The following is a 265,758-nucleotide window of genomic DNA, read 5'->3' as shown; positions in this document are numbered from 1 at the left end:
AGGCAGAGAAACAGGCAGAGGGAGAAGCAGGCTCCATGTAGGGAGCCCGATGCGGGACTCGATCCCAGGACTCCAGGAACACGCCCTGGGCTGAAGGCAGGCACCAAATCGCTGAGTCACCCAGGTGTCCCAATTACTCTCCTTTTGAAGGACAACACGGAAAATACTAAGGCCTTTGTCTTGGGGTGGGGGAGGAAAACTAGCTGCTAACAGGGTCGCCACTATGTAATGTGCAAGCCCTGTAGGGTAGGTGAAGGCATCCCCATATTGTACATGGAACTTGCTTGTGGTCACCCAGCTAGTGTGGCAAGGCCTGATTTTATTTTATTTTTTATTTTTTCTAAGGCCTGATTTTAAACCCAGGTCTGGGGCAGCCCCGGTGGCGCAGCGGTTTAGCGCTACCTGCAGCCCAGGGCGTGATCCTGGAGACCCTGGATTGAGTCCCACGTTGGGCTCTCTGTGTGGAGCCTGCTTCTCCCTCTGCCTGTGTCTCTGCCTCTCATTCTCTCCGTGTCTCTATGAATAAATAAATAAAATCTTAAAAAAAAAAAACCCAGGTCTGTTCTTTCCAGTGTTAGGCAGCATGGCTTGTGTTTATGTTTTTGAAGGGAGCAGAAAACGAAGATGTTGGCACCAACAAAGCAATAAAGGCAACACAGGGGGAGCCTTTGCTGATGGGGAAGTAAAGAAGATCCAGTTCTTGCCCTTCCTCTCCTAGATGTAACCTTTTCCTGATGCTCTGGATGCACTTTGCCTGTCCATTTCTCAAGTGTGGGAAATGCTAGTGTATCTGCAAAAAACCAAAACACCCCCCCCCAAAAGAACCCCAACTTCAAAGTAGGTTAGTAAATGCATTATTTATTGTCTTACTGGAAACAGTATTTCATACTGCTCCAAGCTGCTCTGAAAGTTAGCTTCACAGGGATTAGATACACAAAAATGGGGTGACAGGTAGCAACAGGTACACGTGCTTGCAAGCAGTTCTCGGATATACAATTATGTGTCACGCGGTATAATCAGTCTGTAAAAATTCAGCCTCATGCATTCCCATGTAGACAGGTGGAAAATCCCTTAGGTCATCTGAATCCATTAGGTTTCTGTCGTATTTGTTCAAAAATATTGCCCGCGGGCCTCTGACTGGTTTTCCACTTCTTGTTTTTGGCTTCTCCTTGAGGTCGCCTCAGCCAGCCACCGAGGCTGACATCAGTAGAGCCTATTTTAAGGCACTGCACTTTGCACACACAGGAGCAATTCCTGATCTGTCGGGGTCTCAAGCATCTCCAACCTGCCCCACACTGAGCCCCTCTTACCCTGCCTCAGCCTCTCGAAGGTGCAGCTCTAACCTTTCCGTTGCTCCACTGAAAGCTTCTGGGTCTTGGATCCTTTTCCCTCACAGGCATCTGGCCCACTGACCGGATCTGGGATCCACCCTCCTCCCCGGCTGCCCTGCCCTACTACCCTGGTCCCAACCACCATCCTCCCTCCGACGTTGTTACACCCTTCAGAGCCTCCCCCCCCCGCCCCCCACCCATTTCAGCAGCCATCACCCCACCCGTCTTCTCAAGCAGTCCCAGAAGCACGTCCCTGCGTGTGCAGCCCAGGGCCTGAGCTCCTGCGGCTTCCTCTGCCTGGGAGCTCCTGCCCTAGGGGTCAGAAGGGCTGATGACCTTCCTCCGTGGGGTTGTGGTGCACCTGCCCTCCCGGTGAGGCCTCCTCCCACTACCTTCCTCTAGGCTGGGACCTTGGCCCTTCTATGCTCCGCTCTTCTCTCCTGGCGCTAACACTTGGCGCAGGACGTTTTCCTCCATGAACATCTTCATGGCAGAAGGATTCCACGAAGGCAAGGATTAGCTTCTAAGTGCTGTGTACTCAGTGCGTGGAACTGGATCAGGCCTGAAGCTGGGGCTCTTTTTTTTTTTTTTTTCTTCCTTACAGTTCCAGCCCAGAGCAGCCCTACCTAGGAGCAGCCCTACCTGGGAGCAGCTCTACCTAGGAGCAGCCTTACCTAGGAGCAGCCCTACCTAGGAGCAGCTCTACCTGGAGCAGCCCTACCTAGGAGCAGCCTTACCTAGGAGCAGCCCTACCTGGAGCAGCTCTACCTGGGAGCAGCCCTACCTGGAGCAGCCTTACCTAGGAGCAGCCCTACCTGGAGCAGCCCTACCTAGCCCGCCGTGACCCAGGGTAGAGGCGTGGCCCAGCTCCCTCGACCGCCCGCCCCGCCCCTGAGGAGGGGACCGGCAACAAGACCCCGGCCACATGCACTGGGCCCTGGGGACACAGGAATGCCAGGAATTCCCAAAGCAGCCAGCCTAGGGAAGCAGCAATCAAGGGCCTGGGCAGCGGCAGGTGCCTGGATCTCGGGCGTTGGCGCCGACCTGGGTTTCCGAGGGGCGGACGGCACCTGTCCCCGGGGGCGGCCGCAGGGCCTGGGCTGCGGGCCGGGGCAGCTCGCGCGGCGCTCCCAGCTGTCATCTCCCCCCGCGAAGGAACAGGACCATGAGGGGAATCGAAATACCTAATCTGAACTCATAGCGCCTAATTGCATCATATATTTTGATTCTTTTTTTTTAATTTTTATTTATTTATGATAGTCACACACAGAGAGAGAGAGAGGCAGAGACACAGGCAGAGGGAGAAGCAGAGACACAGGCAGAGGGAGAAGCAGGCTCCATGCACCGGGAGCCCGACGCGGGACTCGATCCCGAGTCTCCAGGATCGCGCCCTGGGCCAAAGGCAGGCGCCAAACAGCTGCGCCACCCAGGGATCCCATATATTTTGATTCTTAAATTGAACTAAAAACTATGCCGCGAAACCCTTGGCCACGTTTCAAGGACCACGGCCCGGCAGGTCCCTAAGGAGGCGGCCGCGTGGCCCAGTGATCCTGCACCGAGACCCGGGAATACAGACGCCCCTCTCCGGGCACCGCGTTCCCGGTGCACCCACAAAACAAAACAACAAAACAAAACAAAACCCAAAAACACCTGCAGGAGCAGGAGCAGGAGCAGGGGCAGCGGAGGAGCCCCGAGGGAGGCGCTGCGCGGCGAGGGTCTGGCCGAGGGTCAGAGGGTCGCCGCCGCGGCCGGAGGCCTCCACGCCGACGTTTTAGGAAGAATACACAAACACCAAGGTCCTCAGATCCCGGGGAGCCCACGCTCCCCGCGGGCAGGAGGCGGGACAGGTGGTCCTTAACCTGGCCGGGGGATGCTCGGCCCCCTGCGCGCCCCGCCCCCGCGGCCCACGCTCGCGGCCGCCGGAACGTTCCTGCGCCGCCGCGGCGCGCGGGGGGAGGACTTCCGCGGCGTCCCCGGGGCGGCCTGGGCGGGACTTCCGGCAGAGCGGCGGCCTCCGGGAGCGGCAGTGCCGCGGCGGGAGCTGCCGGCGGAGCGGAGGTGGGGGCCGCGGTCGCGGGAGCGCGGGGCGGGGGCTGAGCGGCGCTACTGGAGTGCGGGTTGAGGGCGCGAGGGAGCGGGCGGCGGGGCGGCGGGCGGCAGCTTCCGTCGGCGGCTGCGGAGAAGCACCTGGCGCGGCCGCCCGGGGAACGGCTCTCCCCTCCCAGAGCCGAGCTCCAGCTTGGGGAGCTGTGGTCCTGGGTTCGAGTGTGACCGCGACGCCGTGAAGCTGCCTCTTGAGCCTCGGTTCCAGGTGGGGCAACAGGGATCGTGCGCATGCGCAGCAGGGCGCGGCCGGGCGGGGCCGGAGTGCGCGCTTGGCGGCCGGCGGCGTTGCTGCAGGTGTGGTTGGCTTGCAGCAGCGTCCTGAGCCCTCGGAGGCGACTACACCTAGGTAGGGGCTGCTCCAGGTGGGGCTGCTCCAGGTAGGGCTGCTCCTAGGCTTGCGCTGGGGGCCGGAGCCCCGGGAAAAGGAGCAGCTCTCGGAGGAGATGAGGGCTTCAGGTCACCAAGGTCATCTTTCCCCAGGAGGGTTACCTTTCTTCCAGCTTCCCTTGGAACATCGGCACTTCTGGGAGCTCAGTACCTGGGTCCTTATCCCTGTGGTTTCCCATTCATTGCAGGCAGCTCTAACTCGGAAGTCCTTGGATGCATCTGTGAGCGAGCCAGGAGTCTTCCTCTTTGCAGTTTCTGCTCATCGGTTCTCACTGGGTTGATGGACTTTCAGAAAATTAAGAGCAATAAACTAAGAATAAAATAACAGTTTGAAAATAAATAAATAAATAAATAAATAAATAAATAGATAAATAAAACAGTTTGAATATTGGTATGATGGGGTGGCAGTAGTGACTTTCTAAGGATTTGAGTCTAAAAAGCATCAAGAACACTGTGTAAGGTATGTCCTTTTTATAATTCACGATAAATGCAAAATCTGTATGGAGGGTCAAAATGATCAATTTAGGGGCAGCCCGGGTGGCTCAGCAGTTTAGCACTGCCTTCAGCCCAGGGCCTGATCCTGGAGACCTGGAATCGAGTCCCGCATTGGGCTCCCAGCATGGAGCCTGCTTCTCCCTCTGCCTGTGTCTCTGCCTCTCTCTCTGTGTCACTCGTGAATAAATAAAATCTTTAAAAAAAAATGTTCAATTCAATCACTATTTGCTGTTACCACGTTCATCATCAAACTTACAAGCACCAGCACAGTGTGTTGAAATAACACAAATTTTGTGATTAAGTCACTTGTCATCATTTCAGACGGTCTACCAAAGAATATACTAAAGTAACTCACCAGAATTCCTGGAGTGAATAGATCTCTTTCAGTGCCAGGAAATGATTTGTCAATCCGTTGAGAGATATAATGGGACTTTAGCAAGTAATACCTGATTTTAGCACGTGCCGCAGAAAGCAGGGATGCCGTAAAAGCAGTCTCCAACTTGTCAGTAGATTTCTATTACGGAAGTCCATTAATAGGTCAGTTCTTTAGATTTTAAAATGTATTTTTCTTTTTTAAAAAAATTTTAAAAGATTTTACTTATTTTGAGAGAGGGAGGATGAGGCCAAGCATGAGCAAGGGGGAGGGTCAGAGAGAGAGGGAGATGGAGACCCTCTGTTGAGCAGGGAGCCGGATGTGGGGCTTGATCCCAGGATCTTGGGATCATGACCTGAGCTAAAGGCAGATACTTAACTGACTGAGCCATCCAGGTGCTCTAAAATGTATTTTTCTATAGAAACCATGATGTAAGTGGAGAGTAAGGTCTTGCTTATGGTCGTTATTACAGAAATTAATTTTTGCTCATGTCAGTGATGGGATTTGTTTTGTCCTTAATGTCTTCTTGGCCCTTAGGATTCCTTTGATCCTTCATTTATGGAAGAAGGAAGCTGAAAGAAGAGCGTAGGGTGGGGAGGGAGATTCCATTTAGGAAGATGGAAGTGTGGATGTGACTGGGATGTTTATTACTTGGCTATGGTTAATAGAGTTCCCCACCACCAGTTTTATCCCTGATTGTTAAAGAAATACATGTTCATATGAAAAATACAAAAATACAGAAAGTAATAAAGAAGCAATAAACCAGTCACCCTTCATCTAGCTGAAACCATGTCCTATGTATTGAATTACTGAACATTTCCTTTTTAAATAGTTGAGTTCATAATGTATGTTGAATATTGTTTGAATTATTAGCTATAAGCATTTACCATTTATAAATAATAAATTTCCTTTTAAAACTCATGATTTTCATGGGGCACCAAGCTCAGTCATAGAGCATGTGACTGTTGGTCTCAGAGTTATCAGTTTGAGCTCCACATTGGGCATAGAGCTTACTTAAAAATTTTTTTTGATGATGAGAAAATTCACACATACACAAAGGTGGACGGTACAGTGAGTCACCATGAGTCCCATCACTCAGCTATAGTAACCATCACTTGTAGCTAATCTTGTTTCATCTATATCTTCACCACTTCCCGCAATTCTGTGGTCTTGTCCTATGACTATAATGCATTTTTGTTTTTAAAAATTGTAAAAAGAGGGGATCCCTGGGTGGCTCAGCAGTTTGGTGCCTGCCTTTGGCCTGGGGCATGGTCCTGGAGTCTCGGGATTGAGTCCCGCGTTGGGCTCCCAGCATGGAGCCTGCTTCTCCCTCTGCCTGCTTCTCTGCCTCTCTCTCTCTATGTCTATCATAAATAAATAAAATCTTTTTTTTAAATAAATTATAAAAATCGTAAAAAGATGTTTATCTCTCGATGCCCAACTTGTGTGTGAATGTTCATATAGATTTTTTAGGAATGGGAAAAAAAGTTCCATAAGGATTTTGTAAAGTATTTTCATTCAACAATTATTGAATAAATTGCAAAGAATTAGATGACCTTACATTCTGTTTGTTTTTTACTTTGCTTCCGTCTTTTCACATTGAAAAGTATGAATTTGGTGACAAGTATTTGTAGTAAACCCATAGTCTAATGATTTTTACAGGATATTGAATAATACATTTAAGAAAAAATGGATGAAGAACCAGAAAGAACTAAGCGATGGGAAGGAGGCTATGAAAGGACATGGTGAGTAGGGCATTATTACCCTCTTCTCTTTTACACATTGTTTCTTGTTGTTCTACACCTTTATCTTTTCTCTTTCAGTCATTGGTTCTTTTAAATAAATTCATTAAAATATATTTAAGACATATTAAAATTTACCTGTTTCCATTTATAAGTCATTGATTTTTAGAAAATTTACTAAATTGTGCAATCATCACCATAAACCATTTCTAGAAAATTTTTACCACCCCATTAAGATCCTTTATACCCATTTGCGATCAATTTCATTCCTACCTCCAGCTGTAGACAGCTAATCTATTTTTTGTCTCTATGAATTTGCCTTTTTTAGATGTTTCATGTAAATGTAATCATGTAATATGTGACCATTTATGTCTGGCTTCTTTCACATAACAGTATTTTCAAGGTTCATCCAAGCCGTAGCAGGGATCAGTAATGCATTCCTTTTTATTGCTGAATAACATTATATTGTATATCATGTTTTCATTCATCCACTCACCGGTTGATAGACATTTAGATTGATTACAACTTTGGGCTTTTACGAATAACATAGCTGTGAACATTCAGGTGCCTATCTCTGTGGGGACTTCTGTTTTCATTTCTCTTGAGTTAATACATTTCTGGATTTTCAAACAAATTATTGCTTACAGGGAGATTCTTAAAGAAGATGAGTCAGGATCATTGAAAGCTACAATAGAAGACATTCTCTTCAAAGCAAAGAGAAAAAGGTATATAAACTTTTTTAAGTGTGTTACAAAAAGTAAATTATTATTATTATTTTTAAAGATTTTATTTATTCATGATAGACACAGAGAAAGAGAGAGATTGAGAGAGAGAGAGAGAGAGAGAGGCAGAGACACAGGCAGAGGGAGAAGCAGGCTCCATGCAGGGAGCCTGATGCGGAACTCGATCCCGGGACTCTAGGATTGTGCCGTTGGCTGATGGCAGGTGCTAAACCGCTGAGCCACCCAGGGATCCCCATAAATTATTCTTTTAAGGCTTTCTGTCCACCTATACACACTCCTAAGTACTTCATTTCAGCTGTGTTCCAGGGAAACTGACCTTTAAACTCTTGAATTAGGGGAAGGGACCAGCAGCCTAGCACCTCAAAAGGGAAATGGGTCTTCAGGGACTATCCAAAATGCCTGTAATTATGTGGATCCCATAAGTTAATTTACTTCACTAAACAATGCAGGTTAGTTGAAAAGTTACATTAGTTTTTTGGGTAATAGAGGACCTTCCATTAAAATGTTTGCATAATTTTAACAGAGTATTTGAGCACCATGGACAAGTTCGGCTTGGAATGGTATGTTGATATTTTTTTTCTTTACCAGTACAGAACTAGTTGGGTTAGAGAAACATTCTGTCTTGACAGAATTAATGTTAGTAAGACAACAAACATTTTCAAAGAATATATTAAAAATATGTGTCTAGAATATGTAAGTAATAAATGCCATTTTTACTTTCTGGTCAAAAGTGTATTTGAAAATTGTCCTTATTTGTGGTTTATTTTTGGTAGATGCGTCATCTTTATGTGGTAGTCGATGGATCAAGAACAATGGAAGACCAAGATTTAAAGCCAAATAGATTGACTTGTACCCTAAAGGTATAGTAAAATGATTTTAATTTATACTAAATGTGAGAAAAGACACTGAATTCTAAAAGAAGTTTATTTTACTGTAACATCTTTATTAAGATACAATTCACCTACCATAAAATTAATTTATTTAAAGCGTACTGTTAAGATTTCTTTCATATTACAGAGTTGTGCAACATTATTGCCACAATCAATTTTAGAGCATTTTTATCATTACAAAAAGAAAATGCAGGGGGTCCTGCCGGGCTCAGTCAGCAGCGTGAGTGACTCTTGATCTCAGGGTCGTGAGTTCGAGCCCCATGTTGGGTTTAGAGATTACTTAGATAAATAAAACTATAAAGAAAAAGAAAAAACTATAACAAACTTTCTGTAATTTTGCCAAACAGTATTCCACTGTATACAACTTTGGGTTGTTTCTACTTTTGGGGGCCATAATGAGTAATGCTGCTGTGAGTATTCATGAACAGGTTTTTGTGTGGATCATGTTTTCCCTTCTAAAGCTTGATTTTAGCCTGGGTACTTGTGTTTAATCCACTTTTCTGTGACCTAAGAGAATAGCAGCTGGGATGACTTGGTGTGCACCAAAGGGGGGAAGCTCAGCATGGGTGGCGTGCAGACTCCATTGAACTTACAGAGCTCCATTTTATCTTCTGACACTCTATTGACTGGTCTGTGTCTCGTTTCACTAACTGGGCCAGGGAGGGAGGATATGATGCATTTCCATGAGGACATAGTCCCAGACTTTGAACTCTTTCCATTAATTAAGTATCAAGCATGAGGCACCTGCTTCACAGGTGCTTAGTGGTTGAGCACCTGCCTTCAGCCCAGGGCGGATCCTGGAGACCCGGGATCGAGTCCCACGTCTGGCTCCCTTCGAGGAGCCTGCTTCTTCCTCCGCCTGTGTCTCTGCATGCCTCTCTCTCTCTCTCTCTCTCTCTCTCTCTCATGAATAAATAAATAAAATCTTAAAAAAAAAATTAAGTGTGAAGCTTGGATTCTTCCCTTCTGACAAGGAATGTTAGTTCCTGATTTCTTTCCTTATTCATTCATAACTCCTGGCAGAAGAAGAAAAAGATAAGATATACTCTCTCTCTTCACTTCTCTCCCAAAGTAAGAGTATTAGCGAGATTTCTTGGAACTTTTTTCAGTGAGGAATGGGGCTTCGTGGGAATAGGGTGAGGTAGAAGCTGGGTCCTACTCCCGCACTCCATTCTGCTCCAGATTCCTCTGCTGCTGCTCTTATACACAAGTTTTTAAAATTTACTAGGTTAGATTTGTGCTTTATGTTCTCTCTTGGTAAATGTGTGTGTTTATTGCAGTTTTGATCAATTCTCCACAGTTGAATGACAGAGCATTCTCTCTTTAACACACTCCAATTGGAGTGTTATCTTCACAACTACTTTTTCAAGGTCCACCATAACCTCCAGAATGTGAAATTCAACTCCTTTTTATCTTTAGCAGCAAGTAGTTGACCGCTCCTACCTTCCCGAAAGGGACCTTTCTTTTGTTTTTTGTCTGTTTTTGTTTTTGTTCTTTTTTAAGTAATCTTTTTTTTAATTTTAATTTTCTTTTATTTATTTATGATAGTCACACAGAGAGAGAGGCAGAGATATAGGCAGAGGGAGAAGCAGGCTCCATGCACTGGGAGCCCGACGTGGGATTCGATCCCGGGTCTCCAGGATCGCGCCCTGGGCCAAAGGCAGGCGCTAAGCCGCTGCGCCACCCAGGGATCCCTTTTTTTAAGTAATCTTACTGGTGCTGTGGGGCTGGAGCTCACAACCCAGATCAGGATTCACGCAGTCTAAGTACTGAGCTACCCAGCACGCCACCATCCTTCTTCTGACTTTGGTTACATGGAGTCTCTTTTATTTTCATCTCAGGCTCCTCTCTGCAATTTTAGCATGCTGGAGCGCCCGAGGACTGGCCATAGTTCTTTTTTTCTATCTCCCCTCCTCCCTATACCTTCCCATGAAGAAATGTTTTTACAGAATGCATTTTTTTGAGTTAATACAAACTAGAGCTAAGTAGGTGTTTAACCACATTATTTAGGAAAATGATACAACAAAAGGCTATTTATGCTCTTTTTTCTTTAAAGTAATTTGTGGGGATCCCTGAGTGGCGCAGCGGTTTGGCGCCTGCCTTTGGCCCAGGGCGCGATCCTGGAGACCCGGGATCGAATCCCACATCGGGCTCCCGGTACATGGAGCCTGCTTCTCCCTCTGCCTATGTCTCTGCCTCTCTCTCTTTCTCTCTCTCTATCATAAATAAATAAAAATTAAAAAATTTAATAAAGTAATTTGTTTCTCTCTTTTTTTTAAGATTTTATTCATTTATTCATGAGAAACACACAGAGAGAGGCAGAGACACAGGCAGAGGGAGAAGCAGGCTCCATGCGGGGAGCCTGATGCAGGACTCCATTCTGGAACCCCAGGATCACACCCTGAGCCAAAGGCAGACAGACGCTCAACCGCTGAGCCACCCAGGCATCCCTATTTATGCTCTTAATTTCTGTCCTCCCAGCCTAGTCAGGGTCTTGCTTTGTCACATGGTTATCCCTTTTCATTGTGTTTGGATTTACTCAAATCAGTCCCCTAATTTTTTTTTAAATTTAATTTAATTTTATTTATTTATGATAGGCACACAGTGAGAGAGAGAGAGAGGCAGAGACACAGGCAGAGGGAGAAGCAGGCTCCATGCACCGGGAGCCCGACGTGGGATTCGATCCCGGGTCTCCAGGATCACGCCCTGGGCCAAAGGCAGGCGCTAAACCACTGCGCCACCCAGGGATCCCTCAGTCCCCTAATTAATAAACACATTCAAATTATTCCTAATTTATCAAAACCCATCCTCACTTCTCCTCATTCTTGTTTCTGGCTTCATTGGATCTTTCCATGTTTATTTAGACTGATTGATTGATGAGAGAGAGAGAGAGGCAGAGACACAGGCAGAGGGAGAGGCAGGCTCCATGCAGGAAGCCCGATGTGGGACTCGATCCCAGGACCCTGGGAACACAACCTGAGCTGAAGGTGGATGCTCAACCACTGAGCCCCCAGGTGTCCCAGATCTTTCTATGTGTAGATTATTTCTGTCTCATGTCCAAATGGTTCCATCTTTTACTTATCTTTTTATTTCTTTGAAGATTTGAGAGAAAGCTAGTAAGAGAGTCAAGGAGGGGCAGACAGCATCTCCAGCAGACCCCCACCCAACACAGAACCTGACTTGGGGCTCAGTCTCATGACCCTGCGATCACCACCTGAAATGAAATCAAGAGTCAGACACTTAACCACCTGAGCCATCCAGGTGCCCCGGTTCCATCTTTTATCTTTTTTTTTTTTTTTAAGATTTTATTTATTTATTCATGAGAGACAGAGAGAGAGAGGCAGAGACACAGGTAGAGGGAGAAGCAGGCTTCTCAAAGGGAGCCCGATGTGGGACTCGATCCCAGGTCTCCAGGATCACGCCCGGGCCAAAGGCAGGCGCTAAACTGCTGAGCCACCCAGGGATCCACCCGGTTCCATCTTTTAAACCCAGTTCATAGCTTACCATTTTATATTCAGGCTTATTTAATATTGTGATTTTTATTTATTTGAATATTTTCAAATTTATTTTTTATTTAATATTTTTACTAAACATTTGAAAATCTCTAAGCCTAAAAATCATGATAAGTGATAAATAGGTTTCATAAAACATGTTCTGTATGGTTATTATTTTGCCCTTATCTAGTATTTTTGCTTTCTTTAAACAGTTGTTGGAATACTTCGTAGAAGAATATTTTGATCAAAATCCTATTAGCCAGGTATGTAGATAAGCGATGGAATTCAGAATTAGATTTCTGATATTACTGTTATATTTATTTTTAAAATGGTGGGCATACATTCTATGAATTATTTTAAGTGATCCGTATTGTGTACCAGTTTCTGGTATATTTATCAATGAAAAGCAAGGCAACTCTAAGTTAAATAATGTACAGTGAACTCCTAGTTAAATTTCTGTCAAAGACATCATGAGAAAAAGTTTCTTACATGTTACTTATGCCTTTTATAATTAACTAATTTATTTTTGTTTTTATTTTGAGATTGGAATAATTGTAACAAAGAGTAAAAGAGCTGAAAAACTGACCGAACTCTCAGGTATGCATAAAATTACCTTTATAGGACTCAAGGACTCGGCTCTATTTATCCAACCTTGTAACCCTGTTCATAAGGTTGCCTAATAAGTAAAATGAAGACTTCTTTTATGCTTTCCATGTGAAACTTAATAACCTCTCCATTATATCCTCCATTAAATTCTTGGTATCTAAGATGAACTGCTTTAAATTGAGTTCTGTACAGTAATGAACACTACTGCAGTGAATGTAAATGTTTATGACTTACACATTCTTATCCTGAAGGTATTAAGATAAAATTATTTTAACCATTCCCAAAATACACTTAGTCTTAAAATTAATGTATTAAAAATCAAATCTCTAAAGAGCAAAGGGTTTAAAAATTGAATTGCAGTTATTGTTAATAATTCAGTTTTTCTGTTGGCATGACATGCCTAATTGAATTTTATTCTCTTAAAAGATAGTGCAGATTTTATTTGCTTTGGTATATGTGCTGTAATAAGTTCACATGACTAATTCTATTTTAGTTTCTGTGAAATACACTATCCCTTAAATGCAGTTCTCATCCTTTCATCCTCACCAGTACAGATTAGTGCGAAATGACATATTCGTCAGTAATGGTTGTTCACGATGTTAGTAAGGACTGATATGTATGTTAGGCTGCAGTGTTCAAGAAATTCAGTTGTGAATAACCAAAAAAAAAAAAAAAAATCACACTAGCTTTATCTTTTTAAAATTTTTTAAAAAATTTTATTTATTTATGATAGTCACACACAGAGAGAGAGAGGCAGAGACACAGGCAGAGGGAGAAGCAGGCTCCATGCACCGGGAGCCCGACGTGGGATTCGATCCCGGGTCTCCAGGATCGCGCCCTGGGCCAAAGGCAGGCGCTAAACCGCTGCGCCACCCAGGGATCCCTCACACTAGCTTAAACACATAAGGGAAATGATTGGCTCATCTCTGAAGGAGGGCTGAGTTCACCCATAGTCTTTTCCGGGGTTCTTGGCTGTTTGGCTTCATTCTCTGAATATTTTCTGAGGTAAAAAGAAGTCTGTTATCAGCCCCATGTCCACATTACCCTTGTAGTCCTTAGCTTCAGCACAGGCCCCACAGGTCTCTGAATGGCCCTGCTTATGATCTGCCCATCGTTAAGCAAAGTGGCCAGAGGAAAGAAGTATTTTGTTGGTGGGCCTGGATTATTTGCCTGTACCTGCAGCAGGAAGGAAGCAGTGTAAGCAGCAGGATTATGATACTGTGAGGAAAGGATGGTTTCCCTAAGGAAGGGATGTATGGCCAACCCTCCTGAACCCTTCCCACATTCAGAGTAGTTTTTTCTGGATGCCAAGGAAGTCCTATGTAGAGGGATGCAAAATCCTCTGGGTATTCTGATAGGCCTCTTGATGGCACCCTTTATCTCTCTGATAGAATCACTGCTGTAAACCACACCGATAATAACATAGTATGTTTTTTTCCCGGACTTCCCGGACTTACAATACAATAGGAGAGGAACAAGATAGTTTGTATGGTACAGTAGAAAGAAAACTAGTAGATAGAGAGCCAAGAGACTTAGGTTTAAGTGCTGATCTTGCCAATGGTTGGTGTTTGTCTTTAGGCAAATCTTTAACTTGTTAGAATCATTTCTCACTTATGAAATGAGGGATTTGGACTTGCTGAGGTACTTTTCATTTCTAAAATTTTATGATTCCAAGAATAAATACTTAAAGTGTGTATTAAATAATGGCAAATGCTTATTAGTATTTTATTTATTTATTTTTTAATTTTTATTTATTTATGATAGTCACACAGGGAGAGAGAGAGAGAGAGAGAGAGAGAGAGAGAGAGAGGCAGAGACACAGGCAGAGGGAGAAGCAGGCTCCATGCACGGGGAGCCTGACATGGGATTCGATCCCGGGTCTCCAGGATCGCACCCTGGGCCAAAGGCAGGCGCCAAACCACGGCGCCACCCAGGGATCCCCTTATTAGTATTTTAAAACTCTCTCAGATAAATAAGAACATGAAGAAGCTCCAAGTAGATGAATAGACAAAGACATATAATTCATACCAGGATAAAAACAGAAACAGGGGATTGCTCAACAGTTTATTGTTTTATATATTTTAAATGCACAAAATGAAGTTTAAAAAGCAATGTATTGCTTGTGGATCCATGGAGAAACTGGTATTTATAATGCTGATAGATTGATTAATTTATCTTACATTTTTTGGAAAAGAAAAAAAAATAGTTGTTCCTTGGAATTTATACTTAAGAAACATGAAAGAAGAAAAATTCTCATTCTACAAATACACTCTTTGTACAGTAGTGAGAGATTGGGAAATGTTCAACAGTACGGAGGTAGTTTGATGAATTAGTGATCAAATCAATTTAATGATATTTTGTTTATCATTATTAACATGGAGACAGTGTTGAAATAGAAAATGTCTGAAGAATACCAGATTTCACTGAATCTCAGATTCCATCATTTGTAAGATACCTTTATCTTATGAGCCATTAAGAAAGAAACACTGTAGCAGTTAAAATTGGTACAGTGTCGGGCACCCCGGGTGGCTCAGCGGTTTAGCGCCTGCCTTGGGCTCAGGGTGTGATCCTGCAGTCCAGGGATCGAGTCCCATGTTGGGCTCCCTGCATGGAGCCTGCTTCTCCCTCTGCCTGTGTCTCTGCCTCTCTCTCTCTCTCTCTCTCTCTCTCTCTCTCTCTCTCTCGTCTCCCATGAATAAATAAATAAAATCTTAAAAAAAAATGGTACAGTGTCAGATGATATATACAAATTGTTCACAACAAAAAATATATTGCCTGGTATGAGATAGACAATCTTTTCAGATGTTATTTTGGTAACAGAAGATAGCATAGCTGTGTTTATTTGTGGAAAGTTTCCTTTCTTAGGTCTTCTGATTTTTTTTTTTTAAGATTTTATTTATTCATTAGTGTGACACAGAGAGAGGGAGAGACACAGAAAGAGGGAGAAGCAGGCTCCCTGCTGGGAGCCTGATACGGGACTCGATCCCAGGACCCCAGGATCACAGCCTGGGCCTAAGACAGATGCTCAACCACTGAGCTACCCAGGTGCCCCTCTAATACTTTTTTTAATCCCCCAAAGAAAAATAGGGAATTGCAGTCATTCTTCTATCTGTGAATTTTTGCTTCACTAATAATAAATTTATACCTCCCTGCTCTGCCTCTTACTTTTCTACATAGAAATATAAGCTTTTTTTTTTTAAGATTTTTATTTATTCATTCATGAAAGACACACAGAGAGAGAGAGGCAGAGACACAGACAGAGGGAGAAGCAGCTCCATGCAGGGAGCCCGACGTAGGACTCGATCCTGGGTCTCCAGGATCAGGCCCTGGGCCGAAGGTGGTAAACCGCTGAGCCACCCAGCTGCCCGAAATATAACTTTTTGTAGTAAAAACCTTCTGTAGACACACTTGAAATGGCAGTTAAACTAAACATGAATAGCACGAATAATGTACATTATGGAGTTGGAACAGCTGACCTCAGTGGCCATTTGTAGGTTCACATGTGAGTGGACAGCCATGTCTGTCACAACAGCTCCCTGGCTGCCAGAGTGTAAGATACAGCGTGATTTCAGAGATGTTAAAATGTGAAAGTATATGAGTCTGGAAAGGAAAAAGTTTTGTGCTTTAATAATATTTAAAATATCGGGGATCCCTGGGTGGCTCGGCGATTTGGCGCCTGCCTTTGGCCCAGGGCGTGATCCTGGAGTCCTGGGATTGAGTCCCGCATTGGGCTCCCTGCATGGAGCCTGCTTCTCCCTCTGCCTCTCTCTCTCTCTCTCTCTCTCTGTGTCTCTCATGAATAAATAAATGAAATCTTTAAAAATAATAATAACAATAATAAAATAAAATATGTGCTAATAGGGCACCTAGCTGGCTCAGTCAGTAGAATGTGCAACTCTTGGTTTCGGGTTCATGAGTTAAAAATAAAAAGTGTGGGGCAGCCCCGGTGGCGCAGCAGTTTAGCGCCACCTGCAGCCCAGGGCCTGATCCTGGAGACCCGGGATCGAGTCCCACGTCAGGCTCTCTGCATGGAGCCTGCTTCTCCCTCTGCCTGTGTCTCTGCCTCTCTCTCTCTCTCTCTCTCTCCATCTCTATGAATAAATAAATAAAATCTTAAAAAATAATAAAAAAATAAATGAAAAGAACGAAAGGCATACAGTGATTGTTTAAAAAAATTAAATAAATAAATAAAAAGTGTGCTAGTACATAGAAACAGATTATTTTTATTCTATCTTTCAGTATGCATAAAATTGCAACTTATTAAAAACATAAATTGAAGAGATTTCTGTTCTTTAACAACATATAGATAAGTAAATTTGGGGAGAAACAAATTTCTGTAATGTATATATAAAATGTTATTATAAGTAGATTATTCCATTTCTATTTTAGGAAATCCAAGGAAACATATAACATCTTTGAAGAAAGCTGTAGATATGACCTGCCACGGAGAACCTTCTCTCTATAACTCCTTAAGCATGGCTATGCAAACTCTAAAGTTGGTGTTTTACATTTTTTATTTGTAATTGGTGTCAAATTTTTTTGAATGAATTGAGATGATAATGTATTAATAGGTGTCTCCATAAACTGAGCTGTAATGAAACTTAAGAGAAATAGGTAATGTTTCTGATGTTTAGTGTGGTGTCGGTTTCTAATTTTCATTTTATGTCTGAGTTAATAAGATATTTGAAGGTTTTAGAAAAGTATAATTAAAACTGTATCTATATTAGTTCAAAAGAAAATGTTGATGAAAAAACATATATATATATTTTTAAAGATTTATTTATTTATTCATGATAGAGAGAGAGAGAGAGAAAGAGAGAGAGAGGCAGATACACAGGAGGAGGGAGAAGCAGGCTCCATGCCGGGAGCTTGACACGGGACTCGATCCCGGGACCCCAGGATCACGCCCTGGGCCAAAGGCAGGCACTAAACTGCTGAGCCACCCAGGGATCCCCTGAAAAAATATTTTGTTAAAAATTCATTGTATATGAAATTTAGTGTGATATAATAATTGAGTTTGTTGTAGATTTATTGACTTTTAACTTATTTTGTAGTACCTCTGCAAATCAATAGCACACTTTTCCAGCAAGTTCAAATATGTGGAATATAGCTAAGACCGAAATATTCTGTTAGTGCTAGCTTATATATTTTTATCCCTGGATAGTGTGTCCTGATTTTTTTTGTGTGTGTGTGTGTCCTGATTTTTATACCTTTATATAACAGACGTTTTTCTAGTTTTGAAGTAGACAAAAAGGAGATAGCACCCACATTAAAGGTAGGCACAAGAGCAGCATCCACAAATGAATTCTGAGAGCCCAACGATACAGATATTAGCAGGAAAGCTGTAAACAACTGAAAATTGCTCCAGAAAGCATAGAAAACAGTTCATCACATCTTAAAGTCTTATAAATTATCATATAATTGAATGATACACAAACACTAATGTTTATGAATGTTATGACTCTGAATCACCATGAGGTTAAATTATAGCCTATAAAAAAGATGTACGTTACTATTGTCAAGACACACCTTAAAGTTGATCGTGCAATATTGTTATCCTTTCCAGTATACACTTTAGACTTCATACAAAACGAATCTACTAATTTGTAAGTTTGGTAATGTCAGGAACCTTATTCATTCTTGCTTAACATTCTAGTCCCAGAACCTAAAAGAGTATTCGGTAAGAATCTATGGAAAGAATAAATGAATCAATATTTTTTGTAGCTTATTTTAGAAAAATTTATATTAGCACATTTAGAGATACTCAATTCATTCCTTTGTATTATTAAAACAAATGAGATATTCTGTGGTCTGAATATATAAACCACATGTACTGTTTTTCTGGGTAAATTTTTTATTAATTTGTTATACCTCATTGGAATATATTTTATCTTTCTATAGACACATGCCTGGACATACAAGTAGAGAAGTCCTAATCATCTTTAGCAGCCTCACAACTTGTGATCCGTCTAATATCTATGATCTAATCAAGGTAGAACCACTACATTTCTTTATAATCCAAACCAGATTTATAGCTCTGAAGAGAATTCGGTAGTGAATTTATTACTAGTTTTCAGAAAATTATTTTCTCAAACATACTAATTTTTGCATGTCTTTTTTCTGCCCACAAACCCTTCACTTACATGGATTTTATGAAGACCCTCAAGGCAGCTAAAATTAGAGTGTCTGTCATTGGATTATCTGCAGAGGTTCGGGTTTGCACCGTACTTGCTCGTGAAACTGGCGGTATACATCTAGATTCTTCAGTATTTATTCATAATTACTATGTAAGATGTAGCAGTTTATTAATTAGGATGTTTTCATCTGTTTTAAGGTACTAAACTTAAGTCACTTCATGTCCCAAAATCTATAATATGGATAGTCCTCTTAAATGTATCACTGATTCTATAAGATATTGTCTCACAATGCATGGATTTTTTTCAGTAGTTATTTCAGTGTTTAGAGCATGCGTTAATAACGTTTGAGACACTAGAAATGTCACTAATATGTAATACTTTGTAAAGATCTAATAACTTGGCTTTAATTCAATTGTAATTATAGTTATTCCCAGAGAAGTCAATTTAGAGATGTCATTTAAAGGATGTTTTTAAAAAATGATAATTTAACTTAAATACTCATTTTGAAAATGTACATTTTCAGATGGTAAAACTTTTATAGAATAACATAACTAAAATTATGAACTAAATTAAGAACTAAAATTGAGGTGTGCTTGGCTGGCTGAGTTGATAGAATGTGCAACATTCAATCTCGGGGTTGTGAGTTTGAGCCCCAAGTTGGGCATAGAGATTACTTAAAATATTTTTTTAAAAAAATTACAATTGAAACTTATGTCTGGAAAACTGATTTTTTTCTTTTACTTTTCATCTAATTAGGCACATACCATGTTATTTTAGATGAAAGCCATTACAAAGAATTACTGACACATCATGTTAGTCCTCCACCTGCTAGCTCAAGTTCTGAATGTTCACTTATTCGCATGGGTAAGTGTTTATTTTGTGTTATTTTCAAATGAATATTTAGGGACGCTTTGGTGGCTCATTTGGCTAAGCATCTGACTTCTGCTAAGGTCATGATCTCCAGGTCCCCAGGTCAAGCCTGTGTTGATCTGAGCAGGGAGTCTGCTTGTCCTGTCTCTGCCCCTCCTCCTGCTCTTGCTCTTTCCATCTCTCTCTGAAATAAATAAAATCTTTAAAAAAATAATAAAATAAAATGGATATTTATTTATTTTTTTTTAATTTTTATTTATTTATGATAGTCATAGAGAGAGAGAGGAGGCAGAGACACAGGCAGAGGGAGAAGCAGGCTCCATGCACCGGAAGCCTGATGTGGGATTCGATCCCGGGTCTCCAGGATCGCGCCCTGCGCCAAAGGCAGGCGCCAAACCGCTGAGCCACCCAGGGATCCCAAAATGGATATTTATTTTTAAAGTTTTTTTTTTTTTTTTTTTTGAGTGAGAGTGTGCACACGCAAGCACAGGGAGGGGCAGAGACAGAGCGAGAGAATCTCAAGCCGACTTCACACTGAGTGTGGAGCCTGGCATGAGGCCAATCATGGTCCTGAGATCATGACCTGAGCTGAAATCAAGAGTTGGACACTTAACCAACTGAGCCATCCAGGTGCCTCTACTTAGTTGTTTCGATATGTAGATAGACTTAACATTTTATGTAATGAAGTTGTTTTTTTATTTTTATTTTTTTATTTTTAAAAGATTTTATTTATTCATTCATGAGAGACAGAGACACAGGCAGAGGTAGAAGCAGGCTCCATGCAGGGAGCCTGACGCGGGACTCGATACCAGGTCTCCAGGACCAGGCCCTGGGCTGAAGGTGGCACCAAACCGCTGAGCCACTCTGGCTGCCCTGTTTGTTTTTTTTTTTTTTTTTAAGATTTTATTTATTCCTGAGAGCCATAGAGAGAGGCCAGTGGGGGGGGGGGGGCGTGGGGGCAGAGACACAGGCAGAGGGAGAAGCAGGCTCCATGCAGGGAGCCCGACGTGGGACTCGATCCCGGGTCTCCAGGATCATGCCCTGGGCCGAAGGCGGTGCTAAACTGCTGAGCCACCCGGCTGCCCTGAAATTTCTTTTTTATGGTTTCTGCTTTTTTTGGACGTGTTTCCAGAATTTAAAAATATGTATGGAGGGCGCCTGGGTGGCTCAGTTGGTTAAGCGTCTGCCTTCAGTTCAGGTCATGATCCCAAGGTCCTGGGATGGAGCCCCACATGGGGCTCCCTGCTCGGCGGGGAGCCTACTTCTCCCTCTCCCTCTGCCACTCCCCCTGCTTGTGTTCTCTCACTCTTTCTCTCTCAAATAAATAAGTAAATAAATAAAATATTTTTTAAAAATTTGCATGGAAAACCAAGTACATGGGTTTAGGCATTCCAAAATTTTAAATGTAGAAGTATATCTTATATAAAACGAAAGTGGACAACCATGTAATAGATCCCTGCATTGTGTCAGAAGTATTTAAAAATTACCCACATTTTCTTTTTAAAAAGCACTATGTGTTATTAATTAGAATCTGTGATCTTTAGATCTAAGGATCTTTAGATCTGTAGAATCTGTGATCATATGTATGGATGGATCTTTCCTCCACATTCTCCACTTTTAATTTTTCTTTTTTTTTTAATTAATTTATTTATTCATGAATGATAGAGAGAGGGAGAGACACAGGCAGAGGAAGAAGCAGGCTCCATGTAGGGAGCCTGATGTGGGACTCGATCCTGGGTCCCCAGGATCACACCCTGGGCTGCAGGCGGTGCTAAACCGCTGCGCCACCCGGGCTGCCCTCTCCACTTTTAATTTTTCACATAACCTGGAATTACAGTCAACTTGACCTCAGTATAATAAACAAATCTGAAGGGCAGGAGAATACAAGAAACGTACAATTTTGTGGGCTTTCTGGTAGGAACATTTTTATTTAGGTTCCTAGTTCTAGAATTTTGATACTTGCTTGAAAAAAGAAAGTAATACATTTTCTTCTATCAAGGATTTCCGCAACATACCATCGCTTCTCTGTCTGACCAAGATGCAAAGCCCTCTTTCAGCATGGCGTAAGTAAAACCCTTAAAACTGTCAGTGGTTATGTTTTGACACTTTCAATTCTGTCCTGCAAGTTATAAATTTAAAAATATAAACTGAAGTTGTAGGGCTCGGAGTGTAATGGCGTATGTAAGAGGCTACCTTATATGTAGCACTAGCAAGGAGTATGGACTCTGTGGAGTAATCTTCGGCAATTAGTGCTAAGTAAAACAGCAAGGTAGAGAAAAATGTTTAGTATGCTACTACTCATCTAAGAAGAAGGTGGAGACTTTTTTTTTTTTTAAGATTTTATTTGGGCAGCCCCAGTGGCAAAGTGGTTTGGCGCTGCCTGCAGCTGGGGGTGTGATCCTGGAGACCCGGGATCCAGTCCCACATCAGGCTTCCTGCAGGGAGCCTGCTTCTCCCTCTGTCTGTGTCTCTGCCTCTCTCTCTCTCTCTCTCTCTCTCTCTCTCTCTCATGAATAAATAAATAAAATCTTTTATTTTAAAAATTTATTTATTTATTTATTCATTCATTCATTCATTCATTCAGGAAGCCCGATGTGGGTCTCGATCCCGGGTCTCCAAGATCACACCCTGGACTGAAGGCGGCGCTAAACCGCTGAGCCACCCAGGCTGCCCAGAAGGTGGAGACTTGATTGAATATACATATTTGTTTATATTAATGACAAAAATAGTAATGGAAATAGAAAGTAAAATAGAAAAATGTATACCTGGCTAGTGCATGGAGAAAGGCAAAGGGATGGCTCCTTGACGTTTCTGAACATACCTTGTTTTAACTTTACATAATTATAAAACAAAATTAAATTAAAGAAAGTAATTCTTAAAAATCACAAATAAGAGTTGTATCCCCAGTTATCGGGGTACCATATAGACTGAATGTCCCGTCTTCCCTCCTGCCACAAAACCAGACAAAATACATGAAATAGTGATTTTCAGACGTGGACAACAGCCAGTGCAGGTAATGATCCTTGAAACACATGAGGTGGGCCCTGTGAGTGCAGCTTACTGCCTGGAGAGAATTTCCAGGCTGCAGTGCAGAGAGGGAAAATCTACTCAGAGCCTGGAGGTCTTGCTCAGGTGAAGAAACAGAATTCAGAGTTTGGGGAGGCTGAAATGGCTGTAGTTTTCCAGGCACAGTACTAGAAAGTAAGGAGCTATACAGAGAGCTCTTGAGACCACAGAGAGACGTCCCCATGAGTCATCAGCTGAGTTATGATCATCACATTCGTGTGGAAACTACCTGAGGCCCAGGAAAGAACCCCTGAAGAGGAGAGAGGTGGCCTAGTCCGTGGAGCTCACAGGAGGCATGCAATAGTTCATGTTCCCCCTGATCAGTGTGGAGGGATCTCCTTTAACATTGGGCATTGAACAGAGTCCACAGTGAGGGAACCAAAATGACCCTAGACTAACAGCTGTTCTGGACAGCCTAATGAACTCAAAAGCAAGTTTTGAACAGATCAAACTATTTCCAAGTTACTTAACTATATTCTAGAAAAAGCCCCAATGTGTTTAAGGGAATACCAGAAAGTCCAGCACCTAAAAGAAAAATTCATAATGTCTGGCAGCCAATCAAATGACCGGGTATGCAGAGAAAGTGGAAAATATCCCCCACAAGAAGGAGAGAATCAAAGAACAGAAACATACCCAAGAACAACACAGTTGATAGAATTAGTAGACAAAGTATTAAAACAGCTGTTACGGGGAAAAACAAAACAAAAAAAAAAAACAGCTATTACGAAAAAGACCCGAATCAAAGTTCTAGAGACAAATGCAGTGTCTGAAGTGAAAAATATACTGGATGTGATTAACAGCAGATGAGTCACTAAAGAAAAGAGTGAATTCAGAGACATTAATGCACTTGGGGCACCTGGCTGGCTCAGTCGGGAGAGCGTGAGACTCTTGATCTCAAGGTCATGAGTTCAAGCTCCACATTGGGCATGGAAATTATTTAAGAAAAAAAAAAAAACAGTAAAGACATTAATGCAACCTATTTGAAACAAATGCAGAGAGGAAAAAAGGTAAAGAATGAACCTCGCCTAAGTAAGCTGTCAAACAACTTGATGATTTTATTTTATTTATTTAATTTTTTAAAAAAGATTTATTTATTCATGAGAGACACAGAGACCCAGGCAGAGGGAAAAGCAGGCTTCATGCATGGAGCCCGATGTGGGACTTGATTCCCAGACTCCAGGATCACACCCTGGGCCGAAGGCAGGCACTCAACCACTGAGCTACTCAGGGATCCCCAGCTTGATGATTTTAAAATCAGGGTAGCATACTTTTTTTTTTTTTTTTTGCTATAACCATTCACATCTTTATGTATCACTTTAATGTTTCCTCCCACAGGCACCTGGATAGCAACACGGAACCAGGACTTACATTAGGAGGGTATTTCTGCCCTCAGTGTCGGGCAAAGTACTGTGAGCTTCCAGTTGAATGTAAAATCTGTGGTAAGAGACCAACTGTTCTCTGTCTAATAAATTAATCTTGAATAACTTCTTACCTATATTGCTTTTTTTGTTTTTAAGATTTTATTTATTTATTCATGAGAGACGGAGAGAGAGAGAGAGAGAGAGGCAGAGACACAGGTAGAGGGAGAAGCAGGCTCCACGCAGGAAGCCCGATGTGGGACTCAATCCTGGGTCTCCACGATGACACCCCGGAGCCAAAGGCAGGCACTGAACTGCTGAGCCACCCAGGGATTCCCCCCCATATTGCTATTAAAGTAAATGTAGGGGATCCCTGGGTGGCTCAGCGGTTTAGCGCCTGCCTTTGGCCCAGGGCGCGATCCTGGAGTCCTGGGATCGAGTCCCATGTCGGGCTCCTGGCATGGAGCCTGCTTCTCCCTCCTCCTGTGTCTCTGCCTCTCTCTCTCTCTCTCTCTCTCTCTGTCTATCATAAATAAATAAATCTTAAAAAAAAAAAAGTAAATGTAAATGTTAAACTCCGCCAGTGTTTCTCAATTTAATCTGTGAGAATAGAAATGGCTTTTTTTACTGAGTGCCCAGTACTCCATTTCTCAGAATAAACCTGGTATTCTGGAACAGTTTTCTGATTATCTTTCTGAAATGAGTATGTTCTTTAAAGGCTTTGCAGTAGATCTTACGTTTCTGCAGCTCTTACCTTCATAAAATAAGTATATATAAGGGCAGGGAGGAATTACAGGTAATAGAATTGTAGAATTTTGTTCCATTTTTAAGGAAGCAAGTGGCCAACAGAGGTCACACAGTTAGTGACAGAAGTACGACTCTATCCTGGAATTTTCTTTTTAAAGCAATATGTAAATGAGGAAATCCATACCAGCAATCTTAAAAAAAAAAAAAAAACCTTGAAAATATTTAACCTCTCATTTGACATTTCAGCCATTGTCTTAATGAGCTCTGGACTATTAAACATGATTCCCTGCTTCATTTGTTAGGTCTTACTTTGGTGTCTGCTCCACATTTGGCAAGGTCTTACCATCATTTATTTCCTTTGGATCCTTTTCAAGAAATTCCTCTAGAAGAACATAATGGAGAAAGGTATATGAGTTTTGATTTCTATCTGTTATACGTGGTACAGTAATGTTTGAATGCATTGTTACAACATTAAAAAAGATAGTCCTATTGGACAAGACAACTTTTTTTTTTTTTTTTTTTTTTTTTTTTTTAAATTTTTATTTACTTATGATAGTCACAGAGAGAGAGAGAGAGAGGCAGAGACACAGGCAGAGGGAGAAGCAGGCTCCATGCACTGGGAGCCCGATGTGGGATTCGATCCCGGGTCTCCAGGATCGCGCCCTAGGCCAAAGGCAGGCGCCAAACCGCTGCGCCACCCAGGGATCCCTTTTTTTTTTTTTTTTTTAAGATTTTATTTCAGAGAGGAGAGCCAGAGCATAAGCAGGGGGGAGGAGATAGAGGGAGAAGGAGAAGCAGACCCCCTGTGGGGAGCCCGATGCCAGGCTTGATCCCAAGATCCTGGATCATGACCTGGGCCAAAGGCAGAGGCTTAACCAAGTGAGCTACCCAGGCGCACCACCCCCTCCTTTTTTTTTTTTTTAAAGATTTTTATTTATTTATTTGACACAGAGAGAACCTGAGAGCATAAATGAGGGGAAGAGCAGAGGGAGAGGGAGAAGCAGACTCCCTGCAGACCAGGGAGCCCCATAGGATGCAGGGCTCGTTCCTAGCACCCTGGGGTCATGACCTGAGCCATAGGTGACACTTAACTAACCAGCTGAGCCACCCAGGAGCCCCAAGATTACGTCTAATATGGAAAATGAGATGGTACAATGCCTTGGTTATGACTGAAGTGACTCATTACTAAACAGATCTGGATCTCTAGAAATCTATTAATTTCCCTAAGCCCATCTCTGTATATAGTACCTGTAGTTATATGCTGATCAGTTGGCTCTCCAAAACAACGAGAAAGCCCTGATTTGCAGCCTTAGCTTATTTCCGTGGTGTAAAACCAGAGGATTTATTCAGAAGGTCTAGTATTAGCATAATAAGAGAAATAGAAGTTCAAATAAAGAGTAGGAAAGAAATAGCTAAAGGATATTTTCTACTATTGAAGGACGAAGCTTTGTAGATTGGAAGGGACCGTCCGGTGCCCCACACCATTAGGGAAAACAGACCCACACTGAAGTTCATTGTTGTGAAATTTTAGAATATGCAACAAAACTCTAAATATTTCTAGATGGGGAAAATTAAGTCCCATACTCGAATTAAAATTGTTTTGCCTCTCAGCAATACTGGATACTGCCAGGGAGCGATTTCCTTCCAAATGTGGAGGAATGGTTGTTACTAATTTAAATTACAGGCCTACCAAACCTATCAATTAGATGTAGGTAGAATAAAGACATTTTCAGACTTGTGAGGCCTCAAAAAGGGGCTTTCTGGAGAACTGTGAAAGAGATGATTCAAAGAAACTGCGAAAGAGTATGACCGGAAGAGAATAGGAACATTGATCTAATTCAAATGTGGCTAGGATGATGATAAGAGGAGATTCCAGAATGATACTTTTATGTCAGATATGGGGAATAAATAGTCCAGCTTGGAGAGGGTCAGAATGTGCCAGGAGAGATGTCACCAAGAGGGTGAAAACTAGAATTCCTGATGTAGGTGAACACACGAGGACTTTTTTTTTTTTTGGTATATTTTTTTATTGGAGTTCGATTTGCCAACATATGGCATAACACCCAGTGCTCATCCCGTCAAGTGTCCCCCTCAGTGCCCTTCACCCAGTCACCCCATTCCCCCCCGCCTCCCTTCCACTACCTCTTGTTCATTTCCCAGAGTTAGGAGTCAGAGAGAGGACATTTTGGATTTCTCAGGGAATGGTTGGGGTTGAGTTGGCATCAATTACGTAGAAAACTAAGCTTGTGGACAACAATATAGTTTTGTTTTGTTTTTTTTAAACAATTTTTTAAATTTTTATTTATTTATGATAGACATACAGAGAGAGAGACAGGCAGAGACACAGGCAGAGGGAGAAGCAGGCTCCATGCACCGGGAGCCCGATGTGGGGTTCGATCCCGGGTCTCCAGGATCGCGCCCTGGGCCAAAGGCAGGCGCCAAACCGCTGCGCCACCCAGGGATCCCAACAATATAGTTATTAACTTCAGGAAAAAAAATATGTTGAAGATGGGAAGAGTTGTGTTATGTGGCTCAGCTGAATGTGTTTATATAGTCTTAACAAACTAAATGTAATGTTCTTCCACTCAAAATGATTTCATTATATAGAATTAAGAATGGTGTTAGTTATGTGTGTGTATATGCTATAGATTCAAGAGGGTTAAAAGAAAATTAAATTCCCATCTTCTACATTTGGAGGTTTACAGCCAATGCCAGGAAAAAAAAAAAAAAAAAAGCAATAGCACTGTAAGCATAGGTAACGATCAGACTTTTAAAAGTTTTCAGTGTTTGGGGAACTGGAAATGAAGTGGGGGTGGGTAGGGAGAGAGCTGCTAATTTTGTAAGCTTTGAAAACTTTTAACTTTTTAAACCATTCCTTCAACGTTAAGCCCTTAGGCATCCACACATAAATTAACTTCTCTTCTGTCCGTCTAGAATTGTACCAGCTGTCTGCTCCTCACTATTGAGAGTCGCAAAGTGGTCACTCAGATTATTTTCTTTTCTTTCTTTTATTTTGAAGAATATTTTCTTTTTTATTTGAGAGAGAGAATAAAAAGAGACCATAGGCTGAGGGAGGAGCAGAGGGAGAGGGAGAATCAGACTCCCTGCTGAGCCCCCCAACGGCAGGGCTCATCCCAGGACCCTCGGATCAGAACTTGAGCCAAAGGCAGACACTTAACTGAGCCACTCAGGCGCCCCCCAAATCATTTTCTGTAAGGCTTTATTGCCTCACAGAATCCCAGTAGTGAAAGCATGCTCGTATTTAACCTTGAAGGAAATAATTTTTTTATTTTTTATTTATTTTTTTAAAAAAGATTTATTATTTATGTATTTATTTATTTATGATAGACAGTGAGAGGGGGAGAGAGAGAGAGAGAGAGGCAGAGACACAGGAGGAGGGAGAAGCAGGCTCCATGCAGGGAGCCTAACGCAGGACTCGATCCCGGGACTCCATGATCGCGCCCTGGGCCAAAGGCAGGCGCCAAACCACTGAGCCATCCTGGGATCCCTGAAAATAATTTTTTTAAGTAGAATTTTGCTTATGAGATGTCCTTGGGATATACTGTAGAATTTTCTTAAGTTACTGGTATTCTTAATTCTGTCTTTCTCATAGAAGTTGTATGTAAATATAATTACTAATTATAGGATTCTTGTTACTGAGATTTTGCTGAGCTGTTTTAATGAGTGAATTCCTAATAAAATGATTCTTAAACTTTCTTTTTCAGATTTTGTTATGGATGTCAGGGGGAATTGAAAGACCAGCATGTAAGTTCATGTGTTTTCTAAGTATTAAATAATTGTGTTTTTTTAAAGATTTTATTTATTTCTTCAGGAGAGACACAGAGAGAGGCAGAGACCCAGACAGAGGGAGAGGCAGGAGCTCGATGCGGGACTTGATCCCAGGACCCCGGGGTCACGCCCGGAGCCAAAGGAAGATGCTCAACCACTGAGCCACCCAGTCCCCCCTAAATATTAAACATTGTACAAGAAATATTGAGGAAATAGCATTAGAAGTTTTTGGTGCATTATTGAAAACCAGGCTCCTATCAGGTTATTCCTCGGAAGTATGATAACAGTAGGGAAAGATAAAATGGGAGCAAAATGGTTTCAGTAGTCTGCTTTATAATGCTGCATTTTAATTTTTCTATAACAGTATTTCAGTACTTTAAACTGTCTTTAGTCTAAGGCTAAATGGTATTTAGTTTGAAATTAAAAGCTTGTTCTCCGTATTATGTTTTAGGCTCTGTCACAATTCATTTTTAAGTTAATATTTAAGGTAGCTACTACAGACCAAAGGCTGTTCCCTCCCAATGTGCCAGTGAGAATATTTTTTAAATTTTTGAAGGGGACCAATTTGAATGTATACACTTATGTAAAGATGCAAATTAGACCACTATCTAGCTTTAAATGCTTATTAATTTAGTTAGGTATCCATATTTAAAACTATACTTTGTGCACCGTATAAAATATCGGTTGGAAGGATTGCTTGGTCTACTCTCACATTTCATAAAACAATTTTATTAAGTTTCACATGCCCCTTTGACATCAGTAGCTTTATCCTGACTAGAGCCACCTTTGACTCATTTGACATTTCTTAAGAACACATTGTCTTTACTTCTGTGCTTTTGAGATGTAATAATTTTTTAATCTCTGTATGATGCTGCCTTGGAAATTTCACCCCAAGGCACAGTATCCAAATATGTAATATTGATAAAATAATGGGTTTTTTCTTTTTGCCTTATATATGTCTTTTTCCATATTCTTTAATTGTTAAATAAAAGGAGACTATAATTGTGCAGTTGTGAGGTCCTTTGTTTTTTTTTTTTTTTTTTTTTAAGATTTTATTTATTTATTCATGAGAGATCCAAAGAGAGAGAGAGAGACAGGCAGAGGGAGAAGCAGCTCCATGCGGGGACCCCAATGCAGGACTCGATCCCAAGTCCCTGGGATCACAACCCAAGCCGAAGGCAGACGCTCAACACACTGAGCCACTCAGGCATCCTTGTACTTTTCTTTTTAATCAAATCAGAGAAATGACGTAAGCATTTGAAATTAGCACTAGGGCAGCCCTGGTGGCACAGCGGTTTAGCGCTGCCTGCAGCCCGGGGCGTGATCTGGAGACCCTGGATCGAGTCCTACGTCGGGCTCTCTGCATGGAGCCTGCTTCTCCCTCTGCCTGTGTCTTTGCCTCTCTCTCTCTCTGCATCTCTATGGATAAATAAATAAAATCTTTATTAAAAAAAATGAAATTAGCACTAATTTCAAGCTCATGTATCTTCCTCAGATAGTTAATTAAAATGAAGTAATTGAAAATACCTTACAATACAAGAGACTTTAACAGTCAAAAACAAGGTAATTTTCTCATTTGTAAGGAATAGCGTTTTTTTGGGGGAAAAATAATCACCTTATATTTGAGAACAAATAGTACATTGGAAGTAATTAGGTAGATGCGTGGGGGAAATTGATAGAGAAAAGAACAAAGCAATTTGAATGTCTTCTAGCTGTGTGGTACTTAACTTTTGGAAACTCCTTTTTAAATTTTCTTTTCTGTTTTTCACTGCAGGTCTATGTTTGTGCCGTGTGCCAAAATGTTTTCTGTGTGGACTGTGATGTTTTTGTTCATGACTCTCTCCACTGCTGTCCTGGCTGTATTCATAAGATTCCAACGTCTTCAGGTATTTGATTCCAGCAATTAGTAGACAGTGGATGCAATAAAAGGACATTTGCAACTGTAAATAAAATGAGTCTTCAGAAGAAGCTCCAATTAAAAATATGAAGACGGAAAATCTGATTTAAGAAGCTGTTTGGTAAGAAGACTTAGGATTGGGGTGCCTAGCTGGGTCCTTCATCAGAGCATAAGACTCTTGATCTCAGGGTTATGAGTTCGAGCCCCTTGTTGGATTACTAAAATAAACTTTTAAAGAGGGGAGGGGCGGGGGGGAAAAATGTGGGATTTTATATTTTAAAATTTGTGTCCTTCACAGAAATGCCCAGAATACAATAGTACTTCACTGTTAATTTGGTTTATAATGTTTTCAAAGTCATTATACATTATTGTTTTTAAGTTACTTGTAATAATTAAATTGATACGTTAATTTCATTGCTTTATAATTAAAGTAAATATTAAAGTAAATACAGAATTATTTATTTTTCTTCAATTTTAGTGTAAAAGGAAAATTATAAGTTCATAGGAGATGAAAATTAAGCAATAGTAAGGCAATTATTACTGTTCCACCCACCTGAGGGGTCTCTGAGCTTAACTAAAGAATCATAATATAAATATACATCTCGTGCATCTACGACTATTTCATAGCTGTGACCAAAAGGGGTCTTTTTAGGTCTAAACATTCAGTCATAAGATGACCGCGGCCGCACGTGGCACCAGTATACTGCAGGGGATATTGAAGAGGAGCCGCGGACGGGCGGGAGGGCAGCATGGAGCAGTGCTCCTCAGCCGCAGCCCTGGAGCAGGTCACCCGGCTGCAGTTCAGGTGCCAGGTGACGGGTCCTTCACAGGCCGCCAGGGCCACTGTCTCTTGCATGAAGTCCCTGAGTACAACTTCCAGGGGCCCCACAGGGGACGTGTCTGTTTTGAGACCCCCCCCCTCAGAAGAGCCCCAGGCATGGTGTTCCCAGCAGGTATTTATGGTACATCCAGCCCAGATACACTTTAGTAGCCAGGAGTCATTTTACCACAGTTAAGTTGCCTGGAACCTAGGTGACACTCCTGCGTCCTTCGTCAGTTACCATGAGGGCTTAACTGAAGGGGACACTGGCAGTGAAGGAAAAGGTCTTGTTAACCCTTCCCTTCCCTGAGGTAGGCCTCTTGCATCCTCTGTGATGACTGGTTAAGTATTTTACGTAATGGAGCGTATCTACTACCACCGTGTTGTGGATTTGCCGTCTGACCCTGGCCTACCTCTTCCTTCAGGCTAACAAAGTCAGAGTCGTGGTGTCTGTCTCCAGTAGCGTCACTCAGGCTCACACCCAGAGGCCATTTAACTTAATCCCCCTCAATTTTGCCACTGTTTTCACCAGAAAAACTTAGATGAGGATGTATGGTAAGGTCCCTGTTTTGGGTTCAATTATAGGCAGAAGTCTCTCCAGGATATATCCCGTTGAGAGTACTTAGGTTTCCATAGCAAAGGTCTATTTATTTTTTTTAAAAGATTTTATTTATTTATTAATGAGAGACACAGAGAGAGAAAGAGGCAGAGACACAGGCAGAGGGAGAAGCAGGCTCCATGCAGGGAGCCCGACGTGGGACTCGATCCGGGGTCTCCAGGATCACACCCTGGGCCGAAGGTGGCGCTAAACCGCTGAGCCACCTGGGCTGCCCAGGTGTATGTATTTTAAATCTACAAACGTTACTCTAGATTGAGTTTCACTATGATGTTTATAATTTTATAAATAACAATTCTTAGTGAAGAACATTGTCAGAAAAGACACCGTGTAGGGCGCTCGGGTGGCTCAGCGGTTGAGCATCTGCCTTCAGCCCAGGGCATGACCCCGGGGTCCCTGGATCGAGTCCTGCATCCGGCTCCCTGCAGGGAGCCTGCTTCTCCCTCTGCCTGGGTCTCTGCCTCTCTCTGTGTCTCTCATGAATAAATAAAATCTTTAGAAAAACAAAACAAAACAATGGAACCGTCTATTCACAGATCTTGAGCTGAGCCCAGACATACGCATTCTCAGTTGCAGGTGCACGCCCGCACACACAGAGATGTAATGTGGCCAAATGAAAGTAAGAGATCCCTCTCCCATGAGTCCTCCTTTCAGCCTGGACCTAATGGCTCTTTATGTGGAAGCAGCTTGCAGCTTGAGGTAACCAGGTAACTGCTGGCTTCCCTCCTCATGTTCTGTCGGCAGAGGTTCGCAGGGGCTCGTAGGAGATGCCTTCAACGAGACCACCTGATTTAGAAGAATGGCCCTGAGCGGTCACCTCTCGCAAAGTTGCATCTATTAGAGACACCGCCTCCGTCCCTTCTTTGAAGGGGACATCGTAGAGAAAGTACTGGCTTGTTTAGGATGAAGGAACAGCTGTGGTGATCTGAGACTGTTGGTTCTGGTTGTTGTTTTCCCCCTGGGAACTTCACAATACACAATAGTGAAGGCAACGAACATTAGAGCTCCTCCTGCAGGGTGTGGCTTTCTCAGTTCTGCTATTGAATTCAGGAAGAGATTCCTTAATGCTTAGCATTCATTATGAAAAGTAGATTTATTTTAAGGACTTTTTAAACACCTACCTTTGGGATCCCTGGGTGGCGCAGCGGTTTAGTGCCTGCCTTCGGCCCAGGGCACAGTCCTGGAGTCCCGGGATCGAGTCCCACTTCGGTCTCCCTGCATGGAGGCTGCTTCTCCCTCCCCCTGTGTCTCTGCCTCTCTCTCTCCCCCCGTCTATCATAAATAAATAAATCTTTAAAAAAAAATCTCGTAAACGAAACAAAGGTTTTGCCTCTGCCCCTCCCCCCACCACGCTCACACACTCTCTCTCTGAAAATAAAATCCTGGGATCCCTGGGTGGCGCAGCGGTTTGGCGCCTGCCTTTGGCCCAGGGCGCGATCCTGGAGACCTGGGATCGAATCCCACATCGGGCTCCCGGTGCATGGAGCCTGTTTCTCCCTCTGCCTGTGTCTCTGCCTCTCTCTCTCTCTCTCTCTCTCTCTCTCTCTCTCTCTCTCTCTGACTATCATAAGTAAATAAAAATTAAAAAAAAAAAGAAAAAAAATCCTAAATGAGTTCTAAGTGTCAAATAATACACTGTATGACAACTATACTAGAATTAAAATGACTTTTAAAAAAGCCTGGAACTCATTAGGGAGGCCCGTTCTCGGCCGTCACAGACCTGCATTGGCCCCTGGGCTCGGGCCGCAGGCGGCGTCTCTGCAGGTCCTCCGGGACTGTGATCGACGCCGAAGTAGGAAGACCACCGCCCCTCGTTGTGTAGCGGACGTGCCCAGAATTTAAAAGCAGGTTTTAGGGGATCCCTGGGTGGCTCAGCACCTTAGACCTGCCTCCGGCCCGGGGCGGGATCCTAATGTTCAGCGGATACAAGTATGTCCTTATAATAGGCAAGAAGGTTCACAAGCACATGTTAAAAACGGACCAGAAGGAACCGTGTACGTCATCAGTAAATATGTAGAAGGTAGAATTTTACGTTTAAAAGGATCCAATCCGGGGGATCCCTGGGTGGCGCAGCGGTTTAGCGCCCGCCTTTGGCCCAGGGCGCGATCCTGGATACCCGGGATCGAGTCCCACGTCGGGCTCCCGGTGCATGGAGCCTGCTTCTCTCTCTGCTTGTGTCTCTGCCTCTCTCTCTCTATCTGTGTGACTGTCATAAATAAATAAAAATTTAAAAAAAGTTTAAAAAAAAAAAATAAAAAAAAAAAAATAAAAGGATCCAATCCAGGCTGCCTGGGGGCGCAGTGGTTGAGCGAGCGTCTCCCTTCGGCCCAGGGCATGACCCCAGGTCCTGGGACCTTTCCCCGCAGGGAGCCTGCTTCTCCCTCTGCCTGTGTCTCTGCCTCTCTCTCATGAATAAATAAAATCTTAAAAAATAAAAATAAACAAGTTACATGCGTGCGACTTGAACCTACCAGGCGCCTTACTTAGTGCGGAACAGACTGGCAGGCCAACGTCCACCCAGGACAAGCCCGCCCTGTTTCACGAACATCTCAGGAAGTGAGTTCAAGTCCCCTGCAAAGATGGAGCCGGTAGCTAAAGGCTCACTTTTGGCATCGTGGAGCGTGACACGGTCACCGCCGGAGTCTGGGGCGTGGGTGTCCACACTGGCTCCTCCAAGGCAGTTGAAACACTTCATTCACTGTATTTTTTTCCCCAGAGAAAGATCAACTGGGCCCGGGGCCAGCCTGTTGCAGGTCCCTGGGGCCTGGGCGGTCAGCTGTGGGTGCCGCTGGCTCGCTGGCCCGGGGTCCGCAGGGCTCCTGCCCCACTTGGGTGGTGCGGGCACCAGGCCCAGCCCCAATGGACCCTCCCAGCTGTGCCCCCCCCCGCCACCCCCCCAGCTCTGTCCTCAACGCCCAAGGGGCTCGTGGGGTAGGTGGCCTGGAGCCCAGGAGCCTGGGGAGCAGGTGCCGCAGGTGACAGATGGCTATGCGGGCAGCGGCCTGCAGCGGGCACCGGGCCCACCAGCGGGCAGCACCTGTGGGGATGGGTGCTGCCCCCGCAGGGAGGCCGAGACACTGAGCCTAAGGCTCCCGCACTAGACCCGGTGTTAATTTTTCAAAATTTATTCATGAGAGACACACAGAGAGGCAGAGACCCAGGCAGAGGGAGAGGCAGGCTCCATGCAGGGAGCCTGATGTGGGATTCGATCCCGGGTCTCCAGGTTCAGGCCCTGGGCCAAAGGCAGGCGCCAAAGCGCTGCATCACCCAGGGATCCCTAATATTATTATTATTAAAGATTTTACGTATTTATTCCTGAGAGAGACAGAGCGAGGCCGAGCCCCAGGCAGAGGGAGCAGCAGGCGCCCCGCGGGCCCTGACGCGGGACTCGAACCTGGGACCCGGGTCTCGGCCTGGGCCCCGCGCAGGCAGCCCAGGAGCCCCGAAGACTTTTGGTGGATGGATTTCTCCCCGACTCGTCAGTCGTTCTCGAGGGGCGGGTCCTGGAAGCGCCCGGCCCGGTGGGCGGAGGTGCCCGGCGGCCCCTCGGTCCCCGCCGCTCGGTCGTGCACCTGCTCCGCGCGGGAAGGGGCGTGGCGGGGCGGGTCCCCGCGGGTCAGTGGGGCGCTGGTTCCGCGGGCGCCGACGCCACCCTGTCCCGGGCGGCCGCGCAGCCTTCGGGAAGCCCCGGACCCGCCGGGCCGCGCTCCGGGCTCGCGGGGGGGGGGGGGGGGGGAGGAGAGGGGAGGGGAGGGCGCGCTTTCACACCTCGTCCCGCTCCTCCTCCTCCCCCTCCTCCTCCTCCTCCTCCTCCTTGAGGTTTTGGAAACCAGTGTCCTCTGGGAGTGGAAAGGAAGGGGGAGGGGAGGGGGGCAGGGGAGAAGGGGGGGGGCCACGAGCCGCTCGGCCGACGCTCAAGTGCCCGGGGTGTCGCTCGGGCTCCGGGCCCGTCAGACTGGACGCCACCTCCTCCTCGTCCTCCCCGTCCTCCTCAGCCTGCCCCGCCCTCCCCCGCCCTCCTCCGTCCTCTCGTCCCCAGTGTGGGGGCTCCGGGCGCCCACCCCTCTGCACGGCTGGGGCCCTGCCTGCGCTCGGCCTTCCCTGGGGCTCCCCCCCGCGCGCCTCTCCCCGCGCCGTGACCTTGGGCGGAGGGCAGGGTGCGGCCGGGAGGGCGCGGACCGCGGGCCGCGGCGCGGGAGGCGGGGCGGGGGGGGGCTGCGGGGGGCCGCTCCCCTCCCCGACCCTGGGCGCCCCGCGGTCCCTGCAGGGTTCTCCGCAAAGCAGGGGGAGGCGGGCGCGGGGGCGAGGGCGCGCGCTGGGCCCAGGGCGGCCCGGCCCAGATCCAGTCCCGTCGGCTCCCCGCAGGGCGCCTCTGCTCTGTCTGCCTGGGCCCCGCCCCTCTCTGCGTCTCATGAATTAAAGAAAATGTATAAACTACGCTTGTCGCTGCTTCTACAAACGATGGACAAAGTGCGTCTACCCGCACACTTACCGGGCGCCGCACTCCCAAGAGCATAAGGTGGCTCGAAGGTAAGGCCTGGGGAAAGCGCCCCGACCCGGGTGCCCCCGAAGCCCGCGGGCGGCCCCAAGCACGTGGCCCAAGACACCCGGTGGCCAGCCCCCCCCCCCCCCACCTCGACTGACCCGGGCCTCCAGAGGAGGTGGCCCGACGGGCATCAGCGGATCACCCAGGTCCTTCGCATGATGACCACAAAAGGGTCACAGCCCACCCGTGGTGGAACTGGGCCTGACGTCGCCTCGGCCGCCCAGACCACTTGTTGCTCTACCACCACTCGGAAGGAGCCTTAGTTTTGAACTAGAGTTTATCTTTTAAAAATTTTAAATAAAATTTTAAATTACAGTGTTTAATTTTTTATATATATATTTTAAGATTTTATTTATTCATGAGAGACCCAGAGAGAGAATCACAGACCCAGGCAGACGGAGAAGCAGGCTCTCTGCAGGAGGCCCGACATGGGACTTGATCCCGGGACCCCAGGGTCACGCTCTGAGCCCAAGGCAGCCACTGAGCCCCAGTGGTCTGGCCCAAGTGGTCTGGGCAGCCGAGGCGACGTCAGTGCCCCTCAACTTTCATTTGTAGGGAGTTCTGTTGTTTTGTTCGGTAGCTGAAATACAAGTATCCCACTTCTCACAAGCCTTCATCCTCATCAGGCCTACAGAGGCCTCCATCGCCACCTGTTTCTTTAACCTGTAGACCCCTGAGGTGCCGGTGGCCTAGTGGGTGAAGCAGCCAACTCTTGATTTCAGCTCAGGTCATGCATGACCTGAGGTTGCAGGGAGCACTGAGCCAGGCTGCACCCCAAGCAGGGGAGTCTGCTCCCCCCGTCTCTCCCACAGCTTGTGCGTACTCACTGTCTCACTCTAAAATAAATACCTCTTAGAAGATCCAGGGAGGGGATCCCTGGGTGGCTCAGCGGTTTAGTGCCTGCCTTTGGCCCAGGGTGCAATCCTGGAGACCTGGGATTGGGTCCCACATCGGGCTCCCTGCATGGAGCCTGCTTCTCCCTCCTCCTGTGTGTCTCTGCCTCTCTCTCTGTCTATCATGAATAAATAAATACAAATAAATCTTAAAAAAAAAAAAGATCCAGGGAGGGTTTTCACTTTTACAAAGAAAGGAACAAAGATTGCCCAGCCTGCGTGCCGCAGCAAGTCCTCGCGGGGCCGCCCAAGCTGAGGGGCCCCGTGGGGAGTCCCCTTGGGCCGTCTGTGGGCGTCTGCCCCCCCCCCATCCGTTCTGCACTCTCAGTAGCAGGAGGTGATCCGAGCAGCCTCACAGAGGTCGTCTCTGGGGTCTGAGGAAGCTCAGAAAGTTTTCCATGTCGATCATTTGCTTCTTTGCTTTCTGCTGTTTTGGTTTATGAAAATGGGCCTGCTCTACTTTGGAGCAGCACAGGAAACCTGCATATTATTTTTTTATTATGATTTCTCTGCTTGCCAGTAACTTAGTATAACTGATGTAGGAAAGATGTTGGGGTTTTGATCTGATGGCCAAAAAAGAATTCCTGAGACGTCTTTGATGCAAGAGGCTGTTTTGTTGTTGTTGTTTTTTAAAGATTTTATTTATTCATGACAGAGAGAGAGAGAGAGAGAGAGGCAGAGACCCAGGCAGGGGAACAGCAGGCTCCCCGCTGACGGCCCCTGGCAGCCTTTAGCCAGCAACAGACTGGGGGCCCGAACCTCCACGATGTCCCTGCTGGCCACAGGACCGTGTGCTCTGCTCCTCCTCTCTGGTCCCATCTGCACCGTGACGTTTAGGGCAGAACAGGGTGTCGTCTGACGGCAAGCAGGGACCCCGGGGACAGTGACCGCCCCAGGCTGATGGGGCGGCCGGGAGCTGAGGGGAGAAACACAAGGCGACTCCTGGAGGCCGGGGCTCAGCAGCACCCGAGCGGCCTCAGTTTACAGAATGTGCCGTGGTTTGCAAGAAATAGGCGATTTTCCCGGGCCCCGACTTCCGGGGGCAACTCCCTACGGTCGTGCTGTTAAGGCTCTTCCAGAGGGAAGGACGGCTCAGCTGCAGGAGGCAAGGCCTCGGACCGGGCCCCGACTCCCTGGCCGTCTGCCCGCCTCGGGCCCTGCCCTCCCCGGCTTCGGGCACCGAAGGCCACTCAACAATCCTCGGCCGTGAGCTCAGGCCTCATCCCACCAAGCGCCCCCCGCCCCGGTCTCGCCCGCCTTGGCCCCTCCGGGAGCCCGGGGGTATCAGAGGAGCCCATTCAGGCGGTGGTGCCGGCTCTGCCAACATGGGCTGCTAGAAAGATCTCGGGCGGAGAAGCTGCCAGCAGCTGGGCGGGAGGGGCAGTGCTCACTCCTTGGGTCTCACCAGGACCCCCCAGTGACCAAGCTTTCCAGGTGCCTGCTGGGGGGACAGGTCTCTACAGAGCCCAGATCTACTACTGCAGGGAAGGTGGTGAAGGGGGCATTTGGACATGAAAAGCAACAACCTGAAAAAACTAATACTTACTAAATAATTCAGACTTAAAGCAAAAAGAACCTAGAATTTTTTTTTAAGCTTGACTGATGGGGTATACGCGAGTGCACGTTACAGCAAACTTCTCACATATGATCTACAAGACGGGTAGCGGCTGGTTTCCAGGAGGGGGCCAGGAGGCCGCGGATAGGAAGGGGCAGGTTTGACTCCTCTCTCTCTTGCAGATCTTAAATGTGGTATTTTAAAAACAAATAGAAAAAAAACCAAAAAACAAATAGAACTCCATGTCAATAATCTCTAAAGCTTCTGATGAGGGCTTCTAGGGTAAGGCAGGGCAGCAAAGTATGGCCTGAGCCTGTGCAGTCTGCGCTACGACTCTTTTTTACATTTTTAAAAGTTTCAAAAATAGGTGACAGAGACTATCCTAGATAACCTGCAAAGCTAAAATAACTCCGGCCCTTTACAAACAATGGAATACGGCCATGACAAAGTATTTTTAGACTAGAAGAGTACTGGGCCCTTTTATTCTAGTCCACATTGTTTCCACAGGACACCCAGGCCATTCCTCCCTGCCCTGGCGCTCAGCCTGACGTTTCTAAACTTCTCCCTTTCTGATCACGTCTTCCAATCCTCTCCAACTCCCTAAATCCTTGCATGGTACCCATGTTGAAACATCTACGATCCTCAACCTCTTATCCAAACGATACCTACAATTTCTCGTTCTAACTCCATATTTTTCAAATTTTTACCATGACTTTCATTTTTTATTTTTATTTTTTAAAAATATTTTATTTACTTATTCATAGAGACACACAGAGAGAGGCAGAGATACAGGCAGAGGGAGAAGCAGGCTCCATGTAGGGAGCCCGAAGCGGGACTTGATCCCGGGTCTCCAGGACCAGGCCCCGGGCCGAAGGGGGTGCTAAACCGCTAAACCAGCCGGGCTGCCCTACCATGACTTTCTTTTCTTTTTTAAATTTTATTTATTTATTCATACAGACACACAGAGAGACAGAGAGAGGCAGAGACACAGGCAGAGGGAGAAGCAGGCTCCAGGCAGGGAGCCTGACACGGGACTCAATCCGGGTCTCCAGGATCACACCCGGGGCTGCAGGCGGCGCCAAACCGCTGCACCATCGGGGCTGCCCCCTACCATGACTTCCAGTAAGAAATTTCACCTAAACAACTGACACATTCATAAACATGTATACAAATGGACCAAAGTTCACAAAAACTCTAAATGTTGTAAATGATTTTACTAAAACCAAAATATAACCAATTCAGGAAAACAAAATTTCTTGAGAGGGATACCTGGGTGGCTCACTGGGTTAAGCATCTTGGGGTCCCTGGATGAGTCCCACATCGGGCTCCCTGCAGGGAGCCTGCTTCTCCCTCTGCCTGTGTCTCTGCCTCTCTGTGTCTCTCATGAATAAATAAAATTAAAAAAAAAATCTTTGAGAGAGTTGTTCGTATGGGGCTATATTCAGTTGTTCTTACGTTCTCTCCCACAAGGCTTTTCCCTTCATTCCACCTAAGTAGCTCTCAGGAGGGTTACCAATGAGCTCGACATCGCTCAATTCAATAAACACTTCTCACTCCTCATCCATTACTTGTTAACAACAGCTGACCCAGTAGATGTGGCCCATCACTCCCTCCTCAAATGCTTCATTTGGCTTCCAGGGGACCCTTTCTGGTTTTCTCCTAACTCACGGAGACTTCCCTCAGTCTCCTTTACTGCTTTTTCTCATGTCTGACCTCTGAACGCTAGGGGTATTCCAGAGTTCTCTGACATCTCTACGTGAATACCCTGCTTGGGAATCCCTGGGTGGCTCAGCGGTTTAGCGCCTGCCTTTGGCCCCCGGGCATGATCCTGGAGTCCCGGGATCAAGTCCCACATCAGGCTCCCTGCATGGAGCCTGCTTCTCCCTCTGCCTGTGTGTCTCTGCCTCTCTGTGTGTCTTTCATGAATAAATAAAATCTTAAAAAAAAAAAAGAAAGAAATACCCTGCTTGGAGATGTGGTCCTGATGAACAGCTTGAAATTCCAAGTCTATGCTAACTTAACTTCTACATTTTCATCTCTAGCCCAGTTCTCTCCTCTGAAATCTTTTATTTTTATTTTTTTTGGAGTTCAATTTGCCAACATATAGCATAACACCCAGTGCTCATCTCAAGTGCCCCCCTCAGTGCCCATCACCCAGTCACCCCAGCCCCCCGCCTACCTCCCCTTCCACTACCCCTTGTTCGTTTCCCAGAGTAATCTCCTCTGAAATCTTGAATCGTATCTAACTCCTCGTATTGAGTTTCGACTCAGATTTCACCTGTCTAAACCCAGCTCCTATCCTTCCTTTCCCACAAGTACCCTTTATGCCAACTTCTCTATTAAATTCCACCTTTGTTCTTCCACTTGTTGAGGCCCCAAACCTAGAGAGTCATCCTTAATTTCTCTTGCTTCTCTCTATGTCATCTACTGGCAAAGGCTGAGCTCTACTTAAAAAATACACTCAGATCCAACCACTACTAACCACTAACTAGTCAGCCTGCTGCCTCTCTTGATACTTATGGTCTATTTTCAACACGTAGTAGTCATAAGACATTTTAAAATAAATCAGGTCATGCTATACTTTTGGTTCAAAACTTTCCAATGGGGACACCTGAGTGACTCACTCGTTTAGCTTTTGCCTTCAGCTCAGGGTGTGATCCCAGGATCCAGGATCAAGTCCTGCATTGGGCTCCCTGCAGGGAGCCTGCTTTCCCTCTACCTGTGTCTCTCCGTCTCTCCTGTGTCTCTCATGAATAAATACATCTTTAAAAACAAAACAAAACTTTCCAATGGATCTCAGATGAATACAAACACAAAAGACCTTACAGTGGCCTACATGTGACCTGACCCCTAGTTACCTCCCGTAATTCCAACACTAATCTCTCCTCCTCGTTCACTTCCATTCCAGCCACACTGGTTTCGCCATTCCCTGAACATGCCAAACTCACCCTTAGGGCCTTTGTACTTGTTTCCTTTGACAGAGAGGTGCTCTCTCTACTTATGTGAATGGCTCTCATTTCCTTCACATCCCTGCTCAGATTTTTTTTTTAAAGAATTTTTTTTTAAATTTATTTATTTATGATAGTCACAGAGAGAGAGAGAGGCAGAGACAGAGGTAGAGGGAGAAGCAGGCTCCATGCACCGGGGGCCCGACGTGGGATTCGATCCCGGATCTCCAGGATCGCGCCCTGGGCCAAAGGCAGGCGCGAAACCGCTGCGCCACCCAGGGATCCCCCTGCTCAGATGTTACCTCAGCTTCCCTGGCCATTCTTTTTTATGAATTTATTTATTATTATTATTATTTTGGATTTTACTTATTTATTCATGACACACACACACACACACACACACAGACACAGGCAGAGGGAGAAGCAGGCTCCATGCAGGGAACCTGACATGGGACTCGATCCTGGGGCTCCAGGATCAGGCCCTGGGCTGAAGGCAGTGCTAAACCGCTGAGCCACCCGGTTAAATTTTTTAAAAAAAATTTTTAAGTAATCTCTACTACCAAAATGGGGCTTGAACTTACAACCCTGAGATGAACAGTCACATACTTTCCTGACATCAGAGTCACATGACCGAGCTTGCCAGGTGCCCCTTGACCATTCTTTTTTTAAAAGCATCCACATTCCAACTGCACTCTGCCTAACGTCTTTCCCTACTTCATTTTTTTCTATAGCATGTATTACTATCTGGCACCTTATACATTTCACTTGTTTGCCAGTGGTCCCGACTGCTGTAAGCAGGAACTTTCATCTTTTTTTTTTTAATTGCTATCTCCAAGCACGTAGAAGAGTACCTAGCACATAAAACTGAGTAACTAATTGCTGAAGTGAATGACTTGCCTGAACCTATAACGACTTTCCAAGGGTATTAGGTATTATAACAGGGCTTCCCTGTAAGAAACTCTTAATCATAAAAAACAAAGTGAGGATCACTGGAGGGGAGGCGGGTGTGCGGATGGGGTAACTGGGTGATGGACATTAAGGAGGGCACATGATGTCATTAGGACTAGGTGTTACCTAAGACTGATGGATCCCTGACCTCTACCTCTGAAACCAGTAATACATTCCATGTTAATTGAATTTAAATACACATACACACACACACACAAATAAAAGGGTTTCTAAAAATGTTGGAGAACGCAAGTAAGCTATCCTTGTAACTAAATTTAAGCTGGCACACTTACTTAGGCAATGAAATAAGTTTAAAATACTAGGTGTCAAGTAAAATAAAAATCTACTCACCTGTACAAGAAAGCTTAAGCTATAAAACACCCCACCCTGTGAAGTTTACTTACCAGGAATTGAATATTCATGTTATTCAACAAATGTGTACTGGGCAGCTACAACTATGTTAGGTACATTTAGTTTGTCCGGGTGAAACTTCTGAAGGAAACAGAACTTTTTATATTAACAACTTCTCCCACAGATAAAAAGGCAACGGAGAATCCCAGGCGCACGGATACCAAGCCTCAGACTCAACTGAAGCAACAGGATTCTCTATCCCTCCTGAGACTCTGAACTGATGGAGATACTGTCAAATGGACCGTGGATGGAACTGCAAGGCCGTGGCGAAAGCACAAAAGCGTGGGCAGCGACGTCAGGCAGTGGCATGATGACAATCTGACAAGATGACTTCCAAGAAGCAGAAAAGAGCCGTGGTCCCCGACTGGCTGGGTCCAGTCCTGAGACAGCCGGCTTCACGAGCTTTGTTTCCCAACCTTGGATTATCAACAACATTGCTTTATAATTGCTTATATCTTTACACTATTACCCCTTACCTAAATAAGTTCGAGTAGTTTTCTTCCTACATTTTTATACAGATTTGTCTCACCAGATATATTCTAAAGAAAAATACTCAGTCAAGGTTAAAAAAATTTACCATTTATTTTAAAGGCATTAATAAAAAGCTTAACACACTTTATACTAGGGAAGTTACAATATACAAATGTGCTGAGTCGAAATTTTCACAGGTTGACTTTTCTGTACTACATGTGACAGAGTTAATTACTCACATTTCCATTACTGAGTTATTTAAACTGATGATTCCCTTGAAACACACAGCTTGTTATTTAAGCATGAGTCACATACAACATACGGAAATACAGGTGACTGTGCCACCCAACCAACTCTTCGTGAAGAAAAAGATGAAATTTTGTTCACATTGACCGTGATGCATCAAAATACCATTCTCCTTGGGAGAGAGCTGCACCTGAATCTGGGGGTAAAAAAGATCTAATATAAGTATGCAGTTTCAAAATCTATTTTCTTGGATCCCTGGGTGGCGCAGCGGTTTAGCGCCTGCCTTTGGCCCAAGGCGTGATCCTGGAGACCCGGGATCGAATCCCACGTCCGGCTCCCGGTGCATGGAGCCTGCTTCTCCCTCTGCCTGTGTCTCTGCCCCTCTCTCTCTCTCTGTATGACTATCGTAAATAAATAAAAAAAAAATTAAAAAAAAAATAAAGTGGGTGTGGGGAAGCCTGAGTAACTCAGCAGTTGAGCATCTGCCTTCAGCTCAGGGCATGATCCTGAAGTCTGGGAATCGAGTCCCGCATCGGACTCCCTGCATGTGGCCTGCTTCTCCCTCTGCCTGTGTCTCTGCCTCTCTGTGTCTCTCATTAGTAAATAAATAAAATCTTAAAAAAAAATTTATAAAGTGGGTGTGGTGTTGCTTACTCTCTATCGGGTCACTCACTCTGGGGAATCCCGCTGCCATGATGTGACTCTCAGGCTGAGTATGGAAAGCCCCAAGAAGCTAGGGTAGTCAGGTCTCCAAACAAAAAGGAGTGAGTGAGCTTGGAAGCAGATCCTCCAGCCCCAGCAAAAACTTGAGATGGCTGTAGTCTCATGAGAACCACCCAGCTAATAAGCTGCTCCTGGACTCCTGATCAACAAAAACTAGAAATAATAAATGTGCCATTTTAAGGTGTAAATTTTGGGGTATTTTGTCATGTAACAATAGATAACATTCACTGATTATCTGCAGCTATGATTTTTTAAAAAAGACTGAAATAGTAAGAACATGCAAGGACAGAGTTCACCTAAAACAATGATGAAATAAATCATCACAAAAGATGATCATTATTGCATCATCCTTCCGTTTTCTTATTCTGTTGCCCAAAGTACAGAATTTCTTTCAAGAAGAAGTTTTAACAGAAGTAGGGAGACATTGTTCTTCATCCTTGTGGTCTTTTTTTTTTTTTTTTTTCCTTTAAGCCTTCCTTGAAAACAGAATTCAGACTTTTTTTTTAAAGAATTTATTTACTTAGTTGAAAGAGAGCGAGTGAGCATGAGCACAAGCAGGGGGGCAGCGGAGGGGAGCAGAGGGAGAAGCAGACCTCCCACTGAGCAGGGAGCCCAACTCGCTTGATCCCAGGACCCCAGGATCATGACCTAAGCTGAAGGCAGATGCTTCACTGAGCCACTCAGGTGCCCCAAAAGTTCAGACTTTTTATTCACTATAATAGCATAAAGAACAAAATTGGCAAAGGAAATATTTTCATAATTATTAAACCAATTAGAAGACGAATGTGAAGAGACAGCAACATCTAGACCAGCAGTTAGAAAACTATGGCCTAATGTATTTACTACCCAGTCCTATAAGAGAAAAAAAATTTTTTAAGAGAAAAAATTTTTAATTATTTCTTAGTCTTTTTATTATTTTAAAATATTTTATTTATTTATTTATTCATGAGAGACACACAGAGAGAGGCAGAGACAGAGGGAGAAGCAGGTTCCCTGTGGGAAGCTGCATGCGGGACTCGATCCCAGGACTCCAAGATCACGCCCTGGGCCAAAGGCAGAAGGCTCAACCACTGTGCCACTCCAGGTATCCCTTTTTTTCTTTTTTTTTTTTTTAAGATTTTGTTTATTTATTCATAGAGACACACAGAGAGAGAGAGCGAGAGAGAGGCAGAGACACAGGCAGAGGGAGAAGCAGGCTCCATGCAGGGAGCCCAACGTGGGACTTGATCCCAGGTCTCCAGGACCACACCCTAGGCCGCAGGTGGCACTAAACCGCTGCGCCACAGGGGCTGCCCTATTTTTATTTTCTTTAAAAATTTCATTTATTTATTAGAGAGAGAGCACAGCAGGAAGGAGGCTCAGAGGGAGGGGAAGAAGCAGGCTCCCCACTGAGCAGGGAGCCCCATGTAGGGCTCGATCCCAGGACCCTGGGGTCATGACGTGAGCTGAAAGCAGACGCTTAACCGACTGAACTCAGGCATCCCTATTTTTAAAATTTTTAAAGTAATCTCTACACTCAATGTGGGGCTCAAATTCACGACTCAGATCAAGAGCCACATGCTCTTCTGAGTCAGCTGCCCCTAAGAAAAATTTGTGACCCCTACTGTAGACTAAGAGTGGTGGTGAACTTGTCCCTATAAGCAAAATCTCAGATGATGAGTCTTCAAATGGTATATACTACCTAGGTGCATTTTCTCCCAACTCAAGAAGTGATATATTTCTGAGGACATAAAAGGAAGTACAGTAGTGTCATTCATCCTTCAACAGGAAGGATTTCATTGTAATATTTTGTGGTAAAATGTGAACTATCTTTACTTTGTTAAAAAACATGATAGTATTCATCTTTTTTCCTGCCCCCTGCCAGTATTCACCTTTTATGATGCCTGTACACCCAAATTCACTAATAAAGTTTGTGAGTGGACAAATATAAAAGACAGATGTGTATACAGAAGTAAATGGAAGCTAACAGATGTTACAGAAATGAAAAACAGTAATTAGACTGATCATTCTTACTGGTGCTAATGTAAAAATGAAATATTTTTGCTGTAATCCAACAAAGAAGGTAGCTATAATCTGTCCACTTAAAATTATGAGCCATGAAATTTCAAAAACGTTTTGATGAAATCCGTGAACAATCATCAAGGTAATGATAAGCTAGAACACAGTAAAAATGTACCTGAAATCTGGAATCAATATTTAGAAGATAAATATATTGTAGGCTCATGCATAACAACTAGTAAACAGTTAGATGCATCCAAAGAATGTTACCCATTTGTGATACACACATATATTAAATATCGGGAAAATATGGAATAAAAACTTGGGTTTGCGGTTTCTGAATTCTCACTGGAATTGCTAACAAAGTTATTTTCATTATCTCTATTCTTGGGTAAACCGCTTATGAAACAACTTAAATGCACTTGATTCTCATTATTCCTGGTAGTCATGTTCTAAAAAGTCATTTTGGGGGGAGGGGGTGGCAGGCTCCAGTGGAGCCCAACGTGAGGCCTGAACTCACAACCCTGAGATCAAGACCTGAGCTGAGATCACGAGTTGGACAGTTAACCAACTGAGCCACCCAGGTGCCCCTAAAAAGTCACTATAAACAATGAATTTGTGGGTGCCTGGGTGGCTCAGCTAGTGAAGCATCTGCCTTCAGCTTAAATCATGATCTCAGGGTCCTGGGATCGAGTCCTACATCAGGCTCCCTGCTCAGTGGGGGTCGTTTTCTCCCTCTCCTTTTGCCCTTCCCCTCACACTCATACTCTCTCAAATGAATAAATATAATCTTAAAACAACAACAACAACACAACAATAAACTTGTGAATAATGAGCCATTGCTTTTAGAAGATATAATAGAGCTACGTTCAGGCAAGCCTCTAGTCACATTTCTATCAACTGATAAAAATACCTTTTAAAATGTTGTGTTTCTGTTGAAAGACACGTTACTTTATACTGAGGATTCATTAACACTGAATCACAGCCAAAAGCACTATAACTTATGCCTGAATAAAGCTTAACCAACACATGTATTTTTCTCTGTAAGGCACCTCACAGCCTTCTTGCACTTGGGAACATAATGCACAAAGTTTGGGGGTCACCTTAAAGAGAGAAAAGGCACAGAAATGTGAAAAATGTAGCACTAAAAAGTTGTGCAAGGAATGCTGGTTTATGGTATGAGATGAAAGATGGTGACAGGGGATCCCTGGGTGGCTTGGCGGTTTTGCGCCTGCCTTTGGCCCAGGGCGCGATCCTGGAGTCCCAGGATCGAGTCCCGTGTCGGGCTCCCGGCATGGAGCCTGCTTCTCTCTCTGCATCTCTCTCTATCATAAATAAATAAAAATAAATCTTTAAAAAAAAAAAAAGAAAGATGGTGACAGATGGGTGCCTTGGTGGCTCAGAGATGAATACGGAGGGGTGCCTTGGTGGCTCAGTCAGTTAAGCATCTGACTCATGACTTTGGCTCAGGTCATGATCTCATGGTAGTGCACTGCACTCAGCGTGGGGTCTGCTTGGGATCTTCTTTCCCTCCCCTGGTGCGCACGCACACTCTTTCTCTCCCTCTCTCTCTCTCCAAATAAATAAATGAAGTCTTTAAAAAAAGAAAGATGAAGACCAAGCACTGCTCAGCTCAACTGTGAATGTCTGTGTCAGAGGTCTCCAATTTCTTGCCACTTTGCACTTGTCTGCAAATGATGGCAAAAGCACCATGATTATTGATTTGGGCATTATAGATAAATTTCAGCAAGCAGGCAAATTTGCCTATACACAACCTATGAATGAGAATCAACTATGTAAAATTTGAAAAACAAGAATTATTATTTTTTAAGATTTTATTTATTTATTCATGAGAGACACACAGAGAGAGGCAGAGAGACACAGGCAGAGGGAGAAGCAGGCTCCCTGTGGGGAGCTCAAGCAGAACTCGATCCTAGAACCCTGGGATCACAACCTGAGCCAGGTGCACCGAAAAACAAGAATTTATTTATTTTTAAATTATTATTATTATTTTTTAAAGATTTTATTTATGAGAGACACACACACACAGAGAGAGAGAGAGAGAGAGAGAGAGAGAGAGAGAGAGAGAGGCAGAGACACAGGTAGAGGGAGAAGCAGGTTCCATGCAGGGAGCCTGACGTGGGACTTGATCCCAGGTCTCCAGGATCACGCCCTGGACCGAAGGTGGCGCTAAACCGCTGAGCTACCCGGGCTGCCCGAAAAACCAGAATTTAAAGAGAGTAAACAGAAATATGTAAAATGATAAAAGGAAAAAAATCATATAGATATAGGAAATTAAACATTTCTGTCAAGATGGCAACAACGATTACACCAAAAATAAGATCAATAAAAGATAAACTAGAAACAAGTATTTGTAACTCCTATCCCAGAGGAATGGTTTCCATAACATATCAAGAATTCTTGCAAGTCAAAAAGGAAAAACATACATCCCAATTAAAAAGTGGGCAAAGGGGATCCCTGGGTGGCGCAGCGGTTTGGCGCCTGCCTTTGGCCCAGGGCGCGATCCTGGATACCCGGGATCGAATCCCACGTCGGGCTCCCGGTGCATGGGGCCTGCTTCTCCCTCTGCCTGTGTCTCTGCCTCTCTCTCTCTCTCTCTCTCTCTCTCTCTCTCTCTCTCTCTCTATCATAAATAAATAAAAAATTAAAAAAAAAAAGTGGGCAAAGGGCAGCCCCGGTGGCCCAGTGGTTTAGCGCCGCCTTCGGCCCAGGGAGTGATCCTGGAGACGGGGGATCAAGTCCCACATCAGGCTCCCTGCATGGAGCCTGCTTCTCACTCTGCCTGTGTCCCTGACTCACTCTCTCTGTGTCTCTCATAAATAAATAAATAAAATCTTAAAAAAAAAAAAGTGGGCAAAGGTGACATTCATAAAGTTTTCAGCAAAAACCTATAGCTCTTAAACATATGAAAAGATGCTGAACTTTATAATAAGAAAAAGTTATAGTTATATAACCATTTCCAACTATTAGATTGACAATGATCCAAAGATTTCAGACATTAAATAGAATGTGGCCAACAGCTTTTAAACAACGTCGGTAAGAATATTAATAGTCTCTACTGAGAGCAACATGGCAAAAAACTATTAAAATTAAAGATACATGTTCTCTTCAACCTAGCAGTTCTAATTCTAAAATCTAAATCTAGATTAGGGGAACCCTGGGTGGCGCAGCAGTTTAGCGCCTGCCTTTGGCCCAGGGCGCGATCCTGGAGACCCGGGATCGAATCCCACGTCAGGCTCCCGGTGCATGGAGCCTGCTTCTCCCTCTGCCTGTGTCTCTGCCTCTCTCTCTCTCTCTGTGTGTGACTATCATAAATAAATAAAAATTTTAAAAAAAGATTAAAAAAAATCCTCCACATAGCAAATTAAAAAAAAAATCTAGATTAGAATCCTAGATTCTATTGAGGTAATCCTAAATCTACACAAAGAATTGTGTAAAAGAATACTAACTGTAGCATTAAATAGCAGACAATTGGGAACAACCTAAAATTCCATCCATAAGAGCTCAATTAAAGAAGTATATAGTACACATCTCTATATAAAAAGATCATGCAATTTTAAAAAGCAAGGCAGTTTTATATGCTGGTATGGAGTATTCTCCAAAAAAACATGGAGGAAAACGCACTCACCACAGAGAACACTGCATGAATTACCTAGAAAAATGAAAAATTTACAAAGTTGAAAGATGTAATGATGATAGAAACAGATTTATTTCAACTACGTATCATTTATTTTTACTCTCACTAAAATACACAGCACACACATATATACAAACACAAAACATCGAAGGGTATGCTGTGAAGTGTCCCTTGCATATGTACCTTTTAGTCCCACTTCAGAGCTACTTTGAGTACCACCCTGAGGTAACCATCAATGCACATATGTATATGTATACAAACATTTACTTACATAAATGGCAGGTAGCATAATATATTTCTGCACTGTTTTTCATTTACACATATCTTCCTATCAAATTGCTCAACATTACAAGCAATGATGTAGTTTTTTTATTTATTTCAGAGACACAATGAGAGAGAGAGAGAGAGAGAGAGAGAGCGCACGAGTGCATGCGCGGAGTGCATGAGCTGGAGGAAGAGCAGAAGGAGGAGGACAAGCAGACCATGTTGAGAGCAGAGCTCATCCCTATGGCCCCAAAATCATGACCTGAGCCGAAAGCAAGAATTGGAGGCCTAACTGACTAAGAGACCCAGGCGCCCCAACAATGTAGTTTAAAAAATAATAATAATTAAAAGAATAAACTGAATACAAGTATCTCCATGCTTTTCAAAAGTTTGTGGTAGGCCGCTCCGCTTTGTACTGAAGACCTACACTAGTAGCACCTGTTTTCACTAACCAAAAGAAATCCAAAGAGGATTTACGTTTTTGTGAAAAAGGCAAAAAATAAAAATCATGTTTGGCATGTGTTTTGCAGAGGCTGTTCTGGAGGCACTGCCAGGCTCCTTCCCTGGCATCTCAGTCAGCATCCAGCTGCTGTATTTATGAACTGTGAGCATCTGTGCTCCATTTAGTCTGTGCATCCGATAGCAAGTTGTGTACTAAGATACCAGAAAATCCTGAGTGGTTATTTTTGTCATTTGGGATACTAAAAAATTTTCCATTTAAAGTAATGGTAAATGGTAATTGCTTCTTGGCTTTATGCCATTTCAGATCATGAAAGGTTTCACAGAAATGCTCTACTTTCAGGTATTGGGGAAAACCTGTAATATGCTCAAAAATAGATTCAAGCTACTTTAGATCATGTATTTTATAAATAACAATGGAAAAAGAAATAACTCTTAAATGATAACAAATAGATATTCTAGCAATTAGATAAGTGGGAAGAATAAAGGCATTATTAACTAGTTTATTCTTTGGGGAAAGCAAATGACAGCATACAGTGATCTCTACAGAATAAACTTAAGGGATACCTTGGGTGGCCCTGTGGGGAGCCTGATGTGGGACTCAATCCCAAGACCCCAGGATCACGCCTGAATCGAAGGCAGATGCTCAAACACTGAATCACTCAGGCTTCCCTCATTTCCTCTTTCCTATGACATCCTCTTGTCTATGCTCTAAGCCCATCCTAGACTTGAAGAACCTGTGCCAGGTATCAAAGACATAATTAAGACTAAGATGTAGTGCCTTGCCTCTAATGATAGAGGAAAGACGCATGCATAAATAATAACAGAAATAAAGAGAGCAGACTCAAAGGGAGGAAATTACCGTGGATGGGGGTGGATAATAAGGAGGCCAAGTGACATGAGGAACAGGGAAATGACAGTAGATCAACTTAGGCCTTGAAATACAATGATTTACTGGTCGGTCCGGCTTTATACAATCTCTGCCTGGAACATTTTAGCCCATTTAGGCCCTAATTTTGCCATTTACCTCTTTAGACTTGGCTGAATAACCTAGCTAAAGAACTTCAACTGAATGAAAACGCCTTTAATCAAAGAATGAATTATGGGTAACTATCCTTAAAAAAAATTTTTTTAAGATTTTATTTTTAAGTATTCGCTATACTCAACATGGAGCTTGAACTCACAACCCCATGATCAAGAGTCACATGCTCAAAAAAAAAAAAAAGAGTCACATGCTCTACCAACTAAGCCAACCAAGTGCCCCTGGGTAATTATGTTTTTAAGTATGATGATTTATGTAATTTTAAAAATACTCCTCCCAGGAATGCAATGCTTGTTTTAAAACTTAAAAGAAAAAATATTTTTCAAAATCTGCTTCTCAAGCAACATGGAAATATCTATCAGGAACCATAATGTCTACAATCTTCCATTACATAGTACCAACAGACATTTACCGGAAGGCTATGAAAGAACAGAATCACATATAAGAAGGTACCCACTGCAACGTTATCCAGAATGCTAAAAACTACTAACTAAACAAACAGCAGCATAACGTGTAGGCAAACAATCCAACAGAAATAACATGTAAAAAACATTAAAATGTCATGTTAAGTGAGGATATAAACGTGTGCACAAAATGCTATGATGACATCTGTATAAAATATAGATGAATATGGACTGAAAGCGTAAGATAATCTGTGAAAAAGGAATGCAATGATAGACACACAGCTCTTACTAATTTAAAACACTGAACATTTTTCTTACATACTTTTCAAACACAGAAAGCAGAAAAAATAGGACAATGAACACCCATGTGCACACCACAGATTCAACAGTCATATATGCTTCCTGCACATTCACATACATTTTGCTAAACCATTTAAAAAGATATTCAAGACATTATAACACTTCACTTATAAATACTTGAGTATATAAATTACTTTTATATTACTTATAAAATACTTTTATAAATTACAACACCCTCATCATAGTTTGTAAAATTAGCAATAATTATTTTATTTAATGAAATGAATGTGGCTCTATCCCTAATTATTTCCAGTAAAAGGAAAAGTAGATCTTTTCCCTAGATTCGATTAAATTCCACTTAAACTCTTTTGATCAAAACACTTCATAGATAATTCAGTCTATTTCATACTGAATCACAAATCAAAAACCAAGTCTGGCTGCCCCACCACAGTGGTGCAATCTCATCGCTAATTCTAAGGATCTCTCTACCATAAAGATGTTTTTCTTTCCAAACCACTATTTGCTAAGATGATACTTTGACATCATGAGAGAATGTAGATCAACTTTTTATCAAATTGTTTTGACATCAAAATGTATTTAATACTACTAAATATAGAAAACCCTAAAGACTACATCACAAAACTACCAGGATTTATAAATGAATTCAGTAGTCACAGAATACAAAATCAATGACAGAAATCTGTTACATTTCTATAAGGTAATAATAAGCTAGTACAAATACAAAATAAGAAACAATCCCATTTACGACTGCACCAAAATCAATAAAACCCTTAAGAATAAAATTAACCAAGGGGATTAAATAGATCTGTACACCAAAAACTATAAAAAACCGATGAAAGAAACTGAAGATCACACAAATGATCCATGCTCATGGACTGGGGGAATATTAAATGTCTACACTACCCAAAGCAATCTATAAACTTAACTATCAAAATATATAGCATCATCCACAGAACTATAACAAATAATCCTAAAATTTGTATGGAACCACAATAGACCTTGAATAGTTAATCTTGAAAAAGACGAATCAAACTGGAGGCATCACAATCTCAGATTTCAAAACAGACTACAAAGCTGTACTGATCTAAACAGTACTGTACTGGCACACAAACAAAACACCAATGTCAATGGAACAGAACTGAGAAACCAGAAATATGCCCACACTTACATGGAAATTATTATTTGACAGAGGAGGCAAGAATATACAATGGGGAAAAGTCAATCTCTTGAACAAATGGTATTGGGAAAATGGTATTGGGAAAATTGGACAGCTATAATACAGAAGAATGAAACTGAAGAATTATACTATACAAAAATAAACTCAATACGAATTAAACACCTAAATGTGAGACCTGAACCATAAAATTCCTAGAAGAAAACATAGGCAGTAATCACTCTGACATTAGGTTATAGAAACATTTTTCTAGATATGTCTCCTTTGGTAAGGCAAAGAAAAACAAAAGTAAACTACTCAGATTACAGCAAAATAAAAAGGTTTTGCACAGTAAAAGAAACCCAACAAAACAAAAAGGAAACCTACTGAATGGGAGAAGATATTTGCAAATGATATATTTGATTAAGGGTTAATATCCAAAATATATAAAGAATGTGTACAACTCAACACACACACAAATCGAACAATCCAGTTGAAAAATGGTAAGATGACAGGAAGACATAAAGATAGTCAACAGACAAATGAAAAGATGCTCAACATCACTAATCATCAGGGAAATGCATTTCAAAACCAGAATGAGATACACCTCATAGCAGTTAGAATGGCTAAAATAAAAAACACAAGAAATAACAAATACTGGTATGGATGTAGAAAAAAAGGAACCCCCATGCACTGTTGTTGGGACTGCAAACTGATACAGCCACTATGGAAAACGGTATGGACATTTCTCAAAAAATTAAAAATGGAATTATCACATGATTCAGTAAGTCCACCGGTAGGTGGTAACCCAAAGAAAATGAAAACACTGATTCAAAAAGATATATGCATCCCTATGTATATTACAGCATTACCTACAGCAGTCAAGATATGGAAGCAACTCAACTGTTCATTGATAGGCAAAGGCATAAAGATGATGTGGTGCATACATACACACACACAATGTGGAAAATTACTTGGACATAAAAGATTTCACCATTTGAGACAATAATGATGGATGTAGAGAGTGTAATGAGAATAAGTGAAATAAGTCAGTTGGAGAAAGATAAATACCATATGATTTCACTCATATGTGGAATTTAAGAAACAAAACCAATGATCAAAGAAAAAAGGAAACAAAAAACCCCACTTAAAAAAAAAAAAGATTTAGTTTAGAGAGAATAAGAGAGCGAACACATGAGCAAGAGGGGAAGAGGGACAAAGAGAAAGAGAAACTCAAGCAGACTGTGTACTGAACAGAGCCAGACATGGGGCTCGATCTCACAACCCTGACCCTGAGATGATGACCTGAGTCTAAACCATGAGTCAGACGCTTAACGGACTGTGCCACCCAGGTGCCCTAAAACAAACTCTTAAATATAGAAAGCAAACTTGTGGTTGACAGGGGGGTGGTTGATAAGGCCATGGGTGAAATGACTGAACCTGTGATGAGCACTGAAGAGTGTGTACAATTGTTGAATCACTGTTTTACACCTGACACTAATATAACACTGTATGTTAAATGTACTTTAATTAAAAATGTATTTAAGTTTTCTTATTAACTTCTCCATTTTTTAACACTTCAATTTTTAAACATGTTTTCCACAAACTGTGAAACTTATATGAAAGATTCACTTTTATAATGATGGTAGACTTACTCCTTAATTGAAATGTGAGCACCTTCCTTCTTTTTGGTTTTGTTTGAAACCCTGTAAAGGCAACATAAAGGGATTTAAAACAATAGTATACACATATTATACAGATGTAAATAAACACTTTGTTCATATGACATTTTACTAACTCTATTTAACAAAGTATTATCAGAAAATAAGTTAACAGCCTTCAAATGTACTTCAAAAGTGATTCCAGAGTTAACAATTGGCCTGTAATTAAGAAATTTTCTTTCACATAGTCCCATGAAGTTCCTGAGTCAACTTACTAATTCTGTCAAGTAAAATACACACTGCATCATACTTGTTTACTAAAATAAAGCCATTGGAGAACACTACATACTAAACAACAGTTTAGAAATGAAAAAAAAGCAGGACATGTGTGTGGCTCAGTGTTTGAGTGTCTGCCTTCGGCTCAGGGCATGATCCCGGGATCCTGGGATGTAGTCCCTCATCGGGCTCCCCACAGGGAGCCTGCTTCTCCCTCTACCTGTGTCTCTCATGAAGAAATAAATAAACTCTTAAAAAAAAAAAAAAAAAAGCAAGATCAGCACTCAAATATTTGTTTTACCTGGTCAGACCTGATCCAAATGTCCTATTTCTCTCTTCTAGCTTCCAGGTCTCCTATGAGCTTCCCACTTTACTATTAATCTATACCTTAGAGGCTATAAGATGTATTAAAAACAATTTGTTCTTAATAAGTATCCAAGTTATAGCCTATTTTGTTACTCTTAAGTCACTTGTATTCTGCTTGGATTTCTAGATTTCTAGAGGTTAAGAGGTGGACCCAAATCTTACCTGGCTGCTTTACTGGGAACAGGTTGCTAACGCAAAAGTTGTCTGGCACGTGATTCTGTAAAGCAATGGTTAAGTACTGCTTGCTGAAGAGTGCCTGGGTGACTCTCAGTCAGCTGAGTGTCCAACCCTTAATTTCGGCTCAGGTTATGATGATCTCAGGGTCATGAGATTGAGCCCTGTATCAAGCTGGGACGGTAGTGAGGCCCAAGGCTCCCTCATGGGTCCTGTCTCTGGGCTTTAATAAAACCACCTTTTTGTACCAAAACAAAACAAAATGAGCTGAAGGCAATGGTGGGTAAAACATATTTAAGCTGTTAGAAAACATAATGAGCACTGGCTGTTTTATTTTTTAATTTTAATTTAAAAAAATTTAAAAAGATTTTATTTATTTATTCACGAGAGACACACACACACACAGAGGCTGAGACACAGGCAGAGGAAGAAGGAGGCTCCATGTAGGGAGCCTGACATGGGACTCGATCCTAGGTCTCCAGGATCACACCCTGGGCTGAAGGTGGCGCTAAATCGCTGAGCCACCCAGGGATGCCTTATTTTCTTTTTAAAAAATATTTTATTTATTTATTCATGAGAGACAGAGAGAGAGGGAGACAGAGGGAGAGCCTGGCTCCCCAAGAAGCATGACCTGAGGTAAAGGCAGATGCTTAACTGACTAAGCCACCTAGGTGCCCCTTATTTTTATTTTTAAAAGATTTTATTTATTTGATGGAGAGAGAGTTTGCACGTGGGTGAGAGAGCACAAGCAGGGGGAGCTACAGGCAGAGGAAAGGGAGAAGCAGGCTCCCTGTTCAAACCTAGGGACTCGATCCTAGGACCCCAGGATGATAACCCAATTGAAGGCAGACACATAACACACTGAGCCACCCAGGTACCCCATGGCGTTTTTATTTTTAAAGATTGTATTTATTTCTTTGAGAAAGCACAAGCTGGGGGGCGGGGAGGGCACTGAGGGAGAGGGACAAGCAGATTCCATGCTGAGCATAGAGCCTGATGCAGGACCCTGGGACATGACCTGAGTGGAAGGCAGACACTTAACCAACTAAGCCAGGCACCCCAATAATACTCCTAAAGGTAAAGAACCTTTCTTAGGAACAATTAGTCATAGATTGGTCCTTATTTTGTGGCAAATATTCTGGACAAGGTTGCATTCCCAAGAGTTGCTTGAACTCATGAAAAAAAACCTATAACATCTGCAATTTAATGGTTATCATAGTTAAACATCTAGAAAAAATCTGCTAGGTTTTAATAATAGTACAATTAAGTACTTGAAATAAGGTGCTTAAAAATATAATTTAACCAAGTCTAATTTTCATTCATGCCATCCTTCAAGTTAAATATATTCAAAATGTTGGGAAGCCTGGGTGACTTAGTAAGTGTCCGACTGATTTTGGCTCAGGTCATGATCTCAAGATGACAGGACACTGAGCCCTGCACTGGACTCTATGCTCGGGGAGAAGTCTGCTTGATATTCTCTCTCCTCCTCTACTCTCATTTTTAAAATTTTCATTTATTTGAGAGAGAGAGAGCACGCGAGCATGAGCAGAGGGAGAGGCTCTATTCCAGGACTGAGATCATGACCTAAGCTGAAGGCAGATGCTTAACCGACTGAGCCACCTAGGGGCCTCTCCCCAAACAAATAAATAAATCTCTTAAAAAAAAAAATCAAAAGGTTAGTACACTCATATATTTTAACGGTTGCTAGATCTATCAAAATAGAAAATAAGACCGTAACAGTTTAAAGCTGTGGGAAAATACCTATTTTCAAGTGTCAATACATGTGGAAATAATCATGGAAAGCCGGTCATCTCAAAAGCTACTTTTTTTTTTTTTTTTTTAAGATTTATTTATTCAGAGAGAGAGAGGCAGAGGCACAGGCAGAGGGAGAAACAGGCATGGGACTTGATCCCGGGTCTCCAGGATCACGCCCTGGACTGAAGGTGTCGCTGCGCCACTGGGGCTGCCCAATGTTATACTTTTTGATGCAATAACAGTACTTCTAGATATCAAAAGGAAATAATCTATAAGAAGTTTCATATATAAAAATGTTTATCTAATTATCAGAGGAAAAACTTGCTAGTGTTCAGCATTCGGCTAACTATGAACTTTCTCTGAACCAGACATAACAGGAATCAGGCACTATCTCAGATACTAAAAGGAGAAGGAGAAGCAGGCTCCCCACTAAGTGCAGAGCAAGGACTCAATCTTACAAACGTGAATCATGACCTGAGCCCAAATAAGGGTTGGATGCTCAACCAACTGAGCCATCCAGGTGCCTCATAATATGTCTTTATATAAAGAAAGAGGAACACAAACAATACATTTTCTAACACCACTCATACATACTTGAAGACAGAGAAATAGATTTGATAGGCTATAGAGCAAACTAATTTTAGTGGTGACCAATGGAAAAGGGTAGGAAGTGGGACTGGCTTTGGTCACCAATGGGATTTTTGTCTTATTTGTAATTGTGAAATATAAAAAATTTATTTATTAAAAAAGATGTATACAGGGATGCCTGGGCAGCTCAGTGGTTGAGCGTCTGCCTTCGGTTCAGGGCGTGATCCTGGAGACCGGGGATTGAGTCCCACATCGGGCTCCCTGCATGGAGCCTGCTTCTTCCTCTGCCTGTATCTCCCTCTCTCTCTGTCTCTCATGAATAAATAAATAAAATCTTAAAAAAAAAAAAAAGAAAGATTTATTTGAGAAAGAGAGCTATCACAAGGAAGGGGGGTAAGGGCAGAGGGAGAAACAGACTCCCCAGTGAGCAGGGAGCCCAATGTGCGATGCCATCCCAGGACCCTGGGATCATGACCTGCACCGAAGGCAGACACTTAACCAACTGATCTACCCAGGTGGCCTGATTTGTGCAATTTTAAAATGATTTTATTTATTCATTCATGAGAGACACAGAGAGAAGGCACAGACATAGGCAGAGGGGGAAGCAGGCTCCCCACAGGTAGCCCGATGCGGAACTCAATCCCAGAACTCCGGGATCATGCCCTGAGCCGAAGGGAGACATCCAACCACTGAACCACTCAGGCATACCTAATTTGTGCAATTTTTAGAAGGTAATGTGTTCACGTATCATTTATGATTAAGAAATACATATATTCTTTAAAGATATAAAACAAAGTAAATGGTATGAGAACAATATAAAAAAAAATAAACCATGTAATAAAGACTCCAGACACAGGACAATAAAATATAACATGTGGCCCTGGACTCAATCCTGGATCAACAAAATCAACTCTTTCTTTTGTTGTAAAGGATATTTGTAAGACAACAGGCAAGATTCAAATAAGGGGTGCAGATCAGATCACAGAATTATGTCAATCTTAATTCCTCATTTGATAACTATAGTGTGGTTATATAAAACAGTGTTTCTGAATCTAGGGAACATGCTATATTTAAATGTAAAGGGGCATAATGTGTGTAACTGATTGTCAATTGTTTGGGGGGAAAATATACACAGAGACGAAGAAGAAAGAGAAATAAACATGAAATAAATGAGAATAAGAAATCTAAAGTGTTAAAGAGCTAACACTTGGGGAAAGTGGTTGAAGGACACATGGAAATTCTAGTGCTATTTTCACAACTTTAAGTCTGAAAAAACATTTTTTTTTAAGTTACAAGCAAATAATTACATGCAATTGTATTTTGGTTTGGTTATCTGCCAAAGGTGACCTTTCACATACCATATGTCACAGCAATTCCACTTCTAGGTGTATACCCAAGAGAAATGAAAACATACATCCATACAAAAACTTGTATATGGATGTTCATCACAGCATCATTCATTAGAGCCCCCAAATGGAAATAGTCCCAACAAAAAATATGTGGCATACACAATGGATTATCATTCAGCAAAAATGAAAATGGGTACACGCTGCAACACAGATGGATCTAGAAAACATTATGTTAAGTGAAAAAAGCCAAACACAAAGCACTATATATGGTATAATTTATTCAAAATGTCTACAACAAGCAAGTCCACAGAGAAAATAGGTCAGTCATTGCCTAGGCCTGGCAAAGTTGGAAAATAGAGTACGTGTTAGTTTTTTTAGGGGAGGAGGATACATTATGAAGACATTCTGTAACTGAATGTAGTCATGGCTTTGTAATTGTGAACATACTAAAAATCCAAATCACTGAGCTGTACATTTTATAAGGTGAACTGTATGCCATGTAAACTCTATTTCAATAAAGCTTAAATAGAAAAAAAAATCAGAGGATATTTTCCAAAATGGATATAATACAAATGTCCATCAATGGTTAAAATAAATAAATAGATTATGGTGAATGCAATAAAACTATAACTATAAACAATGTGTATTACTCTAAGTGTTGAGCAAAATAAGCCAGTCACAAAGGAGTTGTATGTGTAAGTCTAAGTATAAAAGTTCCAAGAAGGGCAAAACTGATCTGTGACGTTAGAAGTCAGAATATTCATGGAGATCCCTGGGTGGCTCAGTGGTTTAGCACCTGCCTTCAGTCCAGGGCGTGATCCTAGAGTCCCAGGATCGAGTCCCACGTCAGGCTCCCTGCATGGAGCCTGCTTCTCCCTCTGCCTGTGTCTCTCCCTCTCTCTCTCCCTCCCTCTCTCTCTCAATCTGTGTGTCTCTCATGAATAAATAAATAAAATCTTTAAAAAAAAATTGAAAAGTAAACACAAATTACATCAAAAGTTTATGTATTACACATAATATATATATATATATATATATATATATTTTAGATTTATTTGAGACAGAGCAAGTGAGAGCGTGTATGCAAGCAAACACAGAGGGGAAGGGTGGAGAGAGAGGAAAAGGAAGGAGGAGGGACAGAGGGAGAGGGAAGGGAGGAAGAGAGAGGGAGAGAGAGAGAAAACAAATGAATCCCAAGCAGACACTGCACTGAGCCTGATGCAGGGCTCAAGACTACAATCTGAGGTGAAACCAAGAGTCTGCTCCGTAGCCAACTGTGCCACCCAGGTGCCCCTACAAAATATTGTTCAAAGTATTTCATAATAAAAAAATACATGCAGGGAAAGGTGAAGTGTAGATAAGGGAAGCTTAGCAAGTTAAGTGATTGGTCTCAAATTACAAACTGTTAATTTGTCACGTTCCATTATCTTTTTGGTCATTAAAAGGGGAACTTCATCATACAATACAAACATATCAAGGTTACACAATAGCTCAAGATTAGTTTTTTTTTTTATTTTTTAATTTTTTTAAAGATTTTATTCATTTATTCATGAGAGACAGAAGAGAGAGGCAGAGACACAGGCAGAGGCAGAGGGAGAAGCAGGCCCCACGTAGGGAGCCCGACGTGGGACTCGATCCCGGGTCTCCAGGCCCAGGCCCTGGACTGAAGGCGGCGCTAAACCGCGGAGCCACCCGGACTGCCCCAAGATTAGCTTTTAAATAACAGTATTAATGGGAGCATGTACAGGTAATACATTTAAGTTACCTGTTTATTTTCTTTTACATATTAATTAATTAGAAATTCAAGTACATACAATATCATAATCTCAGCATGGTATAACAGCTTCCTTTTATTTATTTATTCATTCATTCATTCATTCATTCATTCATTCAACAGCTTCCTTCTAAAAAATTTATAAATTGTCGCTACACTGAGACACAAATTATGTTTCCATACTTTCTGTGGTGAAAATGAGACCTGTAATATTTTCTGCTAGGCTCATGGAGTAAAGAGAAGTAGTAAGACTTTGAATATTAGAAAAAATTAAGGAATAAAATTTTAGATCACTTGACAAAATAGCTATCAGTGTATTTCCTACAATTTGACTTCTTGGTTACTGGAAGGGAATTTATGAAGTATGTCTATATTCAAGTGGAGATCAAAGAAGCCCAGCTGAAAGAACTCTAGACTGACAGCGACAACTGTGGACTGAACAAAAGTTCCTTCTAAAAGGGCTATTCTGAAGATTATGATTCTGACTTTGGAGGAAGTATGGTGATCAGCAGTGGAAGAAATCACATGTAAAATTCCTTAAATAAAAACTTACTAAAAAAAAAAAACTTACTGACTTTATTTACGTATTTATTTTTTTAAGAGATTTTATTTATTCATGAGAGACACAGAGAGAGGCAGAGACACAGGCAGAGGGAGAAGCAAGCTCCATGCAGGGAGCCTGATGTGGGACTCGATCCCGGGACCCCGGGGTCACGCCCTGAGCCGAAGGCAGGCGCTAAACAGCTGAGCCACCCAGGGATCCCCAGCTTATTGACTTTAAATTTAAAAAACTAAAAATTTCCTGCTAAATCATAATACAACATGTCTGCCACAGATTGATGTATAAAAAGACAAGTTTGGAGCTTCGGTCCCTAAAGTCCAGATTGGGATTTATCACCTCAGACCTTTCTCTATGCACAGAAACTAACACTCTTTGTCTTTATCTCCTACAATGTATTTTTATTTCAAATTGAAAGAGAAAGACTAATGAAATTGGAAAATAATTTAGAAAGAATATCATTAAATTAGAAAATGTATAATCACAAAATAACAAAATGAAAAAATTTTAAATGCGCTACAATTACACTTAGCAGGGATAATACAAGAATAATGTAAGCCTTAAATAATTGTATAGTTTTAAACTCAGGGGTAGTTTTCAACGCTTAGGATTTGTCAAACTTAACAAACCATTTTTAGTCACAAACAAAGTCAAAACAAACAAGCAAACAAAATAAAGTCACATAATCACAATGTGACTGTCAGGAAAGATGCTCAGTGATCACTTACCATATAGTAACCAGTATGATAGCCACTCATGTACCAAGAGATTAACATACTTCCCAAAGCATCAGCATCATCAAGAGAATCTGGACATATCGGAGGTGGTGGAGGAATTATCTGGAAATGGAGTAAGTCAATATTCTAAAGTCAATAAACAAGAACTGAAGTCTGGACATCCATTTTACATAGAGAATGCTGGATTAGTGGTATCTTTCCCTACATTTCATGCCATTTCCTACTTAAAACTCAAAAAAAAAAATCTGACATTTTGAAAAAGCTAACCAGTAACAACACAAAAAACCAACAAAATTTAAATGAGTTAGAATCGTGACACCTGGGTGGCTCAGTGGTTGCGCATCTGCCTTTGGCTCAGGTTGTAATCCCCAGGTCCTGTGACTGAGTTCCATATCAGGCTCCCCATGGGGAACCTGCTTTTCCCTCTGCCTCTGTCTCTGTCTCTGCCTCTCTCTCTGTGTCTCTCATGAATAATAAAAATCTTTTTTTCTTTTCCAAAGAAAGAATAAGAGGGCAGCCAGGTGGGCTCAGCAGTTTAGCACCACCTTCAGTCCAGGGTCTAATCCTGGAGACCCAGGATGGAGTCCCACGTTAGGCTCCCTGCATGGAGCCTGCTTCTCCCTCTGCCCGTGTCTCTGCCTTACACACACATTCTCTCTCTCTCTCTGTGTCTTTCATCAATAAATAAATAAAATCTTTAAAAAAAAAATAAGAATCAAAAGACAACAGATCACATAAAATGTTTAGATACTTTCATTTTTCAATTATTATTGTTCCATTACGAAGCTATGGGTAAAAGACCAAGAATATTGTACTTTTGTCCCCCCCCCCCAAGATTTTATTTCTCTCTCTCTCTCCGAATAAATAAAGAGCATGTGCATGCATGCGAGTGGGCATAGGGGCAGATGGAGAAGGAGAGAATCTCAAGGAGACTCTGCACTGAGCATGGAGCCCATGAAGGGGCTCAATCCCACGACCCTGAGATTGCGACTTGAACCAAAATCAAGAATCAGATGCCCAGCTGACTGAGCCATCCATGTGTCACAAATATAAATACTTTTATGGTTTTACTCGAAAAATACCCATACAACATTTTTTTTCCCCATACAACATTTTAAGTAAAGGTCCTGTGTTGCTCCCACTGGAACACACAAAGCATCTTATATCTAGTCTATCACTGATAACCAGAAGTCTACCATTAGATAGCCAAATAGTCTATGTGAAGTTAACATCCAAGCATATCTGGAAAGAGCAAACTATTAATCCTTTTTTTAAAAAAGAATTTATTTACTCATGAGCAACACACAGAGAGAGGCAGAGACAGGCAGAGGGAGAAGCAGGCTCCACAGTGGGAGCCTGACATGGGACTTGATCCCAGGATCACGATCTGAGTCAAAGGCAGATATTTAACCACTGAGCCACTCAGCTGCCCGCTATTAATCCTTATTTATGGTGTAATTAAATCCTTTCAAATAGGAGCTACCTCCGTACAGAATGGGAAACAATTTCTGAGAGGAAGGAAGCAGGCAATATGGGCCTCAGAGTTGGGGCTGATAAGAGGACTGAGTCTGGGTAGCAGACGGGCATTAAAAACAAAAACCTGAGGTTTAGTTCAAATTTTTACCCATTAGAATGTGACCATAGGGATAGTCTAAAATGACATTTCCCAACAACCTATGTGCTGCATTAAATCCCCAAGAATGTATGAAAGCAAAGTTTAATCTGAATCCTTTTGCACTTACTGGTGGTCCAGAAGGAAATGGAGGCAGCCAGCATGATAGGAAGTGTGGTGGTGGTGGAGGTGGTGGTGGGCCACTGAATTTTACACCAGGCTGTAAAGAACATTTCAAAGGAAGATTAATTTACCAATTTACACATGAAAGGGGGAAAAAGATTCAATACCACAGAGTCAAAATAATCAACCAGAATAATATACATATCAAAAAAGATGAAATAGTTTCATATATCAAATAGTAAAGACTTACAAATCTAGATTTTCCTCGTTTCCTTTCTATAATAAACATTCAAAAAGTAGTTCAAAATAAGAAAGATTCCTAATTACCTCATAAATCAGAGACAGTGGTATTTATTTATTTATTCATTCATTTATTTATTTTAAAGATTTATTTATTTATTCATGAGAGAGACAGACTGAGAGAGAGAGAGGCAGATACACAAGCAGAGAGAGAAGCAGGCTCCATGTAGGAGGCCAACCGCTGAGCCACCCAGGTGTTCTCCCCCCGCACCCCCCCCTCGCCTTTTTTTAAAATAAGAGACAGTGGTATTTAGCAAGATGTTTCAATCATAAAAGACTATCGCCCCTCACAATTTTGCTAATTAAGTTGTATAATCCTTTTTTTTTTTTTAAGATTTATTTATTTGACACACAGAGAGAACACAAGCAGTGGGAGCTGCAGGCAGAAAGAGAGGGAGACATAGGCTCCCTGCTGAGCAGGGAGCCTGATGTGGGGCTCGATCCCAGAACCCTGGAACTATGACCTGAGCCAAAGGCAGATACTTAACCAACTGAGCCAACCAGGCCCCTAAACTGTATAATCTTTTTATGGATATCCTTTGAGTTACATACACTACTATAAATCATATATTGTACAAAAATTAGCAAACCCCTCATTTAATAAGAAAGATCAGCCCTCTGAAACCAATGAAGTATGATATATAAACCAAGAAGTTTAATCATTCTCGAAATTGTAATATAGTATAAATCTAATAAGAAATCTCTCACAAAAAAATCTCTCACAGAAAATCTTCAGAAAAAGCTTTAATAAGTTGTGATTTTTAATTTTATTTATTACTATTACTGTCTGAATACTATCACTGCCAGGAAGAAATCAATGCTTTATACAAAACAACTGTATAAACACACCTACTTGGGTTCTATGATATAACTTAAAAATCTTTTGTAACTTAAAACCAAAAGAACCATAAAGGAAAACAATATTTACATTTTCCTCTATAAAACAATCTGAGAGCACCTAAGGATTTAATCTATATATTAGGTGTAAATATTGTGTTTTCTTCCAATTTTAATACACTTACCGAAGTGATGTGGAGAACTAGAGTATAACACCTAGACGGTAAAACACCATAATAGTTTCTAACTTAAGTTCACAAATTTATTAGTCTAATACTCAATCCTCCATAAAAAAATAGTTGGGAGGGACACCTGTGTGGCTCAGCTGTTGAGCATCTGCCTTTGGCTCAGGCCATGATCCTGGGGTTTGGGGATGGAGACCTGCATCAGGCTCCCCACAGGGAGCCTGCTTCATCCTCTGCCTGTATATCTGCCACTCTCTGTGTCTCTCATAGAGTAAGAATAAATAAATAAAATCTTAAAAAAAAAAAAAAGTCAGGAAGGTCTTTCAGTATAAACTACTCTGAATTACTATCTCATTTCCTTTGTAAAGAATTTTCAAGTGTGTGGGATGCCTGGGTGGCTCAGTGGTTGAGCATCTGCCTTTGGCTCAGGGCGTGACCCCCAGAGTCTCGGGATCGAGTCCCACACTGGGCTCCCTGCATGGAGCCTGGTTCTCCCTCTACCTGTGTCTCTGCCTTTCTGTGTGTCTCATGAATAAATAAATAAAATCTTAAAAAAAAATTTTTTTTCAAGTGTAGATTTAGAATACCTACAAAAAACTACAAAAGTTTCATAGAAAAGCTAAAACTCATTTAATATAGTATTTTTTTTTTTTTTAAGTTCTAGAATTATTAACAATTTTCTGGGAAACCTTTTCTGGGTAGAAATTACCTTTCCTGGTCCCAGTCCCGATCCTGACATTGGGGGTGGTGGAGGGAGAAAAGAGTTCCATGGAGCAGCTTTTGACTTGATGTTATTTGGTTTATTTCCAGGAGACCTGGAGGAGTTCTCACTTTCATCTGTTGAAATTTGACTTTCATTTTCATTCTTTAAAAAGAAAAAAATAGACGTATTCTTGTTATAAAGGTATCATTAAAAAAAAATTAATGCTCAGTAGATCAAACAACAACTAATTGTTTAATTTCTCATGCCCTCTTGGCTTCTAAGAATTCTTTTTTTTTTTTTTTCTTCTGTATCCTTACCTCCTGAGTATCCTGTTCTACATTATTTGCTACTTCACAGGCTGGGGAAAGTAGATCAGACACATTTTGCTCCTCCCTATTTCCATATCCAGTATAAACCACAACGCAGGTTTCTCTCTTAAAATCAATTGAAGCAATGGTAGCTGGGTAAATGCACCCGTCTTCTGACCAAACAGCAGAACATTTGTCACCAACTTTCCACTATAAAAGAAACCAAAGATATATACATGTACATATCTCTTTTAAAGAGGATAAACTGCAATCTTGTTTAGGTAGGGTATAGCAGGTTGTGGAGGGGACAGTCTCTGGCTAACTGATCTGGAAGGCAGAATGACATAATCGAAAAGCCTTGGGAGAAAAAACAAAGAAATCTAAATTTCCCATATAAATATAATTGTTTATAGACTCATGCCACATATTTGCCATAAATACAAATTCTGCAATTTTTATAATCATGGATAAGTTTCTTAATCTCCTTAGGTCTCATTTTCATCTGTTAAGTAATTATAATAAAATCTACCTCATATATATTTGCTGTGAAGAACAGAAAGGGGAGAAAGTGTCTAAAGTGTACTACACTCTGGTTCAGCACACATCGAGAGCTTATCAAAGTTATCTTTCTTCCCCCTTAGTAATAAAACTAAAGGAACAGATGAGACATCAAAATATTTAGCTTTCAGGTCTAGTTTTATTTTTTTTTAAATATTTATTTATTTATTTATTCAGAGAGAGAGAGAGAGAGAGAGAGAGAGGGAGGGAGAGGCAGGCTCCATGCAGGGAGCCTGATGTGGGACTTGATCCCAGGTCTCCAGGGTCACACCCTGGGCTGCAGGCGGCGCTAAACCGCTGCACGCTAAACCGCTGCACCACCGGGGCTGCCCAGGTCTAGTGTTTTAAATAACAAAAGATTCTACCCAGATTTTTGGTTCCTGAGTATTAGTTTAATGTTTTTTGACGGAAAATAGAAAAAAAAAAAAAAGCATGGCCATCTATCAGTTTAAGCAGAACACTGCCAAGTCAGTTTCAGGCCCTGAGTTTCAGGCTACTCCTCCCAAATAGCACGGGGTTCCTCAACCCCACCCCTCACAGAAAGTAAACACGATCTTCAATGTATCATTCCCACTTACTTTATTATACTCTAATTAACATGCATGTTTCTAAACTATAGAAAGTTTAATAGCTATCTTAGAAATGTTATGATTACATGTCAATGGAAAACATCATACTAATCATTTAAGTTAAAGAGATTTTCACTATTATTAAAAACAGTAACAAGAAATTCTTTGAAGTTCAAACTCAATGTTCTAAAAATAACCTGCTTCAGGGCTGTGGTAGCATTCTTTTTTTGGCTTTTATTCTTCTTAGCAGGCTTTCTTTTAGGTGTGCTTTTTGGTTTATCTGAAGCTTCAGAAATGTCACCATTCTTTAGCGCATGCTATGAAAACATGAACAGAAAGGTACATGTTAAAGGGTAAGACACGAAAGAAGTGTAACAATATAATCTGGTCACTGCAAGCTGATCTCAAGGCCCCATCAATTCAGACAGCCTCTATTTCCTCTTTTCATCTTCCCACATGCTACAGAAACTATTCTGGAGGGAATCATATATCCGATCAGCAGCCCTAAGGACCCTTTTAATCAAGTCCTCACTCTCAACCTTTTTGTAATATTAAATTCTGTTGATTGTCTTGAAATTCATGACATTTTGGATGATATAGCAATGCAGAACTTCAATACTTTATTGCCTCTCTGATTGAGTCTTAAACTTGGGCATTCCCCAAAACAACTGTCCATCCTTCTTTATTTGCTTATGATCATCTATTCCTATCAACCTTTATAACTTCTATATAAGCAGACTTTATTTTTTTTTAATTTAATTTATTTTATTTATTTATGATAGGCACACAGTGAGAGAGAGAGAGAGAGGCAGAGACATAGGCAGAGGGAGAAGCAGGCTCCATGCACCGGGAGCCCGACGTGGGATTCGATCCCGGGTCTCCAGGATCGCGCCCTGGGCCAAAGGCAGGCGCTAAACCACTGCGCGACCCAGGGATCCCTAAGCAGACTTTTTAAAAATTTAATTTATTTATTCATGAGAGACACAGAGAGAGAGAGAGAGAGAGAGAGAGAGAGGTAGAGACACAGGCAGAGAGAAGCAGGCTCCATGCAGGGAGTCTGACATGGGACTTGGGACTAGATCCTGGGTCTCCAGGACCACACCCTGGGCTGAAGGCGGCGCTAAACCGCTGAGCCCCACCCGGGATGCCCTGTAAGCAGACTTCTAAAACTATTGTCCAGCAGTCATTTCTTCTTTATTAATCCAACATCTCCAAATACCAATTTCATATCTTTACATTTACTTTAAACTTAACACAATTAAAAGTAAACTATCGGGGTGCCTGGGTGGCTCAATTGGTTAAGTATCTGACTCTTGATTTCAGCTCTGGGCATGATCTCAGGGTTGTGAGATAGAGTTCCACATCAGGCTCTGTCCTCAGCATGGATAGAGTCTGCTTGGGATTCTTTCTCTCCTTCACCTTTTCCTCTCCCTCTGCTCGTTTGCTCTTTCTGAAAAAGTACATCTTTAAAAATAAATAGAAATTAACTATCTTTTCCTCTACTCAGACTACTTCCCTCTGCAATATTGTCAATTGCATCCAACGCTGAGACCCACTTTAATTTGCATTTTACAGAACCTTGTATTAGCATGCTTCTACTCTAAGGGCATATAGAAAAGCATTACTGACAACTCTGAACTCCGCTTCAAGGATAACATACGGGTTTGATCTTTACCTCATGAGGGAAAGAAGTGGACTTTCTACTTGGTGCTCTCTATGAGATATGCTCTTTTCTTGGACTATTGATGGTCCATGCATCATGCTCAAAAAACTAAATACCTCACATGGTAGGAAAGGGATGACGCTGGTCAACTGTGTAAATGTCTTTTTTGAGCCACAACAACAGAATTCATCCCCTCAAAGAATTGTATATTCCTACCATGAGGAACACTTGACTTGATAATGAACTCACAGGATTTGGGGAGGATTAATTTAAGTAAAGCACTTAGAATGGTGCATAATATGTTGTAAACATTCTACAAGTGCTAATTATAAGACTATTGGTATTATTATTATTTCAATGAAGGCTTTTTTTTAAATTTTTATTTATTTATGATAGTCACACAGAGAGAGAGAGAGAGGCAGAGACACAGGCACAGGGAGAAGCAAGCTCCATGCACAGGGAGCCCGATGTGGGATTCGATCCGGGGTCTCCAGGATCACGCCCTGGGCCAAAGGCAGGCGCCAAACCGCTGCGCCACCCAGGGATCCCTCAATGAAGGCTTGTTAAATGAAAATTATAACTCAGGCTTCCCTTCCACTAATCTGAGTTAGAGGACTTCTATAGTTTGATACAATGCAAACACATTAAAAGTAATTAATGTTTAAAATTCTACTTCAGTTGCCTTTGCGAAAGGGATGACATCTAGAGAGCCTACCAACTTCTGAAGGAAGATGATCAGCTAAGTTAACTAACCAATGATATCTACTGGTCTTCAAAATTACAACTGAATAATATGTATTTTGACATCTAAGTATGTTATCAGTTAAGTTTTTTCCCAAATGATTAACGTGAGGAAATAAGGAAAAGAATAAATATTTCATACCTTAAATGAAGCCACAGCTTTATCATAAGCTTTTATCAATGCTGTATCATCCCAAATGTCAGAGTCATCACTCTGGGAAGGGTAAAGAACAAAAATAATTAGTGTTTAAATGAATTTCATAAAAAAATGTACATTAGATAACATCAAGAGCCATCTTACCCCACACATAATGAAATTACGCTACAAACAGGTATTTTAAATCCTAAATAAACTACAAGAAGCCTACTTAGAAAGTATGTGACGTTATCCTCAAAGCTAGACCTATGTCAATGTTCTAAGATGTATACTGAAAAGTGAATGCTCCACAATTTAATGAGTAAGTCGATCTGACCAAGGGTCCATGTTTCAATCTCTTCTAAGAGCTGATAAAGGGTTTTGTTTGGCAGTGTGGGAAAATATCTGGCTATTCACTTGACTTTATACAGACTATAGTCATGTAATTCTGACCACAGAGTCTGTGGTCTAAAGAATATTCTTTTCCCCTTCACTTACACTATGTCTAGATCATTCAAAGAATTCCCAAAATGTTCAGGGGGTTGCAAATTATCAATAGTGATCAATCAATTTTCATTTTTTTTAAAAAATGTATTTATTTATTCATGAGAGACAAAGAGAGAGAGGCAGAGACACAGGCAGAGGGAGAAGCAAGCTCCATGCAGGGAGCCTGATGTGAGACTCGATCCCGGGGCTCCAGGATCACACCCTGGGCCCAAGGCAGGTGCGAAATCACTGAGCCACCCAGGGATTCCCCTCAATTTTCATTTTAAACAGGAGTGGTATTAAGTAATCTGGAAAACACTCAGGTATCAGTAATTCCTATTTTTACTTAAATTTAATTCAATTTAAAAAGTACTGTTTTTGAATATCCATTATCTCCTCAGCACTGATTGCTGAGAAATATATGAAATCATCCTATTTTTTTTTTAAAGATTTTATTCATTTATTCATGAGAGACACAGAGAGAGAGACAGAGACACAGGCAGAGGGAGAAGCAGGCTCCATGCAGGGAGCCCGATGTGGGACTTGATCCCGGGTCTCCAGGATCATGCCCTGAGCCAAAGGCAGATGCTCAACAACTGAGCCACCCAGGGATCCCATCCTACCTGTTCTCAAGAGAGATGGTCTAAATAGGAATTTAAAACAGTGTCACAAAAAAAAAAAAAAAAGTGTCACATAAAACAAAAAATATAAAACATATGATGTAATACTATGATTTGAAGTACAACAATAAACGTCTGAATTAAAAGAAACGAATTTTCTGTTTCAAGATACCAACTTAGCAAGGTCCTGAACTCATCCTGCCAACACACCAAAATTTACAGCTACATATGGAACAAATTCCTCTAAGGAGAAAACAATAAAAAGAAATACACCTAAAAACTAGTTAAGCAATTCCCATTAGGCAAACAAACAAACCCTACACTGAAGTGGTAAAAGAAATGGAGACATAGCCTTGCCATAAACCCCTCCCTGGTGCAGGGACCCATAACAGAGAAGAAACTCAAAACCCAGGGCTTCTCCCTGAAGGGCAAAGAGTTTGAAGCCCAAACTGAGCACCTCAACTTTTAAGACCTGCACCTGAGAGATGAGCCCCCAAAACATCTAGCTTTAAAATCTCGGGGAGGGTGGTGGGCTGCCTGGGTGGTTCAGCTATAAACGTCTGGCTCTGATTTCAATTCAGGTCATGATCTCAGGGTTGTGAGATCAAGTTCCAAGTTGGGCTCTGGGATCAGCAGAGATTCTCTCCCTCTCCTTCCATTTCCCCCTCCCCTCCTCACCATGCACATGCTCTAATTAAAACGAAACAAAATGGGGATTCATGGAGTGCCTGGGAGACTCAGTTGGTTAAGTATCCAACTCTTGATCTTAGTTCAGGTCTTGATCTAAGGGTTGTAAGTTTAAGTACTGCATTAAAAAACAATAAAGCACTCAGGTATCAGTTATTCCTATTTTTACTTTAATTCAATTTAAAAAGATATATTTTTGAACATCCATTATCTCCTAAGCATTCATTGCTGAGAGATATATTTTTATTGGGGCACCTGGGTGGCTCAGATCATGATCTCAGGATCTAGCTCTGCACTCAGTAGGGGGGCCTGCTTGTGGATTCTCTCTCCCTCCTTCAATGGTTAAGGGGATAAATTCTGTTACGTGTGTGCTTTTAAACCACAATTAAAACAATGTATTTTGATCTGTGAGGCTACAAGTCCAACTAGAATCAGTTTATTCTATATAACAGCTTAAAATAAGTTTAGATACATAATGTTGGTAATGAGAAGATAAGTTACAAAACACCTGTAGTACCTAGGATTTGGTACAATGTTAATCAAGGAGTTCTAAAGAAGTCTGTAATAAAATTCATTTAGCTGTAAAACTAGTTTAGGTGACTTTGCTAATATCCATTATATTAAGAAAAATAGGTTCCATGTACAACTGTTAATCTCACTTAAAAAAAAAAAAGATTTTTATTTTTTCATGAGAGACACAGAGAGAGGCAGAGACACAGGCAGAGGGAGAAGGAGGCTCCCTGCAGGAAGCCCAATGCAGAACTCAATCCCAGGGCCCCAGGATCACAACCTGAGCCAACAGTAGACGCTGAACCACTGAGCTACCCAGGTGTCCCTAATCTCACTTTTTGATATGTCTTTAAAAAAAATCATTAAATCATGGGATACCTGGGTGGCTCAGCGGTTGCACATTTGCCTTCACTCAGGTCATGATCCTGGGGTACTGGGATTGAGTCCTGTATTGGGTTCCTTGCATGTAGCCTGGTTCTCCCTCTGCCTGTCTGTCTCTATCTCTGTGTCTCTCATGAATGAATGAATGAATGAATGAATAAATAAATAAATAAATAAATCCTTTTAAAAAAACATTAAATCTTTGTGTAGAAAAGAAAAGTAATCACAGAGGTAACTGATTTGTCCAAGGTTACACTTGGAGAGGGGAGATGTTCCTTTGAGATTTGGTGAAGGGCAAGAAAGCAAACAGAAGGATAATGAAGATATTAAAAAAAAAAAAATCACATAATTAGAAGACATACCAATTTCCCTGCAGCTGCAAAATGTAGTGCTGATAAAGAAAATTCCACTGTATCAAAAGAAGGCTTTTTTTTTTTTTTTAAAGTGAGCTCCATCCAATGTGGGCCTTGAACTCACTCAAGACCCTGAGATCAAGACCTGAGCGGAGATCAAGAGTCAGACACTTGAATAATTGAGCCACTCAGGCACCCCAGGAGAGGGCATTCTTAAAAGTGAAACACAACTCAAAATCCTCACATCACAATGGTTATTGTCAGATCAGAGAAAACAGGTATTTCAAAATGAAAAGAAAAGTCACTGCAGTTTTATACAAAGCTGTTATAACAAAAAATATTGTAGCTGATAAAACTTCCCAAATAACAATCACAAAAAGAAAACAGAGGCAGCCCAGGTGGCTCCGCGGTTTGGTGCTGCCTTCGGCCCAGGGCATGATACTGGAGTCCCAGGATCAAGTCCCACATTGGGGTCCCTGCATGGAGCCTGCTTCTCCCTCTACCTGTGTCTCTGCCTCTCTCTCCCTGTGTCTCTCATAAATAAATAAATAAAATCTTAAAAAAAAAAAAATCAAGAAAGAAATGGAAGAAAAAATAACATTGCCTACAAGGTACCCAAAGAATACATTTGGCTGAAAATTTAAGAGGTACTGAAGAAAAAACAAAACAAAAACAACAACAAAAAAAGAGGTACTGAAGAAAAGACATAAAAGAAAGAAAGAAGAAACAAGTGAAATGATAAATATGGATGACTAGCAAAGAATATTTAATGTGTATATAAATGGGGGTCCCAGAAGTATAAGAGCTTAAAAAACAAAAAACTCTAAAAAAATTTTTCAGAGCCTCTTAACAAAAAAGACCAAGTCATTTACAAAATAAAGAAAATCAGTTATTATTAGACTTTCTCATAAAAATTTATGGGAAAAAATAGGAGTTTAAGATTTTGTGATATACCCTCCCTGTCCTTTGAGTACCAAGACTAATTTACAATGTGCAGAAACACTATACTCACTAGTGTTTGCAGAAGAATCTACTGAATATAAGCTTTATTATTTTTTTAAAGATTTGATTTATTTATGACAGACATAGAGAGAGATGCAGAGGCAGAGGAAGAGGCAGGCTCCATGCCAGGAGCCCAACACGGGACTCGATCCTGGGGCTCCAGGATCACGCCCCGGGCCAAAGGCAGGTGCCAAACTGCTGAGCCACCCAGGGATCCCCTGAATATAAGCTTTAATCAACCAAGATATGAATAGAGAAATCTTGGGTTTAAAAAGAAAAAATCCAGGGGGAATCCATGGGTGGCGCAGCGGTTTGGCGCCTGCCTTCAGCCCAGGGCGTGATCCTGGAGTCCCAGGATCAAGTCCCATGTCGGGCTCCCTGCATGGAACCTGCTTCTCCCTCTGCCTGTGTCTCTGCCTCTCTCTCTGAGTAAAAAAATAAAATCTTTTAAAAAAATTAAAAAGAGAAAATCCAATGCTGGTTAGCAACAAATATATTTAATTGCAGTTCTAAGAAAAAAGTAAAGTATATTTGACCCTTGAACAATGAAGGGTAGAGGGTAAGGGGCGCTGACTCTTCCCTAAACCCTCCCCTCATTCAAATATCTGTTTAGAAAAATTTTTTAAGTGGGCTCTATACCCAACATGGGGTCGAAATCATGACCCAAAATCAAGAGTCACATGCTCTATTGACTAAGACAACCAAGCACCCCTCTGTGTTTAACTTTTGACCTCCCAAAACCTTAACCACTAAAAGCCTACTGTTGACTGAAAGCCTTAGAGATAACATAAACATCCCATTAACACACATTTGGTATAAGTATTATACATTGTATTCTTACAATAAAGAAAATGTTAAAATCCTAAGGAAAATACATTTATAGTACTGTACTATATTTATGGCAAAAAAAATTTCACATATAGGTGGACATGCACAGCTCAAACCAGTGTTGTTCAAGAGTGAACATCTATTAAATTAATGAGCTGATTGTAAAACTCATATGGAAATACAAAGGACCAAGAATAGTCAAAACAATTTTGAAAAAACAAAGTAAATCTGGAGGACTTACGTTATCTGACTTCAAGATGTACTGTGAAGCTATAGTAATCAAAAGTGTGATACTAGCATCAAGGTAGAGAAATATACCAACACAACAAAACTGAGTCAGAAATAGTCCCATACACATATTACTGATTTGAAACAAAAGTACAAATGCAATTTAGTAGAGAAAGCATAGTAGTGTTAACAAATGGTGCTGAAACAACTGGAAACTCTCATGCAGAGAAAAGAATCTACATCCATATCTTAATTTATACTCAAAAATTAATTCATAATGGATCATAGAAATGGAAAACATAAAACTGTAAAACTTAAGAGAAAAATCTCTGTGAGCTTAGATTGTCTACACAAAAATAGTGGGGGGAAAAATCTTAAAAATTAGATTTCGGCAAAATGAAGATTTCTTTCCTAGAAAGATGATGTTAAGAGACTGAAAAACCACACCACACATTGGGAGAAAATATTTGCAAATTACCTAATTGGTAAAGGTTGTGTATCTAGCTAGCATATTTGAAGAACTTGCAAATACTGACAAAAACAATCTAATTTTAAAATACCAAAAAACAGACAAAAGGGGAAGCCTGGGTGGCTCAGTTGGTTAAGTGACTTCAGGTCACGATCTCAGGGTTCTGAGATTGAGCCCCCTTAGGCTCTGTGCTCAATGGGGAGTGTGCTTCTCTTTGCTCATGCTCTTATATAAATAGTAAGAGATAAAAAAATAACAAAAGATCTCAGTACTTTGTCAAAGAAGATAGTATATGCATAGTAAATAAGCACATAAAATGGTAATCAATATCACCAGTCATTAGGGAAATAATAGCAAAATTCCTGACACTGGGGTGCCTAGCTGGCTCAGTCCATGGAGCTTGCAACTCTTGATATCCAAGTTGTGAGGTGACCCTCACGTTGGGTATAGAGATTACTTAAAAAACAAAAACAAAAAACCCCACAAAACTTAAAAACAATAAAATCTTGAGATGGCAGTAACATCTGTTAGAATGTCTAAAATTAAAAAAAAAATAGAATGTCTAAAATTAATGAGAATAACCATTCCAAATATTAACAAAGATGTGGAAAAACTGGAAATGTCACACATTGCTAGTCAAAATGTAAAATGGTACAACTTTGAAGAAGGGCTTGGCATCCCCCTACCCCCTTAAGGTTTAACTGGATTTATTTAATGGGTAGCATCCTATTTAACAAAGAGAAGGGTACTCCTAGGCAGCTTTTTTAAAAAGTGGGACACATCCAACATGGTGTTTGAACTCATGACCCTGAGATCAAGAGTTACACACTCTAACTGGTCAGCCAGGTACCCCCCAAGGCAGCTTCTTACTAGAGTTAAAATACAACTACTCCATGAGTAGATTTCCAAGAGAAATGAAAGCCTATGTCCATACAAAGTCTATTCCACTAATACAGTAGCTCTATTAGTAACAGTCCCCAAATGAAAACAATCCAAATGTCCTCAAACAAGTGAATAAACAAATCATAGTATATTAATGCAATGGGATACTATAGTAGTAAAAAGAAATGAACTACTATGTACAATTATTACTGTTTCAAGCTACTGAGTTTTGGGTGATGTGTTACACAGTAGCCAGAACAGGCCATGACACTGCCTTTACATTTCTGTTGCTTGGTCAGCACTAGTGGCCTCAGTTTCTCAGGTTCTGCCATCTTCTACAATTCTCAATAGCTGACACTTCTGCTGTGAGGTCTTCAGTAATCAGCAAATCCCGCTTCCAATATCTTTAACCCTTTATCTTCTTGCTTTAAAATCTAGCTTTCCCCAAAGATGCCTCTTTCTCTGCAGACATCTCAATGAAATATTTTCTCAATATCCCTCAAATCATTGTACCACAGATGGGAAAGCAACCTTCCTTGCTCCACACATCCACTTTCAGAATTTTCTCTCTCCTTCTTTCTTGAACACAGTTTTCAAAATCCTATTACCAGACTCCACTGTCTACTAATCTTCTTCATGCAATCATCTACAGCCATCTGAGCCATCCTTCCTCATTCTCTGAGATTTATATCCCAGTACGCTCTCCAATGTTATTCCTATCATTCCTGATTATTTAAAAACCCATGGAGATGATCCCTGCAATACCCTATCACTGCAGGTCTTTAAACTCCTCCCTACCAATGATCTTGCACATCACTCAATCGCAGCTACTAACTTCTACAGTCCTTACTTACTGTAATCAATAACTACAACCCTTCCAAAAACTCAGTTTAAAGAATTCTACTCTCCTGGGCAGAAAACACGAACAGGTATTTCTTGGAAGACACAGAGAGCCAAAACACACATGAAAAATTGCTCAACATCACTCACCAATAGGCAAATGCAAATCAAAACCCCAACGATGTATCACCTCACATTCATAATGGCTAAATGAAAACCACAAGAAGCAAGGTTTGGTGAAGATGTGGAGAAAAAGAAATCCCCATGCATTGCTGGTGGGAATGCAAACTGGACCAGCCACCATGGAAAACAGTATGGAGATTTCTCAAAAAAATTAAAAATAGAGCTCTTTCCCTCTCCCCAACCACATGCCTCTGACAAAAAGAACTATCCTATGATCCAATAATCGCACTAGGTATTTACCCAAAGAATACAAAAAGACTAACTTGAAAGGATATATGCACCCCTACGTTTATTTTAAAAATCATTTTACTGGGGTGCCTGGGTGGCTCAGTCAGTTAAGCATCTGCCTCGGCTCAGGTCGTGATGTCAGGGTCCTGGGATGGAGCCCCACATTGTAGGGCTCCCTGCTCAGTGGGGAGTCTGCTTGTCCCTCTGCCCATTCCTCTGCTTGTGTGTGCATGTGCTCTTAAAGTCTACAAAAAAAAAAATCATTTTACTTCATCATAGGTGTACTCTTTAATCCCCATTACCACCCACCTCCCCTCTCATAACCATCAGTTTGTTCTCTATGGTAAGAGCCTTTCTGGGAGGGGAACTCTCTTACGCTGTTGGCAGGAATGCAAGTATAGCCACTCTGGAAAACAGTGTAGAGGTTCCTTGAGAATACCCTACAACCCAGCAACTGCACTACTGGGTATTTATCCCAAAGATGCAGATGTAGTGAAATGATGGGAAACCTGCACCCCAATGTTCACAGCAGCAATGTCCACAACAGTCAAATTGTGGAAGGAGCCACGATATCCTTCGACAGATGAATGGATAAAGAAGACATGGTCTATATATACAATGCATTATTACTCAGCCATTAGAAACGACGAATACCTTTCATTTATATCCACGTGGATGGAACTAGAGGATATTATGCTGAATGAAATAAGTCAATTGGAGAAAGACAATTATCAAATGATTTTAGTCTTATGTGGAATATAAGAAATAATGAAAGGGACCATAAGGGAAGGGGGGGGACTGAGTGGTGAAAAATTAGAGAGGAAGACAAACTATCAGAGATTTCTGACTCTGGGAAATGAAGGGTTGCAGAAGGGGAGGGGAGTTAGGGGATGGGTTAACTGGGTAACAGGTGTTAAGGAGGGCACATAATGTGATAAGCACTGGGTGTTATACTATATGTTGGCAAATTGAATTTAAATTAAGAAATGGGACGCCTGGGTGGCTCAGTGGTTGAGTGTCTGTCTTCTGCTCAGGGCATGATCCCAGGGTCACGGGATCGAGTCCCACATTGGGCTCCCGGCAGGGAGCCTGCTTCTCCCTCTGCCTGTGTCTCTGCCTCTCTCTCTGGGTCTATCATGAATAAATAAATAAAATCTTTAAAAAAGAAAAAAATTGGGCAGCCCAGGTGGCTCAGTGGTTGAGTGCCTGCCTTCGGCCCAGGGCATGACCCTGGGGTCCTGGGATCGAGTCCCACGTCAGGCTCCCTGTATGGAGCCTGCTTCTCCCTCTGCCTCTCTCTCTCTCTGTGTCTCTCTCATGAATAAACAAATAAAATCTTAGAGAAAAAAATTAACTAGGGATACCTGGGTGGCTCAGTGGTTGAGCGCCTGCCTTCGGCCCAGGGCGTGACCCCAGGGTCCTGGGATGGAGTCCCACGTTGGGTTCCCTGCATGGAGCCTGCTTCTCCCTCTGCCTGCGTCTGTGCCTCTCTTTCTCTGTGTTTTTCATGAATAAATAAATAAAATCTTTTTTAAAAATTAGCTAAAAACTAAAAAAAGAATGGGTAGAAGACATGAACAGTCATTTCTCCAAAGACAGATGAGGGATATGCAAATCAAAACCATAATGTGTGCTGTGTGTGGCTAGCTCAGTGGGTAGAGTATGTGACTCTGGATCTTGGAGTCAAGAGTTTGACCCCCACATTGGGCACAGAGTTTACTTAAAAAACAAAACCATACATACAATGAGGTATCACCTCACCTGTCATTATCAGCTAAAATAAGAAACAGATGTGGGTTAGCATGTGCAGAAAATGGAACACCTTTGTACTGCTGGTGGGAATGCAAATTGGTGCAGCCACTGTGGAAAACAGAATGCAGTTTCCTCAAAAAATTAAACAGAACTACCTTATGATCTGGGAATCACACTACTGGGTATTTACCCACCAAAATACAAAAACTCTTAAGTCACAGGAATACACACACTCCTATGTTTATAGGTGCACGTATTAAAATAGTATTTACGCTAGCCACACGGGAAGCGGCCCAAGTGTCCACTGATGGATGAACGGATAAAGAAAATGTGGCACGTATACACAGTGGAATATTATTTAGCCATAAAAAAGAATGAAGTATCAGGAATGGGGGCACCAAGCTGCTCAGTCAGTAGGAAATGCAATTCTTGATCTTAGGGTAAGGAGTTCAAGCCCCATGTTGGGCATGGAGCCTACTGAAAAGAAAACAAAGAACAGAGGAAAAAAAGGGACAAACCAACAAATAGACTCTTAACTATTGGGAACACACGACAGTTACCAGAGGGGAGAGGAGTTGGGGGATGGTGAAATAGGGGAGGAGGATAACAGTAAGCTTACTGTGATGAGCCCTGAGTAAGGCAGAGACGTGCTGAACCCCTATGTTGTACAGCTGAAACTAATACAACACTCCATGTTAAGGACACTGGAATCAAAATAAAAAACTTAAGGGATCCCTGGGTGGTGCAGTGGTCTGGCACCTGCCTTTGGCCCAGGATCGAATCCCACATCCGGCTCCCGGTGCATGGAGCCTGCTTCTCCCTCTCCCTCTGTCTCTGCCTCTCTCTCTCTCTGTGACTATCATAAATAAAAAATAAAAAATAAAAAATAAAAAAAAATCCTCCTCTTTAACCATCACCTTATAGCCTCTGCAACTTACGCCTTCTAGCAGCCGCATGATGTCAATCATTTCACTTCACTGGACAAAACACTGATCCTCCAGCTTTTTAAACTCTTACTCTATCCTAAGGTCCTCACTCCGTCTCTTAGCTTAAATTCCAGGGTCGATTCTTCTTTTTTCTATTTATTTTATTTTAATTTATTTTATTTTAAAGATTTTATTTATTCACGAGAGACAGAGAGACACAGGCCGAGGGAGAAGCAGGCTCCGCGCAGGGAGCCCGACGCGGGACTCGATCCCGGGACCCTGGGAAACTTCCCGTCCTTACCGGATCTTTCCCACGGGCCCACGAAACGCTGAAACAGGCTTCTATCCTCTTACGAACAAGAAACGCAATTAGGAACCGCGTTTATTTCGCTCCCCCTCCGTCTATTGGCCAATTCCTCTACCTTCAGGCTACAACTCGAAGTATTTACAGACGTTGCCCCGACTTTGTCCTCTCCCAATCCGAATCCAATCAGATTTTACCCAAGGTCGATCTTCACCCTTAGAAACCCTTCTCCACCTGCCGTCTTCCCTGGCACACCTCAGTAAAAAGCAATTTCATCTTTTCAGCGCTTCAAGACAACCCCGGAGTTATCCCTGGCTCTCCTCTCCATCATTTCAACCGCCTGCCTCACCGCGGCCGGCCCACGCACACTACACGCTCCCCGGTCAGGGAGAATGGACACAAGGAGGTGGGGAGTCGGCTCGTGGCTACCAGGGAGCCCAAGGGGCACGAGGGGGCAGCTCGGGGCTAATGCTCCCAAACGTGTACAGGTGCAGCAACCGAGAAGGCCGCCGCGGCTGCCCCACCGCCGGGCCCGCGCGGGGGTGGACGGGGACCACCGGGAGCCCGCTCGGGGCTCCCGGCCGAAGGCGGAGCCGTCGGAGGCCTCACCTGGCCAGTGCCGCGCCGGAACAGCACAGAGTCCTCGGGCTCCGGCAGCCCGCCGCCTCCGCCCATCGCCATGGCGCGGACACCGCCGGGTGCGCGGCGTGGGCTGTGTCTCCCTCGCAGTGACAACTTCCGGTGCTCGGGCCTCTGGGAGCGGAAGCGGAGGACGGTGGCCTGGGGGGGGCCACGCGGCGTCCGCGTCCTCGTCCGCGTCCGCCCAGGTAGGAGCGCTCCCGCCGCTCCGCTCGGGCGCGTTGCTGTCCCGCCCCCTTTCAATTGCTTGATTTCACCGTTTCCTATGTTGGTAGAGTGATGCGAACAGGGTGTTTCTGTTTTAAACAAATTTCCAAGGAAAATAGTGTCCAGGGCCCCCCCCCCCGGGGGGCTCAGCGGGTGAGCACCTGCCTTCCACCCAGGTCGTGACCCCAGGTCCTGGGATCCAGTTGAGCGTTGGGCTCCCTGCAGGGAGCCTGCTCCTCCCTCTGCTGGGTTTCTGCCTCTCTCTCTCTCTGCATCTCCCATGAATGAATGAATGAATAAATAAATATTTTTGTAAAGGAAAACAGTGTCCATTGCGGATAATTTAGGAAATGTGGGTAATACAGAAGTTGGTTCACAGGTAACCTATAGCTACCATTTTTTTAAAAAAGCGCTTTATAGAGTTTTATGTTAATTTTTGCAACCTCATAAAGGAAGGATTACTATTCCTATTTTAATGATAAAGGAAATTTACTGTGGTGCAGGTGTAGACTACTACTCAGCAATTAGGGAAAAAAGGAATGAGGGGCCGCGGGAGCTGGCTCCGTGGGTAGAGCCTGCAAGGCTGGATCTCGGGCCTCTGAGTTAGAGCCCCACCTTAGGTGGTAGACATTACTTTAATTTTTTTTATTTTTATATTTTTTTAAGTAATGAACTATTGATGTCCAAAAAGAGAGAGAGGAGGGAACAGGCACAGAGCATCTACACAGCAGCCCGGATATGAAATAGAGCTCATGTCTTTATCCACTTCTCAACCCTAACATTTACGCTAATATCCATTCTCCCAAGTCTTCTCTAGTAAATATTTAAAATTTAAAAAGGGATCAGGAATCCCTGGGTGGCTCAGCGGTTTGGCATCTGCCTTTGGCCCAGGGTGTGATCCTGGAGTCCCAGGATCGAGTCCTGCATGGGGCTCCCTGTGTGGAGCTTGCTTGTGTCTCTGTCTCTCTCTCTGTCTTTCATGAATAAATAAAATCTTTTTTTTTAAAGGGATCAAAATAAACAAATGGAACTGCAACGAGCTTTGCGCAATGAAGGAAACCAACAAAAGGAAAAGAAAACCTACTGAAAGGGCCCAGATGTTCTCATGTGATTTATCTGATGAGGGGTTAACATCCAGAATCTATAAAGAACTCCTACAACTCAATGTTAAAAAAAATCACACACAAAAAAACCCAGAAATCCCATTAAAAATATGGTGAGGCAGTGCATGGACATTTTTCCAAAGAACACTTACAGATGTCAACAGGTACATGAAAAGATGATCAATATCACCAACCATCAGGAAAATGCAATTCAAACAAAAATTGAGCTATTCTATTAAAATAGAATAGCTATTTTCATTTATTTATTTAATTTTTATTCATTTATGATAGTCAGACACAAAGAGAGAGAGGCAGAGACACAGGCAGAGGGAGAAGCAAGCTCCATGCACCGGGAGCCCGACGTGGGGTTCGATCCTGGGTCTCCAGGATCGCACTCTGGGCCAAAGGCAGGTGCTAAACCGCTGCGCCACCCAGGGATCCCAGAATAGCTATTTTCAAAACACAAGAAATAACAAGTGAGATGGGGCACCTGGGTACTCAGGCGGTTAAGCGTCTGTCCTCGGCTCTGGTCGTGATTCCAGGGTCCTGGGATCCAGTCCTGCATCGGGCTCCCCGCTCAGCAGGGAGTCGCCATCTCCTTCTCCCTCTGCCCCTCCCCCTGCTCATGCTTTCTCTTAAATATATATATATATATATATATATATATATATATATATATATATATATATATATATAAAAGATTTTATTTATTTAAAGAGAGAGAGACAGAGACACAGAGGGAGAAACATGCTCCATGCAGGGAGCCCGACATGGGACTTGATCCCGGGTCTCCAGGATCACACCCTGGACTGAAGGCAGGCGCTAAACCTCTGAGCCACCCAGGCTGCCCAAATATGTGTATGTATGTATGTGTATGTGTAAATATATATATATATATATTTTTTTTTAATGAGAGTAAGGATGTAAGAAAAGGGAATCTGGTGATAATATAAATTGATGCAAACACTAGATGAGTGGATAAACGTGTTTATACATGTATGCCTGATGGAATATAATTCAGTCATAAAAACAATGAAATCTTTCCATTTACAACAACATGGACAGACCCAGACAGTACTACCATGCTAAGTGAAATAAGTTAGAGAAAGAAATACCATATGATTTCACTTATATATGAAAGCTAAAAAACGAATGAAACAGATTCACAGAGAACTGACAATTGTCAGGGGATGGAGGGGAGGGGAGTATGGGGATAGATAATGGGATAGAGAAGAAAAATGGGATCAAATGTCCCATGTTTAAGGAGGTGCATATTTCCCCCCTATCTTTACACGGATCAAGCAGGATTTTAGATCTTAGTAGGAATTTATCATTTACTTTTCCAGATTCTTTAGGTATTTAAGACTGCCATGTAGATTCCATGTACTAGTTATTTTTTTTTTTAAGTAATTTTCTTTAAAAAAATCTACCCAGGGCAGCCCGGGTGGCTCAGCTGTTTAGCACTGCCTTCAGGTCCGGGTGTGATCCTGGAGACCTGGGATCGAGTCCCACATCGGGTTCTCTGTCTGTGTCTCTGCCTCTCTCTCTGTGTCTCTCGTGAATAAATAAATAAAATCTTTTAAAAAAATAGAAAATCTACCCAAGGAAATTTGACAGCTTCCCTTTGGCTTCTATGGAGATCAGAAATACATGTGTTTTACAACCCAGCAATTGCACTAGGTATACACCCCAAAGATACAAGTGTAGTGATCCAAAGCGGCAGTGCACCCCAATGTTTATAGAAGTGCCCAAAATAGCTTTACAATTCAACAAAGAATCTGCCATTCTAAATTTATTAAAATATTATTCCTCCTTGAAAACTTTATGCTAAGAGAAAAACCCAGACCTCAAAGGCCAGTTATTCTATTTACATAAATATCCAAAATAAGTAATTGATACAGATAAAAAGTGATTAGTTGTGAGGGGATGGAAGGAGGGAAAAACAGGGACTGCTAATGGGTACAAGGCTTCTTTTGGGGTGATGAGATGTTCTAGAATTAGTGGTGGTGGCTAAATAACAGGAAGAAGCCTGAGAAAAAAAGGCTATGTGAAGATGGAGATAGGAGTAATGCTGACACAAGCAAAATAATGCCTGAAGCTTCTGGAAGAGGCAAGCAAAGATTTTCCCATACAATATTCAGAGGGCATGTGGTCCTGGTGACAACTTGCTTTTGGACTTCTGGCCTATAGAACTGTGACAGAATAAATTTTTGTTGTTATAAATCACCAAGATTGTGGTAATTATGACAACCCAAGGAAATTCTCCACATCCCTTAGTTATGTTTGTTTACAAATGCTTACTTAGGTGAGCATTAAGAAAAACTATATAACAATTTTATACACTCTATGACCCAGAAATTCCACTCTTAAGTATGTATTAGAAATATTTATGACCACTGAAAGATCTATCTATAGCATAATTATTCTTAAAGGCTCCAAACTAAGAGCAACCAAACATCCACGAAAAGTAGAGTGGGTAACTAACTTATGGTATATTTAACAGAATACTACACAGCAAAGAAAAAGATGGAGCTACAGACACACAAAAGACAAAGCATTCTCACAGACATGATGTTAAACAAATGAAGCCAGACTCACCATAGTGCATACTGTAGGATTCCACTAATGTGAAAATAAAAAATATGCAAAGCTAATCTATAGTGATAGTCACAAGGGAGCCTGCTAGGGTGATAGAAATGCCTATGGATCTTTTTTCTAAAATAAAGATTTTATTTATTTATTCATGAGAGACACACAGAGAGAGAGGCAGAGACACAGGCAGAGGGAGAAGCAGGCTCCATGCAGGGAGCCCAATGTGGGACTCGATCCCAGGACTTCAGGATCACGCCCTCAGCCAAAGGCAGATGCTCAACTGCTGAGCCACTCAGGCATCCCATGTCTATGGATCTTGATCTGGGTAGAGTCTAGTACAAGTCAATAAAAATGTACACTTAATTATGCTCTTTATTATCATTTCACGGGGAAAAATATCCAGGAACACAATTACTGGACTATATAGTATGTTTAGTTTTCTGAGTAACTAATTCATGGCTAAAATTATTACAGCTTATTTTCCCCAATTTTTTATGAGTTGGCACTGAATTTTTGGGTTTTGAAAGCTGGTAGAAGTATGAATGGCATGAGCTTCATTTTACACTTCAGAACATTACTTATCACCTTCATGATTTGCCTTTTCATGTATCTTCATTTTTTAAATTTAATTTTAGCCTTGCAATGAGAGTAGTGGACTCTTTTAGGCTGCCCAGCATCCATTCACCCCACTTTCTGGCAAGAGAACCCCAGATTTGTTAGAAGAACCACCTATTCCTCACTGGATACACTCTTGGTTATATCATCTCAGATGCCTGCCCTCCCCTTTTTGAAGAGTAGGCATTTAACCCAAACAAGTTCATTTGGAGAAACTCTGAATGACATAAAGACTGAAAATAGTTGTCAAAATTTCACCCTGATAGCAACATTGTGAAAAAAAAAATTCTCATAGTGCCTGGAGCCGCTCTAACTCTTGATCTTTCCAAAGCCTTGAGTCTTCAACTTTTCCTTAGACTCTGGAGTCTCTCATCCACTCAACTGTTACAACTAACGTGGTTATTTATAATTAATGATTATTTGCAACTAGAAATTTCAATATATCATCAAATCACAGGGTTTTTTTAAAAAAATATTTTTATTTATTTATTCATGAGAGATACAGAGAGAGAGGCAGAGACACAGGCAGAGGGAAAAGCAGGCTCCACTCGGGGAGCCCGATCCAGGACTCGATCCCAGGACCCCTGAATCTCAACCCAAGGCAAAGGCAGATGCTCAACCACTGAGCCCCAAGGTCTCCCAAAATCACGGATTTGATGTGCTTGTATTTTTTCATACATTAAAGTACATAATCTACATTAAATGTCCATTCATAAGCCACCTTAATAGTCATCTTGAGCAGTACAAGGCCAAATGAGCTTTTTGACTAGTAACTACCCCCATTCCGATCCAAGGCCTTCACAAAAGCCTTAGTCATGAAATGTATGTTTATAAAAACAAGTATTCAATAGGAGTTTGTCTCAATTATACTCAGGTTGGTAGCCAATTTCTTATAAACTAAAAAACTCTGTAGGGGCGCCTGGATGGCTCCAGTGGTTACTTTGGCTTGGGTCATGATCCTGCAGTCCTGGGTTCAAGTCCCACATCAGGCTCCCTGCTCAGCAGGGAGTCTGTCTCTTCCTCTCCCTCTGTCCCTCTCCCCTGCTCATGTTTGAGGGCTTGCTATCTCTCTCAAATTGAAAAAAATTTTTTTTTGTGTAAAAAAACTCCATTCAGTAATACTCAAGGAAATGTTCCCGCATGGATACAATGGCAAGCAGAGTCATGTCCAATTGATAAAGTAGCATGGATGGTATCTGGCATGGAAAATATTTCTGTATATTATAATCAAAATCAAATTTTGAAAACCTCGATTTTCCTGGGCAAATCGTTTAAAAGCAGGCTATTTGTGAACTTTTCATGCTCATTTTGTGGTATGTAAAAGTTTTTTTTTTTTTTTAAGTTTTTTGTTTTTAAGAAGCAAAGTTGTAAGGAAAAGCCTATATGAAGTTTTAAACCTTGCCGTGATTTATGGGAAAGTGCATTTCAGCAACTTAGAGTCATTCTTCTTTTCCCACTGACATTTTCATGACTTGGCCATCTGTAAAGATAATATATTCCAATATGTGTTTACTAAACAGCAAGTACTTTAGTAGGTAAAGTCGCAGGAAGCGACTTTATTTTTTATTCAAAGATTCTACTTATTTATTTATTCATCCATTCATGAGACACAGAAAGAGAGAGAAAGAGGCAGAGACCTGGGCAGAGGGAGAAGCAGGCTCCATGCAAGGATCCCGATGGGGGACTCGATCCTGGAGTTCTGGGATCAAGTTTCGCATCGGGTTCCCCACAGGGAGCCTACTTCTCCCTCTGCCCAGGTCTCTGCCTCTCTCTCTGTGTCTCTCATGAATAAATAAATAAAATCTTAAAAAAAAATTTCCTTACTCCATTTTGTTCTAATGAAAAACTATGGTTGACAAGTTCATAAAATTAATTTTTTCAATTTAGTTTTTTTTTTTAAAGATTTTATTTATTCATAGAGACACACACAGAGAGAGAGGCAGAGACACAGACAGAGGGAGAAGCAGGCTCCATGCAGAGAGCCGACGTGGGACTCGATCCAGGGTCTCCAGGAACACGCCCTGGGCTGCAGGCGGCGCTAAACTGCTGAGCCACCCAGGGTTCCCGTACTTCCATATTTTTAACCCTCAATATTTTTTTCCAGAGTCTTGGAACAGCCTAAGAAAATGGCACTCTTGGGGATCCCTGGGTGGCGCAGCGGTTTGGCGCCTGCCTTTGGCCCAGGGCACGGTCCTGGAGGCCCGGGATCGAGTCCCACGTCGGGCTCCCGGTGCATGGAGCCTGCTTCTCCCTCTGCCTGTGTCTCTGCCTCTCTCTCTCTCTCTCTGTGACTATCATAAATAAAAAAAAAAAAAAAAAAAAAAAAATGGCACTCTTAAAACCAAAGAGTGAATCCTTTGTACATTGCACTAATAAACTATGTACTTGGGCAGCCTCGGTGGCTCAGCAGTTGAGCTTCTGTCTTTGGCTCAGGTCATGATCCTGGGGTCTAGGATGGAGTCCTGCATTGGACTCCCTACAGGAAGCCTACTCCTCCCTCTGGCTGTGTTTCTGCCTCTCTCTGTGTCTCTCATAAATCAATCAATCAATCCTTAAAAAAAAAAAGGCACTTATTCTAGACAATTTTAAAGCTGTAAGCAAAACTCTCACTGAGAGGTTTCTCAGTAAGTTACTCTTCATTTACTTTGTATTCACTTAGTTGCTATTCCAGGTACTATCTTGTAAATTCTTCAAGCAAACTAGTTAATTACAAAGCAACTTGAGATAAATGTATTTTAAACTCTATTATACAATCAAGTTGACTTTAAGATTTAACAAAGTTTATGACAAAGATTCTAGATTTATAAGAGATTATATTACTTCTCTATTAAATTATATAAATGCTCACTGATTAAAAAAAAACAACATTCACCAATATGTCACATGCACAGTTAGTGTTTTATTATTTGAAGAATGGTTATGAAACATTACACTAAGGCTGAAAGGTAAAGTCTAAAATAGTTTTGTAAGGATATAACATATGATTGTTCGCTTCACAAAATTTTGACCTTAGAGCCTATGATACACCTAGTTGGCAGTAGCACCCAGGTTTTTCCATAGTCATCATTTTTCTCGTGTCTGCATAGACTTCTTCTCATTAGCTGCCTTCTGCTTTTGTTGCATTATCTCAGAGTCCCTAAAATGGGGGAAAAGGGCTGTTAGGTTGTTATAGAGAAATTGGTTATATGTTGTCACTTGTTTTCTATACATAACCCATTAAGCATATTAAAAAACAAATTAAAAGATATAAAAGATTCATGTCTTTCTGTTTTCATGGCGACAGAATGGGAAAGCAAGGAATAGAAGGGCTCTGAAGCCACATCTTATTTTGAAAACCATCTCTATTGCTACCACAGTCTTGGGCAAATAAGGACATTTCAAAATCAGAACAGTACTTATTTGGGTTGTTTTGTAAAGTAGCTATCAACACATAGATCTGACATTAGGTAGCTATCTACAGAAATAATGGCAATTACTCCTGGTTGTCAACAAAGTTAATGTTCTCTATTTTTCCCTGAAAGGAGCATTTAAGTCTCATAGACGAAGCATTTAAGTCTCATAGATGAAGCATTTAAGTCTCACAGATATCCAAAATGGTACCCAAAGTTAGGATATCGCTGCAAGAAACTGAATTGCCTCATAGCAAACCTAAAAGCCTGATAGTAAATGATTTAAAAATGGGTTACACTAAAAAACAAAGGATATTAGGGCATTTCCTTAACCTTTTGTCTCTGGCTGAACCTCCATATATCATATTAACTGTGAACTACAACCAGACTACCTGGGCTAGATGGTCCAGGAAATCCTTATTTTAAAAAATACATGAAATGACTTTGTAACCAATCCCCACTATGTGCCACTTTGCTGGCTCTGGATTAAGTCCTATAGCAACTCTGTTATTATTCTCCTGATTCGGATTTAAAAAAAAAAACAAACTAAAAGCTTAGAGCTAAATAATTTGCCTCAAATCACATAAAATTCAAGTCTGTCCAATTTCTTTCTTCTTTCTTTTTCTTTTTCAAGATTTTACCTATTTATTCATGAGAGACACAAAGAGAGAGGCAGAGAAACAGGCAGAGGGAGAAGCAGGCTCCATGCAGGAAGCGCGCCATGGGACTCCATCCTGGGTCTCCAGGATCACACCCTGGGCTGAAGGTGGCGCTAAACCTCCGAGCCACTGGGGCTGCCCTTGTCCAATTTCAAAGTTCAAGCTCTTCCCTATTATCACACAGATTTAGTTTAAGATTTTAATTCAGGGTGAGTAGCTCTGTCCATGACAGTAGACATTTCTGTAAAGCCAATAGCAAAGAGAATGAAGGAAAAACAAGACTACAAAGAAATGAAGTATCATGGAAAATAGTGATAGCTATTTTTCTGTTTGAAATGGAGCTCTGTTGTGCTTGCTGTACTCTTAGCAATGTTATTGAAGTTCAGAGCCTCAGCTTCCTATTCTATACATTGAGGCTAATGCTGCTTTTCAGGATAACAAGAGAGACAATACATGGTAGAGTAGCCAGCACAGAGCTTTCTAACCTGTGGATATCCTTTTAACAGGGACTATTACTGAGCCAAGCTGGACTAGGGTTCTCCATTAAAAATTTCATGTTCATTGATTTGTACCACGCTCATTTTTACTCCAGTGTGGGTAAACAGAAATTGAAGGCAAACCTCATCACTTTAACACAGAAAGAGAGGTGATCATTAACCCAATGTGGGGCTTGAAGTCAGGCCTCAAGAGTTGCATGCTCCACTAATTGAGCTAGCCACGCACCTCTAAACGATGATTCTTAACTATAGGTGCCCATTAGCATCACCTGAGAAGCTTTTTCTAAAGGCAGGTTTAACTTAGGCACAATAAGATATACCTAGAGCACCTGTTATGCCCAGCCCCAGACCAATTAAACCAGAACTGGATTTAAGGCACAGGCTTGAGTAGCCCTCAGGGTTTCCCAGGTGGTTCTAATTTAACGCAGGCTCGCGGACAACCGAGAAGCCCCACCGAAGCATGTCTGGTCAATTCTTCAAGTGACCTCCAAGTTGTACATAGACAAAATTTGATCTTAGAATAAAATTAAACTCGTTTACAAATATGCATTGAAAAAATTCAAGCTATACTCCCAAAGTATTTCTGTAGCAGTTTTGTATTTCTCACAAGTAATCATATATCAAGGCTGTGCACCTGCATTTTTCTCCAACACAATGGATCTTTGGAAGACAAGATAGCTACATATACTTGTGTTTTCTTCAGAACCTTTATCCCTATGATTGAGTCAACCAGTCATCTTCACTAGTTTGGGTAGGGAGTCCACTTTGAAAACACTGTATCCCTAGCACTGAACAAGTGCCCTCCATAGGCAAGGCATTCAACTATTTTGCTAAATGAAGTTCTTAGGGTTGTAGTGATGAATCAGCATGGAATTCTTCTCAAGACTATAGTTTGAGGGACTCCAGGGTGGCTTAGTGGTCCCAGAATTGAGTCCTACATCGGACTCTGCATAGTGAGTCTGCTTCTCCCTCTGTGTCTCTCACGAATGAAAAAATAAAATAAAATCTTAAAAAAAAAAAAAAAAAAAGACTAGGGCAGCCCCGGTTGTGCAGCGGTTTAGTGACGCCTGCAGCCCAGGGCGTGATCCTGAAGACCCTGGATCGAGTCCCACATCAGGCTCTCTGTATAATGCCTGCTTCTCCCTCTGCCTGTGTCTCTGCCTGTCTATATGAATAAATAAATAAAATCTTAAAAAAAAAAGACTATAGCTTGAGAGCTCGCAATTTTTCACCCATGGTTCGGGATGGCTACATAATTCTGGCATGCACCGCACAGACGTTCCACTGTCTACCCCTCTATGCAGGCTAAGACTAGTTCTACCAAGGACGGGGGGAAAAGAAAAAACATTTCTTTCCATTCTCCAAAATGACAGCTTCAGTGACTTGAAAATCCCATTAGTGTCACTCACTTACCTCTGCTTTCTCTGAGAGGTGGTCAAGCTATCTTCTTTTCTTTTTCCCTTGCTAATTTCCTGGGATTTCTTCATGTTTTTCTGGCGGGCGAGTTCTCGCTGGTTTCCTCCTACAAAAGTCAAACAGTCCTGCTCTAATTTTCTTTTTCTTTCTTTTTTTTTTTTTTTAAAGATTTATTTATTTATTCATTCAGAGAGAGCGAGAGAGAGGCAGAGACACAGGCAGAGGGAGAAGCAGGCCCCATGCAGGAAGCCCGATGCGGGACTCGATCCGGGTTCTACCAGGATCACACCCCAGGCGGCACTAAACCGCTGCGCCACCAGGGCTGCCCTCCTGCTCTAATTTTCCCATCTCAAAACTCCACACGAATCCCGTTTAGGCCGCTCCCGTTCAGGCCGCTCGTACTTTACGAGATCCCTGGGTGGCCCAGCGGTTCAGCGCCTGCCTTTGGCCCCGGGATCGAGTCCCGCATCGGGCTCCCTGCATGGAGCCTGCTTCTCCCTCTGTCTCTCTCTCTCTCATAAGAAAATAAGATTTTTTTTAAAAACAAAAAAACACTCGTTTAAAAACGCATCTGAAGTTGTAGCTGTCGAGCAGATGCGCCCGTGGGGTGGACGCCTAAGGCGAGTTATCCCACCGGGCGGCGTGCTCTCGAGCTGTAAGCACAACGGGCATTCCGCTCCTCGGTCCACACGGCTCGCTGCTTCAAACTAAGCTCTAGTTTTTTTTTTTTTTTTTTTTTTTTTTTAAGATTTTATTTATTCATGAGACAGCGAGAGAGGCAGAGACCCAGGGAGAGGGAGAAGCAGGCTCCGTGCAGGCAGCCCGACGCGGGACTCGATCCCGGGACCCCGGGGTCACGCCCTGGGCCGAGGGCAGACGCTCCACCGCGGAGCCCCCCGGGCGTCCGCAGCTCTACCTTTTTGAAACGCGTGGACGGGAAGGAGGACGGACTGAAAGGCACAAACAAAAGAACCAGTGAGCGGGCTCCGTCGGGGCTTCCCGTCCTTAAGGCCCCTCCGGGGGCCGTGGTCCTCTAGCCCCCCCTCCTGGGAGCGGCTCTCTACCGCGGACGCTCGCACCCCGGCAGCGGCGGCCCACGTCGGAGGCGCGGCCGAGGCTAAGCGTCCCGGTCCCCGGCGGACGGAGGACAGGGTCCCCCTCCCCGGCCCCCGCCAGCCCCGACCCCCGCCAGCCCCGACCCCCGCGCCCCGCCAGCTCCGCAGCGAGGCTTCCTCCGCGGACGCTCCCCGCCCGCCCGCCCGTACACTCACGGGCCATGCCGATGGCGGCCCCGCGGGGGAGAGAGCTCCGCGCAAAAGCAACCGCCTCCAGGCGCGCTCAGCGGCCGTCCACACCCGCCTCCCGGGAACGCGGAGCCCGCGCCGACCCTCCGCCGGGCCCCGCCCCCCGCGCCGTCCGTGGCCCCGCCCTCGCGCCGCCCTCCGCCGGGCTCCGCCCCCCGCGCCGCCCGTGGCCCCGCCCCCGCGCCGACCCTCCGCCGGGCCCGCCCCCCGCGCCGTCCGTGGCCCCGCCCCCGTGCCGACCCTCCGCCGGGCCCGCCCCCGCGCCGTCCGTGGCCCCGCCCCCGTGCCGACCCTCCGCCGGGCCCCGCCCCCCGCGCCGTCCGTGGCCCCGCCCTCGCGCCGTCCCTCCGCCGGGCTCCGCCCCCCGCGCCGCCCGTGGCCCCGCCCCGAGCCTCCGCCGGGCCCCGCCCCCCGCGCCGTCCGTGGCCCCGCCCCCGCGCCGACCCTCCGCCGGGCCGCGCCCCCGCCGTCCGTGGCCCCGCCTCCCGCGAGCAGGGCGAGCGACTGCGCGTGCGCCGCGGGGAAGCGGGGGTAGCCCCAGCCGCGGAGCTAGGGCTGGGACCTGCAGGCTCACGGCGAGACTGGTCCGCGCCGGGGGCGATCCCTGGAAGGCGGGCCGGGCGTCCGCGGACGTCACCCGCTGCGGGCCGAGCGCTGGTGCCTGGCCAGCCCTCATTTGTTTGCTAACGACAGAAACCACACTAAGTGCAGCTGTATCTAAGGGTTCGACGGAGGACGTTAACTTTCTCTCGAGTATGCCTTGCTGAAGCGGGAAGAGCGGGAAGGGGGCAGGACAGATTGAGGGGGACTCTGCAGCAGGCAGCTGTGGCTCTTGACACGTTTTCTTACGCTATAACTACACCAAGCCTGTAAGGTAGACTTCATTGTTCTCATTTTACGGAGGAGATGGAGACCCTGAGACTAAGAGCGAGCGACCTAACAGGTAGGGACTCGTACAAGGGAGATTCAGATTTACGACGGACTCGAATCTGCTCATTTTCCCATTTGATCCCAGGGCCTTTGTCACGGTCGACACGACTTTGGGAGTTTTAGGTTACTGTCTCTGTGCTCGGGTTGTGTGATAGGAAGGGAATGTGGGATTGGAAGAGAAGTGGCAGCGTTCTTGCTTCTGTACGTGATCTTAATGTCCAGTCTAATTGTTTTTTTTTTTTTATGGCTGAAAATACACTTTGCAAGTTGTTAAGGATACAGCTGATGTACACAAGAAAAGTTGGGATTGTCTGCCAGAGAGAACTGAAGACTCTTGAAGTTACTGTGATGCCATTATGAACTTACTCCACAAAGTTGGGAGTGTAAGAAATATCTTAGGACTTTATTTTAAAGGATTTTGTTTATTTGAGACAGAGGGTGGGGTGGGTAGAGAGTGAATGTGCAGAGGGAGAAAGGATAGGTGGACTCTAAGCTGAGTGCAGAGCCTCCATTCCGGGCTGGACCTAATGACCCAGAGGTCGTGACTGGAACCAAAATCAAGAGTCTGTCGCTTAACTAACTGAGCCACCCAGGTGTGCCTGACTTTATAGTTCAATAATAAAATGAAATCCGACTTTGTTCCCATCCTGATACTAATGAGAAGTTAAATCTTTGTCATTGTCCACTGCCTTAGCTATAGAATTGTGGGAATGCCCTAGAGTGTCAGGTGGAATCGGAATGTTTGGGGAAAGACAATGCATCATCAGAATATACCGTACAAAGCCCTGTGGTCCTGCCGGTGGCTCCAGGATTCCTGAGACATCTTCAGTAGGGGGTTCCTTTGTCTAGTTGTTGAACTTCTTTAAAAGCATCTGAAGTCCTGTTCACTCCCTCAGGGTACCCGAGGGAGCCCACAGAATCCAGAGACCTCTATTTTCTTTCCAGTCTTAGAGGAATCTCTTGTCTCTTTTATGCTTTCATCCTTGTTATTTAAACTTTGAAAAGCCCTTGTCTCTTTTTCTCCTGTCTTGATGACATAGCAAGGATTAATTAACAAAGGATTAGATTCCTTTGACATTTTGTTATTAACAGGATATTCTTGTAAAATCTTGTCCTTCAAAAAAAAAAAAAAAAAAAAAAACCTTGTCTTTCCAAGAAAGGAGTCAGACCTGTCTGTTGCAATGAGTCAGGGGATTTATATAGCTGGTTCAAGAACTGGCCCATACTGTGTAAAACTGACGTCATCTATGGCCATTTTTCCTCTCCTTATAGAAACCTTCCCTAACCATCCTACTAAAGCAAGCCAGCCTTCCCTTAATCTCTGTGATACTATCCTTTACATTTCTTTCATAGCATTTAATAAATTCTTAAGTTATCTTCTTCTTTTATTGTACTCTTTTTCCCTCCCCAACCCAGAACGCCTTGGTTATGGCTTCGGACATCTGCCATGTCCCGAAGCAGATTAGGGAATACTTATGTTAATTTACTACATAACTATATACTTTTAGCTATAATAATTTCTGAACAGGTACATTAAAAAGTAAACAAAGGTACAAAGTGAATGGTCTTCCTCCCACGACATGTTCCTCTTGGAGGAGGTCACTTACCAGTTCCTTCACACCTGAATTTGTCATCTATGTTCTACTCACTTTAGAATATCTTTTTTTTTCTTTTTTTACGATTTTATTTATTCATGAGAGAGAGAGGCAGAGACACAGGCAGAGGGAGGAGCAGGCTCCATGTAGGGGGCCCCATGCAAGACCCCCCCCCCACTCCAGGATCAGGCCCTGGGCGCAAGGCAGGTGCCCAACCGCTGAGCCCCCCAAGCGTCCCTACTCACTTTGGAGTTTCTAAGTTCTGGGGATGTGCTGGTGAACAGGCGCTACTCTGCAAGACCTTATTTTTGTAAAGTCAAAAAAAATTTTTTTTTAATTTATTTATGATAGTCACACACAGGGAGAGAGAGAGAGAGAGGTAGAGACATAGGCAGAGGGAGAAGCAGGCTCCATGCACTGGGAGCCCGATGTGGGATTCAATCCAGGGTCTCCAGGATCGCGCCCTGGGCCAAAGGCAGGCGCCAAACCGCTGCGCCACCCAGGGATCCCCCAAAAAAATTTTTTTAAAGTACTCTAACACCTCCCTGCCCCCCCCCCAGGCGTGGGGCCTGAACTCACGACCCCCGGATCAAGAGTCCACACTCCTCTGGCTGAGCAGGCGGGCGCCGCCTGATTGCACCGGTCTCCTCACGGTTTGGGCCCTGCGGCTTGCAGGACTCCCTCCCTTTCTGCGCCCCCGCCAGTAACTCGCAGGGATTCCTGCGGCGGGGGTGGGACGGAGGAACGCTTCGCCGCGCGGCCCCATTTCCGGTTTGCTGGGGCCCCTGTAGCTTGACAGTTACCATGGCTCCGGGAGCCTTGCGTCTGACGTCCTTCCGCGGCGCTGGCTGATGGCGTCATCAGTTCCGGCGCCCCCCCGAGGGCGGGGAAGTGAGGTACCGCGGAGACTTAGCTCTCAGTGTGGCAGGGTCATGAAGAAGAGGCGGCGGCGGGAGGAAGGCGGCGGCGGCGGGGGTGCGAAGCTGCGGTAGCTGCCCGCGGGGCTGGTGGCGTGGCCGCGTGGAGAGGGCGTAGCTCTTAATCCCTTCCCCGGGCAGCGGCCGGGGCTCGGGGCTGAGAGCGGCCGCGGGGCCGCCTCCCCGGGCCCCCTGGCTCCGCCATGTTCCGCAGGGCACGCCTTAGCGTGAAGCCGAATGTCAGGCCTGCCGCAGGCGCCCGGGCTTCCACCGCCCCCACCGCGCACCGCAGGCCGGAGGCGCCCGGGCCCCAGGCCCCGGCGGCGGCCCCTTCTCCGAAGCCCGCGGAGTCCACGGATGTGCCGGCGGCCGCCTGCGGGGGGAGCGAGCCCCGGGCGGAGGCCCCCCGGAGCAGGTAAGCGGGCGCGGAGGGGCGCACCACGGCGGGCCCGACCCGCGAGAGCCGACCGCAGGCTGCGCGGTGGAGGACTCCGCCGCCGGCACCCGCGGCCAGGAGGCCCTGGGCGCCTGCCGCGAGCTGCAGTTTGTGGCTCGGTCCGCAAGGCGTGGGCTGTGTGGTCGGGAGGGGCCCGCGTCCTCCGCAGCGGTGGGAGATCCGGAGGGGTCGACTTGGAAGCCCAAGGTGCCCACACGTGCTGTCGTTCATGGCACGGCTCGGGCGGCCTTCCCGTCGTTTCTCTTCCGCTGGAGTCCTCGGCGAGGAGCTGTACAAATTTGAAAACACTCATTTCTCCCTAATAGATCAGTGTGACTTCGGTTTTGCTGATTTGTGGCCGTGGAAGGGAGATGTTCCTTGCTTTTTTTTAAGATGTTATTTATTTTTTAGTGAGAGACGCAGAGGCAGAGGGAGAAGCAGGCTCTCTGCGGGGAGCCCGATGTGGGATTCCATCCCGGGATCCCGGGGTCACGCCCTGGGCCGAAGGCAGGTGCTCAACCCCTGGACCACCCGGGTGTCCCAGGATATGGATTTTCACTTTTTTTTAAAAAAAGATTTTATTTATTTATTCATGAGAGACACAGAGAGAGAGGCAGAGACCCAGGCAGAGGGAGAAGCAGGCTCCATGCAGGAAGCCCGACGTGGGACTCGATCCCAGGAGCTCGGGGTCAGCCCTGGGCTGAAGGCAGGTGCTCAACCAATGAGCCAGCCGGGTGTCCCAGGATACGGATTTTCACTTTTTTTTTTTTTTAAAGATTTTATTTATTTATTCATGAGAGACACAGAGAGAGAGGCAGAGACACAGGCAGAGGGAGAAGCAGGCCCCATGTAGGGAGCCTGACTTGGGACTCAGTCCTGGGTCTCCAGCATCAGGCCCTGGGCTCAAGGCAGTGCTAAACCGCTGAGCCACCCGGGCTGCCCTCACTTTTTTTTTTTTTTTTAGATTTATTTATTCGGGGATCCCTGAGTGGTTCAGCGGTTTAGCGCCTGCCTTTGGCCCAGGGCGTGATCCTGGAGTCCCAGGATGGAGTCCCACGTCGGGCTCCTGGCATGGAGCCTGCTTCTCCCTCTTCCTGTGTCTCTGCCTCTCTCTTTCTTTATGTCTATCATAAATAAATAAATAAATCTTTAAAAAAATTATTCATGAGAGACACGGAGAGAGAGGCAGAAACACAGGAGGAGGGAGAAGCAGGCTCACTACAGGGAGCCCGTCGGGGGTCTAGATCTCGGGACCAGGGTCACGTCCTGGGCTGAAGGCAGGTGCTCAACTGCTGAGCCACCTGGGCTGCCCCTTGTTCCTTGCTTTGGTTTGAGGGCCTGCCCCTTTAGAGTGGCCATGGTTTCCGAAGGGAAAAAACATGTGCCAGGAGCACATTTGGATTCAGGGTGTTTTTGTTTTTTCTTTATTTAACCGTTTACTAGCCATGGCCAGGCAGGATTTATTTACCTGTTAAAATGGAGATAACATTACCTGCTTTGGAGAGTTGTTGAGGAGTTTTAGGAAAAACCTGACAAGCTGTCTTGTGTAGGACCTTGCAGAATAGTTGTGTACAAAAAATTAATTGTTTAAAGTAAATGTGATGGTAGTGATTAACAAAGTAATTAAAGTTAAGACATGTTGGGCTATTAATAGCCTCTCTTTCTGTAATATATATGTGAGGAGAACAATAAAACCTGACCCTATTAAATGACAATGAGATGGTGTAAATTCTCTGTATGCTCTGACAGGAAGGTGAAGATTTTATTCCTTCCTTTTTGTCCAATCTTCCTCTGTTCGCCTAAACTGGTGCTGGGTACGGGGTGTTATTTTGCTAGCTTAGTGATGCTTTAGAGATTTCCAGGTTTCTTACATGAATATTTCTTTCAAAACTTCTAAAAATGGAAATACATGGAGTAGTCATTGTTAATAAAGTTGGCAGAGATCCTGTTAATTACACATTAGTGTGTGATGATTGTAATTTAATGAATTACTGAGGTTCTTTAGTCGAGACATTTGAGGTTGAGGATACTTGGTTTTTGACAGTGGGCATTTATGGAGTACTTTTTTTTTTGTTGTTTAGTATGGTGGTTTTTTTTTTTTTTGTGTGTGTGTTTTTGCAGTTGTAAATGTAAGTGGTAAAAACAGAGTGTTTCAATGAATGTTAAAGTTTCAATGAAATTGAGTGAAATGGCATATGATGCAAGGATCAGGTTATAAAGGTTGAGATAAGAATTTAAATTGGAGATTTCTTTGGGTGCCTGGCTGGTTTAGTAGGAAGAGCATGAGACTCTTGATCTTGGGGTTCTAAGTTTGGGTCCTACATTGAGTGCAGAGATTACCGGGGCGGGGGGGACTTTCAAAAAGGAAATTTCTTGGAAAGTTTATTCTATAGTTTTAGGCATTTTCCTTTTTTTTTTGGCATTTTCCATTTTTATATAAAACTAATCATAACATGAAAAATGTAGACTTCCTATAATTCTTATCTAATTATCTCTTTGACTTAATTTGCTTTCAGGCCTTTTTGTTTTCTTTTCAAAGATTTTATTTATTTATTCATGAGAGACAGAGAGGGAGAGGCAGAGACACAGGCAGAGGGAGAAGCAGGCTCCATGCAGGGAGCCCGACGCGAGACTCGATCCTGGGACCCCAGGGTCACGCCCTGGGCCCAAGGCAGGCAGTAAACTGCTGAGCCACCCAGAGATCCCGTTTTCAGGCCATTTTTGAAATATGTATATCCAATCTGAGCTACATACCTAATATGTAATTTGGAGTGACTGAGTATTGTTTTTAAGTGGAGTTTGATAGCTGTGTGAGTAGTTATGCCCAACCAAATATAAATGATTTCTGCCTCAGACAATGTTTGGCTTGATTAATGTAGCTAAATGTATATTCTCAAATACTGCAGTAGAGATATTTTAGAAGTTTGAAGTTTTGTATATTTGGTTTGACTGATCTCAGGTTGATAGAGTAAAATTTCAGTAATTTAGATCAGTTCAGGGGGATGTCAGTATAAACTTTCTAGAAAAATGATTGTCAGTTATCTCGTGATTCAAAATAGGGTGATTAAGCTTTAATTTGTAACTTGGCCTTTTGTTTTTCTTGAAGGAGTTAACACGAGCATGAAATTATATGTTCTATTGCCCTAGGGGACTTGAAGTTCAAAAAAGATTAATAGTCTCTTTTTAGAATTTACATATCTGTTAAAAACATTTACTAAATACAATTTTTATTGCAGTCGTCATTAATCTATATCTCAAGTCACTGATTTTTTTGATAATGAAATTTTACTGTTTTAGGTTTTCATTTGATTAAAAAAAAGATTTTCATTAGATTAGTTTTTGAAACTAGAATATAAAAGATCCATGGTGCCCTTTTTTTTCTTTTTTTAAATTTCAACAGTGATGAAAAGACTGACAGTGAGAATTATGTTGAAGAATCCAGTAAATCTTCCTCTACTGTTTCACAGAGAAGAAAGCGAATATCAAGTCCTCCTACTCTGGTTAAGCCTGGTGTCAGTGTTCCTTCAGAATCTCATCCCTTATCTACAGTTAATCAAGAAGTTCCACAGCCAAATCCTGTTTTAACAAAAGAGAAACAGCCATGTTCAGACAGATACCGAATTTATAAAGCCCAGAAACTAAGAGAAATGTTAAAAGAAGAATTGAGAAAAGAGAAGGTAAGGGAGAAAAAAAAATTACTTTCTTGGCTAGAATTCCTTTTATATGTTCGTCAGGCATGATATGGAGAAAAAATATCTATAGCATTTAATGGCGCGTAATCAATATCTCTCGTTAATTGATTAATAAGCACAATAGACTTAATTTCTCTAGTATGTTAATTTTTATATATTCATCTATATCTTTATTGTTTTTGGTGAAGGCCACAGATAGAAGTTCTGTACGCACAGATACATGGAAAGCATACAAAGCATATTTATAAATTAAGCCTTTAATCTGATTTTTCATGATGTCTAAGTGACACGAGTTATATTAATTTGAATTAAGATAGGTATACTTGAGCAACGTGAATTCGTAATATTTTCTAAGGTGACAATATAGAAATTATAAACGGGAAGAATTTGCATGTATGTGTATAGCAGAGTCCATCTTCTTTTTAACCTTGAAAATGGATTTTTCTGAGAGAACATGGTACCAATAGTGAAGCATGTAAGTCTACAGTTAAATACTTAGGATTTGAATCTTAGAGTCATCCTGTACTATGTGACCTGTGCATTTAATGTACTTTTCTGTATCTTCATCTGCAAAGTAAGACTGAGGATGGTATGTATCTTATTGGAGGTTTGTAAAGATTAGATGACTTAATACATGTCAAACGTATTTAGAATAGTGTCTGGTAAATAGAACCCAACACATGTCAGCTCTTTATTATAGGATGCCCTTTTTATTTTTTTTTTCATTTATTTATTTTCTTAAAGATTTATTTATTTATTTATTCATGAAAAACACACACAGAGAGAGAGGCAGAGACACAGGCAGAGGGAGAAGCAGGCTCTATGCAAGGAGCCCGATGTGGGACTCGATCCCGGGTCTCCAGGATCACACCCTGGGCTGCAGGTGGTGCTAAACCGCTGCGCCACTGGGGCTGCCCTGGATCCCCTTTTTAATTAAGAGGAAAACACTTAGCCTGGTACTTTGTTTGTTATTTAATTCTATCATATTTGTGAAGTAGACGTCACTTTTTACACAGAAATAGCTTCACAGAGGTTATTTGCTTTTTATCAAACGTCAAGGGGTTTTGAATGTATAATCTCTAAAATCTAAGTGTTTCAAAATGTTCTATGTTTATAGAATATGCTTAGGTAGATTTGTTCTGGGGAATTAAAAAATTAAAAATTTCCTGCAAGAATTTTATAAAATTCACAGAAATCCAGTTCATTACAGGGTCAACAAAAGCTGTATGTTTATAAATTCTTAGTGAACTATTGTAGTTAGAAGACATTAGGGTGATTTTATATAATGAGGGTTTTTTATTTATTTTATTATTATTTTTATTATTTTTTTATATAATGAGCTTTTATCCAGTCCTAGACACTTTAGTTTTTAAGGTTTCTTTTCTTTTCTTTTTTTTTTTTTTTAAAGATTTTATTTTTTTCTTCATGAGAGACACAGAGAGAGAGAGAGAGGCAGAGACATAGGCAGAGGGAGAAGCAAGCTCCATGCAGGGAGCCCAATACAGGACTCGATCCCGGAACTCCAGGATCATGCCCTGGCACACAGGCAGGTGCTAAAACACTGAGCCATCCGGGCATCCCCCAGTTTTTAAGGTTTCTTGATGTGCTACAACTTCTTTATATTCAGTTTAGGAAAGCTCTTCCTTAAATTAGGAATGATTATGGTAGGAATAACAAATCACATGGAATGAATGCAATAGTGGGCTATACCTTACATTCTAGTACATGTGAATTTCTTCTATATTTGTAAAATAAAAGTAGGTCTTCATTTGTGTTTGTGTGTCTAGAAGCAATGGAAAAACAAATATGCCATAAATGAAAGTCAGAAGCCACCAGATCGTTCAAAAATGACTATGAGAGATTTCATATATTACCTGCCAGATAACAACCCAATGACGTAAGTAAACTGTTTTCCTTTCTTTGAGTGTGTTGTGATGTAAGTACCACTTTTAGAGTACAGTTTCCGTGTTTTCTAAGTGTGTTGACAAAATTTATAGCACATACCATGTTCTTTTAGGTAGAATTTTTTTCTTAATTTTATTTATTTATTCATGAGAGAGACACACACACACACAGAGAGAGAGAGAGAGAGAGAGAGAGAGAGAGGGAGAGGCAAAGACACAGGCATAGGGACATAGGCATCAGGGAGCCCAATGTGGGACTCAATCCCGGGTCCCCAGGATCATGCCCTGGGCCGAAGGCGGCGCTAAACCGCTGATCCACCCGGGGTGCCCTAGGTAGAATTTTTAAACAAAGTTTAGTGGTATTTCAGGTAACTTCTTTCTTGGGTTGGTATCCATCACCTCTGAGGTTAAAAATAAGTTTCATTATATTCCTAAGCTGTGTAAGACCAACTAAACAACTTTTCTCTAATTGCTGTTATGGTTTCCATTCTTTATATACTATATATAACCCAATTCTGAAGGAATGGTCTAATTTTTATGTCCTATGTCCTAATTATAGTGGCATTTGATTAACAAATCCTCCAAGAAGAAAGCTTTTTTAACTAATTAATTTTAAAGATTTTATTTATTTATTTATTTGACAGCGTGCACACAAACATGGGGAGCGGCAGGCAGAGGGAGGGGAGAAGTGGGTTCAGGGAGCCCAACTTGGGGCTCAATCCCAGGACCTTGGTATTATGACCTGATTTGAAGGCAGATGCCCACCCAACTGAGCCACCCAAGGGCCCGGAACAAAGCTTCTTTAGTCAGAGTTAGCCTGGAGAAGCAGATGTCTCATTGTTATGTTTGGTGGTTTTGTAGATGGATGTAGGAATAGTAGCCTGTTTTCACTGTAGCCTTTTTCAGGTTTATCAGGTCTTTGGCCTATTGAAGGAAGGGCCAGACACCTAGGTTGTGAGTTATTTGACGTCTAGGATTTGGGAGACAAGCCATGTAAGTTGCTTTAGGCCTCAGGACTGGGAGAGCCTCCCTTTACTAAAGAGTGGAGAGTAAACACATTATTTATTTAGGCTGTTGCATATTATTTACACTTGAAGATAAAGGTTTTTTACTAAGAAATTGACTCCTGGACCATCCTGTCATTAATAATGATGTTATGGTGTATCATTTTATAAAAAGTTAAAATTTCTTTTTCTGCTGCTGGATGGAATAGGCATGATGTAAATTACCTTAAAATATTTTTTATGTTAAATATTTTTTTTTTAATTTTTTTTAACTTTTATTTATTTATGATAGTCACAGAGAGAGAGAGAGAGAGGCAGAGACACAGGCAGAGGGAGAAGCAGGCTCCATGCACCGGGAGCCCGACGTGGGATTCGATCCCGGGTCTCCAGGATCGTGCCCTGGGCCAAAGGCAGGCGCCAAACCGCTGCGCCACCCAGGGATCCCTATTAAATATTAAATCTTTTACATATTTAAAAAAGAATATTCTTTTTTTTTTCTTTTTAGTTCCTCACTGGAGCAAGAAAAGAAAACTGAAAAATCATTGGCACCAGTCCAGACAAGAGAGTAAGTGTTTTATCTTACTGTTTTTATTTTATTTTATTTTATTTTTAATTTTTATTTATGATAGTCACAGAGAGAGTGAGAGAGGCAGAGACATAGGCAGAGGGAGAAGCAGGCTCCATGCGCCGGGAGCCCGATGTGGGATTCGATCCCAGGTCCCCAGGATTGCGCCCTGGGCCAGAGGCAGGCGCCAAACTGCTGCACCACCCAGGGATCCCCCATCTTACGGTTTTTTTAACAAAATCTTTGGTGGGTAGAGTTTTTAAAAAATGAAATCAAATGATATTTTTTGTTACAGTCAAGTTACGTGTGCTAGGAATATTTAAATAGAATCACAAGAGTTAAAGTTAATGTGTGATTTAAATCAAGATGAAAGGTCCACACTATTCGTGTATTATATATGGAAATGACCAATCATATGATTTCAGTTAAAGCTTTTAGTATTAAAAAGGATTTTGTTTTGTTTTAGAATACTACAATGGTACAAAAACCAAAAGGAACAAAACTAGACCTAGAAAAGTCTTCCAACTGTTTTCCCAGTCATCTTGTTCTTCTATGGAGGCAACAAATGTTACCAGTTGTTTAATGTATCATTCTTATCCCATTCTGTGTCTATCCAAACAAGCTTCTATATATTTTGCTTTTTCCTTTTCTTTACCTTTCTTTTTATAGTTTGATGCCACTAGAGAATATTTTTTTTGTATAAGCTTCTTGTTGCCTTCCACACTGCTCTGTAATGTTAGCTTACCACTAAGAAATGTCTCCAAGAGGCTTCCTAGGAAGTTATTGTAGTTTTGTAATTCAAGATGAAGGATTATGGAAAATTGCCAGAAACATTGGGATTTTTTGGTTGTTACTTCAAAGGTTATTAAATAATGATTGCTATTTTGCTTAGAACTTATATTGTTTTAAAGCAGAACTCTCAGACTTTAGCAGTTAGTTGCATTTTTATAGATTAATAGGTTATGTTTGCTTCTGTGAAACCCCAAGGAAACCATGTAGTTGAATGGAAGGTAATTGGGAATCAGAGTCATTATTTGGAAAATTGTGTTTAGCTTCTTGGTATGCCTTTACTGTTGTGTAATCTAGAGCAAAGATTATTTATTACTGCAGACCTCAAGTGTGTTTGAAAATACCAATGCCCAGGGTTGTTATGAAGAGTTAATAAATGATCTGGAAACTAACGCTTTATAACTGTAAGGTTTTTTTTTTTTTTTTTTAATTCCCCAATATCTGTTTGGTTTATCTGATACTCTGTTGAGACAGAAAGAATAATTTAGACAGCCTGGGTGGCTCAGCGGTTTAGCACCACCTTCAGTCCAGGGTGTGATCCTGGGGACTAGGGATCGAGTCCCACATCGGGCTCCCTGCATGGAGCTTGTGTGCTTCTCCCTCTGCCTGTGTCTCTGTCTCTCTGTCTCTCTCTCTTGCTCTCCCCCTCTGTCTCTCATGAATAAATAAAATTTAAAAAACATTTTAAAAAAATGAAAATTTAATTCTCTATTTTCTTTTTTTTTTTTTTTAAGATTTTATTAATTCATGAGAGACACACAGAGAGTGAGAGAGAGAGAGGCAGAGACAGAAGCAGGCCCCATGCAGGGAACGCAATGCGGGACTCAATCCCAGATCTCCAGGATCACGCCCTGGGCCGAAGGTGGCGCTAAACCGCTGAGCCACCCAGGCTGCTCAATTCTGTATTTTCAAAAGAGAATATAGAGTTCTTAATAAATGCTCCTGGATAGAATTACAGAAATTCTTCTAGTCCTGTCCTTACCAGGTAGGATCTTTAATTACATTTTAGGGAAAGTTGGAAATAAATAGAATATTGGATTTGAAGTAATTTATTTCACAAGTTCATAGTATTCAGAAAATACTTGTCATGGATATATGAATTAACCTATCTTTTACATGTGGTAGACAAGAAGGTAAGAGTACTCCTGATACTGCAGATAATGAAGTACCAGAAGATGATGTGGATGATGGACCATTGCTGGTTCCTCGAGTAAAAGTGGCAGAAGATGGATCCATTATTTTGGATGAAGAAAGGTAAGTTAAAACAAACAAACACAGATTGTGGTTTCAAACCTGAGAATAAATGTGCTTTGTCTAATCAGAGAGAGTGTTTCCACATCAGTTATTGTTGCTTAGACACTGATGTTTATATTTTTCTAATGGATGTTGTAAATGGAAAAGTGAGTTAGATTCATTTATAATTTTTAGCTGTTTTTATGCTATGTTTTATATGAGAAGACTGTACTTTTGACCTATCATCCATTAACCAACCACCATTGTTTTACTAACTTTACCGATAATTGGGATGAACTACTGAACTAATCATATGCTGGCCTCTGCTGATGGATAGGTATCAAAAATTGACTGAGTCTCAAAGTCAAAATACATGTTTTCATATTATTAACTAATACCATACTTTGTTGCCTGGAAATAAGTAATGAAAATGCAATGAATCATGGGTTTAATATTCTGTAATTTCTGTTATGACAAAGTTTAATTCACCTTGTAGTTTCATTTCTCAGTTACAACATTAAAATTTTCAAATTTGGCATTGTGAAATGTTTGTCCAAAGTATGTTTTTTTAAAAAGAAGATTAATCATAAGTAAGTAAATATAAAAGGGTGATAGAAAGTCGTCTTACAGTTGGTTAAAATATCTTTTTTATAAAAAAAAAATCTTTTTTATAAATATAAAATTCTTTAATTAAACATTAATGCAATCCTATTAGTAATTATTTCTGTGTTTTCTCTTGTATTGTGATGATATACTGGTCATTAAATAGTTAAAAACATTTAACTTATTTGTGTGCAGGAACATAGAACATAAATATCAGGTGCTTATATTCTTGATATTCTTCTGGGTCTAGCATGATATGAAAATATATATTAAATATAGGGACATGCCCAAGTTAATAAAACAAAAAATTTTTTTGGTGGCCCAAAGATAATTTATAAATTTTATATTGCTGTTAAGGATTTTGAGAAAGTGTTAGCATTTATTTTTATTCCTTGGCAATCACTTTTTTTTTTCTTGGCAATCACTTTTAAAGGGAAAATTAGCGGATTCTTAGAAAATATGCATACCTCATATATATATTATACTTTTGATATGAGTCTGCCATGGTAAATTTCAAAATATAACTATTCGAATATCATTTTTTTTTCTTGTTTTTAGTGCAGATCTATTTAAAAATGTGTTTCTTTCAGTTTAACTGTAGAAGTTTTAAGGACAAAAGGACCCTGTGTTGTTGAGGAAAATGACCCCATATTTGAGCGTGGTTCTACAACTACATATTCCAGCTTTAGGAAAAACTATTATTCTAAACCATGGTCAAATAAAGGTAACTAATTTCATTTTAAATTGTGTAGGTTATTTATTTGAAATAAAGTGAATTATTTTCTTAAAGTAAATGAAATGCAAGCCATATTATTTTCTCTTTAGCTAATTTTATTGGTACCTTCCAGTGGGAACCCCCTCTCCTAATGCTGTGGAACACTGTATCTCTGGCTTTATCTTAGTACTCTTTTTAAGAATTAGCATTATGGTCATGCTGGAGTATTCCTCTCTGTCAAATCCTTATATAAAAAATTTTTTAATGGAAAATTAATATTTTTAATACTCAATAATGTTATACTTTTATGGCATAATTAAATTCTTAAGAATAAAGACCAGGCTGTTAAAAAAGCCTGTAATACCTATTGAATGGTATTGCTTATTATTTTTATGTTTTTTATTTATTCGAGGGGGAGAGAGAGAGAGAAAGCAAGCAAGCAAGCAAGCATGAGCAGGGGAGAGGGTCAGAGGGAGAAGTAGACTCCCTGCTAGCAAAGCCTGATGTAGGGCTCAATCCCAGGACCCTGGGATCGTGACCTGAACCGAAGGAAGATGCTTAACTGACTGAGCCATTCAGGTGCCCCCTGGTATTGCATATTCTTATAAAAATAATTCATTTGGGGGGGAAAAAACATAACAGAATAATGAGGGCAACAAGAAAGATTCTATGCTTTCTTCCTCTGACTTCCTCGATCCTATTCTGTTTGGGTTTCTTGTTTCTAGCTACTTTCTTACACATACTAATTAGCACATCTTGGTTGCTTCCATTAAAGCAGTAATATACTGACTGTGACTGACAGTTTTCTTAAGGACACTTTGAAACCAGAAGGCAGAATGTTGTTGTCATCTTTATTTTTTTTATTCCAGTTGCTTTGGTATGAGCATACAAATTTCTTATATTAATTTCTGTATGAAAATTTAGAAATATTTTAAATTCTTGAAGTTCTTTGCAATAAAATTCACTAAATATGTCCTAAAGACTATTAAGTACTCTCATTTATTTTTAACCCAAAATGTATACTTAATCTAAGATTTTTTCCTCTGAAACATTGAGTTTAATTTCATTCTTTGTAAATCTTTTATTTTTACAGAAACAGATATGTTTTTTTTAGCCATCAGCATGGTAGGAACTGACTTTTCTATGATCGGACAGCTTTTTCCTCACAGAGCAAGGATAGAAATTAAGGTAAAGTACACCCATGATACTTGTTGATTGGAAAAGGACCAAAAATTACTAGGTTTTTTTTTTTTTTTTTACTTTTATGTAAACCTCAGTCAATTCTTGTTGTCTACTATGTTTTGGGTAGATCTTTCCCTTTTCATAGCTCAGAAAGTAATGCAGTATTACTCAATTCTAATATGAGTACAGTCTCCTTAGCTTTAGCATATTATTTGTTTTCTTGCCCACTTCTAAAATGGATTTGAGGGAGTACCCCTAAAACCACCAAATATAAGATAAAAGAAGAGCTGAATATTGGAGAGGGAAGATAAATGTACTAGAATTTTTGGGTTAAGGATGCTTCTGAACACAATGTATTTCTGAATTTCCTAGGAAGGCATGAAGAGAAGTATGCTAAGTTAAATAATTCTTATTATCTCATCTAACCATTGTTTTCCTATGCTGCCTTAACTTTTGAACAGTCAGGGACACTTAACAACAATGATGCAAGTTAGTGCTTTATTATGTCTGAAAGAATGAGCATTCTCTGTTTTATTCTTTTGGAGTGCACACTATGTTGCTGTAATGCATTTCTAATTTATGGTGAGATCTTTATTCAACCATGGGTTTTTTGCTTCATTAATTAAAAGAATACTATGAAAGATTTTTTCTTGAACTAGACTAGGCATGGATCCTTTACCTGTGGACCATTGTATAGTGTAATTGTCATTCTGTTTCTGCAAAAGATGGAGAATTGTTTATACTATTTATGTTCTTTTCCTAATGTTGATCTTTATAAAGAGAACAAAATGTTAAACTGTGAAGGCTAGAAATTGATTGTCTAGGGAGCTTTCTGATCTGAGTAATTAATGATAAATTGGTTACTAGACTATTTTTCTCAAATTATTTAGATTCCTCTCCTAAGGTTGGTGCAGTTCCAGCAGGTCTTTGGGCAAAAGTATAGAAGAGTAAAAAGTAAAAATGGACTAGTCAGTTATATTGATTTTCAAATGTTGAACCAAAATTGTATTATTCCTTTGGTATGTTTAATTTTATTGTATTTTCCTGAGGGCTTTTTGCATATTTGTTTATGAGAAATATCTTGTAATTTTGTTTTTTTCATTTTGTCTGTTTACTCCTGAGACACAGAGAGGCAGAGACATAGGCAAAGGGGAAGCAGGCTCGTCACGGGGAGTCTGATGCGGGATTTGATCCCACAACCCTGGGACCATGGCCTGAGCTGAAGGCAGACGCTCAACCACTGAGCCACCCAGGCATTCCTGTAGTTTTTTTTTTAATATCTTTGTCTAAAATGTTTTGGATTATTGCGGGGATAGAAATTGAACTGGAACATGTTCCCTCTTTTATGTGAACAAATTTAAGATTAGTGGTATTTCTCCTTTAATGTTTGATAGACTTCAACAGTGAAACCATCTGGGCCTATAATTTTCTTTGCAGGAAGAATTTGATTATACATTCCATTTCTTTAATATCTATAGGTATATTTAGATTTGCAGTTTCTTGTGTCAGTTTTGATGCTAAGCTGCTGAATTTATAGGCATGAAGTTTTCATACTGTTTACTAATAATTTTAATGTTTTCCTCTTTGATTGATAATTGATATTTTCCTTCTCTCTCTTTTTCCTTTTTCTTGCTAAGGGTATTTTGACTTCCAAAAGTATTTTTAATGAATGGCTTTTAACTATAAGTTTTTAGTTGCTTTTGTATTTTTATTTTTTTTTAACTCTTTAACATTTCCTTTCTTTTATTTACTGTGCCTTTAATTTTCTCTATTTTTCTTGCTTCTTAAGATGAAAATTTGGAAAATTGATTTTAATCCCTTTTTCTTTTCTCATTAGACGTTCAAAGGTATACATTTTTATCTGAGCACTGCTTTTGTTGCATTTCATAAATTTTGAGGTTTTTTTCCTTATTAAGTTAAAAGTATTTTCTAGTTTTCCTTGTGATTTCTTTCCTTTTTTTTTTTTTTAAGATTTTATTTATTTATTCATGAGAGACACAGAGAGAGGCAGAGACATAGGCAGAGGGAGAAGCAGGCTCCCTGTGGGGAGCCTGATGCGGGACTCGATCCCAGGATCCCAGGATCACGACCTGAGCCAAAGGCAGACACTCAACCACTGAGCCACCCAGGTGCCCCTTCCTTGTGATTTCTTTACATGTCAGTTATTTAGAAGTGTGTTAATTTCCAAATATTTGGGACATTGGTAAATATCTTACTGTTTTCTACCTTAATTCCATTGTGAGTATGAAATAAGACGATCTGTAAGATTTCCATTTTCTGAGATTTATTTTAAAATCTTTTATACTTATCTTGGTCAGTATTCCTGGTGCACTTTAAATGAGTGTGTCCTCTAGTTGTTGGATGTTTTATCTAGTTCTCTATCAGTTAACTGAGAGAAGAATTGACATCTGCAGCCATAATTACAGATTTGCCTGTTTCTGTGTTTATATCTATCAGTTTTTTTTTTTTAAGACTTAAAAAAAATTTGAGAGTGAGTGAGCAAGCACGAATGACGGGGATGGGCAAAGGGCGAGGGAGAAGCAGGCTCTCCTGCTGAGCAGGGAGACCCAACGCAGGGCTCAATCCCAAAACCCTGAGATCATGACCTGTGCTAAATAAAGGCAGATGCTTAACTGACTGAGCCACCCAGGTGACCCTATTTATCAGTTTTTAATATATATTGAAGTTCATGTATATTGAAGTTCTTTGAGTGCATTGGCTATTAATATTTTATCGAATTGATAATACATCATAAGTCCTTCTCTGATATATTTCACTTGGCATAACGTTTTCAGTGCCAATTCACGATGTTACAAATGGCAGGATTTCTTTACCACTAATATTCCTATACACACACCTATATGCCATATTTTCTTTATTCATTTGTCACTGGACACTAGATTGTCTTGGCTTTGTAAATAATGTTACAGTGAACAGGGGGATAGTATATCTTTTCAAGAAGATGATTTTGTTTCTTTCAGGTAAAGATACAGAGGTAAGATTGCTGTATCATGATAATTTTGTTTTATTTTTTTGAAGAATATCCACACTATTTTCCAGTGGCTGCAGTAATTTATCCAGTCTGATGCTCTACTTTTTAATTTAATTTTGTTATAGGTTGCATTTCTGGCATGTAAAAATGTTAATTGAATTCTTACATTGACCTTTGATTAAAAATAGCATGAGATGTCTGTTGTACATTTCCATGTAATTTACTTTAAAATTCATTTACTTTAATGTAATAATTGATATGACTGGGTTTACGTCTGCCATCTCAATATTTTCCTCTTATCCTGTTTTTTACTCCTTGTTTGCTGCCTTCTTTTGGGTTATTCAGATAAATTGTATTTAATTTTTTCTTTTGTACAATTTCATTCTTTATACTTCATATTCCACAAGTAATAAACTCTTAAAAGTATATTCCATTTACCCTTCAGCCTTTGTGCTATTGTATATTTCACTTTTTACATAACCCAGTTTTATGTCGAACTTATTTTAAAGTCTTTTATCTTTAAAGGAAATGGAGTAGAAAAAGGAAACTAGTTTTAGTACATAGCCATGTTTAGTATTTAGCCACCATTTTTTGATGCTTATAATGTCTTACAGGTTTGAAAGGCAGACCTGCTGTTGAAAAATTCTCTCAACTTTGATTTATCTGAGGTCTCTATTTCAGCTTCACTTTTGCAGGATATTTTGCTGGATAGCCAAGTGATTTAACAGTTTTTCCTTTCAGTGTTTTAAAATTGTCATTCCATTGTCCACTGACTTCCAGTGTTTCTGATGAAGAATCGGTCATATTTATGTTATTCTTCCTCTGTGTGTGATACATTGTTTTGCTCTCTCTCTGGGATCCCACTTACGTGTGTTAGTGTACATAAGATATACTTCAGGGTACTATTAAAGCTCTGTTAGATTTTTTTTTTGTTATGTTTTGTATTTAACTTGGTTAGTTTCCATTACTGTATTCACAAGTTGACTATCTTCTACTTTCTTTGATCTGCAGATAAGCATATTCAGTGAATGCTTCGTTTCTCATGTTCTATTTTTTTTTCTGTAATTTCCACTTGGTTATTTTTCTTAGTTTCCTTTCTTCTGCTGAGATTTCCCTATCTGTTCATTCTGTATTTTCCTTTAAATCATTGAACACATTAATAACAGGTACTTTAATTTTTTTGTCGGCTAATTTCAATGTTTATGTCATGTTGAGATCTATTTCTGTTGAGTCTCCTTTTTTTCCTCGTGTATCACATTTTTCTGTCTTTCCTCATGTTATGGAGTTTTGTAAATTGAGTACTAGACATTGTGGATGATATATTTGATAATGTCTGGATTATGTTTGTTTTTTTCCTTTAAGGAGTGTTAAATTTTATTTTAAAGGCAGCCAATGTCTTCCCAGCTCTCCTTGTTCCTGTCAAGGTTTGGTTTTAGGCTTTAATAAGGCAAATCTAGATTGATCCTTATTCTGGGTTTCTCATCTGAACCATCAAAAAGAATTTGAATTACTTTTTTCTAAGTTCTCCAAGGACTGTCATATTAGTACTGTTCTAGATGCATGGGAGAGAAGGTGACTCATTACATATAGTGTATTCTTTAGGGGATTAGGGTCTAATTCTCATGGCTAGAACCCCGGTTGAGAAAGGCTGCTCCAAGACTGGTCCTTATCTCTAAGAGGTGGCTCTTCTGGTATCTGAAGTAAATGTTTGGGTGTTAACTTTCCATTTGTGTGGGCTAGAATTCTGTTACCTCCATGTGTTATGCTCTCATTCCTGGAGTTCTCTACTAGGCCACATGCTGTGGCATGTGGAACCCAGATGTAGAATAAGGACCCATGGGATACTTCTCCTGGGCTTGTGAGGCTCCCCTTTTAAATAGCAGTCTTTCTAGAATTCCTAATGATTCTCTGCTTCCTTAGCTCAGTGAGAGCTCTCCTCTCTTTGACCTTTATTTCCTCTTCACTGTTTAGGAAATTTAGCCCAGTCAGAGAGCCAGGGTGAATGTTGGTACATCTTAGGTATTTCCATTCTCTCCAGAAATATGGGGTTGTAGTTTTGCTCTTGCTATTGTCCAGGGTTTGGAAATAGTTGATTCATTCATTTTGTTCAGTGGTAAAGTAATTTTTGGTGTGGCTGGATGTGTTGAGTAAGCCTATAACCAATTATTTTATCAGTGTTAGAGTTGGATATAATGGGATTTATTTTACAATCATGGAATTTAGTCTGGAAGAGTTTCTGTCTATAAATTCAATGAATAATAATACATTCTTTAAAAATGTTTTAAAATGTTATCAATTATATTCCCATTTAGGTAAAATATGCTGCAATATTGTTTTAAAATTGAATAATACCTAAAGCTTACTGACATTTCTCCTAGGATATTTAATTTAGTGATGATAGCCTGTCATTTATGGAAGTAACTTTCAAGGAGTTTTTTTTTTTTTCAAGGAGATGTTTAAAGAATAATATCTTTGTAGGAGAAAGATGATGATCTTTGAAAAGTTGTATGTTACTTGGTAGTAAGATTTATGAAGAAAAGACTGGGAAAAAAGGGCAACAATTAGATAAAAATATATTAAAATCCTGTGAAGTTGTTTAAAGAATGGGCAAGGCTAAACTAAAGAGATTAAAAATGTGCCCTTGAATGATAAACAGTAAAGGAAGACAAGAAATTGAATTTCTTTTTTAAGTCACAGTACGGGTTGGGTTCTTTTCGGGGAAGAAGGGGGCCACGAAGTACTTTGTTTTGTGTGATTTTCTCTTTTTTCCCGATATAAAGTTTGATTTTTGTATTTTATTTTATTTTATTTTTTTTATTTTATTATTTTATTTTATTTTATTTTATTTTTTTTATTTACGATAGTCATACAGAGAGAGAGAGAGAGAGAGAGAGGCAGAGACACAGGCAGAGGGAGAAGCAGGCTCCATGCACCGGGAGCCCGACGCGGGATTCGATCCCGGGTCTCCAGGATCGCGCCCTGGGCCAAAGGCAGGCGCCAAACCGCTGCGCCACCCAGGGATCCCTGATTTTTGTATTTTCAATAAACTTTTTTAGACTACTGATTTATGGAAGAGAGAAATTGGTGATTCTTCTCTCCAGGATATGTATGCATGATTAGACATTCTCAAACACAAGTGTATACTGTCACACTTCATAATGACTTCAGGATGGATTGAACCTTAAACTTTAACCATCTCCATCTTTTTTTTTTTTTTTTTTTTTAATGATAGTCACAGAGAGAGAGAGAGAGGCAGAGACACAGGCAGAGGGAGAAGCAGGCTCCATGCACCGGGAGCCCGACGTGGGACTCGATCCCGGGTCTCCAGGATCGCGCCCTGGGCTAAAGGCAGGCGCTAAACCGCTCCGCCACCCAGGGATCCCTAACCATCTCCATCTTAATGAAAGTAATCTGGAGTGCAACTTAGAATGCTGTGATTGTTTATTCTCAGAAAATCAAGAAATGTGCCTTAATATAAAGAAGACTCAAAAGATAAACTTAGCCTTACTAAAAAATTATTTTGCTTCTTTACAGTCTCTCCTCAATGCCATAAAAATCATTAGAATAATAACATATTTAACTTGATGTGAAGAATATATTAGTTTTTAAAGTGCTAATATTAGTTAGCTTAATTGATTGACAGTTTGATTTGTTACTAGGCTAGTTGGCTTTATTTTTTTGTATCTTCTATAAATCTAGCTTCCATTGCTGATTTATGCTGTTGATTATAAGGCGGTTCAAAGAGTTCAGTATAAATCTTCATCCCTATGATTAAAACACTGAAGGTTTAAGTTGTTTGCCTATTGGCAAAGACGTTATTTAGAAGAGAACCATTTGTTATTATAAGAATTTGTTTTAATACTTACTTTTAAATGTAATCCGCTTTTTTTGAAGATCTTCAGATCTTTTTTCTTTTTAAAAATTTACTTATTTATTTGAGAGAGAGATTACAAGTAGGGGGAGTGGCGGAGGGAGAGGGAGAAGCAGGCTCCCTACTGAGCATGGAGCCGGATCCAGCGCTCCATCCCAGGACTCTGACATCATTACCTGAGCTGAAGGCAGATGCTTAACTGACTGAATCACCCAGGTGTCCCATTTTTTATTTTTTTTTGAGAGAGAGAGAGAGAGAAAGAAAACATGTGTGAGTGAGGAGGGGCAGAGGGAGAGTGAGAGAGAATCTCAAACAGACTTCACGCCCAGTGCAGAGCCTGATATGAGACTCTGTCTCATGACCCTGAGATCATGACCTGAGCAGAAATCAAGAGTCAGATGCCTAACCATTGAGCCACCCAGGCACCCCTGTAATCTTCACTTTTTTAATGGGAGGAAATTACTATAGGCTTTTGTCTTCTTTTATTAACAGAATAAATTTAAACGTGAAGAGAAAACAAATGGATGGAGAATAGACAAAGCCTTTCGTAAGTATTAAGACCTCTTTTGAAACATTATCACTTGGAGATCTTAAAAAATGACCAATCTTTTATCTTTGGATTTATTGTGTTTTAGATTTGTTTTGTCTCTTTATTGTCATAGGAAGAATGAGACTGGAGATTTTTCTCTTCAGCAGTGCAGGTCTGGGAGCTGATAACAGATCTATAGGCAAGGGATTAGCTAAAACATCAAGAAGCCCAAGTAAGCCGAGTTCTGAGTTCCAGAAGTTAAAGAGGAACTGAAGATAACTATTTCTTTTTTTTTTTTTTAAGATTTATTTATTTATTTTAGAGAGAGATGGAGAGAGCTCCTCTGGGGGAGGGGCAACGAGTGAGGGAGAGAGAGAATCTCAAGCTGTCTAACCCAGTGCTACCTTCCAGAACCCTGAGATCATTATCTGAGCCAAAATCAAGAGTTGAACGCTCAACTGACTGAGCCATCCATGTGTCCCTGAAGACACCATTTCTAATTTTTTTTTTTTTTTTGAGGGATCTGTATTCAGGGAGTTGTTTCTGAAGAACTTATACTATAGATGATTCCTTCTAGTGGTCATTCATTAACTTAACAATACTGAACACCTCCTGTGTGCTACTTAATGTTCTAGGCAGAGGATGTAACGGTGAACAGGGCATTTGAGAAACCTGTTTTTAGAGCTGTCTAATTAGATAGCTGAGAGGAGAAAATAAGCATGGTTAACTGCAGAAAGTGAGTAATTTCTAAGAAGAAGAAGAGGGAGTGAAGAGTGGATGTGTAGATTGAGTGGTCAGGAAAGTTTTCTCTGAAAAGATGGCATTTTAATTTTGACATGATTTGAAAGAGTGCTATACATTTTTCAGCTTTTAAGTAATAGCCTCATTAAAATTAACTTTTTTTTTGTTTTTTGTTTGAGTCCAGAGGAAAACGTCAAGGGATCTGTACAGCAAAACAAAATTGAATGCATTGTTTAAAATAGTACCTATAAGGATGCCTGGCTAGCTCAGTCAGAAGAGCATGTGATTCTTGATTTTGGGATCATGCATTAGAGCCCCATGTTGGCTGTACAGATTACTAAAAAAGTAAACTTAGAAAAAAAAAAGATTTGACACTTATTTAATTTTTTTTTTTTTTTTTTTTTTTTTTTTTTATGATAGTCACACAGAGAGAGAGAGGCAGAGACACAGGCAGAGGGAGAAGCAGGCTCCATGCACCGGGAGCCTGACGTGGGATTTGATCCCGGGTCTCCAGGATCGCGCCCTGGGCCAAAGGCAGGCGCTAAACTGCTGCGCCACCCAGGGATCCCTTGACACTTATTTAAAAAAATAATAAAGTAGTACTTCTATTCTTTGTGTGGAAGACAGTTCTCAATGTTTCATGATAAATAAATGAACTCCGTGTCCATTTGCTGTAGTGCTAATCTGAGAACAAAACTTCTACTGAGGATTGATGTTATATAGCATGTGTGTTTACTTTATGAGTAGACACTAAGGTAGATGACTAGACTCTACACCCAGTGTTGTACGGGATTCTCAGGGACACCCTTCCAGGAGTGGCTCCTGGAAGAATTGTTTTGGTCCTCACCCCTCTCCATTTTGGAGAGGTGGTCCTGAAACTGTGTATTATGTTCAGTGCATTATAAGAAAAAAATAATCCATATATCTGTAAAGGCTTTATGGGGTGTGGAGCCATTGTTAAAACCGTTATTGTAGCTACATTCACTGATTTGGGTGCTTTGTAGTGGAAAATTAAAAAAAAATTAAGTCCCCCATTTTTTTTTCTTTTGTAACTTCTATGTTCAATTCCTTTGAAAATTATTTTATTTTTTAAAAGTTTATTTATTTAAGCAATTTCTAGTCCCAACGTGGGGCTTAAACTCTAACCCCAAGATTAAGAGCTGCATGTTCTACTGACTGAGTCACAGCCAGGTGCCCCATCCTCTGAGAATGATTTTAATGCTGTATTTTTCAGAATCATTGTTGTGGAGGGTCAGAACAGAAAAAGGCTGAATCCACAATAATCAGGGCCTTCAGGAATCCCAGGTTTGGGGCTGGTTTCTTGAGGCTAATTTACTTTTTTATGATATGTATATGTTTTTGAGGCCATGTTGTAACCATCTTGCAATTAAACCAATCTTGGGGCTTATGTGTATAGAACATAATTTTCTCTACATTCATTGTAATTTTAGTTGTAGATGTTAGACAAAGATTTGACTCCTGTAATGTTTTGATTCCTGATTTATTCGTGGCTCTCTCTTCCTCTCCTCCGTCTTGTTCTCCTCCTCCTCTCCTTCTCCTTTTTTTTTTTTTAAATTTTTTTAAAGTAGGCTTCACACGTAATACGGCCTTGAACTCAAGACCTTGAGATCAAGAGTCACATGACTCAGTCTCCTGACTGAGCCTGCAAGGCACCCCATTCATGGCTCTTCCTTATGTAATGGATGTTGATAGGTATTTAGTAAATGTGATCCTGATCGCAATTCATTTGTTTCCTTGTTTGCTTATACTTGGGTAAATAGTGGAAGGGGTGTAATGAACAGAGGACATGTGGTGGTGGAGAGGCTTTTGAGGAATTAGTCATCTAAGTTGTCTTAAAGTTGGTTGATAATATACTTACAGTGCAATTTATATTTTGAGCTTTGACAAAGAGTATACCTGTGTAACCACCACCTGAAACAAGGGTATGAAACATTTTCACCACTCTAGAAAGGCCCCTTGTATCCCTTTCTAGTCAGTTTCCACAGCCATCCTGATGCAGGGCAACCATCGTTTTTTTATTTGAATCATCATAGGTTAGTTGGCTTAGCCTGTACTAGAACTTCTTATTCATGGCATCGTACACTATGTACTCTTTTATTTTTTTATTTTTATTTTTTTTGTACTCTTTTATATCTGACTTCTTTTAGCATTTTTGAGATTCTCTTACAATATCACTTATATCAGTACGTAGTTCCTTTTTAATTTTTTTTTTAAAGATTATTTATGATAGTGAGAGGCAGAGACATAGGCAGAGGGAGAAGCAGGCTCCATGGGACTCCAGGATCGCGCCCTGGGCCAAAGGCAGCTGCCGAACCGCTGAGCCACCCAGGGATCCCCCTTTTTAATTTTTTTTTAAACTACTCCAGCTTATTCCTCTTTATTGCTCAGTTTTCCTTTGTTTGACTGTAGTATAGTGACTAGAGTTGGTTATCCATTCCCCTGCTCATAAGCCCATTTGCTTTTGATGTCATATCATGATACTTAAATTCTTCTTTAAAAATAAAAACTTGAAGTTTCTTTTTCTTTCTTTTTTTAAACAGAGGAAAAGCGCCCTTTTGACTTCGATTTTTTTGCTCATTTGCTTCAGAAAGTTCTTGCCGAAGAAGAGAAAAGAAAACAAAAATCTGTTAAAAATCAGAGCGTAAAGGAGAAGAAATCCTCTAAACCACGGAAAAATGTAAAAGGTAGAGTAGAAGAAAGTGTGTTGTTACTTAATAATAGACTTATTAGAGTCTTATCACTCAAGTCTTGAGCATTCCTTTGTAGTTCAGGTAGTTGAGATCATTAGGGCATCCAATAGGGAAGAATTGATTTTTCTTGGCTTTCGGTTATCTGGCCCAAAATAGTACTTCTTTGTAAATTTTATGATTGGCATAGTGGGGTTATTTGACATCTTCCTTGAACTAGAGTGTAGTTATAGCTAATAAAAGAGCGTTGGAATTTGGAGGTGTCGTGTTTGGTTACTTACTGTCATTTTCCTTTGTAAAACCTGGTACAAAATTCTAATATTTAAAAACTGGAACTCCGATACTTCTGCTTTTGACTGAATTGTATTGTTTGAGTACAATTTATATCTGAGGGTTAATGTTGACCTGTACTAGGTAGAAACTTGTTTATATGTAGGTTTTACTATTTTTAGACATATAATTTCTTAATTATTTGAATTGTGATCTAAGAGGACAGTAGTTATATTCTAGAGCTTTAAAGAATCATGGAACTGTAGGGAATTTTGTATGTTAGGTAGTCTGCATTCCCGACCCTTTCCATTTGTTGTCACTTGGAAACAGCCCTGGAGATAGCGTTCCTTTTTCCTTGTGTCTCACAGTTTTAGTAGTGGCAGAGGCAGGACTTGAACCTGGGGCCATAAGTGCCTGCTCTGGGGGGTCTGCAAGACTACTGCTAGGTTTGATTTTTTGCTAGTAGACTCATAAGATCCAGCATATGGTTATACAAACAGCTGAGATTTGTTACAGTGAAAGGATATGGAATAAAATCAGCAGAGAGAAAAGACGTGGCTCAAAGTCTAGGGGAATCTAGGTGCAAGCTTATAAGAGTCCTTTCCCCTAGAGTCACACAGAATGTGCTTCATTTGTGTAGCAGCAAGTCATGAAGAGATATGTAGCAAGTTGTCTATCAGCAAAGCTTGTTAGAAACTCAATATCCGGGCAGCCTGGTGGCTCAGCGGTTTAGCGCCACCTTCAGCTCAGGGCGTGATCCTGGGACGCGGGATCGAGTCCCACGTTGGGCTCCCTGCATGGAGCCTGCTTCTCCCTCTGCCTGTGTCTCTGCCTCTCCATCTCTCTCTCTCTCTGTGTCTCATGAATAAATAAATAAGTAAAATCTTTAAAAAAAAAAAAAGAAACTCAATTTCTAAGATTTTTATTGGACACTGGTCATGTAGACACCGTCTCTGCCTCGTACATACAGGAATTTGGAACTTGCAAGACAAAAATAATTGTTTGGCATAAACCACATTGTTGGTACGAACATTTTATTTTTTAAAGATTATATTAATTTATTCATAGAGACACAGAAAGAGAGAGGCAGAGACACAAGCAGAGGGAGAAGCAGGCTCCTTGCAGGGAGCCTGATGCGGGACTGGATCCCGGGTCTCCGGGATCATACCCTGGACCGAAGGTGGCGCTAAACCGCTGAGCCACCGGGGCTGCCCAGTATGAACATTTTAGGCACAGTGAACCACTTTTGTGAATTCTCCTGACCTCACCTTTCTAGGCACAGCCCAAAGGCCAACCTTTTAAGCAGGTCTTTGAAGGGATAGCAGTGAGGTCTGCTACATTAACTCTCTTCTGCACAGAGTAATCCAGCATTTCTTTTTTCTGGAGCTTGATGTCTGTATCATTTAAAAAATAGTATTGGTAACTACAAAATTATTTCATTCTTTAGACGTTTCTTTGACTTACTATATTTGGCAATGGGAGATAGATATATTAAAATAGATATATTAACATCATCCTATTACAGGTGATAGCATACGTAACTCATTGTATCTTAATGTGAGAATTTTGAGATATATTATTGTAAGTCTCATAATTTCAAAATTACTGTTTATTACTCTGATAGAGAATCCAGTGTTACCTTTTCAGTTTTAAAATCTTGTTATGGCTTTTTTTTTTCTTTTGAGCAAAAATAAATGACATTGAATTTTATTATTTTTTAAATTAGGTATTTTTAGAGAAGATGTCTTAGTTGACTGTGGTTGTGATGTTAAGTTTGCTTTTGATTGATGTCTCCATGGTGCTCTTTCTTATTTGATTTTTAAAAATTTATTGTTTTCATCTTTTGATACAGTTAACTGTTAATATCCCTTCATAAAAAGGGCACTAGAAATGGTTTAAAAATATTTGTTAGAAAGATTATTCTTTGAAAAATAAATGATGTGGAAAATAAATTTGTTGAATTCTCTATTGTATCCTGCCCTCAAATAAAATTGTCCAGATTTTCTAGGAATAACTATGAGTAAACACTTCTGTTCAAGTGTATGTGTGTCTTAGAGATATGTAATTATTTTTGCTTAATAAAAATAGTATCATACTATGTGTATGTTCTTCTGCGGCTTGAGTTTTTTGTGCAACTATAGTTTTTGAAATCTTTTACATTACTGCTTATAAGCATACTTCATTATTATTTGTTGTAAGAAGTTTTATAGCATAAGTATATTAAAGGTTCTTGAGTCATTTCCAGTTGGCTGTTTTAGGTTGTCTTCAAACTTTTGCCCACATATCCTCGAGTATTTATGTTCTCCATCTTTAAGAATTTTTCTGTAGATTATTTCTATGTTTATAACAACATCTCTTATTTTCAAAGTGAAAAAAGTTGCCAGCGAAGGACGAAATGATGATCCAGATGTATCTCTGAGCACCAAAATTTCAGACCCAGAACCATCTCAAAAGGATGCTCAGATAGTTGAAGGACAACAAGAGTCTCAGACTTTAACAGGACAGGATTCAGAACAGATTGCATTAGAACCAGACCTAAATCAAAAGAAAAGAAGAAGAGAGAATCAGGATGAAGTTGGCAAACAAGTAAAAAATCTTTCAGAAAGTCCCACTGTTCAATCAGGTCATTCTACAGGAGAAAAATGCAACAGTAAGTTTTTTAAATATATTAATAGTTCCTATATTAAGAAGATGTGTATTGTAGTATGATGTGTAATTTAAATACTTCTGGGTAGTAGCAACTAGTAACGCTTAAATTTTGTATTTTATATTCATGTTACTGTGTTAAATAAATCCTTTTGTTTTTATTTTTTAAGATTTTATTTATTTATTCATGAGATACACAGAGAGAGGCAGAGACACAGGCAGAGGGCAAAGCCGGCTCCATGCAGAGAACCTGATATGGAACTCAATCTGGGGTCTCCAGAATCAGGCCCTGAGCTGAAGGTGGCGCTAAACCACTGAGCCACCCAGGGATCCCTTATTTTTATTTTTTTAAAAAGACTTTATTCATGAGAGACACAGAGAGAAAGAAAGAGGCAGAGACACAGGCAGAGGGAGAAGCAGGTTCCATGCAGGGAGCCCGATGTGGGACTCGATCCTGGGACTCCAGGATCACACCCTGAGCCAAAGGCAGATGCTCAACCGCTGAGCCACCCAGGCATCCCTGGTTTTTAGTTTAAAGGAAAGAAGTTTATTGTCGAGTGGTAAGGAAACCATAGTAAACTGGGGAGATTTTCCCTAAAATATGTTTCTGGAGCCCAGGTGGCTTAGTTAGTTAAGCATCCACCTCTTGATTTCAGCTCAGGTCTTGATCTTAGGTCTTGATTTTTTTTTTTTTTAAGATTTTAATTTATTCATTCATGAGAGACAGAGACATAGGCAGAGTGAGAAGCAGGCTCCCCACATGGAGCCTGGGATCCCCACATTTTTTATTTATTTTTTAGTTAAAACCAAGCAGTGATTAGAATCATAACAGTGTGTATAGTTAGCTGTATATTGCTTGTGTCTCTTAATAAATCATAGGTGTTCATGTTCTACCTCTACAGAGCACCTCAGAGTCCACAATGAATTCTTTAATTTCTCTCAAAGAACTACTGGAATAAGCTTTCTTTCTTTTCCTTCCTTCCTTCCTTCCTTTCTTCCTTTCTCTTCCTTCACTTTTAAATATTTTATTCATGAGACACAGAGAGAGGCAGAGGCATAGGCAGAAGGTGAAGCAGGCTCCATGCAGGAAGCCTGATGTGGGACTTGATCCCAGATTACGACCTGAGGCAAAGGATGACACTCAAGCACTGAGCCACCCGGGTGCCCCTCTTTTTTGTGTTTTTTTCTATTAAAGGTATTACATAAAAAGCAGAAAAGCTCAGTAATTAGGAAGTTGGATTTTGGAAATCAATAGACCTTGGTTTAGATTCCAGCTCTTTTATTTGCTAATTATGACCTTGGATAAGTCAGCTAAGATCTTGAACTCAGGTTCTTTTTCTCTGTGATGGTTTTTTTTTTTTTTTTTTTTTGTGATGGGTTTAACACCTTTTATTTTTATTTATTTATTTATTTTTTTATTTTTATTTATTTATGATAGTCAGAGAGAGAGAGAGAGAGAGGCAGAGACACAGACAGAGGGAGAAGCAGGCTCCATGCACCGGGAGCCCGACGTGGGATTCGATCCGGGGTCTTCAGGATCGCGCCCTGGGCCAAAGGCAGGCGCCAAACCGCTGCGCCACCCAGGGATCCCGGGTTTAACACCTTTTAATAGGTCTATTTTCAGTATTAAATGAGATAATGCATTTGTTGGACTTAAAATTTTTATCACTTAGTAATAAATGATAGCTTTTCCTGTGTTATTAATTACGATTCTTCAGAAGGAGAATAGGCAAGTCCACCTGTACCTGCCTTAACCATCTATATAGAAGTCAATTTAACCATTTAAAATTTAAGCAAGATGAAAGGAAAATGCTGCAGACTACCAAGGGAATTTGGGCTGATTCTCAAAACACAGTTACAACTTACACAGTTCTATGTTGATTAACTTTTCATAAATGTTCTAAAATTAAAATCTCTGCCTTGCATATAGGAACTAAATGTGGAATAGATGAATAATTTGTAGGGGAAAAGACCATTTTATATAACCTCATTTATGCTTTAAAAGGTAGATGTTTTCATTTTTTAGAATAACATGCATTTTGTATTTGTAGATAAAGGTCAGTCTTTAAGGCCTGAGATAAATGAAGATGAAGGCAATAAGGAACAGAAACTTCCTTGCATACAAAACATTGATGACATTGTGGATTTATCCTCCATTGAAAAGGCTGAGAACAGAACTGACCCTATGCTTTTATCAAGGTATTTTTCTATACCTTTACTGGCTTCGTTTACATCTTCTGTTACTGAGAGGGGAGTGTGAAGTCTCCAACTCTAATTATGAATTTGCCTGTTACTCTTTTCTGCTCAATTTGTTTTTTTTTTTTTCATGTCTTTTGAAGCTCCTGTTAGGTACCTACATATCTAAGATTGTTGTATCTTGATGAAATCACCCTTTTATCATTCGTGTGTGTTATTTGATATTGCTGTTTGTTTTCGTGCTTACTTTGCTACAGCTGTTGTCTTATGGTTGTTAGTGTTTGCATGGGTTTCCTTTTCCTTTCCTTTCCTTTCCTTTCCTTTCCTTTCCTTTCCTTTCCTTTCCTTTCCTTTCCTTTCCTTGAGAGCGAGGACAAGGGTGGGGCAAGTTAGAGGTGGAGAGAGAGGAAGAGAAAATCCCAAGCAGGCTCCACTCTCAGCACAGAGCCCGACACAGGGCTTGATCTTATGACCCTGAGATTATGACCTAAGCTGAAATCAGAAGTGGGATGCTTAACCAGCTGAGCCATGCTGGTGCCTCTGACTAGCTTATTTCACTTAGCATAATGTTTTCAGGTTTCACCTGTGTTGCAGCATATGATGATGTTTTCTTCTTTTTTATGGCTAAAATAATCGTGTGCATGTATCACATCGTGTTCATATATCACATTTTCTTTATTCTTTCATCTGTCCATGAACATTTAGATTGTTTCCATCTCTCAGCTCTTTTAAATATTACTCTAATAAACATTGGAATGCAGATAGCTATTTGAGGTCTTATTTCCATTTCTTATAGATAAATACCCAGAAGAGGGATTGATGAATCATATAGTTCTGTTTTTAATTTTTTGATATTTTATTACCTTTTTAAGGTAATCTCAACCCCCATCGTGGGGCTCATACTCACAACCCCAAGATTGAGAGCCACATGCTCTACCGACTGAGCCAACCAGGCATCCCTCTATTTTTAATTTTTTGAGGAGCCTCCCTGCTGTTTGTCACAGTGGCTATGCTGTTTTACCTTCCCATCAGCAGTGCACAGAGATACCAGTTTTTTTTTTTTTTTTAAGATTTTATTTATTTATTCATGAGAGGCAGAGGCATAGAGAAGCAGGCTCCATGCAGGAAGCCCGATGTGGGACTCGATCCTGGAACTCTGGGATTACACCCTGAGCCAAAGGCAGACGCTCAACTGCTAAGCCACCCAGGTGTCCCAGATATCAGTTTTCCATGTCCTCACCAATACTTGTTATTTTCTATTTTCTTTGTGTTTTGAAAACGGTTATTCAGACCTGTGTGAGGTGATACTTCATTGTGGTTTTTGCTATGTATATATTTTTATTTTATTTATTTATTTATGAGACACAGAGTGAGAGAGGCAGAGACACAGGCAGAGGGAGAAGCAAGCTCTCTGCTGCCGAGATCCTGATGTGGGACTCGATCCCAGGACACCAGGATCACGCCCTGAGCCAAACGCAGGTGCTCAACCACTGAGCCACCCAGGTGCCCCTTCATTATAGTTTTGATTTGCATTTCCTTAATTAGTGATATTGAGGATATTTACATATACTTATTGGCTGTTTGTGTGTTGTGTTTGGAGAAATGTCTCTTCATTTCCTTTTCATATTTTTAATTAGGTTATTTTAATTGAATTATAGCATTCCTTTTATATTTTAGATATTAAGCTTGTGTCAGATAGTTTACAAATATTTTCTCCCATTCCATAGGTTGTCTTTTGATTTCGTTGATTATTTCCTTTGCTGTGCTGAAGCTGTTTAGTTTGATATTGTCCCACTTGTCTCTTTGTGCTAGTTTTTTCATCAGTTTGGAAGATTAATAGTTTCTTTGAAGCTGAGCCATGGACCTTGGGTCTTTAATTTGCTAAGTGATGGACATCTAAATTATGACTTCAGAGATACAACTAATTTCATAAACTACATGCAAAAGATATATGCCTTTCTTTAGGGGAAAAACAACCCTGTAGTGACTAATATCCTGACTGGTTTTTTTTTTTTTTTTTAATTTTTTTTTAAATTTATTTATGATAGTCACACAGTGAGAGAGAGAGAGAGAGGCAGAGACACAGGCAGAGGGAGAAGCAGGCTCCATGCACCGGGAGCCCTACGTGGGATTCGATCCCGGGTCTCCAGGATCGCGCCCTGGGCCAAAGGCAAGCGCCAAACCGCTGCGCCACCCGGGGATCCCCCTGACTGGTTTTATAAAACAAAGAGCTGATTCTAAAATTATTAATCACACAAGAGCAAAGGGTCATGAGTAGTAAATACAATTTGAAAAACAATATTTCTGAGGAGGAAATACATTAATACTCTAAAGCTAGAGTAAAAACATATATATATTTTTTAAAAGAAAAAAAACAAAAAAAAAAAAAGCTAGAGTAATTATAGCAGTGTATTACTGGCCCAGGGACAAATTGACTCAGGAAAACTGAATATAAAACCTAGGGAATAAAATGTAGGAATCTGTACATAGCAAAGATAGCAGTAGAAATTAGTGAATGAAGATTGAGTGAACTATTCATTAGATGTTAGATCTATCTAATATTAAGTAATGCTAAATAATGTTAGATCCTTATTTCCCCCTGCATGCTAAATTTCTGATTGATTAAAGGCTACACGTAAAAGGCAAATCTTTAAAACTTTTAGAGAAGGTGTTGGGAAGTATCTTTCTGATGTCAAGGATTTCTTAAGATATAAAAAGCAAAACTTTAAAAGGTAAAATTGACAAGTTTGATTGCAGTAAACTCATATATTTGGTAAAAGTTTTTGTAGAGAAAGTGAAAGACAAGCTACTATTTGGGATGTTTATGGGTAATATCTAATCAAAAAATAATACTTAAAGAGCTCTTACTGATTAGTTGGGAAAAGACAATAGAAAAAATGAGGGGGGAGGGAGTCCTGCCCATCACCCTATTACCCCATTCCCAGTCCACCTCCCCTCTAGCAACCCTCAGGTTGTTCCCTTTAGTAAAGTATTGTCAGCAGGCTCCATGCTCATTCTGGAGCCTGACTCAGGGCTCGATCTCATGATCTTGAGATATGATCTGAGCCTAAATCAAGAGTTGGATGCCTAACAGACCAAGCCACTCAGGTACTCCTGAAGGTACAGTTTTTAATAACATGGTACAAGATGGATCATAGAAAAGCCAAAATATTTATATTGATAATTCCAAAATATGAAATATCATTTTCCAAAGTAGTTTTATATATTAGAAAAGTATTTTAAGTAGTAATAAAACATGTATTACTAAGGATTCTATTCTTCCTGATGTTTTCATCTGCTTAGTGGTCAACAAGATGCTGTGTCATCAGCAACTGAAGCTTCAGAATCAAGCCCTTCAGATTTGCCTTCATCAGAAGCTGTAATTAGTGCACTGTGTGAAGTGGATAATGCTGAAAGTAATTGTACAGAAGAAAGCAGTGTTGACCTAAAAAATAAATCACTGTAAGTATTTTACATGGTAGGATTTTAAAATTTATTTGCAAAATTGTAATGATTTCTTAAGAAATGATAATGTTTTCTTTAGGGATTAGAAAGGGATGGTACACCATTTAATGTATAGTTGTACCGTGGTCTGAATGTGACATAAAGGCTTATCACTTTATATTTGATTACAGAAAATTTTCTTTCATATCAAATGTATAATCATGATAGGAATTTTATGCATAGTGGTGACTTACACTGAAATTCTAAAATAATCTGCCTGCAGCTCCCCCTGCTTATGTGTGTGCGTGCTGTCTCTCAATAAATTAAAAAAAATTTTTTTAAGATTTTATTTATGTATTTGACAGAGAGATAGTGCTCAAGTAGGGGGAGTGAGAGAGGGAGAAGAACCTTGGGATCATGACCTGAGCTGAAGGCAGATACTTAACCAAATGAGCCACCCAGGTGCCCCTAAGTAAAATCTTAAAAAATATTGATGCTGAATAACTTGTTTTTAACATCTGATAGAATAAATTAGTTACCTCTCTTGGCTCTTTCAGTTGTCTTTGCTATCCTTATTGTAAGTAAGCTTAAGGGACTTCTTTTCTACTTTTGAGTGGGTTTTTAAAGAATTATTTTGAGAATTTTGTTGGATAATATCTGCATATTAGTGCAATTTATTACATAATGTTCATTTTAAATAATGATAAATAATAATCGTTTTTTAGGGAAACTGATCAGTCCAGAAATGTTAAACTGGTAGGAAGAAGACAACTACAGAGACCTAAACCCAATTTATCAAGGGCAGTTGGGAAGAAAACTGTTCTTTCACAAGATAAAACAGATGCAGAAACCAAGACGTTACATGCAGAAACGTCAAATGAAAAGGTACGGACTAAAAAACACTTTATGGAAAATAAAATCACAAAAAATTTCCCTAGTTGGGAGTAAAATTGTGTAACTTATAATAAGTACATGATAGTGTAACTGATACTAGAACAAAGATACAAGAACTTAAATATGAATATTAAATGTGTCTTAATTATTTCCTGTTGATGCATTTAAGAACCTAGGACAAATCATTTCAATTATACTCATTAGCAACAGATCTCTCTCATTTATTTATATAAACTTTGTATTAAAAATATTTTTAACCAGTTTTACATAAAATTATATCCACAATCATTTCCCCAAACACAGACGTCCTTTATCCTTCATAAACTTTGTCTTTCTTTTTATGTATGTAAACATTTTTGTAGTTTTAAATCATAACATACAAAATATTTAAAACTTCTTTCTCTGAAACTACTTAATTAACATTTTCTTGGGCTTAATCTTTTAATAGCTGTATCAGATTAACACATTACTGATTTACCTAAGCATTTTTCTAATGGTAGTCATTTAATTTATTTCCATTTTTTTAACTCCCATAAATAAGAGCAAATGATTTTGTAAATAGCAATTTCTTTTCTTTTTTTTTAAGATTTTATTTATTCATGATAGTTACAGAGAGAGAGAGAGAGAGGCAGAGACACAGGCAGAGGGAGAAGCAGGCTACATGCAGGGAGCCCGACGTGGGATTCGATCCTCGGTCTCCAGGATCGCACCCTGGGCGAAAGGCAGGGGCTAAACCGCTGCGCCACCCAGGGATCCCTAAATAGCAATTTCTTTAGGAAAAAGGCAGAAGATAAATTTCCGAAGGAGATGTGATTAATGGGTCAGAGTATTTTAAATTTATTTGGCTTTTGTTATTGTTAAATGACAGTCAAAAAAAAAGAATTTATTTACATTGCTATAGGCACTAAATGAATGTTCCTGTTTATATTTCTGCTAGCATTATATTGTTTAAATTTTTGCTAAAATACATTTTAAAATACTAGCTTTATCCCCTTGTATGTGAAGTATCTTTTGTATTATACTTTTTATAATAAAATTATATTAGTATAATTTTGTGAAAATCAAGAAAATTGGGAAACTACAGATTCATATAAAAAATTTATTTTTTATTTTTTTATTTTATTTTATTTTTTAAAGATTCATATAAAAATTAAGACAGGGCAGCCCCGATGACTCAGCGGTTTGGTGCCGCCTTCAGCCCAGGGTGTGATCCTGGAGACCCGGGATTGAGTCCCATGTCAGGGTCTCTGCATGGAGCCTGCTTCTCCCTCTGCCTGTGTCTCTGCCTCTCTCTCTTTGTCTCTAATGAATAACTAAATAAATAAATAAAATCTTAAAAAAAAATTAAGACAAAAATTACTTGTAATTTCATTATCCAGATGCAAATAACCTTTTAGCAAATGTCTTTCCAGCTTTTCTATTACAAAATTTAGTATTGTTAATTCAGTTTTGTACCCTTCTTTGGTGCTTAACATTTCATGAATATTTTTCCATATTATTAAATATTCTTTGAAACTATGGTCTTCAGTGACTTCATAATAGTCTGTCAATGGGTATAACTGAATTTAACCTTTTACTCATTATTGGATATTTTGTCCCCTCCATAGTGTTTGGTATTTTATATAATGTTCTCGTGAACATTCTTGTACTTTGTCTGAATATTTACTTAGAATAGAGTCTTAGAAATGGTATTAGGGAATGAACATTTTTAAAGCTCTGGAAAGCAAAAGGCTTTCCAGAAAGGGTAGGCCAATTTTTGCTCCTGTCAGTAATAGATGGGATTATGTGTTTTATAATATTCACAACTGCATTGATGATTTTTATTTTTATTTTTATTTTTTTTTGCATTGATGATTTTTAAAACTCTGTGAACAAAAAATGAAATTCATTGTTTTTAATTTCCATTTATCAAATTTGGACTTTTCTATGTTAAGTTGATAAAATGTAAAAAATTGAATTTATAGAATCACATGGAAAAGGATAAAGTCAATACATTGGACATTTCTCGAATGGAGAAAACAGAGAGAGAGAACCCAGAAGCTGAGACTGTTTCTAAGTAAGTATTTAGAAGTAGAGAAACTAGTAGCTTTTAAGAGTGACTGTAATAATTTCTCTACTGGATAATGTCTGAATTTTAGTTCTGGTTAGTGTACTTAAGTCTTCTTTTAGGGGCACCTGAGTGGCTCAGCGATTGGACATCTGCCTTTGGCTCAGAGCATGATTGAGTCCCGCATCGGGCTTCCCACAGGGAGCCTGCTTTTCCCTCTGCCTGTGTCTCTGCCTCTCTGTTTGTCTCTCATGAGAAAATAAGCAAAATCTTAAAAAAAAAAAGTAATCTTTCAACTATAAGTGTATTGAAACATTTCAGTAGTGTTCTTTGTGTTACTGGAGAAATAAATTATGATACAAATCCATTGAGTTAACAATTACATTTCTTCCTCTACTTAATAACAAGATTTTAACAAAGTTTTGTTAGCTTAATTAATGGTTAAGCTGGGTAGTTTTATTTACAGCAGGAGACGTCAAGAGGGAATATTTAACTTGTAATGTAGATTCTTATTCTAATATGAATCTGAGCTATTGGATTCTGGACTATATTTATAATCTTTGTGTAGTACCCTGGAGGTATACATGAAAAACTAGTATTCTTAGTGGAGAATAGTATTAAATATGTGTCAGGTATAGATTTTTTCAGTTTTGTGAGCAAGTGATTTTTATATTTAGGGTTCCGGGATTATGTTTGTTCCAAAGTATTAGGGTATAGAAATGTATCTTTTTTTCTTTTTAAAGATTTTATTTTATTTTTTTATTTATTCATGAGAGACACAGAGCGAGAGAGAGAGAGAGAGGCAGAGACACAGGCAGAGGGAGAAGCAGGCCCCATGCAGGGAGCCCAATGTGGGACTCGATCCCCGGTCTCCAGGATCACACCCTGGCCTGCAGGTGGCACTAAACCGCTGTGCCACCAGGGCTGCCCAGAAATGTATCTTTGAAGATGTTTTTGAGGACACTTGTTATTATATTTGTTTTCTAAATTGTTTACTTATACCTTGGAGAATGGAATACTGAAAACAAATATGGGATTTCAGAATAACCATGATTTTATTCTCTTGTAGTTCTAGCTTGAATGAAAAACTTTGTGTGCAGGAAGATGATCAAACAAAGGCTCTCAGACCAGCACGACTGAGGGGCCGATTGCAAAGGCCAAAGCCAAATGTACGTAAAGCGGCTGAAAGAAAAGAAATTCTTGCATCACAGGAAAAAATTGAGGCCAATGTAAAAAAGATTGAAAGTGAATCCTGTATTGCTAGAGAGGTAAGTACTCTGATTCATCCTAGTTTTTTTTGTAAAACAACTGCTTAAGCCTTCTTTAACTCCTACCCACTTAAACCGCAAGACTATACAATTGTGTACATTGCGTATTTAAAACTCTCAGAGCCAGTAGCTCTGCTACTTGTAAAGCCACTTAACCGCAATCTAGATTTTGAGTATTTTCATAATGGAGCATCTGCTTTGATGATACCTCATGTTTGACTTGACTCCCCCCGTCCATCATTTAGATGTTTGAATTACACTTCTTTTTTGAAAATATAGCTAGGTAGGTCAATTTTAACTCTGGCTTAAACAGCTTCCTTCTAAAATAGAATTCCAATAACAAAGATTATAAATTTTAGGTTATTTACATAGTAACTAGTCTTTGTGTTAAGAGTAAGAATTCAGGTCTTAGTTTGAGATTTGAATTTCTTTTGTTATAATTCTCAAAGTCTATACTGTAATGGTAATATCAGAAGATAGACCCCTGGGAATAATTCTAACAGATGAGACTAGAGTGTGCAGTAACTTGTTTCTGATTAGGAGAGAAAGGATGGGGGCTTTGAGATAAGGTAGAAGGTGGGAGCTTACGAAATTTTTAAAGATATTTAAGTAATATTAAAAAGTGTCCCTTGAATATCATTATATAGTTATGAAATGTTCACCATTTTCCCTGTACTGAAATTGGATAAGATTTTCAATGCAACTTTTTTATAAATGGGTGGTTCATTGTGAAATCTTAAAAATATGTTTGTTATTAAGAGTCCTGAACAAATAGAAGATAAGTCAAGTAAAGATTTTGACTTTGAAGACATCATATCACAATCTGAGAAAGAAGATAATGTTTTTCAAATGAATGTTAATGAATGTCTAAGGTAAGCATCAACTTATTGGTTATATAATCTTTGAATTTTGTATAAAGTTTTAGAAGTATTTAATCTGTTTATTAAAACAAAAGCAAGAAAAAGTAAAAGCAAATCATATTGATTTGTTATCTGTATCAAATTACATAATATTCACAAATACAACTTCATTTTTCAAGGCAATTTATGTCATAGCTTTCATGCTAATTTCTCAGTTATGTGTGATTTGATGAATTAATTTACTCATAAATTAGACCTGAATTTAAAAAAAAATTAGACCTGAATTAGCAATTAGCAGTATCAGTTAACATGCATATTAGATTAAATGTATATGTCCAGATGTGAAATGCAGCTTATTATATTTGTTTCTTTGGATTAGATTGATCTACATATGAATTTTGATTGATCTACATATGACCTTTATTTAAGGTTCACAGAAATTTTATATAGAAACTCATACGTCTCTTAGCCACATGTGGCTCTTTATATTTATTTCCCCTCTGGATGGTACCTAACAAAATCAGTGGAACTATTAGAATACTTTTAAAAATGTCTTTGGAAATGTTCAATGTACACAAAAGTAGTGAGAACAGAATAATGGGACTCTCATGTACTACTATGTATTTCAACTATTACTAGAATTTTAAGAATCTTTACATTTAAAGTCTGGGCTTTCTTATACTCTTTATTTTTTTATTTATTTTTATTTTTTTTTTTACTCTTGCTTATTTATTTATTTATTTGTTTGTTTATTTATTTTTTTACTCTCTTGTTTAGATCATACTTCCATCTGGCTATTTGAGATGCTGCTCAAATCTGGCCATTTAATTTTGTTGCTTAACTCTTAAGACAAGGCATAAATCTGGATAAAGGTTAATAGGGGCAAAGAGGTAGGCATAGTAGGCACAGATTGGTCCAGCTCCAATGCAGAGGACTGGAGACTTGGCCAGTATTTGGGAAGGATCATATGCATGACGATTAGAGACTGTTCAGAGCCACTTGACCACTACTCTAATTGACCTTTGATTTCTCTTTATACATATCTCTGTATGAGTAGGTATATTTATTTTATTTTTCTTTAAAGATTTTATTTATTTATTCATAAGAGAGACTGGCAAAGGGAGAAGCAGGCTCCTCACAGGAGCCCAGTGTGGGACTTGATCCTAGACCCAGGGATCATTATTCCCTGAGTCAAAGGCAGACACTCAACCGCTGAGCCACCTAGGCGTCCTGATATATTTATTTAAAAAATTTTAAATTTCCAAACATGGTGTTCCCCCCTCTTAAATTTTTAGGTTTTACCCAGAGCTGCCTGAGGCAATAATTAATTAATTAATTAATCAAGTAATTAATTAATTAATTTTATTTGAGAATTCCTGGTCTTTCAGTAGTATTTTCCCAACCATTCTCTCTTCAGCTGGCAATATGGTTTAAAATTTGATTGTGTGTCTTTCTTTTTTATTATTTAGTATTCAAGAGGATAATAAAGTCCCAGTTCTAAAGACTCGATTTCAGAAACCAAAACCAAATATAGGAAGAGGAGCTAGAAGAAGAGAAGTTTTCTCAAAGGAGGAGGTGTCAGAGGAGATTGTTGCATCTGAGCAGTTCACGGCACCTTTGAGGGAAACTGTGAGAGTGGAAGAAACCTTACCAAAGGAGAGGGTATCAGTAGAGGCTAGTACTACTAATACTACTAAGGAAATGGAGTCATATTTAAAAAAAACTGGAAGAGACAACTCTCCCAGAGAGAAGATACCAGAAATAATGGATAACAGTGTGGAAATGGAGACAGATTTGAAAGAAACTGGAAGGGAAGTTTCCCCAGGGGACAGTGTATCAGAGGTGTCTGATGTCACTGAGGAAAGAGTGATAAATTTGAAAGAAACTGAAAGAGCGGTTTCACCAAGAGATACTATATTGGAGGTATCTGAGCTCACTGAGGAAAGAGTGATAAATTTGGAGGAAACTGGAAGAGAGGTTTCCCCAAGGGATATTACATCGGAGGTATCTGAGCTCACTGAGGAAAGAGTGATAAATTTGGAAGAAACTGGAAGAGAGGGTTCCCCAAGGGATACTATATTGGAGGTATCTGAGCTCACGGAGGAAAGAGTAATAAATTTGGAAGAAATTGGAAGAGCGGTTTCTCCAAGGGATAGTATATTGGAGGTATCTGAGCTCACTGAAGAAAGAGTGATAAATTTGGAAGAAACTGGAAAAGACGTTTCTCCAAGGGATACTATATTGGAGGTATCTGAGCTTACGGAGGAAAGAGTGATGAATTTGGAAGAAACTGGAAAAGACGTTTCTCCAAGGGATACTATATTGGAGGTATCTGAGCTCACGGAGGAAAGAGTGATAAATTTGGAAGAAACTGGAAGAGAGGCTTCCCCAAAGGATACTATATCGGAGGTATCTGAGCTCACTGAGGAAAGAGTGATAAATTTGGAAGAAACTGGAAGAAGAGAAATATCCTTACAGGAAAATGCCCCAGAGGTCAGCACTACAGATGAAGTAGAAACAGGTTTAGAAGAAACTAGAAGCGAAATTTCTATAAGGGCGAATGTTCCAGAGATGGTTGATGCCACTGAGGAGAGAGAAATACATTTGGAAGAAACTGAAAGAGGAGAAATAGACATAGAAGGAGAGGTCAAGACTCAAGGTGAAATGGAGACAGACTGGGAAGAAATTGGAAAAGAAACTTTTCCAAGGGAAAAGGTACCAATGGATATCAGTGCCATAAGGGAAAAGGAGATTGATTTGAAAGAAACTGAAGAAAGAAACCTTTCTCTGATGGAAAAGGAATCAGGAAAGATAACTGCTATTGAAGAAACAGAAGCAGATTTGAAAGAAACTGGAGGAGACATTTCCTTGAGGGAAAGCAGATCAGAAGAGATTAGTCCTCCTGAAGAAATGGCTGCAGATTTGGAAAAAACTGGAAAAATAGACATTTCTTTAAGGAAAAATGGAGCAGAGGAGACTAAGACCTCAAGACAAACTGAGACTGATTTAATACAGAGCAGTAGTAGTTGCTGCAGCACTGTGCCTTCACTAAATATCAAAGTAAGTATTTTTCTGGTCTTTATAAAATTTTGAACACTTTTTCATAGAAAATTATCAAATTGTGATTATTGCTTTTAAATCCCACAACATTTAAAATCTCTAAAAGCGGGATCCCTGGGTGGCACAGCGGTTTGGCGCCTGCCTTTCGCCCAGGGCGCGATCCTGGAGACCCGGGATCGAGTCCCACATTGGGCTCCCAGTGCATGGAGCCTGCTTCTCCCTCTGCCTGTGTCTCTCTCTCTCTCTCTCTGTGACTATCATAAATAAATAAAAATTAAAAAAAAATAAAATCTCTAAAAGCTTAAAGTCTTTCTCAGCTGTAAATTCTGTTTTAGGACCTTAAACTATGTATCTTTAAAAAAATAATTTAAAAATATTTAATTATGGAGAAGCAAACCATTCTTAATGTAAGTTTGAAGTTATTCTTTTAGCTAAAAGGAGTGTAGGGGGTTGGACTGAATTTGTGCTAACACTAGTATGAACATATATTAGAATTATTTCTTTTGACCACATCTTTTTAAGTTTTTATTTATTTAGAGCAAGGGGAAGGAGCAGAAGGAGAAAGACAATCCCAAGCAGACTGCATTGAGCAGGGAGTCCAATGTGGGGCTCCATCTTATAACCCTGAGATCATGACCTGAGCCTAAACCAAGAGTTGGATGCTTAACTGACTGAGCCACTCAGGTGCCCCCCTACTCCACTTTTAAATTTTCTTATTTAAATTTTTTTTTCAAATTTTATTTTAGAAAGAGTGAGAATGAGACAGGGGCAGAGAGAGACAGAATCTCAAGCAGGCTCCATGGTCATCATGAAGCCCAGTGTGGGGCTTGATCCCATGACCTCAGGATCATGACCTGAGCTGAAATCAAGAGTTGGACTCCCAACTGAGCCACCCAGATGCCCCTAAAATTTCCTTTTGTTAAAAGTTTCCAGTTGAGGTACTTGGTTATTAGCTCAGTTGGTGGATCAATCATACAACTTTTTTTTTTTTTAAGATATTATTTATTTATCCATGAGAGACACAGAGGGACACAGGAAGAGGGAGAAGCAGGCTCCATGCAGGGAGCCCGACGTGGGACTTGTTCCCGATCCCGGGTCTCCAGAATCACACCCTGGGCTGAAGGCGGCGCCAAACCGCTGAGCCACCCAGGCTGCCCCCTCCCTTTTTTTAAGCATGTGACTCTTGATCTTGGGGTTGTAGGTTTGAGCCATATATTGAGTATAGAGATTACTTAAAAATAAGATCTTTAAGAAAAAACAAAAGTTTCCAGTTACTGGAAGTTCACACTGTTGTGACATTTTCCATTTGTGCTGATTTACTTTGGTTGATTTCTATGACTTCCTCCAGAACTTTAGCAGTGAAGTACTGTCCATGGTGCATACACCTGAAGAAGAAACAAATTCTGAAAAGGAACTATCAGATCACTTGAGCCGTTTGAAAACTTTGCAGATTTCTGAACCTGATAAAACAGAAGACCAGGGGATACTATCTTCAGATGTTCCAGAGCAGTTTTCAGATACTAATTTAAGGTACAAGTGTATTGATCTGTGTGCTTTTAAAGACAAAGCATTTAGAGTTATAGTTTTAGATTGTGTGAAACTAAGTAAGGTTTTAAGACCTATCCTCTATAGCATAGTGTTCTAGATTTTAAGCTGGGTTTGGGATGATTGATTGGAAGGAAATTTTGAGGTCATCAGGACAGTAGATTGAGAGAATTACTAACATCGGAATTTTACGTTATACACAATCCAATGTCAACGTGGGTGTGAGAAAACCTGTATTTTTGCAAAGATGTTATTTGTAGGCTTATATTTGGATTGTACTCATGTTTTTCAGGATCTACCAAATAGTCCAGTTTGTTTTCCTGTGAAGAATTAGAATTAATATTTACTGCTAGTTTCTCAAGTTGTCCTTCGACTCTGTTCTCATTGCCCCTTCAACTCATTCTAAAGGTTGATAATCCTTTTTCCAAAAGCAAATCTCTTCCTCAAGAGCAGAAGCCACTTGAAGTTAGACCAGCACCTTTTGTGAGAAGTCGATTCAAAAGACCAAAACCAAACTTAGCAAGAGCAACTTTAAAGAGAGAGACTATAGAAGCAGAAAAACATGTACGTGGGAAGAAATTGGAAACTGATAAAACTGAGATAGTTGTGGTACCACAGAGCAGTGAAGAGATGAATACTTCCCCTTCTCAACATGTGAGTACTATTCAAGGTGGATGTTTTTTGTGTTAGCTCTTATGGTTATTAAAGTAAAAGAACTGGGAGTAATATTTCACAAATATTTTCTCTTGTAATTTCTGCTGCCTGTGGTACTGTTCTTGCTGTACTTAATGTCCCTCATATGCCATGTGGTTTTATAAGAATCTTGTAGGTCTCCCAATGGGCAGATATGTCATGGGAAGGAATTTAAGAAGCCTAGGCTCCAGTTTTGACCCTTTATTCATCATGTGACCATAGCCAGTGATGCGGCTGGCTTCTTCACAGGGAAAACTGAGATTGATAGTCATTCTTTATTTTACTTGGTTGTTAAGGTAAAGAGTTAGAAGCTTGATGGGAATTAAAGGAGATATTTTATTTACTTTGTTAACGTGGTCCATAACAAATTAAGATCGTGTGATACAATATCAAAAACTTTGAAAGGAAGTGTTAACACTCCTAAGTTGATTGTTCTAAGCATGTAAGTACTTTTTTGGCCATATAGATGGCAACAGGTACATGAAGAGATACTCAACATCACTGATCATCAGGAAAATGCAAATCAAAACCACAATAAGCTATCACCTTACATCAGACAGAATAAGTAATATCAGAAAGACAATAAATAACAAGTGTCGGCAAAGATGTGGAGAGAAACTGTCATGCACTATTAGTGGGAATGTAAATTGATGCAACCACTGTGGAAAACAGTGTGGATGTTCTTTAAAAAATAAGGATCCAGGAATTCTAGTAGTGGACATTTGCCCAAAGAATATGGAAAGAGGGATCCCTGGGTGGCGCAGCAGTTTAGCGCCTGCCTTTGGCCCAGGGCGCGATACTGGAGACCCGGGATCGAATCCCACATCGGGCTCCCAGTGCATGGAGCCTGCTTCTCCCTCTGCCTGTGTCTCTGCCTCTCTCTGTCTCTCTCTGTGACTGTCATAAATAAATAAATAAAAATTAAAAAAAAAAAAGAATATGGAAAGATTGGGGCAAATGTCCACTACTAGAATTCCTGGATCCTTATTTTTTAAAGAACATCCACACTGTTTTCCACGGTGGTTGCATCAATTTACATTCCCACTAATGGACCCTTATGTTTATCATAGCATTATTTACAGTAGACAAGATAGGAGGGCAACCGAAGTGTATACCAATAGATGAATGGATAAGGAAAATGAGTTATGTATGTACAATGAAGTGTTACCCAGCCATTAAAAAAAAAAAAGAGAGAGAGGTGTTGCCATTTACAGTAACATGGATGGGCCTAGGAGTCCATTTTGCCAAGTGAAATATTATGCTAAGAGAAATAAGCCAGACAGAGAAAGGCAAATACCATGTAATTTCACTTAACATGTGGACTCTAAAAAACAACAAAAAACCAGAAGCAGACTCAAAAACAGAGAATAAACTGGTGGTTGCCAGTGGAGAAGAGGGTGGGGGATGGAGGAAATAGGAAAAGGGGATTAAGAGATATAAACTTCCCAGGGCACCTGGCTGACTTAGTTGGTAAACCATGCAACTCTTGATCTTCGGGTTATAAATTTGAACCCCATGTTAGGTGTAGAGATTACTTAAAATCTTCAAGAAGTACAAACTTTCAGTCCTGAAATAAGTCACAGAGAAAAAAAAAAGTATAGCATAGGGAATATAGTTAATAATATAGTAATTGTGAATGGTGACAGGTAGTGACTATACGTAACCATGGTGAATATTGAGTAATGTAAAATTGTTGAGTCACTGTGTTGTAAAACTAATAAAGCATGGTATGTCAACTATATTTCAATAATTAATAAAGACTAGTTCACAAAAAATAATAACAGAATGAATTTTCTAAAAGTACCATTTTGGAGGATGGCTGGGGTGGCTCAGTGGTTGAGCGTCTGCCTTTGGCTCAGGTGGTGATCCCAGTGTCTTGGGATCAAGTCCTGCACTGGGCTCCACAAAGGGAGCCTGCTTCTTCCTCTGTCTATGTCTGCCTCTCTCTCTCTCTCTCTCCGTGTCTCTCATGAATAAATAAATAAATCTTGAAAAAAATGATTGTAGAAGAACCATTTTGGATTAAAATTCTTTTATGGTTTTATTTTGTTTTTTTAAAAATATTTTATTTATTTATGAGAGACAGAGAGAGAGAAAGAGAGAGGCAAAGATAGGCAGAGGGAGAAGCAGGCTTCTCACATGGAGCCCAGTGTGGGACTCCATCCCTGGACCCAAGATCATGTTCTGAGCCGAAGGCAGCCACTCAACCCGCTGAGCCACCCAGGCGTCCCAAAATTCTTCTTTTATGTTTTAAAGTAGCTTATTAGGTCTGGGGCTCCTGAGTAGCTTGGTTGTTTAAGCATCTGACCCCTGATTTCAGCTCAGGTCTTTATTTCAGGAATCGTGAGTTCAAGACTGGTGTGGATCTTACTTAAAAATAAATAAGCTTTACACAATGGCAGTATCGTAGCCAATGAGGTTTATCTGAGGCGTGATTATTGCTAATTGAAATATAAAATAGAATAGCTTAGCTCTTACTATGTTTGACAATTTGTACTTTTTCTTCTTATATGTTAAGAGGTATAATTTTTTTTATTATTTTATCTGATTATAAAAATTTCCAATTGAAAAAATATGTAATCTAAAATATGATAGTCCATTGTAATGTCCCATTTCTCCCTCCCAAGCTAATCAATCGTGTAGCTATTTTGAGTATATCCACCCAACCCTTTCTGTATAGGAATTTATATATAAATAATAAAATGTGTTGGTATTTTCATTGTTTTCCAAAAATGGCATAACTTCTTATTTTTTCACTTAATACAGTATTATTTTTGGATCAGTATATACAAATTTATCTTCTAAATGGCTCTGGACTGTTCCATTATAAACAAATTATAATTTATTTAATACTCTACTGATAGGTTTGTCTTGTTTCCAGTTTTTTTATTTTGTTCTTGCTTTTTTTGGAGGGCTATTAAATCGGTATAGTAAATATCCTTGTGTATAATTTTCTGTATACTTGAGTATTTTTATAAGATACATTTCTAGAAGTAGAAGTGCTGGGAACTAAAACTTTTGGTGGATACTGTTGTCTTCTATATAGACTTGACCAGTTTATTTTGCTAGTAGTATATAAAAGTTCTTGTTTCCCTATACTTTTATCAACCCTTGATGAAATTTTTCTTACCGGCCTTCTAGGGTGTGGCTTCCCTAACGACATCAAGAGAAAAAGACAAATCAGGTTACAGGCAGGAGGAGGCTGTGATATTACCATGTATACAGACTGAAAAGGACCTTTCACCTGCGAGTTCTTGTGATCCTGAAGAGAAGGCTCAGCCTACAAAGGCCCAGGAAAAGGAATTAGTTGTTTCTATGAGGTAAACAGTGATACTTTTTTGAGAATCTAAACTATATTTAAAAAAAAAAAAAAAGGAAATTTGAGAGAGAAATCTTTCAAGTATTTCTTCATTGTTGTTTTTTTTTTTTAAAGATTTATTTATTCATTCATTCAGAGAGAGTGAAGAGAGAGGCAGAGACACAGGCAGAGGGAGAAGCAGGCTCCATGCAGGAAGCCCCATGTGGGACTCGATCCCGGGGTCTCCAGGATCACACCCCGGGCTGCAGGCGGCGCTAAACCGCTGCGCCACCGGGGCTGCCCTATTTCTTCATTGTTATTCAGATCTGTTACTTTATTTCATTTCATTTATTTCTTTTATTTATTTTACTTTATTTTATTTTTTATTATTATTTTTAAATATTTTATTTATCCATTCATGAGGGACACAGAGAGAGGCAGAGACACAGGCAGAGGGAGAAGCAGGCTCCATGCAGGGAGCCTGATGTGGGACTTGATCCCGGAACCCCAGGATCACACCGTGGGCTGAAGGCAGATGCTCAACTGCTGAGCCACCCAGGCGTCCCATGTTACTGTATTTTAAAAGTGAATACCAAGCATACTTGACTTCCTCCCTCCCTCCCTCCCTCCCTCCCTCCCTCCCTCCCGCCCTCCCTTCCTTCCTTCCTTTTTATTTATTTGTTTGAGAGAGGGGTAAGTGCTCAGGGAGGAGGGGCAGAGGGAGAGAGAGTCATAAGTAGACTCCACGCTAAGCTCAGAGTCCTACATGGGGCTTGATCTCTTCACCCTGAGATCACAACTTGAGCTGAAACCAAGAGTTGAATGCTTAAACCGACTGTGCCCTCCAGAGGCTCCAAGGTTACTTCATTTATTTTTATTCATATGTCAGACTGCCTAAAATAGAAAACACATTGAGTTACACTTTTTAATGCTTCCCTGCTTGTATTCACTGTTAGCTACTTAAGGATTTATACAAACCATTGCATTTAAAAATACATGTTTGTAAGGATTATATTCATTATCTTCTTAAATATCGTAGTAGAAGACTTATTTACCATTTTAACCATTTTTATGTATGTTATCTAGTGGCATTATCGTACATTCACATTGTTTTGCAACAATTACCTCATGTATCTCCTGAACATTTTCATCTTCTCAAACTAAAACTCTATCCATTAACAAGACCACCTCATCCCTCCTCTTCTATTCCCTGACAGCTACCTTTGTACTTTGTGAATTTGAATCTTTTAGCTACCTCATATAAATTCATTGCCTTCTGAAAATTAACTATTTTTTAAATAAAAGATATACTTATCAGTATAATTTGATTTTCCTCTAATTGCACAAAAATGTATAGTTTATGAAAGGAGACTCAAGTTTTATGATTTTAGTTTTCATTTTTTTTACAATCTAGTTCCCTCTCTCCCTATCCTCTTTTTTTAGGGCTCAAAATACGAATACTTTCCAGCAAGAAGTGAAGGAAAGCATTATCCCACCTGCTCGAATAGTAAGGAGACGACTTCAGAGACCCAGACCAAACATAAGAAAGACTGGACAGAGGCAGATAGGAAAAAGTGAAGCTGAAGGCATCCTTAAGGAAGAAAGAACAATTGTACAAAAAGATGAAACTAAAAAACTCTTGACTGTGGTGAGTTATTGTTACATAATTAAATTGAGCCTTTTAATGCATTTTGAAACACAAAATGACAACTCACACTGGGCTTAGAATATAGGCATCTGACACCTCTGCTCAATGAGTATATAACATGCCTAGTTCTGTTCCAGATTTACCATTCTGAATTTTTTTTTTTAAGTGAAAATAGATATATTTTTTCCCTAACTAATGAACCTATTCATTGTGGAAATGTTCAATTAGTACAAAATATAATGATTATCCTGGTCATAACACCCTTAGGTAACCACTGAAAACCTTTTGACGTCCCTTACTAGGTATATCTCCATGCATACAAGTGTGTACACTAATGTAACTTTAAATAATAAAATCACTGGGGCACCTGGCTTATTCAGGTGGTGGAGCATGCAACTCTTGATCTTGGGTTTGTAAGTTCAAGCCCCACTGGGTGTAGAGATTACCTAAACATAAAATAAAATATTTTAAAAATTAATAAATAATTGTGTGCATGTTATTTGACTTATATTTTACTTAATATATAAATGACTTTTTATGTCAAGAACTATGGAGAGTACATCATTTTTCATTGCTGCATAACAGTTTGCTCTTTGATGGTTAAACCAATCTTTTATTGATGTATGTTTTGATACACATCAAAGTAGTGTAATGCCCTTTTCAACAGAGCTTGTTTCTTTGTCCTTTTTTAATTTACCAAGGGAAAATCTATATCTAGAGTGATTGTAATCCTTGTTTGGACCCTCCCTTACCCCTTGGTGGCAGGGTGGGGGGGGTCAGTGGGTGTTCACAACAGTTAGTTATTTAGTTTTTAAAGCATTGTGTAAAGATAGTAATTGCAGTAATTGAAACTTTTTCTCTGAATTAGACAATTTTCTTTTGGACAGCAAAGAATGAACAGTGCATACCTAGTTTGACTCCTAGTTTTGAAAAACTCAGTTCCATTCTTAATGATTGAAGTATTTTAGGAGATATGTTCATTTGTTAAAACAAAAACAAAAACTATTTTTTTGTCATTTTAGCCAAATTCTCCAGTTGGAACTGAAATCGAAGTTGTATCCTCTAAAGTTTCAGAAGATAGAATTTATGAAAACCAGAGTCACATGGTTCTTGTAGAACCTCTTCATCTTAACAAAGTAAATGTTTTAGATGAAAAGATGAGGTGAGTTTGCTTTTAATCAGAACAGCATAAAACTTTTTAAAGATCAACTTTAAAGATAAAGATAAAATTTTACATCAATAAAATATTGTGAAAGGGTAAAGTAGTAGTTAATTATGAAATTGAATATTTTGGGCAGCCTGGGTGGCTCAGTGGTTTAGCGCTGCCTTCTGCCCGGGGCCAGATCCCAGAGAGATCTGGGGGGAAAAATTTTTTTTTTTTTAAATATGCTTCTTCATATACTATAAGAATTGTATGATCGATACGCTTAATTTATAATTTCTCCACAGTTTAGTGAGCATCTTCATTTTTTATTTTAAAACTAAATTTTTTTTAAACTAAATTTAATAGGAGACAGAGGTTCTGTTTTTTTTTTTTTTTAATATTTTATTTATTCATGAGAGACACAGACAGAGAGAGAGGCAGAGACACAGGCAGTGAGAAGCAGCTTCCATGCAGGGAGCCCAATGTGGGATTTATCCTAGAACTCCAGGATTGTGACCTGAGCCAAAGGCAAATGTTCAACCCCTGAGCCACTCAGGCATCCCTAGACAGAAGTTCTTAAGTTTTTTGTATATTTACAAATTACAAATTTATATCCTACTTAAATTCATGAATAGGAAGTACTATGAATTACTTAATATATGCTGTATTTAGAATTGTGTCCCAAACCAAATGGTAAGAATGGTATCTTTTTTTTTTTTAAGAATGGTATCTTTTATTTTTTATTTTATTTTACTTTATTTATTTTTTATTTTTTTTAGAATGGTATCTTTGAAATGAGTTACACTAGAAAGGTGAAGATAGTTCAGTACTACCACTTTTATTTATTGCTTGTAATTTGCTTTATTATTATTAATACTACTTAAAAAAAAAAGATTTATTTAGCACGCTCCTGTGTGAGTGAGTGGGGAGAGGGGCAGAAGGAGAAAAAGAATCTTAAGCAGATTCCCCAACGTGGAGCCCCATGCAGGGCTTGATCTTACAACTCTGAAATCATAACTTGAGCCAGAATCAGGACTTAGTTTCTTAACCAACTGAGCTACCCAGGTGCCCTGATACTACTTTTTGTTCAGCAGTGATCAAAGAATGCCTCATTGCAAGGGTACCAATGGAGAGAGGACCCCAAAAAAGTGAAGGAATAGAAGGTCCATGGGATGTCTGGGAGAGAGGGAACAGCAGTTCCAAAGTACTTAAGGCAAGAGCATGCCTGGCTTGTTTGAGGAATAGTAAAGGGAGCTAGTGTGAAACAGAGAAAGAGAAGGGAGAGTAGTAGATGTAGGAAGGTGTAAAGGCTGACCGAGGAGAATGGCAGATGATATAGGACCATTGTAAGGAATTTGATTTTGACTCTAAGTGAGCCTTTAAAGAAGCAGTGATCTTCAAGGTCAGCCTTTCATATACTCTTACTTATAATTGACTAGGGAGACCTAGAGGATTTAAATGGCTTTTCAAAATAACATTGCCAAATTAGTTTTTAAACTTAAGTTTTTAGGATTTATGACTTTCAGACCAGCAGATTCCTGTAGTTACATAGGCAGACCATCCTAAAAGAAACTGCATATTTCAAGAGATTTTATTTTGAACTTTTGTGTTTTTTAATGAGAGAAATCAAACTTTTCAACACATTTTTAATTTAAATTCAATTAATTAACATACACGGTATTATTAGTTTTAGAGGTAGAGGTCAGTGATAAGTCTTATATCACACCCAGTGCTCATTATATCAGGTACCCTCCCTTAATGCCCATCACTCAGACACCCCATCCCCACACCCACCTCCCCTCCAACAACCCTTAGTTTGTTTCCTGTGGTCAAGAGTCTCTTCTGGTTTGTCTCCCTCTCTGATTTCATTGTGTTTTACTTTTTTTCTCCCTTCCCCCATGATCCTCTGTTTTGTTTGTTGAGTTCCCCATATGAGTGAGATCATATAATTGTCTTCCTCTGATTGGCTTATTTCGCTTAGCATAACACCTTCAGTTCCATCCACATCATTGCAAATCACAAGATTTCTTTTTTTTTGGTGGTGGAATAGTAGTCCATTGTATACACACACACACAAATAACACACACACACATCATATCTTTATCTGTTCATCTGTTGATGGACATCTGGGCTCTTCTCCTAGTTAGGCTGTTGGGACATTGCTGCTATAAACATTGGGGTGCAAGTGCCCTTCAGATCACTACATTTGTATCTTTGGGGTAAATAACCAGTAGTGCAATTGCTGGGTGGTAGTGTAGCTATGTTTTCCAGAGTGGCTGCAGCAGCTTACATTCCCACCAACAGTATAATAGGGTTTCCCTTTCTCCGCATCCTCACCACCATCTGTCGTTTCCTGACTTGTTAATTTTAGTCATTCTGACTAGTGTGAGGTGGTATCTCATTGTGATTTTGATTTGTAGTTTTCTGATGCCGAGTGATGGGGAGCATTTTTTCGTGTGTCTGTTGGCCGGAGAAATGTCTGTTCATATCTTCTGACCATTTCTTGATTGGATTATTTGTCCTTTGGGTGTTGAGTTTGATAAGTTCTTTATAGATTTTGGCTATCAGTCCTTTATCTGATAAGATATTTGCAAATGTCTTCTTCCATTCTGTAGATTGCCTTTTGGTTTTGTCAGCTGTTTGCTGTGCAGAAGTTTTTTCTCATGATGAAGTCTCAATAGACGAAGTCCTAGTAGTCCATTTTTGCCTTTGTTTCCCTTGCCTTTGGAGACATGTCTAGCAAGAACTTGCTACAGCCGAGGTCAAGAAGGTTGCTGCCTGTGTTCTCTAGGATTTTGATGGATTCCTGTCTCATATTTATATCTTTCATCCATTTTGAGTCTCTTTTTGTGTCTGGTGTAAGGACTTAGTCTAGTTTCGTATGGCTGTCCAATTTTCCCAGCGCCATTTGTTGAGAGATGTTTATTTCCATTTTTTCCATTGGATGTTCTTTCCTGCTTTGTCAAAGATGAGTTGACCATAGAGTTGAGGGTTCATTTCTGGGTTCTCTGTTCTGTTCCATTGATTTGTGCATCTTGATGATCATGATCTTGTAATGTAGCTTGAAGTGAGGCATTATGATGCCATCAGCTTTGGTTTTCTTTTCCAGGATTCCTTTGGCTGTTCATGGTCTTCTGGTTCCATACAAATTTTAGGATTATTTGTTCCAGCTCTGTGAAAAAGTTGATGGTATTTTGATAAGGATCGCACTGAATGTATAGATTGCTCTAGGTAGCGTAGACATTTTAACAGCATTTGTTCTTCCATGAGCATGGAACGTTTTTCCATTTCTTTGTATCTTTCTCAATTTCTTTCATGAGTGTTCTATGGTTTTCTGAGTACAGATTCTTGGCCTCTTTGGTTAAGTTTATTCCTAGGTATCTTACGGTTTTTGGTGTGGTTGTAAATGGGATCAACTCCTTAATTTCTCTGTTTTGTCTCATAGTATATAAATGCAACTGGAAGATATCAAACTTTTAATTTTTTATGGAAAACCACACTCCTTTTTTTTTTTTAAGATTTTATGTATTTATTCATGAGAGACTCAGAGAGGCAGAGACACAGGCAGAGGGAGAAGCAAGCTCCCTGTGGGTACCAATGTGGGACTCCATCCCAGGACCCTGGGATCACAACCTGAATCAAAGGCAGACATTCAACCACTGAGCCACTCAGGTGCCCAGAACAACCTTTTTCTCTTCATGAAATTTATACCACTTATTTGCTTTATCATGAATGGTAATTTCTTCAGAGTAAAAACCTTTATAGTTTTAATGTTAGATTGTTCCTAAGTTCAGTATTGTCTTGTTCCTTTTGTTGTCAGTAGCATGTTAGGTTTATATATCTATTTTATTCTTATTTGCCTTTGTAGAATTGCACTTAAGATTAGTCTCCAGCATATATCTTTCATTGAACTCTTGATATGTATATACCTAATTTTCTTTATAATATCCAAGTTTATATTAGTTTTAAGCTTCCCAATTCAGAATTCAGATTCTTGTTAATTATTAAAATATTTTCCAGGAAAATAAGATAGCTGTTTAGGGGTTGTTTTGGGAGTTATACCTATTCTATTGAACATCAAGCCTTGTCTTTTTCTGATTTGGCAGGTACGAATAGATTATTTTGAGATCCTATGACATGGCTGTGTGTAAACCCTTTTCCATAAATGAAAGGCCTGTGATGGGAGAACAGATTCTGGCTTTCAAGCTTGGTCTTGAACCAGAAGGGCCAACGATATAGTGACCATTGTATATTTGCTCATGCTTCAGAGCCCAGTTGAAGATACTTGTTTAAAGTAACTTTATGAAATCCATGTTTAACTACTTTCATTTTTTTGGTATCTAGTTGTTTCTTTGAAAAATCACATGAAGTACTATGATGCTACACACCAGAATCAATTAAAGTTAAAAAAAATATTAGTATTACTGTAAAACTATTTCCCAGACTATACAGAAAATGGAAATTATAAAGGCTTTTGGAGTCTTTATATCAGCATGTGATTTCATTCTATGTGCTTGGTTTTAAAGCCAATTTATATATAGTTGTTTGAAAATGGTTTGTGTTCAAAATTGTTTGATATAACAGCTGTTACATCAATAAGGAATATTCTGATTTTGGTTTTTCATCATAATTTGTGCTTCATTCTAGAGATGAACCTAAAAGTTCGGTTCCTAGTCCAGCACATTTGGTAAGAAGGCAATTCCAAAAGGTTAAGCCAAATTTGGGAAGAGCACATGGTAAGAAAGAGGAACCAGACATTGGAAGAGACAGAGCAGATCAGAGTGAGGCAAGGAAGCCAGAAAATAATTTGCTGCAGCCAAGGGATTCTGACACCCATCTTCAAAAAGTAAGTTTGAAAAAAATACTTTTTTATCATTGGATTCTGTTTTGTCAAGATCATTAAGAAGTGAATTTTTAAGAATACAAATTTTGTTTTTTGTACTGTAAATTTTATAAAAATAGAATGACCTTCTAATATTATAAAAAGTTAGAAACCAGTCACACATATGTGTGTGTTTGTGTGTGTGTGTATAAGCTTAGAGCTTTAGGCACAGCTACTGAACCAAATTATCATAGAGATTGTTTCTATGGTAACATTAGCTGTTTCTTCTTAAATTTAAGGAAAAGGCTGGTTTTCTGACATCTTCGGAAGTTTCAGCAAGAAAAGATTGTATAGATTCCAGAGAGGCTAGTTTGGCAAAAAAAAATGCTCATTCAGAAGTTGGACCATCAGGAAGTGTTGGAGAAAAAACTGGAAGAGAAAATTCTCTGTCTTTAGTTGTTGAGGAGCAATGTGTCAGTAAACTATCAAGGTAAAGTCTTATTTAACAAATACTTTTAGAATAAGAAATAAAAATAACTTACTCTTTATAGATATCCTACCTTAACTTATTGATAGAGTAAAAAGATCTGTTAACAGAAATGTAGATGGTTTTTTATTTACAGGTCTGTTCCTTTCCCACTTAGGATTTTTATTTACCTAAAGTTTACCTTTTTCTGATGTTCTTAGGAAGATATTTCTTTCCTACATTTACAGTTTCTGGATATTAAGTGTATTAGACATGAGCAGAAAAACCTGACCAAAGTAGTATGTATTCCCTAAATAATTAAGGTGATAGTTTGATTTGGGCCATAAACATAGGTGAAGGGTACTCATGTTCTATAGTTTTTAAGGGGAGTGAAAAGGAACTTAAATTCTAAAAAACAACTTTGTTCTGATGGATTTTCTGCCTTCCCTTCTTTATTTTAACCTCTTCTGTTTACCCACTAGGATACACCAATATCACTTTTTGATCCCATATTCTGTTTTACTGGATCATTTTCCTTTTCTCATTTTCTTCTAATAATTTCTAGTCTCATGTCTTATCCTCATTTAAATAGCAAGGAAAAAATGGCCCCAGAATTAAAAATTTTTTATGAAAAATGTGTAAGTAGAACTAAGAATGAACTCTGAATAAGAAACTAGTAGTAATAGTACATTTCTTTCTTCATTTCACAGAGTAACTTTGACATAATGGATTGTGGGTGTTTTCATTTTAATGGCTTGGAGTGGGACTTCTTTCTAAGATTTGGTTTTCATTACAATATCTTTCTCCTTGTGCCTGTAATGACTATACTGTTATTTTGATTAAACGTCCAGCTCTCCACAGCTGTTAAAAGAATCAAATTACTCTAAAAGTGGTCTGGAACGAAGAACAACTATCTCCTCTGCTTCAGAGTGTGAGGTAGATCATAGTGGAAGGAGAATGCATCGCAAGATGAAACCAAGTGTCACCAGAGGGCGTGGATCTAAACGAGTTAGAAGTAAGACCTCTAAGAAGGAACCTCGTGCTTCTAAGGCCACGCTGGTGACTCTTCGGGCTTCACAGGAAGAAGATGAAGATGATGCTGAAGATTTTGAGCCTGATTATGAAGACGAAAGTTACCATCTTGCCCCAGAAGAAGTAAACAAAGCTCCAGTGTTTGTTCCCATTGGTCTCAGATCTCCAGAACCTGTTTCTGCTCAAATAGAGGAAACAATGGAAGAGGTGGTTTGTTTTTTTGAATTCTTGAAACTTTGTCTTTTTTTCTTATAGTGTGTCTTATAGTATTGTTTCTTCTTAGTGATTATTTTGATTTGAAAAGTTTGTTCTCTAAATAGCCTCTACTGTATGTAATTTATTTGAGGCCTGGTGGATATCTGAAGGAATAAGTAGAAGGAGGCTCCTGTGGTTACTTAAGCTTTATGACCCAGGCCCACTGTGAGGTAGTATAATAATAAGGAACAATTAGTTTCATTTAATATGTGGAGGTTGATTAATCTACTTTCTCATTAAGTTCTCTTTTTCATTTTGACAGGTGTTTTTTGTTAACTATCTGATAGGCTGAGGCTGTTTTAGTTGGTAAAGAAAGTAGAAGGGACGTATTCCTTTTTTTTCTTTTTTTAATTGTGGTAAAATACACATAAAATTTACCATCTTAGCTATTCTAAAGTGTGTAGTTTAGTGGTATTAAGTGTATTCATATTATTGTGCTGCACCATCACTACCATCTATCCACAGAACTTTTTTGTCTTGCAAAACTAAATCCTTACCCATTAAACAATATATTCCCATTACCTCCTCCCCTCTTGCTTATGGCAAGCACTATTCTACATTCATCTTTAGGACTTTAGGTACTTCATGTAACTAGAATCATACAGTATCTGTCCTCATCCATGTTGTAGCATGTGTCAGAATGTTCTTTCTTTAAGGTTGAATGATATTTCATCATGTACTATGCCACAGTTTATCTTTTCATGTGTCAATGGACAGTTGGATTGCTTCCATCTTTTCGGTACTGCAGAGAGTGGTGCTATGAACATGGGTGTACAAATGCCTCTTCTAAACCCTGTTCTCAGTTCTTTGGGGCATATACCTAGAAGTGGAGTCACTGTATTATATGGTAAAGTGTACACCGATTTTTACTCTTTTGAAAAACCTCCATACTGTTTCTATAACAGTTGCATCATTTTCCCTTCCTATCAGCAGTGTACAAGGTTTCTGCTTTCTCCACATTCTCACCAGCTCTCTTCCTTCCTTCCTTCCTTCCTTCCTTCCTTCCTTCCTTCCTTCCTTCCTTCCTTCCTTCCTTCCTCTTTCTCTTTTTTTTTTAAATTTTTTAAAAATTTTTATTTATTTATGATAGTCACACACACAGAGAGAGAGAGAGAGAGGCAGAGACACAGGCAGAGGGAGAAGCAGGCTCCATGCACCGGGAGCCTGACGTGGGATTCGATCCCGGGTCTCCAGGATTGCACCCTGGGCCAAAGGCAGGCGCTAAACCGCTGCACTACCCAGGGATCCCCTTTCTTTCTCTTTCTTCTTTCTTCTTTCTTCTTTCTTCTTTCTTCTTTCTTCTTTTCCCTTAGTAGCCATCCTAATGGATAGGAGGTGGAGGGACATAATATTTTAACTTACTTTGTTATTAGAGCTCCTTTTTTGGCTTCTTGGGTCTAGTATTCCAGCTTTGTTTCTGCCTCAATTTTCAGTAAATTACTCGGCTTAAAGAGCAGCACAACTGCATCTCTTCTGTATTAAGGATATGTGGTAATTTCTGAGTCATTTGCAACAGAATTTGGAGCTGAGATAGTTGTGATGATAATAATAAAAGAAGTAGGAGGGATCCCTGGGTGGCGCAGCGGTTTAGCGCCTGCCTTTGGCCCAGGGCGTGATCCTGGAGACCCGGGATCGAATCCCACGTCAGGCTCCCGGTGCTTGGAGCCTGCATCTCCCTCTGCCTGTGTCTCTGCCTCTCTCTCTCTCTCTGTGTGTGTGTGACTATCATAAATAAATAAATAAATAAATATTAAAAAAAATAAATAAAAGAAGTAGGAAACTTAAATCAATTCAAGTAATGTTGAATCCAGAAGTAATAGATTATTGAATCTGTAAGTTTATATTTATGGTAAATGGAAGTCCACAGCCACCTTTATTTATTCACTGTTAATAATCACAAGGACAGCTGATTAATACTGCATAAAAAATGATTTAGCTGTATGTTTTGTGTTTTACAAATTTCATTGGTTGAAAGGCAGATTGTTAAGTGAAAGAAGCCAGTTGCAAAAGAATCACATATAATTCCATTCACATGAAATGTCTTAAACAGGAAAATCTGTAGAGACAGAAAGTAAATTAGTGGTTTGGCTTAGGGATTTGGAGATGAGGGGTTAAGAGAGTGATAACTGGGGACGCCTGGGTGGCTCAGTGGTTGAGCATCTGCCTTCGGCCCAGGGTGTGATCCTGGAGACCCGGGATGAAGTCCCACATTGGGCTCCATGTGAGAAGCCTGCTTTTCCCTCTGCCTGTGTCTCTGCCTCTCTCTCTCTGTATCTTTCATGAATAAATAAGTAAAATCTTTAAAAAAAAAAAAAAAAAAGTGAGGGCAGCCCAGATGGCTCAGCGGTTTAGCGCCGCCGCCTTCAGCCCAGGGCCTGATCCTGGAGACCCGGGATCGAGTCCCACATCGGGCTCCCTGCATGGAGCCTGCTTCTCCCTCTGCCTGTGTCTCTGTCTCTCTTTCTCTCTGTGTCTCTCATGAATAAATAAAAATAAATAAAATCTTAAAAAAAAGTGATTACTAATGGATATGGGGTTCTTGAAGAAATGAAAATGTTCTAAAAGTAGAATATCTACAATATTTCCATTTATCATTCATTCTCAACTCTTCAGAAAAATTTTTTTTCAAGTCACTTGAACTTTTTCATTGATCCCAGGTCTATAGAGTAGTAGCAAAGATTTTCTCTAATATTTGCTCCTGAAAAAAGGACGCATAAGTGTTACTATAGTAATTATATCATGAAGGCAGATTTTCATTTTTTTTTAAGACTTTATTTATCCATTCATGATAGTCACACATAGAGAGAGAGAGAGGCAGAGACACAGGCAGAGGGAGAAGCAGGCTCCATGCAGGGAGCTTTGTATCCTTGTATCTATTGCCCTCTAGTTTTTAGAAAGCACTCCATAAATAGATTGATGAGAGAAATTATGGGTAAGTAGACCAAAGTGGGGATAATAGAAGTGAAATGCGAGGTACTAAGAAAATTGCCTTGGAAATTTTGCCTATTGTTTGTAAGGATCACAGACCCTTTGAAAACCTTAAATGTTTTAACTTTTGCCAAGTTGATGTCAGTCAATCTAAGAATTACTGTATTTCATTTTTAAATTGTGTATGAATGTGGATTGTTTCTTCAGTTTAACACTTTATTTTATCCTGTCATGGTGTTTTACTGAGTGTGGTATGCCAAAATGAAATAATGAAACTTCTTGTTTTTGACAGCTTGAAATAACCGTGAACGCACCAGATATAGGATGCATAGCTGTTGTTGAACATCCACTCTCAAACACAGATGTGACTACTCAGGAAATGAAAGAAGAAGAAAGTATAAAGGCATTATCTGTTGTAAGCATCCATTTTAATGTGTTTTGTTTTAACTCTTTGTTTTATTTCAAATGAATGGAAGTTTATTTTGAAAGCTTTAAGTTGGGCAGCCCTGGTGGCTCAGCGGTTTAGCGCTGCCTGCAGCCCGGGGTGTGATCCTGGAGACCCTGGATCGAGTCCCACGTCAGGCTCCCTGCATGAAGCCTGCTTCTCCCTCTGCCTGTGTCTCTGCCTCTCTCTCTCTCCTCTTTGTGTATACTCATGAATAAATAAATAAATAAAATCTTAAAAAAAAAATAAGAAAGCTTTAAGTTTACAAACCATTCTTACTATAATTTCTATCATTATAGGGAGCCATAGTAGAAACTGGTGAATAATCATGGATTTTGTATTTCGCTTGAAAGTGTTGATTTTTGGTATATGCATGAATAACTCTTAATATCCTTATAAACTGAGGTAAAGGTTCTGTTCCATTAAATCCATATTAAATACAAATTACTTAAAATATATTTAGTTGCATTTTGTTTGGTACTCTTCCTTATTTGATTAGTATTTATCTTGTTTTTGGAAATGAAGACTGGGAATTATACTCTTTAACAACTATTAAGATACAACTCACACACCATGTAAGTCACCCATTGAAAGTGTACAATTTAGTGGGTTTTGGTATATTTATAGATATTTGCAAACATTGTCTTGGTCAATTTTAGAGCATTTTTGTCACCTCAGAAAGAAACCTTGTGGCCACAAAGTAGTTGCTCCCTATTTCCTCCTACTGGTTGCTAGATAACCAGTAATTTACTTTTTGTCTCTACAGATTTGTCTGTTCTGGATGTTTCATATAAATTAACTCATATGGTATGGACTTTTGTGCCTGGCTTTTTTCACTTAGCATATTTTCAAGATTCAGCCATGTTCTAGCATGTATTAGTAGTACTTTATTCCTTTTTTTGGTCAGGTAATACTCCATATGGATACCACATTTTGTTTATCTGTTCATGTATTCATGAACATTTAGGTCGTTTCCATCTTTTGGCTATTATAAAGAATGTTACTGTAAACATTTATGTAGAAGTTTCTCTTTTGACAGTACATTTTCATATTTCTTGGATACCTTCCCAGGAGTGTAATTGCTGGCTCATATGGTTACTCTGTGTTTAATAATTTGAGGAAGTAGCGAACTGTTTTCCAAAGCTGATGTACCATTTTAATATTCCCACTAGCAGTGTATAAAGGTTCCAATTTCACATCCTTGCAAAAACACTTTTTATTTGACTTTTTGGATCTAGCCATCTTTAGTGAATATGAAATGGTACCTTCCTGTGGTTTTGATTATTTGCATTCCCTAATGGCTAATGACATCAAGCATGTTTTCATGTGCTTATTGACCATTTGTAGATCATCTTTATAGAAATGTCTATTCATACCCTTTTCCCATTTTTTAAAATTCATGATTTGTCTTTTTATTATTGAATTGTAAGAATTTTCTTATATTGTCTGGATACAAGTCTTTTGTCACTTACATGTTTGCAAATATTTTCTCCTATTCTGTGAATTGTCTTTTCATTTTCTTGATGGTTCACTTTAAAGTACAAAATTTCGAGCACCCGAGTGGTTCAGTAGTTGAGTGTCTGCCTTTGGCTCAGGTCGTGATCCCAGGGTGCTGGGATCGAGTCCCACATTGGGCTCCTCAGCCTGCTTCTCCCTCTCCCTTTGTCTCTGCCTCTCTCTCTCTTTGTCTCTCACAAATAAATAAGTAAAATCTTAAGTAAAAAAGTTTTTAGTTATGAAGTCCAGTTTATCTTTTTTGTTGCTCATGCTTTTCTGTAATATCTAAGAATTCTTTGTGAAAGCCAAGGTCCTCAAGATTGACTCCAATTTTTCTTCTATTAGTTTTACTTATTTTTTATTTTTTTAGAGAGCACGCCTGCCGAGTTTGGGGGGCAGGAGCAGAGGGAGAGAGAAAATCTTAAGCTGGGTGTAGAGCCTGACATGGAGTTCAATCTCACGACCCTGAAATCATGACCTAAGAAATTAAGAGTCAGATGCTCAACTAACTGAGCCATCCTAATAGTTTTATAGATTTTCCTATAGTTTTTTTTTAAAGATTTTATTTATTTATTCATGAGAGATACACAGGGAGAGAGAGAGAGAGAGAGAGAGAGAGAGAGAGAGAGAGAGAGGCAGAGACACAGGCAGAGGGAGAAGCAGGCTCCATGCAGGGAGCCCCACGTGGGACTTGATCCCGGGTCTCCAGGATCACACTCTGGGCTGCAGGTGGCGCTAAACCTCTGGATTCTCAGTTCTATTCCATTGATTTATATGTCTATCCTTGTACCAGTGATGCTCTATTGATTATGGTTGCTTAATGTTTTGGAATTAGAAAGAATATGTCATCCTACTTGATTCTTTGTTGAGGATTGTTTTGGCTGTTGTGGAGCTCTTGGCAATTCCATATGGATTTTAAAAACTTGTCATTTTGGCACATTATCTAGGATTCTGATTAGGATTACATTGAATCTGTAGATCACTTTGTGGTGGGGGCTAGTCCCCTCTTCACAATATTGTTTTCCAATGAATGAACATGAGTATTTGCCCATTTACTTAGGTTTTGATTTTTTTCAACAGTGTTTCATAGTTTGCACAGTATAGACTTTGCACTTCCTTTGTTAAATTTATTATCAAGTATGTTATTTTTGATACTGTTGTGAATGGAACTGTATTTTCAATTTCGCTTTCAGGTTCTTTATTGCAAATGTAGAGAAATATGATTTTTGTATATTGGTCTTACATCCTGGAACTTTGTTGAACTCTTTAGTTCTAGTAGCTTTTTTAGTTTATTCCTTAGACTTTTCTACATATAAGATCATGACCTATGTTTAACAGTTTCCACTCCTTTGTAATCAATAATGAAGAACTGTAAAAATCATGGTTTTTGAGACAGAACATATATTTGGGAAAATATGTAAGACGTTGTTTATCTTTTCCTCTTTTAGGAAGTGAACACAGGTGAACATATCCAAGATGAAACAGGTAACTGTTAATAAGGGAACTGCTAAAACTACTTGGTTAACACTAACAGGGTGATTTTGTATTGGTATTTGTTAGCAAATGAATCATTTTACTGGAGAGTTGAACAATATGTTCCACTGTTGAATGTGTTATATCCAGGAGAAACTTGGATTCTTGGAATAATTATGAAGTGAGTTAAGAATTAAATGTTTAGTAAAGAAATATTACTTATTTCCTCTCTCTGCACAGTTGTACTTTCTTTGTAGGTAGTAAGTTACTTAAGGAGAAGGAGGCATTTTCAATGAGTAAAAGCTAACAATCAATGATTTCTTTTTTGGAGTAACAAAAATTGCCCTAGTAAGACATTAGTGGTATGGAGGATATTGAAACTTGTTGCTAGAGGATAAATATTTGAATTAAAAATGTTTTCTAAGTAAACAAACTTCAATTTTCAGCTTCATTTTTCTATTTTAATGTTGGTATATTTCCTCACAAGGTACCAATGATGGAAGCACTGAAGCTGCTATAACTTTACTTACAATGGGAGATCTAGTGTTGCAGTCAGAGATCGGTACAGAGCAGAGTGATGGTAAGGATGAAATATAAGTCCTACCAAAAAAAGCCTTTTATTTTTTAAAGATTTTATTTATTTGAGAGAGAGAGAGAGCACGAGAGAGTGAACATGAGGAGGAAGGACAGAGAGAGAGGGATAAGGAGGCTCCCTGCTGAGCAGACAACTGGAAGCAGGACTTGATCCCAGGACCTTGGAATCATGACCTGAGTCGAAGGCAAATGCTTAACTGACTGAGCCAGCCAGGTGCTTCAAATAAAGCCTTTTTTGACTTTTAAGAAATTATACCCACATTTGACTAATAAGGCAGTATCTGCCTTTTACATTTGGCATAATTTTGTTTTTTTCCAGAAAAAGGTAATATGTGTGTATTGATCCATCTAACTTACCCCTTTAGATATAGTAGCCACGATTTCAAAGTAGTACACTTGGTTTATTTTAAAAAAGTTTTATTCCTGGATTATATAGTGAGTCTTACACTTTATTCATCATAAACATGATAAACATAAGCATCATAAACATGGGTTAACTGATCTCATTGGTCACTGATCACTTTATACATGTTACTTTAGCAAAGGAGTTCCTGCTTTGGATTGTCTTCACAGTTACCTGACAATCGAATATAGTATGAAGGGACAATAGCAGTCATTGAAATAATCTAGTTGTGACTATTCTGTTACTTTGGACTGACCCAAAATATATGTCAACCCATAAGTATTAGACTAACCTTACGGAGAAGTTATGATCTTTACTGTCTGAGGACCCTTCTAGTTTACGTATACTAAATGGATAGTTATGCTAATTATATTCGTCCTCATTATTTTGTCTGGAGATGAGTTGCCTGCCATTTATCTTAGGCTTTAGACTTCTAGACCCATATCTATATATTTATCAAGGAGTTTTCTGGTTGGTGTTCCTTATATAGACTTATTTACTCTCATGTTTGTTTTTTTGTTTTTGTGGGTTTTTCTTTCTTTTTTTTTTTTTTGAGTAAATTATACACCCAGTGTGGGGCTCAAACTCATGTCCCCAAGATCAAGAGTGACATATTCTACCAACTAAGCCATCCAGGTGCCCATATATTAGCTCGTTTCTCAATGACAGAGTATTGCTTTGGAGCTTGTCACAAATCTTTAGAAAATAATATGCAGGTTTTGAAAAATTGTAAATGAAGATAATCCTACCTTGAAACTTATTTGAGGCTATGTAATTACTGAAGGTAACAGATTCATTTTTCCTTATAATAGCACAAAAATTATAGTCTGTAAGAATTATTAGGCTTAGAACAAGTCAAATCTCTGGCATAAAATATATGATCTTATATTTAAATTTGGAGCCAAAAAGAGTAAACTTTAAAAATAATATAGAATTTTACAGTTGCTTAATGTAGAGGGATTTATTTTCTTTGGACACCTACTTGTATTGGGTCATTTTTAATTTTCTCTTTTTTTCTGTAATAGGAGTATGTGTACTTCTTGATGTTCATTCAAAGGATAAAAGCTGTGTTCCTTTTAGCCCACATAATGTAAATCACAAAATTATTCCTGAATGTCAGGAACTTTCTTCAGCTGTCAATACTACATCTCCATCATCATTAGAAGAAAACAAGATTGTATTGGAAGAGCAAAGTACTAAAGAAGAAACTGATTTAGTGGAGAAAGTAAAGGAAAACGCTGTATCAATCAGGTTTATTTTGCTTTCTTAAACTCTTGAGTTTTATAGTATGCAATTAATAAATACATTTTTAAAAAAGATTTTTATTTATTTATTCATGAGAGGCAGAGACATAGGCAGAGGGAGAAGCAGGCTCCCTGCAGGAGCCTGACGGGGGGACTTCATCCCAGGACCCTGGGATCATGGCCTGAGCCAAAGGCAGATGCTCACTCAACCAATGAGCCAACCCTAATAAGTACATTTAAACCAACTATCATTTTAGTTAATAGCTTTTGAGTAATACTTGTATAAGTGTGAAGTAGGCACTGCTAATTTCTCAGCCTTTAAAGTGAGGATTGGCTGGTTTGATTTCAGTGTAATGGTTTGCATTTTTTTAAAGATTTTATTTATTTATTTGAGAGTGTATGAGCATGAGCAGGGAAAGGGGGGACAAGTGAGAGGGATAAGCAGACTCCCTGTTAGCAGGGAGCCTGACAGGGGGCTCGATCCCAGGACCCTGGGATCATGACCTGAGCCTAAGACAGATGTTTAACCATCTGAGCCCCCCAGGTGCCCCTGCCTTGCCTTTTTTTTTTTTTTAAACTTATTTTTTTAAAGTAGACTCCACACTGATCATGGGGCTTGAATTCATGACTTTGAGATCAGAAGCCACAGTGTCTACTCACTGAGCCAGCCAGGCACCCCTAGTGGTTTGCATATTAAAGTCAATGCAATGTGTGCATCTTTGAATTGAAGCTTTAGTGAAATAGTTTTATGTAAATATACTCTGTTTTCCAAACTTGGTCCAGATTCTCTTCCCTTCTCTAGACTTTTTTTTTTTTAAGATTTTCTTTCTTTACTCATGAGAGACACAGAGAGGGGCAGAGACACAGGGGGAGGGAGAAGTAAGCTCCTTGCAGGGAGCCCGATGTGGGTGGGACTAGTGCCTGGACACCTGGATCACACACTGAGCTGAAGGCAGACACTTAACCATTGAGCCACCCAGACATCCCCCTTCTAGATTTTGAATAAAATTACTGCTGTGTGTTTTCAGCATTAAAAAATGAACACTTAGAGATACTGTGGCACCTGAATAGGTGACATATAACTATCATAATGTATGAAATGAGATGGAATTCTTACATGGTTGATGAATTTTTCTCTCTTCCCCTCTTTCTTTTTCTAGGAATACAACTTCTGATGTGACCAGTAATTTGAGAATGAGAAGTAGATTTCCCAAGCCTAAACCAAATCTTAAGGCTTTGAGAACAAACAGGTTGAATGTTCATCAGGAAGTTCCCAATTTGTTTGTAAACAGAGGAGAAGTAATAGAAAGTCAAAGAGGTAAATTTTATTCCCTTAAATAGCTACAAAATTACTTTTACAAGAGAAATTGCATTAACATTTCAAGTGGAATATTCGGATAAAGTTATTTTAATTTAGTATTAAAAGTTTCAAAATGGAGAGTGAACTAGGTAAACACCAATAAATGCATCAACTAGCTTCATTATCATTTTGTGTTTTGTTGACCCAAAATAACACACGTTTGAACTGCATGAGTCCACTCTTCATGTCTTTTTAAAAGTTTTTAAAAAATTTATTCATTTGAGAGAGAGAGAAAGAGCACAAGCGGGGGAGGAAGAGGCCGAAGGAGAGGGAGAAGTAGACTCCCTCTACTGACTTGGGAGCCCACTGTGGGGCTTGATCCCAGGACCTGGAGATCATGACCTGAGCCGAAGGCAGATGCCCAACTATCTGAGCCAACAACACACCCCAGATTTTTAAAAAGATTTTATTTATTTATTTAGAGCAAGAGTGGAGGGAGCAGGAGAAGGAGAGGGAATATGAGAATCCTAAGCAGACTCCATATGGAGTGTGGAGCCCCACGTGGGGCTTGATCTTGACCCTGAGATCATGACCTGAGCTGAAATCAAGAGTTGGATGCTTAACTGACTGAGCTACCCAGGCGCCCTTATACATGGATTTTTTTTTAAATAAATACAGTATAGTATTATAACTGTATTTGCTCTCTTCCTTATGATTTTCTTAACATTTTATTTGTTCTAGTTTACTTTATTGTAAGAGTACAGTATCTAATATATTTAACATGCAATTATGTGTTGGTTGACTATTTATGTCACCAATAAGGCATCTGGTCAATAGTATACTATTAGTGGTTAGGGTTTTTGAGAATCAAATATGCAGATTTTTTACTGCATGAGAGGTTTTCTGCACTCAAACCCCATGTTTTTCAAGAGTTAGCTATATTTACTTGATTAAACATTTTCTTGTGTATTTTTTGTGTGTACATGAATATTCAAGCAAACATTTTTTTTTTTTAGAAAGATAAACGTGTGTGGCAAAGAATAAGACACTGTCCACAGGTTTAAAATGTAATAAACTTTGGTTCCCAGTCCCCTAACCTTACATCTAGTAGTAAACTGCCTTTATGTTTTTATTGTAGACTTCCAAAAGTGTTTTATATGTATAAGCATCTAAATGTGGGACTGGGTACAAAGATACATTCACACGCACATATATACACACACACATATATGTATAAAAATATATGTGTATTCTTTTCAGAACAAAAATATAAGCATACTATATCATACATATTATATGTTCAGCACTTCTGTTTTATTTTAATTAATTAACTAATTTTTAAAAGATTATTTATTAGAGAGAGCAAGCATGGGGTCAAGAGGCAGAGGGAGAGGGAAAGAGAGTCCCATGCAATCTCTGGGCTGAGCATGGAGCCCTGCACAGTGCTTGATCCCATAATTTCAGGAGAATGACTTGAGCCAAAACCAAGAGTCAAACACTTATCCAACTGTGTTAGCCAGGCACCCCTTGTTCAGCTCTTAAAAATAACCGTTTTACTGAGATAATTCTATATAGTTAACCCATTTGAAGCGTATACTTATGGTGTTTAAAAGTTATGTAACCAAAAAAAAAAAGTTATGTAACCTTCACCATTAACAGTTGGAGCATGCACTCCCCATATCCTTCAACCCTTTTCTTTTTTTTTTTTTTTTTCTTCAACCCTTTTCAACCCTAGGCAACCAGTAATCTACCTTCTGTAGCTTTGCCTATTTGGGACATTTCATTTAGATGAAATCATATAATATGTGGCCTTTTGTGTCTGGTTTCTTTTACTTAGCATATTTTCAAGGATCATCTGTGTTGTAGCATGTGTCAAATAGTCCATTTCTTTTTCTTGCCAAATATTCCATTATATAAATATACTACTTTTTGTTTACTCATTCATCTGTTGATGGGCATTTAGGTTGTTTTCTATCTTATGGCTATTAGAAGTAATGCTGCTAAGGACACTCGTGTAAGTTTTTGTGTGGACATAAGATTTCATTTGTCTTGGATTTATACCTACAAGTGGAATTGCTGGATCATATGGTAATTCTGTATTTCACTTTTTGAGGAACTGCCATACTGTTTCAAAAGAGGTAGCAATGAAGAAGCTTGGGTGGCTCGGTGGTTGAGCACCTGCCTTTGGCTTAGGTGGTGATCCCAGGGTCCTGGGATCGAGTTCTGCATTGGGCTCCCTGCATGGAGCCTGCTTCTCCCTCTGCCTGTGTCTCTGCCTCTCTCTGTGTGTTTTCATGAACAAATAAATAAACTGTTTTAAAACACAAAACACACCAAAAAAAAAAAAAAACCCCGAAAGTAGCAACATTCTGCATTTCCTTTGGTTTTCTTTTTCCTTTCTTTTTAAAAATATTTTTTTGTTTTATTTTTAAGTAATCTATACCCAGTGTGGGGCTTGAACTTATAACTCACATCAAGAGTCACATGGTCTACCAACAGAGCCAGCCAGGTACCCCACCATTGTCTGTTTTCACCAACATTCTGTGATGGTTTCAGTTTCTGTATCCTCCTAGACACTTGTTATGAGATATGCCAGGGGACTTAAACTAGTATCTCATTGTGGTTTTGATTTCTATTTCCCTCGTGGCCAATGATACTGAATATCTTTTCATGTGCTTATTTATTTTCTTTCTTTTTTTTTTAAGATTTTATTTATTCATGAGAGACAGAGAGAGAGAGAGGCAGAGACACAGGTAGAAGGAGAAGCAGGCTCTATGCAGGGAGCCTGATGGTGGGATTCGATCCCGATCCTGGGTCTCTAGGATCACGCCCCGGGCTGAAGGCGGTGCTAAACCACTGAGCCACCCAGGCTGCCTTTTGTGTTTTTTTTAAATTGAGTTCTTTATATAGTAGCACTCTGTATTTAAAGATTAGTATATTTTAAAAATCTTTCTGTGTGATCACCTAGTGCTTTCATTTTTTTTAATAGCCTCACTGTATTGTAATGTACCTGTGGAATCCTACTCCTATACCAACCCCCACCATCTGCCAAGAGCCCAACTCTTTCCTGTGCTAGTAAGAGCAGGACAAACAGTGCACTTAATAAGTTATCTAGATTGTCTTAAGCCCTGTAGGTAGAAGATCTGGATAGTTAGCATCATCTTTTCCCTACTTTGTGGTTCCTGATTTCTGGAATTTCCTTTCAACCAAGAACTCTGATGATTCAGTTAGTTAATTCATTACTTACTCTTAGTTCAGAAATACCCAGAAGCTATTTCAATGTGCAGGCTGAAGTTACCTTTTATATTTTTATTCAGTTTTTTTAAATTTGAGTGTGGTTGACACACAGGATTACATTAGTTTCAGGTGTACAATGTAGTGATTCAGTAAGTTTGTATGTTATGCTATGCTTACACAAGTAGAGCTACCATTTCTCACTATACGATGCTATTACAATAACATTGACTGTATTCCCTATGCTATGCCTTTTATTCTCATGACTTACTCATTTTATAACTGGAAGCCTATATCTTCTACTCTCTTTCACCCACTTTATCTATTCTCCTACTTTTTCCCCTCTGGAAGCCACCAGTTTGTTCTCTACTTGTAGATATGATTATGCTCTTCATTTGTTTCCTCACTTGCTTTTTTAAAGATTCCATATATGAGTGAAATTATACGGTATTTATTTCTCTGACTTACTTCACTTAACATAATACCTTTTAGGTCCATCCATCTATAGCTGTTGTCACAAATGGCCCAATCTCATCCTTTTAATGGCTTTGTAGTATTCCTGTTGTTTCCCATTGTGTGTAGATGTCCCATCTTCCTTTTCCATTCATGTGCTAATGGACACTTGGGTTGCTTCCATATTTTGGCTATTGTAAGTAATGCTACAGTAAATGTCGGGGTGGTACATATATCTTTTGAATTAGTGTTTTTGGTTTCTTTGTGTAAATACCTACTAGTGGAATTTATTGAATGATATGGTATTCGTATTTTTAAGTTTTAGAGAAACAGCCTTACAGTTTTCCACAGCAGCTGCACCAATTTACATTCTCACTAATAGTACACAAGATGCCTTTTTTTCTACATCCCTATCCACACTTGTTATTTCTTGTGTGTATGTGTGTGTTTGTATTTAGCCATTCTTGTGATATCTTGTGGTTTTGATTTGCGTTTCCTTGATGATTAGTGATGTTGAGCATCTTTTCATTTGTCTACTGTCCATCTGTGTGTCTTCTTTGGAAGAATGTCTATGCAGATCCTATGCACCCCCCCTCCCTTTTTTTTTCCTAAGATTTTTATTTATTCATTCATAGAGACAGAAAGAGAGGCAGAGACATAGGCAGAGGGAGAAGCAGGCATCATACAGAGAGCCCGACGTGGGACTCGATCCCGGGTTTCCAGGATCACGCCCTGGGCTGCAGGTGGCGCTAAACCGCTGCGCCACTGGGGCTGCCCTTTTTTTTTTTTTTTTTTTTTTTTTTAAACTAGGCTCCACTCCTAGCATGGAGCCCAGTGCAGGGATTGAACTCATGACCCTGAGATCAAGACCTGAGCTGAGATAAAGAGTCAGACATTTAACCAACTGAGCCACCCAGGTGCCCCATCTGTGCCCATTTTTTAATCAAAATGTTTTGTTTTTTGCTGTTAACTTGTGTAAGTTCTTTATATATGTTGTATATGAACCCCTTATCAGATATGCCATTTGCACATTTCTATTCAGTAGTTGACTTTTCATTTTGTGAATGATTTCCTTTTCTGTAAAGCTTTTTATTTTTATGTAGTCCAAATAGTTTATTTTTGCTTTTGTTTCCCTTGCTTCTGGAGACATATCTAGATAAATGTTGCTATAGCTGATGTAAGAGAAATTATTGCCTGTAGTTTTTTCCTAGGATTTTTATGGTTTCATCTCACATTTAGACCTCTAGTCCATTTGAGTTTACTTTTTGTGTGCAGAGTTAGAAGGTGGTCCAGTTTCATTATTTGCCATGTAGCTTTCCAGTTTTCCCATCACCATTTACTGAAGAGACTGTCTTTTCCCCATTGTATATTCTTGCTTCCTTTGTCCTAGATTAATTGGCCATATAGCTGTGGGTTTACTTCTGGACTCTTTTTTTCTTCCATTGATCTACTTTTGTGTCTTTATAATACTGTTTTAATTACTATAGCTTTGTAGGATATCTTAAAATCTGTGATTGTCATACTTCTTAGCTTTGTTTTCCTTTTTCAAGATTACTTTGACTCTTTAGAGTCTTTTGTGGTTTCATACAAATTTTAGTGTTATTTGATACAGTATTGTGATAATTGCTGTTGATATTTTAATAGCAAGTTGAAAGTAACTCTTTTATGTAGAAATCTTTTTTCTTCTTTGTGGGGCATTCTTTGCAAAATAACTCCCTCCCCAACACTTTGCCCAAGGTAGAACTAGCCAGACCTCATGTGTACCCTCCTCTAAACTTGTTTTGTATGTGGATTTGTAATTACATTACTGTCACAATAGAGTGGACATAAAATTTTTGTGGCAGCCACCAGTGAAATGTGCAGTGTAGGATTCATTAATCATCTGCTTCAACAATCTCATTGGCCAGTAGCACTCTTCTTCCATGTGGATAAGCTTGATTTTTGGGTTAAGAGAAATTTGGAAGAGCCACTGTATAGTGATCTGTCTTTGAATAGAGAACTTATTTCTTATATTGAGGTTTTAGCTGTATTACTTTAGACTACATCTTAAATGTGTTTTTTGTTTAAGAACCTGAGAAAAATGTTTCTGAAGCAACGGAATTACAAGATAAAAGCCTTGGATCACTTACAGCAGCGGAAAATAAGGAGCAGAATAAATTGGCATGTGAATATGGTATTGAAGAGACTACTGTTTCTCAGGAAGCAAATCTAACTGAAAGGTAAAAGAGGTTCTGGGATTTTGTTTCAACTATAGTCATTAGCTACAGCTGTAAGAATTTGATTGGAAAAAGGGGGTTCTGTTGCATTAAAAATATTTTAGAAATTTGAACAGCATTAAATCTTTGACTCACTTAGCTCTAAACATTATGCTGTAGTTGTCCACTTGATTTCAATACAGAACTGTAATACATACTCTGAAAGTCGAATATATATTAATTTCTTTTTCAGAAATGATCAAGAAGAGGAATCTCAAAAGGTTCAGATATTGTCAGTTGCTCCAGTTGTTTCCCCTGAGACAAGGCCCCATACTCTTGGTTCAGATATGGGTCTCACTGAGAGTTCTACCAAAGAGCCCCAGAGAGAGGACTCTGATGGAGACAGTATGCTTACATTTCATGTGTCAGAGGTAAAAGAATATCAAATATAACATGGGGTGGCTGGGTGTTTATTCTCCATTTAAAAAAAAATTAAAGTATAACTTACACACAGTAAACTTCACCCTTTTTAGTGTGTACTTCTACAAGTTGTGACAAACATATATAGTCATATAAGCAACACATTAACAGTTCCATCATCCCTCAAATGCCCCAGGGCCCTTTTTAAGTCACACATTCCCTTGCCACCCCCACTGCTTGGCAATCATGGATCTGTTTTCTTTTCCTATAGTTTTGCCTTGCAAGAATGTATTGTGACTGAACTTTTATTGAGTGTGTCTTTAGTCTTTGGAACCTAGATCAAATAGCCAGTGAAAGTTATGAAAAAGGAAGTGTTTGTACAGAGTATTTACCTCCTGCTTGCTGACCACTGAATCTGAGAAATACAGTCATGTTGCAGGTATTATTTTGAGATGTTACTAATACATGTTCGATGCTGTGTAAGGTAGTGGGGAGGCAGAGTTGTGGGAAAACAGATTAGTAAATGAATGGTTGCTAAATGAATAGGTGCTATGAAGGCAAGTTGCATAAGACTGTAAAGGAGTGGTCCTCAACCCAATCCAGTAAAATCAGTCTCTGGAAGTAGGGTGTAGGCATTTGCTTTTTGTTGCTGTTGAAGTTAGGTTATTCTGATGTGCAGCCAGGACTGAAAGAATCCTTGATCTAGAAGAACAGGTATGAATTAGCCAGGAAAAAGGAGAGGAACATATGTAAAAAATATGTAAGAAACATCATTTCATATCAGGGACTATAAATAGTTATGAGTAGGATATAAATGAAGTAGTTCGAGATGAGTGAGCTGGGTAGCCTGGGAGCAGACCATAAACGGAATGGTTAGGACTTGCTACAAGAGTTTGGGCTATATCCAGAGTTAAGGGATTTACCCTGACCCCCAAGTTGTTTATTTTAACTTTTTTATTTTGAAATAATTTCAAACTCATAGATAGAAAAGTTGCAGAGATCTTATATAGAATTCCCATATATGGGAATCCTGGGTGGCTCGGGGCGTGATCCCAGAGCATTGGGCTCCCTGCAGGGAGCCTGCTTCTCCCTCTGCCCGTGTCTCTGCCTCTCTGTGTGTCTCTCATGAATAAATAAATAAAAATCTTTTAAAAATAAAAGAGAATTCTCATATGCCCTTTACTTAGGTTTGTTAATTATTAACATTTTACTTCATTTGCTTACTCTGTCTTGCTCTCCATTTATATAGATACATACTTGTAAGAAACTGAACCATTTGGAAGTTGCAGACATGAGCCTTTACCTATACATACTCCAGCTTATATCTAATATCAACAGGATGTTTCTTACAGAGAAATGATAGTACTGTTGTCACACTCAGTATTACCATACTATCTGACAAGGATTTAAAAATAATATGTAATAACATAGTTTCAGTCAAGGCTCTCACATTGTTCTTAGTAGTCCTCCTTATTCTCATCTAGAGTAGTTCTTCCTGCCCTTTACCTTCTTTTGTGAACTTGACATTCCAGGATAATTCACAATCTGGATTTTTGTGGTTGTTCCTCAGTATTAGATTCAGATTGAACATTTTTGGCACAATTACTATTTAGTTGATGTGTTCTTCCTTTTGTATTACCTCAATAGGCATGTAAATGTCAGTTTGTCCCATTTTTGGTGATGTTGACTGGCAAGCCTGGGCCTGCCAGATTTCTTCCAATAACAGCATGTTTTATGCACTGTGTTAGTAAGTAATTTGAGACTCGACAATCTTATACCTAGTACTTTTAGTATCCTTTGATGATGCTTGCCGGAATCAGTTACTGACTTTGTTGGTTACAAAATGAAAGTTTGAAGATTTAAGCAGTGGAAAATTATAATAAGAATTGCAAAAAAAAAAAAAAAATTCATTTTAGGGCAGCTCTGGTGGCTCAGCGGTTTAGTACTGCCTTCAGCCCAGGGCATGATCCTGGAGACCCCTCAAGTCCCACATCAGGCTCCCTGCATGGAGCCTGCTTCTCCCTCTGCCTGTGTCTCTGCCTCTCTCTCCCCCTGTGTCTCTCATGAATAAATAAAATGTTAAAAAAAAAAAAAAAGAATTGCATTTAGAGAATACAGTGTTTGCAATTTTGTGGATAACAGATCGGAAGGAGCAATGCTGGAGGCAAGGAGGGACAGTTCGCTTCCATTCTGGTTTCACTTACTGATAGTACAAGAGCTGCTGTGCTGGGGATAGAGGGAAGGTTGAGGGGTTTGAATCTCCCTTTCTTGTTACTTTGAAAAAATTTTCATAAAATTCATATATTCAACAATTTAGTTGTAGTCCCTTTATGCATATATATGTTTATTTAAATGAATCAAAAGTGAGGTGCCTGGGTGGCTTATTTGGTTAAGTGTCTGCCTTCTGCTTGGGTCATGATTTCAGGGTCCTAGGATCAAGCCCTGCATCAGGCTCCCTGATCAAAGGAAAGTCAGCTTCTCCATTTCCCTCTGCCTCTCCCCCTTGCTTTGTGCATGTTCTCTCTCTCTCTCTTTCTCTTTCTCTTCCCTCCCTCTCTCTCTCTTGCTCTCAAAGAGATAAATTTTAAAAAACCTTTAAATGAATCAGAAGTTACTGGTACAACTAAAAAGTTTCAAAACACTTGGAAAATTGTATATGGTTAAAGAGTTGCTGAGTTTTGAAACAATTCTTACTATATCCAGTTGTCTGGAAGACTTTTTAAAACTAGAATTTGGAAAAACAAAAACAACTAGAATTTGGTCTGCCTCATTCCTGCATTTTAATTTTTTTAGGGTACACCAACTATGCCAGAAATACAACAAGAGAATGTAATCAGTTCTCAAGACTTAACAGGTATGATAATTTGCTTTGATAAAAATCACAGAAGCGAATAGTTTGGCTTTTACTCCCATACCCCATTTGACTATGAAAAACAAAATAATTTTTTAGTCTATGACAGTCTTAAAAACAAAAAAAAAGAATTGTTATTCAGAATTGCAAATCCTCTCTATGGTTAACCATCTTATCCTTTTAATTACTTTTTATTTTTGTGGGTGTAATTTGTTTTTTATTTGTGGGGGTAAGTTATAGTGAGACTTTTTAGAAATGTAATAAATTAACAAATTAATGATTTTTATAGTTCATCTTTTCATTACTAACTTTTAAACTTTGATAGTGAATCTAGTTGCTAAGGTACATCAAGATGGTGAGGATGAACAAGCGTTCATTTTAACTCTGGTGGAAATTCCAACCAATGCTGTAGAAGATTTTAATGATACCACTGCACAGTTAATGCCAAACCCTTTACTGCCAGCACCTATATTGATCAAATCCGTGAATACAGAAGGAAGGAGTGACTTGAGGTAATGATTGAGCTAAACTTTTATTTTTTATTTAAATTCCATTTAACATACAGTGCAGTATTAATTCCCAGTGTACAATATAGTGATGTACACTTCCAGATGTTACCTGGGAGTTAAACTGTTTTTACTAGGAGGAAAGAATTCATTACTTTATGAATTGAATAGTATTGACTGAATAAGCCATTCACAAGCATTATTATAATTGTCCTGAAGATCTTATTTAATAGTTATGTGATAAGTTAGAGAAGAAATTGTTGATTTTGTACCTGATAAAGCTGCCATTTAAACGTATAATATAATAGTTTTGTATGAAACTTGTTTGGTATCTTAAATATTTTGAAAGCTAAAAAAATTTAGCAGTTGGGCTGAAGGCGGCGCTAAACCACTGAGCCACCCAGGGATCCTGGGCTTTTTAAGTTCTTTACTATAGGGCAGCCTGGGTGGCTCAGCGGTTTAGCACCTGCCTTTGGCCCAGGGCATGATCCTGGAGACCTGGGATTGGGTCCCATGTCGGGCTCTCTGCATGGAGCCTGCTTCTCCCTCTGCCTCTCTCTCTCTCTCTCTCTCTCTCTCTCTCTCTCTCTTTCTCTTTCTGTCTCTCATGAATAAATAAATAAAATGTGTTTAAAAAAAACATATACTACATATAAAAAAATAAATTCTTCACTATAGAATTGATGTATTAAGACAGTCACTGGTTAATTGGACACTTAATTGTCAAGTAGCATTAGATGTTGAAGTGTGTTGTTGGTTTTTTTTTTTTGTAAGAGACATTTTAGATTAAAAGTTTAACTTGACAAAGAAAATGCTATTTTTATACCTTGGATTTAATTCAGTATTAATGGAATTCAAGTTGTGAGTTTTCAAGTATGAATTGATTGGAAAACTAACATTTTTGTGACCTTGGCCACATATATATATATTAATTACTTGGAAGTTTTTTGGCAGTTTTCATTGGAATAGCTCAGCCTTTAACCTCATTAAGTAGATTCTAATTTGCTGATCTCATATGTATGCATTTTCTATGCAGTATGAATTTTCCAGTAACTTCATTTGGTCAAGATGCCATATGTTTGTCTGATTCTGGAAAAGATGGTTCTGAAAAGCCTCCTCCTGCTAATTTGGATCTTACATCTAGGAAGAGATTTCACTGTACACTCGATGAAAGTGACCATGTTCCTCCTGCCAAGAAAACTTCACTCACTTCAGGAGATGATTGTCAAAACTACACCTCTGAGGTAAGAGAGAATCATCAAGCAAATAAGATGGCTATATTATAAGAGGTCCATTTTTGTTTCTTGCTTAAGACTCTTTATATAAAGATAGTTCCAATACTTTTAACCTTAAATAATCCATCTAAAACCAGTTTTGGATTATCACTTTCAACCAGTTCTAAATGAAAATTGATGGACATTAATCGGAAAATCCATCCCCAGTTCTGTTATTAGTTGAGAACAAGGCCAAAAGTGTCCTGTAGGGGGTCCCTGTGTGACTCAGTGGTTTAGAGCCTGCCTTTGGCCCAGGGTGTGATCCTGGAGTCCTGGGATCCTGTCCCACGTTGGGCTCCCTACATGGAGCCTGCTTCTCCCTCAGCCTGTGTCTCTGCCTCTCTCAATCTGTGTCTCTTGTGAATGAATAAATAAATAAATAAAATCTTTAAAAAAAAAAAGTGTCCTGTAGATCTGGATCCTGGCTATACCCTTGAACAGCTGTGGGACCTGAGTAAAGATATGTTCTCTCCGTGAATGAGTTTCCTATTGTGTAAAATAGTAATAGTAGTATCACCACCACTGTTACCACAATGCTTAAAGCTATCCCTTGCTCTTAGGAAGAAAACCAGAACCTGTTTCTGTCTCTGATCTTACTTTGTCCGTCACTCTCTAACCATATTGAATTGATAATCTTTCGATTTCTTTTTTTTTTTTTTTAAGATTTTATTTATTCATGAGACAAAGAGAGGGGGCAAAGACATAGCAGAGGGAGAAGAGGGGAGGCTCCCTACAGGGAGCCTGATGTAGGACTCAATTCCAGGACCCCGGGATCATGACCTGAGCCGAAGGCAGAAGTTCAACCATTGAGCCACCCAGGTGTCCCCATCTTTCAGTTTCTTGAATGCACCATACTTCTTCATGCCCCAGCATTATTTTTTTGGTCTCTTTCTGAGACATTTCTTTGCCAAACACAAACTTCTTTGTCATCACTAGCTAGTCATCACTACCTCAGAGATACCTGAAGATACTATGTAGATTTGATCACCAGCCACTATGTTAATGGTTTTTTAGCACCTACTTGTTTTTGTTTCCAGTATGCATAATAATTTATCTCACTATGTAGCTACACTGTGGAAAAGTTAATTAACTTATTTTCGGAAACGTTGATTTAGAATCTATATTCTCAGGGACAGTTGAAGACCAGACAACAGAGGCAGTATATCCTTGTATATCTGATAGGTGGAAGATGGTATCCCAGAATGCTTTTAATTTCTCTTACTATGAATAAGGTTGTATGTCTTTCATATGCTTAGGAGCCATTTGTATTCCTTTCTCAGTGAAATGACTCTATATTCTTTACCCATTTTTCATTTGTGTTGTTAATCTTTTTCCTAGAGGTTTAGAGGAACTCTGTGTATCATATGTCCATGAACGAGTTGCATATATTTTTTCTTGGTTTGTCTTTTAACTACTTTTTGTGAGTTTTTCTTCTTGCATACTTTTTTTGGTTGATTTTGGTTGGGGGGGGGGGGGACATAAGATTTTATTTTCAAGTACTGTCTACACACGTGGGGCTTGAATTTACAACCCCGAGATAAGAGTTTCATTATCTACCCACTGAGCCAGCCAGATGTCCTGATTTTTTAATCTGAAAAATTTCAAGCATTTAAAAGATAGAGAAGTATAATGTATCCCTGTGTATCAGTTAACCCAGTTTGATCAGTTTATCAGCATTCCTTACAAACATTATTATTATTCTCTTTTGTTTTAAAAGTATATTTAATGACATGAGAAAAGGATCACAGTACATTACTATATGCAAAACTAGGCCCCCAGTTTATAATATACCTTTAAAAATGATAGATATACGTTGATGTGACTATGTAAGAACAGTATAATGTCTTTTGATCTTGTGATTTTTATTTTTTAAACTTTGTTTTCAGCGTTCTAACAATAAAAGGATGCTTATAAAATGTTGAAGTTACAATTGTAAATTCTAGAATGCACACATACTGCATTCACATACACATACAAACTTTTTTTATTTTTATGTAATCCCATTTTTCAGTCTTTATGTATGGCTTCAGGGGACTTTGTTATACATTCAGAGTCTGCCTCAAGATACAGTATAAATTCTTAGAGTTAACATTAATGATTTGGTTAGAATTTATTTTGGTGTTAGGAAGAGTGGAACCAACTTGATGTTCTCCAGGTGCCTACCGAATTGTCCCAGCACTCTTTGTTGAAAAATTCATCTTTTTCTCCACTGATTTGAAATTACACTTACTGGATATTAAATCCCATGTTTGGGTATATTCCTGAATTTTCTTTTACTTTGAGATTCACCTATTTGTTCTGGGGCCAGTATCTCACTGTTTTAAGTTACAGTTTTTAAATGCTTTGCTATTTTATTCAGTTTCTTTCTTTCTTTCTTTTTCTTTCTTTCTTTCTTTCTTTCTTTCTTTCTTTCTTTCTTTCTTTCTTTCTTTCCTTTCTTTTTTTTAGATTTTATTTATTTATTTATTTATTCATGAAAGACAGAGAGAGAGGCAGAGACACAGGAGGAGGGAGAAACAGGCTCCATGCAGGGAGCCTGATGTGGGACTTGATCCCGGGACTCCAGGATCACGCCCTGGGCCAAAGGCAGGCACTAAATCCCTGAGCCACCCAGGGATTCCCTGCTTTGCTATTTTATTTTATTTTTTATTTATTTATTTTTTTTTCTGCTTTGCTATTTTAAATGGAAAGTTTCTCTGTCCCCTCCACATGACTTTTTTTTTTTCATGTTTTTCCTAGTTGGGTATATATTTCTAAATTTATATTAATTTTAGAATTCACTTGTTCTGAGCTTGAAAATAAAAAACCCTTTTGTTACTTATATTAGCATCATATTAACTTGACCAGTTAACATAGAGAAAAATTGGTGTCAGATTTGTGATGTTGGATTTTTTTAATCCAAAAATATAGTATGACTTTCCATTTGTGTAATTATTCTTTTATGTCTCAATGGTATTTTCAGCTCTTCTTTAAAATTCTGGTCCAGGGATGCGTGGGTGGCTCAGCAGTTGGGCATCTGCCTTTGGCTCAGGGCCTGATCCCAGGATCCAGGATCAAGTCCTGCATTGGGCTCCCTGCAAGGAGCCTACTTCTCCCTCTGCCTGTGTCTGCCTCTCTCTCTGTCTCTCTCTCTCTCTGTCTCTCTCTCATAAATAAATCTTAAATAAATAAATAAATAAATAAATAAAATAAAATTCTGGTTCATTTCTTATTAGGTTATCTCCTAAGGAGAATTTTATCTTTTTTGTTGCCATTATCATTGAATTCTTTTCTATGTAGAGAGCTTACTGAATTCCCCTTATATACAGTACATTTTCACTTGATTCTGCTGGGCTTTTTAAGTAAATAGTCATATATCATCTGCAAATACAGTTTTAATTTGTCTCGTATACTTTGTATATCTTTAATTTCTTTCTTTTTTCTATATTGCCTAATAAACTCAAAAAAATGTCAGAAAATAGTCCTGATAGTAGACATCTTTTTCTTATTCCTAATTTAAAAGGGAATATTTCCAGTGTTTATGACGTGGGATTCTGGTTTTTGAATTGTAATTATAGTTTATGGTGTTAAGAAAATGCCTTTTTTTCAAGCATGAACATTTTTGGACACTTTCCCTACATTATGACACTATTTTCTCCTCACTTCTTTTGAATTATATTAGATTTCTCATATTGAATCATCTTTGCATTCCTGAAAAAACTCTGCTTGATTATCATGTGTTAGTGTTTCGATGTGTTGCTGAATTATGCTTGTACTAATTCATTATATTTTTGTACTGGTTATAATTGGAATTAATATTAATTGGAATTGGAATTAATATTAATCTTGGTTTATAAAAAGCATTTGGAAATTCACCCCCCCTTCACTGTGCTCTGGAACGGTTTCAGTAACAGTAGCAATGTATTCTTTGTATATGTTTGGTAGAATTTCCACAAGATATCTTTTCCCCTATAGCTTTCTGTATCTCACATGCTTTCTTTATTTAAAAAAAAAAAAAGGCAAGAACAATTTACATGATAAATGGATTTTTAAATTATTTTTTTGTAAATTTACTTAAAACAGGTGTGCTCAAAGGAAATGATAAATGTTTCTGAGGAAACAGGTAAGTGAAATAAATTTTACTGTGATATTTTGCTATTTTTGGATTATTTTTGATGCATCTATTCAAATTTGGAATTAAAGAAGAGTTTTGCTTGCTTTCTCCAAGAATCTTGCTTTTATTATTAGAAGTTTTTCTTCTTAGCTGAGATCTTGGATTTGGCACTTTCATAGTCATAAGAAGTTACTTTAATCTTGTAATTAATAGAAAACCATGTGGCTACAGGATTTTCTATAAAAGCTTAACAACTATATTTTAGGAATTAGAAAGCTGAGCATAAAAAAGTTTTTATAGTTCCTTAGGTTTATCTAGAGATTAGAAAGTGATAACTCTCATTTTGCTGGTTGAAGATACATTTATGGAGAAAGATTTTCCAGATCAAAATATGTTGATATGTTGATACGGTTATTTTTTATCTGAATGCAGAAACTGTAACCATACTTTTTTTTACCAGCTACAATGTTCTTAATAGATAACTTACATAGTAATTTATCATTTAGCCTACTCTTACTACAATAGGTTTATGGAAGAATGTCATGATTTTTCCTTCAAATGTTGCAGTTCAATTGGATGTATAAATTTCAATATGTGTTCTCTGCTTACCAGTCGTCTTCATTTTTTGAAGGGGTGTCTTACACAGCACAAGATACCTTCCCTACCTCAGGAAGCACACATACAACTTCAGAACCTCAGAAAGAACAACTTGAACCAACTTTACAGAATATAGGATCTGGATCTCCTGATAAAGTAACAGATACACATACAGAAAAGAGTACATCACAGTTACCTCAGGATGAGAGGATTGTGTCTGATAAGGAGGAGAAAACTTGTGCTGCTTCAAAGTCTGAACAAGTGACTAGCATCACATCATCTTCAAAAACCCCATTAACCAGGTACCATGAGATGATCTTTAACAAATGTTTCTCTCCTTTTCTCTTTCTCAAAGCGTAAATGTAATATATATGCAACAGATACGACATATACGTAAAGACTAAGTTCAGTACTACGGATAGTGTTTTCTAAACCTATTCCTCGGGATCCCTGGGTGGCACAGCGGTTTAGCGCCTGCCTTTGGCCCAGGGCGCGATCCTGGAGACCCGGAATTGAGTCCCACGTCGGGCTCCCGGTGCATGGAGCCTGCTTCTCCCTCTGCCTATGTCTCTGCCTCTCTCTCTCTCTCTCTGTGTGACTATCATAAATAAATAAAAAATAAAAATAAATAAATAAATAAATAAACATATTCCTCTGTTAGTAATGTAAAGGGAAGGAGTTTCATCTAAGGAAATTCAGTAGTGTCAACATTTTGGTAAGACTCTTCAGATAAATACAATATTCCATATAATAAGAGCTTGACTTTAACTGAGACTAACTTTTTAGGTAGAAACTCTATATTGGCAGCTACTGGTACAATGATCAAAATAATAATGCTATTTAGTAGATACACTGGTGCCACTAAGGTGGTATCTGTCACATGTGCCATTTTAACCATCGTGGAAGAAGTTGGTATTAAATATCTTTACGTTTGCATTTCTAGGCCTGGCAGGAGGCCCCTGGGATTCTTGTCTTTAATATGTTCAAGGAATAGTTTGGAGTCTGATGAACCTACTCATGTTTCTAATAAGAAACGCCTAAGGCCTCTTATACCTGCACCAAGACAGAATCTGAAAAGATCAAATCCACTCCATGAAAGCCAGAAAAAAGTCCATGAGTCCTCTGACCAGCTTCCATCTCCAAGTGTTGTGAATACTCAGTCTGAGAGTATTGACAGTTCAGCAGCTCAGGTGCGTGGTAACTGTTCTGTGTTACTATTTGTATGGAATGGGCTAGAAATCATACTCAACTAGGAAACACATGCCAATTGGTACTTTCATTTGGATGTCAGAAGTTATTTCAGAGCATCTCCTGTTTATCTCCTCCCCATCATACCTCACTATAAGAGAAGAAGATAAGCTGCTGAGGTAGGAAGTTCCAGCAGCTCCTTTAATATAAGGTCGTTTAAGCTAGCCATAAATGGACACCGAATTGCCATTCCTTTAATGCAAAGAACTTTCTGACCTGTGGAAGCAAAACAGAACAGCGCTAGAGTTTTATTTGCATTTAGGGAGATGTCCTGATACCCATAAGAATTCAAGGAATGGGGGCAGCCCCGGTGGCTTAGCAGTTTAGTGCTGCCTTCAGCCCAGGGCGTGATCCTGGAGACCCGGGATCGAGTCCCACATCGGGCTCTCTGCATGGAGCCTGCTTCTCCCTCTGCCTGTGTCTCTGCCTCTCTCTCTCTCTCCCTCTCTCTGTGTGTCTCTAATAAATAAATAAAATCTAAAAAAAAAAAAAAAAAAGGCAAGGAATGGTAAAGTTAGAATTTGTTTGCATGTTTCCTTTCTCTGCATTCTGAAGATGTTCATATGGTAATTTGTGGGAAGGAAAAATACATGAGCTAGTATTTCAAAAACTTTGAAAGAATATGGGTGTTGGTTACATAGGATCTCCATGCAGAAAAGGCTGGTGACCATCTCTTGGATAGCGTGAGCCTCAAGAGGAATACTTGTACTTAATACAATAATAGAGAGTGGAAATGTAATTTCATTTGTTTAATTTGCACCTCTTTAGTTTTTAGTGACTAGGTTTTTCCCATATGTTTACTAGGTTTTTTTCTCTTTGTTTTCTTTTTTGTTCCTGTCTTTCACTGATTTAGAGCTTTTGGGATCTAGGTAGTTTTCTTTACCAATTTATGTGAGATTCTTATGTAAGAAAGCCACGTACCTCTTAGCTCTTTACTGCAAGTAATTTTTTAAAATTCATTTACTTTTTAACTTTTGTAGGGTTTTTAGTATATACATAAGCTTTGTTTATTTATTTGTAAGACTTTATTTATTCATGAGGGACACAGAGAAAGAGAGGTACAGACACAGGCAGAGGGGGAGAAGCAGGCTCCATGCAGAGAGCCCAACATGGGACTCAATCCCGCGTCTCAAGGATCATGCCTTAGGGTGATGGCGGTAATAAACCTCTGACCCACCAGGGCTGCCCTACACATAAGCTTTAAATGTTTAGTCAGATCTGTTTTTTCTTTACAATTTCTTTTTTTTTTTTTTAAGATTTTATTTATTCATGAAGGACAGACACAGAGATAGAGAGAGAGGGAGAGGGAGAGAAGCAGGCCCCATGCAGGGATCCAGATGTGGGACTCGATCTCTGATCTCCAGGATCAGGCTCTGGACTGAAGGCAGCACTAAACCGCTGAGCCACCCGGGCTACCCTTCTTTACAATTTCTTATATTGCTTTTATGATTAGGAAGGTTTTTCTCCATAGATAATAAAACATTTAGTAATCAGTTTTAAAGCTAACCCTGTTCAGGGGTGCCTAGGTGGCTCCTATGGTTAAGTGTCTGACTCTTTGTTTCAGTTCAGGTCGTCCCTCAGAGTCCTGAGATGGAGCTCTGTGGAACCTGCTTGGGATTGATTCTTTCTCCCTGTGGCCCTGTCCTGCTTCCCTGTCTTGTGTGTGTGTGTGTGTACTCTTTCTAGAAAAAAAAAACAAAACAAAAAACAAATCATGGTTGTTGGCTTCTGTAAAGAGTATGAGGCAAGACTCTAAACATTATTCTCAAATTGCTATTTTATTATTTTTGAAATAAGTAATGTATTCCAAGATTTAAAATTCATGATTTACCAAAAAAGTTGACAGTATGAAGTTTTCCATGTCCTTTAGCTTCCTATTTCCCCTTTTTATAAGTGTATGGTATTAATCAGCTTCAGGTTTACTTTTCCAGACATACAATATGTGTATACAAATATAAATATTTTTTTGGATGCCTGGGTGGCTCAGCAGTTGAGCGTCTGCCTTTGACTCAGAGCGTGATCCTGAGGTCTGGGATCGAGTCCCACATCGGGCTCCCTGCGAGGAACCTGCTTCCCCTCTCTGCCTATGTCTCTGCCTCTCTGTGTGTCTCTCACGAATAAATAAATCTTTAAAAATATATATATAAATTTTTTTTTCATAAATAATACCATACTGTTCTCTTCCTTGCTGTTTTCACTATAACACTATGTCTTGGAGATCTTTGCAAAACAATATATAAAGAGAGCTTCCTTTTTCTGTGTCTTGTTCTCTCTTTTTTTTTTTTTTTTAGTTTAAAGATTTTATTGACTTATTTGAGAGAGAGAGAGAAAGAGCAGGAGTGTGAGTGAGGTAAGGGGCAAAGGGAGTAGGGGAGAGAGAGAAATCTAAGCAGACTCTGTGCTGAGCATGAAGCCAGACTCAGGCTGTCTCAGGATCCTGAGATCAGTACCTGAGCCAAAATCAAGAGTCTGAAGATCAACCAGCTGAGACACCTACATACCTCTCTCATTTTTTAAAAATTTAAATTAAATTTTTTATTTTGGGATCATTGTAGATTCACATGCAGTTGTAAAACACAATACAGAGAGATTTCATGTACCCTCCATCCAGTTTTCTCCAGTATTAACATCTTGTAAAATGTGGTACAGCATCACAACCAGGATATTGATATTGCCACAGTAAAGATACAGAAGACGACTTCTGTTACCACAGGGATCCTTTGTGTTGCCTTTTTAGACACATTGCACCCCCACACTCTCCTTAACTTCTGGTATCTTGTTCTATACCATTAACTTTGTCATTCTGAGAATGTTATGTCAGTGGAATGTTGTATACAGTTGTGTAAATGGAATCATACATTTGGAATTTGCTTTTTTCCCCCACTCAGCATAGTTCCCTAGAGAGTCCCCTAGATGGTTTTATATATTTGTTCCTTTTTATTGGTGAATAGTATTCCATAGTCTATATATACCAGTCATGTTTATCCTTTTACTGATTAAAGGACATCAGTGTTATTTCTAGTGTTTGGCTATTATGAATAAATCTGTTGTGCACATTCATATATAAGTTCTTGTATGAACATAAATTGATTTTTCAGGAAAGTGCCCTCCAAGAGTGCCCTCATTATTTTTTATGACTATATCATTTAATGTACCATAGAGCAAGAATAGTCTCACACTGGTAGGCATATAGGTTATTCCTAATGATTTGTTATTTCAAATAATGTGGTAATAGCTAACCTATGAATGAGTGCTTTTCCACTTTATAGGTTGAATTCCTAAAAGTTGAATTGTTGATCAAAAGGAATCATTATTCTTTTGACAGATACTGCTTGATTATCTTCCATAGGGAATATATCTGTTTTTATTCTTAGCAGCAGCATATGAAAGGGCCTTTTTCCTTACACTAGCATGTAACCAATTTTTTTCACTTTTGTCATTCTTCATAGATTTAATGAGCGTATGAATGAGGTTGAGTACGTCTTCATATATTTGACTCATTTATGCATTCTCTATGAACCATCTGTCCAATATGTCTGATTTTTTTAAAAAAAAATACATTACTATTTTCTTTGATGATCTGTAGAAGCTCTTATATTAAAGAAAACCCTTGTGGGGCGCCTGGGTGGCTCAGTCAGTTAAGCGTCTGCCTTCAGCTCAGGTCATGGTCCCAGGGTCCTGGGATCAAGCCCCATATTGAGCTCTCTGCTCTGTGGGGAACCTGCTTCTTCCTCTGCCTGCTGTTCCCCCTGCTTGTGTGCCCGCTCTCTCTCTCTGTCAAATAAATAAAATCTTAAAAAAAAAAAAACCTTTGTGATAAAGATTGTAATTTTTTTAACCTATATGTCACTTGTCTTTTGATTTTATGTACAGTAGTTTTTGTCATGCAGAGATTTTAAAAAAATTTTTACATAGATGAATTTATTTTGGTGAGGTACAGGTTTGACTTTTTTTTTTCTGAGATGGTTATACAGTTGTCCTACATCATTTATTAAATAACCTAACTAAAAAAAAATAAAAAATAATAAATAATAAATAAATAAATAAATAAATAAATAAATAAATAAATAAATAAATAACCTAACTATTCTCAGATACTGAATTTGCAGTTATATGCGTTGGGGATATTTCTAGTCTTCGTTTTTCATTAATACATAAGTCTGTCTAATGCCAATACCATGTTGTCTTAATTTTTTATAGATTTCTAGATAGGCTAACTTTTGCGACGCCTGGGTGGCTCAGCGGTTGAGCATCTGCCTTCGGCTCAGGGTGTGATCCTGGAGTCCTGGGATCGAGCCCCACATCGGGCTCCTTGCATGGAGCCTGCTACTCCCTCTACCTGTGTCTCTGCCTCTCTCTTTTTCTCTGTGTCTCTCATGAATAAATAAAATCTTAAAAAAAAAAAAGGCTAACTTTTGATAGGATTGCTTTATTTTGTAGTTGCCTGGGGATACTGTTCTGTTTTGTGGGTCTGTTTATTCTTATGCAGATTATTAAAATTCTTCATTATAGATTTGATAGTGTTACATTTTTCTGTATTAAATTTTTTTCATGGAAATTAGGGTAAAATAATGGATCATATGTACAATATAGTCTAATCGTGCCTATTATCATGTCCAGGCTTGTTGAGTCCAGTTTTGTTATTTTAACTAATGCTTCAAAGGTTATCTTATTCATAAAATTTTTACTATGTTGGGATCCCTGGATGGCGCAGCGGTTTGGCGCCTGCCTTTGGCCCAGGGCGCGATCCTGGAGACCCGGGATCGAATCCCACATCAGGCTCCCGGTGCATGGAGCCTGCTTCTCCCTCTGCCTGTGTCTCTGCCTCTCTCTCTCTCTCTCTCTCTCTCTCTCTCTCTCTGTGACTATCATAAATTAAAAAAAAAAAAAATTTTTTTTTTACTATGTTTAGTATTATTTCCCTAACAGCATAGACATGAAATTTTTGGGTTAAAGCATATGAACATATTTAAAGCTCTTAATATTTATCACTGTATTGATTTTCAAAGAGAGAATCAATTTAGATGATCACTATCCAATACATAAATGTTATATTGCATATTTTTTTTAATTATCGTTTTAGGTTTCTTGTGATCGTCCCTTACCAAAAGAAGAATGTAAAAGTGTCCAAAACCGGGTACCTGAAGAGGAGCCAACCACAGTCTCTGAATATTTCTTTAGTGATATCTTTATTGAAGTAGATGAAACAGAATAAAATTGTTTTTTTTTTTTGTTTGTTTTGGTTTGGTTTGGTTTTGGCTTTGGTTTTTATATCTAGGATTTTCAGAGTCAAATTATCAACTAAGCAGTATTTAGAAAAGAACATCTATGGCTATTTTTCTTTAGATTGATTTTGAATATTTAATGAACTTGATTTGAAGCTTTTATAATCAGTGGAAAACATTGCTGAGGTTCCTTTCATTCTGATTGATTTAGCATTTTGGAAATACAAAGCAATTAATAAGACTGCTCCTGAGACAGAAATAGCTTCTCTTGTTTACATTTTGACTCTTCCTGTGCTGAACACACATGGACATGTTGGAATGTTGTGGATAAATGTCTGTATAAATCACAGCCAACATATTTGGAGGTGGATTGTATTTAACATTTAACAAACTTCTTTTGTAAAGGTTTTTTTTCTGGTTTTTTGGTTTTGTTTGTTTTGTGTTTTGTTTGTTTTTGCTGAAGGCCTTTTCAGTTGCCTCTCAGTATACGAGAGCATATTGTGAAACTCCACTTTAGTATGGTAAATGTTAAAATTTTTCTATTAGCTATTTGACTGGAAAATATGTATTTTTCTAATTCATGTTGATGTAACATTAGTCCTAATTGAACAAGTAGTATTTAAACTTATTTATAAAAATGAAACATCAAAAAATTTATTTATTTTTAAAGTTTTTTATTTAAAAGAATATTCAGTTTTAATTATTTTCACCACTCAGATTATGGGTAAAGAAGACATTGACAAATTTATGTTTGTCCCTTTCCCTCTTTAATTTTAAAGATATTTAAAGTTATATCACTAAAAGTATTTGGATAGTATATATGTTTTAGATGCAATTTCTTTTCTCATAGTTTAGTATATTGAATTTGTACTGTGAAGTTTTGTTTTTCTTATTTTTTGGATAATCTCAGGATTTGTATGGGGAAAAAAACCTTTAATTTATGAGGGTGATTCACATAGAAAACTCAGTCCCTTTTACACACGTATACACTCACACACATTCCTTTTTTTAAAACTAATTTCTTGATAGTTTTTTTTATCCCCATTAAATTTTGATTAGGGAACACATAGGCCTTTAAGCACAGAACAGAATTGTGATGTTAAAACAGAAAATTAAAAAAAAAAAAACAGAAAATAAGATAATAAGACTTTATTTAGTACAGTGATTATCATCAATATTAATTTAAGGGTTGTTTTTAATTTTCAAATATTGTTATGTAATTCCATTTTCCACCCAAGGAAATCTTCGGTGGTTCCAATCAAACTTCTCAAAAACAGATTTATTCTTTTATTTGAAAAGTCTCAGAGCAGGAATCAGAAACATTTTCTGCCTAGTATTTTTGAATTTGCGGGCCACATGGCTTCTGTGGCAACTGTTCAGTTCTGCTGCTTCAGTGTGAAAACAGCTACAGACGATATGGAAGTGGTTGACATGGCTAGAATGGGCTTTTTTAGTTTGACCCCTACTTTGGATGGTAATTTTCTTACCTTCAGGTGCTGACATTTTATCTATGACATGTTATTTGTCATTGACAGTTATAAGTTGTGCATCACAATTAAAACTGTGTTGATTTCATTACAAAATGATCAGTATTTTAACTGGGAAAATATTTTAATGTTTAGATAATTGTGTTTGTATATTGAGAAAAATAGTGGCCAATTTTCAACTTCATTAGTAAAATAGGATATGGCTCAGCAAGTGTAACAATAATCCTAAAATTGCTATCAAAGCATTTCTTATTCATTACTTTATAGTGAAATTTACAATTTAACTTTTTTGTCATAAAGGAGGATCTATAAATCTGAGTGGAAATTCTCAATTAGGTATGTGTTAATTTATTTCATGTGACTAATATGTCACAAAAATCATGGTAGTAAATCACATTACTGTTTTAATGCCCTGTTTTTATAAAATTTTTAAGGTCTCATATTCTGAAAGAGTTTCTTTCATTTAATGTTAGTTTGGATGTTAGGTTGCCACAGTTGAACTATTATTTTATCCCTAGTGTAATATTTATTTTTTAACTTTGTTAATATCCATCTCTTGCTCATCTATAATGAATTAATTTTATGGAAGATGTAACTTCTCACTATATAAGAAATAATTCTGTCTTTGGGCATTCATTGTGTAAGAGAATCAAGTCAGCCAAGCTAAATTGTCCTATCATATCCTTAAAGCTAATCCGGGGAAAATGAGAAACTCAATCATTGTATTTACTTTATAAGGTGGAAAGAATTAGTCTGATTCTTTGTTTATATCTGTTTATATCTGATTCATGTAAAGATGATGTTGTGAAGAATTATTTTGTGAATCTTAAAGGAGGTATGAATAATGGTGTTTGTTTTCTTGACTTTTTGTCCTGAATACTTATGTATTAGCAAGTGATCAACATGATGGTTTTAAAAGCCTAATTGTTGGTAAATGATTAAGGCACAGATCATACATAATATGAATATTCACTGTTTACCACCACATTATTTGAAATAGAAGTGACTATGTATACTCTTACTTGAAGGAGTTTTTGACAAAAAAGCAATATCTGTCATTTGTAAATTTTCTTGTTCTAAAGAAAGCAGTTATGTTCTATAGATATAAATTATGTAAATAAAAGTTATTTTATACTATTTCTGTTTTTTTCTTTTTCTTTTCTAATGATTTAAAGATATTAATGTTTAACCAAAACTCGTCCATTTGTCTCCTATAGTGTATACTTCCTTCCTTTCATAAAAATACTGAAGAATTAATCTTTTGTCTTATATGCATGCTGTGAAGGAAATTTTTTTGATCTTGGAAGAGTAAAGAATAGACTTCCCCTCCGTCCTATTTAGGACCTGTGAAGGGTTGCTTTCTTGTTCATTTATTCCTTATATCATGAATTTTTAGGTAAAAGAACTCAATCTCTTGCTCTTTTTTTCCTCCTACTTTGTTTTCTCTGTAGAGAAAGAGAAATGGGAAACTTTAGTCCTGGATATAATAGAATCCTGGACTTTTGAAGTCGACAGAACTTTTATCTTGAATTTGGTCAGATCATCAGAAAGCTATATATATGGGCTGCCTCCATTGTTCTGTCTGCTTGTGTTGAGGGACTTTATGTGAAATAGAATAAAAGCCTAAAGAAATTGTTATTTTTTACTATAATGATATTACAGAGTTTTAAAAAATTATTTCACCCAATATCCTATGTATGAGAATCTATAGGAAATATTTCTCTTTGGCTTCAGTGCCAGGAATAATTGGGCTTCTGTACAACTGGTCTGATTCTTTTTTTTTTTTTTTTAAGATTTTTTTTTTTTAAGTTTATTTGACAAAGAAAGAACACAATCAGGAGAGGGAGAAGCAAGCTCCCCATCAAGCTAGGAGCCCTACAGAGGGCGTGTTCCCAGGACCCTAAGATCATGACCTGAGCTGAAGGCAGATGGTGAACCGCCTGAGCCACCCAGGCACCCCTGGTCTGACTTTTTAAAAACTCACTTTTTTAAAACAACAGGCTGCCATTTATTATGTAGGCATGGTACTAACCTTTTAGTAATGCATTATTTCGCATTTTAAAAGATTAGTGTACATGGCTTAAGTAGTGCTAGATTTCAAACAAGCTGTTTCTTCTGTTATTACCTACTTCTAAATATGGTTATTCTGTTATCTCTTGTTCACAAATGTGAGACATTGTTAATTTCACTGGTACTTAAGACTTTTGGGTTTCTTAAAACTCTCCCCTTCCTATATATTAATCATAAGGTTTAATCCATATTTACTATTGTTACTGTATTAATCGTAATTATTAAGTGCTGTACCACTTTATGTACTAAGGTGACATTTATGGGACAAACATTTGTTTTTCTTGGAGTTAATATTTGTTTCACTCTTTCATTTGCTTTGGTTTTTGTTTTCCCTTTTTTAACTTTCCACACCCTCTAGCAAGTCTGTAAAATGCCTCTGCGTATAATTTTGCACATGGTCAAACCATCACTTAAACTGTTTTCTTCTTTTTTTTCCTGGAAAACTTTCTAGAGATTGCTTTTCCTGTTGTGAACTAGATTAGGGGCTTTCCAGGTCTCTGTGTGCAGCACAGCTGTCATCATGAGACTTCTCTGTGCCATTACTCTGTGAACCTCCTGCCTCTCTTTCCTGGTTTAGATGCTGTATCTTGAGCCCATTTCACTGTCGTTCCTGATTTGTTTGGGGAGGTACATGTTCCACTATTTACTGCAAAAGGGTACATGGGTGGTAACATTTGATGTTTGAAATTTATTCTACTCTTAGTTGGGCTATGAATAGGATTCCTAAATAATTTGAAAATAATTTTTATGTCATTTTGAAGGCATGTTCCATCGTCTTCCAGTTGTCAGTGTTTAAAAGTTTCGTGCCATTCTGATTCTCCTTTGAATGTGGCTTGCCTGTTTACAGTGTTTTGACCTGCTATATTCTGCACAATAATGAACTTTGGTGTAAGCCCGTCCATCTTTCCGGCCTCTACATTCATGCTGCTGAATACTTAATGGACCTTTTTAATAGGGAAACTCATTTACTTCCCTTCTGGGAAATGTTCTTGTATTATTGTTTTGATAATTTTGTCCCTTCCATTTTGTTCTCATATCTGCCCTTTCTATTAATCATTTTTTTAGCACTTTTATTGGGTCTCTAAGTTATCTTTTCTATACTGTTTCCCATTTCTTCTTCCCTCCCTCTCCTTTCTTTTCTTCACTTTTGTTGTTATCCTGTTTTGGGGAGGGGAAGAGTGTCTCAATTTTGATTTCTGGAGAAAAATGTAAGCATCTATCTCTTTTCAGAAGTGACTTTGGTAATCACAGAATGGGTAGAGAGAAGGCCAAGACAGTCTTGATGCTTCTAACACATTTGTAGAATCAAATCACAGAATGAGCCATCAGGTAAAACCATCATCCTTTGACTTGGGTCATAATTTTGAATCAACACTGTTTTCTTTATTAGTGTTTTTAAGGCATAGTTTGCATTTATTATTTTTTAAAGAAACATTGATTTATTTGACAGATCAAGAGAGCACAAGCAGAGGAAGCAGCAGAGGAGAGAGAGAAGCAGACTCCCCTGCAGAGAAGGGAGCCTGATGTGGGGCTTGATCCCAGGACCCCGGGATCATGACCTGAGCTGAAGGTACACTTCACTGACTGAGCCACCCAGGTGCCCCAGGCATAGTTTGCATTTAATAAAATATACAGATCTTACATGTTCAACACCCTAGGAAGTTCCCTTAAGCCCCTTCTCCTTGGTCATCCACAAAGAGTAGTTTCACCTGGTCTTAAACTTTGTGGAATCACATATGATGCATTTATTTTTTTTGTATCTGATTATTTTTGCTCAGTATGTTTTTGAGATTCATCCCTGTTAGTAGTTGTTTGCTTTTGTTGCTGAGTTGTATTCCATTTTATGAATATAACACATTATATGATCACACCGAATTTTCTTTCCATTTTCCTGTGGGATTGTTTGCAAATTTGGCTGTTTTTTTAAATAAAGTTATATAAATATTTTTTGTAGACATGTTTTTATTTCTCTTATGTAAATACATAGCAGTATCACCTCATTTGTGAGATACACTCCTAAGTACTTTTTTTTTTTAAGATTTTTAAGTACTCTTTACACCAACATGGGGCTCAAACTTACAACCCCAAAATCAAGAGTTGCATGGTCTACCAACTGAGCCAGCCACGTGCCCCAGTACTTGGTGTTCTTTGATGCCATTATAAATGGTCTTTAAAATGTTTATTTTCTAATTGTTTATTGCTGAGATATTAAGAAATAATTGATTTTTTTATTACAATTAAGATTTTAACAATGGTATTTTTTATAACATCCATTCATAGTCTTATGTTTTCAAACCAAGCCTGGCTCTATTAAAGCAGGCCTTTCAATATTATAGAACACTATTTGACTATAGCAAACAGATTTAGAAACTCAATTATAATAAGATACACAGGATAAGCATAAACTATTAAAATTTTTAATAAGTATACATTAGATATAAACTTAAATTTAATGCCAACCAGGAAATAATTGCTAACCTCTCATTTAATAAATTTGGTGGCTAGCAGAGTATCCAGTCTCCTTATAACATGTTTTCCCATCCTAATAATTTCTCATTAAATGTCTACAAAGCTTGTAATCTCTAGCTTTGATTACATTTTCTAGCCAAAGTTTATTTTTTTAAAGGATTTTATATATTTATTCATGAGAGACATAGTGAGGCAGAGGCACAGGCAGAGGGAGAAGCAGGCTCCCTGTAGGGAACCTAATGTAGGACTCGATCCCAGGACCCTGGGATCACAACCTGAGCAGAAGGCAGCTGCTCAACCACTGAGCCACCCAGGCATTCCTCTAGCCAAGGTTTAAATTGGAAATGAGGCTTAAAATTTTATTTCCACATTTCCTTCCCTTTTTATAGATTTTTAAAATTCTTAATCTCATTTTTACTTCCAAAAGCTTAGAAATTTTTTCATAATCCTGTTCTTGTTTCACAAGTGCAATGTTTTTTCATTTCTCTAAGGATGTTCCAGTTGCTTCTGTTCCTTGTACTGCTGGTTTCTTCTGAGGTTTTCTTGGTTGTGGTGGGGGTCTTTTTCATTTTGAAGACTTTGCTCTAATGCCTGTTGATCCTTGGCTATCCATGCATATGTTAGAGAAATTTTCTAAAAAGTTGGGAGATTTTACAAGCTTCCTGAAGTGCAGATAGGACACGTTAATTTGTAGATTACACTGTAGGTGTATTATTTTCCAAGGTGCTTCTCCACTGGGAAACCTCAAATATCACTCTATCCTTTCTGTGAGGTGGCAAGGTTTCTCCAGATGCCTTCCTATTAGAACCCAGTAGCCAACATTTTAGAACTCGGAGGAAAACGGGCATTGGGGAACAGAGCTTTCTTGACTTGGCCTCCAGACTTTTAGTTAATCTTGGTGGTTTCAATCTGGCGCTTCACTCTTGCCTACTGTTCCTGTATTTGGAACATCCGAGGGTAGCCCCGGTGGCGCAGCGGTTTAGCGCCGTCTGCAGCCTAGGGCGTGATCCTGGAGACCGGGATTGAGTACCACGTCAGGCCCCCTGCATGGAGCCTGCTTCTTCCTCTGCCTGTGTCTCTGCCTCTCTCTCTCTCTCTCTGTGACTACCATAAATAAATAAAAATAAAAAAAAAGAGCATCATTCTTTCTAAAAAAAAAAAAAGGAACATCCGAGATTCAGTTTCTCCGGATAAAATATATCTTCTAACTTCTGGGCAAAGTGGGAGTGAAAACCTAGGGTTCTAACTGCTTCTGACACAGATTTTCAAGTACTTTCATTGTTTCCTGGTCTCTACCACTGCTCCCCACACCCACCCACACCTTCCTCTGTTTCCAGTACCACCAATTCCCGAGCCTTGTAGGGATTTCCGGGAGGCAAATCAACTTGTTTACTTGTTTTTTTAATCTTCCAGTGCAAGCACTTAGATATCAGCTTCCTCTTTTCCTTCTGAATTTATTTTCCGGGGATCCCTGGAAAAATATTTTCCGGGGATCCCTGGGGCTCGGCGGTTTGGCGCCTGCCTTTGGCCCAGGGCACGATCCTGGAGACCCGGGATCGAGTCCCGCATCGGGCTCCCGGCATGGAGCCTGCTTCTCCCTCTGCCTGTGTCTCTGCCTCTCTTTCTCTCTCTGTTTCTATCATGAATAAATAAATAAAAGCTTTGGGAAAAAAATTTATTTTTCCTATTTTTTTGCCTGCTGTCTTCATATATCTCATATATTATTATTATTATTATTATTATTATTATTATTATTATTATTTTAGAGAGAGAGTGTATGTACCTGTAAGGGGCAGGGAAGCAGAGAGAGAGGGAGGGAGAATCCCAAGCAGGCTTCATACCCAGTGTGGAGCCTGACAAGGGGCTGAATCTCATGACCCTGAGGTCATGACTTGAGACAAAATCAAGAGTTGGTCAGTTGCTTAACCAGCTGAGGTACCCAGGCATCCCATATCTCCTATTTTAATTGAAGGTAGGATATGGATTCTTTTTTATATTCCTTTGTTGCTTTGAGATAATTTATAAGAGAAAGAGGTAAAAACATCTTTATTTCCATTTTGTAAGTTGACATACTGTATTCCCTAAAAGAAAAAGTAAACTGAACACTATGAACAACTGTACGCCCACAAACTGGGTAACTAGATGAAATGGACAAATCCTAGCAACACAAAAATCTACCAAGATTATTTCACAAAGAAAAAATTCGAATAGATCTATGGTAAGAAGATCGAATCAGTAATCAAAAACAATAACAATAACAAACAACCAACACCAAAACAAAAACCTCCTGACAAAGAAAAGCACTGGACTTTATAGCTACACTGGTAAATCTTACCAAACATTTAAAAAAGAACTAATACTGAGGTACCTGGGTGGCTCAGAGGTTGAGTGTCTGTCTTCAGCTCAGGGTGTGATCCCGGGTTCCCAGGATCCAGTCCCACATCGGGCTCCTGCATGGAGCCTGCTTCTCCCTCTGCCTGTGTCTCTGTCTCTCTGTGTCTTTCATGAATAAATAAAAACTTGAAAAAATAAAAGTAAAAAACAACTAATACCAATCCTCCTCAAACTTTTACAAAAAATTGATGAGAACACATTCTGACCCATTCTGAGGCCACCATAATCTTGATACCAAAGCCAGACAAAGATAGAAGAACCATATGGACCAATATCCTTTATGCATGTTGATGCAAAAATCCTCAATAAAATACTGGTGAAATGAATTTAACAGCATATTATTTTTTAAGATTTTATTTATTCATGAGAGAAAGAGAGAGAGAGAGGCAGAGACACAGGCAGAGGGAGAAGCAGGCTCCATGCAGGGAGCCCAATATGGGACTCGATCCCGGGACCCCAGGATCACGCCCTGGGCTGAAGGCAGGTGCTAAACCACTGAGCTACCCAGAGATCCCCTTCAGCATATTAAAAGGATTATGCACCATGACCAAGTGGGGTTTTTTTCCTGGAATGCAAGGATCATGTTCAATATGCCAAGATTGATCCCTAAAACACACATGAACAGAATAAAGAAAAAACGCACATAGGATCATCTCAATTACTGCCGAAAAAGCATTTGGCAAAATTCAACACTCTTACACGATAAAAACGACCAACTAACTAGAAATAGAAGAAAGCTACCTTATCATTGTAAAGGCCACATACGAAAAACGCACAGCAAACGTCATATTCAGTGGTGAACGACTCAAAGCGTTTCCTCTGAGGATTGGGAACAAGGCAAGAAACTTCACTTTTGTCCCTGCTATTCAACATAGTACTTTTTTTTTTTAAGGCAGAAGTTCACCAAAATTAATTTTAGTACTCAAAAAAATGTGTGACTTAATCATCAGTTGCCCAAAAGCATTCTTTGTTTCTTTTCCAAGATGATGATAATTCTTCATAAATTTCCTTTTTCCATATGGGCACCTTGGCTTTTAAAGTATCAATGGCAGGGCAGCCCGCGTGGCTCAGCAGTTTACTGCTGCCTTCAGCCCAGGGCCTGATCCTGGAAACCGGGGATCGAGTCCCACATTGGGCTTCCCGCCTGGAGCCTGCTTCTCCCTCTGCCTGTGTCTCTGCCTCTCTCTCTCTCTCAGTCTCTCATGAATAAATAAAAATGAAATCTTAAAAAATAAATAAAGTATCAATGGCATAGCTCACAGCCTGGAGGGATGAGGCCCTATGGACCGAGGACACAGTAATGATAACGCTCGCTTCTGATACTGGAACTAAGCCAAGTCTTTGAAACACTGCTATGTGTTTGGCCATTTCTGCCTAATGTCACTACAGATCTTTCTGATTTCATTTTCTGCCATTGGTAGATATGCTTCATATTCTAAACTAATGAGTTTTTTTCCCTTCAAAGTTGTTTCTTGTAGTCTGCACAAGAGACTGCACCACAGAGTGAAGAAATCACCAATTGTGAGACTTCATCTATGGAGAGGTTCTCAGCAGTGAATTTTATTATATCTTTAGGTTTCTCTTCAACTTCATTCAGATCTTTCCTAAGTGGCTCCAGAGCACTACCCTCCACTAATGGGGGAGATAATGGCAATTTCATCTTCTGACTGAAGGTGGAGGAGCTGATCTCCAAGCTCGAAGTATTCTTGACGGACAGCAAATATCACCTAGTCAGAGCAATTAGGGAAGAAATAAAGAGAAATAAAAGGCATTCAAAGCGAAAAGGGAGAAGTAAAACAATCACTTTGCAGATGACAAATATGTAGAAAGCCCTAAAGAACCTCCCCCTCCAAAACTTTCTATAACTAATGAACGAATTCAACAAAGCAGCAGGATATAAAGTCAACACACAAAAATCAGCTGCATTACACACTAGTAACAGGTTGAAAAGGAAATTATGATGATAATCCCATTTACAACAGTACTCAAGAGAATAAAATAGGATTTAACCAAGGAGGTGTAAGATTTGCATGATGAAAACCACAAAACATTATGGAAAGAAATTAGACACAGGGGCACGCAGGGGGCTCAGCGGTTTAGTGCTGCCTTCAGCTTAGGGCATGATTCCCGGGGTTCTGGGATCGAGTCTGGCATAAGGCTCCCTGCATGGAGCCTGCTTCTCCCTCTGCCTGTGTCTCTGCCTCTCTCTCTCTCTCTCATGAATAAGTAAATACAATTAAAAGAAAAAAGAAATCAGACACAAATACATGGGAACACATCTCGTGTCCATGGATTGTAAAACTTAATACTGTTAAGATGTCAACACTAACAACGGTGAGCAACAGATCAATGTAACCCCTATCAAAACCCCAGTGACTTTTTTTTTTTTTTTTGCAGAAAACAGAAAAACCCATACTAAACTTAATACGGAATCTCAAGAAGCCGATCGTAACTAGCCAAAAACAAAAACAAAACGAAACAAACAAAAACACTTGAAGACGAAGCTGGAAGACTCGCCAAGTTGTTAAGACCCAGCGCCAGAAGAGCAACTGACACAGGGGACACGGGGAAAAAAAACATTTGTTAGATGAGTAAACATGCATCTCCTCCAAGGACTTTTGTTTCTTAGGACAGTCTGATTCCTGTTCGGTTGCCAGCTCTCCTATAAGGGTAAGATTTTTTCAAGTTCCCAGTCCCCTTCTATTAAGAGGGCAAAAAGGGCGCCTGGGGGGCCCAGCGGTTGAGCATCTGCCTTGGGCCCAGGTCGTGACCCCGGGGTCAAGTCCCGCATCGGGTTCCCTGCAGGGAGCCTGCTTATCCCTCTGCCTGTGTCTCTGCCTCTGTGTCTCATGAATAAATAAAATCTAAAAAAAAAAAGAAAAAAGAAAAAGAAAAGGACAAAAAGAAAACAACAGGTAGAAAAAGAACCCAAAGGGCACACCTAAGAAACGGAAGCCCGCCCCTCCAGCCCTGCCCTTCCGGCGGCGCAGCCCGGCCCGTGGCCCCGGATCTCGCGGGACTGCGCCTCTGCCCCTGATTGGCCGAGCTCAGTGGGCGCAGCGACGACCTTTAACGCCCGGCGTGCGCAGGCGCGCGCCATGGCTGACCGGAGTCCGGGAGCGGTGTGGGTCGGCGGGAGCCGCGGGGAGGCTCGGTGAGGGGCCGCCTCCCGGAGCGGGGCAGCCGGAGCGGGGGAGGAGCAAGCGTGAGGCTGCCCGGGCCGCTCTGCGGCTAGCGCTCGCCGTCGCTCCGTGCCGGCCGTCATGTGGGCTGCCCTGAGGTTGGCCCCACGGCCGTGCGCCCGCGCCCTCATCCCCCGGCCGCGCGCTTATCACGGCGACTCTCCGGCCAGGCTGGGCACCCAGCTAGACTCGGGCTCTGCCGTCTACCAGGTAGGCTGGGTCAGCGACCCCGGGGTCCCCGCTTGCACCTGTCGGCTTGCCCGGCCCTGTGCGTTGTTGCGGATCCCGCGTCGTGGTCCTGGGGCTCAGGGGCGGCCCTTGCAGTCTGCAGAACAATCGCAAACCCCGTTAGCCCGGGACGGTGTTTGCCTCTTGTTACACGTGCCGGCTGCCTGAAGCCTCGGACCCCGGACCTCCGGGGGCTCGGTGTTGGCGTTGCCCCGAAACCCCGGGACGGCCTGGCTTAGCCCGGGTCGCCCCGGGGTGCGCTTAACTGACGTCAGTTGAAAAGCTGTTCGTAGAACAACATGCTTATCTTTGAGCGGCCTTTCTTGGAACTGGTGTGGCAAGGTCAGAGACACAGCTCGTGAAGTATCCGAGCTGGAAAGTTTCAGCCCGTGTCCAGGGAGCCTTGAAGTCGTAACGGGCCGGGCAGCCCCGGGGGCTCAGCGGTTCAGCGCCGCCTGCAGCCCAGGGCGTGACCCCAGGTACGGGGATCGAGTCCCGCGTCGGGCTCCCTTCGTGCAGCCTGCTGCTCCCTCTGCCTGTGCCTCTACCTCCCTCTCTCTCTCTCTCTCTCTCTGTGTGTGTGTGTCTCATGAGTAAATAAATAACATCTTTAAAAAAAATCGTAAGGGTCATTTTCAGAAAAGATGTTTTACGCAGTTTCCTTAAATTGAAAGAAGATACGCAGGGCGAGACAGAAACAGTAGGAGAGAAGAGGCTTCCAGGAGTCTAGATTTTATTTATTTATTTTTTGGGGGGGAGGGGTCAGGAGAGAATGTTTAATTCGGAAATACTAAATAGTGTCTGCGGTCAGGCAGTATGTTAGTTTTTTTTTTTTTTTTTAAGATTTTATTTATTCATGAGAGACACAGGCAGAGGGAGAAGCAGGCTCCATGCAGGGAGCCCGATGCAGGACTCGATCCCAGGACCCCGGAGTCACGACCTGGGCTGAAGGCAGGTGCTCAACTGCTGAGCCACCCGGGCTGCCCTATATGTTAGGTATTTGGTGTAGGTGTGTAAGCGTGGAATTAGGTGCCTACATGTAGGGAGGATGGATAGGAAAGCAGGTGCATTGCGAAGCGCAGCGTCTAAAGCTTGAAAAGGGAAGTTACAGAGAGCTGCAGGTTGGGGACAATGAGTGAGTTGGATCTTGGTGGTTGGGCTGGCCAGCTTCCGGGCGGGGGAGGAGAGGCAAGACTGATGGAGTCATGAAAGCGTCTAGTAGGTATGAGGACTTGGAAGTCATCACCAGGGTGTGGAATTGATGGAACAGATGAGATCAAATGGTGGAGGGCCTTGCTCTGCAGAAGCCACATTCAAATTTCACCTTGCAGGTTGCCTGCGAAGGTACATAAGTAGGGAAGTAGCAAGATCCTGTAGATGTGTTAGGATCACCAGCGTGGAGGCCGTTCGAAGGATAGATTTCCTCCCATTTTGAGCATGGCTTCTTGGCTGGGTGTTCTCCTGGTTGCCGTAGGCCTTTGGCTATTTTTTTGGAGCTCCTGTAAGGTTGTTTTTGCTAGTTTTTGATCCTGTGGGGATGTCTCTGTGGGAGAATGAGGGCCTGGAGCTTGAGGCTCTGGAGCTTCACAGTCTGCCATTTCTTTTGGCTTCAGGTTAGGGCCTATGTTTTTGATGATGGTTGTTAACTAGGGATTAGGGAGTGTGGGCCTGAGTGTAGAACTTCTTTCTCTGTGTCAAATAATGTTCTGATCCATTCTGTGCCCTTGCAGTTGGAGGAGGGAAGTAGTTGTGGTCGGATGGAAAGGCATTGGTGGGCAGCCCGCGTGGCTCAGGGGTTTAGCGCTGCCCTTGGCCCAGAACCTGATCCTGGGGACCCAGTCGAGTCCCACGTCGGGCTCCCTGCAGGGAGCCTGCTTCTCCCTCTGTCTGTGTCTCTGCCTCTCTCTCTCCCTGTGTCTCTCATGAATAAGTAAATAAAATCTTTAAAGAAAAAAAAGAAAAGGCATTGGTCTAGTATTTCATGCTTGTTAAAAACTACCAACGTATTTCCACAGAGGAAAGAAAAAACCTGGAGGGAAATAACTTTTCCTTCTCTCCACATTGTCATCTAAGGATCTGTTTAGCCGGCCTTTGCTTCAGCAAGAGACGGCCCCAAGATCTCTGTGTCCGAAACAACAAATATTTCCTTTTTGCCATGCCATCTGTAGGTTGGCTGTGGCAGTTCTCTGTAGGCAGTGCATCAGATTCAGGTCTGCTCTATTTGTTTTTTATTCCAGATCCCAGACTGAAGGGACAGTGGCTACTGAGGGATGCTCCTCTCGTTATGGAAGTCTGAGGACAGTATGGAAACACTGTCCCTCTCAGAGCCTCCGCTTGCAGTTAGCACAGTCACTTTTGCCCACATTCCACTGGTCAAAGCGAGTACAATGGACAGATTTATAGACTGGGGGGTGGGGAAGTATAATCTCACATTAAACCTTAGCAGGGAGGGGAGGGATAGAAGAAATTTGAACAAGAAGTACATTCGGCCTCATGCCCTCGAGGTGGCTGCTTAAGCTCCACCTATTAGGTAAGAGTTCAGATAAAGGAGGAAGAAGGTGAGTAGGCAAAAGGACACCTTCACCTGCTTGTTCTCTTTTTTAAGAAGCCTTTCTAGAAGTCACGCCTAACAACAACTGCCTCCATTTCACCAGTTAGAATTTTTTTTTTTAAGATTTTATTTATTTATTCATGGAGAGAGACAGAGGCAGAGACACAGGGAGAGGGAGAAGCAGGCTCCCTGCAGGGACCCCGATGCAAGACTTGATCCCGGAACCCCCGGATCATGCCCTGAGCCCAAGGTAGACGCTCAACCACTGAGCCACCCAGGCGTCCCTTCACTGGTTAGAATTAAATCACATGGCCACACATGTCTATGGAAGGAGGGCAGGATATGTTACTTTTCCAGCTGGGCGTGTTCAGGGCTGGGGAGGAGAGGGAGGAGAGGACCTAGGGATTTGGAGATGACGGGTTAAGAGATGGGGATGCCTGGGTGTCCCGGTTTTCTCAGGGGCTAGGAATCTGTCCTGTCCACTGTCACTTCTCATGGCCGTGGGCCTTAGACAGCCTTGGCAATTAGTGACAGTTTCCTTTATTTCTTGACTGGGAGGCTGGCTTAGCTAGGGTAAAGATCTCTTGTGTAACTAGCTGTAATTTCGATTGACTTTGTTCTAGATTGGGCAATGTCCTAGGCTGTAGTGGTGATGTCTTGGGTGTGAGTACACTTTAGTAGAGCATTACTCGTTTCCTTTGTGCCTATGGGAACCCCTTTTCATCACTTCTAGAACTCTGGTGCCTGTGTTTTACAAAGTTGATGGGAGACTGCGAGGTAACAGTGCGGGTGGAGGAGCTCAGCTACTTCTTGATGATGGGGGTGGGGAGGTGGATGATGATGACGACAAAAGAAGCTAAAGGCACAGCAGAATCCCATCAGCCTCTCCATCAGCAAGGGAAGGAGGACTGGTTAAAGGACACTGAGAGGACACACTTAGCATCGTGGGAGAAACCTATGGGACACACAGAACCTATCAAGACCAAAAAAGATGGGAGAACTTACATTTCAGAAAAGACTTAAGAAACATCCACCTGTGGGTATATGGAACTTCCATAGAATCCTATTCAAATAAGCAAACTAAAAAAACATCCATCTGCCAGTTGAGGAAATGTCTTCACTAATGGATATTTGATGTTATTAGCAGATTATTGATATTCAAAAATGGCCCTCATCTTTTGGAGATTTGGAAACCCTGACTACGGATGGAGTGCTATGTCTAGGATTTTCTTAAGAATAATTCAGAGTGGGGTGCCTGGGGGCTCAGTGGGTTGGGCATCTGGCTTCAGCCCGGGTCAGGGGATCCTGGGATGGAGTCTCGCCTGCTGGATCAGGCTCTCTGCTCAGTGGGCAGTCTGCTTGCCCCTCTCACTTTGCTCCCCCCGCCCCACTTGTGCTCTCTCTCTCTCTCCCTCGCTCACTCTAAATGAATGAATGAATGAATGAATGAATGAATGAATGATTAGGGGTGGGGGGCAAGAAAAACAACTTCGGCCTTATATGGGTAATTGTTGAATAACATTGGCTGCATTCCATGCTAGTCTTTTTGTTTTTGTATATGTTTGAAAATTTCCATGGAAGAAAGTTAACTTTAAAAAAATATATTTCATTTACTTATTTTCAAAGATTTTATTTATTCATGAGAGAGAGGTAGAGACACAGGCAGAGGGGGAAGCAGGGTCCCTGTGGGGAGCCTGATGTGAGACTCAATCCCAGGACCCTGGGATCATGCCCTGAGCCGAAGGCAGACGCTTCACCACTGAGCCACCCAGGCGTCCCTATTTATTTATTTGTAAACCCAGGCATCCCAGCGTTTTTCCATTAACAGTTAAGAACTCCATTTAAGAGGAGCGGAATATGTTAGCGAAACTCCTGCGTCTTTGCTTTGCCATGCTGTAACCTGTCTTTGTTTCCTAGTGTGTTGGGCTAAGCAGGGCTGAGCAGACGATAGAATGTCATAATGACTGGATGGACTAGCTCGAGAATTAGCCCCATATGTCACTGGAAAAAACCTTTTTTTTCTTCATTTTAGCAATTTTAAACTAACAGAGTAGGATTATTCCTAGGTAAATGTGTTACCCTTTCACATACCTTGTTGAGATAACAGGTATTCAGATTTTTTTTCCATTCGCATTAAATTCCATTTATTTATTTATTTATTTGTTGGGGGGGCAGAGGGAGACAATCTTTATTTTAAAAATTTGTTTTTATTTTTTAAGTTTAAAATAAATTAACATATGTATTATTCATTTCAGAGGTAGAGGTCAGTGATTCATCAGTTGCATAGAACACCCAATGCTCATCACATCACATGCCCCCCCTTAATGCCCATCACCCACTTAACCCATCACCCCCCCACCCAACCTTCCCTCCAGCAACCCTGTTTGTTCCCTAGACTTAAGAGTCTCTTACGGTTTATCTCCGTCTCGTCTTGTTTTATTTTTCCCTCCCTTCCCCCTATGTTCATCTGTTTTATTTTGTTTTGTTTTTTTTTAAGATATTAATTAATTAATTAATTAATTATAGACATAGAGAGAGAGAGAGGCAGGAGGAGGGAGAAGCAGGCTCCATGCCGGGAGCCCAACGTGGGACTCCATCCCGAGCCTCCAGGATCATGCCCTGGGTCAAAGGCAGGCACCAAACCACTGAGCCACCCAGGGATCCCTGATTCTGTGATTTTTAACAAAAGACTTGCTCATTGTGAGCTTAAGGCATTTGTGGAAATGAATCTCATCCAAACTGTTAACCTTGTATCTCTTTACCTGCTAGTGGTTGGATTAAAAAATAATCCGATAAATACATTGCATGAAAAGGCAGGCCATGTATATTGTTCAATATGTGACTCCAAGTTCAATGGAGGAACTTAATGGGGCGCCTGGGTGGCTCACTCAGTTAAGCATCCAACTCTTGATTTCTGTCCAGGTCATGATCACTAGGTCTTAAGATCAAGCCCCACATCAGGCTCCACACTGGGCACAGATTAATTAAGATTCTCTCTCTCTCTGGGGCAGCCCAGGTGGCCCAGCGGTTTAGTGCCACCTCAGCCCAGGTTGTGATCCTGGAGTCCTGGGATCAAGTCCAACGTTGGGCTCCCTGCGAGGAGCCTGCTTCTCCCTCTGCCTGTGTCTCTGCCTCTCTCGCTCTAGGTCTCTCATGAATAAATAAATAAAAAAAAAAGCTCTCTTTAAAAAAAAAAAAGATTCTCTCTCTCCATTTAAGAAACAAAACAGGGACGCCTGGCTGGCTCAGCGGTTGAGCGTCTGCCTTCGGCTCAGGGCATGATTCCACGGTCCCAGGATCGAGTCCCACATTGGGCTCCCAGCATGGAGCCTGCTTCTCCTCTGCCTGTGTCTCTGCCTCTCTGTGTCTCTCTCATGAATAAATAAATAAAATCTTTAAAAAACAAAACAAAATAGGGGATCCCTGGGTGGCTCAGCGGTTTAGCGCCTGCCTTTGGCCCAGGGCGCGATCCTGGAGGCCCGGGATCGAGTCCCACATTGGGCTCCCGGCGTGGAGCCTGCTTCTCCCTCCTCCTATGTCTCTGCCTCTCTCTCTCTCTCTCTCTCTCTCTCTCTCTCTGTGTGTGTGTGTCTTTATGAATAAATAAATAAAATCTTAAAAAAAAATCACAGAATCAGTCTGTGAATTGAAGAAATTACTGAGCTGAGAGTGGCAGAGAAAGAATTCCAAACAATGGAGCATTTGGGAAGGCTGCCTCCCTGATGAAGGTGCTTCACCATCTGTGGGGATTCTTAAGATCAGGGTTCCTGAGGGGCGGGCGCCTGGCTGGCCTAGTCAGTACAGCATGCAACTCTTGACCCCAGGGGTTATGAGTTCAAGCCCCATTTTAGGCTGAGAGCATACTTTAAAAAAAGAAGGTTTCTTTTTAAAAAAAAAAAAATTTTTTTTTTAGTTATTTATGATAGTCACAGAGAGAGAGAGAGAGAGGCAGAGACACAGGCAGAGGGAGAAGCAGGCTCCATGCACCGGGAGCCCGATGTGGGACTCGATCCCGGGTCTCCAGGACCACGCCCTGGGCCAAAGGCAGGCGCTAAACCGCTGCGCCACCCAGGGATCCCCAAAAAGAAGGTTTCTGAAACAGCCACCTACGAGGTGGATTTTTAACCTTAGAATAAAGGTAGAAGTTGACAAGATGGACTTTAAGCAGAAAATAAGCAAAAAATGACTTTCCCTGGGCAGTGGAGTGATCTGCTTCCCTTTCTATTTGGCAACATGGTGGTGAGATCTTTTCCTCACCCTGTGTGCTGAGCAGCAGGTAGATGGAGGCCAGGGCCTGAGGCCAGAGTAGTACCCGTCTGTGAGCCCCAGGGTGGCAGTGGCAGCTCAGGGTCAGCTGAGAGAGCCCCACAGAGAAGATGCCCTTTGGCTCCAGGTAGGAGCTGCCCCCTGATTCTGTCCCAGAGCTCTTCTCTGCCCCTTGGTTTTGTTTATATAAGGAGCCCCTTCATTTTAAACGTTTTCTGCTGGGTCTCGCAGATGACAGAGGAGTTCAGGACCCAGCCCCCGCTTACTAGGACTAGTTCTCAACCCAGGAGGCTCTCCATACAAAGGTGGCTCCCTTTAGGCTTGAGATGTTAGGCTGTTTAAGTCTCTTCGTACGCGTGAAGTGGCACTGTACGTGTTGCTCTAATGCCACCTCATGGTGACAGGCTGAACAGACATGCTTTGGTGCAAGAGCTTTGTTTCTTTCTAAGGCGATTCATAAAGCTAGGGGTTTCTGAATTTGCCAAATGTGAATGAAAAGGATCTGTATCGTGGGCTCAATAGGAGAGCAAAGCTCTTGGCTTCCACTGCTTCATGCTATTCATATCAGCAAACACTATGGTAATCTGAAGAGGTTCTGGTGATGAAAGAACTCTTGGCCTATTACCAAACCCCCTTTTGGGGTGGGTTTCCAGTTTGCCTTGAGTCGAACTTAGAAATGGAGACTATGGGCCAGTGTTTCTCTATTTTTGGTTGGCCATTTGAATCCTTGGGGAACTTTTATTTTATTTTTATTTTTAAAAAGATTTTGTGTATTTATTCATGAAAGACACAGAGAGAGGCAGAGACACAGGCAGAGGGAGAAGCAGGCTCCCTGCAGGGAGCCTGATGTGGGACTTGATCCTGGGACCCCAGGATCATGACCTGAGCTGAAGGCAGACGGTCAACCACTGAGCCACCCAGGCGTCCCTCTCAGGGAAATTTTAAAGTGCCTAATGCCCAGGCCGCATGTGTGAATGATGACATCAGAATCTCTGAGGGTTTATTTATATTTTTCGAAGCTTCCCAGTGATTCCAGTGTCCAGACAAGGTTGGGAAACAATGTTCTAGGCAGATTCTGGAGTTTGCTCCTGGCAGGCTATCTGCCCTCAGACAGGGCTTGGGCCTGGAAGAGAAGTGATCACAGGGTGAGTAGACAGGGATTTTTTTTTTTTTTTTTAAGATTTATTTATTTATGAGAGAGAGAGAGAGGCAGAGAAACAGAAGGAGGGAGAAGCAGGCTCCACGCCGGGAGCCTAATGTGGGACTCTATCCCGGGACTCCAGGATCACGGCCTGGGCTAAAGGCAGGCGCTAAACCGCTGAGCCACCCAGGGATCCCCAGTAGACAGGGATTGTTTAGGGGTTGGGACTTCCCTACTTAAGGGCAAAGATTCTTTCCCTCACAATATGCTGCTTCTCTCTTTTGTTTTCTGGATTTTGCAGCGCAAGAGAATGTAGCATAAACTTTGACCTTGGGAGCTCTTAGAGCTGTAGGAAATAAATAATAGAGCTCTACTATGCAGACTGTAAATTCATCTAATTTTGAACAGCTGGGGGACACCTGATTGGGTCAGCGGTTGAGCGTCTGCCTTTGGCTCAGGTCATGATCCTGGGGTCCTGGGATTGAGTCCCACATCTAGTTCCCCGTAGGGAGCCTGCCTGTGCCTCTGCCTGTGCCTCTGCCTTTCTGTGTCTCTCATAAATAAGTAAATAAAATCTTTTAAAAAAATTTTATTTTGAACAGCTGGAAGGCTGCTTAGTATCACATCATGTAAAAGGAATTAAACCACCAGAGATGTGAAAGACATGGTGGAAAGCAAAATGTGTTAGTGGATTAAACTCTGAATATTCAAAAATAACTAGCTACTTGTTTTAAAAGAATGAGCTGATCAAACAAAATTGACAGAACGGTGATGTGTTAGGCCCTCTACCCTTTTTCCACCTCTCACAGTTTATATTTTCCTGTATATTACTCTAGAAAATTTTTATTTTTATTATTTTTTAAAAGATTTTATTTATTCACGAGAGAGAGAGTGAGAGGCAGAGGGAGAAGCAGGCTTCATGTAGGGAGCCTGATGGGGGACTTGATCCCAGGTCTCCAGGATCACGTCCTGGGCCAAAGGCAGGCGCTAAACCACTGAGCCACCCAGGGATCCCCTAGAAAATTTTTCAAGACATGCAAACATAGAATCTTGTTCCTTTTAAAACAAAATAGGATCTGTTGTTTTCTTTGGGCTCTGTTTTTTAAGTATAATTTGTCAGTGTTTGTGCATTGGTTAGAAACTCCCTCAGGGCAGTGATTGATGGGACACAAAAGGTAAGATGGCATTCTAACTCTCAAAGGGCTTATGTTCCTTAAAATAGGGAAACAAATCAATTAAGTTCACTTGATGCTTACGGAAAAAAGATGCTAAAATGAATAGGAGTGACCAGAAATGGGGTTAGAGATGAGAGGGAACATGGTGTCTGATTCAAAGAGGGTAAGATTTGGATTCGTGGACCAGAGAGGGAAGGTAGTGGTGAAGAGGAGCTTGGGCAGAAATGGAGAGGCGAGAATGCCTCTTTCCCATCCGCTGGAGTGACACACGATGGAGGCCACATGGGTGGCAGGTGGCCCCATGTGAAGCCACATGGAGTTGGCACATGATGTTCTCATCAACTCTTACTATGACTGAAAAAGAAAAGATAATCGTTTTCTAATATTACTCTCCCTTTCTGTCTTTGTTTCTGTTTTAGGAGAACTATGAACAGATGAAAGCACTAGTAAATCAACTCCATGAACGAGCAGAGAAAATAAGATTAGGTAAGCACTCAGTTATTCTTCATTTTATGCTTTAATGAAGATGCTCCTTGATAGTTACTGGTTTTAGGAAAAACTAGTAGCAGCAGGCTTTGACTCTGGAATGTTGCCATTTTATTTTTTCCTCTTACTTGGCCAATTTTTCTGCCCCTATAGCATTGCCACTATCTGGGGAACAGTAAAATATCAGGTCCATCACTTTTTAAAGTATTGCTTCTTGCAGTTTTCTTTCAGTGACAGCATCCATCGAAATTTTTGTTTCTCCTGAAGCACTGGAAATATTTTCTGTTCGTTGTTTTTATTCATCCTATATACTAATTTTGTATGATTATGCATTTTTTGCTTTGTTATATAACTTGGAAATAATTCCTATATGGGTTTATCGCTAATGAGATAAGAACTTTGCAGTGTCATTTTCTGTTTTTTTAGTTATCATTTTATTTTATGTGTTTTACATTTTTTAAAAAAGATTTTATTTGTTTATTCATGAGAGACACAGAGAGATAGGCAGAGACACAGGCAGAGGGAGAAGCAGGCTCCGTGCAGGGAGCCCGATGTGAGACTTGATCCTGGGGACTCCGGGATCACGCCCTGGGCTGAAGGCGGCAGAGTGTCTCTGCCTCTCTCTCTCTCTCTCTCTCTCTCTCTCTCTCTGTGTGTTTCTCATGAATAAATAAATAAATCTTAAAAAAAAAAAAAGCCTAGGTGACTTGAAACTGAAAGCTATTTCCAAAATAAGTTTCTTAATATAAGTAATAAGGAAGAGCTGTATGAATTTTATAGCCTTCATTTAAAAAGAGCTCTAGGGTGGGAGGATGGGGTAACTGGGTGATGGACATTAAGGAGAGCATGTATTTTAATGAGTACTGGGTGTTACATGAGACTGATGAATCTCTGACGTCTATCTCTGAAACCAGTGATACATTATATGTTAATTAGTTGCATTTAAATTTAAAAAATGAAACATGAAAAAAAGGAAAAATAAGTCACCTCCCCACAGACCCTTCTTGATGATGCTTACCTCCTCATGCCTCATTCTCTTTCTTATGCTTTATTTTTCTTCAACACATTTATCACCACCTAATACTATATACTATATACTGCCTATTTCTTTTTTGCCAGCCTCCCCTTAGTGATAACATGCCCACAAGGAAAATAATTTTGCCTTGATTGCTCCTGGATTGCCCTTTTAGTTCTCAATGAGTGCAAAATAAATAAATGAGTAAGTGAGAAAAAAGAGTAAAATAGTTCTTCCCAATGCTCTCAGAGATGGCATCTGTTTTATATGTAAACCTGTGATTTAATAGTACTGTTGCCTTCTTAGGTATGATCTTATCACATTTAGAGGATACACTTCCAGGACCAGTCATTAGGGAATTAATTTAGAGAAATCTTGAGTTTCTTTTTAGCTTAAATAAAAATGTTATTTATATCATTTCTTTCTGAGAGGATTTTTTTTATGATTTTTTATTTATTTATTCATGAGATACACAGAGAGAGGGAGAGAGGGGCAGAGACACAGGCAGAGGGAGAAGCAGGCTCCACGCAGAGAGCCCGACACAGGACTCGATCCCAGGACTCCAGGATCATGCCCTGGGCCAAAGGCAGGTGCTAAAGCCATCCAGGGATCCCCCTTTCTGTGAGGATTTTGAGAGTGGAGGCAAGGTAATTATTTAATGGCAGATGGACAGAGAGCCCATCTACATAAAGTTGTCTATCCATTTGTGTAGTTTATTGGGGAAGAAATAAGATCAGTATTTTGGTCCTTTGTAGAGTTTGAGAGTGAGCTAGACTCGTTTGTTGCTCTAATAATAAAGCAACTTTGATCCACTTATTTAATCTTTCCTGTATATTTTAAGTAGTTTATTTGTAACTTGAGATTTAGGAGTGAATGTATCAATTATAGACATTACTCCAAACACACAATTTTGTCTTCTTTTGATGTAGTATATTAATCAAAATTAATTGAAAAGATCCAAGAGTGGACACCCGGGTGGCTCAGTGGTTGAGCATCTGCCTTAGGCTCAGGTCGTGAACCTGCAGTTGTGGGATGGAGTCCCACATGGGGCTCTCCACAGGGAGCCTGCTTCTCCCTCTGCCTGTGTCTCTGCCTCATTCTGTGTCCCTCATGAATAAATAAATAAAATCTTAAAAAAAAGAAAAAGAAAAAAGATCCGAGAGGAAACCCATTTGGAATATCTTGATCTCTGTCATTTTTACTATAGCAGTTTAGATTTTCACATTTCTTCTCAGGAAACTTTCATCTCCCTTTTTGTTCCTGTATGAGAAAGTAGAGTTACAGGAGGAGTGTGGGTGGACATTTGTGTGGGTGGACAAAAGATTACGCCTTTTACTGTGTATTTCAATGATATCCAGACTGAATACATTGATTAACAGAAGGTAATCAAAGGGCTATTATGAAAGATTCAGAAGTGCCTAGTTCTTATAAAGCTGGGTGATAATTACTTTATCAATATAGAAAAACACAAATAGTTTTGGTGATTGAAACAGGGTCTTTTAATGCCCTAAAGATAAGGCTTGTGTAGTTTTTTTTTTTTTTTTTTTTTTAAGATTTTATTTATTTAATCATGAAAGACAGAGAGAGGGGGGCAGAGGCACAGGCACAGGCAGAGGGAGAAGCAGGCTCCATGCAGGGAGCCCGATGCGGGACCCGATCCCGGTTCTCTAGGATCATGCCCTGGGCTGAAGGCAGCGCTAAAACGCTGAGCCACCTGGACTGCCTGCTTGTGTAGTTTTTGAAGATATTTAATTTAATTTTTTCAAAGATTTTATTTATTTATTAGAGTGGGAGCATGAGTGGAGGGAAGAACAGAGGGAGGGGGCAAGTAGACACCCCGCTGAGCAAGGAGCCTAACTCAGGGCTCGACCCCAGCACCCTGAGCCACCCAGGCACCCCCAAAGACATTTTAAAATGGAAGTTAACTCTGTGCATGTAGTTCTAACAATGCGTGTAGCACAGTTGAAGTGACGTTTGTGCTGTGCTGCCAGAGGCAGGCAGATGTGTTGTGACTGTCCCCTGGTAACAGCAATGAAAAGATCCCATCCCGTAAACTCCAAAATGCTTCCTGATTTCAGGGATGTTAAAATGTGAACAAAATGTATGTATTAGAATCAGTATAATATGCTGTAGGAGATTGAAGGAAACTGGTTTTCCTCCTATCTCCAAGTCTGGGAATAGGGACGGTGTAGGGTCTTTAAGAAGAATCTTTGGGGGATCCCTGGGTGGCGCAGTGGTTTAGCGCCTGCCTTTGGCCCAGGGCGTGATCCTGGAGACCTGGGATCGAATCCCACGTCGGGCTCCCAGTGCATGGAGCCTGCTTCTCCCTCTGCCTGTGTCTCTGCCTCTCTCTCTCTCTCTCTCTCTGTGTGACTATCATAAATAAAAAATTAAAAAAAAGAAGAATCTTTGGAAAACGAATGTGCTGTGTCACACTATTATCGTGGCTGCCCAAATACCCTAGGCTAGTTTAAAAGTCAGAGGAAGGAGCTTAATTCTATGATCTGAGAATCTGTATCAAGGATGACCCTCTTTTTGATTTTTCCTAACAAAACTGGAATTCACTAGCTATTCCAAATTGCAAATTGGAACTCTAGGCAGAATTAAGGAAAAGTGATATTGTCTTAAGTTGTTGCGAAAGAATGTGTGTGTATCTTATCACCTCGGTGATATGCCACCCTCTCTGGCCACCCCTCCCCTCCTGTCCTCTTTGTAGGCATTTATGTCACCCAACTCCCCAAAAACCCGCACCAAGGCCTGGCTTTCCTTTCAGTGCCTTAGGTTCATTTTTTCTTTAAATATTATTATTTTTTTAAAGATTTTATTTATTTATTCATGAGAGACACAGAGAGAGACACAGGCAGAGGGAGAAGCAGGCTCCCTGCTCATGGGGAGCCCGATGGAAGACTTGATCCTGGGACTCCGGGATCACTCCCTGAGCCAAAGGCAGATGCTCAACCACTGAGCCACCCAGGTGCCCCTTAAACAGTATTGTGATTTGACCTCATTACACTCTTTTGGAAGTAAAGCTTTGCCTCCCAGAGTTATTTTCATTTTAAAAGAAGGTGAGATGTGTGATAGAATTTTCTTGGTAAGCTTAAGGCAGATACAGTCTTAGAAATATGCCATCTTTCTCTTCAGAAAAAAAAAAAAAAAAAAAGATCCCCTGGATAGAGTAACGAAGCCTGGTTTGAAAAGCAAGGTAAGGGATCCCTGGGTGGCGCAGCGGTTTGGCGCCTGCCTTTGGCCCGGGGCGCGATCCTGGAGACCCGGGATCGAATCCCACGTCGGGCTCCCGGTGCATGGAGCCTGCTTCTCCCTCTGCCTGTGTCTCTGCCTCTTTGTCTCTCTCTGTGTGACTATCATGAATAAATAAATAAAATCTTTAAAAAAAAAAAATAAATAAAAAAAGAAAAAAAGAAAAAAAAGAAAAGCAAGGTAATACTTGGGAGCTTGTTTTGAAAAAGACAAGAACTCGTTTTCTTTCCTAAAAAAAAAAGAACCCCAAAGAAGTAGCTTTCTTAAATAGCCAAACACTTCATTAGCACGAGAGCACATTAAGATAAAATTCGTAGGCAGCAGTGAAACTGCACATACTGAGGGACTGTATGATCCTTCTGCTTCTGGTCTTACCCCTTGGCTTGCTGAGAGCGAGCTGTCCATATTCCTGAGCCAGTGAGCCAGCGGCCGTCCTTGTGGCCGGGTGGGCTTTGGTGTGCTGTGCACCCAGGCAGCCTCCCTGGTTACCCCGGTGGGCTCCTCACCTGCCCTCATGTCCTTGGTCTAGAACAACAGCAGGAAACACCGAAGACCATCTGAGTGAAGATGCTAACACAAGTGGACTAAATTTTAGTTGATGTATTAGGTGTGCAACTGTCTCCCATTTGGAGACAGTGTGAAACGTGGGCTGCGTGCCTTTAGGCAAGTCCTGCGGTGCTTGTCGTGGAGGTCATTTCTAAAATAGTGCTTTTTGCCTGTTATACATGAAGGTTGGAATTTTTCAAATTTTGTAGTATGTAGCAGAGGCTAGGTATTTGTGATAGGTACTTAATAAATAACCACGAGGTGAGGAGGTATTTACAATGTGTTTACAACTTAGGAGTTGTAGAGAAGATAGTATGGTATTTAGGTAATCTGTGCTATTACTTATTGTTATTTATTTACTTATTTATGTTACTACTTAAATATTATGTTGTTTAATTTCCAATGAATTCAGAAAATGTATGAAATCAGAGATCAGTTGTTTTATTTATTTATTTATTTATTTATTTATTTATTTATTTATTTATTTATTTATTTTTGTTTTCTGTTTTGTTTTATTTTTTTAAATTCCCATTTGTGTACATCAGAAAATAAAGCTTGTAAGTTGAGTGGATCTGAAAATTAGCCATTTCTCAAAAGACACTTTGAAGTTTTAAAATCGTGCTCTATTTGGTACTGTTTTATGTTTTTCTGGCCTTAAATTAATTGGAGACCTTACATGATGTCAATCTAATCGAATCATGTTTTTTATCATAGGAGGCAGCCAGAAAGCCCGAGAACGCCACATATCAAGAGGAAAACTTTTAGCCAGAGATAGAGTGGACAATCTCATAGACCCTGGGTTGGTAAACCCCGAGTGCTTAACTCCGTGTTCTCTCGTCTGTGGTACTTGCTTAGACAGTTTTATAAATAAATGATTTTAAATTCTGGTTCTTTCCATAAGATTTGACAGTAAATGTTTATTGAGAGGCTACTAAGTGTCAGGCACTGTGCTAGGTGCTAGTGATAGGTCAGTAAACAAAACGGACAAAGGTTCTTGCCTAGATGCAGTTTACATTGTAGCACGAGGGGATGGAAAATAAGTGATTATTGTGGTAAGTTACATAGTATAGTAGGTGATAAATGTCATGGGGAAAAAGCAAGAACAGAGTAAGGGAAAGATGAAGGTCAAGTGGTAGTTTTAAGTAAGATGGTGAGGGTATAGGCCTCATTGAGCAGATGACATCTGAGTAACGATTTGAAGGAGTAATGAGAGAGAGAGCCCTGAAAATACTGGTGTAAGGGTGTTACAGACAGAAGGAATGGCCAGTGCAAGGCCGGGAGGTGGGACTGTGTGGGGTATGTTGATAGACTCAAGAACCCTGGGTGCCAGTGGGTTAGGGGTTGAAGGCACAAAGGGGAAAGTAGTAGAGATGGGTTCAATTCTGTAAGATCTTGTAGGTCAGTGTAAAATTTCAGCTTTTATCTGGGAGAAGTGAGGAGACTCTGTGGGGTTTTGAACAGGAGACTTATGATCTATCTGACATGAATTTGAAAAGAGTTATTGTAGCTGCTATTTTGGGAGAATACTGTGGGCAGCAGGGGTGGAAGCACCAAGATGAGTTTAGAGAGCACTGTGGCAGTGAGTTAAAGGAGATACAGTGGTGACTTGGATGAGGGTCATAGTAGTGGAAGTGATGAGAATGTTAGGGACTAGACATGTTGTCAAGACAGAGCTAACCCAACGGATTACCTGAAGGATTGGAGTGGGAGGTGGAGAGTACAGGTGGAGAAAAGGGAATGAGGACCCCAAAAGAATTTCTTACGACATGTACCCGTACTCCCAACCTGGAGACGGGCACTGTTAACACGAGGTTTATATCCTTCTAGAATATTCTTATGTGTATAGGTGTTAGACACATTTTTTAAAAAGATTTATTTATTTGCGAGACAGCATGAGCAGGGCGGGTGGAGGTGGACTCCCTACTGAGCAGGGAGCCTGCTGTGGGGCCAGTCTCATGACCCTGAGATCATGACCTGAGCCAGAACTGAGTTGAAGCCAGCAGTTGGTTGCTTAACTGACTGAGCCACCCAGGTACCCCTTTTTTTTAGATACTTTTTTTTTTTTTAACTAGAGAAACAATCATACTAAATGTGATATTTTATAACACCTTTTTCCTCCTACTTGCTGGATCTTGGACATTTAAGTAAGTGAAAGGTAGAGTAATAAATTGACAAAGAGCCTGGTCTTTGGGGTTAAATTGCTTATTAAAACCCAGCTTTGCCACTTACTAGTTGTGTGACTTTAGACAAGTGACTTAATTTCTGTGCTCTAGTTTCCTCATGCATCATTGGGGATCATGATAGGCTCCACCACAGGCGGTGGTTCTGAGGAACAGATGCGTCAGGTTTCTGGAGCTCCTAAAAGAGAGCCTGGCGTGGGGTAGGAGCTTCCGTGAGTGTTAGGTGCTGGTCTCTTTCCCTACTAATAAACACATTTGTACAACATCTTTTAAAAGTAGGTACCTCGTGTTCTGTTGTATGGCTATAACATGTAAATCCTCAAAATATTCACACTAGATTTGGGGTAAATATTCTTTTTTTTTTTTTTGTAGATTTTGTATGTGTACAGCATGCATGCTTGAAACATTGGCTCATTACTCTTTTCCATGTATAACTGTTTAAATATGCTTTTTTTTTTTAATGACTGTAATTCAAGCGATATCCTTTTTTCCCTTCAGGTCTCCGTTTCTGGAATTATCTCAGTTTGCAGGTTACAAGTTATATGTTAATGAGGAGGTCCCTGCTGGTAGCATTATTACAGGCATTGGGAGAGTATCAGGGTGAGTATTCTACTTCAACTCGATTATGCACGTCACGGCTTTGTGTATGAATGTGCAAGTTTTCTGCTGTTTGTATTATGTGGGACTAAGGCTTTCTACCCTGACGTGTATTAGATTGACCTGTGGAGCTTTAGAGACAAAGATTGAAGGAGGGAAAGAAAACCCAGCACAGGTCCTGGGTCTTGAATCCCAGCCTTCTTCCTTAATTAGAATCTTCAGGTGTGGGCTTGGCTTCTATCATTTTCCAAGGATCTCTTGCACATCTAGGGTGAAAAACCAGTGTCATAGAGAAGTTGTTCTTCAAGTGTGGCTCCCCAGGTAGCATTGGCATCACCTTAGAACTTGTTAGAAATATAGATTATGGGCAGCCTGGGTGGCTCAGCAGTTTAGCGCCGCCTTCAGCCCAGGGCGTGATCCTGTGGAGACCCGGGATTGAGTCCCAAGTCGGGCTCCCTGCATGGAGCCTGCTTCTCCCTCTGCCTGTTTCTCTGCCCTTCTCTCTGTGTGTCTCTCATGAATAAATACATAAAATCTTTGGGGGGGAAAAAAAAAGCATAGATTACTAGGTCTTCTCATTAAGTTACCAAATTAGGGGCATGTAAGTGGCACAGTTGGTTAAGTGCCCAAGTCTTGATCTTAGGTCTGGTCTCGATCTCAGGGTTGTGAGTTCAAGCCCCTCATTGGGCTCCATGCTGAGAATGGAGCCTACTTAAAAAGAAGTAACTAGGGCAGCCCGGGGGGCTCAGCGATTTAGTGCTGCCTTTGGCCCAGGTTGTGATCCTAGAGTCCTGGGATTGAGTCCCACATCTGGCTCCCTACATGGAGCCTGCCTCTCCCTCTGCCTGTCTCTGCCTCTCTCTCTCTCTCTCTCTCTCTCTCTCTCTCTCTCTCTCTCATGAATAAATAAAATCTTAAAAAACAAAAAAAAAAGAAGTAACTAAACTAAATTTTGAGGGTGGAACCAAGCAATCAGTGCTTTTAATAAGCCCTCCAAGCTTCTCGAATGCTAACATTTGAGAACCACTGTAGACTTAGGAAATCTTGATTGCTAGAAGTTAAATTTACTTGTGTATATTTATGTACGGCCTGACATTTACCATCTCAGGATAGCACAGTAGGCATTGTAATAAACACTTCCCACTGGTTAGTTGTAACCATCACCGCAGCTCTGTGAGAATGGGTATTATTGTCAACATCACCATTAGGCAGGTAAGGAAGCCTGGTAAATGACTTAGCAAGGTAAATAACTTACCTGAGATCAAGCCACTGGTGGAGCTCAGCTTGGACCTCAGGTGGTTGGATCCTGAGCCTGCTAAAGTTATATTTGACACAGATGCTGGTTTATGGTGTGTGTTCCTCCACCTTCTTCCTATGATTGGTGCCTTCGGGGGAGGTACAGCTACAGCCACTGGCCATTGTAGCTTCTTCCTTCCTGTATCCCCAGCACTCCTCCACAACTCTTTGCAAGCTATGATTTGCTTAATATTCACCCAGCGTGAAGACTTTTTTTTCTTAGAGTCTTAGGGGATGCTTACAAATAAACCTTTAAAAAAAGAATAAACTCGGGAATCCCTGGGTGGCTCAGCTGTTTGGCACCTGCCTTTGGCCCAGGGTGCGATCCTGGAGTCCTGGGATCGAGTCCCACGTCGGGCTCCCGGCATGGAGCCTGCTTCTCCCTCCTCCTGTGTCTCTGCCTCTCTTTCTCTCTCTATATCTATCATAAATAAATAAATAAATCTTTAAAAAAAAAAGAATAAACTTAATGCAGCGCTAAACTAAATTCATAATCATGAAATAACTAAGTAAGTAGGGTAGGTACTGTGAATTATATTCTCCAGTGATAATGATGGTCAACATGTTGGAACATGCCCTTCTACTTTTCCTGTGCATGTACTACTATTTCATTATTATTGATGCTTTTTGTGTTTTTCATGTTCATTTTTTTTTTTCTTGGTGCCTTGTTCTCAGTTTATAAGGTTCTCAGTTTGGAAGGAAATTGAATTGCACTTAGGAATCGTATGAGTTCAGGAGTTATCAGCCTCAGTTAGAATTCTGGCTTCAGCATTTTGTAGCTGTTTCATTCACCTTTAGCAAATTCCTTGACCACTCACTACCTTGGTTTTCCCATCAGGAAAATATGATTCGTTATAAAATGAAACAGTCATAGTAGCTACCATTAGAGGGTTGTCCTGAAACAAGAGGAAGAAATGAGGAAACGAAGAGAAACACCTCTGTCCTTTAAGAGATTTAAAATACAGTTGATACTCTTGCCACTGAGGGTAGACAGGCAGCTGTGGATAACAGAGTAGATAGAAGCTTTCTTCCCTGCAGCCTGGAAACTTCTTAGAGCCAAAGCTATTTGGAAAGTCATTAAAAACTTTTATACCTTTATTGCTCTTTTTATATATTTTCCAGTAGTGTTAGGTATATTGATACAGGCTCCATGATCATTTCTTTCTTTCTTTCTTTTTTTTTTAAGATTTTATTTATTTATTCATGAGAGACACACAGAGGAGAGAGAGGCAGAGACACAGGCAGAGGGAGAAGCAGGCCCCATGCAGGGAGCCTGATGTGGAACTTGATCCTGGGACCCCAGGATCACACCCTGGGCCAAAGGCAGGCACTAAACCGCTGAGCCACCCAGGGATCCCCTCCATGATCATTTCTTAATAGACCCCAAGAAATTTATTTTTATTTTTTATTTTTTTAACATGTTTTTGTCTTTTTATTTATTTTTTATTTTTTTTAAAGATTTTATTTATTTATTCATGAGAGACAGAGAGAGAGAAAGAGAGAGAGAGAGAGGCAGAGACACAGGCAGAGGGAGAAGCAGGCTCCATGCAGGGAGCCTGACATGGGACTCGATCCCAGGTCTCCAGGATCAGGCCCTGGTCCGAAGGCTGTGCTAAACCGTTGAGCCACCCGGGCTGCCCAACCCCAAGAAATTTAATGAGAAAACTTGTATAGAATTTATTTATAAACCATCTTAGTTTCATATTGAGTGTATGCATTTTTCCCACGAGACTCCCCTCCATTTTGGCCCAGGCCAAGGAAAGACTTCCCTTTTCCCTAGAAAAGGGGCTGTGCTAGTAGTGTTGGATATTATGACTGAAAAAGGTTCACTTATTTACTAGGTGTAAAGTCGCAGTTCATAATAGTTTAAATGGATCTTTTTTACATAAATAGTGTGTTTGTATGTATCGTCACCACTCTTTCTCTAGCAAATGGTAGATGCTCAAACTAGTTTGAGGAAAACGAGGAATTTATTGACCCTTAACTGACAGGTGTGGGTATCGCTGGAACTTAGGAGTTCAAACAGTGTTGTCACAGACTGGTTTTTGGTTTTATTCCTAGATAAGCTTTTTAAACCCAGAGACAGAGCTAGCCATAGGCATTCCTGATTTCTATTCCGGAGGATCAGTAGCTGAAGTAGGAGAGCTCATACGGGGTTAGATTTGGGGTCCAAGCCCATTACTGAACCACAGGGTGGACTCTGGGTAGAAAGGCCTGGTTCTTGGATATACCTTTGAAGATAGGCTTTGGGGGTCAGTCCACATGAATTAGGTAAGAAGCAGTTTCTGAAAGAAAGTTTAGTCCTGGGGCAGCCCGGGTGTGAGTTCCATGTCACACTCCCTGCATGGAGCCTGCTTCTGCCTCTGCCTGTGTCTCTGCCTCTCTCTCTCTCTCTCTCTCTGTCTATCATGAATAAATAAATAAAATCTTAAAAAAAAAAAAAAGAAAGTTTAGTTCTGTCACCAAAGTAGTAGATCCTGGGTAGGTAGAACCAGTAGGTGTACAGTGCAGGTCTTTTTGTGGACTCGTTTTATTTTTCACTCTGTAACATGTCTGTGACCTTTTCATAGACAAGTGGCTCTGTCTCTTACGGAAGGTCACATGTCTAGCAAGTGGCAGAGCCAGAATTTCACCATAGCTTTTCTGACTCCATAGGTCCTTTCTGGTATCAGAGCTTGGTAAGCTTTTGCAGGGCCCCACCCCCGGGGCAGGAGAGCGTGAATACGCTCTGGGGGTATGAGATGATAGCCTTAGCAACCACTGTAAGCTTAAATTCCCTTTGAAGTCTAGTTTGTTTACTAAAGTCATGAAGAATTGGCATTCCACTTTAAAATATTAACTATAATGTGGATATAATATATATATTATATATTGTATATAGTTATATATAATATAACTATAACTATAACTATAACTATATATATATATATATATAATATAACTATAATGTGCTTTATAGTGGTTAACATTGATGCTCTAATTGGCCACACACCCTGTGAGGGGAGCACAATGCTACCTCAGGCCACTATTCAGCCACTCTTCCCTACTTTCTTTGCAAACAGGAATTCAATGACTTGATTTCTACAATTAAAAAGAATATAAAGTGAGAGTTTTAAAAATAACCATAAATAGGGGTACCTGGCTGGCTCAGTTGGTCGAGCATACGACTCTTGATCTCGGGGTTGTAAGTTCAAGCCCCATGTTGGGTGTAGAGATTGCTTAAAAATAAAATCTTAAAAAAAATAATAATATTGTAAACATAAAGAAGATTAAGTTTTATAAAGAATACACTGTTCACCCAAGTTTCCAGGTAGCCCCCTGACCTTCCCGTTTCCTGGCAATGGTAAGCAGTTTCCCTTACAGGTGGTCTGCGTTCACCATTCTCTTTATGTGGTGTTTGTGGGTGTAACACTCAACCAACTGGTCTTAGTGAGAAAGTACCATTGATGATGCATTATAGTATATGTTTTCAATACACTCTTCTTATAGTTTGCTTTTATTGTTACTTTAAGCAAGATACTGTATTTTAAACATCTTTTAGAAAAGCATGTGGTAGTAGCATTGAAAAACTTTTGAAAATGTAAAAAAGATAAATTCCTTTGGTGTGTCAACTTTCATTTTTGCAAAATAATCTTCCTACAAGGAAATTTAGTGGTTTACTATGATGGATTTTCTCACTCTTGAGACTTGGATTTTTTTTTTTTTTTTTTTTGTATCATTATCTTACTGTAAAAGAACCTTTATATGAACTGTGGCTGAGGTGGTTAGTTTTTCACAGCTAATACAGCACTGATGACTGTTTACTTTTTAGAGATTATTTGAGAGAGAGCAAGCACACAAGCAAGGGAAGGGGCAAAGAGGGAGAAACAAACTCCCTGATGAGCAGGAAACGTGACCCAGGGCTCAATCCCAGGACCCCAAGATCCTGACTTGAGTCAAAGGCAGATGCTTAACTGAGAGAGCCACTCAGGCGCCCCCAGGACTGATGACTTTTTAAAAATCAAGTGTGGGTTTGTAAAGTTGTTCATAGTGATCATTTTATATTACATAAGTGAGTGTGTGAACTGTGATTAAAGCTTGTTTTTGTATCATGAGATTGCTAATGATTGTCATTGGTGGAATGTACTAGAAGTTGAATGTTGTATTGGGGTATCTTGTAATGAGATGTAATTGGCCTTTAAACTTTGAAAAAGGTCTGGGGTGACGGAACTTCCATCCTGGAACCATGGCCCAGTTCGTCCGTAACCTCGCTCAGAAGGCTCTGACACTGGTGAACGCTGCTGTCACTTACTTGAAGCCTCGATCGGCCACATTTGGGCACTATGCCAGGGTTGAGCTGGTTCTTCCAACCCCTGCTGAGATCCCTACAGCTATTTCAAGCTACAGCTTGAAAAAAATAGTCAAGAGTGCTCAAACTGGTAGCTTCAAACAGTTCACAGGGAAGCTCTGCTGAATGATTTGGTGGCCACCGAGGTGTGGATGTGGTTTTATGTCGGCGATATCATAGGCAAGTGTGGCATCATTGTCTGTAATGTTTGAAGACCAATCTTTAACATCTCTATATGGCTTATTATTTGAGTGTTTTGGACCATGTGTGGTCAGACTGATATTTGAATAAAATAAGATAATGTATTAAAAAAATAAGTAAACTTTGAAGAAGTCTCTCATATTCTCTTCCTAATCAAATTCTACCTTTCAGAGTGGAATGCATGATTATTGCCAATGATGCCACCATCAAAGGAGGTACCTATTACCCAGTGACTGTGAAGAAACATTTACGGGCGCAAGAAATTGCAATGCAAAACAGGCTCCCCTGCATCTACTTGGGCAAGTCACAATAGTCATAAAATGAACTATTTTTAGCTGGTAAAATACAATACTGTTTAGAAGGTTATATATGATATCAGCAATAGATAATTTTTAAAAACTGTTGATTTATTCCATAATTACAGAAGAAATAATTGTTCTTTGCTAAAAACTCTGGAAGAAAAAGTAAATAAGAACTACCCATAATAACATCACAGGAATAACCTCTGACAGTATTTTCATGTATGCCAGTTTTTTCTTTACATGTGTGTGGATTTTTTCCTTCCATGTATTTTGTTTTTGTCTTAACCTTAAGGAGTTCAAACTATGAAAAAGTAATAGCTAATATTTATGTATCTCTTGAGTGCTAGGTACTTTGTTAAATACTTGAATAATTTCAGCAAATGCAGTTTAAAGAAATTAAATTTTTTTTAAATTTTTTTTGATTAATTAATTAATTTATTTATGATAGTCAGAGAAGGAGGGGGCAGAGACACAGGCAGAGGGAGAAGCAGGCTCCATGCACCGGGAGCCCGATGTGGGACTCGATCCCGGGTCTCCAGGATTGCGCCCTGGGCCAAAGGCAGGCGCCAAACCGCTGCGCCACCCAGGGATCCCCAAGAAATTAAATTTTTAATGAAAGTAAATTTATATTTGAAATTAAAAATACATTTAAGTCTAAGAGTATTTCAAAAACAACATAAAAGCAAGGCAGTTTAAAACTGATACTGCCTGGATATTGGTTTAGGTTGATGAAATGCCAGCATATGTATATTATTCATTTGTGTGGGTATTTAAACAGGTCCTGACGTAGAGATTTTTTTTTTCTGCAAAAGTGTATTTACCTGGTTGACTCACAATGTGAATTTGAATTCTTTTTGTACGTATAGAAAACAGCGAATGAGGCCCTACTGCTTACAGGTGCTGGGCCAAACTCCATAGGGGATGGAGTGAAGGGTATTATGTTGTCTCTGTCTTGGGCAAAAGCTTGAATGAATTGGAGACAGCATGTCATGTATTAAATAACAATGAAGGTCTTAGTGGACGTAGGCAAGAGTAGTAGGCATTGGAACTAGCTAAGTTTTCGTAGCATTGCTATGTGCACTCACTCTGGGCTGAACTAGGTGTTTTACATACATTATTTCATGTCATCCCAGGAACAGCTCCCTGGGAGAGCTAGTTTTGTCCCTTTCATTTTACAGGTGAGGAAAGCGAGGCATAGGATGGCTAGGAAACATGCCAGTAATCATACAGCTATGAAGTCATCATGCTCTGTTCCAAATTTAGCAGATGCTCTTATCCCCCTCTCCGCTCTGCAGTAAAAACAGTCCCATGGCCAGTTATATGATAAAATTTCCCATGAATTCCGTAGGTATTTTTGTAGTGGTTTAAAAGAGGGAAAGTCACTTTTTTAGCTGAACTGGTTAAGAATATATGGTGTTTCTGAGGCTTGCACCCTCAAAGGAGAGAGTGTCCTAAACCTTTCAAGTGGAATTTTGCACAGGGAGGAGAGCCTAACAGATTTGGGGAAAACAGAGAAGTTTTTGGCTGTGTTGGAGAACTGAAGAAAGATGCTGTAATAGTTTAGAATGGTAGGGCATATTTTTGGTGAATGTGATTAAGAACTGTTGTCATTGACACATGTCTCTCTATAGGGTATTTTGTTCACTCAGATGTACTTACTTCTGTCATTTCCCTTGTCTTCAGTTGATTCTGGAGGAGCAAACTTACCTTTTCAAGCAGATACATTTCCAGATCGAGATCACTTTGGCCGTATATTCTATAACCAGGCGATTATGTCTTCTCAAAATATTGCACAGGTAACTTATCATTAATGTACTGCTTTTTGTTCCAAATGCTTTTGCTAACTATGTTTGCTGAGATGACTTAAAACAGAACTTAGTACACAATTTAGGTTTTTTTCCCCACACAGAAAGTGCCTTGAGGTTAGTTATCTCCAGTCAGTTTATCCTCTTAATTATGGGCACACTTATACTGTCATAAAGGCTGTTCACCATAGGAAAAGAGGTTTTCAAAAGAAAGGGCACTGAGTAATTGCTTTTTTAGGTTTATACTCTGAGACACTCTAGTGCCTATATGAGGAGATAGGTGCAAGGAAGATTGCTGTAGCATTGACACAGCAAAAGTTAACAAACAACCTAAGTGGCCAGTATTAGGAGGTGAGTAATACAATTTTTAGCCGTTAAAATGAATGATGTAGAATTGCATGCATCAACATAAGTCTCAGAAAATAAATAAAATAAAAATAGAATAAATACATAGTCACTTGCTTTGTATATAGACAGTCACTGCCTGTCTCTCTCTCTCTCTCTCTCTCTCTCTCTCTCTCTCTCTGATTCTATTTTATTTTTTATTTTATTTTATTTTATTTATTTTATTTATTTTATTTATTTTATTTATTTTAATTTATTTATTTATTTATTTATTTATTTATTTATTTATTTATTTATTTATTTATTTATTTATTTTTATTCTAGAGACATAGAGAGAAAGGCAGAGACACAGGCAGAGGGAGAAGCAGGCTCCATTCAGGGAGCCCAACCTGGGACTCGATCCCAGGTCTCCAGGAAACTGCCCTGGGCCGAAGGTGGCACTAAACCGCTGAGCCACCGGGGCTGCCATCTCTCTCATTCTCTATGTATGTCTTTCATGAATAAATAAATAAAATCTTTAAAAAAATTCTTTTTTAATAAATAAATAGAAACTTCAGCTGTGCTCACTTTTGCACAGAGGTTCCTTCCATTACCTGATATGAGATTCTTACCGTGATCTTTAGAGAGGAAACCAGCCTATTTAATCTGGTATTATAACTTGTATAGTTGTATGGGCCTTGTGTTAGTTTCCTAGGGCTGCCATAACAAATTGCCACAAACTGAGGGGCTGAAAATAACAATTTATTCTCAAGTTTAGGAGGTTGGAAGTCTGAAATCAAGGAGGCATCTGTGCTGGGCTCTTTCAGAAGGCTTTAGGGCAGATTGTGTTCCTTGCCTCTGCCAGTTTCTTTTCTGGTGTTCCAGGTGTTTCTTTGGCTTGTGACTCTGTGGCTCTGATCTCTCTTAAAAGGACACTTGTCATTGGATTTCAGGCCCACCCATAGAATCCAGAATGATCTTATCTCAAGATCCTTACCTTTATTACATCTGCAAAGACTTCTTTCAAATAAGGTCATAATCAAAGGTTCTAGGGATTCAGGTGTGGACATTATTTTGGGAGGCCATCATTCAATCCACTATAGACCAGCCACCCTGCATGCTTATTCTTTGCTCTGTCTTTCCACGTGTGTAGCTTGTAAACAGCCTACTCTAAACCAAGCACTTTTTTGGTAAATAAAACCAGGTAGGATTTCTGCTCCCGTGGAAGCTACAGCTTAAAGTGCTTTAAAAAAAAAAAAAAAGGTCTTTTTAAAATGAAAATGTGGGGATCCCTGGGTGGCGCAGCGGTTTGGCGCCTGCCTTTGGCCCAGGGTGCGATCCTGGAGACCCGGGATCGAATCCCACATCGGGCTCCCGGTGCATGGAGCCTGCTTCTCCCTCTGCCTGTGTCTCTGCCTCTCTCTCTCTCTCTCTCTCTCTCTCTCTCTCTCTCTCTCTCTCTCTCTCTCTATCATAAATAAATAAATAAATAAAAATGAAAATGTTCATATATTTTTGAATAAGCAGTACCTGACCTGCCTGTGATAAAAAAAAAATCTAAAAATGTCTTAAAGGGCATTTGAATGCTTTCCCTTTTCCTGTTTTATTTTTGTTTCTTTCTTTTTTTTTTTTTTTTTACAATTTATTTACTTGACAGAGAGTGAGAGCGAGAGAGCATGAGTGGGGGAAGAGGCAGGTGGAGATACTCCTAGGACCTCAGGATCATGACCTGAGCTGAAGGCTCAACCACTGAGATACCTAGCACCTCTTAGGTTTTTTTTTTTGTTTTTTTAGATTTTTACTTATTCATTCATGAGAGACAGAGAGAGAGATAGAGAGAGGCAGAGACACAGGCAGAGGGAGAGGCAGGCTCCATGCAGGGAGCCTGACATGGGACTTGATCCTGGGACTCCAGGATCACGCTTTGGGCCAAAGGCAGGCGCTAAACCGCTGAGCCACCCAGGGATCCCCTTAAACATTGTAATATCAGTATTTCTTTAGCCACTTCTCTTATCATATCTTTTTTCTATTTCACTCTAGTATGAAGTTTAGGGTAAAAGTTTACCTTCCTTATTCTGATGAACCTCTTGGAATTTGAGGAAAATTTCCAATTGCTATTGTGAACTAGTCTCCCTAGCGCCTGTTCTGATCTTTTCCTGAGTAGGTGACCTCTAACCCTCATGTCTGCACTGAAGCTCTTGCTTCTACTTCAGTGAAGAAGTCAGGCTGTGTGTGAGCACTGTTGAACTACAACACTGTGGCTTTGCCTTCTTTTATCCCAGAAACAACTGTCCCTCTTTCTCTCCGAGCCTGAACTCGTCCTTTATGATCCTAATGCCAACCTCTCCTTTGTGCCTCATCATTTATCCCTTCTCTCTCACTTTAATTTTTTTCTCATCCACCTTTTATTCCCTCACAGCCAATAAACTACATTGACTTCTTCTGTTTTTAAAGGGTAAAGAAAAAGCATAAAAAATACTGCCAATAGAACAGAACCTTTCCTAGCTTCTCCTGTTCCCTGAAGCTTCTCTCCTTCCCTGGACCAGCAGACTCTTTAACAACTGGCCCAGGACCTTTGTTTCTGACTGCTCACTCTCCTGCTAGTCTCCTAGAAACCAGATTCTCACTCCATGTGCCCCCTTGGTCTTGTCATTTGCTCCCTTCCCAGAAATCCTCCTTAGGCTTTAGGCCTCTGGCCTTTCCTTGTTTCCTGCTGTCTCCATGTCATCCTCCCCACCCCACCCCACCCCACCCAGGAACTTGTCCTGAACAGTTTTGTAAACGCTCAGGACCTACCTTTCATCTCCATGATCTTTGCTGACCTCCCATTTCACCTCTGCTTCCCCTTGTGTGTTCTGTCTGCGTGGATTTCCCATTAATACTTACAGGCTCAAACTAGACTTTGAGCACGTTTGCTTTTTCACTGACTGGTTCCTTCAGCCATGTCCCTGTTTTGTCTTGATGGTTCTTCCTTCTTGGTCTTATCCCTAGGATTGAAGCTTCAATGGCTTCCTGACTTCTGTTTCTGCCCCTACCTAATCATCTCAGGTTAAAAATAAAAAAAATCTGTCTTTCTAATTTTTGTATTCCCAGGAGCTCCTTTGGTGCTGAGAGATAATCAATATATAATACACCTTGTCCTCTCTACTACATTCCTACTGCCATCACCACAGGTAGTTCAGAGCTGCGCTGCCAGTTATGCTGTGGCACTAGCTTCGCCTGCCCTATGTCCCCGACTACCTCATGTCTCCTTTTCTGTCCATTGTACGTGTTAACTGGAAAGTTATTCTTCATCTGGTTCCCTGGCTCTAAACCACAATTTCTACAAAGCAATTAAGACCCTTTGTGATCTGGTTCCAGTCATACGTTCTAGCCTTATTGCTCACTGTCAAGGACTGTTGATCGGAACCAGTCACTGTAATTCACATGCCCCATGGCCTTTTGTGACTACCACTCAGGTCCATGCTGGGCCCTCCCTCCTGCATTCCTTACAGTCTGAGTTACTCTTCATTTTCCAAGTGCATCTCAGATGCTCTCTTTTCCAGGAAGACTTCCTAGAATCCCTTCCTGGAAGTAATCTTTTCCTCCCAATTCCCATAATTTCTGAGTTATACCTTACTAATGGCATTTATTCATTTTATCTAGATGTGTCCTGACTAATTTTGCTGACTTGACTAAGCCACTTGAGATAAGAGACAATATCAGAAGATACTTCCTCTATATTTATTAAAAGAGTGAAATTCTTTGTAACTTTTCAAGTGATACCTGACATACATACTGAGTACTAGTTCTTAAATTTTATTTTATTTTTTTAAAGATTTTTATTTTTTTATTTTTGGGATAGAGAGATAGAGGCAGAGACACAGGCGGGGGGAGAAGCAGGCTCCATGCAGGGAGCCTGACGTGGGACTCCATCCCGGGACTCCAGGGTCAGGCCCTGGGCTGAAGGTGGCGCCAAACTGCCACCCGGACTGCCCTAGTTCTTAAATTTTAATGTATGCTTTATTATTTACTTAAAACTTTGACTTAGATGGCTTGATAAAAACAAATTTTTATACTTGATTATTCCTTTTAAAGTTTTTGTTTATATACTTTATTACATAAAGCAATCACTTGTTGTAACTCCAGTTATGTTATATGTGCATTTTGGGTTTTGTTTTGTTTTTGTTTTTGTTTTTTGAAAAACACTTGTTAGCATTTAGTGACCTGCCCGCCTTGTGGCTTCAAGCTACTAAGAGGCACACCCTTAGTCTTCTCCTCAGCTCTTCTACTGAAGAATTTGGCCTTCATGATGGAAGAGATACTTTTGGGACCTTTCCATTTCTTAAAACTCTGTAGTAGCCCGATCACACCACATCAGCGATAGGAGCAGTTCCACTCTGGTTTTTAGCAGCTTTTACCCATGTCTCCTCACTGATGAAGGTCCTCAGTTTATGAAGGTTGACAGTTGCACAGACGCTCTCGTTCCTCTTTAAGTGGTAATGTCTCGTACCAGCTTCTTCACGGTAACCTGGGTGAGATTTGTCTAAGGTGACCCTGTGGTGATATGTGCCACCAGCATTAGCCCAGCCTCCTGAGTGCTTGCTGATGTGGCTCTGGCCACAGCTCACGGGGCCCTGAAGTATCTGGGTCTTCCTCAGTCTAGATGTCGTGTCAGCAGCCCAGATAAAAGAGGGAGGCCGTCATGTGTGCATATTGATAGGGAGCACTAGCTTCCTTACTCATTCAGTTCCTGCTTTCCTACCCAAGGTTGGTTTTTGTTAAATGTTATTAACCTTTGCCTATTGTAAATTCACTTATCTACTTATTTCTAAGATGTATGTATCTTGACAGCCCTACCTCTGTTGTTCCCTATATCTTTGCAGTGGTAAAAATGTAGACAGATTCCTACAGACCTAAATGGCTTAACATTTTTTATTCTGCTCTCCAGGAGAAAAAATGGTTATATAAGGTACCTGCCTCTATTTCTCTCCTGTTTCATCTTTCCTTCCTTTCTGGTATGCTTTAGGACCTGTTTTTTGTTTTTGAAGTTTAAAGATTTGGCATACTGGTGTCTGGTGGTCTTGCTTAGAGTCTCCTGTCCTGAGGAGACCTTCTGTGGGCTTTCTGCAAATCCATAGTGATGTCTTGATGATCTTGGGAACACACTTCTTTTATTTTCCAGACTATGGGTCCATGTTGCTGGCTTTTGAAGTGTGAGACTTCTAATTCTCTTCGAGGTGGAACCTTTGTTTTCTTTAGGTCTCACATCACCATTAACTTTTAAAATTAGTGGTGGTCTGGTCTAGATGCATCTTTGCCACATCACCTCTTGTCCTGTTTGACTGTAATCTTATAGTGCACCAGGAACAGAATGTTCTTGATTTCTTCTTTCCTTCCTTCCCCTCGCTTCCCCCCTCTTGGCTTGGATCATTATTTTTAAAATTTATTTTCTTTGCTTCAGATGATAGTAATTGTTTTGAGGGGCTTAGTTAGGACAGGCATTGTATATCGCTATCTTTTTTTTAAGATTTTTTTTTTTTTTTTTGTGAGAGAGCAGGGAAAGGGCAAGAGAGAGTGAGAATCTTAAGCAGACTTTGCTGAGCACAGAGCCCTAAGTGGGGCTTGATCTCATGACCTGAGATCAGGACCTGAGCCGAGATCAAGAGTTGGGCGCTCAACTGACTGTGCCACCTACGTACCCGTTTTATTTTTCCTGGGTGCAAAAAAAGTTGGTTTTATTAAAGCACAAGGACAGGACCTGTGGGCAGAAAGAGCTGCTCATTATTTTTAAAATGCATTCCTGCCCGTGAAGTCAGATAAGGCCTGTGGGGGATGAAATCACTCTGATGGCTTTGAGGCTGACAAACAGATTGGGGAAGAAACAGGACGTTCTGGGTAAGGTGGACTTTGTTTTCTGTGCACATTTCAGCCTATTTAGCACAGATAAGTACGAGTACTCCAGAATCAGTGGTGTGATCAGTCAGTATAATTGATAATGTTCTTAAATTTTGGACAGCTGTTGAATTAATGTGTGTATGTTGTGGCTTTTATTTTTTAATGGAGGCTCTGTAGGTAGGCGAAAGAAACAGTGTGATACAGGCATAATTGCTTTCTGCATTTGCTTTTTTTTAAAAAAAGACCTTATTTAATTATTTGAGAGAAAGAAAGACAGGACAGGAGTGGGTGTAGGGGCAGAGGGAGAGGGAGAAGCAGGCTCCCTGCTGGGTGCAGAGCCTGAATCAGGGCCTGATCCCAGGATCCTGAGGTCATGACCTGAGCTAAAGTCAGACGCTTAACTGACTGAGCCACCCAGGCGCCCCTACATTTTTTTACAAATATTTATTTATTTATTTTAAAGAGTGGGTAAGGAGAGAGAGCAAGCAAGAGGAGGAACAGAGGAAGAGGGAGAGAGAGAGACTCAAGTAGTCTCCTTGCAGAGCCCCGAGCCTGATGCTGGGCTCAATCTCACAACCCTGAGGTCATGATCTGAAGTGAAATCAAGAGTCAGACACTTAACCTACTGAGCCACCCAGGCGCCCCTAAAAACATACTCTATTTTTTTTTTTTTTACATACTGTATTTTTAATGGCTTTTCCATCAAGCAACTGAGACCTTCCCCTCTCTAAGTTCTATTACATTTATCATAACGTACCTTTGAACTGGACAGTCTTATGCAATTTTTCAATGGAAGGATGGAGGTCTAGAGTTCACACAGCTTTTCAGAATTAGGTATAAAACCTCTTGACTCTCTCAGAGACCCTTTCTATAGGGCAGGCTGCTGACCTACAATATGTAATTTGGTTTTGGTGCAATGAGAATCAGTCTCTATTTGTTCAGGCAAGACCTGGAGGGTAATGAGATTTTGTCGAATGTTTTTGCAGACTCTTAACCTCTGTGGTATAGTACCTTGTTTCCTTTTACTCAGAATTTCTGCATGTTCTCTCTGTGGCAGTGACAGCAAGCAGTGTAATGGTCAGAAACACTGCACTCTTCGCCTTCTTGCTGCTGTCTTGCTCTCGGTGCAAGTCTTGAATCACCATGGACCTCCTCACCCTGGTGAAATTTGGAAGTTTTTGGGTTCATCAGCCAAGAAGGAATTCTTGAGATGTCTTTGGTGCAGAAAGGTGGTTTTATTGAAGCCCAAGGACAGGACCTGTGGGCAGGAAAAGCTGCCCTGGGAGTGCGAGGAGTGACTGATTATGTACTTTTCCATTAGTAGGAGTGAGGGAGAGCATAAGTCTCCAAGGACTCTGGAAGGGAGGCTCTCAGGACCCCAAGAGGCTAGCTGCTGCCAAGATAAGGTTCCCTTTAAACATGAGGATACTAAGGCTGCCCCAAGTTCCCCAAGGAAGGTCATGGCCTGTGTGTCTCAGGATCTATCAGTGGGCTGCACGTTGTGAGGAGATTTAATTTAAGCTACATCTCTCTTGCCTTTGTTTCCCTCATCCACCCTGTTAGAGGGATCTCTTGGTTTGTCCATGTCCCAGGAAGCCCTGCTCACAGGTGCCTGGGGGAGCTATCGTCTCTCAACGGAGTTCTTGGGGCTTCCCCTTTGTTCTGAAGCGGGTAAGAGAGTCACTGTCCTGGGTCTCCTGATTGGGTGCCTGTGCTGAGCCTCCATTGCAAGCCAGATCTCTCCCCTGAGTGTGTGCAGAACAGGTGATGCCCTTGCACCTTACTTATGTCCTTTTCATGTCCTCTTAGTAGACAGAGCAGCAGGATTTCCCTTCTGGGGTCCCACATCATTTGTCCAGTGTGGCTCAGCCTGTGAGATCTTTGTTGTACCCTAGACGAATGCTTTGGGACACAAAGTTATTGGAGCTATTTGGCCCTGGGGTTCCTGTGCTTTGTGAGAAGAAGGAGTAGAAACAGTGGTTGGGCTTTTCTTGGGACATATTCACCCAGTTTCATGAGTGAGCATCTGCTTAGAATTAAATGATGAGAAGAGGAGATTCTGTAACAGTGGTGACTTCTCTAATCTCTGTTCTTTTATTTCCTCTTTACTTCTATTGTCAGAATTTGCTTTAGAGATTTTAGTGTTTATGAGACACTCATAATATGAAATATGTCCCTTTTTAGATTTTTGCCTCACTATAACTCTTCTCTATTTCCTTGCTTTTTTTGGTACTGAAATAGTTTGAGCTGTATTTGCTGTTCTTTACTCCTCAAGCCTTAAAGAAAAAGCCCATGAAATATTTCAAACATGCAGAAAATGTAGAGAATAGTGCAGTAACAGTGGAACACTCGCGTACCCTCCACTGGGATTTACACAAAGTGTTTGCGTTTCATTTGTTTTTTCCCTCAGATTTTTAAAGAACTTATTTATTCACAGTTCATTGATTCATTCAAAATGATGTGTTGATGGATGTGTTGATTATTTGCATATCTTCGCTATTGTGAACAGTTACCGTGGATATTTCCTGTGCTCCTTTCCTTGTGTGAGAGTTTTTCTTGCCATAGATATTTTGAAAATAAATTTCTGGATGATTGATAAGCAGAAACTATATGTGATAAGCACGTTTGTGATAATGTTGACAGTGAAATGTTGCAGCCATTTTTAATAACATACGTGAAGTAGGGAAGAATCCTTTTTGTGACAGCCATTTTGATAGAAAAATGTTAACTCCTGCTGCCCTGCGTCTTTGGATTCATACTATGTAGCATTTTTATTTCAAAATGGATCTTTGTATGACCGTAAGAAAACTGTTGGAATATTGGAATTAGTAGCAATAAGTGCTTTCACGTGGTAACTTAAGAAAATAACCATTACAGGGGATCCCTGGGTGGCGCAGCGGTTTAGCCCCTCCCTGCCTTTGGCTCAGGCCGCCATCCTGGAGACCCGGGATCAAATCCCACGTCGGGCTTCTGGTGCATGGAGCCTGCTTCTCCCTCTGCCTATGTCTCTGCCTCTCTCTCTCTCTCTCTCTCTCTCTCTCTCTCTCTCTGTGTGACTATCGTAAATAAATAAAAAAAAATTAAAAAAAATAACCATTACATGTTTTCCTTATTTTTCTCTGATATTATTATTATTATTATTATTTTAAGATTTATTTATTCATGAGACAGAGAGAGGGAGAGAGGCCAAGACACAGGCAGAGGGAGAAGCAGGCTCCATGCAGGGAGCCTGACCTGGGACTCGATCCCGGGTCTCCAGGATCACACCCTAGGCTGAAGGCGGCGCTAAACCGCTGCGCCACCAGGGCTGCCCTGATATTATGTATTTCTGCCCAAGGGTAATCAGCCAAACCTGTATTCATTATTCTTTGTGTCTTACTAATCTCTAAGCAGTTTTATTTTTTTTTAAAGCTTTTTATGTAACATTTTAAATATATGTAAAAGTAGAGAAAACAGCACTGTGGACTCTCAGCATATGCATTACTTAGGTTCCACACAGCTGATTTGCTTTTGAATGCGATTTTTAACTGTGATGCAGACATTAGTTTTATATTTAGAGCATACCATATTCTGCGTAACACAAGGTATTAACACTCATTTGGAGAATTATTTCTGTATTCTTATGAGGTAAGTGGTAATTATCGAGAAGGGTTATTATTAGTTTCAACAGAGTTTTGCTGACCTGTGGGTGGATTGCAGAGTTTCTTCTCTCCATTAGTTGATCAGGCTAATGTCTTAAAGAGTCAGTCTTCTCTCCAACAGGGAGACTGTCCATAGATTTTGTAAAAATGTGACCTAAATCCTTCAGAATGCTTTGGTAAAAGTAGTTAAGAACATACTCCAAACATTTAGAGGACCATTTTAAAAATGAAGTATAGGGACCAGCTAATAATATCCTCTGGTACTGCAACATTTATGGCTCGATAGACCCAGAGACTATAACTGTTTAAGCTGCACCTCATGGGTTTCTTGTATGCTTGGATTTCAGATAGCGGTGGTCATGGGCTCCTGTACAGCCGGTGGTGCTTATGTTCCTGCAATGGCTGATGAAAACATCATTGTACGCAAGCAGGGTACCATTTTCTTGGCAGGACCCCCGTTGGTAAGAACATGGTCTTGATTGAGTGAGTGAATGAGTGAAGTTAAATATACATAATATAAAATTTACCCTTCTAACCATTTTTTAAGCCATTGTTTTAAAAAATAAAACATTGTTTTCAAAGATTTATTTATTTTTTATTTTTAAAGATTTTATTTATTTATTCATGAAAAACACAGAGAGGAGAGAGAGAGAGGCAGAGACACAGGCAGAGGGAGAAGCAGGCTCCATGCAGGGAGCCCGATGTGGGACTCGATTCCGGGTCTCCAGGATCACACCCTGGGCTGAAGGTGGCACTAAACCGCTGAACCACCCGGGCTGCCCTATTTTTTTAGAGAGAGAGAGAACACAACCAGGGTGTGGCAAGGCAGAGATCCTCAAACATACTCCTCACTGAGTGCAGAGTCTGACATGAGGCTTGATCTCACAACCCTGAGATCATGACCTGAGTGGAAACCAAGAGTTGGATGCTTAACCGACTGAGCCACCCACACATCCCTATTCTTTTTATTTTTTTTTTTAAGATTTTATTTATTTACTTACTTATTTACTCATGAGAGACACACACACACACAGAGAGAGACAGGTACAGGCAGAGGGAGAGGGAGAAGCAGGCTGCCTGCAGGGAGCCCAACACGGGACTCGATCCTGGGTCTTCAGGATCAGGCCCTGGGCTGAAGGTGGCACTAAACTGCTGAGCCACCTGGGCTGCCCCCACACATCCCCATTCTAACCATTTTTAAGTGCACAGTTCTGTGGCACTAGTATATTCACATTATTGTGCAACCATCACCACCATCCATCTCCAGAACTTTCTCATATACTCCATCTGAAAATCTGTGCACATTAAACATTAACTCCCGGGATGCCTGGGTGGCTCAGCGGTTAAGTGCCTGCCTCTCGCTTTTAAAGATTTTTAAATAAAATCTTATAAAAAAACAAAAAACATTAACTCCCTATTCTCTCCAATCTCCACTGCTCCTGGCTACTATAATTCTCTTTTTTCTATGAATTTGATTACTGTTAGGTACATTGTATAAGTGGAATCATACAATATCTATCCTTTGTGATTGGCATATTTTACTCAGGATAATGTCTTCAAGATTTACCATGTTGCTGCATACATGAGAACTTCCTTTTAAGGCTGAATAATATTCCATTGCATGTATATACAACATTTTGTTTATTAACTCATCCATGAGTGGACTTTTGAGTTGCTTCCAATTTGGGGCTATTATGAATAATGCTGTATGAGTGTTCAAATATATCTAAGTCCCTGCTTTCATTTTTTTGGGTATATGCTCAGAAGTGGAATTGCTGGATTGTGTTTAATTAATTATGTGTTTTAACTTTTTGAGAAGCCACTCATTTCATTTTATTGCTGAATAATATTTTATTGTATGGATAGGCAGCATTTTGTTTATCCATTTATCATTGATAAATCATTGGGGTTGTTTCCAATGTTTGGATATTATGAATAACGCTGCTATGCATAATTCATATCCAAGTTTAAGTGGGTATGTTTTCCTTTATAATGTTTATATACTAGTGTGTACGATTGCTAGGTCACATGGTTTTTTAATATTTTATTTATTTATTCATGAAAGAGAGAGACAGAGACGCAGGCAGAAGGAGAAGCAGGCTCCCTGCAGGGAGCCCTGATGGTGACTCAATCCCAGGACTCTGGGATCATGCCCTGAGCCAAAGGCAGACGCTCAACTGCTGAGCTACCCAGGTGTCCCTCATTTAGGTTTTGATTTGCATTTCCCTAATGTCTAATGATGTTGAGCCTCTTTCACGTGCTTGTTGGTTGTTTGTAGATCTTCTTTGGAAAGATATCTATTCAGCTCCTTTGCCCACTTTTTTTAAAAAATATTTTTATTTATTCATGAGAGACACAGAGAGGCAGAGACACAGGCAGAGACAGAAGCAGGCTCCCTGCGGGGAGCCTAATGTGGGACTTGATCCCAGGACCCTGGGATCATGCCCTGAGCCAAAGGCAGACACTCAATCACTGAGCCACCCAGGCATCCCCTTTGCCCACATTTTAAATTGGGCTATTTGTTGAATTGTGAGAATTCTTTATATGTTCTGGATACAAATATTTTCTTTCTGAGAATTATCTTCACTTTCTTAGCGGTATCTTCCTTTGAAGCATGAAAATGTTTAATTTTGATAAAGTTCAATTTATGCATTTTTTTTCTTTGCTGTGCTTTTGGTGTAATATCTGTGAAAGCTTTGCCTGTTGCAAGATCATGAAGATTTAATACTTTGGTTTCTTCTAAGTTTTAGCTCTTACTTTTAGGTTCATAATCCATTTTTAGTTAGTTTGGCTAGGTTTAAGGAAGGAATCCACCATTGTTCGGTATGTTGATATGTAGTTGGCCCAGTATCATTTGTTGAATGGCTAATGAAATAAACTTTTACTTTTTCTTCTACCTCAGTTGTGCTTTTGTTTGACTCAGGGTCACTAGAAGTTGGTAAACAAGGTGCTTGCACATACTATGTCAACTTTTGTATAAAACAGGGCAGATTATACATTTGTAAGCTTGTATATGCATAAAGAAACTCTGGAAAAGATACAATAAACATAGTTTTAATGCAGAGGAGTTGAAACAGGGCAGGAGAGAGACCTTTGCCTTTTTGTGTGTGCACTGAACATAAACATTTTGAGACCTTTGACTTTCTGAGTCTTGTGAAAACATTACCTTTTCAAAAAGGTTAAGTTAAAAAAAAGAAGGAACAAGTTAGAATAGCTATGAGAAGTGCTCCAAATTTCTGATCCTAGTAATCTTTATGAATCACTGGTAGGGCAAGCTACATAATTTGCAGACCGTAGTGCAAAATGAAGGTCCAGGACCCCTTGTTCAAAAAGGAGGAAAAAGGGGACGCCTGGGTTGCTCAGCAGTTGAGCATCAGCCTTCGGCCCAGGGCGTGATCCTGGAGACCCAGGATCAAGTCCCACATCGGGCTCCCTGCATGGAGCGTGCTTCTCCCTCTGCCTATGACTCTGCCTGCCTCTCTCTCTCTGTATCTCTCATGAATAAATAAATAAAATCTTTAAAAATAAAAAAAATAAAAATAAAATTTAAAAAAAGGAGGAAAAAGTACCTGTTAAAGGTACTAAAATATAAAACATTTTCCTTCTTTGGTACCTTTACCTGTCTTGATGTTTTTTATTTGCTATTTAAGTACATGCTCCTTCAAGCATAGACTACTCCCCTTCTCAGGCATCTGTGCTTTCAGTGGGTCCACCGTTCAACTCCTGGTGGACATGTGACCCCCCCCAAGGATATGCAGCCTCCATATTGGGTTGTGCTTGATATCCAGATGGGCAAGGGACGAAACGCTGTCCCTTAGCTCCCACCCATACCTCCACTGAGTCACATGCTGGAGAATACACCTCAGCACCACCAGCCCAGGAAAGGGATGCTGCTGCTGTGCCCCACCGTGAGACACCAGGGAGTGCACACCTGATCCTGATCTTCCCTTTGCCCATACCAGGCCCCATGGGGGATAGGTGTAATAGTCACAAGACAGGGATGGGGAGGAGCAAATAGGACAGAGCCCTGGACCTAGGCACCAGATGGCAGGGAAGCAGGGGGCCAAGAACCTTTTACAGAAAGATGATGGGAGGCAGACGAGTAAGAGCCAAGGCTCTGAACCCCAACACAGACTCCCCATTGTGCCATCAGACTTCATTTACAAAACACATATTTAAAGATAAGATTAGGATTTCAGTAGGGTAACCACTGACCATTAAACGCCAAGCACAGAGCCCTTCTGAGAGTGAGATCCTGCAGCCTTACTGGTGAGCTGCCTGTGTTGCAGGACTGAGGAGTAGATTATGTAATCTTGGGCTCTTCCCCATCTTCTCTTTGGTCAGCTCCATGCTGGTGATGTTCAGTAATGCTGTCTTTGCTATGCTTGTGTCACTTCAGTTGGATAAAGAGAGGGTAGATGAAGCCACACGTAATTACTTCATCATACAACAAAATGCCCCATTATTTAAGTGAAATCTAAGAATATTATATAGGTAAGAAGAATGTCAAGGGTATTATAAAACCATAATATCCACACAATGGAATATGATTCAGCCATAAGAAAAAAATGAAGTTCTGACACCTGCTACAACATAGATGAACCTTGAAAACATTATGTGAGACACAAAAGGAAAAAATATTGTAAAATTCCACTTCCATGATATATATAGAATAAGCAAACTCATATAGACTGCAAGTAGGTAAGTGGTTGCCAGGGACCAAGAGGAGGGTAGAATGGAGAGTGACTCTAGTGAGTACGGGCTTTCTTTTGGGAATGAGGAAACTTCTGGAATTAGGTGGAGTTGGTGGTTCCACAACCGTGTGAATATACAAAAAAACCCCCACTGAATTGTATTCTTCAAATGTGAATTTTATGGTACATGAATTCTGTCTCAGGAAGTAAGCTTATTGCTTCAGAAGTCTGACAAAAAAGTCACCTTTGGTTTTGGAATAGTAACACAAATGTATTAAAAAGTACGTTAAAAAGAGCTTGTGCCTGCTTTGATGTGAAGTATGTGTATTTTCCAAATGATTATGTTCATTTTAAATTTTACTGAGGATCAGGTAAGTTTGAAGAGCTGCCATTTTATTTATTTATATTTATTTATATATATATTTTTTATAAATTTATTTTTTATTGGTGTTCAATTTGCCAACATATAGAATAACACCCAGTGCTCATCCCATCAAGTGCCCCCCTCAGTGCCCGTCACCCAGTCACCCCCACCCTCCGCCCACCTCCCCTTCCACCACCCCTAGTTCGTTTCCCACAGTTAGGAGTCTCTCATGTTCTGTCTCCCTTTCTGATATTTCCCACTCATTTTTTCTCCTTTCCCCTTTATTCCCTTTCACTATTTTTTATATTCCCCAAATGAATGAGACCATATAATGTTTGTCCTTCTCCGATTGACTTATTTCACTCAGCATAATACCCTCCAGTTCCATCCACGTCGAAGCAAATGGTGGGTATTTGTCATTTCTATTTATTTATTTTTAAAGATTTTATTTATTTATCCATCAGAGATACACAGACAGAGCCAGAGACACAGGCAGAGGGAGAAGCAGGCTCCATGCAGGGAGCCCGAGTGGGACTCAATCCCAGGACTCCAGGATCAGGCCCTGAGCCAAAGGCAGATGCTCAACCACTGAGCCACCCAGGTGTCCCCAAGAGCTGCTATTTTAAATGTGATAAGAGTTTCAAGGCATTATTCAAAAGGCCTGTGGTATCAGTTATTCTTTGATATTTTTCTAGCTATGAGTGATACTTATCATTGGTTAATGGTAGGAGAATTCATTTGGAATTTACCTTTGTCTAGTGAAGGGTACAAACCTTTAGTAGTTTTTAGGTGTTTTTTTCTTAAGGAATGAGTAAAGATACGACTAAAAATTGAACACGCCTTTTTGGGACTGTGCGTAGCATCATAATACTGAATTAACACTAGCGGTTTTCAAGAGAAGAGTTTGTGGAAAGGGTGCACTTGCAGCCTAAGCAGGCTCCATGCAGTTTGGTCAGTGGTTGCAAATTTACCTTAGCAAGGAGCAGTTTAGCAGCCAAAGTCGGCAGTCTTCCTAGACAACTGAAATCTGTTGTGTAGCCTACACTGAAAGACCATGTTTACAGGTTAAAAAAAAAAAAAAAGGAAGCAGCGGCAGAAATCTCATCTATCTGCTTGAGGCTTCTAAATTTTGACACTTGTTTTACTGAAAATTGCAAAAGATCCCATGCATAACGTCTGGTTGAGTTGTTATAGCTTTTTGTTGCTTAAAGTGGTTGGAAAAATGCATACCGATAAGACAAGCTTTTTTTTTTTTTTTTTTTTTTTTTAAGATAGGCTTTTGAAGAAGCTTTTTGTTCCTGTGTCTTCTGAACTTGTTTTGATATTTATCATCTTTGCACCTGTCACAGTATCAAGCATGTTGTGGGTGGTCAGTAAATATAAACCAATGACAAATCCTTATTTTATCAGTTGATATTAGTCAGAGCCTTAGAAATAAACACAGTCTAAAAAAATACATAAATAAATAAACACAGTCTATTGGTGGCTTATTCCTTTATACAACTTTAAATATCCAGACACCTCTTATAATTATTGTCTGGGCTGAAGGCTATTTTACACTGAATATTTTGGGAGGAAGAGAACCAAGAATTCAGTTCTGTGGGTGGAATAATTGGAGGTGAAAATTTTAATTGTTTCTCTGTGCGATAATATTTTGTTTAAGACAGAGCTTTTTTTTTTTAAAAGATTTTATTTATTCATGAGAGACACACACACACACACAGAGAGAGGCAGAGACAGAGGCAGAGGGAGAAGCAGGCTCCATGCAGGGAGCCCGACGTGGGACTCGATCCCGGGTCTCCAGGATCAGGCCCTGGGCCGAAGGCAGTGCTAAACCGCTGAGCCACCCGGGTTGCCCAAGACAGAGCTTTTGATGTAGTGAATAATAAGTCCTTTCTGTGCTGCAATTTAGATAAATGTTCATTGTTCCAAAAGCTTTTCCTATTTGAAGAATAAGAAATCAATCAACCCAAAGAAGTAGGAATCAGTAAGCAACTCCTAAGGGGTCAGGTTGGCATTTGTCACTAAATGGTTTTTCTTTCTTTTCTGTTAGAATTTCTCAGGCTCTGATGAAGTCATTCTTAATATAGTACTTGAGGTCTTTCATTTTGATCATTTTCTGCTGAATCATTTTTTATTTTTAAAATTTTATTTAAATTCGATTAATTAACATATAGTATATTATTAGTTTCAGAGGTAGAGGTCAGTGATTCATCAGTCTTGTATCACACCAGTGCTCATTATAGCATATCACCCAGACACCCCATCCCCACATGCACCTCCTCTCCAGCAACCCTCAGTTTGTTTCCTATGATCAAGAGTCTCTTCTGGGGCAGCCTGGGTGGCTCAGTGGTTTGGCTCCACCTTCAGCCCAGGGCATGATCCTAGAGACCTAGGATCGAGTCCCGCATCGGGCTCCCTGCGTGGAGCCTGCTTGTCCCTCTGCCTGTGTTTCTGCCTCTCTCTCTCTCTCTCTCTCTCTCTCTCTCTCTCTCTCTCTGTTTCTCTCGTGAATGGATAAATAAAATCTTAAAAAAAAAGTCTCTTCTGGTTTGTCTCCCTCTCTGATTTCATCGTGTTTTATTTTTTCCTCTCTTCCTTTATGATCCTCTGTTTCTTAAACTCCACATATGAGTTAGATCATATGATGATTATCTTTCTCTGATTGACTTATTTTGCTTTGCATAATCCCTTTTAGTTCCATCCATGTCTTTGCAAATGGCAAGATTTCATTTTTTTGATGGCTGAGTAGTAGTCCATTGCATATACACACAGACACACCACACTACACCACATCTTTATCTGTTCATCTGTCGATGGACATCTGGGCTCTTACCCTAATTTGGCTGTTGGGACATTGCTGCTATAAACATTGGGGTGCAATTGCCCTTCAGATCACTACATTTGTATCTTTGGGGTAAATAACCAGTAGTGCAATTGCTGGATCATAGGGTAGCTCTGTTTTTCAGAGTGGCTGCAGCAGCTTACATTCCCACCAACAGTATAATAGGGTTTCCCTTTCTCCACATCCTCACCAACATCTGTCATTTCCTGACTTGTTACTTTTTCTGCTGAATCTTAGATGTGGGTAATCTTAGAGATTTTTTGGCATCTTAAAGGTATTGCACTTTTAAGAGTTTGTGATAGTTACTGCAGTTTTTCCGGATGGTCCAAAAAAGGCATTAATTCATTAAAGGTACTGAACTTTTAGAGACGAATACAACACAGTTCCTGCCATCAAGGTATTCACAGTAGAAAGGAGCCAACAGAGGCACATGCAGATTACTGACATGCACAGTCTGCAGATGCCCTGTTGGAGACACATAAGGAGTATTCTTGGACCACAGATGAGCAAGCATTGTTCTCTTATTGCTCTGGAGTGTCATTAATGATGAAAAGTCCTGCAAAGGTCAGGAAAGGTCACATGGATTCCCCAGGTGAGTGACAGGGAGCAGGGAGCGCAGGCAGTGGGAAGAGCATATGCATAGCACAAAAGCTTTAACATGCATAAGGTAGGAGAAGGAGAGCAGGCGTTTTAGCCTGGAAATACCCCGATTCACTTCAGGTTCCATTGTTGCTCTGGAGCTGTGGGGAAGTTCCTTAGGCTGGCTTCAGATTTTTCATCTGTAGAGTAGAGACAGTTTTTTCTAGGTTTGCTGAGTAGTAGGTGGAATAAGAAAACAAAATCTGGGGGTGCCTGGGTGGCTCAGCTGGTTAAGTGTCCTGTCCACCTCTTGATCTCAGCTCAGGTCTTGATCTCAGGGTCTTGAGTCTGATCCCTGCACTGGGCTCCATGCTGGATGTGGAGCCTACTTAAAAACTTTTTTTTTAAATGTAAAAAAAGAGAAAGAAAATAAAACCTTTAGCTCTGTGGAAGAGGGAGTGGTAATAAGCAAAGGCAGGTTAGAAGCCGTGCATGGTAGGTAAGCATTTTTATGTCTCAGTTGGGCACAACTCACCATGGACTTTTATCCTTGCTGTAGGTGAAAGCCGCAACCAAGGAAGAAGTGTCAGCTGAAGATCTTGGAGGTGCCGATCTGCATTGCAGGTGAGACTGAAGCACTTGTTTCTTTCAAGGATTCATTGCCATCTCTTTGTTGAAGAGAGAGTTTGGTTATTTTTTCTAAAAATTAAACTTGCCAGATCCAACCGCAGTTTATCTGTTCTTGAGCTATTGTTAGGGTTCAGTTCTTTGAATTGTAGAGTTGCATTTCTAAGCTAGAACATCAGCTTTTACATTATAGCCTAAAAAGACTGGAGAGACAGGTATCTCATTTCTTTTTTTTTTTTTTAAGATTTTATTTATTTATTTATGAGACACCCAAAGAGAGAGGGAGATACATAGGCAGAGGGAGAAGCAGACTCCCTGAGGGGAACCCGATGTGGGACTCGATCCCAGACCAGGATCACGCCCTGAGCCAAAGGCAGACACTCAACCGCTAAGCTGCCCAAGCGTCCCACATTTCTCATTTCTTTAACAAATACCCATCAAGCACCTGTTATGTGGCAGACACTGTTCTAGATGTTCAAGGTTATACGATAGACATTGTCTTTGACCTCAGGGAGCTTATTAACTTGCTAGTCAGGGAGGTGGCTGATAAATAATTACCAAAAAATGATAAATGATATGTGTACATGTGTTAAGGCCTGTAAAGAAGTATAGGGAAAGCATATAGAAGGTCGATCCAGGGGATCCCTGGGTGGTTCAGTGGTTTAGCCGCTGCCTTTGGCCCAGGGTGTGATCCTGGAGACCTGGGATCGAGTCCCACTTGGGCTCCCTGCATGGAGCCTGCTTCTCCCTCTGCCTGTGTTTCTGCCTCTCTCTCTCCCTCTGAATGTCTCTGATAAATAAATAAAATCTTAAAAAAAAAAAAAAAAAGAAGGCTGATCCAGCCCACTGGTGTGCAGGTCTTATGACTTTGGTTTTTGGGGTTTTTTAAAAGATTTTATTTTATTTTTAGAGAGCACAAGTAAGGAGGGACAGCAGGAGAGGGAGAGAGAGTGAATCACAAGCAGGCTTCATGGTTAGCATGGAGCTTGATGTGAGGCTCAGTCTCATGACCCTGAGATCATGACCTGAGCCGAAATCAGGAGTTGGATGCTCAATTGACTGAGCCACCCAGGCACCCTGTGGCATTGTTAAATTAATATTTGTTAAGTGGAGCACAGAGTGCTGGATGGTGAGCAACAACAGACCACAGGAGAAATTGAAATGGACAAGTTTATTACTCACAGAACCTGGAGGAAGTCCACAGCATGCCTCGAGGGGCTACGCTGGGAGCTCAAGGCAGAGTACAGACAGAGGCAGAACATGCGCACATTTTTCTTCTTTGGGTCTGTTGTTGGAGCGGAGTGCCTGGGGGTTCCCAGGCCAAGGCTAGTTTAGAGTTAAAAGATTGATATTTTGTTTGGTTCCCCATGGGTCTTATGCGCATAAGGCATACAGGGAAGAGCTGGGAGGCAGAGGAGACTTGCTCACAAGGGTTGTTCGGGAAGTCACATGAGGACTTGGATGTGTTGGGAATCTGTGGCTGCTCTCTAGCACATATGCTTACACAAGTGGGCTGTAGGCAGTTGAAGGTGCCTGCAGTCCGCTCAGCCAAACAACAGATGCTGAGGCAGCTGCACCATGGAGCGGCTTAGCTAAAGGCTCAACATCAGGTAAATGCAGAAAAGCTGGTTCTCTGGGGAAGGAAAAAGTCCTGCTTTGTGGCATCTGCCAATGCCTGTGGTGTAAATGATCCCACCAAGGCTGATTTCAAGGCCGCAGCAGGACACCACTGAGTGTGGAATCAGGAGGTGCACACAGTTGGCTCTCATGAGTCAGTCCTGAGCTGGCTCCATCGTGTCCCTGGCCCATTCGTTTGAGGTTAGTGTTCAGGGGGTACAAAGACCTAGAGTTCTGTGAGGATTAAATGAGATGATAGGTGTAAATTGCTTGAAACAATACCTGCTATAAATAAGTACCTATAAATCTTAACTGCCATTATTTTTATTGTTGTTTATCATAACTGGTCATTAAAGAGTGGACTTATTTTTTAATATAAATTTATTTTTTATTGGTGTTCAATTTGCCAACATATAGAATAACACCCAGTGCTCATCCCATCAAGTGCCCCCCTCAGTGCCTGTCACCCAGCCACTCCCACCCCCTGCCCACCTCCCTTTCTACCACCCCTAGTTCGTTTCCCAGAGTTAGGAATCTCTCATGTTCTGTCTCCCTTTCTGATATTTCCCAAGAATGGACTTATTTTTTTTAAGAGCAATTAGGAAACCATTGAAGAGTTTTAAGGAGAGATGTGCCATTATCAAATATTTCACTAGAAAGTCACTCTGACTGTTAAACAGAACATTTAGGGAGTTGGCATGAGTCTGCCTGAGGGACCAGTCAAGGAGTTTTATCAGTGGCAATAGGTGAGAGATGCTGGTGGCTTAGATGGTTCTGGTGGTAGTGCACGTATGGGAAGTGATCAGTTTTGAGCTCTGTTTTAGAGATAGGTTTGAAGGACTTGTTGGTGGATTTCATACAAGGGCTGTAGGAAAGTGAGGTGACAAAGATGATGACTAGAAAAGATTTCATTTCCTGAGATTGGGAGGATGGGAGGAGGAGGAGATCTGGGAATGGGGTGGGGGGATCAGGTGTTTCTTTTGGACCTGATATGTTTGAGGTGCTTGAGACATCCAAGTAGGCATGCTGGCTGAGTGGGCAGTTAATTGACGAGTCTGCAGCCAAAGTCAGTGCTGGATATCTTTATTTGGGAATCGTCAGCATAGAAGTAGAATTTGAACCTATGGGGGAATAGATGATTCATCTAGCTCACCTCAAGCTGAGTGTAGATAAAGAAGAGAGCCTTGGACCGTCCCTGAAGAAGCCAGGCATACCTGGCAAGGAGATCTAATCATTGAGCTCTGTGGCCTGCAGGTGCATAAACCTCTCTTTGTGCTGCCAGACCTCAAACCCAGGGAGGCAGGTGACTGTGGGAGCAGCCTGGTAGGTAGGTAGGTAGGTAAGAGAGACAGGTAAAACATTCTACTTTAGTATCAACACTGCTACGCCTTTAGAAACGTTATTTGAGGGATCTACACAAGCCTCAATTTTCTCTTCGTTCCTTTCTTTTTCTTTCTTTTTTTTTTTTCTTCGTTCCTTTCTGAGTGTTCACCGTGGGTAAATTGATGGCACTAAGTATTGTGAGTAACATGGAACAATTTTACACCTGGTGTCTGCCCTCAAGGATTAATAATTTCATTATACAGATAAGAGAAATAAACAGAACTAAAAAACAATTACAAAAGTGAATCTGCTAGCATGCTCTCATTTTCCAGTTAGGAGAAGTGGTTAAGGGAGTGGCGTTTAGGTTGGTCAGGAAAAGCTCAAGGTGAGCCTGAGTTTCCGTTTGCGTGGAACAGAACACTTGTTTATTTACAGTGAGCAGAAGTGTACAAGTGACCACACTGCATTGCTCTGATCACACTGACCATGGCAGGGAGACAGTGGCTTGGGTGTTTCAGCTTAGAGGGACGAGGATGCAAGGAGAGTAGGGTGAGTGGGGTACGGGACAAAGTGGGCTGCCACTGCTTGTGGTTGCTTAACGAGGACGAGGAGATGAAAGTATTTGAGGAGCATTAATTTAAAAAATTTTATCTTGACTATTTTAACAAAAGTCATCTGGTGCCCATAAAAGCTGTCGGCGGTATACCGAGTTACGGGGGTAGCTTCTGGAATTCATCTTCTGTTTGCTTTACTTACTACCTTGTGGCTGGACAAACTAGTTAACTTCATTGAGCCTCATGACTTCACATGCAAAGTGAAAATAAGAACAGTCCCCACCTCATAGCACAGTGTCTGGTGCCTGGTAAGTGCCCTATTACCACTAGCTATGATTACTCATAATAACCTGTTTAAAATCACAGGACAGTGATTATGTGGTGACAGCTTTTTTTTTGAACAATGTAATAAGATTTAGTAGTCATAAATTGCATTGGGTTTCTTCTCTTTGTAAATACATATTTAAGCCTCTCTGATTAGCCGTCCTGAGGAATTAATTTGACACAAAGACTTCCATAATACAGTGTTTCATCAGAGGCTTCCCTTTCCTGCTGTTTTGGTAAATACTAGGCAGTTTTTAAAAGAAAGCGTTTTCTTTTAAATATTGACTGATTTGCAAAGTAGTTCCTTCTGCTTCTGTTTGCTTTCTGAATTACTGCAGTGTAGCTAGAGGTCTGCAGTTATAGCTGATATGGTGTATGAAGCATTTAAAGGTATGGTTAGTCGTAAAATGTCATGTTAAGTTCGAAAAACTGAAGGGTCTACCATTTGCAAAATATTGCAGGGCTATAGCAAGGAGTAAACATGGTCTTTACTCTTCATTTAAAGCACCCAATCCAGAGGTGGAGAGTGCCCTGAAACCAGCATGAGAACCCAGGCCTACGAAACCGCTGTCAAGGCATTTTCCCTAGACGAGACATCACAATTTAGATTGCAGCAGATTTGTCCTTACTCATAAAATGAGTCAAAATTCTATTTTTTTCAGATAGATATTTTTGCCTTTACAGTTATTTTATTGATTTATTTTTTTAAAAAGTTTATTTTTAAGTAATCTTTATCCCCATAGGGGGGATAAAGTGCGATTCGAACTTATAACCCTGAGATGAAGAGTTAGTTGCATGCTCCACTGACTGAGCCAGCCAAGTGCCCCTACAGTTACTGATTGATTGGTTGATTTTAGAGAGAGAGAGTGCATGCACATGCACATACAAAGGGAGGAGGGGCAGAGGGAGACAGAATCCCAAACAGACTCAATCCCATGACCCTGAGATCATGGCCTTGGCCAAAACCAAGAGTCTGATGCTCATTCAGGTGTGCCACCCAGGTGCAGTTTCTTTTAATACCATATTATAGAATCGGTATATCTACATATGAGATAAAAAGCCATCTAATCAGAACAAAACTAATAACCAGAGCAAGCCCATGCTTCATTCACAGTGAATTTGAAATTGAACAGGAATGTCTGTGGCCCTTATCACAGTTCTGTTTTAGTGATACTCATTTTTGCCATTGATCTGAGAGACACAGTCTTCAAGCCTTTAGTTACCTGTGAAAGCTTACCCTTAAGGTGTAACCTTGTAAGGTAGGGGCCTCAGCAGTCTCTCTGAAATGAGAGACCATAGTTGGATCTTTGTTAGGAGCTCAGTTAGTTACAGACCCTTTGTAGTTATGGACTACATCATGGAAGTGTGCCATCTGTGGTGTTGAACTGCCATCATATACAGATTTGTTTGAGGTGCATGGGATGCACATTGACTAGAAGTCCTCGTCAGCAAGGCTCTCTGGTCTAGTAGAAGAAGGTCAAGATTGAGAAATAGAAGGTGTGGATTCTTAGACAGCTAGCTACTGGTAGTCCTAGGGCAAGGTATTTAATTTATGTAGACCTCAGGTTTTCCTCTTTGTAATAAAAGAATAATACTGTCTTGCCAGGGACATGATGAGAATCAAATCAGGTGATGTATGTTTATTTTATTTGTATATTTTTTAAGATTTTATTTATTTATTCATAAGAGACCTCAAAGAGAGGCAGAGACACAGGCAGAGGGAGAAGCAGGCTCCCTCTGGGGAGCCCGATGTGGGACTCGATCCCAGGACCCCGGCATCACACCTTGAGCCAAAGGCAGACGCTCAACCACTGAGCCACCGAGGCATCCCAAATTAGATGACATTTATTAAAGTATTGTGGAAGTAAAAATGATGTCATCTTTAGATGAGAGAGGGTCTTTGGGGTTTAAGATATTTATTTTCCTTTTTCCTGTTCTGATTATTTTAGTGTGCTTTACTCTGCAGAAAGTCTGGAGTAACTGATTACTATGCTTTGGATGATTATCATGCCCTTCACTTAACTAGGAAGATTGTGAAGAATCTAAATTATCAGAAGAAATTAGATGTGAGTTGGTTATGTTCTTGTATCTTTTATTTTCTTGAAAAGCATTTTGGCTTATGTTACCTTGAATTATGTTTTTAAATGGATTAATATGATTGTTTTATATTTCTGCAGGTTACTATAGAACCTTCTGAAGATCCTTTATTCCCTGCTGATGAATTGTATGGAATAGTTGGTACAAACCTTAAGAGGCAGTTTGATGTCCGAGAGGTGTGTAGGGTGAACTGTGAGCTATAAACCCTGCTGTCTGTCTCTTTATATTTGTATCCATTTTTTTTTTTATGTGTATCCATTTTTTAGGTTGAAATCGGTTTCCGTACTTTCCTGCCCAGAGCCCCTTGTGGCTCTCAGTAGGGAGTGACATGTAAGGGGCAAGATCTCTTACTAGAAGGAAGAGGGGGATAAAAATCTCTTAATGGTTGGAAAGTTTTTGTTGCACAGTGGTGACGCTTGCTTTGTTCATGAATAGGACTCCCTATTCCTGTGGACATTAGGAATGATGTAGGCAACTTTATTAATTTTCATCTATTTCTTTTTAGTGTTCTTATTTTGGGAAGTGGACGAAATGTCATTAAGTTGTTGAAAGGAAAAAAACGTACCCTTTCAGATCAATATGACCTTAACAGAGATTAGACTTTTGATGACACCTGAAGATGTTGCTATGGTTACAGATTGCTGACATGGTCTTCTTTGGTCTCGATTAATAATTTTTAGTGCATGCATATAGCATGTAGTCTTTTATTTTGTTCACTATCCATATCTGACAGTACTTTTTAAATGGGGAAATAATCTTAGTATCAGGTTCTGTGCCTTAATATTTGTTAGTTTTCCCTTTGACTATAAAACTATTGTGTTATTGTGTGAAAAATTGTAGAAAATGCAGAAAAACATAAGATTGCTTATGATCCCACCCTCCAGAGAAAGCAGCGAATATTTTGGTGTTTTGGCTTATTGTGTATGTATACATTTTTACATAGCTGTGATAGTGTACACATACAAACATATGCATGTGTATTTTTGTTTTTTAATTTTTTAATTAAGGTTTTATTTGAGAGAGAGCACTAGTGGGTTGGTGGGGAGGACAGAGGGAGAGGGAGAAGCAGGCTCCCCACTAAACAGGGAGTGCAATATGGTACTTGATCCCAGGACCCCAAGATCATGACTTGAGCCGAAGGCAGACTTTCACTTGACTGAGCCACTCAGGTTCCCCCACATGTGTATTTTAAAAATTCTTTTTCCAGTTTAATTTATAAACATTTCTCTAATATTTAAAAGTTCTTCATAAAGCCTTTTACCATGACTAGGTCTTATTTGCTATAATAATACCTGGTGACACGGTAGGCACTCAGTAAATATTTTTTTGAACAAATTGATGAATGTAATATCCCACCTGTGAATGTGCACATTTATTTTAGGCAATACCCCTATATTGTGGGTTCTTAACATCCTGGATTTTTATGGAACTCCAGCTGGTATTTCACGTTAGGAAGGTGACTTAGTTAATTGCAAGCTATAGAATTAGGATTTTAGCTTGCCTCTTCAGTTAATTACAGGCATAGAGAGTTTGGTACTTACAATCCAACGTGCTTGAAAAATGAGTTGTTGCAGATAGCCAGGTTTTCTAGATGGCTAAGAGTTCATCCAATCAAGCATAACCACTTTTTTCCATTTATTCGACAGTATTTATTGAAAGCTTGTTCTGTGAAGGTATTGTCTGAGACACCAGGGGTACAGAAATAAGTAAAGCAGATGCAAATCCATGCCTTTATGGTAGTTCCATTTCATTTACATGGAGGTCTTTTTATAAAGATAGACTTTTTACCTTTTCTTTGTTCTTTTTTTTTTTTTTTTAAGATTTTATTTATTTATTCCTGAGAAATACAGAGAGAGACAGAGACATAGGCAGAGGGAGAAGCAGGCTGCCTGTGGGGAGCCCGATGTGGGACTTCATCCCTAGACTCTGGGATCAGGACCTGAGCCAAAGGCAGATGCTCAACCACTGAGCCACCTAAGTGCCCACCTTTTCTTTTCTTCTCTTTTCTTTTCCTTTTCTTTCTTTCTCTTTTTTTTTTCTTTTATTTATTTATTAGAGAGAGAGAGGAGGAGAGAGCACAAGCAAAGGGGAGGAACAGAGGAAAAGGGAGAAGCAGACCCCCTGCTGAGCAGGGAGTCTGACAACCTGGGGCTCCATCCCAGGACTGACTGAGTCACCAGGCGCCCATAGACTTTTACCTTCTTTTTTTTTTTTTTTTTTAAAGATTTATTTAGGGATCCCTGGGTGGCGCAGTGGTTTGGCGCCTGCCTTTGGCCCAGGGTGCGATCCTGGAGACCCGGGATCGAATCCCACGTCAGGCTCCTGGTGCATGGAGCCTGCTTCTCCCTCTGCCTGTGTCTCTGCCTCTCTCTCTCTCTCTCTCTCTCTGTATGACTATTGTAAATAAAAAAATAAAAATAAATAAAAATAAATAAATAAATAAAGATTTATTTATTTATTCATGGGGGGGGGGGCAGAGACACAGGAAGAGGGAGAAGCAGGCTCCATGCCGGGAGCCCGATGTGGGACTTGATCCCGGGACTCCAGGATCGTGCCCTGGGCCAAAGGCAAGGCGCTAAACCGCTGTGCCACCCAGGGATCCCGACTTTTACCTTCTTAAATAGTATCCTAGACTTTCTACCTTTTGCTGATTCATATTCATCATTGTGATGATAATATGCTATGTTTTTCTTTTTTTTTTTTTTTTTAAGATTTGTTTATTTATGATAGACATAGAGAGAGAGAGAGAGAGGCAGAGACACAGGGGGAGGGAGAAGCAGACTCCATGCAGGGAGCCTGACGTGGAACTCGATCCCGGGACTCCAGGATCGCGCCCCGGGCCAAAGGCAGGCGCTAAACTGCTGAGCCACCCAGGGATCCCCTATGTTTTTCTATAATTGCAAATAAGCCTTGTATGGAGGTCTTACTCTGGAGCTAGAACTGTGATGTTCATTCAAAAACCTGGCTTGTAGTCCTTGTTTCCCTAGTCAGTGGTTCTGGATGGGACCTCTCTGAGCATTGCTTTCCACTTCTAGAAATAGGTATAGTACCAAATGCTATGTCTGTTCGCTGAAGTTTGAGTCTTTGTGAAGACAAGTTAATGTATCATATGTGGCTGGGTGGTGGTCATCCTATAGCAAATAGAAGATAGTTTCATACTAAGTGGCCCTAGTTTGCTGTACTCTTTGAGTGGCTTTATTATTTATTTTTGTGTGAAAGAATGGTAGTTGTTATTTGTTGATTGTGTTTTAGAAGGTACAGTTTTGGAGATACATAGTGTTTAGAACAGGTAACTTACATTCCTGTTACATTATCGAATCTTTTAGAAAATAAAAAATAATTCCAGGTAAGCTCTTGCTTTTTGGAAAGAATGATGTTGGGAAGCATTCATTCATCATTCAGCCTTTGAATGTTACAAAACAAGGCTTTGATGGGGTTAACAGGAAAAAGGAAGTTTGAACTAAATAGAAAAATGGTGTGTATCATCAAAAATAGTTTCTGAACAAATCTGGAATATGTTTGGAACTCTTTGAAATAGTCCTGATGTATATGATGAGTCCCAAGGATAAACTGTTTAGTAATTACTCCTTTTAGATTAAATATGTATATATGTGGGATGGTCCTTCAAGTATATCAGATTCAGAATCAAGGAACCCTCATTGAAGCCTTAATAATAATAGCTACTTTTCAGTGAGGGCCAGGTGGTGTGCTTTAGTTAGCACTTTTTAAAGTATGATCCCCCCCCTTTTTTTTTTAACTTTTTAAGTTTTTATGTGCATACCACATCTTCTTTATCCGTTCATCAGTCAGTGGCCATTTGGGCTCTCTCCATAGTTTGGCTATTGTAGATAATGTTGCTATAAACACCAGAGTGCACGTATTCCTTCGAATCAGTATTTTTGTATCCTTTGGGTAAATACCTAGTAATGCAATTGCTGGGTCATAGGATAGTTCATTTCTAACTTTTTGAGGAACCTCCATACTGTTTTTTAGAGTGGCTGCATCAGTTTGCATTCCTACCAACATTGTAAGAGGGTTCCCCTTACCTTTTTTTTTTTTTTTAACTAGATGAAAAAACTGAGGCTTAGAGGATTTTAGGGAATCAGCCTATGACTCTAGTTTCTCAGCAGTAGACCTGGGTGTCAGAGCTGGGTCTTCATCTCAGCATTATTTTTTTAGGTTCATCACATCCTTACAACTTTGTCCCACCTTTGCAGAAGTGAGAACTGAGACTCTCTCTAGGACCGCAAATCCTGTGTGATCCCTTCATTTGGAGGCTAAGTCTCCTCACTCTAAGCCTATACCTTGCTTTATGATTGAATCCCTGACCCTTAGCTAATATTTTTTAGTAGTTCCTGAAGCTGTGAGTCCACCTTCCAGCCCTTATAGTCTCTCTGCTTTTCTGGTATGTTACATGGTTCTGTGGCTCTTACAGGGCAGTGTAAAACCAGGGCCCAGAGTGACTTGAGAGGATTAACCTCATGTATAAAGTGAAATTCTAGAGAGAAGACTTGCTGTGTAGGGTAAAATTCTGTGAGAGTGACAACTTAACAGGGAACTTGTTTTCCTTATGAATGTCTTAATGTAAAAATCTTTTTGTAATATGACCTTTCAGGGACATTGTTATTTTTCTTTTCAGGTCATTGCTAGAATCGTGGATGGAAGCAGATTCAACGAGTTCAAAGCCTTATATGGAGACACATTAGTTACAGGTATAAAGGAAAAGAGTTGAAAATAACATTTTTTTAAAAGATTTTATTTGTAAGTAATCTCTATCCCCAGTGTTGGGCTTGACCTCACAACCCTGCGATTAAGAGTCATATGTTCCACCGACTGAGCCAGCGAAGTACCCTGAACATTTTCTATGGCTTTGAGAATAGGTGATCTCTTGTCTCAAGGTATTGATGTACTTGGTGTGAGCTTTGTTATTTAGAGCAGCACAAGTGTGTGGGTCCTTATTCAGAAGGAGTTGTTTTGTGAAGGTTATGTGTAGCTCAATGGTTTCATAGATCGAGAGGGTTTATGATGATGACAGCTAGATGCTGTGGGATTGGACCTTGTCTGGGGCTTGGCATTCACTGTATAGAAAGCTTATTGGGGGGCCCTGGGTGGCTTAGTCGGTTAAGCATCCAACTCTTGATTTTGGCTGAGGTCATGATCTCACGGTTGTGAGATGGAGCCCCACGTCAGGCTCTATTGGGCATAGAGCTTGCGTAAGATTCTTTCCCTCCCTCTCTATCTGCCCCTCGCCCCACTTCTCTCTCCTCTTAAAAAGAAAAAAAAAGCTTCTTATCACAGTAAAATTAGCAGAAATAATTGTAGTTCTTTTTGTTTCTCTGGATAATTTGTAGTATTTTTGAAAATTTCAGCACTGTTTCCTTGGTTCTTTAGTCTTTAATTCTTCTAGCAGATTTTATGTTATGTAAGCTTCCTAGAAGGATGTAAAGTGAGCTACACCTTCCCATAACCTCTATGTAGGTCTAACAGTGAACCTTGTAAACACTAGATTGAGAATATAGGACAGAAAACCAAATCTGAAAAAACAAAACGTTTTTAAAAGTTTATAAAAAGTTCATTCATCTAAAGTGTTGAGTTTGTAGGCTTTTGAAGAAAGGTATTTGAAACTGATGCTAGGCCCATAGTAATCTATCTTGGCCAAATGGCAAAATGAATTTTGTGAATCTTATTAGGTCTTTTGAAAGCTAGAAAATGTAGTAAGTAACCTGGAGACAACATATCAGAGGAAAAAAAACCTACAAAAAATCCAAATTGCAAATATACGTTGAGGCTTAAGGATAAATCACAGCACTTTCTCCTGGTCTGATTTATGAACAACAAAAGGCTTCACACTGGGAGTGGAATTTATGTTTTTGTATTTGAGGTGTTTAAGTGATTAAAAGCTTTTTGTTTGATACATAGTCAGGATTTGTGACCAAACAGTTCAGGATGTAACCCTCATCGTGCAGCAGTTGGAAACAAGTCAGAGCTGTTTCTGCTTCTTTCCCAAAGATGGGTGGGGCTGTCTTTGCTGTTTTTATGAATTTGCCCCAGACTTGCTGACAGACTTGTGGTACCTTTGTCCCCTAGAGTACTAAGGATATACGTAGCGCCTGTGTCCCTCCTTGACTGTGCTGGGGTTCAGATAAGATCGGAGAAAGGGAAGAGGCGTGAGGTGGAGAAGAGGGGCGCAGGAGGTGGTGAGATGAGCAAGTATTGGCAGGGAGGGAGAAGAATGGATTTTCTGAGGATCAGGTATGTCTGGCAGCTGTGAAGTTTCCTCCTGCCTCTGCACTTACCTCACATAGGCCCTAGTAATTTCTTAGACCTTCTGCTTTCCTTTTTGGCCCAAAGGAGTTTGGTGAAGGTACTTCCTCCGTGTCCCTGATATAGTGGGGCATGTTTCCTCCCTAGTAGGCCCTGTGCCTGGAGATCCTAGTCCAGGCTGAGGTTAAAAGTCTAGACAGCTCACAGGGCAGTAACACTTTAGGGGCAGTTACCACACTGCCAGGACAGGTGCAAGATTCTTCACTGTTTTTGTGGGATGAGGGAAGTCAGAGTGGATGGCTAGACCTTGGGGGATCGTCACCCCTCTGTGTTGCCTCCGTGAGTGGCATTGCTGTCTAAGATGGACAGCGTTGGCTTTTGGTTGGGATTTTAGGACAGAAAGACCAAGAAAAGACAAGGCCAGAATAAAGAAAGACAAGGCCAGAATAAAGAAAGAAAACACATTTTTAACGACTCAGTGTTTCTGGTGCATCAGTAGATTGACATTCTCTCTTGTCCATTAATTTTTCTTCAACAATTTTTTGAGCACCTGCTTTGTGTCATGTATCACACGTGTCAGTGGTGGTCTGGGCCTCCTGAGCTTGAAGACAGAGCCCGGTTCTGGGCCCTTTGGTTGCGTGCCTTCTTGGACCTTGGCTTCCAAGTATTTGACACCTACCTAGAGTCCTAAAGAGCCTTGTTGAAATTCAAGATCTCTCTAGCCACAGTGTTCAGGTTCACAAAACCTCCTGAAATTGCCTCGAGTGTCTCCATCACATACTGACTACTGGTTCCCTTCCCTTTTTTTTTTTTTTTTTTTTTAGATTTTTGTTTATTTATTCATGAGAGACAGAGAGAGGGAGAAGGAGGCTCTTTGCAGGGAGCCCGATGTGGGACTCGATCCCAGATCCCAGGATCGCACCCTGAGCTAAAGGCAGACACTCAACCACTGAGCCCCCCAGGCATCCCCAGTTCCCTTCCTTTCCTTCTCCCTTACTCCGTGTGTCTGTGCGAATGGGCAGCGGGTGTTTGCAGCAGCGATGGGACTAGGAGTGACATTCATTCTTCTAAGCTTAGCCATTTTTTTACTTGAAACTCATGACCCTCTGGGCTTGACTGTGTTCCTGCTTTTTTTTTTTTTTTTAAGATTTTATTTATTTATTCATAGACACAGAGAGAGAGAGAGAGAGAGGCAGAGACACAGGCAGAGGGAGAAGCAGGCTCCATGCAGGGAACCCGATGTGGGACTTGATCCCGGGTCTCCAGGATCACCCCCCAGGCTGCAGGCGGCGTCAAACCGCTGCACCACTGGGGCTGCCCTGTGTTCCTGCTTTTAAAAGCAAGTCTGCCTTTGCTGGCTTTATCCCCTTTACCAAAGTGTGTGTCATCGCCACAGGCATTTTCAAGCAAGCCACTTACCTGAAACTGGCGGAGAGCTCTGAATGTGGGCCTTGAAGGGCCCTCCGTCTGGGATCCATTGCATTCCAGAATAGCCTCCGTCTGGGACTGAGTGGACACTCTGACATACGTTCCATGAATGGGCGACACCCTAATCCCATCATCTAACCAAACCAGCCAGTCAGACAAGTGACAGCCTTACCTGTGACACATCCAAGGAAGCAAAAAACCTAGACTCCAGGGCCTTAGAAATAAGAAACTGTGACAGGAGCTGTTCTGTACCCTGGATATGATCTCTACATTTTAAACTTTGATTTGAAATTAAGGAAGCATAACCATGTCTGTCAGCTGTGTATTAAAAGCCCTCAGAAAAAATAAATATTTTTTCAATTTTCTTTTGAGGATTTGCTAGAATATTTGGATACCCCATAGGTATCATCGGAAATAATGGAGTTCTCTTTTCTGAATCGGCAAAAAAGGCAAGTACTGTTAATGTTAAACGCGTTGCAAGATTTTCTGTTTTAATTGAAACATAATTAACTTTTGAAGGTCAAGTAATGAATGAAAGTTTATGGCCTAAAAGCTTTAAAACATTTAACCAAATGCCTTAGTAGGCTGAACACTGTGAATGTGCATGTGGACGTGTGTGTGTTAGTGTTTGAAACAGTTCTTACAGACATTTATATTAACCTGTTTTATCTAAAGCACTATTTAAAAAATCAAATGTCTTAGGAAAGTTCTTATGAGATCCTTGAATTACAAGTGCTGCGGATGACATGCACACATCCTTAGGCTCTAAGAATTCTGTGGAGATTTGAAGTGGAAAACTAAAGAATTGCCTTGTAGCTCCCACGGATGAGCAGTTCTTCTCTTAGTTCTTTGGGTTTTAGTTGCAACCTGTTCAGAACACTAGCGATTGACCTTGTTCCTACAGCTGTGTGCCAGTGATCACACAGGCAACTGCAAAACAAGCGCAGTACACCAGGGTCACACGTGCCACTGACGGTGGGTCTGCGTGGTCGTATTGCTACTAGCCAAGCACAGGGGACTCTGTTATTGTTGACCCAGGTATGGTGTTTGCAGGGTGCATGCTTGGATGCAGGTTTGTTAACTCCTTTAAAAAGATGATCGCATGTGCTTACAGGGGGCTCACTTCATCCAGGTATGCTGCCAAAGGAATATTCCTCTGCTGTTCCTTCAAAACATCACTGGTAAGACAATAGCTTAATCAGTTTTGTTGCATTATCCCAGAGCTGCACTGTGCATGCGGTATGACTCCGGTATTGGACCGTGTAGACCCAGGATGGTTCTGTCATAACAAAAAGGTCTATTGGATACTTTTCATATGAAGAGTCTCTTGCAGGGTTAACACTTCATGAATCAAATATATGAGAAGTTTATCTGTATTTGGATAAAGCAGTTTCCGAGTTCCGCGTCATACAGTCTGGTGGCCTCCCTTCACCCCTCCACACGCATACCTGTCCCTCCAGCAGCAGCAGTAGCAGTAGCAGCAGCAGTAGCAGTAGCAGCAGGGCTCTGTTCTCCGCCAGGAACGTTCTCTGATCTCACTGCCAGAAAATGTTTTCTGACCCAGCTCTTTCCTAGCACTTTTTTTGCCCAAAAGGATTTCAAGCACATGCTGTGGCTCCCCGCTCCCCCTTTCCCTCATTGTTTATTGTGTAGTTAATTCTGCCCGAGGTGACATATTATAAAAGGTCTACGCCCATCCTGAACAACAGTCTGGGGATTTGAGTTTGGCCTCCAGAGAATGGTATGATCAGTATCACCTCTCTGGATTTCATGTTTCATACATGATCTTAATGGGGTGCATGAAATGATCTTGAAGGTTTCTTATGGTTGTAGATTTCTTTTTCCCCAGAATTCTCTTGTTCTACTATTTGTATTGTATGCTGCAGTTAGATAATTGGTTAGCTGACCCCCCCCCCCCCCCCAGTCTTCTAAGTGATCCATAGTTATCTCAGGCTCAAAGGAAGGAGGGCTCTTAATTACTTGTTAGAATCAGAGAAGCCTTCACCAAAAAAAAAACAACAACAACAAAAAAGAGTGGCTCATAGCAGTTAGCAGGGCTTTAAACCATCTGGTGCTGTTCTTAAGTTTATGCTACTTGGTTAGATGAGTTTTGAGAGGCGTCATATCCTTATTTAAGTTGGCTTTCTGTTTTTGTTTTTGTTTTTTTTTTAAATTCAATTTGCCGACATGTAGTATAACATCCAGTGCTCATCCCATCAAGTGGCCTCCTCAGTGGAATGTTTCAGGGAGTCAAGATAAGGCGGAACGAGAAGCTGTGAGCTCTAGTGAGAGCCCTGCTCAGAGGGGCCGCAGGGAAGCACGTCGGGCCTGGCGAGGGCGAGGGCTGTCCCATCAGTATGGTGGTTTCCGCAGCTTGTACAGGTGTCCCATAACGAGTGAGTCTGACGGGGGTATTGCGAGGGGAGGAGGAACGTGCCCAAGACCCAGAAGGCCCAATGAGGCCGCAGAGCAGCTTCAGCAGAGTTGAGAGCTTGAGGAAGTAGAGGAACCTTGTCATTATGAAAAATTCTTGTACCTAGTGGTGGAGCCCCTGGCAGAGGCTCTTAGTGTCTCTGAAACATTAAAGTTTTAAGGCAGCACTCCAGAAGGAGTAGCGTCTGTATCGAAGCAGGCCCGTGAGCACCAGGCCTCAGAGCAGGGCTTGCCATGGGCCTTGGTCTTCGGCTTGCCGTGTCACATTCTTTGATCACCAAGCCCCTGTGCTGAGACAATTTGTTGAGGATAAGTCTGTTTTCCTTTTGTCTCTCTTAGGATTTATGGTTGGTAGAGACTATGAAGCTGAAGGAATTGCCAAGGATGGTGCCAAGATGGTGGCCGCTGTGGCCTGTGCCAACGTGCCCAAGATAACTATCATCATTGGAGGGTCTTACGGGGCTGGAAACTATGGGATGTGTGGTAGAGCATATAGGTTGGTGGTTGTCATGGTCTTCTCTGAAAGAATGAATCACACCTCAAGCATAAGTATAAATGGTCAGTTTGTTACCGGTTTATTTGAAACACAGAATGATATTCCCAGATCTTGGTTGGTTATACAATAATTGGTATCATCTGGAGGGGTGAGATGAAATTTTCAGGCTAAATGTGCTACTTGGAAGAAATCCACAACAGGAATCAGGAAATATTTTGAAATGGCTGCTAATGACAATACTACATATCATAACTCGTGTGATGCAGCTGAAGTCTTGCTTTGTGGCGGGTGTGTAGTAGACATAAGTATATATATTGGAAAAGAAGGAAGGCTGGAAATCAATGAGCCAGGCAGCCAGCTCAGGAAGTTCAAAGAACAGCATATTAAATGCAAGAAAAATAGAAAACAAGATGTTATTAAGATAGAACAATCAGGCCCAGAGTTGTCGTGTTTATAAAGGTTAACAAATTTGGCAATCTCTCAGTAAAACTAAAAAAATAAAACAGAAAGGCTTTATTTATTTATTCTTATCAGAAATGGAAAACAGGACATGATTGCAGATAACAAGGGGATAATTTGAATGTCTTTATGCTCACTAAATTGAGATAAAATGAGAAAATGAAATTTATCAAAGCAGACAGCGCAATCACCTAGAGAATGTAGAAATCCCACTATATTGAGGCCACACCTCTGGAGATGAGCCTGGGGTGGGTTCCAGGCTTGGGTGTGTTTTTTTGTTTTTTGATCCCCTTGTAATGTCCAGCTAGATAAAAGAAACCACTCATTTAGAAGTAAACACAAGCCTGTGCGAACCTTCGTGAATTAATCTGATAGTTTTTTCTTCTGTCCCCCCACAGCCCAAGATTCCTCTACCTGTGGCCAAACGCTCGCATCTCAGTGATGGGAGGAGAGCAGGCGGCCAGTGTGTTGGCCACAGTAGCAGAGAACCAAAGAGCACTCAAAGGGAAACAGGTAAATGCCACTTCTCCTTCTTGTCTGGGTTTGGCCCTTAGCACTGAGCGCTCTCACGGCCGGGGGCGCGTGCCCGGAACCCCCCGTGTTCAGGGGTGAGGGTCTCACGCCGGGGCCTGGCTTCCTTTAGAAGATGCTGACCTTGAGCAGTGTGACTTACATATGCTCTGTCTCTCTTCGCAGAGCCACCGTCTTTGAGGTCCCTTCATGTAATTTTTTCAGAATTTCCAAGAAAACACTTGAGAAACCCTGCCTGTGAGCACCCGAGGCATAGAGACATTTGACTCTGAGTCATTTGCAGTTAGTGAGACTTAAATAAATGTGACTTACACCTTTGATTTTATGACTGAGAGGAGTGGGACTTTGGTTTCAGTGTCTCCCTCACAGTGTGTGTGGGAGGGCTCAGTCCTCCAAGTGAGAAATGAGTGATGTTATCCTGCGCATGTGATGAATGAAGGATTGCGGAGAGGTTACTGGCAGCTTGATGACAGGCAGGTCAGCAAGCGGTTGCTTTTAGTTTCACTGCGTGTTAATGGTAGGCTCTTTAAGGGATTATTTTTTAGGTCTTGTCAGCAACATCAAACAAAAGGTACTGAGCACTCCACAGGGCCCGGCGTGCTCCCAATCACCCTAGAAAATTGACATGACTCAGAGAAAATGTGGTTCCTGCCCCCGTGAGGAGCCGACATCCTGGGGGCTGACACATTACAGTCTAGGGGTTGAGTGAACAACAAGAAAATTTATTAAGGCAAATTCTTCACTGCAGGTTTTCAAAGGGGATGCTTTTGTTTGTGTCTCAGAGATCCTTCTGCAGTTCTGAGTTCATTAGTTTTGTTTCTGAGAGAGCGCGTGTGCGCGTGAGTGCAGTGGGGGATGGGGAGGAGTGGTGGCTGGGCAGAGCCATAGAGAATCCCGGTGCAGGGCTCAGTCCCATGGTCCTGAGATTGTGGCCTGAGCTGAAATCAAGAGTTGGAGGCTTAACCTACGGAACCACCCAGGTGCCTCTTCATTAATTTTTATGAGTTATAACTTAAAAACTATCTTCTGCAAGTATCACACGTTCTGGTGGTTGGTGCGTGTTTCTGGAATGGTTTGGGTGTGCTGTTTTACTGTAACGGGGCATAGCGTGGACAGGGCTTTTCCTTCTAAGGCGGTCATTCCTCCCTTGAGGGATCCTCCAGTCAACTGTCCAGTTTGCAGAGTGAGGATAAGAGAAGGGCAGGGCTTTGCCTCTCTCAACGCATCCCACCTGTGCCCCACTTCCTCAGTTGTCTTCTCCAAGCGGCAGGAACTCTGCAGGCTTCACCCGAGGTTTCATACTCATTTCAGTACTGACTAGTATCCAAGCAAAATGAAAGGTTTCCGTGTGTGTGTGTTAGGGCTCGTGGGGGGTACGGAATGCTCCCTGATACATGTATCTCTAAGGATTTCATTTAGAGAGAGAGCGTGTTAGCGTGAATGGTGGGAGGGCAGAGGGACAAAGAGTCTCAAGCAGACCTGTGCTGAGTGCAGAGCCTGATGTGGGCTCCATCTCATGACCCTGAGATCCTGACCTGAGCCAAAATCAAGAGTTGGACACTTAAGGGACTGAGCCACCCAGGTGCCTCTCTACCTGTTATTTTAAACCATATAGCCCAGTGCACTAGTCTCTCACTAACAAGTTCTTTGACTGCTTTGACAGACCAATATATAAATCGTTCTATTTTTATGTATGAAAGGAAAGTACAGGACTTTAGTGGTTCTCTCTCCAAATTCTTGACATATTAATGATATTAAACTATGAAGGTACATCAAAGGTTGGATTTATTGAAATAACTCATTTGTTTTTGGTGTGAATTACTTTTTTATGTTGAAAATACTTTTTAAGGGGATGCCTGGGTGGCTCAGCAGTTGAGCATCTGCCTTCGGCCCAGGGTGTGATCCTGGAGACCCGCGATCAAGTCCTGCATCCCTCTGCCTGTGTCTCTGCCTCTCTCTCTCTGTGTATCTCTCATGAATAAATGAATAAAATCTAAAATATATATATATAATTTTGAATTATAATATATATATATTTCAGGGTTTCAAAATTAGTTTGCATAAAGATTTTTACATCTGAATTAATTATCACTTGTTTCTGGCAATACTGGTGAGCAAGCTACTAAATTTTTAGTTAGGGAGAAATACCTCTCATCTATTTGGGTTTATTCAAGTTGTGGTTGATGTTTTACCCTTTAGGCCTTAAAATTCTTTGAATTTGGCTATTTTGAATGAAAATTCCCTACTTGTCCACCTTCAAAAAGAAGTGCTACATGTAAGGTCGCCCTTTCACTATGCTGTATAATTCACATCCATTGCTGGAGCCTGCTAGAATGCTAAATTCCCGTGGTTTTGAATCTTACCTTAAAACGCCTCAGGCTGTTGTGTCTCTGGTAAGGGGGATGTCGCCCCAGACTCTCAAGTCTCAGGTAAGGGCCTGAGTGTTTGGGCATCTCTTATATTCCACATCTGTCACTGTGCAGATGTTGGTTGTGACATGATTACTCATGAAATGCTTGGCGCTTTTTTCTTGAGGTTCTCCTGAGTGGGTCTGTTGTTTTATTACAGTGGATTTACTTATGGCTTATGGTCCTTTTTTTTTTTTTTTTTCTTCAGTTGTCCAGTGCTGATGAAGCAGCTTTAAAAGAGCCCATCATTAAGAAGTTTGAAGAAGAAGGAAACCCTTACTATTCCAGTGCAAGGTGGGGCCCAGGACTGAGGTTCAGGGCAGCAGCCTTACACAGATCTGGGCAGTTGGGCTGGTCCAGCCTTCATGGGAACCAGACAGAAACGTTGAGACACATTTAATTTTGTACTGTGACCACTATCATGGGACTGTCTGATGAGATACCACCCCTTCTCCTGGGCTGGGCTGGGGATCCACCACCATTGGTCTGATTCTGCAGTCTCCCCACCCGTCTTCCTCATCCCACTTGTAGGTGAGGTCCCTGGACCCACAGAGGCTGAAACCTTTAATTCATTCTTCTATAATTTTTGCTTAAACACGTGGATTCCCATCATACCACCCCCTTTGATTACTTCGTGTTTACTCCATTTTGAATGTGAGAATGGTTGGACACTTGTTGGCACTTGCTGACAAGGGTGTGTGTGTATTCAGAAGGTGATTACTCACGGCCAGGGTCTGTGTGTCAACACCAAGTAATCCCTTCACATGCTGTTGTGGCTCTGGTTCTGTTTGTTTCTTGCACGGCTCACCGAGGTAATCAGTGATCGTGGCCTGCCCGGGCTGGAGACTCGCTGGCGTGTGTGCACTCAGACCTCTGTTTTCAGCAACGTTCATGTTCTTCATTTTGAGGCATAATCTCAGTTTCCTATCTTCCTTTTATCCCCTGGGCAGGTGGAATAAAGCATATAACTATTTGTGTCTTTTAAAATTGGGTTATGCGGTGATTTATGTAATTTACTGGTGAAGGCAAACTGGAAAGAGAAAAAATAAATAAAATTTATTTCAGTCATCTAAACAGAACGTCTGTGGCAGGCGCTGCTCCTCGCGCTGGGGGCACAAGGGCTGAACATACTTATTCTCAAGAGTGTAATCAGTTTCAGAATCAAAATAACACCATTTGACATCTTCAGAAAACCCATTTCTCTTCCTATTAATAAGAATTTTCGCCAGCAAATTTATGGGTATATTTTGTTGTTGTATGTCATTGATTCATTTAATTAAGATCAAAGTATTTTATAGTCTTTGGGACATTAAACACATTCTTTTTACCATCACTTAAATAGACTTCTGTAGTAGCCAGTAAAAGCAAAGAAGATATGGAAAAACCCCAAAAAAGGTATAAGAGAAAATAATAAATTGTAAACTTGCCTACAGTTTTTTGTTTCTGCAGAAGATTTTGAGTAAAATTCACAAGGACAGTTGAAATATTAAACTTTGAAAAATAGTGCATCTTTTTTTTCAACCCAGGCTACGTCATCTTTTGAGAAAGACTGAATCCCTTATTATTTTCATACTTGTGTTAGTATTATTTTAATGGACTGTATTCAAGGCAGAAGAGCAAATGGCCTGGGTAGATTTATCTTTGGAGACAAATATCAGACACTAAGGTTTTCCTCTATAACCCAAAGATGCTGAACCCTTCTGTGGAAACCCTTGGCAGCACAGGGACAACAATTTTCTTTCAAATTGAAAGGATTTTCAAGCCAGTTTATGACACCTTTGTCGGGTTGAATAAATCTTAGCTTCTCAATAAAATTCTGGTCTACTTGGGCTCTGCTGACCATTGGGTTGGAACCATCTTTTCAGAGAGCTCGTCCGTGATGAGCTACTGTGACCTGGGTTTCTCTCCATCCTTCATGTACATGCCTGGTTTCTTCTGCTAACTTCTTTTTATAATCAGAACTTTTTCAGGCATTTGATCAGGTCCTTTTACCCCTCTTACCTGGAGCGGTCTTTTTAATGACCACCCCGAAGCAGCCCTGGCATCACTGTGCCTGCTGTATTATTCTGCTGTAGGCTTCAGAAGGGAGTGTCATCAATCGACCTGGTCATGCATGGCAACCGTGGCCTTTCCTTATGGGCTGTTGATACTTCAGGGTCCCTATTATGAATGTTTTATGAGCAAAGATTTGATTCATGGCCTGTCGATGTAAGTATGGTTTAATAATTGATGCTATTGTCCAGATACTGAAGACAGTTTGTTTAAAGAAAGCCAAACTGCCACCTACTTAATGACCTTTAAAAAACAGTATTTCTCATTCGTGTTTCTTTATAAAATTGAGGTTGTCAGTGAAAAGCAAACACATTCCTACCTCAGAGTTTCTTTTGTAAGCAACTTCAAGTGACAACTTGTTTTCCTCTTGTAGCAAAAAATAAAGAACATATACGGAAGGTCATTTATTAAGAAAATGTAGTGGAGTCTAATCAGTAATTTTCATAGTTTCTTAAAAGTTTGGGAGTTTGGGGGAGATACACCTTTCCCAATAGAGACTTTGGTTTAAGATTATTACTTGGGTTCATGTGCCTCTCCGTGTTACTACCAGGAACACGGCAACTTGTACCCGAGTATGGACAGAAGAGGCACAGTAGGCATTTTCCTGGAATAAGTAAAAATGTTTTAAAATCAAGGATTATTTTGAGGTTCCTTGAAGCAGTTCCCAAAGTCAGAAGCTCACCCTGATGTGCTGGGAGGGCCTGGGATGAAAGTGCTGTCATTTTCCTTTCTCTCTCCTCCTCCTTTGAGTGTGGCCTCAGTCGTGAGAATGTAGCACACCAAAGTAGGTCCCTATGGTACCTGAGGAATAACCTCCGCAGCTCTGGGCATAAATTGTGTAAATGGTAATTTGGTGATAGATTCCTAATGACTTGTGTTTTGTTCTTTTTATCAGGCTATGGGATGATGGGATTATTGATCCAGTGGACACCAGACTGGTCCTGGGTCTCAGTCTTAGTGCAGCCCTCAACGCACCAATCCAGAAGACTGACTTTGGCATCTTCAGGATGTAACTGGAACATATGGCATCTTCCACTGGACATGTACCAAAAATTAATAGACTTAGTAGCCTTAAAATTTTAGACTTCTCCAACATGTGGCTATAAGAGTAAAATTGCTTTCTTAACACAGTACATTGTATTTTTCTACCTTAAAAAAAAAATCAGTGAAGATATTTATTTGATGAACTTCAATTCCTTGTCAATTTTCCCAGAGAAATTTTTCTGTGGTTCACCTTTGCCGCCCATAAAATGAAGAGAATGATTTACAGTTACCCTTCCTCACCCACGCATAGTGGGGAAAGTTCTGTAACCTATAAATTGCAGATATGATGGAGATTATTCACCGAAAGTTGCTTTTCCACTGAAATGAATGTTTTTCTGATTGTGCACGATGCGATTTTAACACAGTTTTTAAAAGCATCTGTTGCTGTCTGCGCTCGGGGTCCTGTTTGCTCCCTTCTCTCTTCATCCTCCTCCTCCTCCTCGGCTTCTACTGCCAACAGCCGTCTCCAAGGCTGACCTCCACGTTGCTGAAACCAGTGGGTTCTTTCGTGGTTTTATTGGACCGAACTCTCTGCACCATTAAGAGCGGTGGAATGCTTCCCCCTAGCAGCGCTCTCCTTAGTGTCCGGACCATAACTCTAGGTTTTCTACTAACCTGTTTGGCCTTTCTTGTTCCATCTCCTTTGCCAGGCCCTGTTCCTCTACCGATTTCTCTTACACTCCCTGTACCGTTTATCCTGATTTTTCACTAGTAAAAGATTAACAAATTCTTTAAAAGGTACAAAAATAACAGGGAAGTATCTCATCCTTTTTTTTTAAATTGTGATAAAATGTATGTATCATAAAATACAGCATTTTCACCCTCTTAGGTGTTCTGTGGCCTGAAAACATTCACACGGTTACGCTACCATCGTCCGCATCCATCTCCACAACTTTTCAACATTCTGAGCTGAAAGTCTGTTATTGGTAACTCCCCGTTCCCTCTCCCCCAGCTCACGGCACTTTGCTCATTCTTAAATATATGTGTTTCTCATGGTTTGGTTTATTCTCACTGGGTTGGTCTAGCCCTTTCTGGCTTTGGTTGCCGCCTGAATGCACCTGATTCCTGCCTCAACACATCTCCCTGAGCTCCAGACCTGTATGTCCCCTCCTGGTTTTCTGCACAATGATGGTCTTACAGGAGCCTCAGGTTCAATCATCAGGGTCTGTTGATTTTGCCTCCTGTCTCTTGAATTCCCCATCACTTTTGTTCTCCGCCGTGGCAGGCTTTAGAAGTGGTCTGTGTCCAGTCGTAGCTTGCACTGCCTACTGCCTCTGTCGTGCGGAGAGTAGCGTGGCCATGCTAGTCTCATTCCAAGTGCGTGTCTGGTCAGGCTGTCCCCTTGCTTCAATGTCTCACTGGCTCCCGGTGGAAGTGCGAGACCCTCCATGGTCTCCAGGATTGTGGCCATCATGCCCCTTCGTCTGTCTCATCTCTTTGACTCTTCCTCACCCTTGGTGCTCCAACTGCTCTGGACTTCTCATTCCCTGAACCTACAGAGTCCTTTCCCCCCCCCAAGGATCCGTCTGCCTGCACCATTCTACTTCCCCTTAAACATTTACCATTTTGTCCATGACCTCCTCGGGCTGGGTCAGACAGTATGAGAAACACAAACATTTCTTTAATATTGCCCTCCTGTTAGGATGTAAGCTCTCTGAGAGCAAGGATCTCCTGCTTCGCCTGCCCCTCCAGTCCCTAGCACTAGTAGGTGCTTACATGATATGGTGAATGAATAAGAAATCCATACTTTAATGGATGTCTTCAGACCACATTAAAATTGTGTGATTATATGATCTGATACAACTATCAGGTGCTTTCCTAATAAAATATTTCAAACATTGTGTGTGATGTTCCATTTAGGCAGCATTTGTGTATCAGAAGTCAGTTTAGGTTTTTTGAGATGTGCCCAGATAAGCGTTCACAGTTCAGGGGCAGGTCGCATTTTCAGAAGGATGTCGGAGGAGGTCCCTGAGAAGACCTGACTAGAGGACCTGACTGCTCCTTCACTCGCTAAACGGAACAGTGCAGTGGGCGGCTCCACGCCCCCTCCACTTTCCTTGGAAAGCTCATCGTTCTGTAGAGGGAGCCATTTCAAGAGCGTAGCCTTGGGAGAGAGTAAGGCGTCGTGGAGACCATCTGAACGCAGTTGAGGCCTCTTTATAAAGAAGATTGGCCTGTGCGTGTGTGCAGAGGTGATCTCCTGTTGCTCAGGAGCGCTCTCCTCGCCCACCACTGTGGCGTGGCCTGCTTCACTCTCCCCTGGCCTCCCTGTTCTGGGGCCAGTTTTTGAATCAACAGAGTGATGTCATGGGATGCCTGCGTGGCTCAGCGGTTTAGCGCCGCCTTCAGCCCAGGGCGTGATCCTGGGGTCCCCGGATCGAGTCCCACATCAGGCTCCCTACATGGAGCCTGCTTCTCCCTCTGCCTGTGTCTCTGCCTTTCATGAATAAATAAATAAAATCTTAAAAAAAAAACCGTGACGTATTTTAAAATAGGAAATTATACTAGAGTTGCAGTTAAAATTTATGTCCTTGTCAGAAAACGAAAATTTTCAAAACTGGAGTAGGCAGTATTTCTTGGTTATGAATCATCAAGTCAGAGATTGATGGATTTTTTTCGGAATGTTTTTACCTGTCTAAAAAGTTTCCTTTAAAAAGATTACAGTCCTCACCAATACCACAGCTAAAACAGTTCTATTATGTTACATAGCTTATCCATATCCAAGAAAAAAAAAAGCTGTTTCACTGAAATAGGCATTTCTTGTCTACTCCCTTGAAACTTTGAGACACAACTGACATCACAGGTAAGGAGAAGGTGTGCAGTTGTGATGATTCATATTTTGTGAAATGGTTACTACAGTGTGGTTACTTAACACATTCACGTCCCGGAACTTTGTGTGTGTGTGTATAGGGAGAGTATTTTTGTTTTCCTACATTTCAGTTTTTATAAATGAGAATTGCAGCTGGGATAATAGGAGTAACTTAGAATTTTAAGTAGTATGGAGCTAGTTAATTTAAATGAGCCACTGTACGTACAGAATCAGAGACAAAACTGCTTGTATTTTTCAGTTTTCAAGAAAAAAATTTAGAATGTGTTGAAATGTGTTTTTTTTTTTTACACTACCAGAAGGCGTTGTTGCATGTTGCTGAATGTGCAAGTAAAAAAATTACCATTTGCCAAATGTGCATGTTTATGTGTAAGGCACAACTAGAAAGGCTGGATATTAGCTTTACAGGGGTAGTTAG

General features: G+C 40.4%; 5 protein-coding genes, 1 non-coding gene and 2 pseudogenes across 13 annotated transcripts; 5 read left to right on the top strand and 3 right to left on the bottom strand.

Annotated features, from left to right (window-relative positions):
- The first annotated feature begins 3,291 nt into the window (after positions 1-3,291).
- GTF2H2 (general transcription factor IIH subunit 2) lies at positions 3,292-30,448 on the top strand. 3 transcript variants are annotated; one of them, XM_055332369.1, is made up of 17 exons: positions 3,292-3,389; positions 4,013-4,284; positions 6,355-6,437; positions 7,082-7,159; positions 7,701-7,737; positions 7,951-8,037; positions 11,774-11,824; positions 12,104-12,158; positions 16,557-16,662; positions 18,069-18,159; positions 18,326-18,413; positions 19,061-19,168; positions 21,174-21,237; positions 23,576-23,679; positions 24,648-24,750; positions 28,071-28,110; positions 29,909-30,447. In XM_055332369.1, exons 3-17 carry the CDS (start codon positions 6,382-6,384, stop codon positions 30,026-30,028), a joined length of 1,188 nt encoding a protein of 395 aa, XP_055188344.1. In that variant the 5' UTR covers positions 3,292-3,389; positions 4,013-4,284; positions 6,355-6,381; the 3' UTR covers positions 30,029-30,447. The 3 variants fall into 3 exon arrangements, with proteins under 3 accessions (XP_055188344.1, XP_055188346.1, XP_055188345.1); XM_055332370.1 differs by lacking the exon at positions 3,292-3,389 and adding an exon at positions 3,452-3,642; XM_055332371.1 differs by lacking the exon at positions 4,013-4,284 and having other exon boundaries at positions 3,348-3,389; positions 29,909-30,448.
- Positions 30,449-43,331: 12,883 nt separating this feature from the next.
- LOC129513826 (survival motor neuron protein) lies at positions 43,332-81,902 on the bottom strand. 3 transcript variants are annotated; one of them, XM_055332184.1, is made up of 10 exons: positions 81,770-81,902; positions 70,488-70,559; positions 68,139-68,258; positions 66,824-67,024; positions 66,513-66,668; positions 64,489-64,578; positions 62,738-62,848; positions 55,163-55,213; positions 49,856-49,879; positions 43,544-43,681 (listed from the first exon to the last, which is right to left on the bottom strand). In XM_055332184.1, exons 1-8 carry the CDS (start codon positions 81,839-81,841, stop codon positions 55,166-55,168), a joined length of 870 nt encoding a protein of 289 aa, XP_055188159.1. In that variant the 5' UTR covers positions 81,842-81,902; the 3' UTR covers positions 43,544-43,681; positions 49,856-49,879; positions 55,163-55,165. The 3 variants fall into 3 exon arrangements, with proteins under 3 accessions (XP_055188157.1, XP_055188159.1, XP_055188160.1); XM_055332185.1 differs by lacking the exon at positions 49,856-49,879 and having other exon boundaries at positions 43,558-43,681; XM_055332182.1 differs by lacking the exons at positions 49,856-49,879; positions 55,163-55,213 and having other exon boundaries at positions 43,332-43,681.
- A 7,293-nt stretch (positions 81,903-89,195) lies between these two features.
- On the bottom strand, positions 89,196-93,680 carry LOC129513993 (small EDRK-rich factor 1). The gene is made up of 3 exons (XM_055332493.1): positions 93,549-93,680; positions 92,275-92,383; positions 89,196-89,452 (listed from the first exon to the last, which is right to left on the bottom strand). Exons 1-3 carry the CDS (start codon positions 93,553-93,555, stop codon positions 89,380-89,382), a joined length of 189 nt encoding a protein of 62 aa, XP_055188468.1. The 5' UTR covers positions 93,556-93,680; the 3' UTR covers positions 89,196-89,379.
- A 3,353-nt stretch (positions 93,681-97,033) lies between these two features.
- On the top strand, positions 97,034-186,180 carry BDP1 (B double prime 1, subunit of RNA polymerase III transcription initiation factor IIIB). Of its 2 annotated transcripts, XM_055331841.1 has the most exons (39): positions 97,035-97,438; positions 100,860-101,136; positions 102,939-103,048; positions 104,565-104,624; positions 106,539-106,667; positions 107,840-107,973; positions 109,058-109,152; positions 116,502-116,556; positions 119,841-119,984; positions 122,626-122,907; positions 124,955-125,102; positions 128,403-128,561; positions 129,269-129,428; positions 131,402-131,493; positions 132,554-132,752; positions 133,512-133,624; positions 135,082-136,672; positions 138,021-138,202; positions 138,649-138,871; positions 142,052-142,230; positions 143,652-143,856; positions 144,879-145,018; positions 149,649-149,847; positions 150,123-150,313; positions 151,141-151,528; positions 154,797-154,919; positions 157,895-157,931; positions 158,407-158,499; positions 159,942-160,167; positions 161,321-161,478; positions 167,216-167,366; positions 167,596-167,773; positions 170,556-170,616; positions 170,939-171,125; positions 172,156-172,363; positions 176,456-176,495; positions 177,118-177,385; positions 178,027-178,273; positions 183,415-186,180. In XM_055331841.1, exons 1-39 carry the CDS (start codon positions 97,227-97,229, stop codon positions 183,544-183,546), a joined length of 7,776 nt encoding a protein of 2,591 aa, XP_055187816.1. In that variant the 5' UTR covers positions 97,035-97,226; the 3' UTR covers positions 183,547-186,180. The 2 variants fall into 2 exon arrangements, with proteins under 2 accessions (XP_055187818.1, XP_055187816.1); XM_055331843.1 differs by lacking the exons at positions 170,556-170,616; positions 170,939-171,125; positions 172,156-172,363; ... (2 more) ...; positions 178,027-178,273; positions 183,415-186,180 and adding an exon at positions 168,034-168,194 and having other exon boundaries at positions 97,034-97,438.
- Positions 141,295-141,429, top strand: LOC129514339 (U4 spliceosomal RNA). Its single transcript, XR_008665406.1, has one exon. It is a non-coding gene; the product is annotated as a U4 spliceosomal RNA (small nuclear RNA).
- A 6,735-nt stretch (positions 186,181-192,915) lies between the features above and the next one.
- On the bottom strand, positions 192,916-195,241 carry LOC129514083 (molybdopterin synthase catalytic subunit-like; annotated as a pseudogene).
- On the top strand, positions 195,066-264,354 carry MCCC2 (methylcrotonyl-CoA carboxylase subunit 2). Of its 3 annotated transcripts, none has more exons than XM_055331635.1 (17): positions 195,066-195,368; positions 204,939-205,005; positions 210,539-210,623; positions 212,503-212,604; positions 218,597-218,724; positions 220,411-220,523; positions 230,722-230,835; positions 239,416-239,480; positions 245,268-245,367; positions 245,479-245,574; positions 250,038-250,110; positions 253,463-253,539; positions 254,205-254,271; positions 255,863-255,955; positions 256,876-256,991; positions 259,626-259,711; positions 262,365-264,354. In XM_055331635.1, exons 1-17 carry the CDS (start codon positions 195,240-195,242, stop codon positions 262,480-262,482), a joined length of 1,629 nt encoding a protein of 542 aa, XP_055187610.1. In that variant the 5' UTR covers positions 195,066-195,239; the 3' UTR covers positions 262,483-264,354. The 3 variants fall into 3 exon arrangements, 2 of the variants coding, with proteins under 2 accessions (XP_055187610.1, XP_055187609.1); XM_055331634.1 differs by having other exon boundaries at positions 255,863-256,019; positions 256,877-256,991; XR_008665264.1 differs by lacking the exon at positions 262,365-264,354 and having other exon boundaries at positions 255,863-256,081; positions 256,877-256,991.
- Positions 218,097-218,443, top strand: LOC129513530 (ATP synthase subunit g, mitochondrial-like; annotated as a pseudogene).
- Positions 264,355-265,758: the final 1,404 nt, after the last annotated feature.

The sequence above is a fragment of the Nyctereutes procyonoides genome, unplaced genomic scaffold (genome assembly GCF_905146905.1).
Source record: "Nyctereutes procyonoides isolate TBG_1078 unplaced genomic scaffold, NYPRO_anot_genome, whole genome shotgun sequence".
NCBI classification, from domain to species: domain Eukaryota; kingdom Metazoa; phylum Chordata; class Mammalia; order Carnivora; family Canidae; genus Nyctereutes; species Nyctereutes procyonoides.
This window is presented reverse-complemented; position numbering and strand designations above follow the sequence as displayed.

Excerpts from the sequence above, each read along its gene's own strand:
- GTF2H2 (XM_055332371.1), top strand. The coding sequence starts at position 6,382 with ATGGATGAAGAACCAGAAAGAACTAAGCGATGGGAAGGAGGCTATGAA. Across the intron at positions 18,414-19,060 it reads ACTTGCTCGTGAAACTGGCG|GCACATACCATGTTATTTTA; the intron begins GTATACATCTAG and ends TCATCTAATTAG. Across the intron at positions 28,111-29,908 it reads GGGAATTGAAAGACCAGCAT|GTCTATGTTTGTGCCGTGTG; the intron begins GTAAGTTCATGT and ends TTTTCACTGCAG.
- BDP1 (XM_055331841.1), top strand. The coding sequence starts at position 97,227 with ATGTTCCGCAGGGCACGCCTTAGCGTGAAGCCGAATGTCAGGCCTGCC. Across the intron at positions 104,625-106,538 it reads GCACCAGTCCAGACAAGAGA|ACAAGAAGGTAAGAGTACTC; the intron begins GTAAGTGTTTTA and ends TACATGTGGTAG. Across the intron at positions 167,774-170,555 it reads TTACATTTCATGTGTCAGAG|GGTACACCAACTATGCCAGA; the intron begins GTAAAAGAATAT and ends TAATTTTTTTAG.
- LOC129513993 (XM_055332493.1), bottom strand. Across the intron at positions 89,453-92,274 it reads ACCTCTCAGAGAAAGCAGAG|GGACTCTGAGATAATGCAAC; the intron begins GTAAGTGAGTGA and ends CCCCCATTTTAG.
- LOC129513826 (XM_055332182.1), bottom strand. The coding sequence starts at position 81,841 with ATGGCGATGGGCGGAGGCGGCGGGCTGCCGGAGCCCGAGGACTCTGTG. Across the intron at positions 67,025-68,138 it reads CTACCACAGCCCTGAAGCAG|TGGAAAGTTGGTGACAAATG; the intron begins GTTATTTTTAGA and ends TTTCTTTTATAG. Across the intron at positions 62,849-64,488 it reads CATTTCCTTCTGGACCACCA|ATAATTCCTCCACCACCTCC; the intron begins GTAAGTGCAAAA and ends CTCCATTTCCAG.
- MCCC2 (XM_055331634.1), top strand. The coding sequence starts at position 195,240 with ATGTGGGCTGCCCTGAGGTTGGCCCCACGGCCGTGCGCCCGCGCCCTC. Across the intron at positions 250,111-253,462 it reads TGGAGACACATTAGTTACAG|GATTTGCTAGAATATTTGGA; the intron begins GTATAAAGGAAA and ends TTTTCTTTTGAG. Across the intron at positions 254,272-255,862 it reads GTTCCTTCAAAACATCACTG|GATTTATGGTTGGTAGAGAC; the intron begins GTAAGACAATAG and ends TGTCTCTCTTAG.